The 288,358-nt window shown below is 48.9% G+C and overlaps 1 protein-coding gene and 3 long non-coding RNA genes across 7 annotated transcripts; 1 reads left to right on the forward strand and 3 right to left on the reverse strand.

Annotated features, from left to right (window-relative positions):
- Positions 1–28,668: 28,668 nt before the first annotated feature.
- Positions 28,669–32,907, reverse strand: LOC116435645. Its single transcript, XR_004236806.1, has 2 exons — positions 31,195–32,907; positions 28,669–29,656 (listed from the first exon to the last, which is right to left on the reverse strand). It is a non-coding gene; the product is annotated as an uncharacterized LOC116435645 (long non-coding RNA).
- Positions 32,908–33,118: 211 nt separating this feature from the next.
- On the reverse strand, positions 33,119–233,218 carry LRRTM4 (leucine rich repeat transmembrane neuronal 4). Of its 4 annotated transcripts, none has more exons than XM_032091977.1 (3): positions 232,393–233,213; positions 228,853–230,399; positions 33,119–34,490 (listed from the first exon to the last, which is right to left on the reverse strand). In XM_032091977.1, exons 1-3 carry the CDS (start codon positions 232,394–232,396, stop codon positions 34,269–34,271), a joined length of 1,773 nt encoding a protein of 590 aa, XP_031947868.1. In that variant the 5' UTR covers positions 232,397–233,213; the 3' UTR covers positions 33,119–34,268. The 4 variants fall into 4 exon arrangements, with proteins under 4 accessions (XP_031947868.1, XP_031947871.1, XP_031947869.1 ...); XM_032091980.1 differs by having other exon boundaries at positions 34,430–34,490; positions 228,804–230,399; positions 232,393–233,216; XM_032091978.1 differs by lacking the exon at positions 33,119–34,490 and adding an exon at positions 187,433–187,944 and having other exon boundaries at positions 232,393–233,218.
- LOC116435552 lies at positions 100,785–105,332 on the reverse strand. Its single transcript, XR_004236794.1, has 3 exons — positions 105,032–105,332; positions 104,279–104,539; positions 100,785–101,753 (listed from the first exon to the last, which is right to left on the reverse strand). It is a non-coding gene; the product is annotated as an uncharacterized LOC116435552 (long non-coding RNA).
- Positions 175,543–177,833, forward strand: LOC116435553. The gene is made up of 2 exons (XR_004236795.1): positions 175,543–176,006; positions 177,132–177,833. It is a non-coding gene; the product is annotated as an uncharacterized LOC116435553 (long non-coding RNA).
- Positions 233,219–288,358: the final 55,140 nt, after the last annotated feature.

The following is a 288,358-nucleotide window of genomic DNA, read 5'->3' on the forward strand; positions in this document are numbered from 1 at the left end:
ACACCTCCCACTGTCCCAGGCTGCTCCAGCCTGGCCTTGGGCACTTTCAGGGATCCAGGGGCAGCCACAGCTGCTCTGGGAATTCTGTCCCAGCCCCTCCCCACCCTCCCAGGGAGGAATTCCTTCCCAATATCCCATCCATCCCTGCCCTCCTTCAGCTTAGGGCCCTTGTCCTGCCACTCCATTCCTTGTGGAAGGCTCTCCATCCTCCTCACACTGCAATTCTCAACTTTTCCCACTTCCATTCTTTACGAGGGAATTGAAAAGCTGAGTGGAAATGCAGGAATGAGGAGATGATGCAGGAAGAGGCAGAAGGGTGCCAGGAGCAGCCCATCCTCCACTACCTGGTGCGGGAGCAGTGCTGCCGCTGGTTTCAACAGCAACCTGAAACCTGGAAATTCATTTCCGCAGGAACACTGGGAGGAGGTGACACATAAAAGAGAGTGATGGGTTAACAAAAAGAAATGGCCTGAAATAGCAGAGTTCAGGAAAGCAGATATCTATCGTGTTGTCCACGGTGGCTACATGGGAGTTACTCACTTGAATCAGTGCTCATAGAAATGGAGAAATGGAGACAATTCTGATGATCCCGGTGCTTTCATCTCCCTGCTCACAGGAGATTGGGGACAGAGAGAGCAAGAGAGTGTCCTGATGAAATTCCTTAATTTTTAATGTAAACCTTGTGCAGAAGAGTCACTTGAAACCAGCGTAGCATTTCCATTTCTAATTAGAAGGCATTCAAGTGATGAGGGAAGGAACCATTCCAACCATTCCAAATTTCCAGAACCTGCTTGGCAGCTTCAAAGCCTTTTCCATTGTGTGGTCAACAAGGGCAGCACCGAAGGACAACACAACCAGGAAAACCTAAAAACCACAATTTTGCTGTTTCCTAGAATTCCACAGTGGTTTGGGTTAGAAGGACCTCAAAGCTCATCTCATTCCACTCCATTCCATGGGCAGGGACACTCCCACCTTTCTCCTTGTCCTCCAAGAACGCGGATCCTCTGTTATCATGGATATCATTAAATATAAAAATAAGGAATTTGGTTCAGCAACGACAAGAAACTGATGGATGCACGAGGGAGTGACACCAGGAGCTCTGGATTTTGGGAGATCAGTCTTCCCAAGAATAAATCTCCACCTTAGCTCATGTTTTTCTGAAGTTGGGTGATGGTTGTGCTTATCCTCTGATCCTCCTACCCTGTCAAGGCTGAGGGAGCTCCAGGATGAAGGTTGAGGGAGGAATGTCATTTGGAAATGTTTCTGTCACTGTGCCTCCTCCAAAAAAATATGGGAAAAAAAGACAAATAACAAAAAACCCCAAACCCACACAGCCTCTTCTCCCCCTCCCAACTCACTGGAAGGATATATCAAAAATAGGGTTTGAGGGAAAGTTTTGGAGAATAGGAGCCATCAGTCACCTCCAGTCCCCAAATGGGAACATTTCAGCTCCAAGACACGTCAGCCTCTCACCCAGGCAAAACTAAACTCTGAGTTAACAAACACACTGAGTTTCCTTCAGATAACGTGAAAAGAATCATTACATTATTTCCTTTTCCCCTTCTCCTTGCCTGTAAAACATGGAGCATTATCTAACTGTGGATCTGGCTCAGGCAGAGCAAAATTTCTATTTTTCGCCTATTTTTTTTTCCATTTTTCTCCTATTTTTCACTGAGCATTTCCCTGCCTCTTGCAGCAAAGTGGGAAGGTGGCTGTGCTGGGCCAGGCTGAAGGTCCAGAGACCCCAAGGTCACTCCTCTGTCTGGGTGGATGTTTAGGAAAAATGTGTGGGAAACACAACCAAGGATCTTTTCTTTCCGATTTCCATAGAAACAGCGACGTGTAGCTTTTCCAAGCCCGAAGAACTTACATTATCAGCTGTGTTTATTGTCCCTTGAGGCTGTTCTTTTGGAAGTGCATCTTATTTTCTCTCCGAAATAACTTCAATTTTTGCCCTCTCAAACACCCTGTGGCAACGAGCTCCACCACTGGATAACACAGGGAAAAAAAACCCCAAAAGTTCCTTTTTTTTTTGTTTTTATAACCTGCTGATGAGTTTTAAAGGACCACTGCATGAGGCCCTGCAGATGCTTTTAAGTTTGAAAGAGGAATAAGTGCCAAATCATCATTCCTACCTGTGGGCTGAATTTGAGTCAGTTCAGGCTTAATTTCCATAAAACTGCACCGGTGTCGTTTTCCTTAAGTGCCACTTCCATAAGGAAGAGCTGATAATGGACCAATTTGTGCTGTTGTGTCAATGTAAATCCACAGCAACTCCATCACTTTGTTAAACCATAAATTGAACCAGGCCTTAGTTGGACTAAAAGCAGGATTGTGCAACTCACGGAGCTTTTCCTTCCAAACGCTCTCCATGTTTTCCATACCGTTGTACCAAGAGCCTCTCCTGTTTTATAGCCAGATTATTTATCCACAACTGCACATGATGGATTTCACCGCAGAATTATGGACATCTCTGAAAGTTTACAGCGTAAATGAAATTGGAGCCATAGCCTGAATAAACTGAAAGTTGCCTTTTAAACACCCCCTTCCAGGCAAAACCACCACCAAAGTAGAGGAATTTTAAACCATCTGAACAATGTCACCGTGTTTTTCAGTGCCTTTTACTCTCCTGGCTCCTAACCCTTGGTTTCCTGAAGATACCCAAGGAGAAAAACTCCTTTACATTCCTGTTCCCACTCTTTCAGGTAAAAATTGCAGGAGATTTTGACCAATTTAAATTCCCAGGTGAGATTTTAAGATCGAGATGCTCCCAATGGTCTGTGGTCATTCCTCTGCCATCTCCCAAAGGGAGATATCCACGGTTGGGATAAAGATGAATCTAGAACTGAGACTCCCCACTCCCATAAATCAGGAGATTCCAGGTGTGAATCCGTGCCCTGAGCACCTTAAATCCAGGAGAAATGCAAAGCACCCGTTGGGACCATCAGCCTTACTCATTTCAGAGTTCACGGGGTGTATTTATATCCCAAAGACATCACTGGCGAGGGCTGTTGGCTCTCAGGCTGGAAAAGTCATTTTTGTGGCAATTCTGCCACAAAATACAGCTCCTGTTAACAGAGGTCAGGAGAAGTGCGTTCATAAAATATTCCTTTCTGCTGACACCGTCCTTGGTCAAGTGCTGGGGCTGATCTCAGCGGTCCCTCCAAAGGCCTGTTCCTCCTCGTGTTGTGGCTGGGACATGACAACCTCATAAAAAATTCTAAAGGTCAGGCCTGAGCTTCAAGGAACCCATCAGCAAGAAGCAAAAGCTGAGCTAAATCACAACTGGCTGCACAAACATTAAATATAAAATTAATGCTGAACAGCTGTGTTTCCACAAAGACGAGCCAAGCCAAGGTGACCCATTCCAGGAGATAAACACGCCCCATCTCCCTCCTTCTCTCCCTCATTAAGGCATCACTGTGGCCTCTTTGGGTGCTGTTGCAGTGAACAGTTGGAGGCAGTTCCAAGATAATTAAGCCGTAGATTAACACCACTGTCCTATAACTGACTAATTCTACTTTAATTCACCTTGAGGATACTGCCGATCTTATTTTGGATCTGAAATCCCACCCCGATGAAGCTTTAAGCGACTTCTGCCTTGTGTTAAAGATGATTTGTCCAGGTGTTTCAACAAGTGGCCGCCAATGCCTCAGACCAAACATTCATCCTCTGTGATATCAAAGAGCTTCGAGCTCTCTGTGAACTTTGGATGAAGACAAAAAGAAGTTCTGCAAAGCCACAACAGCCTCCCCAGCCTTTGCTCTGGCACTACCCCGTCCCTATTCATTGGCCCCGAGGGCTCATCCCACCCGTGGTCCATGAGAAGGATCTGCCAGCAGGGTCAGCCTCATTACTACATCCTCCGTGGCATCTCCTGCCCTCCAAGGTCAGGCAGGTTCTCCTTGTTGTGGCTCTCCACAGTTTATTGGGATAAGGCTGAGGAGGAGCACAAAGCCGCACAAAACCTACCCATGGGTGTGTCGTGCACTCGCCTCTGAAGCGGCGACTTCCGAGCTGTGACAACCTCTCAGAACCTTGACTTTCAGGTTGTCTCTGTAGTGGCCTCTTCAAGGCCCCTTTCCAGGCCTTTTCATCCAAGTCAGACAGTCACATCTCCTTGCGTGGGTGGCTTTGAACACTGCTGTAGCGGGAGGAAAGGCTCCGTTCTCCTGGCCCATGGCTCTGTTTCATTTATTGTGCCTGGAACAGCAGCACAGCACCCAGTTTTGTCAGGCAGGTCAGGAGGTTAAGAAAAAGGTCCAAGGAAAAATTTAACCTCCCTGAGATAGAAATTAGTGCTCACAAAGATGTGTGGGGGAAAGAAATATTGGAGGATAAAAGTGGCTACTCGTACGCCAAGGGCTGCAGTGACTTCTTTTAGTATAAGACCCACCGTAACTGACCTAGGACTCCACAGCCTGAAAAAAGGCAAAACTTTACCATATAAATAGTGAGAGTGAGGACTAAAATCAGCACAACCCATAAACATGACCTCCAACAAACTAGAAATAAGTAGATCTTGTGAAGGAATCCAAAGATGCTGGACTGGGATGTAGCAAAAAGCATCCCAATTGCCCACAGTGACTCATCAACTACTTCTGTGGACTTCAATCTAACTGAACATTATCCCCATCTCTAAAACAAACTTATTCCTTCGCCTTCCTGTCCTTATACCTGAAAATGATTCATTTGGGCACCTAAAAGCCACTAAAAGCCAAGTGCAGGACTCGTTTCCCTCAGTCCCTGCTCTCTGCCTGGTGCTTCCTTTCAGGCTCTGCCAGAGCCCGTGGCCTTGTCACTCGGAAAAGGTCAGGCAGGATTTACAGAGCCTGAACACGGCCTCTGAGGCACAGCCTGTCCCAAACCTCTGTGAAGCTCCAGCTGCATTGCAAATGGGCAGCAGTTCTGGAAATCAGGTTGCGGAAGCGTCAAACTTGTAGAGCCTGAGAATTCCGAGCAGGTTGCACGGCGAGAGAGAGGAGCTCTGCTGAAGGGCTCACATATCAGGGTGAATTAATTTCCTCCAGCAAGGCACAGCTTTGCCATGTTGGGACTGGTGTTACTGCCTGGGAACAGTCCCTTCTTTTCAGGGTTCTGGTGAAGGCAAGAGGTCATTTTCCCCTTTTCGTGTGGCAGCAGCTCTGTGGAATGTTAATGCTGGCAGACACTTGATTCCTGGGAACTTCAGTGAGACTCCGCATGAGGAGGATCAAGAGCTGCTGCTCTGGAAGTGACAAGGAGCCCAGGCTGACACACAGGGATTACAACCCCAGGCACTGATTCCTGGCGTGGAAATCTGCTCCTCTCTGCAGCACGACTCTGAGATCAGATGCACGACAGAGATGGGTTGAGCAGTGTGAGATACCAGAACAGGAGAGGAAGAGAGAGGCAAGTGGGGAGATAAAAATTCTGTACCACTGCATAAATACAGATTTCTCCAAAAGATCCCACTTAAAGGCTTCACTTCTGTCTTGGCCAGGGTGAGGCATTTATTTCTCTGCCCATGGTCAGCGATGCTGAAAACGAGGAGGCAGGAGAAGGGTTCATTCATGAACAGGAGTCCCACTCACCCCATCTGCTGCTACCTCTGCTGCCCAGGCTCTGACAGAAGCTCTCTCCACGCTTATCACAGGAGGGGATGAAATCCTGCTCTCTCCCAGCCCTGTCCAAGAGTGAAACCATCTGCAGCAGCAGCAGCCATGGCTTAGGTTTAAATTCCTATGTGCCAAGGGCTCCATTCAAGCGTTGCTGTCTCATCAGCCACGAGCCTGAAGGACCCCAAGGGTTTGGGAAAGGGCAGAAGAGCAGGAGAGGGGATATAACTGTCCTTATTAACAGATCCTTCATTATCTACACCTGGTTCGGTGGACTGAAGCTGCAAGGATTCCAAGAGCAGCAGGCACTGAGGATTAACCTGGTTGCTGATAGGAATCAGCCAGGTGCAACATTTCCAACTGCAGTAGGGCTGTGCCCAACCCCAAAATTGCTGTAAAACACAGGGGAACAACACAAAGGCAGCTGAGGAGGTGATGTGGGGTTGTCAGAATTCAACTTACAGGAGGTCGAAGAGTCACAGAACTCAATTTATTTGTGTCTAACTACGGCCACGGACGTGAGGTTTGCCCATATTTACACAAGAAAATGTTGCACAGGAGAGTTCAAGGCTCAAATAATCAAAAGTGTCTGAATTCCCCTTGGATTTGACAAAACGTGAGTGTTGAATAAACTCAGAGGTGGTTGTGGAAAGTGTTACTCTGCATCTCCAATATTTACCCTGTGCATTTATAAAGTGCAGGTACGTAAAATTCCACTTGGCCAAAGGATCTTTCCTGGAAACTCCAGCATTAAATCAAACTAAACTAAAGGTGGTCCCCGATCTATGAATCCCATGTACTGCACAATGGATAAATCTGAGTTTTGGGGGGATTTTAAAGGCATCTAAAAATTGATGCTGAACTGTGCAGCAATTCCCAAGTGATTTTTTTGAGAGGTTGAGGTTTGGGGCCTTTTTTCAGACACACTTGTAGAAAACTTGTAGATGATGAGAGAAAGTGCTTTGAAAACTCAGATTCTGTTTTCCATAAAGGTCATCCAACCCCTCCCCCTCGTGGTAAAGCTCTTCATGCCCAGGAGGAGAAGAAAGCAAAGTGAATTTGGAGCCTGTGGAGGGGCTGGTGGGTTGGTGAGGCAGGAGTGGGGAATATCTGCAATCCATTGGGCAGCTCCAGGCCACATCCCTGCGCTCCCTTTTCCCATCTCCTGCTCCTCTCTGTCTGCCCAGCATCGGGAGAGAGGCTCCCACTGGGCACCTCCGTCACGCTCACGTCAGTCCTTCCCCCGGCTCAGCTCAAATCCTCAGATCCCCACGGCTCAAGGAGTCTCAAACAGGCCAATTTCAGCATCACAAGCTACACAGAAACCCCCAAAATGTGCAAACATTTGCAGTCTTGCATATTTTTGTCCTCCTTAGCTCTGCATTATCATAAATCAACACTGCAATGGATCCCCGGCCAGGGTAACTGGGACAAATTAATTGCAATGTTTGTTAATTTTACCTGAACTTGCTCAGGAACTTCCAAATTCATTCCAAAGGAATTAAGTTCCAAGGCTGCTATAGCTCTTACCACCTTTAAAGTATAATTTGAAGGAAAAAAAATGAAAATAAAACTACGTCAGCAGCGTCCTGTTGGTCCTGTAATAGTGTGGAAGTGTGGGAAGGCAAAGACCAGAAATGATCTTGTCAGGAGAGGAAAGAATCGCTGGCACCACAAAGAGTCTTTTACTGCTGCGTCAAAACCAACCCCACAGCAGCTCCTGGAGAGTGAGAGACGTGTTCGTCCCCGGAGCTAGCGGGGGTTTTGAGGCTGCTGGGATACGGGGAACGTATTTTCTCTAATCGCTGCTTCCAGGGCTGCGCAAGCACGAGCGGTGCGAGAGCAGATGAAAGCCCAGGTCCGCAGCAGAGCTCAGCAGGGTGGCCCCAAATGCTTCTCACAATGTCGGGCAGGGACAAAACGCAGAGAGCAGGCAACACACGGAGCAATTTGGCAAAACAAACCCTTAGGCCTGGGAGGAGAAGGGGGATTTAAAGCCAAGCTGAGCCCAGTTCAGACCACACAGCCCAGTGACGGCAGCTACTGGAAATACACAGGGAGGAGGAACGAAATTCGTCCGTGGTCTGCATGTCTAAATCCTGTGGGAAAAGTAAGAATAAGTGACCATATGGAAAGTGGAATGCGATCAGCATCTCAGCTCTGCCCGACACAGCTCGAGGCCTCTCCATCGCCATGGACACAGAGAGGACACGCAGCACCAGCGGCGCTCAGGGAACGAGTGCTGCTGGAAAAGGTCACTGCTGAAGTGTGTGTGAGGAACAGGGCGCTTGGCACCAGGATTCCAGCTCTAAACGAAGAAATGGAGCAGAAATTCATTCCCAAATTGAAGACGTTTGCAGGCAGACAGTAACTACAGAGCCTCCAAACACAAAGCTCATCCCAACACGGACCAGGACCCCCCCCCCTTCATATCCAGGAGCAGACACAAGGCCAACAAAAACCAAGCATTGTACCCATTATTTCATTTAATCCCTTGCACACAGGGGCAGCAAAACCACTCAGAATTTGTACAACCCTAAAGGCAGCAGAATCAATCCCTAATTTATTGCAGACACTGACGTCACCCAGCTCACCCCCAAAGAGGATTTGGCTCCCTCAGTTAAATTTAGCTGCTGTTAACAGGCGCCAATTTCCCTGCCTGTGCATTAATAGATTTATTCTTCCTGCTGGCTGCAGAATTCCTGGAGCTGGAGGTGACAGAAGCGAAGCTGCCAACGTGCCCAGGATTGCTGGAGCTGCAGGTGGGACCTCTGAAGAGCAGGATGGGAGTGCCGGATGGAATATTGCCTTCCAGCAGAAATCATGGAAGTTGGAACTAAAACCTGGATCCCAAAGGTTTGAGCGAAGAGGGGAGGAAGCCCTGCACTGCCATCACCACATGGCCACTCCAGCAGAAGATATTTCATGGGATTATGGAATGGGTTGTGTTGGAAAGACCTTAAATCCCACCCAGTGCCACCCCTGCCATGGCAGGGACACCTCCCACTGTCCCAGGCTGCTCCAAGCCCCATCCAACCTGGCCTGGGACACTCTGTCAGTTTGAAGCCGTTCCCCATGTCCTGTCCCTCCGTCCCTTGTAAATCCTCTCTCTCCATCTTCCCTGCAGGTTCCTTCAGGCACTGGAAGGTCACAGCTCGGTCACCCCAACCCTGCAGGCTGAACCATCCCGGCAGAACAAACCAGAAATACTTCCCGATGTTCTAAGTCGGGAGGAATAAAAAGCAGGGAAGGTTCCCAGCTCTCACTGTGCGTTTCTGGGGAGCCAGGGGCCCTGCTTGTTAATTCCACTGGAAAACTGCAATTGGCAGTTAACTGGTGCCATTCCAGAGCTTTCCTGGGGGCTGCCTTTTCCATCAGTGGATTCAGCTGGAGCAAGAGCAGGAAGGAATGAACTCCCTGCACCCATGGGAGAGGATGGAGAGGATGCAGGACCCTTTCCCAAAGTGTCCATTCCACAGGCACCTGTCCCAGGTGTGGCAGCATTCCCACAGGTGAGCTGGAGACAACTGCCCTGGGGTGGGAATGGTGGGAGGCTCTCCTACAGCAAGAGAAGGAGGCTTCCCCTCAATTTTAAATTATTATTTAAAGGATCAGGATGCCTTCTCCACCTTGAAATACTCCGGCAAAATTTCCTTCCAGGCCTTTTGGGTGCAGGAGTTTTGGGGAAAGAAGAGCCAAATGGGGGCTGCTGTCAGTGCTTAAAGTGACGCTGATTGCAATAACTTGATTTTTGGGGGTGAAGAGGTTGGAAGAAACAACAGTAAAATATTTTATTTGGACACGTGCAATTGAGATATCCCAGAGTTTCTCCTTTAAGTTCTTTTTAACTGCATTAGATGAAGTTAAACATGACACAGCTACAGAAATAGGGTTGGCCTCGGCCTTGAAGGCCTTTTCCACCCTAAATGACTCCAAGATTCTGTTTTGAAATGATACATTTCAATTTGAAACATTCGAATCTCTTTATTGTCCTGTAAAAAAGAGCGTTAAAGACATTTAAAAATATCTTTGTGAAAATAAAATCAATTTTTTGAACCAAAGCAGCTGTGGGGGCTGTTCTGAAACTGCTGGAAAACCAAGTGTGTGTTTATCTTTCCCCTCATTCAGTTCTGCTGCTGATTAACATCGCCCTGACTTCAGACCAGGTTTTGGAGCCCAGTTTAATCAGCCTGTGCACAGCCTCTTGCAGAGGTTTTCATCTCCATCGCTTGGGTTACTCAGAGGACTTTCTAATGCTGAATATGTGGAGAAGTAAGTGTTTTAAACCAAAAAATGAGGAAAAAAGCAGAAAAATAAATATTTTTATTGTTTGCTCCCAAAATGTGCTGAGCAAATCTCTGCCACTCCTGAAGAGGTTCAGGACAAGGTGTGGGGAAGCTCCACAGAGAACTGGGCACCAATTCCCAGATTTATGGAATTCTCACCCCAAATGAGCCCTAGAAATGAGATTACTTTCTAAACCTGCCACCTTTCCTTTGAGACTTCCTCTGTAGATCCCAGACAGATTCCCACCTTTCCTCAGAAAACACAAAATGAAGCAGCCAAACATTTAAGTTGCCTTTTTTTCCTTCCCACTATTGAAAGCCAAGTTCAGCTCTGCCGCCTTCTGCACCAGGACCTGTTATCCTGTGGGGAACAAAAAAATCCAACCCCAAATTCCTGTTTGAGCATGGAGATGGATCCCATTTCTCTGGAAAAACCCAAATTCCTCTTGTGAAGGAGAAGCTGTTCAGAGTCTCCGTCTGCTCAGCAGATCCTGGGATCCCACATCCCTGCCCAGCTCCTCGTCCTGCCCGGCCTCCAGCAGCTGCTCCCGCCATCCTCACAGCTGCTGCTGCCTCCCAACGAGATTTGGGGGATCTGAGGGACAATTCCTGTCAGCTGAACCTGCCACGGCAGCTGGGAGCACGCAGGGAGGTGGTAGGGATGGGAATCTGAGAACCAAAGGGAAATAATGGAATCCTGGGATGGTTTGGGTTGGGAGGGACCTTAAATCCCACCCAGTGCCACCCTTGCCATGGGCAGGGACACCTCCCACTGTCCCAGGGGGCTCCAGCCTGGCCTTGGGCACTGCCAGGGATCCAGGGGCAGCCACAGCTGCTCTGGGAATTCCATCCCAGCCCCTCCCCACCCTCCCAGGGAGGAATTCCTTCCCAATATCCCATCCATCCCTGCCCTCTGGCAGGGGATTCCATTCCCTCTGCCCCCTCTCTGAAGTCTCTCTCCTCTCTCCTGTACCTTCAGGTCCTGGAAGGTCACAATCCATCACCCCACATCTCTTTTCCAGGCTGAACATTCCCAGTTCTCCCAGCCTTTCCGTTTGCTCCCAGTTCCACCCTGATTTCAAACACCCAAATCCTGAGCCCCAATCTCAGCCTGACCCAAGGAGAGAAGTCCTTAATTTGAGGCATAATTAAGGATAAACCTCTCTGCTTCTCCTGGCCCCCTGAGCTGGGAGAGCTGAGTCCTTGGGTTTGTCCCTTCCTGGCAGACCCCACAGGGAGGCTCCTCACCTCTTGCGCATTTTGGGTGAACGAAGCAAACCCTCCCCTCCTTTTTTCCTTGCTGTTGCCAGCAAAACTCCCCTATTTTGTTGATTAAAATTCCTCCCCAGGCTCCAGTGTCCCTGGTTCCCACTGCTCCAGCTGGGGATTCCAGCTCTCAGCACATCACCAAACAAAGACTGTCTGATTCCTTAGGGTTTGTCCAAAGCCAATGATCTTTAGGAAAATAAAAGATGTAATTCAGAATGTTATTAGTGCTGATGTGTTTTAGAGCCTCTGGTTTACCAGATCCACCTCTTTTACCTACAAGTTGTAGGTTCCTAAAGCAGAACCTCCACGTTTGGAGTAACCCAAGCTCTGTTAAACCCAGCAAGGAAATCTCCTGGTTTCACTGGCAATTCCTGCTGTGGAAATTGAATTTTTGAATATTTTTGTTGAATAGATTCTGTGAGGAGCTGTTGCAGGGAGGGTTGATCAGCTCATCACTTCCCCTGGTTCCAGCTCTCTGCCTGGTTCCATAAGGCTTCAAAAGGGGTTTTTTCCTGCTTGTTCACTGGTGACTCTTCTGCCCAAAGGCTACAGAGAGCATTTGGAGGAAGACACTGAGCCCAGCGAGAGCTGCTCACTCGAGTGTGGCTCAGAGCCAGGGCCAGGCTGTGCTGCCACAGCCAGGAACCCCCAGAGGGGAACCAGGCCCTGCTCCGGGTGCTGGATGTGGGGCTGAGCACCCTCACCCAGGGAAAGCGTCCCTGCCCGTGGCAGGAGGGGAATGGGATGGGCCTGAAGGTCCTTCCCAACCCAATCCGATCCAACCCAACCCAACCCAACCCAACCCCACCCAACCATTCCAGGTGCTGGATGTGGGGCTGAGCACCCTGATCCAGAGAAAGCGTCCCTGCTCACGGCAGGGGGGGAACGGGATGGGCCTGAAGGTCCCTCCCAACCCAACCCAACCCAACCCAACCCAACCCAACCCAATACATTCCCCAGTTCCCTCCCCGCTCCCCTGCCTTAGCACCAGCCCAGAGCAGCTGAGGACCATTTTTAAACATCCCCAGAGCACCAGTGTCACCCACCAGGAAAGGGTGGCGCAGAAGGTGACAAAGACTCAACAGGCCTCGTTCTGTTTCTTTGGGCTCGCCAAATTGCCAACAAACACCAACAGGCACCAAATCCCTGCCGGCTGTCACTAAAACCCGTTTAAAGCCAATCCATTTAAAGCCAAGTCCCTGCCCTCACCACGTGGCACTGGGTTAATGCTTCAGTTTGGAGAGCTGGGACATCTCCTCTCCTCCTGAATCTGTTCCTGAACCATTTTCCAGCCCGGCATTTTAAAGCAGCCAGCAGCTGAAGGCAGGGTTGGTGCCTGGGGACTGCAGCATCCCCATCCCTGGAAAAGGATGGATGGGGCTCTGAGCAACCTGGTGGGGTTGAAGACGTCCCTGCTCATTGCAACCCAAAACAGTCCATGATTTTATGATCCGCACAATAAACTGGAGCAGGGTCACTCCCTAACACAGCAGAATGTGCCAAAACAAAACCAACAGCAAGATCCTGCGAAAATGAAGCGCCTGACTACTGAAGGGAGCGGAATAATTCACCCAGAAAGGAGCACAGCAGCTCTGATTCCAGCCTAGAACAAATCTTTTCCCTGGGAAGGGAACATCTTCATGGCTGCCTCAACTCATCCCTCGCCTACCTGCAGCGACACCAGGAGCCTTCACATCAGGTGACACTGGGACAGTCACTCATCCTCGGGGAGAGGCTGAAACCCAAACAGAGCTGGCACTGGAGCTGCACGCCCACCTTCCTGGCAGGGAGGGTGTCAGCTCCGCTCCTCGGGGTGCCCAACGCCCTCCCTGTGGGCTGCCTGAGGAAAAATAAATCACATTTCCTGAGGAAATCAGGGTTTGGTGTCTTTGTTTTCATGGCACAATGGAACAGAACGAGGCGTTCTGAAAAGGACGTTAAAAAAAGCAACAACCCAAGGCAGAGGATGGGTCAGAGACGGCACCTGAAGCGATGGAGGAGATTGAAGCTGGAATTCTCTCCCTTCTGGGAGGATGCAAGGAGGCTCAGCTGGATCACTGCTATCCCAAGGGAATGTCCTGCTCCTAAAGCTGCCTGTCCATAAATACACAACAAGCTTAGGATAACTCTGGTCTGTTTGGCACCCAAGGTGAATTTCTGGGATCTGGGAATGGGGCAGGGCAGAACTGGGCACTGGGCTCTTCCCCAGGCCAGGGGAAGGAACACCAACAGCTTCAGCTTTTCACCTCCTGCCTCACACTGCACCTTCTGCCAAGAGCAGTTTCCAAGCCATAAACACTCCACTTCCCTGAAAGCTTTGTTTCTGAGAGACAAACCCTCTGCACCAGCAGGTTTTCCTAAGGAAAACACCTCCCCGGGTCCCCGAGGATGTGCAGCGTGTGCACAGGAGACAGACAAATTCCCTCTCCAAACGCTGGGAAAGACTCAGGGAACAGCTCAAGGCATCCGAGGCGAAACACCTCCAGTTCCCAGCAAATTTATCACAAGTGAGAACACAGCAAAAGCCAAAATTGCTTTGCAAGGTGGCAATTTATAGCCAGGCTGAGGCCTCGGTTCCGTGTCAGTGCCGAGTTTAGCACATTCCCTCTGCCCCAGGCACTCATTCCCCTTCTCCACCTGAGGATTCCTGTCTACCAAGTTCCTCCCACACGGAAAAACAGGCAGGAAAACATCTCTGCTGCAATCTCAGCCCCTCAGCCTGTTGTGTAAGCAGACAGGCCCCAGCTGAAGCACAGACGCTGCTGAGCTCCCTGCAGTCCCAGCGCCTCCATCCCAATTTCCCGGGATATTCCCAGAGCAGCCCCGCGAGGTTGGATCCGCAGGCAAACGCCCACTGCTGCTCGGAGCTGTCCAAGCTGCTCTAATCCGATCAGGCCCACTCTGTGTTTGCCACCAGCTCTGCAAACCCACAGCACCTCCCCCCTGCTCCCACACACATCTGGTCACCAGCACTCCCCTTCCCAAACAAACTCCAGGCAGCAGAGCCAACTTCCCCGGGTTTGGGTTTATTTATTGATTTTCCTGCCATCTCTGCGCTCCAGCTGCCTCATATCCCATAAATCGTGGCCGTTCCACAGCTGGATGTGCCCTGTCAGGGGTAGGAAATGCTCCTGAAGGCTCAGCAGGGCTCAGCCCCTCTGTTTGGCACTGAAGGATTCCCACCCAATGGCAGCTTCAACAAATTCCTATTCCAATGCCAAAGGCAATTCCAGGGTGGGCAGCCCTTACAGGACCCACACACAAAGGAAATCCAAGGAGCTCAGCCCAGCTCTCAGTCCCATAATCCACATCTCTCCTTGGATCAGAGCCTCCCTGGGGATTTATCCCAGTTAGAGCTGGCACTGCAGCAGCTGAAAGGTGCAACAATGCAGCACAAAATGGGAAAAAGCTGGGATGCTTAAAGCCAACAAATCTCGCAGATGGAATTGAGCTGAATTTTAGGGTCCAATGTGGAGTGGGGCCTGTTTGTCCTGGAGGTTTCCCCAGGAAAACCCCACACCAGCACCAGGTAATTCCCTTTCCAAGGGAAAGTTCTCTTTCCAAGGGAAAGATCCCTCTCCAAGGGGAGATGGTCAGTTCTGCTGCTGCCCCAGGTCTGTCCCAGCTGGTCCCACACAATCAGCTCATGGACAACTTTAAATGAAGCTCCTCATCCCCTGATTGGAGCCCACTCCAGAGCAGAGGTGCATCCCATCGGAGCAGGTTGTTTTTGGGGGAATTTACAGGGATTAAACCATCCTGGGGACACCCAGGGCACACTTGGGACAGGCTGAGGTTCTGCAGAAGGAAACAGGCTGGGGAAGAAGCCAGAGTTTTGGGGAACTCCCTGCTCTTCAGCCAGCTGAGGGGGCAGAGCAAAGCTCGAGTTTGTATCAGACTAAAGAGAATCCCCAGCTTTGCAGAAGGAAGCAGGGATTGCTCCCAGAGATTGTGGAAATAAAAATCATTAAAATCCCCATCAGCTTCAGGAAGAGATTTGCTTTTTATACACAAACCTCCATTTATTTATTTTTAATTGAGACAGATGATCCACAGAGCCGGGTCCTTCAGAGCTGCAGCTCTCCCAAGTAAAGGGAAAACCTGGCAGCAGCTGCTTCTCCATCAGGGAATGTGGCAGGACAAGGTCCCTGGAGCTGCAGCCAGGACCCCCCACCTAGCCCAAATATTCCTGGGTGCCCTAAAGCCCCTCCCTGAGGCAGCTCCAATGCCCAGTGCCTTTGGAAGGATCAGGATCAGGAGGGAAACAAATGTTTGGTCCCAACCCCATAAATCCCTCCCCTCCAAGTGACCGAGGAGATCACGTTGGTGTCACAGGAGTGCCAAAGCCTCTCAGTCCTCCAACACAAGGATCAACAGATTCTCAGAAGACAATTTGTGTGGCCACCCACTGCAGGGAGGGGAATGGTATCAGCCTCTATCTCACACGAATGTGCTGGGACTTCTTATCAGCTGCGTTTGTCGGTCTCTGGTTTCTGCAGCGAGTGGTACAAATACTCCAGAAAGTGCTGGATGGATTCCAGCAGACCCCAGCTTCTGTAGGAAACCTCGCCTAAAAATCCCAACAAACCACTTGGTAACAGTTGAGAGGCACTGGAAACCACCGTAAATTCATTTGGAACAAGAGCTACAAGCGCAGAGCTCGCCCTTACAGACAGCGGGCAGGCAAAACCAGGAAAGGACATGGGAAAACTAAATGGATTTTGAGTGATCATAAAATCACTTTATCAAGCCTTAGCCTGTGGGGCTTTAGCTGTTCTCAGGCTGGTCACAGAGCTCTGCTGTGTGGGAGGGGGTGTTTCATTTCACCTGCTTGTTCAGGTGTTTTTAGGCCCTGCTCAACACCAAAGCTCAGACAGATGTGGAGCGCAGCAAACACAGCAATTCCATCCTGCTTAACCAACAAAGCCCCGGAGCTTTCTGGGGGACAATCCTTCCTCTTTCCAGGCACAACATCAAACACCAGCACAGTCACACACATTTTAATCAGTGCCATTTCTGCAGCAAAGCAGCCCTGAGGGATGGGAGGGGATGGAAGGCGCAGTTTGATCCTCACAGAGCACAGCAATTCCTATTTGAAGTTCCTGCCACTCAGTGAGCACCAAGGAACGCTCAGGACAGCAAAAGGAACGAGAAAAGGCCTAGGCCCAGTCTCATCTCTCCTTCTGAGAGCAGCTGGCTGATTTCAGAGTCAAATCTGTATGGTTGTGTCACCAGCATTCCGAAAAAGCCAGGTCTGAAGACCCTGGGTACACAACTGAGCTCTTGAACTTCCCTGCACACCCCAGCAATCCCAAAGCCCTGGAAGTAGGGCAGATGCAACACCACAGGCTGCAGCACAGCAATTCAACCCCAAACACCGGTGGTTTTTCCACCGGAAACAGCCCAGTTCCCCTTTTGGGTGCTGCTCCTGCATTTCTGGGGCTGATCAGGGGTTTTGGGATGTGCAGAAGGGCCTTGTGCCGACCCCACGGATCCCAAGCCTTCGGCCACACCTCCACGAGTTTCCTGCAGCACCTTCCAGCTCTGCAGCGCCCATATTCACACACTTGCAGGTATTTCACACCTCGCAGGCCTCTTGTCACCTCTGCCCCAGCTGGTGCCAGGCTGACAGAGCCCCAGTGCCCCCAGCCTCTCGGAACGTCACCCAGTGGGTTTTGTTTCCTGCGCAGAGCAAAACTCATGACTGTTTTATTTCTTTGTGCTCCCTCTCCGTGCATGGCTCAGGCAGCCCCTTCTCCTTCTGCTTGCCCATCTGGGGGTGGGAGGCAGCACCTCCCTTCCCACAGTGGCAGATGCCTCCTGAATTCCAGGATGGAACCCAGCCCTTCCCAGCGCAGGGGCTGGAGAGCTCTGGAGCCCTGGCTGAGGTTTTGGTGAGACGGCCCCAGGGAGGCTGGGAATGTGAAATTCCAGCTGCTGAGCTCAGCTGGAGTGGGTGCAGCTGTTACTGAGCCATGAGAGGAGCGTTCCCATTGCTGTCTGGGCATCACAGCCACCATTCCTCAGGTTTAATGGAGCTGCTGCCTCGTTTGGGCTCATTAGAAACCCCCACATCGCTTTTCTCACCCTCCTCAGAACTAAAACCTTCCCTAGTTCTAAATTTAAGCCAAGCCTAACGCAACTCACCCAGCGCCAGCATCCTAAGCAGCACAGCAATGACACCGGCGGCTCCAATCGAGCCCCGTGGGGACCATCCCCAGTTTGTTTTCCAGGAATACAACATTCCCAGGCAAATGCTTCCCTCCCTCCCCGGCACTCTTTGTGCTCTCCAGGGCTATGGAAACGCTTCCCTCCGGGGAGCAGGTGCCATATGGGCGTGTAGGCTCAATTAGCACATGCTGACAGATAGCAAGACACTTCAAAAAAGATTAAAAAAAAAAATCCCAAGCCTTGGCAAGCTCGGAAAGTTTCTCTATTGATTATGTCATGTTGCATCTCGTGGTGCCTTAACTTCCGAGGTTTGCTGGGAAAGAAAGGAAAAAAATCAGAGAAGAGAGGGAAAGGAAAAGATGGAGTGGGCTCCTGAAGGAGGCAGAGGGATGGGAGGGAGCAGCAAAGCCGTGGAGGAGCTTCTTGCCAGGTTCCCCTGCCAAGGGTGGGCACAGGCCCTTCCTGGAGCAGACGTTTCATTACTCACACATCTCTGACTGCCCAAACTGATCTTAAAGCACTTTGGCATGTCCCGAGGGTCATCAGGGACGGCTTCCTCCCTGCATCCTTAATGGAACGGCTCTTAACCAAAATTAAACCGGAATGCCTTAATAGCTTCTGAAAATTGACAAATCTGGAAGAGCTGATTTCTTATTCCCCTCCTGCCCATACAATTAGAACAGGAGAAAACAGCGAGGCTTTCTCTCTGAAGTGCTGAGGAATCTTCAAAACTTCTCCAGGAGCCCAAAAAGAGCAGAATCCCCTCCCTGATGAAAGACCTGACCCCAATTTCAGGGACCCCACGGTGGCAAAGCAAACCCAGAAACGGTGGCTGCTTCTCCCAGTTGGAAAATTGGGGTTGGGGTGAGGCAAAGGTTCATCCCCTGCTCTGTCACAGATGGATGAGTCACTAAATTGCTCCCAGCTGGGAAGAGCACTGGGTTGTGTCCCTGATCCCGCAGCCAGGGCCAGCTGGGGCTGGCATGGGACCCCTTCCCTCCTGGAAAACCAACACCTGCCCCTGCAGACACAGCCCTGGCCTTCACAGCACAGAGGGACTGAGAACAGCCCTCCCCAAGCCCGCCTGGGTGGCCTAGAAACCACTTCCGATCCTCACCCTGGACTTTGGGTGCCTGGAGCCCTCAGGGAAAGCTGGAAGGGTTTCTGAGACATGAATTGGGTGCTTTTTTATTGGGATGAAGCACAAGATGCTCTTTTTTCTGGGAGAGTCCCGTGCCCTGCCTCTCAGCCCATGAATTTATGGAATTTGAATTCCAAATTGATGGGGAGGGAAGGCACGAGCTGAGCAGGGAGCAGCTGATGCAGCCAGGCAGGACTGAGCACGGACACTGCAGCAGCTCAGGGCTCTGCATTCCTGACTCATCCAGCAGAAGCAAATGGAGGAAGTCACTGTGAAAACCCAGGAGGAATCAAACGCCACTGCAGTGATCTGACGAGCACAGCTTCCCTCCTCCAGAAACAGCACCCAGCTCCTCTCCGCAGGGTTTTGCCATGGAATCTATTCCTGCTCTGGGGCTGTGAACACCACACGTGGCACCTGCACAGGTGAGAGCTGGAGAGCCACAAAAAGGCTTTTCCCTCCCGCCTCTCTGCCATTAAATGAAAGGATGAAACCCATCCCCTCCACGTAAATACCAAACGTGCCCAGGAAAGGAAACAACAAACCCTGGCTGGCCCATCCCATGCTGAGCCTGCAGGGGCCCGGGGAACCAAATGCCAGAATAAATAAGCACTTGGAGGTGTTAATGGCCTTGTGACAGCAAGGGGGGAATTGGATGTGGGAGAGGCACGTGCGGCCTCGCAAACAGAGCTGCCCCACAGGCAGCGTCACCTGAGCCACCAGCACCTCCCTCTCTGCTCCAAATAAGCGTGGTGTGTTCAATTTATCCTGGATGGCAACGAGCCGAGCAGCTGAGACTCGCAGCGAGGGCACAGCGCACCACAAGGGCTCAGGTCCAGAGGGTGTTGGGCCCTTCCTGATGTCACTTCAGTGCTTAAATACGGAGCTGTGGCTCTGGGGACTTCAAAGCTCCGAGGAGGTTCAGTGTCCCTGCACTAAAGGTGCTGTTAAAACTACAAAGACTCAGCCACTTGCGGCCCAGCACTCAGGGAAATAGCTGGGGACTTGCTGATCAAACAGCAGCAAGCAGAGAGCCCCTGCCCTGCTCCTGAAATCAAGCTGGGAACCTCTCAGCCACCTTTACAGGAATCAGTCTGAGGGAAGGGATTTGAAGATCAAGGAATTGTCTCACATCTGATGGTGGGGACCAGTGAGCTCTTCCAGCTTTGATGGAAGAGCAAAGGGGAGCCATCCTTGGCTGTTTGGGAGGGGCTGTGGAAGGAAATGGATTTCTTAGGTTGGACGAGCACAGGGACACTGCAGAGCACATTTCCAGGTTGTCTCCCAAAACCTGCTGTAAAGCCTGTGGCAAGAACCTCAGCCTGTGCCACATGGGCTGTAAGTGATCTCTGCTGCAGCCCTGCCACTCTCACAAACATTCCTCGTGCCAGAAGTTCTCCCACCCGGTGCTCAGCTCCCTCCCCGCTGCCTCACTCCATTCGTGCCAAGAAACGCACAGAGAAAGGGCTCAGACAGGAGCAGTTGTTTATCCCCGAGCGGTGCCTGAGCCTGGATTCCCTGGCAGCTCCTTCCCCCTGTGGTTTCTGTGCTGCACAGATGTTCCAGGGACGCCTCTTTGCCTCCTCAAGTGCCTCAGCGCACAGCTGGTCCCTGTATGGGCATTGTCCCCCGGCTCTCCTGCTGTCACCGGCACAAGGGGGCTGCTCTCCTCCTCCTCCTCCTCCTCCCTCAAGCCCTCCACCTCCCAGTTGATGCCAAACTCTCAAAATCAAGGTTATTTCCCTCCCTTGCCTTGTCTGTGGGGTTTTTTTTGCCCACGTTTCCCCCACAGATTCCAGAGCCTTCATCCCATTCTTGCTGCTGCGCCAACTCCATCGATTCCACCCGCCCGGAGAGGCTGGGGGAGAAACTTCCAGCAGATTTTGGTGCAATGGCCTGGAGTAAAATTCCATTAGGGCTGAGATCCAGCAGAACACCGGCATTTCCGTTGTTCCCATAAGAAACAGCTGCGGGGAACTTAGCAAGGCACGACAGTGGTGGGTGGTGCCTGCACCGTGCAGTCAGACAGGAGATAATTCACCTCTCCCTGCCAGGCCCGACCAGAATCACTTCAAAAAGTGCTCTCAAACAAGAACCTGTGTTGATGGGATCAATTGTTGCCCTTCCCTGGGAAAATGGTAACTGAGATATAAAGCAAAATTGCTGATTTAAGCAGCTGTGCACAAAGCCTTGTGTTCTGCTGCACCAATGACTCCGGGGTAAACCGAGCTCCTCTGCCGTGTTGGGTTACATTTTAGCCATATCCCCAAAATACCAAATTCCTTCCGTTTGATTACCATTGAAAAGAAATCTGTCAGAGGGGTATTTTCCTGACACGCAGTTCCAGAGCAGTAGATTTTTTAGGGATGTAATTATTCCAGCTCCTCGTCACAGAAGCACAAATCCAACCTGCAGAAATTGTCCTACCACAAGGCCCACGGAACCCAGCTGATGTTAACCATCAGCAGGGCTCCGTTGCCAGCTTTTGCACCTCAACATGGTCATATCAGCTATTCCTTTTTTATATTAAAGCTGGATCTTCGGGAGACAATTCCTTCCCTCGGCAAATCTGGTTAATGGGAACTCCCTGGAATTTTCCAGTCCCACATCCATTATGGATGAGATTATGATCTGCTCAACAACGGGGAAAAAACGAGAGAGACAAAAAGATTTGTTTTGGGAAAGATTTCCTTGCGTTCCCAGGGAAAAACCACACAATATACATGGAAAAATATGCTTGGAATAACACATCAAGTCATCTTCCATGGGATGCCAGAATCTGATTTGGTGTTTTGGAAAGAACTGAATTTTGCAGAACAACACTGAAATACCCCTGGTTTGGGTACCTGTGAGCAGCTCTCCCTCGGAAAATGTAAATTATAGATTTCCCTGCTTTCCCAGCAAGCGAAGTTCTGTAAACCAGGCTTAGCTTCGGCTTTAAATGAATGTTTACATTGATAAGTAAATTGAAAATTACATCTCCTGCATGCATTACCCACGCTAATTCCACAGGCCTGGCTGCAAATATTGACAGAGCTCTAACTCATTCATTAGCCCAGATACTTACAGATCATTTGGATACTCCGAGTTTATGTCAGCTCCATTTTCCATGCTGGGATCAGGCACGAAAGGGCAGCAAAGCACCTGAAACTTCAGCGTTTCTGCTTCCCACTGCCAAGGCAGGAAGGTGGTTGTGGGTGTTCAGGCTGAGGATGGAGATTTAACTAATTCTGGCACCTTATGGAGCTGCTGTTTTCTACCTTCCCCCAAAAGCAGCTGCCCCTTCCCATTCCTGACCTTTTCCCAGTCCATTTGCAGCTGGTTTCACCAACTGGAAGCACAAACAGGGAATGTGGCGCAATGAACTGGGAAGCTGCTGAAGGGAACAGAATGGTTGAGGTTGGAAAAGACCTTGAGGATCATCGAGTCCGACCATGACCCAGCACCACCACGGTCAGGACCAATCTGTGTCCCCAGGTGCCACATCCAGAGGTTTTTTGGACACTTCCAGGGATGAGGACTCCACCACCTGAACAGGCAGGGCTGGGCAGGTTTAGAAACTTGTATTAATCAAACTAATTGCAGAAGGAAGGGATTTAATGCGCCACCAGGAGATGTTGGTGTATTAAGTCCTGGAAGCTGTTACTTTCAGGGATCCCACTGGATCTATTCCCTCCTGGTGCAGGACTGGGATGTCCTTTCTCACACCATGAGCAGTGCTTGGCTTTTTCCACACTGCAAGTATTTCACTGGGAGCTCTCTCCCAGTGCAGCACCAGCAGTGCCACTGCAATCCAGAATTGGATTCCACATAAAATGCCACATAAACCCGGGATATACTGTAATGCTGACTACAGACAGACACTGGGGGTAACCCTTGCTGCTCTATAAACTGGTTTTATTTTAAAAAGTGCATCTATGATCATAAAATCCTATTATATTCCAAGCTGGAAGGGACCCACGAGGATCATCAGTGGGAATTGTTACCGGTGCTCTTAAAACCCCAAAGGTCAGAGGACATTTAATAATGTCTCTGAATAGATTTTTAAATGATACACTCAGTGCTGGCCATTCTTTCTGCTATAATCTCTGGGGTTTTAGGTGTAAAAACACCTAAAACAGGTCATCAGGAAAGGAATCAGTAATTGTAATGTGGAATCAAAAAAGGAAATAATCACCATACCCGCCCCCCCCTCCCCCCCAATCTTCTGAGTTCTCTCATCAAACTGCTGGTGGTTTGAACAAAAATCAGTTGTAATTTGTTTGGGTTTATTTCTCAATCTTTTGGCCACTTTAGGCAGGAATTTTGAGCATCACAACCTTCACAGGACCCCTGGAACCAGCCCTGCCTCCAGCAGGGACAATGTGAGGGAACTGTTGGGATTTTCACATGGACGGGGCAGGACATTCCACTGCCCATCATTTCACTGCCACTTCTCTGAGAAACACGTACAGATCTCTGTAAACTCCCCCTTGAGGGTAAAATAAATGAATTTAGGCTTCCCCAAGAATGTTCAGCAAAAAGTTTACCACAAAGTAAAAGCCAATATTGAAAATCATTTCAAGGAGGGCCCAAACATTTGATGGACACAATAGAAAGAGCCCAGAAAAGAGCTGTCGACATTTCTTTAGGATTCTTTCAGAGCTAAACTTGCAGGAGCCATTGATGTTTGTTTTCTTCACAGGTATAGATATATTATTTAATACAACCCAACAGTTTGTAAACCAACTTTCTTGTGCTTCTGAAATATTGATGGCTTTTAGAAGGTTGGAAACTTGACTGAAAAAACTCAGTTCCACATATGAGGCCTAAAATGCTGCAGCTAAATCTATACCAAAGCACCAAAAACCCCCCAAACAAGCCACATTTTTCTTAACTGCTGCTTTTTATGGCTTTTAAAAGCTGACATTCGTCAAGCTCTCCCTAAAAAAAAAATCCCCCAAAAAGCCAACATGTTTTTTCTTTCCCTTGCTTAAATGGGACTCGTTGTCTTTTCCCAAACTTTCCTTCTTGCTGGTTCAAAAATGTTCACGTTAGGCCTCTTTAATTGAATAACATCACTCCTGCTCTGGCCCAAAAATCAATTACTTCAGAGAACACATGGAGAAAATTTGGTCTAAACAAGTCTGCAATAATCCTGACACGAAGTTATCAGCTTCCACTGTGCCTCAAAAGGCTTTTATAATAATATTTCCATATTTCCACAGGAATAGAGATGCTTTTGCAGGGAAGGAATCCACTGTGCTGTTATTTACACTAAAACAACCACTAATATTCCAATATAAATATTCATAGCTGAGGTTCCAGCCTTCCTTCCTTTCCCTGGGATGGTTACAGAGCTGGGATTCACAGGAGAGGGGGCAAATATTGAGGGGGCCTCGAGCTCTCCTGGGGTCCCCTGTGCCATCAGGGGAGTGTGTGACACCCCAGCCCCCCCCCAAAATTGCTCACGGGACACTGGGGAGCCCCTGAGCAAGGAGCTCAATATAATAAAATATAAATTATTGGAGTTGAAAGCAATCTTCACTCTCTGGTGCTGCAAACCAGCTTTTCTCAAAGGGTTTTCTACAGTTTGAAGGGTGAGACCAGGGCTACACAAATCCCACGCAAAAATTCCCAAGAGTAAACCAGGGTTACAAAAATCCCACCTGAAAATTCCCTCAAACAAACCAGGGCTAAACTAATCCTACCCCAAAACCCCCCAGAACAAAGCAGGGCTAAAAATCTGCCAGAATTCTGTGTGCTGGTCACGCACACGAGAGGGAAAAGCTTCTGATGTTTTCCATGGATGCTCCCCACATAATTTAATTCTGAGGAAGTGAGTGCGGAAGAGGCAGAACTCGGAGGGAAAAGCACTTAAAACTTGATGGATTCAGCCTCTGGAAGAAGAAAAGGGAGGATAACTGGAGTTTATAGCACAAATCCCAGCTGCTTTGGGCCTTTCCAGCCCTCCCAATCCATCAGTGCTGTTACCAGCGAAGCCTTTTCAGCCACTGGCACAGGGCGGGTTTAGGATCCGCCTGATCCCAGCCTCGTTCCCTGTGGAATCCCCACACCTGTGGAACAGCTGCTGGTCTTTGCAGCAGGATTTTCCTCACCTGACAAGTCAAAAAACTGCTGAGAATTCAGCTTTGCGTTCGAACAGCCACACCCTGGGCCTGCTCCTGCCCAGCACGGCCAGCTCTGCCCTGGCTGCTGCCCAAAATCCACTCTGTGCATAAAAATGAGCAGAAGCATCACATAAAAGTGGAGGGTCAGCTTTTAAAACCCACCCTGAAGGGTTCAAAAACAAGCAGAGCTGGCACATCATAACAGGATTTATGGGCAGGGTGAGATTTGTTCGAATGTTGGACTTGGAGGCCTTTTCCAGCCTTAATGATCCAACAATAGGGTTCCTGCTGGGGTGAAAACTCACATCCCTTTTTTAACCTTATCCCAAAATACAACTGGTCTAAAGGCCCTCTGGACCTGATGCCAGTGAGATGCTTTTCCTTTGCTGCCAGCAGCTTTCCTCCCTCAATTTCCACCCTTTATTTCCCACACCACATCTGGCTGCTAAATTCAGACCTGTGCCTGCATTTTCCTGCACTTCTTAAGCTATAAACTGATTTTCTTCCTGATGGGCACAGACAGAAATTCCCTGAACACGGGGCTCGAGGGCTGAGCAGCTCCAACCTTAACGAGGCGTTCACAGCACCAGGTCCTGTGCAGCTCTAACAAGCAGCCCTTTATCATCTCCATCAGTTAATTTAACTCTGAGCCTTCAGATGCTGCAGCACAGACTTGTTTTACTTCATCTACATCTCTATCGACCTGTCTGTCATTTACATTATTTATCAAAGCCTGGCAGAGCGTGCAGAGCTCCACCAAAAACCTGCTGGAACTGCCAGGCCCTGCCCAGACAAGCTGCTCTTCAAAGATACAAGGTTTGACGTGAGAGGAAGGGCAGGTGTGGCACAGAACACCTGCCACAGGTGCTGGACAGGACAAATTCCATGTTTTTCAGTGTAATACATCGATCATGTCAGGGCTGAGGTCAGGGATGCTGAGGAGGAAGGGATGGCTCCCTGCAGTGCTTCCTGAAGCTTTCCCAGCTTTTAAACTCATTTTATTGCCCAAAATACCTGACATTTCCTGGGGGCGCTGCCCAGGGCTCTCATGGAAGGTTTGCTCTGCGTGGTTATTGCAGCAGGAGGCTGAAAAGGCCCAGCAATCACAGCAGCCCCGACGGTGGGGGTTTCGCCGAGGCCTGAGGCTTGTACACAAATCCGACCTGAAAATTCCCACAAACAAAGCAGGGATGCACGATTTCCATCCAGAAACTGCCACAAACAAAGCAGGGCTGCACGAATTCCATTCTGAAATTGCGACAAACAAAGCAGGGTGACACAAATCCCATCCAGAAATTGCCAAAAACAGAACAGGGCGACACAAATCCCATCCAGAAATTGCCACAAACAAAGCAGGGCTGCACGATTTCCATCCAGAAATTGCCACAACAAAGCAGGGTGACACAAATCCCATCCAGAAATTGCCACAAACAAAGCGGGGCGACACGAATCCCATCCAGAAATTGCCACAAACAAAGCAGGGTGACACGAATCCCATCCAGAAATTGCCACAAAGAAAGCAGGGTGACACAAATTCCATCCAGAAATTCCCACAAATAAAGCAGGGTGACACGAATTCCATCCAGAAATTGCCACAAACAAAGCAGGGAGACACGAATCCCTCCCAAAAATTCCCAAGAACAATCCAGGGCTACACAAATCCTGCCTGAAAGTTCCAAAGAGTAAAACTGGGCCACCAAATCCTACCTAGAAATTCCCCATAGTAAAACAAGGCTACACAAATCCTGCCTGGAAATTCCCAAGAATAAACCAGAGCTACACAAATCCCACCCAAATTTTCCCACAAAGAAAGCAGGGCTACACAATTCCCTCCTGAAAATCTCCAAGAGTAAACCAGGGCTACACAAATCCCGCCTGAAAACTCCCACAAACCAAGCAGGGCTACACAAATCTTGCCCAAAAATTTCCAGTAACAAACCAGCGCTACATAAACCCCACAGGAAAATTCCCTGGAGTAAAATGGGACCACCAAACCCTACCTGGAAATTTCTCATAGTAAAACAGGGCTACAAATATCCCACCTGAAAATTCCCAAGAGTAAACCAGGGTTACAAAAATCCTACTTGAAAACTCCCACAAACAAAGCAGGGCTACACAAATCCCACCTGAAAATTCCCAAGAGCAAACCAGGGCTGCAAAAATCCCACCTGAAAGTTCTGACAGACAGTCCAGGGCTACACAAATCCCACCCGAAAATTCCCAAGATTACAACAAGGCGACAGAAATTCCATTTGAAAATTCCCAAGATTAAAGAAGGGCTACCCAAATCCCGCTTGAAAAATTCTCTTAAAGCAAAACACACGGCTACACAAAATTTCCTTTTTCAGAACAGTTTCAGTTTGCTGCAATTGTCAACCTAAAACTTTATTAAATGGGAATAAACCACCAATTCCCTGCCACCAACCCAAAGATCCTGGAGTGAGTGTCCAGGTTTGTAACTTTGTACTCTGGTATCCTCTTCTTGACTGAAGTTGATGGATTTTAATTTATTTATCCAACTTCACCGGGCATTATCACATCTCTGAATGTTTCTATCACCCATCACATAATAGCTAAACCCACTTTAAATAACTTAAATAACTTCTTGCACCTTAAGAAACCTGTATAAAACCAATAAGCAGAGAGGGATGCACACTCTACCCAATTAGTACAAGCTATTTTCATTTCTACAGTTCTAAACCCAGCTCCAGTTAGAACTTTAATGAGTTTAAGCAACAAGAGCCCCACGCTGATCGCTGGACCAGAATGAAATTCAAGCACTACTTCAGAACTAATTTGCACAGAGAAATATAAACCAGGAGGCATTTGCATCTCACCAGGGGCAGTGCCAGTTCTTTAAAGATTAATACCTCCTTATTTTAGCTGATTTTAGAAGGAGAAGGAGGTGACCAGAGCCCCCCCAAGCAGAGCAAGGAGCTTGTGATAAGCTCCTGATGAAGGGATTCAACCACTAAACCAAGCTTAACAAACCTTTTAAGACCCTCACCTGGGTCTTAAAAAGCTGCTGCAAATTTGGGGTGTTTCTTTTCAATCAATGTAAAAACCCTTTGGTGAGGCAACTTTAAACTTTCTTTTAAACATGTTTTAATAATTCAGTGTCTACAGAATGTTTTCTAAGACCTCCAAAGCTCTCCAGAAAGCACAGGATGGGCTTAAACCACTCCCAGCTTTCCAGCAGGCTCAGCACCTCTGTGAGGTGCCCTCTGAGGGTTCACCCTCGGTGTTTCCAGCTCTTCTCGGTCATGGACAGGTTGGAGAGAGCCCAGAGGAGGCCTCAGGGTGCGCAGAGGGATGGAGCAGCTCTGCTGCGAGGAAAGTCTGGGAGAGCTGGGATTGTTCACCTGGAGAGGAGAAGCTTTGGGGTGACCTCACTGTGGCCTTCAAGGACCTGAAGGAGCTGCAAGAAACATGGAGAGGAAATTTCCAAGGGCCTGGAGGGACAGGACACCAGGAATGGCTTCCCACTGCCAGAGGGAAGGGATAGATGGGATACTGGGAAGGAATGAGGGGGATAAGGGTGGGGAGGGGCTGGGATGGAATTCCCAGAGCAGCTGTAGTGATCCCTGGATCCCTGGAAGTGCCCAAGGCCAGGCTGGAGCAGCCTGGGACAGTGGGAGGTGTCCCTGGCCATGGCAGGGTTGGCACTGGGTGGGATTTAAGGTCCTTCCAAGCCAAACCATTCCAGGATTCCATGATTTAGTCTTGCAGGGAGAGCAGAGGGAGGGAACAGCTCATTCCTGGAGACACTCAGGGTTATCCTGCCGATCCCAATCCTGCTCCAAGGGGTCTCCAAGGACGATGCACAAACCAGGGGCAGGTCCAGCTCTGGGCAGAACTGGGACTGTGAACAGCCAGGCCTGGCCCCAGCCTGAGCAGGAATTCCAGCCCCTCAAGCATGGGGCTGGAGAGAAAGTGAACTGTAAATCATTCCCAAGGCACTTGCAGATAAAGCCTAAACTAATTAATATCAGAATTATTGATGCACAGCAAATATTTTGCAACGAATTTATCTGAAACTCTGCCACCACTTCCCATTTTCCAGCATTGATTTATAAATCACTGAACAAACAGTGGCATGTCCAATAAATACTTTATGAATGTTTGCCAGCCATTTATCTTACATAATATGATATAAATACATTGCAAATACCACAATGTTTGAGGAGACTGTTTATAAATTACAACTTGAATATCATCAACAGTTTATGGGAGTGTTGCTCCCTTTGTCCAACAGAGGAGTTTAAAAGGGATTTTCCATCCCAGGCCATTCTATGATTTTATGACATGACTTTTATGATGTATTTCGCTCTAAAGTATTGTGACCACATTCTCTATCCCAGCAGAACACTGACATCACTGTGTTTGCCAACCTGCCCTCTCTTTCAACCCTAAATCTCAGGAGAATTTGGGAGGAAAATGCTTTCTTTTCCCTCCTTCATCAGCCTCTCAAGATGCCCTGGATCCTGCTGTTCCGAGCACACCCTTTTAGCAACGAGAGCCCTCCAGAGCACTGGGGAGCCCGAGGCACTGATTGAAAGTCACGAGCTGCTGGAGTTTGTGCCTTATCAACTTGATTTTCCTTTGCCTTTTTAATACACAAAATATCACTGGGGGGTGGCAGGGGAGGGGGGCAGGCACAGAGCCTGGTTTGACTTTGTCACTGATTTCTGTCTCACTCACACCAAAAGTTGTCACCGAGACCAAGCTTGCAAAGAGCTGGGTTTAAGGTATAGGCTCGGCATTGGAAAGCTCCCACTTACAGCCAGGAAGGAATGGAAGGGTTAAATGCATTCCTGAAGTGTCTCAGTAAAGCAGAGACTCCACAGAAGTGAGGCAGCAGGACCCCCCAAGCTCCTGCAGGACCCCTGCTCCACTCTTTTCCCACAGTTCCATAGGAATGCCACAGGAACGGGATCTGCTCCCCGGCCAGGTGGCAGCTGAGCACCTGCACCTCACCTGGGAGAGAGGCAGTAACTCCTGACTTACTCAAGGCTGCCTTGCAGGTGCTGCTGCTGAGTTTGGAATGACTCTGTTCCTTTCCTGCCCAATTCTGGGTAAATCCTGGAGGAAAAAAAATCCAGAAATTACTAAAAGAAGCGTGGATGGACTTGGCAGTTTAATTGTGCCTGTTTAGAGAACTTGTCTTACCTGTAGTTCAATCCTGCAACTTTGATAAACATTAAATTATATAAAGATATTGCTCAGTTAATTGTTGAAGTCACCTAAATAATTCATGGGATCACAGAACCTTGGAATGTTTTGGGTGGGAAATGGCCTTAAAGCCCACCCAGTGCCACTCCTGCCATGGGCAGGGACACCTCCCACTATCCCAGCTGGCTCCAACCTGGCCTTGGGCACTTCCAGGGATTTCCTTATTGACCCTTCTGAGGTTTTCTGTTTAACCCTCACAGTGTGGGGTCAGGCTGAAATGTTTTTAATCAGAGAATCATGGAATGGTTTGGGTTGGAAGGGACCTGAAAAATCCATTTCCAACCCCTTGCAGGGACACCTGCCCCTATCCCAGGTTGCTCCAAACCCCATCCAACCTGGCCTTGGACACTTCCAGGGATGGGGCAACTTGCAGCTTCTCCCCCAAAAGGGGCTGCTTTATTCTTATTTGCCGCTGGTAATGACACTTTTTAAAATCAAGATACTCAAGTCTCCTCTTCCCAGTGACGAGCAGAGTCTGCGGGGATCAGAACATTTCCTGCCCTTGCCCTGAGGAATGGCTGGTGTGTCCCTGAAATCTGTGTTCCTCCATTTTCTGGGGATCAAGGAAAGATCTTAATTCCTGCCCTCTGACAAGCCCAAACTCCAAGTCAGTCCGAGCCTTCTTTATTGCTCCCACTCTTATGAGGAAGGCATTAATATCAGACAGGTAATTTATTTTTCTTAATTTAAGGCAAGGTTCCAGCTTGATGGACTCACAGCCCCACCAACCCCCCCTTCCATTCTACAGCTTTAAAAGTGACAAGTGACATTTAAAGGAGCCAAAACCACCCCAAAATTAATAACTTTCAATACACACTGCATTAGACCCTTAAATCTTCATGCAGCTTGAAAATATCTATAAAAGCACTAGATTTGCCATGGCCAACGTGCCAAATTCCTTCAGGGACTTTTTCCAGTAGGGAGTCAGGATGAAATGGTGTTTATCAATCTTCGGAACACTTGCAATTCATTACGGAAAAGGGCAGCTTATTCCGAAAGATTTTCAAATCTCACAGCAAAATATTGCCAGCCTTGGAAATAACTCTGAACAGGAGAAGGGCTGCGACAGCCTCTGGGATGCAGATCCCACCCCAGCATTCCCAGGACAGGAGAATTTCAGTGCCCCATGGACAGCTGGAAGATGGTTTTGAGTGAGGGAGAAAAGCAGGAGCCAATTTTCCCGAAAAGTCTTCCAAAAACCTGGTATTTGGTCCCATCGGTTGCTGTTTTCTTGCAGAGCACGGAGCTCACAGCTCAGCAGCTCCTCTGGGGGCTCTGTGACCTCCGTGGTGCCACCAAAGCGAGGCCCCTTCATTAACGCCCCTTTTGCTGTTTGCTGGGAGAGGAATCACTGGGAACAGCATCAAAGTTTAATTTTGGGGTCTTACCTGGAGATCTGGCGAGTTTCTCCATCCTCTCTTGCAGAGCAGCCACTTCCCTCACCAGAGCTGTGTGAAGAGGAATAGAAAGACCTTCCCTAAGGAGAGTTGGGACACGGATTGAAGCTGAAGGTGCAAGAGAATCACATGAATCCAGGAACCGACACTTTAAAAACAAAACAACAAATATAAAACTCATAACAAAAGGCTGGAGGTCAACACATTAATCTTGGCTTCTGGAATAATGAAGAGCAAATTTTATATAAATTTCTTTGGCTTTAATTGCAGGCAGGAGAGTTAAAATTTCAATTTTTGTTAAATCTGGAGCCCCCCATCAGCTTGTAAAGAGCCCTTTTGGTCTGATCACTTGAGCTCGGTCCAATGGCTTCTGCTTTGATCCAGAGCAATCCAGGACACAAATTTTTGGCTCCTCAGGACCTTTAGCACTTGAGGAAGGTTTAACTTCAGCCTTCAACTCATTCTTGGAGCTTTTTCTCCTTAATTTTTAAGGATACAAACAGGAGTTATGGGGTTCTTACCCAAACTGGCATCAGGGTATAAACAGAGGAAACCCGGCAACATTTCAGGCAGAAAACCATGAATTCACCCAGAGACTGAGCCCACAGGAGTTTACTTTGTTCCCACAATTCCCACTAATTGCCAAGAAAATCTGTAATCTAATGTCAGTTCCAAACATCCTCCAAATCGATGCTAAAATTAGGTTATTTTGAAATAAGGACATGAAAAAGGGGGAGTTTGTTTAATTTTCAGGAGTTTTTTCAGGAGCTTTTCCCAGAGCACGAGGGGAAGCTGCATTCAAGACAATTATAAATGGAATTAAAAAATAAACAATATATTCTCCAATATCCACATGCCCAGCAGGTGGGGGGTTAAGGAAAAACACACCAAGACAATGAATATTTCTGGATGACATTTCCTTCCTGGGTCCTGGCAGACACAGAATGATCCTCTTAAAAATTAAACCTGGATTATACAACTGCCAATTAATCATATTAATGATCCTGACAATAAAAATATTTCCATTTTCATCTTTCAGGAGCATGGGAATGCTATTCCCCTTTGGATATTTCTTGGAATGCATCCTCCTGCTGACCTGGAGCTACCAGGAATGGATGGAAGCTCTTCCATTTTCAGCTCCATGGGTCAGTGTTTCAAACTCCATTTGAAGTGTTTGGAGCAGCTTTTTCCCTCCATCCGTGGCACTGCCAAGGCTGGCAGATCTCAGGAGATCTGATCTGCAAACTCCTCACCTGGATTTTCGCTCCATTTGCTCTTTATTTCCCGCCCAACATTTAATTCTAAATGCGTTACCTTCCATGCATCACATTGACTCCGTGTGTCCACACCTCCCTGCGCAGCCCAGCACATCCACCCACATCCTTCCTTGCCTTCCAGGGAAAAATAAATCACTTTTCCAGGTGAGAAACACAGGAGACAATAGAATATTGTATTTATGAGACAGCACTCAGCGCTTGCAGGAACTCATTCATCCTTGTGGCCAAGACTTCTCATAACACACCCAAAGAAATACTTGAAATAATCACCAAATGCATTCTATCCTAAATGTTGTTGATGTGTTATTCCCCCTCCAGATAAAAACTCATCCCTTGTGTTCTGATCTGAGTTGGGTTAGCTCCAGTTCAGGTTTGCAGATGAAAAACCTCTCTTCTGATTAAAAACCCAACTTTTAGTTAAAAAAGAAAGTTGTTTTCCCTCTATTCCCCTCCCCCAGGCCCCAAACCACCTCTTTTTTCAGACAAACCAAATAAATTGAGCTTCTCCAGACTCAGGTTGTTTAAATTCAGAACAATTCCCTGATTTCCTTCCAAGGGGGGAGAAACAGGACCCAGCGTTGTCCCCTCTGTCCACGGAGTCCCCATGTCCCACACCCAGAGAAATCATTCAAACAGTAGCTTGGTTGTGGTGTCCCAACCACAAAATAATATGTTTATTTTTTTTTCCATCACTTTTTTTTTTGTTGTTGTTTGTTGTTGTCATTTTATTGATAAAAACTACACAAAAACTAACTGATCATAATAATTAATTAAAAAAACCAAACCAAAACCAAAACCCAAACCAAAAAACAACGTTACACATTCTGCTGTGTTTTAGAAATTGTGTCAGCCAGTGAGTTGCACTAAATGCTCTTTAAAAGATTTTCCTTCTGATCCGTTTCAAGCGCTTCACTTCCATTTTGGTTCCCAAACGTCCGTGAATTTTGCTTAACAAGCACCACTGGCCTGGAAATCTGAGTCGTGACTCCGTTGCAGTATTTCCCCCTTTTTTTTAGAGCCCGTAAAGGTATTAGAGTGTCAACAATGAAGCACAATGAAGATAAAAAATCAAAAGCCCCCTCCATAGTGTACAGCCTGTGTCTTAAATGTACATGCACCCGAGTTTCTTTGTTTCTGCTGCATCAATTGCCAAGGTCCTTTTGGTTCAACATAAGCTTTAATGCCCATGTCTGAAGGTTGAAATATTAATGCTCGACCACTTGAAAAACAACCAAAAAAAAAAAACCCCAACCCAAAAAACCAATCCCCGAAAGGAAAAAACAAAATATAGAGCTATCTTTTGTTGGTTTAAAAAGAACAAAAATAGTCAACGGATCTTTGTAATAAACACTTAATAAGGGAACATGGCTGACCCTCCCCAGAGCCTCGCCCTCCCCACCCCGTTTATTTTTACCTGTGGTTCTCCTTCCCTGGAACCGTGCAATGTAGAAAAATCAAATATACAAACAAAACTCTTAATCCATCCCTTTATGTAGCTAGAGTGAAATCTATTTGTTGTTGTTGTTGTTGTTGTTCTTTTTAATAAGAACTCGACAATCTCTCTCTTTAATATTTACATTGAGGAATTTGTTTGAAAGTTTAAAGCAAAGAAAATCCTGAAGTTCTCGGCGTGTGTTCCGCACGCCGGCGTTCGCGGTGCGCGGAGGCCGCGACCATCCCCTGCCCTCGGAACGTTTGCCGCTGGAATGGTGGGGTTTTAGCGCCTTGCCTGGTCTCCTCCCAGACGAAAGGTCCCTCCCAGAGCTGTCCCCCGGAGGTGGCTTCGTGTTAGTTGGGTATTCTCTCGATGTAGATGGCGGGGGCGGCGGAGCGTGCGATGGTGGCAATGAAGCTGCGGTCCCGGCCCAGGTCCAGGTTGGAGGTCTCCGCCTGCTCCCGGGACACCGTCTCGTAGCCCTTGTTCACGTGGAGGGGCTTGTGGGCCTGGCAGTAGCCGATCATGGGCTGGTCGTAGCTGTAGTAGGGTAAAGTCTTCATGTGGTGAGGGACCTGCACCAAAAAACGGGACCAAAGAACAGCAACCATCAGCACCGGGCTGAGCCTCGTGTTCGTGCAGCATCACCAGAAATCCCAACGCGGCCTCAACCCCCCGGGATCAGCCCACAGGAGAAACCCCTGAGGGTTCCCAGCTCCCTGCAGCACATTCAGGTCCCTCTGGAGCAGCACTGCCAGGCTGGAAGAGCTGCAGTTGTTCAGCCTGGAGGAGGAAATGCTCCAGGGGGATCTTAGAGCCTCTTCCAGTGCCTCAAGGGGCTGATAAAAAGGAGGGAGAGGGACTCTTTATATGGATGGTGGTTTTACACTGCCAGAGGGCAGGGATGGATGGGATATTGGGAAGGAATTCCTGGCTGAGAGGGTGGGAAGGGACTGGGATAGAATTCCCAGAGCAGCTGTGGCTGCCCCTGGATCCCTGGAAGTGCCCAAGGCCGGGCTGGAGCACCCTGGGATAGAGGGAGGTGTCCCTGCGCATGGCAGGGGTGGAATGGGATGATTTTAAGGTCCCTCCCAACCCAAACCATTCCAGGATTCCGCGGTCTGTGCTATGGGTCCCCACTCCTGGATGGATCTCCTACCTGGCAGTGCTGGAGCCAGAGCAGAGGGAGCTGCTCTGCCTCCCTCCCTCCCTCCCTTTCCCAGTGTGTGGGCAGATGTTCAGACTGCTCCATTCTGGCTCTCTTGGACAACCTGGCTCTGAAGAACAAACCAAGGGGTTTGTAAAGCCAGCAGCTCCCAAAAACTGTCCCCTTTTTCCAGTGCCTGGAGAGGAGCTGAGCATTTCCGGAGTGCCCAGACCAGCCTGGGAATATCAAAGGCAGACCCAGCTGGCAGCGGGGTGGTGCCAGCACAGCTGGAACACGGGTTATTCCTTGGTGCCAGCACAGCTGGAACATCTGTTTATTGCTGCCAGGACAAAGCTGCTCACCCAAGGTCACGATTCCCTGCGTTCTTTATCTTCCAGCCTCCCCAAGATAAACACAATGAAAGCAGCTCCACTGCTGCTCACCAGAGCTGAGCACATCCACACCTCGTACAAATGTATTTCCAAACGCTGCCAGATCCATCCTGAATCCCAGCTCTCCCTTATGTAAATCCTCAGAAACTGCCAGCCCCCCACCTGCTTTTTCCTTTTTTTTTCCTTCCATAAATATTCTACGCTTGCAAATGTTAATCCTACGACTAAATATGATTTATGGCACAACATCAGATACAAATCTTTGCAGATAATTTTATCATCTGCAAGAGATGAGCTGATCAAGTCGAAAGAAATATGCTCTGAGGGAGAAAAACACACACGGCAGGAGAGAGAGAGGCGAGAGTTGATTCTAACGCTGCCAGCAAACCTGAGCTCATTATAGCTGGAGATATCCTACACATAATCCAATCTTGGAACAAATGCCTTTTGATTTTCCAGGCTGAACTTTAAGTGAAGACCACAGAGCTAATTTCTCCCAAATTTTCATTGCCCGGTGCTCTTCATCCCGAAAAAGCATGGAAAAAGCAAAGGCGTTGAGGCTAATTGGGAACTTTTGCAGGGTCAGAGTTCCTCTTGATGTGGATCCCCTGCAGAACGCTGGAGAGATCCCAAAATCCTTCCAAGAGCTGGAATTCAGCTGCGAATATGATTTGACATGCCAGCTGAGCAGCAGGGATGCGGAGGACAAGCTGCTGGGGGGAATTTGGTGGGACAACTGTGCTCACGAGTGGATCCACAAGACCCTGGATGTCCCCTTGGATAGAGCAATATCTGTGCCAGTTCCTGTCAGGCCGGAGTTTGGCCTCAGCTTTAAGGCAGCTCTTTATGATTCCATAAAAGCCAAGGACTGTTTGTGTTGTGCAGAGCTGAGGGATGGAGGTCCTGCCTCGGCAGCAATAACACACAGCCCATTAAGCACCTGAGGCCTGGCTGCGAGCTCCAAACGGAGTCAGAGGGATTGGGATCTCCACAACATCCCTAAAAAGTGATAAACACGGGGTTTGCAGCCCTTTTCCAGTGGCATTATAGAATCTCTCGCTAATTTTCACTTCCAAGGTCTGTGCACATATAAATCACAGCAGTAAGGGTCGCTGGGTGGAGGGAGGGTGGATGTTCTTTATCAGTGTAAAAAATAAAACAGAACAGGTGGATCAGGTGAATTTGCAGCTTAAATAAAATCAGGATGTTGCAGGTTAATCTGTAGAGCTTTTTTGGGATAAGGAGGCCCAGCAAGGGGTTCTCAGGCCTGGCCCTCACGCTGCTCTTCCTCTTCCTCTTTTGGGACCTGGGTTTCACTAAGGGAAATTAAAGAAATAATGGTGTCAAATGACTGTGGGAAGCTCTGTCCTTGGTAAAGACTGAAGGCAGAGATGCCACCAGCCCCTGGCACCCCTGACAGCCCTTAGGATGCCTCTGGAATCAAGAAAACACCACAAGAACGATTCAAACCTTCCTGGTCAAAGGGAGGAGCCCAGGACTGTCCCACAAAGAGCCCTGTCCTTCCCCGGAAGATAACTTTGCGTTTGCAGGAAGACACGAGGGCTCGGTTTTATTTACACCGAGGTGACCACAGGTGACACCTGAGCCCCCAAAGCTTTTCCAGGACACAGCCTTGATGGTGGAAACTGCTGCAAACGTGGGGACAGCTGTACCAGCACTCATCCTGTGAAACGATGGAAAACCCTGATGATGCTGCTCACTCTACACAAAGCTGTTACTATTCTATTTTTACAGATTCAGAGATCAACAAAACATATTCGAAATCATCTAAGCTGCAGAGAATTAATTTTAGAAGTGTTTTTGTTCCAGCTTCTGAGGTAATTTCTTTTTTCTTTCACTCCTGCTATGGAACTAATACCTGAGACACTCAGATGTGACCTTGCACAAGTCATTTTATGAGCTGGAAAATGAGAAGCTTCAGTCCTGCCCCTGCTTGTCCTTGGAGTCTGGAGCTCTTTGAGGTGAGGGCTATTTGTGCAGGGACTAAAACAACCTGGCTGTGGCCTAAGCTGGGCCTTTTCAGCTGCTTTGGGCTCCAAGAGACAAAAAACAAAAAACAACAACCAAACAAAAAACAGCAGAAAAAATTCCAGACAAATAAATACAGCCCTGGGATTGTGTCCTCAAGAACTGGAACAGGCTGGTGGTGGAGTCCCCATCCCTGGAGGGATTTAACATGGAAACCTGGAATGGTTTGGGTGGGAAGGGACCTTAAAGCCCACCCAGTGCCACCCCTGCCATGGGCAGGGACACCTCCCACTGTCCCAGGGTGCTCCAACCTGGCCTTGGGCACTTGCAGGGATCCAGGGGCAGCCACAGCTGCTCTGGGCTGATGTATCTCTTCAGAGCATTTTCTGAAAATTTTGTATTTAGTTTTTCTCTTTCATTCACATTTTAATTTCTCAAACCAGCACTGCCCAATCCTTTCCTGAAGTACTAAAAGTTTTTGTGGCAGGAAAACACAAATCAGCATGAGAATGAGCTCCAAAGTCACCGACACACGATGAACATTTAGGGTTTAGGCCATGTGTGCACCAGGTAGAATTCTCTGCCACACTGTCCGTCCTTCCCTGAGAGGGTGGGGAGGGGCTGGGATGGAATTCCCAGGGCAGCTGTGGCTGCCCCTGGATCCCTGGAAGTGCCCAAGGCCAGGCTGGAGCACCCTGGGACAGTGGGAGGTGTTCCTGCCCATGGCAGGGGGTGGCACTGGGTGGGCTTTGAGGTCCCTTCCCACCCAAACCATTCCATGATGATTTCATTATTCTAGCCAAAGCTGCAAAGAGTTAATTAAGCAAAGCCTGGAGTCATTCTCCTGTGAGAGCTGTGAGTGTTCGGGCGGGTTTGGGCTCTAGGCCTGGATTAGTTTCCCAGTATTGACTTCTCAAGCCCACACCCCACAGATCTCCACTCTAAACATAATAAATGTTGCATCCAAGCAGCCACACACTTCAGCCAGAGCTCCTGTTACGAGCACAATTTACGTAAATCCCCAGCCACGGGAGGAAGACAAAAGATTTAGCGGTGGAAATTTAAGGAATGCAAATCCTCCCTGTCACAGTCCAAGCGACACTGGAGAGGTTCCCAGCTCAGCAGCTTTGCTGGAGCACAAGTGCTCCCCTCAAAACCAACTGGAGTTGCTGGAGCTACCTGACATTGAGGGAGATCCTGGCCTGCATTGGAAAGGTGTCACCCAAAATTCAGAGAGATCCTGGCCTGCATTGGAAAGGTGTCACCCAAAATTCAGGGAGGTTCTGGCCTGCATTGGAAAGGTGTCACCTGAAATTCAGGGAGGTTCTGGCCTGCATTGGAAAGGTGTCACCTGAAATTCAGGGAGATCCTGGCCTGCATTGGAAAGGTGTCACCTGAAATTCAGGGAGGTTCTGGCCTGCATTGGAAAGGTGTTTCCCAACACCCCCTGCCCACTTTTCCTCTGCCAGCCACTACCGATGTTCAGCTCAACCCTCAGGCATCCAAACATCCAAATCCACAGACCCACACTGCAGTTTGGATTCTTTGTCTTTTACATTCCTTTGACACTGCACTGAATTTTACCAGCAGTTTTACTTAGGTTGAAAATACCTGGGAGTTAATTAGCTGTGATCGTCACACAGGAAAGTTCTATTAAAACTAGTCAGAGATTAGAATTTAGCCTGGACTTCTGTTTTTTGTAGGTGCAGCCATCAAACCCTAGATTTTTAGCCAAACATCAATAAAAATCCTTATTCTGGAGCTTGGAAAGCACAGCAGTAGGGACATAACCTCGCCCTATTTCCACTGGAAGCAGGGAGCTGTAAAGGATTTGGGCTGGGGTCTGAGTGAGCACCGAGTGACCTCATTTCCAGAGTGCTTCTCTCTCACCTCTCCTTTGTTAAACATTCTCACCCATTCTTAATTCCTTGCTCTGCCTCCCAACAGGACACCTCAGACAAGCTGGAGTCCAGACCAATGTGATCTCTAGGATGTGGCACCTCCCTATCAAGCAATTCCAGGAGGGAATACTGAGTTCTTGGACCATCTGCAGCTCCTGCTCCAGTATTTCCCTCTGTGCCCACAGCAGCAGCCTCACTGCAGGGAAAACTCCTCGAGGATCAGGCAGAGATGAACTCTGCCTCACCCAGAAGCACTCCAGCCAGACCCAATCACCCATCTCGGGCTGAAACAATTCCCTGGTGTCCGATAAATCAAAATTTGGCTGCCTGGGTTTTGGGAACAGTTCTTTTCCGTGCTGGAAATACGATGAGTTTGTTCTTTATGCTCAGTTTGGAAGAAGGATCCCTCCCCATCCATTGTCCTGCAGAGCAGGAAAGTCTTTGTGGAGACACAGGAATGGCCATGGGTGTCTGTGTGACTCACTGCCAGCATTCCCAGCAGGAGACAGAAGTGTAATCTGTGCAAGGACTGGCAAGCCCAGCAGTCTCTGGGGAGAAGTTTGGATGGAGTGGAGTTTATTTTATCCCTGAAAGGAGATGGTGCAAAGGCTCACGCTGTCACAGGAGCCTAAACCCCGGATCCTGGCAAGGGAAATGATGCATGTTTGAGTCCCAGACTGTCTCAGCTGTGTCAGTCTGGACACCTTGGCTTTATCCAGGCACTGTCTGGACCCTGCAATTCAAACCCTTCCATTCTGGTGCCTCTGTTTTCAAAGAGGAGGAACACCCTGGGTGGAAAACTCAGCACCTGCTCCATCCCCCCTGCTGGGAGCTGCCATGGGACAGCCAGCCCTGCCTCACAGGGGACACATTGCCCTTTTTGAACAATAAAAATGCAGCATGGATATTCTCTGGTAGTTGAACATCGCCTGGTTTCACATTTGCTGGTAATCTCTAATCCAGGTAAGATGATTCCTGTGGAAGTGCTTGCCCAGTTAATAATTACATGAATTAATTACACGCAACTTTAGGAGCTGTCCATATGCAGGGGAAACTCGGAGTTACAAAACGTGGAAGCAATGTTTTCTCATTAGTGCTAATATTTAGTCTCAGAGCACCATGACTTCATTGGTGAATTAGCATCAGAGCTGTTGATAAATCAAATTCAGAGTTCATTTCCAAGCCGATCATAATTTAGAGTAAAAATAAGCAAGATGTTCAGTGGTAGCACGGCGATTAGCGGAGCACGCGGCTTCACCTCAGAGACAGATTGATTGGGCACATTAGGCAGACAGAGCTGGGATAAACAATTCCAGCGCATTTCCCGCCGCTGAAAAATCACAGGCAACAGTCCTGGAACATCCCTTTGGAGTCAGTGCAGAAAAATATCCCTGTTCAGGAAACTGCCTCATCAAACATTCCCATCAAACCCATTCCGAGGGACAAACGCAGGCTCTGAGCTCGGTGCTGAAATATGAGCGGGTCTGTGTGTTCTGCTTCCACTTGGAACAAACACAGAAGTGCCTGGCTGCTTTTTGGAACAGGCCTTTTGTTCTGCAGTCTGTGTTTCCTCAGGTAATGCTCATATTGATAAAAAAAAAATCAAAATCTCATTTATTAAAACGTTTCGGCACTTGGGTGTCGGAGCGCTCGGCTCTGATGAGGGTTTGTGAGCTCTGCTGTCACGGAGCTGTCCCTGGGACATCTGAGCAGCTCAGGAAATCTGCCAGCTGCAGTTTTAGGTGAAAGCCTTCAAGCTCCTTAATTAGCCCAGGTTTTCTGAGAGCTGCAGAGCCCACGGGGAGCTCCACCTGGGGCTGGTGCCTCCGTTAGGCACAAAGGGTGGAGCAGGAGCTCTGGGGAGCTGGAACTGGAGGTACAATTCCCACAATCAACCTCCTGCAATCTCACCTCCAATTTCCTTCCCGCCGCTCAGAATCCGTGGCTGTGCCTCCTCACTCTTCTGTCCTCCCAAATCACATCCCCAGTCTCTGCAGCTGCCCCTGGCACTGAGGGAGGAGGTGGCAGCTTCAGGCTGGAGGGAAGGTCCCTCGTGGCACTGAGCCACTGCCCAAAGTCAGCAGTTCCACAAGGAACACCAACCATCTGCCAGTTTTCTCCAGGAAATCCAGGACAGCCTGCTGAACGTCCACCAAGGGCTGGTGTTCCACGGGGATGGGGCAGTTCCTGGTCAGTTCCTCAGTGATGGGGCCGTTCCTGGTCATTTCTGCAGGAATGGGACAGTTCATGGTCAGCTCTGCAGGAATGGGCAGTTCCTGGTCAGTTCTTTGGGAATGGGGCAGTTCCTGGTCAGTTCTGCAGGAATGGGGCAGTTCCTGATCAGTTCCATGGGGATGGGGCAGTTCCTGGTCAGTTCCATGGGGATGGGGCAGTTCCTGGCCAGTTCTGCAGGGATGGGGCAGTTCCTGGTCAGTTCCTCAGTGATGGGGCCGTTCCTGGTCATTTCTGCAGGGATGGGACAGTTCATGGTCAGCTCTGCAGGAATGGGCAGTTCCTGGTCAGTTCTTTGGGAATGGGGCAGTTCCTGGTCAGTTCTGCAGGAATGGGGCAGTTCCTGATCAGTTCCATAGGGATGGGGCAGTTCCTGATCAGTTCCATGGGGATGGGGCAGTTCCTGGTCAGTTCCACAGGGATGGGGCAGTTCCTGGTCAGTTCCGCAGGGATGGGGCAGTTCCTGGTCAGTTCCATGGGGATGGGGCAGTTCCTGGTTAGTTCCGCAGGGATGGGGCAGTTCCTGGTCAGTTCTTCGAGGATGGGGCAGTTCCTGGTCAGTTCCATGGGGATGGGGCAGTTCCTGGTCAGTTCTGCAGGGATGGGGCAGTTCCTGGTCAGTTCCATGGGGATGGGGCAGTTCCTGGTCAGTTCTGCAGGAATGGGGCAGTTCCTGGTCAGTTCTTTGGGGATGGGGCAGTTCCTGGTCAGTTCCATGGGGATGGGGCAGTTCCTGATCAGTTCCATGGGGATGGGGCAGTTCCTGATCAGTTCTTCGGGGATGGGGCAGTTCCTGGTCAGTTCCATGGGGATGGGGCAGTTCCTGGTCAGTTCTGCAGGAATGGGGCAGTTCCTGGTCAGTTCCATGGGGATGGGGCAGTTCCTGGTCAGTTCCTCGGGGATGGGGCAGTTCCTGGTCAGTTCTTCGGGGATGGGGCAGTTCCTGGTCAGTTCCTCGGGGATGGGGCAGTTCCTGGTCAGTTCTTTGGGGATGGGGCAGTTCCTGGTCAGTTCCTCGGGGATGGGGCAGTTCCTGGCCAGTTCTTTGGGGATGGGGCAGTTCCTGGTCAGTTCTTCGGGGATGGGGCAGTTCCTGGTCAGTTCTTTGGGGATGGGGCAGTTCCTGGTCAGTTCCTTGGGGATGGGGCAGTTCCTGATCTCTTGAGTGCTTGTGCACACACACACAAAGTGGAATGTAAGTCCAAGTGCTTTACAGAGTTAAGCCTGTCTTAAATAAAGCCCAACTTCTCCTTGGCTTCCCTTCTCTGCAGGCTGTTTTCCCTTGCCTTACGCTAATGCCCACCTGTAATAATTCCACAAATTGATCCTATGGGCATCCTGTATCCATTGCCATCCCTGGAGCTGTCCAAGGCCAGGCTGGACTGGGCTTGGAGCAGCCTGAGATAGTGGGAGGTGTCCCTGCCCACGGCAAGGGGTTGGAATGAGATGATTTTAAGGTCCTTCCCACCCAAACCATCCCAGGATTCTGCGATTCCATGTCCCACCCTGAGCTCCACTCACTTGGATCCTGCCAGTCTGAAGATTAAATCACGGTCTTTGGAGCCAAGCCTGGAATATTTTGCAGGGTGATGGGGTTGGGCACAGGCTGGCTTCTTCAATGTATGGAACGGAAACCCGTTCCTTATAAAAATCTAAGCTGGAGGCAAAAGGTTGTTTTGGCAGGTCTCAGACCATGTCCTAGTGAAAAAAGTTGGTGTCAGTGGAAATTTGGAGCCTAAATTCTACAAAAAGATCATGAATCTTATTCAATTCTTGTATTTCTGTGGAAAAGGGATCCCAAAATTGGCATGGACTGACCGAAGAGAGGCCTTGGTACAGAAAATGTAGAGAAACAACAGACAGGAGACACGGGACAAAGATGCTGCAGCCCCCAGTTCCCTCTCCAGGCCCTATTAAAGGTTTATTTGTAGTTCATTAAAAGGCTACTGATAATTAATAGCTACAGGAATGAAACAAACATCATTGTGTTAGATGTGATTAGAGGCAGATTAACCCAAGAAATTGCATATCTTGCTAATAAGCAATTTAGGAATCTATGGGATTATATAATACTTCATAAAATTGGTCAATTTAATACAAACTGAATTAAAATGCAGCTATTAATTTCTAATTTGAGATGAAAATATTCACCAACTTTAAACCATCTAGAGGCCTCACCAAAGAGAGAATTTTATGAGTTATTGGGTCACCCTTGCCGAGTGCATTCCAGGTTTTTAAACCCTGGAACATCACCCTGACAGTTCCACTGACATTGTGAACTGGATTTGAAGCTTTCCTTCCCTTCCCTACAGATAAATTCCTAATCCTTCTCTCCAATCACAAAAACGCCTTTCCCTTTAAAGCAGAACCTCTCCACGGACTCTTTAACTGAGTGTGTTTTTCTAGAGATCAGGAGAAAAATCATCCACACCCCACTGCTCCCTCCATGGGCAGATTTGATCTTTCAATCAGGAAATGAAAAGGTTTCCCTAAAGGAAACTCCCAGAAAGAAGAAAAACCCTTCTAAGCCTTGTTATTGTTCCTCGGGCAAAATATTTCTTTTAAATGGCTTGATCTGTTTTTTATGGCGTGTCTGGCTCCCGACAAAAAGCCGCACTGATGAAAAACTCGGAGTGAGATGCACGGGAACCTTCGATTTTCCGCCGTGGAGGGCCGATCAAATAAACAAACTCTCCAGATATTCTAATTGGAAAGCCATTAATAATTGCTGTGGGTGCATTGGGATCGTTTCCTATGGAAGTCGATAGGGGTGGAAGCCTGGGGGGTCAGCAAAGCTTAGGGACAGCAGTGAGTCCCTCAAACACGGTGCAGCTCCTTGGAGTAATTCCTTGTCCACGTCCAAAAGAATCCCATTGGGAGCCTCTCCATGTCTTTGGGTGCCCAGATGCACAGAGCTCCCAAAATTTAAGCCAACTCAGTTCTTATTTAGACACCTAAAGCTCTGTTTCCCCCAGGAATTTGTGCTCCCCACTCATGGCAGAGCTGGAGTTGGTTTGAGCTCAGCCTCTCAGGCCAAGCCAAAGGTGCCTCCAGCCCAAGGCACCACAAAGAAAGAGCAGAGCAGGTGTCAAGCATCCCATAACAACTCCCCCAGAGCATTCTCCTGACCTTCAACACTCCCAGCTTGCTGAATTCCTGCCATTTCAGCCCCAAAATCCCATGGAGCTGGACCTTCCATGGTATTCCAGAGCCTGGAGCATCCTCACATCCGGGGCCAGAGCATCATGTGGGGAATGGGGCACGTTCTTCAGAAAAAGAATAATGGCAGTAAAGGAAACGGCGCAGTTGCTCTTCCATGCAGTGATCCAAAAGATGGCAACCTGTTACCTCCACTACTCCCAAAAAATAAATCCAGGATTTAATAGGAAGATCTGATAATGTTGCTGCCACGGTGAAAGATGAAGGTGCTGTAGAATGAGTGGAGTAAGTCTCTGTCTCATATTAAAACCCTGCTTTTCATTAGATCTGCCCAGAATTGATGGGCTGCGAAAGAGCTGTCCAGGAACTGATGGCTTCTCCGAAGGTTTTTAAATACTGTTTCAAGTTGTGCATTGATCCTGTGCATCAAGAGAACAAAACTGTGTTTCCTAAGGCAGGGGGAACATGACTCAAACTGCACAATATTTTGTCCTGAAGACATGGGAAGGTAGAAACAAGGCACGTCTTGACTGGTGATTAAAACTGAAACAGTGTGAGAAGAAAGGGATGAAAGAAACGGGAATTTTTCCTTCTCCGGTATCTATTTGTCCCTGACCCAAAAGGTTTTGGCTGTAGTCAGGTGAGTCTCAACCCATTTTGATTAAAAACTGCTTAAAGCCACATTTGTAAATGGCACTAATTCCATTTAATAAGGCAATATTAAAAATACAAATAATATCCAGCCCCAAACTCTAAGAGGACAAAATCCTGCCCTGCCGTGACTTGAAATTCAATGCTCAGTCCTGGCCTAAGCGAGCAGATAATTTGGGGTTTTTCAGTCATCTCAAGGGGTCGTTCTTTACAGAAAATGGGTGTCAAAGGAAGGGATGAGTGGAGGGAAAATGACAGAGACGCTCCTGCTGCTGCTGTTCCACCTGAGCTGGGCTCGGCTGGGCTCAGCAGCCTCTCCACGCCCAGAGCTGCCGAGCAGGAACATCTGAAACTCAGGGAGGAGAGGCAAGCAAAGCATCTCGAGTGTGAACTGAGCACAGTCCAAGGAGTTGGTAATTTCTGCTGAGGAAACAGGGAGAGAAATTCCCTCCAGGGGGAGAGAAGCCAGAAGCCGCCGGCACTCCGGCTGCTCGGACACGGGAGGGAGCTCCTGTTTGTCCCAGAGGTCCCAGCAGGGTTCTATTTCTGGGAAGTTCCAAGGTTTTAATTGCCTCCACTGTCTCCCAGCAGAAGTATTGGTGAGGTGGCAAAAACTTCGTGGCAGGAACATGAATCCAGGAGCAGAATTCCCTCTCCTCCTGGCTGTGTCCCTTCCATCAGCCAGGAGGAAACTGCAGCCCCCTGGTTTTCCAAAGGGTACCGAGGTGTGACTCCTCTGTGGAACTCCCATTGGGGTGAGGATTTGTGTCACCACCACCCAAAGGAAGGAACAATCCCTGCGCCTGGCAGCACCAGGAGCTGAGCTGGGGCAGGGCAGGGCCAGAGGGAAATGACTGTTTCATGTTGAAGGAGGAAAAATAATTGAGGGGATGAAGATTGGCAGGAAGGTGCCTGGTGGGGCTGGCACTGCCAGGGGCCAAGGCTGCAGGCTCTGGGCTCAGGGCTGCCTGAGGGCGATGGGCTGAAGTCAGCAGAGAGCTTGGAGAGGCTGGAGCACATCCTGACCCTGGGAGCAAACCCATTCCCAGCTCTGCCAAACCCAGGGAACACAAACTGTGCAAGGGAATTCCTCACCCACTGAGGGTGATGCTGCTGGCCCAGCACAGGAATTCCTCACCCATTGAGGGCGATGCTGCTCATCCCAGAACAGGAATTCCTCACCCATTGAGGGTGATGCTGCTGGCCCAGCACAGGAATTCCTCACCCACTGAGGGTGATGCTGCTCATCCCAGAACAGGAATTCCTCACCCATTGAGGGTGATGCTGCTGGCCCAGCACAGGAATTCCTCACCCATTGAGGGCGATGCTGCTCATCCCAGAACAGGAATTCCTCACCCATTGAGGGTGATGCTGCTGGCCCAGCACAGGAATTCCCCACCCATTGAGGGCGATGCTGCTCATCCCAGAACAGGAATTCCTCACCCATTGAGGGTGATGCTGCTGGCCCAGCACAGGAATTCCTCACCCATTGAGGGTGATGCTGCTCATCCCAGAACAGGAATTCCTCACCCACTGAGGGTGATGCTGCTCATCCCAGAACAGGAATTCCTCACCCATTAAGGGTGATGCTGCTGGCCCAGCACAGGAATTCCTCACCCATTGAGGGTGATGCTGCTCATCCCAGAACAGGAATTCCTCACCCACTGAGGGTGATGCTGCTCATCCCAGAACAGGAATTCCTCACCCACTGAGGGTGATGCTGCTCATCCCAGCACAGGAATTCCTCACTCACTGAGGGTGATACTGCTCATCCCAGCAGCCCATCTCTCTGCACCTCCGAGGTTCCCTGGGTGCCCGACTACGCAGATACTCCTGGTAGTTACAGCTGCGTGGCTCACCCCACGTCCCTGTGTCAAAACGAGATGCTGCAGAGTCAAACGAGGACTCCAAGCTCCTAAAAATCCCTGAGCTCCTTGGATATGGAATGCTACAACTCCGTGTGTTGCTGAAGCCTCTCTTCATGGTGACAGAGCAAACGTTCTGCCACTGCTCATCTCTGACAGGCGAAGGAGGGAGGTGACAGCAGCATCGTTACCGTGCTCCAAACGCTCCGGAATGGCAAACAGGGAGAGCGGGAGCGGCAGGGCAGGGGCTCAATCACACCCTTAAAAAATTAATCACAAACAGGGCTTCATGCTTCAGTCACGTTCTGCAGAATCTTTGTGTAGCAGAGATCAAGGGAGCAGAAAATGAATGTGAGACTGTCCGGCATTGCAGGCAAGGACATTCCCCAGTGAGAGAATTCTCTTCTAATACTCCACAGAAAACTAATGACTTTTTCATTCCTCTGGGCAAGTGTTGCAGTGTGCAGGGGAATCATCGGTAAAGGCATTTCAGAATCCCTGAGAAAACTGGAACAAAGATGGGGTGGGGAATATCCTGGGCTTAGCAATCTTTGCAATTCATTCAATTGTTACATGAAACAGTGGCAATTATTAGTGAGCAACAGTAGTTTAGGGAGCATTTTGAAGCAGAAGGGAATGTCTGGATGGCACTAAAAAACCCCCAAACCAAACAGAAGCCCCAAATAAACCAACTGGCGAAGCAGGCACTGTATGACAGGAGAGGAGAGAGCACTGAAACACCAGAAACTGAGGTTTAGTGATCAACCCTGAGACAACTCTGCTGCCACAGAAGCTGCGGCTGTCCCTGGATCCCTGGAAGTGCCCAAGGTCGGGTTGGACGGGGCTTGGAGCAACCTGGGATAGTGGAAGGTTGTCCCTGCCATGGCAGGGGTGGCACTGGATGGGATTCAAGGTCCTGTCCAATCCAAACCTGATTCAGTGAAATCTCAGAAAATTTTCGGGACAGAAAATACACGGCCGAGATGGTGAAGATATAATGAAAAAGATGCTCTGAGCTGTGTGTTCATCGTGGAGAGGGAAAGCAGAAAATCTGAGTTTTGCCCCATTTCTAAGTCCCCCCAGAGAGCCGCACCGGACTGGTCCGGGCCGGAACATCCCCGGCACTGCGGCGTCAAGATCCCTCTGGAGCAGCTGGCAGGAGCCAGAGCTGTCCTTGCCACACACGGCCCGGGCTGCGTGAATCCGAGCGGGAGCCTGGGAACAGCTCTGGAAAGCGGAGCTCAGACACATCCAGCCGGGAATGAAGCGCTTTCCCCGCACAGCTGAGCGCTCCTGGATGCAGCCAGGAGAGGGCTGCAGAGCACCTGGACTGCGGAGCCGGCTCGCTGCTCACGCTGGGCGGGCTCCGGGCTTTGGGCAAAGCCAAACAAATCGGTCTCGTTCCTAACCTGGCACAAGGAACATTAACGAGCAAAAGCAGCCGCTGCCCTCTCGGGCCGGCTCCGGGCTGGGGCACAGCCGGAGTGATGCGGGGAAAGGAAAGAAAAAGGTTCAAAAAATCCTTCTGGACAATAAAATCTGCCCTGGGAGCCAGGTTTGGGAATATCTGTCACTGAGAGACAGCTCCTCTGGACAACCTCTCACCCAGCCAGGCACAAACCAAAGGGCTTCCAGCCACTCCGGTGCTTTCTAAGCTGGGTAAGGGAAAGGCGATGCCAGTGTGTCCAAAGGGATCAGCCAACAGGGAATTCCACGTTTTCAGAGCGCAGCACTTCCTGGGTGGAACACGGGGCTGCAGCTGTTCACATGGGATAATCCCAGAATTCCGGAGGGTTTGGGTTGGGAAGGACCTTAAAGCTCATCTCTGACATGGCAGGGACACCTTTCCTAGACCAGGGTGCTCCTCGCCCCATCCAACCTGGCCTTGGGCACTTCCAGAGATCATGGGGCAGCCACAGCTCCTCTGGGAATTCCGTCCCAGCCCCTCCCCACCCTCGTCGGAGGAATTTCTTTCCCTTTCCTGGCTCTACACCCACCACAGGCACCTGGAATAAACACCCAGCGCCTGCTTCACCCGTGAGATCCAGGTGCTATCCCGACCTGCTCCCTGCCTGCACGAGGGTGAAATACTGGGAGAAGAAATCTAAAGATAAATAAACCTCTCATCATCCAAAATCTGCTGTTTGCTGTGCCCAGAGGCCTCGACAAGAGCCGGAGCTGCTCTCGGTACCCGACGCTCGTGCGCTCAGTGAGAGCCCTTGCCCTGCAGAGCTTGTACTCCAGACAGGAGTGACAGATGAAGGGTGGGAGAAGGAAAATAGCAAACAAGAAAAAGATCTCGCACAGATTGAGGGACAGATTTTTCCACAAGCTAAATACATGAATACAGAGCTTTTATCCCCAAATGACTCCCCTCATCATGTGGCCACGGCGGCTCCGTGTGTGTTTGGAAATGGAGACAGCCCAGGAGGAGCTGATCTGCGGAGCACAAGAGCTGGTGGTGAGAACACGGCGTCCACAACATCCACACTGCGAGGACTGACACCAAACGGGCTCCCAGCAATGCCCAGCAGCAGCAGGACAGGCCTTGCTGCTCCGCCAGCACGTGTGAGTGATGTAACAATTGGAATAAATCTTTCCCACCTTTAGTATTTCCTATATTTAGTATTTCCCTATTTCCTATATTGTGTCTTTCCCTAATCCATGAGTTTCCTACTGGATTTTTGGCTGGGGCTGATGCCAATGGAATCCTTGGATACAGGGCTCTGTTGTGTGGGGTGGCCCCAGTGCAGTCACACAAGGACCACACTGCCAGGAGACTGTCTGGGGGTCACCAAAAGGGGCTCTAGAACGCTGAGAATCTCAGATTCTTGCCCCAGGGTTGCAGATCAAGGGCCATCAAATCCTTTAGAGAAACTCCTCCAGTTCAGGAAAGTGAAATCATTAAATTGTTTCTGCAGCCCAACACAGAAAATTTTCTTTTATCTCCATCAAATTGAACTAATTTTATCCTTTATCAAATCAACGGGTCTTCAAGGTGCCCAAGGCCAGGTTGGACGGGGCTTGGAGCACCCTGGGACGGTGGGAGGTGTCCCTGCCATGGCAGGGGTGGCACTGGGTGGGCTCTGAGGTCCCTTCCAGCCCAAACCATTCCATGAGGGTTGTCCCACTCGTATAAACAGAAGCTGGGGAAGGACAATGGAGTGGGGGAAGGGTCTGGAGCCCCAGTAGGGGCTGAGGGAGCTGGGAAAGGGCTCAGCCTGGAGAAAAGCGGGATCAGGGGGGACCTTGTGGCTCTGCACAACTCCCTGACAGGAGGGGGCAGCCGGGGGGGGGTCGGGCTCTGCTGGCAGGGAACAGGGACAGGAGGAGAGGGAACGGCCTCAGGCTGGGCCAGGGGAGGCTCAGGGTGGACAGCAGCAGGAATTTCCCCATGGAAAGGGTTGTAAAGCATTGGAATAGATTGTCCAGGGTGTGGTGGAGTCCCTGTCCCTGGAGGTGTTCAAACAACGTGTGAATGTGGCACCTGGGGCCATGGTGGTGGTGCCATGTTGGCAACTGGATTTGATCTTAACGGCCTTTTCCGACCTTAAAAGCCTTTTCCAACCTTAGCCATCCCATGACTCTATTTAAGTATCCGTTAATTTCCCATAATTATGGGGTTCCCCTCCTGATTCCTCACCCTGCAATAAAACACACGGACGTGCACCAAAACACAAAGGCCACCAGAAGGCCCAGGACCTGCAGGGTCTGTGACCAGCCCGAGGAAGAGGCTCGGAACCCTCCTCTCCGTGTTACAACGATGTCACCGCGGCAGGACGAGGGACAGGGAGGGATGAAAGTGCCGGTGCCTGCTGGACAATGGCTGACACGGTTCCCCTTTCCCTGGTTGTGCTGCACGTCTGGAGTGAGTTCAGCCTCAAACCCTTCTGACAACCCCCACAATGGGATGCAGCCACTCCCACCCCATGGAAAAAGGGAGCGTGCCATGGAGAGCCTCGGCGCCCTCTGAATGCAGAACAAAGCTCCAGCACTCCCTGGCAGCCCTGAGGCACCGGGGGCTCTGTGGGCAGGAAGGAGAACAGTTTTATGGACTTCTAAAGGGGAAAAAAATGATCTGCTGGAAATGAGTCTCTTGCAGAAAGTGCTGGGAATAACGAGCAGCTGCAGCGCTGCCTGTGGAAGGTGAGGCGGAGGAAATGCAGCCTGGATGTGCACGGAAAGCAGGAGCGGGGCAGGCTCCAGGATGTTTATTGGGCATGATGGAAACATTCGGCTGTCAAAGGGAACATTAAAATACAAAAGACAGGCTTAGGTAGGACGCATTATTTAAGCACATATTTATCTACAGGAAAGCAAACAGCTGCAGGTTGGAGGGGAGGGTGATCAACCATGGTGCCAGTGGAGCCTCCACCAGATGGTTTGGGGCTGACAAATGAGGGCAGGAGCTCTGAGGGATGATTTCCCCCCCTTTTGCCTGGGTATCAATACAAAAGGCAGATGATGAAGTACGTGTGTGTGTGTGTGTGTGTGTGTATCCTTCCCGATGTTCTTCCTGAGGGTTCTGCTGTGGCTCCGTGACACAAACGACAGCTGGAATCTGCGTGTGCAGGCTTCTTGTGCTGGGACACTGACCCTCATAAAATCATGGAATAGCCTGAGTGGGGAGAGACCCACAGGGATCATTGATCCAGCTCCTGGCCCTGCACAGACACCCCAAAATCCCACCCTGGGCATCCCTGGCAGCACTGTCCAAACGCTCCTGGAGCTCTGGCAGCCTTGGGGCTGTGCCCATTCCCTGGGGAGCCTGGGCAGTGCCCAGCACCCTCTCGGTGAAAAACCTTTCCCAAAATCCAGCCTGAGCCTGCCCTGGCCCCGCTCCAGCCGTTCTCTGGCTCCTGTCCCTGTCCCAGGGAGCAGAGATCGGAGGTGCCCCTGTTCCAGCAGAACAATCCCAGTGCCCTCAGCTGCTCCTGCACGGCTCCCCCAGACCCTTCCCAGACCTCGTGTCCCTCCCGTGGCTGCTCTCCAGCAGGCAGACTCCCTTCAGTCCTGTTATCCTCCACTCTTCTCGTCCAGGGAGAGATCCCCCCCCCCAGCACTGCCAGGGCCACCTCTGGCCACGTCCCCACGTGCCACATCCCCCGTTCAACCCCCCCGACTCCACCACTTCTGTATTTCGTCCCACTTGACCTCGGGTAATTTATTTCTATTCAAATAAAGGATGGAGCCTCACTGAAGGAAACTGAGGATCACTTCTTGAGGCACCCCCAGCACTTCCCCCGGTAAATTAGAGGTGTTTATTAATTTACACAACGAGCCGTGTGGCACTGAGAGCCTGAGCACATCATCCAGCCAGGGAAGAGCAGGAATTCCTCGGCGTGGGGTAGGGAAGGGCTCTTGCACCTTGCACAGGGAAACAGGAATTTTTACAGGGGCTTTTTGCCCTCTGGGTTGCATTAATAGGAATTCTCCTCACTCCTGTCACAAGAAAACTCTGGCTATTGGTAACTCCCCCTCTCGGAGCTGAAGGAAGAGGCTGAGAGAATTCCCCGTTCCTGAAAACCTCGGTGTCACTTAGTCCCAAACTGCTCGTCGTTTGGTCCCCTTGAGGGAAATCCATTTCCCTAAGCTTGTCCCTAAAAGAAACACTGCTTTCTTTTCTGGTTTATTTTGGGTGAAGGTGAATTTCTTCTTATTTCCCCTGTCCCACTTCCATATTTTCAAATCCTGCAGAAGCCTCGGGAAGCTTAAACCTAATTTTGGAATTATTACCTTTGTTCCTTTAAAAGGCAACTTTTCAGGAAGCTTTTAAGCAGCAATAAACTTCAGGAAGTTTTCTTCTTGGTGAATTATCTGTTACTTTGTTCATTTTTAAACTCCCTTATCAGTATAAAAACTGAGAGTTTTTTATGTTGGTTTCAGGGACATTTGGCTCCCTTGTATAAAATCCTAAAAATTCCGATTTTTTCAAGCTGATTTTTTGGGGATAAAACACCTGGAAAGTGCTTTCCAGGCCTGCTGCTGATGGATGGCATTGGCCAAAACACTGCCTAGAAACAGCTCTGGGGCTGCCTCTATTTCAGGCTCTCTCCAGAGGTTGGGTGTTTTTCCTCTTTCCTCAACTTTTTAAAAGTCACGAGGAAAACGTGGGGAACTGGGATATTCAGCTGGCTAAAGATGGAAACTGAATCATCTGCTGACTTTCAAAACTGTGAAACAGAGGTGAAAATTGGGGAGAATTAAGGGAGTTGGAGCCCAGCCTCCGGGAACACTTCTGTAAATCCCAGAAATCCCTCGTATAATATATGGAAACCACCTGAAAGTTTCTGGAAGTCTGTGGTTAAAGGAGGCTGTTCAGACTGTTTTTTAAACCCCATTAAGGTGAAATGTAGCCCTGCTACTCTCCAGATCTGTGTCCACTGCAGGTGGAGCGGGATCCCTCCAGCATTAACATCTTTAATGATTCCATCCAACCCATGGAAACAGCTCGGAGGGGACTTCGCACCACAAACTCCTGGGTCAGAGCTCCAGAACAAACTTCTCTGGGTTTTTTTAATTCCCACTGAGGTTGTTCTGTTCAGCTTGGATCTCATCAGTGCTGGATTGTGTTAGAACCAGCAACAACTGCCTTAAATCCTTAACTTTTATGGTTAAATCCTTAACTTTCACAATTTATTCAGTTAATTGTGAGACTAGAAACACATAACTGAGCCTGTTTCCATGTAAATATGGAAAATAGATGGATATTATTCTCTAGACACACAAGTAGAAGTGAAGATTTGGGGATTACCCTGCTTTTAGTTCTGTTAATTCCGATGGCAGCAGACTTCCTTCTAGTTTACACAGGAATTCCTCCCTGGGAGGGTGGGGAGGGGCTGGGACGGAATTCCCAGAGCAGCTGTGGCTGCCCCTGGACCCCTGGAAGTGCCCAAGGCCAGGTTGGAGCCACCTGGGACAGTGGGAGGTGTCCCTGGGCATGGCAGGGGTGGAACTGGGTGGGATTTAAGGTCCTTCCAACCCAAACCGTTCTGGGATTCTCTGATTTAATTTTCCCATCCCTCTGTGGGTGCTGCAGGAACAGCCCTGGGCACTGGGAGCTGGCTGGGCAGGAGGGCCTGGAGTGCCAGGACACAGGGAATGGCTTCCCACTGCCAGAGGGCAGGGATGGATGGGATATTGGGAAGGAATTCCTGGCTAGGATGGTGGGGAGGGGCTGGGATGGAATTCCCAGAGCAGCTGTGGCTGCCCCTGAATCCCTGGAAGTGCCCAAGGCCAGGCTGGAGTGCCCTGGCACAGTGGGAGGTGTCCCTGCCCATGGGGATGGAAGTGGATGAGTTTTAAGGTCCTTCCATCCTGAACCATTCCACGATTCCATGATTCTCGGATCATGGTGCGTATTTAGATGCATTAAATCTCCACCCTGCAGTTTGATGCCTCTAAATCCCAGTGCTGGTGATCAGAAATGGTGTGAGCAGTAAAACCAACCCCAGCACCTTCCCTTCTCCTCTCCAACCCCTTTTTCCCAACTCCAGGCAGCCTCGCTGCATTCCTCTGTTCTTTGCCATGGAAACTGATCTTGGCTTCCCAGAGCTGATTTTTAATATTGTTTATTAAATGCCAACCCCCTGGAAAGGCTGTTCATCCCAGCTGCCAGGCCTTTCTGTGGGAATGCCATGGACACATCCCCATAACCCATGTGGTAGAGCAGGAATGAGGGAATCGGTGCATCCTGGCACCATCGGCCCCAAACCCAGGTGGTTGGGAACAGGATGATGCAATTGAGTGCAGAACTGGTAATTTGGTGCCTAAAACTCTTTTAGCTGTGCCGTCCATCCCGGAATCCAGCAGCAGGAGGGTTGGGAGGGGTTTGGAGCACAGCTGCAGGAGCTGAGCTCTTCTCTTCAAAGGCAGATCTGACCCCACTGAGCTCAGCTCATTCCCACCAACTGTTTGCCTCCCACCAGAAGCTGCTTCCCGTTAATTTGTGTTCTTTTGATGTTGCCAGATCCCACGCTGACCCCAAACCTCCCAGCTGTCCCCCAGCTCCTTCACCTGGGCGTCCCTCTGTCCTTCTCAGATCCCCTTCCCACGTCTGGACCCCAGATTAACACTCTTCCATCTTTCATCCCAAAACCATCTTTGACAAATGGATCCAGAACTGGGAATGAAGTTTCTACATTTTTTTCTGAATTCTACCAGCCAGGACTTGATCCAAACTCAAGCATGCAAAAAAATGAGCAAAGAAACTGCAGCCCAAGCCCCCTAAACAAGCCCGGAAAGAGCTTTTGGGTTTGAGACATTAATGGAGGTTGGCAGAGTTTAATGCAAGTGGAACAGAATTCATGTGAAGCCTCTCCAAAGGCTGAGATCCGTGGATACTTTTCCATGTGCCACATCCAGCAACAGCCCCAGCAGAGCACAGGGAGCAGCAAATGTGTGGCTGGCAGTGGCTGGGAATGAGAACAACCTTTTTGAGCAACCCTTTTCCTGCTGACAGCACGGGATGCAGGGATGGATCCATCAACCCTTCTCCCAGGGATGGATCTCAACTCACGGAATCCAAGATTTCACTGAGATTTCTGCTGCCCCTTCTATGTGGCAACAGCTTGAACCACTGCAGGGAAAAGCCAGTCCTCTGCTCCTACCCAGCGACGGGGAGGGGGAAGGAATTGCACAGGTTGGACCTTCCTGCAGCCCACTTGGATGGAGATTTAACCTGGAACCCTGGGTTCCTGAGCCAGGCAAGGAAAGGTCCCTGAGGAAAACTCTGGCGGGAAACTACTCTGTGTCAATGAGGCAAAACACGACTAATTTGGTGCTCCTGAAGTTTTATTGTGCAATTCCAAGGAATTTCTCCTCCTCTGTAGCTAAAGCTGGTGAGTAAACAGTTCCTTATAGCTGCCTTTAGTTCATTTATTGTATAGATGGGAAATGTGTTTTTCAGGAAATAAACTCAAACCAGTCACCTATTTCAACCTATGGAAAAGTTACTGCCACCATTAGGAGCTCACAGGCTCTTACAGGGAAATATGCCCAGGACGGAAAAATGTGCAGTGCAGTTCTGGAATATCAGAATTCTTTTTTCCAGAACTGCCGTGAAATTAAACCGAGCAGGGTGAAATTTTGGGGGGATTACTTGAAAATTCAAGGCTATTTTGAAGCTGTGCTCCAAACCATGAAAGGGTTTAGTGATCCCTGCTTAAGTCTGGAGCTGTCTGGGGGCAGCACAAGGAGCTGTCCTGATATCAGGCACAAGAGGAATGACCAGAACATGTTCCAGATGTCAGGGCCGCATCACACAGCCCAAAACCCAAGATAAGAAGCCACAACATTCTCTTATCAGTGAGAAGTTGTCCCCTAGGGAATATAAACAGAGATGGAGCTCCTGTCTCCAGCTGGGGGTGGTCTCATCCATGGGGTTTCCTACAAACTCAAACCCCTCTAAAAGCCTCTAGATGGGATTTGCTGATTTGTGATTTTATCCCAAAACCAGAGCCATGCGAAGCCTTTCCTTTAACCCTTGCTAGGGAGATTCTGGAGTGGGTAAACAGTTGGATAAAAACAAAAACTCTCTTCAACTGTTCTGTATCTTTGTTTGTTTCAGCAGTTACATCAAAGTCCCGCATCCCTTCCACGGAGTCAGCAGATTTTGGTGCCTGTTTAACAACTGTCAGAGCAGGGAAGCTCCAAAGGCACCAAACACAGAAACTGCTGTTCCTGCCTGGCCCAGCTCCTGAGGGAAGTGCTTCTCCTCGGATTTAGGAGCCAATAACACACTTACATTGTTGAGGTTGTTGTTATCCTAGAAATTATTTAATTTCCCAGTGTACTAAGACTGGTAAAGAACTGTGAGTGTTTTTTGAATCTGTATTTTTGTTTTTCTAAATCTGTGTCTTTGTTTTTTTCAGGAGTTCTGTGTCTTTTTTATTTTCAGCAGTTACATTGCAGTCCTGCATCCCTTCCACAGAGTCACCAGATTTTGGTGCCTGTTTAACAACTGTCGGAGCAGGGATGCTCCAAAGGCACCAAACACAAAAACTGCTGCTCCTGCCTGGATCACATCCCCAGGAAAGTGTTTCCCAGCTCGGCTTTAGGAGCCAATAACACAATTCCAGAGGCAGCAAAGGCAGGAGGAAGGAGAACAAAATCCGAGCACAATTAAGGAAAGCAGCGTGAGCCCCTCGGCGCTGGGGAGCATCACCGAGTGGCACAGCAGCCGCAGGGACATCGTCAAGCTGTCGGCAGCTCATTCCAGCCTATCCCAGTTCATCTCAGCCTATCCCAGCTCATTCCAGCCCATCTCAGCTCATTCCAGCCTGCTCCAGCTCATTCCAGCCTGCTCCAGCTCATCCCAGCCCATCCCAGCTCATTCCAGCCTGTCCCAACTCATTCCAGCCTGTCCCAGCTCGTTCCAGCCTATCCCAACTCATTCCAGCCTGTCCCAGCTCATTTCAGCCTGTCCCAACTCATTCCAGCCTGTCCCAGCTCATTCCAGCCTGTCCCAGCTCGTTCCAGCCTATCCCAACTCATTCCAGCCTGTCCCAGCTCATTTCAGCCTGTCCCAACTCATTCCAGCCTGTCCCAGCTCATTCCAGCCTGTCCCAGCTCGTTCCAGCCTATCCCAACTCATTCCAGCCTGTCCCAGCTCATTTCAGCCTGTCCCAACTCATTCCAGCCTGTCCCAGCTCATTCCAGCCTGTCCCAGCTTGTTCCACCCTGTCCCAGTTCGTTCCACCATGTCCCAGCTCGTTCCAGCCTGTCCCAGCTCATTCCAGCCTGTCCCAAGCAGGGAAGTGACACCGACTGCCTCTGCCCTGCCAGGCAGGAGGCTCCGGGGGGATACAAATCCTTTCCTCTGCCAGGCGCTGCAGGAGATAAGATAAGATAAGGGATGCAAATGGAGATAAGGCTTCTCTGGCTGCCGCTCTCTGCCATCGGCTCCGAGTCTCCTCCAGGTGATGCCGCAGCCTTGGGAGAACCAGGGCTGTTCCCAGCGGATTCGGCTCCGTCCCTGTCCCCCCAGCACCTCCAGCCTCTGACCAAACCAGTCTCAAAAGAACCAAGGCACAGCTCTGGTGTCACTGAAGATCCCCCTGGTGTTCGTCTGCTGCCTGGTTTTTGTCTCTGAGTGCCTCCGCCCGCTTAGGAACAGATACAAAAAATTAAGGACCGGTAAAGACTGGTCCAGAGAAGGGAACGGAGCTGGGAAGGGGCTGGAGAACTCCTGAGGGAGCTGGGAAAGGGGCTCAGCCTGGAGCAAAGGAGGCTCAGGGGGGCCCTTGTGGCTCTGCACAAGTCCCTGACAGGAGGGGGCAGCCGGGGGGGTCGGGCTCTGCTGGCAGGGAACAGGGACAGGAGGAGAGGGAACGGCCTCAGGCTGGGCCAGGGGAGGCTCAGGGTGGATATTGGGGAAATTTCTCCATGGAAAAGGTTGTAAAGCCCTGGAAGAGGCTGCCCCGGCAGTGATGGAGTCCCTGTCCCTGGAAGGGCTCAAAGGCACTCACAGCTCCTCACCAGTCTTTGGACACTGGGAAGGAACATTTCTAGAACAGCAACAACCCAGACAGTTTAAAAATACTCTGATCTTAAAGATTCTTATTTAAAATACACCCTTCCAAACATTTATTCTTCTTACTCCCCTTCCAGTCAGCGGGGTAGGAGAGAGGGGTGGAGAGGGTGCAGTGGGGCAGGTTTGGGGTTTCTCCCCACCATCATTTCAGGTTTTTGCTGCAGCCACTGAAATGAGAAACCTCCCTGAGCTGCAGACTGAGCTGGGCTCGAGCTCAGGTGCTTCCAGCAGGGATAGCCTGGCTGGGGATGTTGTGGTCACTGGAGTCACATCATCAACCATGAGGGCAAAGAACCAGTGACTGCTCGGAACCACAGAATCCCTGAATATTCTGATCCCACAAGGATCATTGATCCAACCCTTGGCCCTGCGCAGACACCCCAAAATCCCACCCTGGGCATCCCTGGCGGCGCTGTCCAAACTCTCCTGGAGCTCTGGCAGCCTCGGGGCCGTGCCCATTCCCTGGGGAGCCTGGGCAGTGCCCGGCACCCTCTGGGGCAGCTCCTGCTTGTAAACCTCTGGAATTTCTGTAATGTGAGCATGGAACAACTTGTCTGCTCCCCACGAGGCCCTGCCAGCAGCAAAGGCTTCCTGGAGTCTGACACTCATTGTGCCGGCACATCCTCCCACCCAACAATGGTTTTCACTGAACAATCTCCCAACAACAACCACTTGGAGTATAATTAAGTAATTAATTATATTTCTAATCTATTAAGCCTTGATTGCTTATCAAAGCATTCAGCTGGATCATTTTCCTCTTGTCATTTCCAATTAATTTTGCCTTTTTTTTTTTTTTTTTTTGGTTAAGCAAAGGAAAAAGTCTCTCAAACTTCCTGGGGAATCCAGAGCTTCACTGGAGCAGAAAGAGGAATTGCTGATTTTTTTTCCCATCTTTGGCTTACTAAGGGAGGATGTAATAAAAATAAAGAATACCAAGACTTTTCCAAACGCCTGAAACTCACAGAGCTCTGTCAAAGTCCCTGGGGTTACCCTGCTTTGGGAGAACTGGGAATGCCATCTGCATTTCGGTCTGGATTGTTAAAAATCACAGAAACCCAGACTGGTTTGGGATGGGAGGGACGCTGAAGATCCCATTCCCACCCCCTGCCCTGGGCCCAGGGACACCTCCCACTGTCCCAGGGTGCTCCAGCCTGGCCTTGGGCACTTCCAGGGATCCAGGGGCAGCCACAGCTGCTCTGAGAATTCCATCCCAGCCCCTCCCCACCCTCCCAGCCAGGAATTCCTTCCTAAATAACAGTGAGTGTGTACTCCACAGTTTCATCACAAAATAACCTTTTTTCCCCCTATTCATTTGTCCTGGGAGTTTAAGCCAGCACAGAGAACAAGTGAATATCCAATAAAGGGGAAGAAAAGCTCGTTGCAGATCCTTATTGCATTCAGGAAGGAATTGTTTGGGAGAAACCCCATCCAAATGTGGGAAATCATTGCTCAACAAACTTTTTTACCCTAGAAGGCACTTAATAAGGTGGAATATTTTTGGTCTAACAACTCAGCCTACTCTGGTATCACAGAGAAAAAAGAAAAATAATCCATGTATGAAACAAAAAGCAGGAAAATGAAGCAGTTTTCCTTCTCCTTTTCCAGCTGGATCAGGAATTTTTGCACATGGAACCCATGGAAGCAGATGAGTGATTACAGAGTTCCTTGTGGGAATCGAATCCAGCTGTGATGGACGGCATGGCCGCGGCTGGAGCGCTCTGGGTGACACCGAGGAGGAAGTGCAGGGTGCCACACATAAACACCCAGTGCAGAGTTATCATCCCAGATAATCCCATGGATAGATAATGCAACAGATAAACACAAGTTTGGGATTACAGGACAAGGAAGTGCAAAATACGCAAAATAAGATGTAAAACATCGTTATGAGAGGGGAATTTGCACCTGATGGAAGAGAATCATCTCAGTTATGTTGGTGTGGAGCCAAAATTTCCCTGCTGGCCGTGTTGGGAGGGCTCAAGGTGTGCTTGGGCTGGTTTTTATTCCCTAATGAGTGAGGACAGGATTGCTGGGAACACAGGAGTGGGGATGGAGCTGTTTGCTTCCAGCCACGGCAGTTCACCTCTCCCTGCCCTGGCAGTGCCCTCCTCTCACGCTGGTTTTGGGATGACACCTTCTCATCTCAGCTCTGGGGTGTTTTTCCTCAGGACACTGCAGTTTTCCTTCTTTTCTGGCAGGGATAAAAGTCCCTGCAAATCCAGCGCGTAGGGTCCGTTCACTGGGCAAGGGGCTAAAGGTGCCCGAAGTTATCTGGGAGAGAAGAGCCCTGGAAAATTCCCCGGCCAGGAGCTGCTCCCTCCCACATAAAGCACAGTCAGACGGAATAAACCAGGCAAAATTAACTGCAGCCACCTCTGAGGATAACGATTGGGAAAGATGCTTCATAAAATCAAATGGAATGCTAATTATGCATTGATGGGCCACGACTGCTGGGTTTTACCGGGAGCAGGGAGTGGACCGGCAGGGCCGAGGCTCACACGCGGGTTGTGCTCACTCAAAGGGGCTGTTCACACCCAGGCTGATGTTCACACCCAGGTCATGCTCACACCCACCCAGGCTGTGCTCACACCCAGGTCATGCTCACACCCACCCAGGCTGTGCTCACACCCAGGCTGTGCTCACACCCAGGCCATTCTCACACCCAGGCTGATGTTCACACCCAGGCCGTGCTCACACCCAGGCTGTGCTCACACCCAGGTTGTGCTCACACCCAGGCTGTGCTCACACCCAGGCTGTGCTCACACCCAGGCTGATGTTCACACCCAGGCTGTGCTCACACCCAGGCCGTGCTCACACTCAGGCCATTCTCACACCCAGGCCGTGCTCACACTCAGGCCGTGCTCACACTCAGGCCATTCTCACACCCAGGCTGATGTTCACACCCAGGCCGTGCTCACACCCAGGCTGTGCTCACACCCAGGCTGTGCTCACACCCAGGCTGATGCTCACACACGCCCAGGCTGTGCTCACACCCAGGCTGTGCTCACACCCAGGCTGATGCTCACACACACCCAGGCTGTGCTCACACCCACCCAGGCTGTGCTCACTCAAAGGGGCTGATGCTCACATCCAGGCCGTGCTCACACCCAGGCTGATGCTCACTCAAAGAGGCTGTGCTCACACCCAGGCCGTGCTCACACCCAGGCTGATGTTCACACCCAGGCCGTGCTCACACGCGGGTTGTGCTCACACCCAGGCTGTGCTCACACCCAGGCTGTGTTCACACCCAGGCCATGCTCACACCCAGGCTGATGTTCACACCCAGGCCATGCTCACACCCAGGCCATGCTCACACCCAGACCATGCTCACACCCAGGCTGATGCTCACACCCAGGCTGATGCTCACACCCAGGCCGTGCTCACACCCAGCCTGTGCTCACACCCAGGTTGTGCTCACACCCAGGCCATGTTCACACCCAGGCCGTGCTCACTCAAAGGGGCTGATGTTCACACCCAGGCTGTGCTCACACCCAGGCCATGCTCACACCCAGGCTGATGTTCACACCCAGGCCGTGGTCACACCCAGGCCGTGCTCACACCCAGGCTGTGCTCACACCCAGGACATTCTCACACCCAGGCCGTGCTCACACCCAGACCATGCTCACACCCAGGCCGTGTTCACACCCAGGCTGATGCTCATACACACCCAGGCTGATGTTCACACCCAGACCATGCTCACACCCAGGCCGTGTTCACACCCAGGCTGATGCTCACACACACCCAGGCTGATGCTCACACCCAGGCCGTCCTCACACCCAGCCTGTGCTCACACCCAGGCCATGCTCACACCCAGGCCAATGCTCACACCCAGGCCGTGCTCACTCAAAGGGGCTGATGTTCACACCCAGGCTGTGCTCACACCCAGGCCATGCTCACACCCAGGCTGATGTTCACACCCAGGCTGTGCTCACACCCAGGCCATGCTCACACCCAGGCTGATGTTCACACCCAGGCCGTGGTCACACCCAGGCTGTGCTCACACCCAGGTCGTGCTCACACCCAGGCCGTGGTGACACCCAGGCTGTGCTCACACCCAGGCCAATGCTCACACCCAGGCTGTGCTCACATCCAGGCCAATGCTCACACCCACCCAGGCTGTGCTCACACCCAGGCTGTGCTCACACCCAGGCTGATGTTCACACCCAGGCCAATGCTCACACCCAGGCTGTGCTCACACCCAGGCCAATGCTCACACCCAGGCTGTGCTCACACCCAGGCTGATGTTCACACCCAGGCCAATGCTCACACCCACCCAGGCCATGCTCACACCCAGGCTGTGCTCACACCCAGGCTGATGTTCACACCCAGGCCAATGCTCACACCCACCCAGGCTGTGCTCACACCCAGGCTATGCTCACACCCAGGCTGTGCTCACACCCAGGCCGTGCTCACACTCAGGCCATGCTCACACCCAGGCTGATGCTCACACCCAGGCTGTGCTCACACCCAGGCCTTTGCAGGCTGATTCCACCCGCCTGCTCCCAGCCCTTCCACACCCCACTGCAACCCGAGCATTCCAGCATTTGGATTCTTTCCCACCTGTGTGATCCCAGGAATTATTTACAAGGATTGCCTTGGTGGCTGTGCGCTTTCTGTTCAGCCTGACCATTTCTTGAGCCCCCAGGAGATCTGGCAATCTAACACCCAGACACAGCTCTCAGTGACACCCATTTTCTGCTCTAAATGGCCCATTACACGTCCTTAATTAACCTATTTATTTTTAAGTTTATGTGTTAAAGTATAATTCTTTTATGTATTCATTAATATATTAATACATAATATATTATAGATATCCTGAAGAGCACTGCAGGATCTGAATCTCTTCAAATAAGACTTAGGTGATATTCAACCTTCACACTTCAAACTGGGCCTGGAATGGGCAGGACAGGGGAAGCTCCTGGATGGACGAATTCCAGGCACGGGTTGTCTCAGGGATAAAACCACCTGACATAAAGGAAAGAAGGGACAGAGCCAGGGATTTCCTCTTTTCACACCTCTCACCAGCCCAACCAATGGAATTCCACACCCTGTGATGGAGTGGGATGGAAGCCAAAATTTTTCCCGATCAGCATGGAAAAACCAGTGCTGTGCTGGGAGACAGCAGGGCCCTTCCCTCCCCTTGCCTGGAGAAAGCAAATATCCAGGTGGGATCAGCTCAATGCCCACCCTCTCCCCCCCTTTCCCCCAAACAGCTTCCCCTCAGCTCTTCCACACAGGAACAACCTTTTCCCTCGAGTGCCTGTTCCATTTTGGCTGTAAATGACCCCAAGATCTGTCTCACACTAAAAAACCAGAATTCTTTTAAATTTTATCTTCCAGGATAACCAGTGGAAATAGCACTCAAGTAGAAAACTTTCTCAAGAAAAATCATCAAATCCATGGGATTCAGCTTGGAGAGGAAATTCATTTCTCTGTCAATACAGCACAAACAGGTTTGCTCATCCTTCTCCCGGGGTATTGAAAGTCACTCATTCCAAAGCAGATCCATGGATGTATTGCCATTCCCAGCTGCTGAAACAACGCTCCAGACAGGCACTAAACTGATTCTGGGCAGTAAATAAATTTCCTGCCTTATTGACTGAGGTGAATACAAAGAGATGAAGCACTAAATCCTGCCCACGGCGTGCCAGCTCTCATCTCAACTTGTCATGCCAGCAAAAATTATATCCTGAGCTCAGGCCGAGCCAGTTCTGCCTCCCAAACATCCCTAATAAACACGTTGGGGAAGATTTGGTTATTTGTTAAATGTGGGCGTGTCGCTGTTGTCTCCAGGGATGGCAACAATCACCACACGGAATTCCAGGAAAATGGGGTTCTTTAATTAATTATCACCTCGTTTATATAACTTGGTTCGCAATAGAGAAATGACATTATTGGCTGCTTGACGCGACACCTCCCAGAGTGATTGGCTGAATGCTACGACGCCTATTTCAAAGGATTTTCTTCAGTGAACCAAAACAAGACCATGCAGGTGCGAGATTGAGAGTCATTTACAGAACCATCTTTCTCTGTTTCTCAGCTAAAGCACGAGAAAGGAAAACTTCACAAAATGCTTCAGCAGCTGGAAAATTCCTCTGCTCCTGCTTTTCAGCATCCACATGGGTGAAGCTACAGCTACCGAGAGGAGGCTGGGGTGACGTGGGGTCAGCCTCAAGTGACAGGGTGAGAGGAAACGGCCTCAAGTTGTGCCAGGGGAGGCTCAGGTTGGATTTTGGAAATGGATTTTCTGCTGGAAGAGGGGTCAGGCCTTGGAATAAGTTGTCCATGGAGGTGGTGGAGTCACCATCTCCGGGAGTGCTCGGGAGGCATCTGGATGTGGCACTTGGGGACAATGTTTAAGGGTGAGGATGGAGCTGCTGGGGTGACTGGAAGGTCTTGAAGGTCTCTTCCAACCTTGATAATTCTATGAAGCCACAGATCTTGAACACAAATCTGTACCCAGAATTTCTGCATCCTGGAGAATCCCATCGTTGTCCTGAGCAGCTCCCGAGGAGCGTTTCAGCCTCAGAGGGAGAACCTGTGCCACTCTCAGTGTCTCACCTGAGTCCCCCCCAGGTCCCTGTGTGGGCAGCGCAGTTTGAAATGTGGTTTGGGGGAGTTAAAACCTGAAATAAATAACAATAATCACTTTCATCCCTGTTGTGTCCCTCTATAATTTCATTCCACTGTCCTTGGAGGGACACCTCCCACTGTCCCAGGGTGCTCCAGCCTGGCCTTGGGCACTTCCAGGGATCCAGAGATCCAGCTCCTCTGGGAATTCCATCTCAGCCCTTCTTACACCCTCACAGCCAGGAATTCCTTCCCAACATCCCTCTCAATCGAAGCAGGAACAGACACAGGTCAGACAGCAGATGGAACAAAAATTTCCCATATTTCCACCCATTTTCAGAGCTTTTTCCAGAAACCAAGGAGTCTTATTTTTCATTTTTGTCCTTTTGCTGCTGTGCTAAAAAGACGGAGAAAAGTTTGGGAATGCAGTCACTTGAGCCATGAAGAATTTGAAGTGTAAGACAATGTTCTTTTTAAGACTGGCCCTGGAGGGTGGTTTGCTCTCAGGCACACGAGACTCACAGCTCGAGCACAAGGCTAAAATAAAAAAATGGCACAAATAAAATAAAAAAGGCACAAATAAACAGAAAAATTTGGATATTTTAGGTCGCTGCAAAATACAACAGCTCCACATCCAAATGCATCCAAATGCTTTTCTCTCCTCCCCGCTTCCCACACTGTTGTTCCAGCATAGCATCAGGAGGTGCAATTTGAGTTTTTTCTTTCCTTTAATTAAAAAGAATTAATTAAAAAAACAAATCAATACATAAAAATATTTTGATATAAAGAGAGAGCATCACTTTAAAGCGACTGGACCTGCTCCTGGCTGGCCTGTGGGGCTTTATTGGGATTTATGTCACGGAATGGAAGAGTTTTTCAATCACATCAGCGAAGAGCTGGAGATAAGATAGAGCCAGAAAAGGAATTACATGGGATATACCCTGTATAATTTGGCTTTATGGCTGGTGAGAAAAAAAATCCGAGGCAGTCACTGAAAGCCTGAGCGATTTTAAGATTTCAGGTTTAAAACAATTTATTTACTGGGGGACAAAATTGGGATAAGGACTCAAAAAGTGTCTCTGTGGCTTCAAAACTTGGATCGGGGTGTCAGACCTGCCTTAAGCTCTCCAAGCTCTGTTTAAATTTTGAGGGCCCACGAGCTTGACAGCAGCTGGGGCTGTTTAGGGGTTTGGAGCTCTTGGGGTTGGTTTTTACAAGGGAGACGACCCCACAGCTGGGAAGGAACATTCAAATTCCTGAACACATGGAAAAGTTAAGACATGACAGAATTTCTAAAAGCTCAGGAGGGTTTTTTTTTGACGAAAGCTCTGATTTTTCTAAAACAGGCAGGAGAACACTCCAGGGAAGGATGGAGGACGCTCAAAGAGCCACTGAAGCTGCACCTCAGGTTCCCTGATGCTCTCCAGGTGGGTCTGTGGTACCCGGCCCAACGAGCCCTTATGTTAATTGGGGTCTCAGGCCTAACGAGGAGGACTGGGCACTCCTCTGACCCCTGCAGACCTGAGCAGAGCCATTCCTCACTCAGTCCTGCTGTCGCCAGGCCCACCCTGTGCCCAGCCGGGTGACAGTCGCCCCTGGCCGGGTGATGTTCTGGGTGTGGGCGGCGCAGAGAAAGCCAACCCCGCACGGAAAGCCCCGAGTACCACACACAGAAACATCCCTTCCCCTCCTCCAGGCTCCAGCGCTTCCAGGACCGGCTGCTTTCCCCCGGGCATCCCTGATCCCGGGATCGCAGCGGATGCAGGGCAGGGAACCTGGAGCAGCCCCTGTGGGAGTTCATTACCCCGCCTCGGCCCCAGGCCTGCTGCTGGTCCTGGGTTTGTGTTTGTTGGGTCCTGGGCTGTTTGTTTGTTTGGTGAGCAGCTGCTGTCACACACAGGCACGGCCAGGTCACCTCTTAACCACGGCCTGGGCTCCGGGAAATGCTCCAGGCAGGAGCAGAGGGAAAGGAAATGGGAAACTCAGGCTGGTTACTATGGAGAGGAAATAATCTGATTTAATAGACACCAACTGTGCCTGCTTTGTTTTGATGTTTCTGAGGTGAAATTCTCCTGCTCTTCAACTCCCACCCAACGTCATCTTCACAAACTCCAATGTATCCACAGATTTAAGGCCCTTATTCCACCTGCAGGAATTCCAGTGGGGAGAGGGGTGACCTTACACCTTGTGTGGATGGGGCACTTGGGGATAGGGTCAGTGCTGGGCAGGGGCTGGGGCTCCCGTCCTGGTTTGACTTGGTGACCTCAGAGACCTTTTCCAACCTTAAAAATTCCATGAATCCATGATTACTTTTTTACCTGGAGCTGTGTTGAGACCTGACAACCAAATGGAAATACTCATGGGATCACAGAATCCTGGAATGGTTTGGGTTGGGAGGGACCTTAAATCCCACCCAGTGCCACCCCTGCCATGGCCAGGGACACCTCCCACTGTCCCAGGCTGCTCCAGCCTGGCCTTGGGCAATTCCAGGGATCCAGGGGCAGCCACAGCTGCTCTGGGAATTCCATCCCAGCCCCTCCCCACCCTCCCAGCCAGGAATTCCTTCCCAATATCCCATCCATCCCTGCCCTCTGGCATTGGGAAGCCGTTCCCTGTGTCCTGTCCCTCCATGCCTTGTCCCCAGTCCCTCTCCAGCTCTCCTGGAGCCCCTTTAGGCCTGGGAAGGGGCTCTGAGCTCTCCCTGAAGCCTTCCCTTCTCCAGGCCGAAAATGAGAACATGAGCATCTACAATTAAAAAAACTCAATTTATAAAAATCCCAACCCAATCAGCTGCTGGCAAACAGCTGGGTACGAGATTCGGAGTCATGTACACACAAAACTTAATTGAAATTAAAGTTATTAAGCACTGCAATAAATTCAGCTTGGGTGGATGAAAGGCAACACCCTTGAGGAAGGAAGGGGGAAAATGGGTTTAAATAATTAAGGATCTATTTATGAATGTTTTCCTGAAGTATTCATGTGAGTCTCTTCACAGGGATAATAAAGGATGAAATAAAGGATAAAGAGATTCCACGTGAACAGCAAAGGTTTTCTCTGAGCTGTAAACCCCTGGAAGGAATATTCGGAGAGGGGACAGCACAGGTGAGAAATTCCAGCTGGGGGTTGGGATGGCAGATTTGTGGGCCTTTGGAAAAGGCTCAGGCAAGCGCTGCTCAACCAGCAAACAGCAGAATCAGGGAACCCCAGAATCCTTGAGTTTGGAGAAGAACTTCAAAGTCCTTGAGTCCAACACAACCCAGCACCACCATGGTCACCACTCAGTCGTGTCCCCAGGGGCCACAGACACGGGGTTTTGAGCACTCCCAGGGAAGGTGACTCCGCCACTTCCATGGGCCGCCTATTCCAGTGCTTTACAACCCTTTCCGTGATTTCTTTCCCTTCTATCCAATCCAAACCTTCCCTGGTGCAACTTGAGGCCGTTTTTCCCAGTCCTGTCACCCCGAATCAAGATCTCTGACCCTCCCCATGCTCCTTTGCTCTGTCAAAGGCCACAGAACACACATTTCTGGCCATCATTGTAATCGCTCTGCAAAGGTTAATTAACAATAACCAGGGAATGATTTCTTGCCTTGTAACAGCTCTCATTTGGGTAATTGAAGCTTTGTTCCACGTTTAATTTCCAAGACTTGCTCCCAGGACCCCAGTGACATTTGGAATGACAAACTGCCCAAGACAGGCTACACAAAGTTGCCCGAACTCCCTCTGATTCCAAAAAAAAAGCTGTTAGATCCTGGATTACAGCGTTCCCAGGGGCTGCCTTGAGGCTCTGGAATACCTGAAAAGCCTCTGGGATTCAGGGAGTCCTCAGCTGCCGGCCCCAGGGGTTGTCCTTGGGACAATCCCAGTGCAATCCCAGTACAGCTGGAGCTGCACTGGTGCCTGGCACTGGGCACCAGGAGCAGGGAAAAGCTCCAAGCCCTGCTGCTCCAATAGATAGATCATCATAGAACAAGGAGACAGAAGGATTTATGGAATGCTTCCCCCACTCTGGGGCAGCAGCATCAACAGCCAGTGTGTTTTGTGGGGACAGGGAGAATGGAGGATTCCTGAGGCACCTGGACACAGCTCCGGTGCAATTCCCTAAATCAGGAAATCACGGCTGAGCAGGGCCTGATTGTCCCGAGGAGCTGTGGCTGCCCCTGGATCCCTGCAAGTGCCCAAGGCCCAGTTGGACAGGGCTGGGAGCAGCCTGGGACAGTGGGAGGTGTCCCTGCCCATGGCAGGGGTGGCACTGGATGGGCTTTAAGGTCCCTTCCCACCCAACCCATTCCGTGAAAATATTCCAGTTAGATAAGGCCCAGTTCCCCATTGTTCTGTTTGAGGTCTGGGGTTGTTCAGCCAGACTTGCTGCTGGAATATCAATATTGATTTCCATTCTCACAACCTCTCCTGCTGCCAAACAATTCCCAGGAGCTGGAATTCCCCAGCACAACCCGGGCTCGGTGCAATGGAGGCAGGCCCATGGTTTTGTAATGGGGTTCAGAATAGCTGGGAGCCAACTTCCATCAGGTGCATTGTAACAGCCAGTAAATATTTAATGAGAATAGGGAGCAATTTGTCTGTTTAATTTAGGGAGGGAATCTCACTACAAAATGAATTCTTATTTTTATGTTTCATTATTCATTAACTCCCTGACAAGAGTTTCCCATGAATATGGAAGTGCCCAAGGCCAGGTTGGATGGGGCTTGGAGCCCCCTGGGACAGTGGGAGGTGCCCCTGCCCATGGCAGGGGTGGCACTGGATGGGCTTTGAGGTCCCTTCCCACCCAACCCATTCCATGATTCCATGGTGGGCTGCAGTGGGGGGAGCTGGTGCTACCAGGACACAACAGAGAGCAAAGATCCACCGTGTTTGGAAGCTCTGCCACTGCCCAGGCGCTGCTCTCTCCCTGTGCTTCACCAGGGAGCTGGGTTTGGTTTGGCAGGGAAGGGGAGAAGGCCCCTCCAAGCATTCCTGTCCCACCTCAAAGCCCTCAGCTCCAAGAAAAATACTCAAACTCTGCCTCCAGCAGTGGAAGGCACACGAAAACATTCCCCTCTCCAGCTGAAACTGCAAAACCAGGAGAGGGAGTTGGGATATTTTCACCTGGACTGAAGTACTCCCCAGAGCAGCTCCCTGCCCCCTCTTTAAAGGAAGGAAAGACACAACAGGTGCTGGTTTGTGAAGGGGATATAACGGAGCAGAGCTGAATTAGAGAAGATTTGAGTGCCACATTCATCTCCTGGATCTGCAGGAGGATCCAGCAGGTCCCCAGCTGCCCCTGGCAGCTCCTTCCCCTGTTGCAGGTGGCTGCTGGTGCTGTCAGAGGGGAGCTGCGTTCCAGCCTGGAGCGGAGATGCTGCCTCACTGCAGCGAACTGACACCAAAAATTCCTCTGTCTGCAAGCACGACTCAGCCTCCAGATAAATAAACCCAAAATCGGGCTGGGGGAAAAAGGGCAAAAAGGGCAAAAGAGCTGCTGTTCGGGAATCTATGGAGCTGCCAAGGGAGATGCTCCAGAGGGGCAGAGAGCCCAGGGAGAGCCCAGCCAGCCCTGGCTCTCAGGATGCACCCCCAGCAGCAGCAGCTGGAATTCGGAGCGGGTTTGGCACCACAGCCCCGTGCCCGGGCTCGGAGGTGCTGCAAACACCATCTGCCCATCCCTGGGCACATCCAGCCCTGCTGCACCTGCCTTTGCTGGCAAGGAGGCTCCCAGATCCCGGGGGAGCAGCCAGGCCTTCCCTGGCTCCCCAGGGGTGACACTGGGCTGGCTTGTCACACACGAAATTTTAGGTTTTAAGCAACTGATGACTTCCAGAATGGAGTGACTTCAGCTGCAGGAGCTCAGGGAGATGAGGTTTATTTGCTCAACCCCAGCACGCTCAGTGTCCCCAGCCTCTGCAGGGAGCGCTGCTCGGGCAGCAGAGCATCACCCCAACCCTTCCCCGTGTGCTTGTGTCACCAAACAAACCCCACGGCCTCCTGGGCAATGCCCCTGCCCCTCACGACCCGGCTTTTCCCCCTCTCAGTGCCTCTAATTAAAAGAATGGCCCAGCTCTGTGCAGGCTGCGGAGCGTGCCTGCCATCCGCAAACCCAATTTCACACAATGACAGCCTAATTAATCTTCTTCTTTTGTTTCCCTGGCATCCGGACTCCGCTCGGCTGTGGAATATGGGGGAATCTTGCTGAGAACACATCTGTCAGGACTGCAGCGTGGAGGAAGGGATCCAGCAGGCTTTGGGGTGATTATATCTGTATTTATAGAGCTCTGCGCCTCTCCGGTGCTCCAGACACACGTAGGATGGGACAATCTATACTGTAATGTCCCGAATTTCCAGAAACACCTGTGATCCCAGACACTGGAGCATCAGAATGCAGCAGGAAGGGCGTCTTTTTTGCCCAGGGAGACATCATTACTCCCACACACAGCTCTCAGGTAGAGAAGGATTATGTGGCTTGGCCAAGGTCACCCAGAGAACGGTGACAGAGCTGGGAACTCAGCCAGCGCCTCACGCCCTCAGCTTAACTCCTACAACACTTGGCTTTCCAAAGTCTGCCTTCCCTCTTCCCCTCCAGGGCTGGCATTGCACAGACTGGCCCTCATTAGCTCTTGGGAACTGGCGTGGGACTGGAAATCCTGATTCTGACCAGCTCCTGCTGGGACCCACCAGCACATGGAGACACCTGGGCACAGCCAAGTTCCGCTCTCCTGAACGGACCCAAACCCAAGCTTTGGTTGGATCTTTACCCACCTTGGGTAAAGATCTTTACCCACCTGTGCCAGCTGTGCCCCCTCTGACTGTATGAAAAGGATGATAAAAACTCCCCAGAGCCATCCGCAGTCCTTCATTCCTGTGGGAAACAACATCCCAACCTGAGCCACTTCCTGGGCTCTCCCAGAGCTGAGCACGGCCGGGGTTTGTCATCTCAGAATACTTGGTTCTGTTCTTAATATTTCAGTTCCTGACACTGTGAAATGGCAAGGCTGCCACAATTTTCACTGAGTTGAAGGTTTCGAGACCTTTCACCTAAGATATGAACATGAAGCAGAGCCTCAAGAGCTCCAAAAGATTCAGGGCTCAGAAAAAATGTGTTCCCCAGTGTTTTGATGGGAGTTGGAGGCTGGGTTTGACCGTCTGGGGTTGTCAGGGCTAAGCTGAAATTACTTCACCACAAAATAATGAAAGGTCACAGGATTTCAATCAAGATCCTGGGCCAGTGTAAATCTTGTCCATGGAAGCTCCTGGTGCTGGGTAGGCTCAGGCCTGCTAAAGTCAGGCTCAATTTATAGCTTCAATATCAATCAATAAAATTTGGTGTCCAGGTTTTAAATGAGAGCTAAACTTGTCTCTGCATCAAGGGAATGCGGCTCCATCAGTGCAGCTTCTACATTTACACCAAGAGAGGCTGAGCTGCACCCGAGAATTTTCCAAAGGCAAAACTCTGTGGTGCTTTTTCCAAATTGGCTCCCTAAATTTCTGGTAATTGCTAAAGAACTTATTTGGCTAATGAGCAGCGATACCAACCACTTCCATCAGGAGCCACAGTGATAATTAGGAAGACAAAAAAAGAGGGAGGGGAGGAGGAAGAACCTCCCAGTTCTTTGGGATAATTATAATTTGTGTCAGGTAAGACAAATATTTCATTTTGGGGCAACAGGTAGGTGAGGAATCAATGTGGGCTGTTCCAGTCACAACATGTCAGGAGAAGTGGTGTGATCCCATTGCTGCAGTCATGCAATTAAAGCTGGCATGTGGTAATTAGGAAGGCAGGTACACTCCACACATCCGCCGGGGCTCCGCGCAAGCGGCTGGCTCCCATCATCCCACCCCGGGTAAGTGATCCTGGAGACAGGAGGGAACTGATATCCCCAGGATGCAAAACAGAGGCTGGGAAAATTTATTTGTGGTGGGCGTGATGGAGAGCAAGGTGAAGGGACTGAGAGGAATTGGGGTTATTGGGAGTCTCTGCCAAGGACTGGGAGGCTGTAACACGCTCCCAGTGAAGAGCAGGATAAAGGGAGTCAACTTCATGGCAGCTCGTGGAGGACCTTTCCAAAAAAAATACGGAATTATCCTATCCAAGGTACCTTCCCAATGCAATTATCAGCCTGAAAGTGGGGAATGATGCACAGAAACTGTGATGACACCAGGAACAGGCTCCCCGGGGATGTTTGGAGTCACCACCCCTGGAAGTGTTAAAAAAGGAGTAGACCAGGCACTTCACAATGTGGGACTTTCCCCTGTGGTGGGATCTGGTCAAAGGTTGGACTTGGTGGTCTTGGAGGCCTTTTCCAGCCCTAATGATTCCCTGACCTTGTGTGCATCCCATCCTAGCACAGCTCCAAAAGGCCATCCTGCCTCAGATGTTGTTTTTGCAGAGACAAAAGTCAAGTTTTTATAAACCCTTCTGCACAGAAAATCCTGAACACCAGGAGCACGTCTCCCACTGCTGAGGTCTCCTGAAATTCTGGTGCCTGAGAATCCTTAAAAACCATCAGTCACTGTTAACAGGAATAAACACCCTGGAGGAAATTCCTGCCCTGTTCCACGAGCTGCCTGGCAGAGCTAATGAGCGCCGTAGTTCACACGGCAGAGCACAGGAAAACAATTAAGAGTTGTTCCCTTCTTCCTAAATACCAATATTGATAAAGCGGTGGAACTTAAACGACTGTGAGACGTTTTTATGGTTCCTGAGAACTTCCTGAGATATATGAAGTGGGCTCAGGAGTTAAAAAGGAGCATAAACTCCCCAGCTCCAGGCCAACAACAAAGTGCTCCGAGGCAGGAAGGAGATGTCACCTCTGGAGCAGCTCAGGAGGTAATTAATTGTCTGGAAGAGCATTTTTTATCATCTCCAACACTAACGAACTCCTCACACAATTCAGCTAATTCCAAACACTCACTTTTATGCCTCCCACTAAAAGAGAAGGTTTTTCAAAACTACCCAGGGGCATTTGGGTGCTAAATTTTCATTAAAATTAATGGGAGCTGAGCCTCCCAATTCCCCCAGCGCCTCTGGGAGGCTCACACCAAACACACACAAGTCCTGCTCACTCTGAAGGCTGCCGGTGCATGGGGAGCGGTCCTGGTTCTACCCAGAGCACATTTCCCTGGCATGGAGCTGCCTTCGTGGCACAGGAGCTCTGCAGCAAAACTGGGAGGCTGGAAGGGACGAGCACCCAGGGGAGCTGGGTGAGACTCAGGGGTCTGGGAGAGCCAGAGCTATGGAGCTCCTGATCCAAGGGGCCCTCCTGGCCTCAGTGCCAGGAACTGGAGCTACAGCACAGCCAAGAGAAGGTTCTGGAAGGCCAGGGAAGGGGGGGCAGGGGCTGGAAGGAGACAGAGAGCTCCAGTTTTTGCAGAAATCCACCTGCACAGGGGAGTTCAGTGCAGCCAAGGAGGGGCAGCTGCCCTCAGCTCCAAATCCAGGTTGGGACTGAGGTGGAATGACCAGAATATCAGGATTAACTCCAGGGGTTCATGGAAGTGTGGGGGTGATGTTCAGGGGCTCCAGAGCATCAGGAGCTTTTCCACTTGGGATGTGACCCTGGACTGGGATCCTCTGGCAGTGCCGCAGGGCTGGGGGGCCTCAGGAATAAATATTGGTGTGGTGTCCACTGAAAGGGCAGCCACAGCATCACCTGGAATTCCTCTCCTGAGGTTCTTCTGGAATAACAGACAGGACAAGGGGGCAGGGCTAGGTGGGATATTGGGATGGAATTTCTCCCTGGGAGAGTGAGGAGGGGCTGGGCTGGAATTCCCAGAGCAGCTGTGGCTGCCCCTGGATCCCTGGAAGTGCCCAAGGCCGGGTTGGACGGGGCGTGGAGCAGCCTGGGACAGTGGGAGGTGTCCCTGCCCATGGCAGGGGGGTTGGAATTACATGAACTTGAAGGTCCCTTCCCATCCAAACCATTCCACGATTCCATGATTCTCCAACTGAAAATCCTGTGCAAAGCCACAACGTGTCCCAAGACAGCAAATGAGGTTTCCTTTGAACAAGAGCAAGAAACAGCCGCCCTCTTTCCCCCGTGTCACCTCCTCTTTCCCCCCGTGTGACCTCCTGGCCTCCTACGAAGATCTCCGTGTCCTCACAAACACAATCCCATTTTTCCTGCTGATACCGATACAAAGCCAAAGGAAATGTTGCGCAGGAAAGACCATGTGCAATTCTGGATGAACACTTGGAGCATCCTGAACAGGATGAGCATTTCATGACACCAAAAATTACAATAATTCCAGCTACAATTGGTTTTACTTGCTTATTTTCAGACTATTATGGGTCCTCTCTGGAGAAGTGGAATTGGTGCTTGCAGCCCTGACAGCAAAGGACAAACTTTGCCTTGGCAGGACATAATGCTTCCCTAAGGATAATTAGATCCAAGCGTGGTGTAAATCCCAGGGGTGCCTCTCCTTTGGTAGTATTTCTATCAAGAATCTTCAAAACCTTAAATCCAATATTTGAAATTTATGGCTTTCCCCCGTGATTTCAAGGTGAGAGGCAGCTGTAGCAATGCCTTGGTGCTCCCGCCTGCCTCACCTTTTGTTTGGGCCAGGAAAGAAAGTAAAGAGAACAAAATGCTGCCGTGCATGCCACGACACTGATAATTTCTGTCTGAACAAACACAGGTAAAGGGTTTCCAATAAAAAGAATCCCCCTAAGCCACATGGGTAAACAGAAATACAGGAGGAACAGAACTGTTGACATTGCAGCCTGAATGTTACAGAAGTGTGGGCCTCAGGCAAGGTCAGGAACAGGGATTAGGAGACATCACCAACAGGTAGAATGAAATTCTCATTATCTTTGCTTAAAAATAGGTACCTGATGCACGAAAGGTTCAGTAAATTGCCCCAAATTATCCAGGTTTCTGCCAGAGAACTGCCAAGTACTGCAACTAAACACTCCCTGCTCAAACTCCAATCAAATATAATTGAGGACAAGAAGAGACACAAGAAAAGAGACAAACTTATTGATCCTCCCAGCTGCATCAACAAGCAAGAAAAGAGCATTCCTACCTCAAAAGAGAAGGAAAGAACATTTCTAGCTCAGCAAAAAGGAGGGAAAAATGGTATTTTCATGGAGAATGTCACAAGGTTCCTTCAATCGTTCTGATTCCCACCCTGGGAATTATTAATGACCTGCAGGGTTGTGGCGTCTCAGTGTTTGATCTGGGTCAGTCCAGTGTCCACCACAAAGATCCCAATGTTTTGGGCCAGTCCAGTGTCCACCACAAAGATCCCGATGTTTTGAACAACCCAAATTCAAATTTTAATGTTTGTTCCGACATCAAACATCTGCACCCTCTGGTGAATCCTGAACCTCTCTGGGTTCAGCTGTTGACAGCTCTGAGAAGAAATCTTGTCCCAGGAGCTTTGGGATAAGCTCTGGATCCAAGGAACACGAAGGATTGTTTCCCTGCTCTCTTGCTAACAAAGGCATTGCTCCATTAACCTCTCCCACCTGGAATTCCCTCCATCAATTCACGCAACTAAAAACCCTTCAAAACATTTCCTCTACCCCTCCTGTGGTTTAAACCTCGAGCTGTGCCCTAATCTTGGCTTAGGGGAGTTACTGAGGCCATGGACTTGAAATGTTCAACCCAACTGGTCATGGCTGGGTAAAAACCGCATTTATTGAGCCGTGCTCCCACCTTGTTGTATTAATTCCTGAAACCATCACTGCCTGATGGGCTGAGCAGTGGAACTGCAGCTCCATCGGCTTGGAAGAGAAGGAACACCAGGACATCAGTTTTTCCTGGTTTTAATCAAATACCCACAGCCAGCTCCTCGTGGGCTGGCCAGGTCACACCCTGCCCTTGGGCCTGCAAAGATCCAGTGCTGTGCCAGGGCAGGAGCTGCTCTCAGCCCTGTCCGTGCTGGGGTTTTGTCTCCCAAAGGATGGCCAGCTCCCAGAACAAAGCCCCAGGGTTTGGCTGGCACAGATGAGCTTCTCCCACCCCAGGGCAGCGATGGCAGCGCCCATCTCCTGAGCCTTCGGCCCTGTGTGGACAGGGAAGCAGCGACAGGTGACAACTTCCCTGGGAACCGGGCACAGCCCAGGCTTGCAGGGTCCAAATCCTTCCTGTTTGTGCCTGAACACTGCCCACTGCAGTCCCTTTCCACGCTGGAACAGTCCAGAGAGAGTGGGGAGCTTAATTCCTTGGTGAGATGGTTCCAGTAACACTGACTGGCAAATCAATGCATCAAAACCCCAAAAAAGGGCCTGAACTAAAGCTGTGATTTATTATCTCTGTTAGCCAGTGTACAAAGGGAAGGTTTGATTGGAAAGGTGGGATAACATCGTGATTGAACCCATCCTGACACACGACACAAGCCCTCTGCCATTCCCCACACACCCTGGGACTGCAGCCGAGCTCAGACTCCTGCTTTAAACCTCACCAGAGCCGAGGGAGGAAAGGCAGGAGCAGAAATACAGCGAATATCATAGTGGGGGAACAAAATTTGAGTCTTCTCCATGAAAGCTTTCAGGCCAGCTTTGCTGGGCTCCGCCCTTCCAGCCCTGGCAGGGAGTTTTCAGTCACTCACACCTGGAAGTTTTGGATGGGGCTTGGAGCATCCTGGTCCAGTGGAAGGTGTCCCTGCCCATGGAACTGGATGAGTTTTAAGGCCCTTCCCAACCAACTCATTGCAAGGTTTATGATTTTCCAAGCGCAGAGCGGAGCACAGGAGGCCCTGCAGCCAGAGCAGGCACCTCAGCTGGAATAGCCAGGGAAAGATCCTGCGGCAGCAGCTCAATTAAATTAAATCCGAGTGCACTCAGTGCCCCAGAATGCTGAACGAGCTGGGAGTAATGAACGAGAGATCAGATTTGCAGATCCTTAGCAGACACACCAAGACAATTACAGCGCTGAGAGCTACCCAGGCAGGCCTGTACATCAGCCTGCCTCTGCTCGAGTCCATAAATAGGTAATTTGACTCGGGAAAGCACTCTGGGATGGCTTGGGGTTGGAAAGCGATACTGGCAAAGGAATCTCTGTGTCCATGGGCTTATTCTGCTGCAGCTCGAGTGATTTGATCCCTTCCTCAGTGGATTTGCAGTGCGGTGCAATGAGGAGGAGGCTGTAAATGAGAGGTTGATGACTCCTTGCACTGATTTCTTGACTAGAGAATGCTGTTGGTGTCTAAGCAAATGGTTCTGGGAGCTGCAGCCATGGCCCCAGATATTCTGAGGGCCGGAGCCTCAGCTCTGAAATCATCTCGAAAGGTCGCATGGAGGGAGAGACAACCTGCTAGACAATGTAGTAAATAATATTTGGAATGTCAAGCCTAAAGTAAACTGCCACCAGACTTTTCGTGAGGGGATGCTGAACAAGGAAGATGAAAGGATGAGCTGACATGGAATGGAACAGCAAGTTGTGTGCCAGTGGTGGGGAAAGGATCTGCTTAAAGGATTTCTAAAATGCATCAAAATAGTCATCACAAGAAGGAATCCATAAAAAATCTAAACATCCTTGGAAGGCGCTTATCAAAACCTCAGGGATATGTAGTGCAAGTGTGTTAAAGAGGGATCTTTACTATGAATTGATTCCATGGCTGGATGAACAGATAAAACATTAACCCAGAATGACACCCACCTCAAACAAATGCCTTGTAATTTATTCAAAGCACCTAATGATCACCAGCTCAGCTTTCAAAACCTATTAATAGCTGACCTCTCAGAGCATGTGATTCCAAAACCCAGATAAGGAATTCCTCGGGGTCTCTGATGCAACTCTGGCTCAGAGTTGTCTGTTAATATTCAGCTCATTTTCCCTTCCTCACATTGAAAATTTAAAAAGCAGAGGCTCTGTCCAGAGCTCACCAAGGAAATCAAGGGGCACTTTTTTATTCTCTGTAGTACCGAGAGGGTTGGAGCGAGGACTCATGGAAACATTATCATGCTCAGAGATGAGAAAGGCATTGCATGCTCAGATGTCTCTTTTCAAAGAGAGGCAGAACCCTGTGATGGGGAACTTCTCGTGGGCTCGACTGCTGCAGCACTGGAGCAGAGTCAGGAGGCCAGGGCAGGAGGAGGGGATGTCTCAAGGGAGGCTGTCCCTGGTGGCCTCATCAAGAGAAGCACCACAGCCCCACTGGAGGGTTCTGACTGCACAAAACCGCAGGGTGACTCTCCCTCTCTGTGCCAGACCTGCGTGAGAAGGTCTGAAGGACCACGAGGTTATTTCCTCACAGCCCCTCAGGGTCTGAGCCCCAGCCCCTGCTTAACTCCAGCACTGATTTCTCCCAGCTCATTTTCTCTCTCTGGCCTTGCTGCCGCCCCTGGGAGAGGAGCTGCGGGGAGGAAGCAGAACAGAGCTGTCACCGCTGCCCCCTCTGACATGACACCACTGCCCTCCTGTCCCTGTGGACACCCGAACGTGGTCACCCTGTCACAGCAGCAGCTCTGACAGCAAAACCTCTGCAACGCCCAGCAGGGCCCAGGGGAGGCTTTAACCCCTCTTGTTGTGATGTTTCACAGCCTCCTGAGCTCTGCTGGAGCAGAAGACCCAGAGCTCCCTTCCAAGGCTCCAAACAAGGTCCCCAACAGCTCTGTCCTGTCACCAGCAGTGTCCCACCATCCCTTTCCCAGTCCTCATCCCGCCTTCTTTCATAATTAGGGTTTCCCTTCCAGTGTTAGCCGCTGGAGCTAATTTGTTGTACATCATTAATCTCCCCTGTAAACTTTTTCAACACCTCCCTTCCCTGGATGTTTGAAAGTCCAGCAATTAACTCCTCTCATCTCCCTTCTCCTGCTGCCACCTCTTCGTGCTCCCAGTTTTGTTATTTCGCTTTTTTAACTGGCATTTGTTAGCTCCTGACAGCCCGTGGCATCGGGTGAGTGATTGTCTCTCATTAATTAATAGTTTTACATTAGGAAAAAAAGAGAGGATGAGCATCTGGAGAGAAAAGCAGAGTACAAGAACTAAAAATACAGCTTTGACTGTCTCCCTGTCAATGGATGGGGTGATGAAATATTGCTTGTAGTCGACAGCTAATTAAAAATGTGAGTTTGGAATGAAATAAATTATCGGCTGCTCTTATTTCCATAGAGATCAAACCCAAGCTGTGCTCGGAGCTCCATAAGGTCACGGGGGATGTATTTCATGGCAGGAGGAAAGGAAGGAATCACGGAATATCCTGAACTGGAAAGGATCCACAAGGATTATCCAAGTCCAACTTCTGTCCCTGCACAGGACATCCCAAGAATCCCACCAGGAGCCTTTGGAGAGAAAGCTGGGGGAAGGAAAGTGATAAAAACCTCCAGTTGCTAAAAAAATCCTGGAATGGTTTGGGTTGGAGGGATGTTAAATCCCAGCCAGTGCCACCCCTGCCGTGGGCAGGGACACCTCCCACTGTCCCAGGGTGCTCCAACCTGGCCTTGGGCACTGCCAGGGATCCAGGGGCAGCCACAGCTGCTCTGGGAATTCCATCCCAGCCCCTCCCCGCCCTCCCAGGGAGGAATTCCTTCCCAATATCCCACCCAACCCACTCCCTGGGCTGACACAGACAGCTGTGCCCTGCAGGTGACGCTCAGGGAACACCAGGTGTTCCCTCTGGCCTTCCACATCCCCGTGACAGCAGGACAGAGCCCTTGTCCTGGAAATCTGCCAGAGGAAAACCATGAGCAAATCCCACCTTTGTCACTTCAGCTTCCTTTCACATCAGCCATTCTCGCAGGGAACAGTGAGCATGGAAGAGTGATCCAAACTCTTACCAGGTCCCATTTTGTGTGTTAGAGGCTGAGCAAAACTGGGAAATCGCGAGATTAGGGAAATGGATGAATCCATGTGCACACAGGGACGTGCTCTGACTTCATGGATACTCCCAGTTCCACCAGATGAACCATTTGGACAGCCAGGAATCCATGGATTGAGTCCCTCGTATCCCATTTTGGTACCACAGACTATGCCTGAGTGCCTGGCTGTCCATGGCAGGTAGAAAACAAGCCCGGAGTTATGTTAGAGAAGAATTAATTAACATGAAGATAAAAATGAGCTGCTGGATTCAACCATAGTTTACAAGGACATAAAATGATAAATTAACCGAGTTTGAAACGGAAATTGCACATGGTAATTACATGATTTATATTACACAAATAATGAATTAATATTAATTAATTCCAGAGATCTGGGTTCTGTTCTCCTGGCAGCACAGTTCCTGTGCCAAAAAGACCTTCATCATTCCATCTTGGTTTGTTCAAACAACTTTCCTTTAATCCTCTTCTTATCGGGACCATTCAGATTCGCAAACTCTTCAGGAGAATTCCATTTTTCTTGTATCCTAATTCCAAATATTTAGAAAGCACCTTGAGACAATTGCAGCAGAACAGACGCTTTGAATTCAGAACCTGGGAGGGTTTGAGATGGTTCTGCTTCATTATTTCTTCATAGAAAAAGGCACTAAAGAGGGAAACACGACTCCCAAATCCACCAGTTCGGTGCGTCCCAATGGATTTCACTGGCTCTGTTTTCCCATGGATTGATCCCTGCATGGGTGATTCACTTAAGAGTTGGACCCACAGGTCCCTTCCAGCTCGGGATATTCTGTGATCCCACGATCCTTGTCAATGGAGTGCCAGTTGGATCACTGGGAGAATGGATGTGCCACCTCCCCCGATAGCAAATCCAGATTCCTACAGTGCCCGACATTCCCTTGGGATTCTGGTGGCTCCTAATTGTGGATACAAATATTGCTGTTAGCAAGAATTTTTCTTGCTTCTTTCCAGTCCCATGGGATCCTTTTCTCTCTCACGGAAGACATTAGCAGAGTTCTATAAACTGTGAACACCTGTGACCTTGCAGAGCTTTGTTTATGGTACAGTAGGAAAATATTTTGACAATGGATGTTTTAGGATTTTAGCCAATCACCCCAAGGGGTGGCTGATCCTGGTCCAACTAGACTATGAAGAAAAAAGTCTATAAAAGAGTTTGTAAAATAATTAAATAAATCAATCTTGCTGCACAATTCCTGCTTGTTGGATCTCTCCTCTCCTCCCTACCGCTGCGGGATATCGTAATACCCAACTACAGAATAATCACAGAATAACGAGGTTGGAAGAAACCTCCAAGATCTTCGAGTCCAACCCATGTCCTAACACCTCAGCCAGACTATGGCACCAAGCACTTTTTTTAAACACATCCAGAGATGGTGACTCTACCACCTGATGCCATGGAGCAGCTCACCCAGCCAGGCAGAGCTAAAGCAGCCTGAGCAGCGGCATGACAGGAGGAAAAAGGAAATGCTTCCTGTTTCCAGAAGAAGAGGAACTTCTCCTCAACAGGGATATTTTGCTGCCAGTCAGGGCCCCTGAAAGATCCAGGCCCTGTAAAATCCCCATCCCTTGAGGTGCCCAAGGAACAACTGGACGTGGCACTCAGTGCTCGGAGTTGACAAGGTGGGGAGGGGTCACAGGTTGGACTCGATGATCTGGGAGGGCTTTCCCAACCTCAGGGATTCGGTGATCACGAGGAAAGTGTGAAAGCCCTGACATTTTCCAAATTCCTGCTCTTCCTTCGCTCAGAAATGAATTATTGGGGGCCAAACCCTGCTTGGAGCATCAGGGAAGCACCACATCCTGAGCTGGGTGGGTATAACCCTGAACGAGGAGGGCAGTGCCACGCAGGAAAGGAGAGAGAGCAGGACAGCAGAGAAATCTGTTCCCTGCACTGCACAGTGCCCTGGGAGCGGGTGGCAGTGATTTATCAGGCGCTATTAACGTGTCACCATGCACCTGCCACTGCCGCGGCTCCCAGCGCCCCCAGCACAGAACGCTCTGCTGGGGGAGTGCAGTGGGATCTGACACTCTTCGTTCCTCTTGGAATTAGCACAAGTCAGGAATGAAACTTTCTGTGATGCCGCTGCTGTAATTTGGGGAGGCAATTTTGTCGGGAGTGTGTTTGGAGCAGGGTTTCTGTAAGGAGTGGGCAGGGAGGGGAGGGAGGGATGAGGTGCAGGGAGCTGTTTGCAGTTCTGGCAGGAAAGAACCAAACAGCCCAGTGTGTTCTGATAGTCAGAGAGGCAATAACCAAATTACAGAGCTTCCCAGTGGCTTCTTCCCAGAAAAACCCAAATCCTGCCCTAATCCTGGCACCTACATGCCCCTGAATGTGGAAAGGGCAGTGACCAGGCTCTGCCGAAGCACCAGGACAGAGGGAGTAGAAAAGGGAACACTTGGATTGCTTCTCTCAAAATCACTGTGCAAGAACTGGACTTTTAAAGTCCAGTCTTAAAAGGAATAGTGGGAAAACTCAGCATGGAATTTCAGTGTGGAATCAGAGCCTCGATCCCATCTCATTGCATCACTTCCCATGCCATGCCATGCCATGCCATGCCATGCCATGCCATGCCATGCCATGCCATGCCATGCCATCCCTCCTCACCCCTCCCCATGTGGCACACCTACACCGTCATTCCAAGGCCAGGTTGGATGGGGCTTGGAGAGCCCCCTGGGACAGTGGGAGGTGTCCCTGCCCATGACAGGGGTGGCACTAGATGATCTGGAATGTCCCTCCCAAGTCAAACCATTCCGGGATTCTAATTCTCTAAAAGAACCATTCCAAACAGACCATCCATGACCTCCGTACGTCGGTTTTCCAAGGGAGCACACGAGTCCCTCACCTGAGGTCAGGCATCCCCTCACAGCAGATTCCTTACCACGTCTGGGAGTCCTGATGCCAATCCCCAGTTTTTGAGGAGTTCACAGGAAGAGTTTTGTTATAAACCACAGAATTCCAGAATGGTTTGGATTGGAAGAGATCTTAAATCCCACCCAGTGCCACCCCTGCCATGGGCAGGGACACCTCCTGCTGTCCCAGGGTGCTCCAGCCTGGCCTTGGGCACTTCCAGGGATGGGGCAGCCACAGCTGCTCTGGGCATCCTAAACTACGGCAGAATCTCCTTATTACAAGCCTAATTCCCCCTTTTTCTGAGGATTACAGTATTTTAGTAAGACTACAAAAGAATATTTGCATGTACTCCACTCCTCAAATTTGTGGAACTTTAATCTGGGAAGATTAGGCCTGTTCCACTTCGGATGCTTAATAAAACAGATGGGGAAAAAAAAATAAAGCCTTAAGTAACCAGTGTAGAGTTAATTTTCTCATTAAAAAGCTCTAATTTCCACTGCTTTTTCCCCCTTTTTGTAGGATTTACAGCGATACAGCCATGCACTCATGTATATCCAAGGGATAGCTTTGGAGATAAAAAAAAATCCTGTAACCCGTGGGAGATTTATTTTGCTAAGGAAGAATGTAAATTTGGCAGAGAAAAGCAGAATCAGGAGGATGTTGACAGCTGTCTGAAAAGAATTATTGGAGGAAATCTAATTTTACCACTGGAAACAGATCCCAGCAATGAGATGAATAACTGGGAAAACAGTTTCCCATTAAAAACACTTCCATGGGGTAGTTTTCAGGCAGCTGAAGGATGGCTCCATACATGTGTGGATAAATTCATAAATCAAGGACCTGCAGACAAATAACAAGGAGGAAATTCAACCCAACCCTGTATTATGTCCACATCAGCACTTATTGATAAATAGACACCAGTTCTGGAAATATTTTGCTTCTGGTGAGGACTTTTGAGGGAAATATGTTCTGCTTGCATCTAAATTAGGATTGATGTGCATTTTATGAAGAAAAATGCTATTTTCTAGTGAATACTTGGCTTTTAAAGAGTTGTTTGTCCTCAAAAAGCAAACACAGGTTGACTTTTCAGATGTTCAAATGTGGACCTAAGAGTGGTGGTGTTGGGCCCTTTCAACTTTGATTTCTGCAGTCACGAACGTACATCTGGTAATTTCTTACTGTTTAAACTAATTAAGGTGCCATGTAAAGTCTGTGTAACGAGAAATGCTATCAGCTGAAACTTTGCAAAAGAGAAACTCCATGGATTTACAGGGCAGGTTCCAGCCCTGAGCAGCAGGAAAGTCCAGGCCCTTTAGCCAAAGGAGTTTTTGTCAATGGCACCATTTCCCTAAAATTCATCTTCTTGACCTCACTGCATTCATGAGGTTTTGGGACTAAATGACAGAAGGGGATAACTAAAAAAGGAGGAAAGAATTTATATTTTCAGAGTTCTTCATTAACATGTTAATTTTCTTCATTAACACTTCAGCTGTGTTTCCTACTCCTTACAGGAAGCCCCTTTGGATAAGGGCCTGGAGGAGAGGGAATGGCTTCCCACTGCCAGAGGGCAAGGATGGATGGGATATTGGGAAGGAATTCCTGGCCAGGAGGGTGGGGAGGGGCTGGGATGGAATTCCCAGAGAAGCCCCTGGACCCCTGGAAGTGCCCAAGGCCAAGCTGGAGCACCCTGGGACAGTGGGAGGTGTCCCTGCCCATGGCAGGGGTGGAATTTCGTGACGTTTTATTTCCTTTCCAACCCAAGCCATTCCATGATTATATTTAATCCTCTTCTGAGCTTAAACCCCCTGTAACCAACTCCCACAAACAGCACCTTTCTCCTCCCCTGGCCTTACCACTCCTCTGGGAATGGGAAATACAAAGATGTCAGTATTCAGTGTCATGATGTGATTGAACAGATCTGTTTCAGGTCTTGCTATTCCACCTTCCTGAGTAAAGAGACAAGACCTAGATTTCCATTTCTTTTTCCTCCCTTGCTTCCCAGTCTGAATGCCTTTGTCTGATAGAAACGAGAAGGAAGCCGGGGAAGTAAATCCATCACGGAGAAGAATAGCGAGAAGTAAGTTCTAATACAGGTGTCATACATGATTTAGGGCGTTCTGGCCCCAGAACTAAATAGCAAAGCTCCTCATGCAGATTCATCGATAACGCCCTAATTTATGTGACAACATTTAAGGGGCAAAAAAAAAATTACAAAGGAGGAATACACAAAAATAAATTTCCTTCAACACAGCCTAAATTTAATAAAGCAATCTAGCAACTGCCAGCGAGCACCGCAACTCCAGAGTGATTAAATAAGGAGGAGCATAAATTATGCAACGCAGTTAATCAACGGGGAGCTGCTCTGCACAGCAGCGCAGGGCTTGCCCAGGAGAGCACCCCCTGCACCCCTTCCATCCCCAGAGCCCACATTCCCTTGGCTCAGCATTCCTAGTCCACAAGGGTTTTCCCGCTGTTCATTCGTGGGATGGGGTTTTGGGGTCGTGCTGGAGGTCAGGCTGTCTCTGCTGTTTATTTGAACACACAAAAAGGATTTCCTTCCCCACCTCCTGCTCATTTGGGAGGATTAGGGCTAATCTGAACAGTGTCCCAGCGGAAATCAGGGATTTATTTTCCATACTGGCTCCTTCCACTTAAAAGCAGTAGCTTAAATTCACATTTATCCCTCTGTTTAGCATCACTGGCTGGATCTATTAATAGCTTTCTTTCCCAGTTCCTAATGTTAACAGAAGTTTCTCCTCATCCACACTCGCACAGTTTTCCTTTGCCATTTCCAAGGCATGAATTTATGCTGGCAAATCCCAATGCATTTAAAGGGTGTTAAAATGGCATTTCCATGAGAGAAGCAGCTCAGTCTCTCCATCACCCACCTGAGCTGAGGGACCAAAGTTGGTTTTTTGTGCCCAAAGCTTTGATTTGGATGCCTCACCCAGGTCCTTATGTTCACAGGTATTCCCTCGGGAAGTGTTGGGATTTATGGAACTTCAACCCTCCAAAAACCTGGAAGCTCGGAAGTTTCTCTCCCTCTGCGCCTCACTTTCGTCATCTTTAAAACTCCTGTAAGTGAGCCCTCAACTCATCGAGATAATGAGGGATGTGCAGGGTGGAAATCATGAGGTGTCAGGATAATTTTAATTTAGCTGAGACTGACAACTGTCAGGCTCCTTTGAAAGTCGGAGTTTAAAAATAAACTCTGTATTATGAACAATTCCGGATGGGAAGAAACCAGAGCATTATAAACAAAGGCCTTATGTTCTATTAATTGATCCTGTGCCGCTGCCATCAACAGACAGGATGGAAATATCTTTGATTCAACGCAGTATCAGTTTTTAAGCCCTTTATTCATGGATTCTGTGTTTTTATTTTTTTTCCCTTTCTTCAGCGCCATCCTAAAAATCTCAGCTGAATTGAGGAATTAATCTCCAAAGCAGAGCAGGAATTCAGCCCCGTGAACCACTCAGCTCTGGGTTCTGGTTCAAGAAATGCCCCCACTCCACAACAGTGCCAAGACCTTCCACCTGAACAGGCAAAACCCCTTTCCTTGTTTCAGCAGGACCAGAGAAAGGATTTCCTTTAGTGGCCATTATCAAACACGATATATTTGAGTCATGAAGAACAGGTCCAGGTTTCCCTGTATGAGAGAAGAGTCCCTGAAGTGACAACTAGCAGTGAATCCATCCACAAGCCAGGAGCAGCCCAGGGAACCACAGCACAGCTGAGGTGCACATCCAGGTGGACCAAAACCTTCAAAAAACCCACGAGAAAAAAATGCCCATTTAATCTATGAACCATTGCAGCCCAGGGAGCAGATTTTGGAAGTTTTTTTCACATTTAAGGCCAAGGATGTGACAGAACCCAGGGAAATATCCCACAGCTCCTGACACCACAGGTCTTTATTCCAAGCAGAGGGTCATGCCAGACAAAAATTCTACAAAACATCCTGTAAAATTGCCCTTCCTGAGTTCCTGGTGGGAATTCACCTTCCCTTTGTTCTGCCCCACCCAATTATGCCTCAAATAAAGACACTTTGCCAGCCTCAACACTTCCCACTCAGGTCCCCACAATTTCCTCCCCTTTTCCTTATTGATGAAGATGGAAAGGAAAAGCCACGTGTTGATTTCCTTGCAGTTTCACCCAATTTATTGCCACCAAATTCCCAGTTTGAGACATCTGGGGCTGCTGGAATGAAGAGCCAGGCAATACCCATCACTTCCACAAAGTTTAACCAAAAGGATGTGGAAAATAATAAGAAAACAGAATATAATCCCTGTTCCTCTGAGGGGGGATCTGGATACCCAACACAGAGAACTGTGCAGTGGATTTTTACCTTCTCTCTGGTTTGACATACTGAGAAACGAGTCAAGGCTTTCCTAACTTCAAGGTGACTTTGGAGATATCACTTTGAAGTTTCCCATGTATTTTGCTTTTTGAAGTTAATTGAATTCACTCCAATACCACACAGACTGGAATGAGACCCTTGCAGCCTTCTAGCAAGGTAGGAACCTCTGAACAGCACCTAAAATGCATTTTTTGCCCATTTTCCTTGTTTCTCAGGCCCAAATTCTCCACAGTGACCCCCATGGAATGTCATTGCTCAGGATGCCTGCAGGCAGTGCAGGCCTCAGGTTTGCCCTGGCCACCTAAAACCTCCCCCATTATTCTCACCAATATGTATTAGATATATATGTGTATGTATAATACATATCTCGCTGAAATAATATTTTGCCCATCCCAATCCTCGTGTTCTGTCTAAGAGCAACTGTCAGAGCAGTTCATTCTTTAACTCTGCTGTGTAATTAAAGCACTGAACCTACATCAGCCTCGGGATGGGCTTGAGGAAGTCAACAAGCCTGAAGCAAACAACAAATCTGGTCCATAATGAAATTTCTCTGCATTTCTGCTGCAGAAATAACTGCAACATGTGAGGGTTCTGTTGGCCAAAATTTAGAGAATGTGCCTTAAATGTAGCCCGAGACTTCTGGGATAAAGCTTTCAGCTCAATCCATTCAAATGGCTCAGTTTAACACCTTATTTAAGAAGCTTTTGAAGGGACAAACAGAAATGAGGCAGCTTAAAGACCATAAATGTTTTAGGGCAAAAAAAATCCTGGGCTTTGTCCCTCCTGCCTCATTCTGCACCAGGAATTCAGGGATGAAACCTTTTCCTTACTCCCAGCCAGGTGTTTTCAGTGTGGACCAGAGACTCTTTAAATCACGGATTGTTTACAAACGGGCCCCGGCAGCCCCTCAGCTCAACCCCCACACCCTGCTGTGCTCCTCTAATTAAATTGATTACTAATTTATCTTGAATTAAAACTCAATCAGCAACGACCGAACAGCACCACCATTAGCTCAGTAAGGCTGTATTTTCAACAGCTTTACTCCAGGTTTAATTCTGTTGATCTTTCCCTCTCCCAACAGAGGAGAAATGAGAGTGTGTAAAACCAGGACTGCTCTGGACTCGGGGTAATTAAAGCCACGCTAAAGAGCTGTGAAAAATAAACTTGTTCTACCACTGGGATATAAGAAATGATCTCACCTTGCTCCAGGTTTTGGGAAGAAGTCCCCTGCAGGTCTGGCTAAGCCTGGAGTTTAAGAATCTCCAGCCTTCCTGTTGTGGTTTATTAATTATTCAAGATGCACAAACAAACAAAAACCAGTTTATGCACGGGGTGGCTTTTAAACATTCCCAAATTCCTTCGAACCCCATCAGGCCCAGGCTGGGACTTATCTGAGTGACCTTGAGTCGTAACTCCTCAGCTCTGCTCTGCGCCAGGACTGATTTACTCCGGGTGACCTTCCAGGATGTGCTGTCTGGGAAGTTTTATGGGGACGTGATTAATGACGAACCCAAAGTGTGAGGGATCCAATGTGTCCCTCCCGGTGCTGAGTGACCCTCTGGCTCTGCCCCAGCTCCTCCTCGAGCCAGGGACACAAGGCATGAGCTGAAACAGGGAACATTGCACTGAACACCACGAAAAGCTCTTTCCAGTGAGGGTGCTCAAGCACTGGGGCTGCCCAGAGAGGCTGCTGAGTCTCTGTCCTTGAAAATACTCAACCCCAACCTCAGGTGACCCTGCCCGGAGCTGGGGAGCTGGAGCAGAACATCTCCAGAGGTCCCTCCCAGCCTCAGCAGGGCTGGTTTTGCAGGGCGCTTCAAAGACAAGCCCACTAGAGAGGGAGTCTCCAGGAAGAGGCTGGTACTGCTCCCACATATCCCCTTATGGAATGTAAAGGAATGTCACAGTCTCCTGAAACTGGGTTTTAATGGATCAGAGAACCAGGACAGGATCCCGGAACAGTTTGGGTTGGGAGGGACCTTAAATCCCACCCAGTGCCACCCCTGCCATGGGCAGGGACACCTCCCACTGTCCCAGGGTGCTCCAGCCCAGCCTTGGACACTTCCAGGGATGGGGCAGCCACAAATTCTTTAGGCAATGAGAGAAAATAATGAAAATTATTCCATGTTTGCCCCTTTTCCCCAGAAAATCCCGCTGTTCTGTGCAAAATGGCAACTCCAGAGCCCATCCTTGGGCATAATTTGCTGCTTCCATAGATTCCTTCCTGGAAGGCCTCGAGGTGTTTGTGCTTGAACTTGGGAAGAGCTGAAGTCGCGCCTTTGCCTTTCCCCTTCACCACTCAAATTCAGATCCATCGGATGATCCCAGCTGTGTTTTGTTCTCTTTCTTGCTCAGTGCCACAGAATTTCGTGCAGCTCTCACAGGCAGCTCCTGAACGCTTGGCAAACAATTTTTCCGATCACGATCCACAGCAAAATCCCATTCCAGGCCCACTCTCCCGTCCATCAGATTACCATTAGCAAAGGGAAAAGCTTTTGCTTGAAGCACTGCCCTCCCTCTCTGCCATCCCTAAACCTCCCACTCAGCTCTGGAAATAACAGCTCACATTGCTCTGGAAGCATCATCAGCAGGAAGATTTTCCTTTCTAATGAAGGGATCAGGGGTTTCTGGAACCAGGGCTGTGCATCAATCAAGCTCATTAAACCCCAGATTTGGCTCCTCTCCCCATCACTGCCTCCTTTAGGCACCTCAGGCGCAGCAGTTTTTCCAACTGCTCCGAACTCCGCAGCTCCCACAGAAATTTTTGGGGTTTGGTGCTTGGTGCTTAAAACCAACCTGTCCACAGCCACAGCTGTGGGGAACTCTGGTCCAGCGTTAAATTAGATCCAGGAACTCTCCTTTTCGTGCATCCTGCTGCCCTTGGCTGCTGGGAGAAGGGCTGCCATGGATCCACTGGGCAAAGGCCACAGGGACTGTCTCAAGAGAATCATGGAATCATGGAATTTGGGCTGGAAGGGACCTTGAAACCACCCAGTTCCACCCCCTGCCATGGGCAGGGGCACCTTCCACTGGAATAACCCAGGTCTGCAGAGGTGCTGGACAGGGAGACAAGTGACAGCAGAGGGAAGATCCATTCACAAAATCCCAGAATCTGTGAGGCTGGAAAAGCCCTTCCAGACCATCGAGTCCGACCTGTGACCGATCCCTGCCTTGTCACCCAGTCCAGAGCACCGGGTGCCATGTCCAGGCCTTCCTTGGACACCTCCAGGGATGGGGACAGGAGTCGATGGACACAAACAGGTCCCTGGTGGGGAGGGAGCACCTTTACGTGAGGTGTCCTGAGGTCAGGCCTCTCCTCTCCCTGGGATGACCAGGAGCTCACTCTGCTCCTGCCAGCCCAGTCCAGCACCCAGGGACAGGACACAGAGACAGGCTCCAGGACACACGGACAGGACAAAGGGACAGGCACCAGAATAGAGGGACAGGCTCCAGGACACAGGAAAAGGCTCCGGGACACAGGGACAAGACACAGGACACAGGGACAGACTCCAGGACCAAGGGACAGACTCTAGGACTCAGGGACAGGACACAGGAACAGGCTCCAGGACACAGGGACAGGACAAAGGGACAGGCTCCAGAATAGAGGGACAGGCTCCAGAACACAGGAAAAGGCTCCAGGACACAGGGGCAGACTCCAGTTTGCTGAAGCCATGCCCACATGGAATTAAAATGCTAGACCAGGCTTTATCAACTTGTTTCTTGCAGGATCCATCACTTCCCTGGCTGATACCACTCCTTATCTCTAGTCTGCTCAGAGCAGGGCCTGTTCATTGCTCCACACAGCAGGGCCCCAGTCCCAGGACACCTCAGCATTCCTCCCATATAAATAATAATTTGTGAGTGCAAAGATTAGATAAACACCTTTCTCATAACCCTGGCAGTGCATCTGCTGCTCTGAGAGAGCTGAGATTCCTGGGAGCTGCTCCAGAGGTGAATTTGATCCTTTGTACAGATTCCCTTTGGAGTCTCCTGATCCTTTCCCGTTGACTCATGTTCCTAGCACTTGTTTCTGAATTATATCCCAGCACAAGTTGGCTCAGGTAATTTTCCTCCTATTTAATTGTAATTTTCCCCTCAGATACATCCACAGGAAACCTTTTGTTTCACTGAGGGCTTTTTCATTTTTCGCCCTTGTAAATAAAGATAACATCCATCACATCCAAGGTGAGCAAGAGATCCAAGCTCCTGAGACCTCAACACACTCGTTGAGATGATCCTGGGTTAAGGATCTGAGCTAATTTTCCTTGAAAAAAGTGTCTGGAGTGGTGTTTATCCTCAACAGACTTGTAAGAAGTCCACAGAGAGGTCTGAGGGGGTGAAGGAGCCCTTTGCATTCCTTATGATCATCCCCAGGTCACATTCCCTGTGCAAATGAGTTTCCCGCTGAAGTGAAGAGAGAAATGAAAGAAAAGGCGAGTGGGAAAATAAAAAGGATTCACAAGGAAAGCCAGAGGCTCAATTTAACAGCAGCTTTCATGAGCTTAATCAAGCTTTAGGTTTTTGTGTTTATCTTTGATGTTTCTCCAGCAGCTTCAAACCGCCAGAGGTGCGAGTGCACAGCAAATCCCGAGCAGTGCCTGGGTTTGGGAGCTCTCACGGATATTCCAAGTGAGAACAGGCTCCTCTCCTGTTGGGCTGGATCTTCACCGCCTTCAGCGCAGGGAGAGGTGAGCTGGTTCCCACTGCCAGCTCACAGGGAATGGGGATTGGGTCCTTGGATTGTTGGAATCCCCGTGGTGTCTGCAGAGTTGTACGGAATTGTCCTTGGTTAGGAATGCCTGGCTGGCTTCCACAGGATCCCAGGATGGTTGGGGTTGGAAGGGATTGTAGAGACCCTGGGCGCCCCTGGCAGCGCTGTCCAAGTGCTCCTGGAACTCTGGCAGCCTCGGGGCTGTGCCCATTCCATGGGGAGCCTGGGCAGTGCCCGGCACCCTCTGGGGGAAGAACCTTTCCTGATCTCCACCCTCAATCCTCCTGGCACAGCTCCAGGCCACAGAGGAACTGCAGAGATGTTGGGACCCCTGCATGGTCAGAAAGTTTTCTGCTGGACTTGTGACACCGTTAAACCCCTGACAAGGTGGTGATGGATCAAAGGCTGGACTTGATGGTCTTGGAGGTCTTTTCCAACCTTAACTTTGTGATTCTGAACACCCTGAGGAAGATTCTCTCACCTTTGTATGACGTGGAACTCCGAATTCCCATCCTGGAGCAGCTCTGCCAGGCAGGTCCTTCAGTGAGGGATTTGTTACCGAGGTGGGACACGACCCATGGAGAGCAGAGAGGAATTAAAACCCATCCAAGGCTTCCAGCCTTGGCCCAGGGATCCATCAGGCAGAGCTGGACCTCCCTCCCCGCTGGATATGGAATTAGGGAATCATTCATGTTGGAAAAGACCTCCAAGATCACCAAGTCCAACCCTTGACCGAACCCCACCCTGCCCACAAAAGCTAAAAGTGCCCTTTCTGCTCCTGTTTGGAACATCTCCAGTGGCTCCGCGACTTCCTTGGAGATCCTGTCCCAATGTTTAACCACTCTTCAGTGAAGAAATTGTTCCTAACATCCAACGTACAGCTGGGAAAAGGCTGAGGAAAGGGAAAACGCTCTCAGGTTTGTTTAGGGTGAAGAGGAGGAAGTTACAGGAGCCCAACCTTTTTGTATTCCCTGCAAAAATCTGGGAATGTGGAGCTGGACTCACCCCAGGAGCACACAATAGGACACAGAAGCAACAGGTGAGGAGAGAAATTCTGGTTGAGCTTATTTTCAAAATAGATAAAAATGAACCAAAGGAGTTGTTAAAGACCAAACCATGGCCCAGAAAGTCTGGGGAACCTTCATCATTCAGACTCGGACTGGACAAGGCCCTGTGGAACCCTGAGCTCTGAAATTACCTCCAGAGGTTGCTTCCAAAAGAAATCTCTCTTCAGTTCTGTGACTTGGAGGCCTTTCATCCTGTTAAATCCTAATGTTGCCATGAAAAAATGCCCAGCAAATGTTTTGTCCTGTGGCAACACAAACGGGTTAACAGGGCACCCAGCGAAAATGAGCAGGATTTTAGACAATGGGTGCCTGCAGCCTGTGAGGGCCCTGGGAAAAACAAGCTCAGTCCAGGCCAGGAACATCCCCGCAGCCTGCAGGAATCCAGGGCCTTCGAGCCAGCCCCATCCAAGGGGAAATCTCTTTATTTGCTGCGGATTCACGTGTGATTTTTATAATTCCCTGATATTACACCCAGCTAATGATAATCCTTCATGCTCTTCTTCCATCAAAATATTTCAGGGATTGTTTACAGACAGAGAGAGCTCTGCTTTGGCTGCTGCCTGCTTGAACCGTTGGGTGAGCAGGAAAAACCAAACACAAATTATTTCCATTTCTGTGCAGCTTCCCTTGGAAAAGCTGAAGGAGTGAAAGGAATAAACTGCATGGAATTCACGCTTTACTTTGGTTTTTTTGAACAATTGCTCAGCTCCTTAAAGAGAAATGCCAGGAACTATAATTTGGAGTCCTGCCTTGCTTGCTATGGATCATCTCCACCCCAAAATGTGTCAATTGGCACTGTGCTCCCAATTCCCTCGGGAGAGCAGGAATAATCTGACTTTTAATAGGAATTTGGACCCAGCAAAGGAGATTTGGGATCTGATTTTACCTCAGGGGTTTAGGCACAGTGTGGGGAGCACAGAACTAAAGCAGTCAGATCTGAGGGAGAAATAGCAGGAATCTAACAGGGGTGGGATTGGGATTTGTTCCTTCTGATCCCCCCATTCCTAATTCAGGACCTTAATTTCCTAAGGCACCCCCAGAAAGCAAATCTGATCCTTTCACTGATAAATTCCCAGGATTAAATTGAAAATATTCCTAATTTTAAGCCTTTCATTAAATAAGAGTCCAGAGTTTGATTAAACATGTAAAATTCCGCTCATCCTGGCATTAAAAACAATTTAAAAAGCAAATAAATACACAGAACATTGGGATTTTTTCCTTTTAATTCTCCCTTTTTCAGTCAGTCCAATAATAGCTGGTAATTCTGACAAGTTTGGGATTGGCACTGCTGGGAGAGGATGTTTTTCTGTGCTCTCCAAAATCCTTCAGCAGCAATTGTGAGTTAACCCAGGGACTCCTCCAGCACCAGGCTGCTGCCAACCAGCTGATTCCCAGGCAGCTGCCTGATCTCCCTCAAAATTACTCACAGCTTGGGGATGGAAAGGATAATAAACATATGGAATAAGATGGTGAGAGGCTGGAGAAGAGAGGGGATAAATAAAGGTTCAAAATCTGCCAGCTGGGGAGATATGAGCCAGTAGGTGCAAAGTGGGAGAAAAAGAAAGTCTTGTCAAAGAGACAAGAGCAACTTGGTCAATTTTGGGAATGGAAATCCCTCTGTAATGAAGAAAATGAATGGAACAGCCACCAAACCCAGGCAGCAGTGACATTTTCAAGGAATACTCATTTAAGCAGAGAGCTGAAAATTTCATTTTTAGGCACCTGCCAGCTGCCAATCCAAAAGACAAATCTCAATAAAAGAATGTGTCGTGTGCCAGGGTTCCTTTTGAAAATCAGTTTTCACAGAATCGTGGAGTGGTTTGGGCTGGAAGGGACCTTAAATCCCACCCAGTGCCACCCCTGTCCCACACCTCCCACTGTCCCAGGGTGCTCCAAGCCCCATCCAACCTGGCCTTGAATGCTTCCAGGGGAGACCTGGGGACAGCCACAGCTCCTCTGCTGTTTTGTTCTGGAAAATCCCATCTGGAAGCTGAGCTGGGTTAAAAACTAACGAAGATCCTCTCCAGGATAACATATCCCAGTGCAGGAGTAGGAATCAGAACCATGGAATGATCTGGGGTGGAAATGACCTTAAAGCTCCTCCAGCTCCAGCCCCTGCCATGGCAGGGGTGCCCCTCACCACATCAGCCCCGTTTCCCTCTCCTCAGCCACGTGCACAATTCTTTCAGTGCCTTTAACAGCCGCAGTTTCCAGGAAAAAGATCAAAGCCCAGGCAGCGAGAGGGTTCTGTGGCCTGGTCATTAAAATCATCATCTTCTCACACGGATTTTTGGTTCTCATTCCCCACCAAGCCCTGCCTGAGCTTCCAAGTGCTGGGAGCCAACACAGAGGACAATACTGTAGGGATGGACAAAGGATCAGGAAAATGGGTAATGGAGGGAATTCCCAAAGCAGCCCAACCCCGTGCTCCTCCAGCTCCCCAGTCTCCTGCAGATGTGCAGTTTGGGCTGCACCATTTAGAGCAAAGTCGGGCTGGAAAAGAATTCCCTCCCAACAGCATTCCCAAACTTTTGGCTCAGGGAAAAGAGCTGACAATTACCCTGCTGGATTTTTTGCTGTTGAATGCAGGATGGAGTAAGCAGAACGCTGGATCTTCCCTGACAGCCTGGGAGATCTCCAGCTCCATCCCAGCCTCTCCAGCTGGGCTGCTGCCTCTGCTCCATCCCCTCCCTGGCTGAACACAGCTCCCAGAAATCCCAGTGCAAGCCCTTGGCACGAGGAGGCACCAGTGTAAAGGATGAATGGACACAGTTTCATTCCGGTGCATTGCTGGGGTGGGGAGCACAGTTTGCATTCCACGAGGATTCAGTGCATCCCTGCCCAGGCCAGAGAGGGAAAGAGGAACTGCCCTGGTTTCCTTTGGCATCAGAACGACGCCGCTTGAGAGAAACAACAGAAACCCCCAGGGCCCAGCTCTGTGCACCAGATTCCACCTGAAAAACTGCAGGATAAAAAGTTCCAATGAAATCACTGCTACTACAGCCCTTGAAATACTTGTTAAAGTTTGACTTTAATGCTAAAAATTCCAGTTCTAGGGAGCTTCAGCTGTCCCAAACTGACCAGGGCAGTGCAGAAATTCAGGAGGTTTTCCCTGTGCCCTGCAGCACATCCTTGGGACAGCTGCTCATCCCAGAATTCCGTTTAAAACACGGGATTTTCACCTGTTCCTCTCCAACCACAGCGCTTCCCACCTCTCCTGAGCACAGTGACTGGGCTCAGCTCAGCAGGGAGCTGTGGCTAAAGTGGGATTTTTAGGGATAAATTCCCGGTAATACTGCAGAACCTCTCTGGAATTCCTGCTGACTGAATCCAGGCTCTGTGCACCATGTCTGCTCCCCAAATATTCCTCAATCCTGGTTTAAACCAACCCAATGAGAGCTCACAGTGAGTGTGGGATTGAGCATGGCATTCCCATCCTCCCCAGGCAGCAGAGAGCCAGAGAAAAATCAAATATCACTCTCCAAATATCTCAGAGCAAATCTTACAGACATGAGGATTTAAGTCGTTCAGAAAAAAAAATCAAAGGAAGTTAATGGTTAATGTCTTGTAAAACATCATTTCTTGCCTCTGTGCTGTCAGGAAAAGCTCAGAGAAGAGGTGGTTTGGGGAAAAAGGATGAAAATCTTGCAGACATGGAATAAAACAAATAGTGGGAATCTGCCAGTTTAATTCCAGAGGTTTTCCTGCTTGGTTAACATTCCAAACCCAGGACTCCGCATTCCTGCCCACCCTGGGCAAGAATAATTCCAGTGCCTTTACAGAAAGGAGTGGAATTCTGGTTGGTCAGAAATCCTGCAGCAGGAACTCCTGTAGAGGATGGTTTTTACTCCGATTATCTCAATATTTAGGAGCAGCTCTCCAAAACACACAGATTTGGGAAAACAGCCATGCAATTTTTTGCTCTGCCACAAACAAATCCTGTGAATTGCTGTCCCCTGGGGTGGCATCAGCTGTGTTTGGGCACTTAGGGCCCAGGGACTCATAAATGATCTTTAAGGAATGAGGAATCATCCAAATGCTCATGAGAAACATTCCCTGAGGTCACCTTGCAGCCTCTGCAGGACACGGGGCATCCCCCAGGGGAAAGAATTCCTTGAGGCTGAGGAAATCACCTTTCCCTGCCTCTCCCATTCCTCCTGACTGGCAGAGCAAGGCCCCAGAGTGACATTCCAATTACCAGGGAGCTGGAATTTTTGGAGTGACACCAAAGGAGACCAGCAAAAGGCTGGGATTGAAGTGCTCCTTGCTCAGTTGTTGCTTATTTTAAAGCACAGAATGCCAAAAGCAGTTTACAAACTGCAGCTGTGTCACCACTGTCGGTGTTGAGCTCCAGATGAGCAAATCGGTTCCACATTCCCAGTTCTGGCAGCAGCCACATCCACAGAAGGAGCAGGGAACCACAGGAACTCAAACCCAGCTCACCCTGGTCTGACCCTGGGGCTCTGCAGCTCCCTTCTTGCCCCAGCAGCTGCCGGAAGAAAACCCTCCCAGTTTCAACTGGAAATGAGAAGGAATTCTGGGGATGGAAGATCCCTTTCCATCACTGTGTTTTCTGATGGGTCTGAAGGTTGTGCCCTCTGCTCAACAGACTAAACCAAAGCACCACAAGTGCCCAGAGAAGTTGTGGATTCCCCATCCCTGGAAGTGTCCAAGGCCAGGCTGGAGCAACCTGGGATAGTGGGAGGTGTCCCCTGACATGAGGTGGGGCTGGATGATCCTTAAGGTCCCTTCCAACACAAGCCATTCCAAGATTTAATTATATTTTACACTATCATTTTCTTCATTCTGTCCGATAACTCTATTTGTCCTCCCTTTTCCTAATTCATTAAACCATGGAGCAAACAGAGAATTTCCTCATCAATTTCAGAGGGCTTAGGAAGATCCTCAGTGAGGCCAGACAGACCCTAATTCCTGTGGTAAATTCCACTACTGATTTCCCAGGCATGAATGTTCCCTTCACCTGTTCACTCCAGCTGGACCAGGTCAGATCTGATTATTCAGGGAGGTAAAGTGGGAGTGTCACTGGACAGCAGGGAGAGACAAAGAATTCACTGAACACTTGGGCTGGGAAAGGGCTCCGATTTTAGCTTCTTTTAGTTTAAATATCTGACAATTCTTACAGACACCCCGAGTTTTACCCTGTTTTTCCTTAACTCGAACTGAACCAGGTGGAGGAAAATGTGTTTGAGAATCTTCTCACCGAGAGGCCAGCACTGAGGAACAGAGGATCCCTGCAAGATTCCCAGGTGTGGAGGCTTCAGGAATGTTTCGTTAACCAAATTACCCTCTCCCAGCTCACTGCCTGGGCCTTTCCTACGTGGTCAGTGCGGGCAGAGGAGGTTTGGCACCACTTCTTGAGCCTCTCAGCTGTGACCCCAGCTCCATGTGCCTGCCTGGAGCTTCTCCCCTCATTGCAGAACTCTCAGGCTGCTGTTTATTTCTGACCTCCAGAACCGGCCCAAAAGCCCACAATTAAATCCAGTAAATTCATCACTGCCCTGGGCCAGCCAGCGCTGCAACGACCCATCCATTAGCAACCCCAAACTTGAGTAAAGTGAGAGCACAGAAGTTCCAGCACCGGCTCCGAAGCTTCTTTAAAACACAAATTTAGGGTGGCTGGGGCCGTTCTGAGCAGGAGCTCTGAAAGCACTTTTAAAATGGGGATTTGGCCACGTCATGCAGAGGTTTCAGAGGGGGCTGCAGAGAGCTGAGCACGAAACACGTTGGAAAGGCTCTGGGGCAGGACTGGGGCACAGGAACGCAGCAAACGCGTCTCTGCTTGCGTAAGTCAAGTGGAACAGGCAGGGCTCAGGGTGATTTTCCTTAATTTTATAAGGAAAGTGGGGTTGGAGAGCCAGGCTCTGGTTTGCAAAAGGATTTGGGGCCAAATGAGGATATTTCCCCTTAAAAGGAAGGTAAAGGAACAGAATGCACCAGTGCAGAGATCCAGCACAGGCAGCACTGTTAGCCCTTCGTGCTTTGGCTGCGATAGCAGTCAGGAATCAGCTCCTGGAAGGATTTGGGCCTCTGTCCCTGCACATTCCCGTTCCCTGCCATCAGTGGGCCGGCACATTCCCATTTTCCCCTCAGTGACAGCGACAGTGACACTCCATCCCTCCATGTCCATTGGCGCGACCAATCCTCATGACTGATGTGCCCATCCTCACTCTCCAGGCCTCCCCTCCCAGCTCCCATCCACGGCCAACCACTCGCTGTGAGCCAGCAAAGCCACAGGATCCTTCTCCAGCAGCTCTGGCTCATTGCTGCTCCCAAAATGAGGGATTTTCTCTTGTCCCCAGTGCTCTGAATGCAAGGCCTGTATGCAAACAGGCCCAGCCCTTCCTTCCTGGAGAGAAATATGGACAACTCCAGTTATTAATCCCCCATTGTTGTTCTGACTTTAAACTGCTCTTTAAAGCCACTGTGATCTCTTTCAAGCAGTGGAGGAAAAGAACACTTTAATCACTAAAAGTGCATTAAAAATTCAGCACTCGAACCCTGCCTAATAGATTGATATTTCCCATGAGCTGGCAGGGGAAGATTAGCTATTAAAAATTCCCTTGTCCACAGGCATGTTAAATCCACCTGCAATTGGGCCCTGCTTGTTTGCTTGTTTGTTTTTCTGGTTAAAGAGACACTTAAATTCCGACCTCTTCACACTTTAAATAAATCAGGGAAATTTATTGCTGTGTTTTTACAGGGTTTTAAGGCCAGCTTCAATTCCAAGAGCTGCAGACACTGGATCCTGCTTTTCCTTCCCAAATTGCCAAGGCTGCCTTGATGTTTGCAGGACACTCTGGATGAGGTGCAGTTCAATCCGGGTGTCTTAAACTCCCCAAGTTCTGCCTTGTCACCCCAAACTTCTCTGTTAGCTGGGATGAGGATTAAGTTAAAGAAGACACAAACATTGCAGAGAATCAGGAAATCCAGTGAAAGCTTAAATCAGCCTCTGGAAGTGCAAATTCCTCCCCACTGATGGATTTAGGGTACGTAGGGAGGAGTTTAATCACAGTCTAAAACCCGGAAAAATCATCAGTTCCTTCCTCAATTCTTCATTCCTCCCATCCACCCCTTCAGGGAGCTGCAAGAATCAAGGCTCTGGTGTTAAAATCGTTATCGAGAGTTGGATCTGGGTGATCTTGGAGCTCTTTTCCAACCTTAATCATGGAATCATGGAATGGTTTGGGTTGGAAGGGCCTCAAAGCCCATCCAGTGCCACCCCTGCCATGGGCAGGGGCACCTCCCACTGCCCCAGGCTGCTCCAAGCCCCATCCAGCCTGGCCAAACCCTTCCAAATCCCCCAAAACCAGGCTGTAAACTGCAAGAACTTGGGGTTTGAAGCTTCCTCAGGAGACAACACCCACAAAATCCAAGTCTTCCCTGCCTTTTGTGGCTTTAAAAACAATGGAGCTGGAAGTGCCCTGCATGTAGGGGCAGAGGGGTGAAGAAAAGAGGGATGGGTGGGTCTGACAAGCAGATAATTACAGGAAGACATTGCCTGCTTCCTCTCATAGTCCCTACGATGGTTTTTTTGCAATTTTTTGCAATTTTTTGCCATTTTCAGGGGTTTGCTGCCAAACCCAATGACCTTCACGTGTCTGGAGTGTCCTTAAGGCCGACCTAAAGAACAGAAAGGAGGAAATAAATTGTCTGGATGCTGCTAAAACCCATGCAGTTGGCTCTGCCCACCCTCCACAGCCCTGCCTGGAGCCAAGGAGCTGCAGAGCCTTTGCTGCCCACAGAGCATTGATCCAAAAATCTCTGGTGGTCACAGGAGAGCCCCAGGATCGGGCTCAGGGATGGACACGGTGTTTGAACAACAAACCCAAGCCCCCCAAAAAAACCCCCACAGTCCTCCCACCGCCCCAAGCCTGGCTGCTGGTGGCAAATGAGAAAATACCGTTTGCACAACCCATGGGTTACTTTTTCTGGGATGTTTTCCCCCAGCTGAAGGAACTCAGGGCTCTCCTGTGGACACTGCAGTAAAGGAGCCTCCTCCTTGTTCAGCTCATGTGCAACAACCAGACACCTCACAAAGGGCATAAAAAGGACTGAAATAATCCCAATCAGCATGGAAAGCACTCAGAATTTCATCTCAGTCCTCTGATTGAGGTCGAGATTTTTATTTTTTTGCCTTTTTTCTCATAAAAAGAACCCAAATGCCTGAATTCGACCAGTGCTGCACATGTCAGAGCTTTATGGTCCCAAAAAGTAAGAAAGAAAATGTAATTTAGAGGCAAATCCACGCTGGCCATGCCAGCTGAGTGAATTCTGCTCTGACAAGATTCCACGGATAAATTTCTGTTTCATTTCATGGTATTTCTTCCACCGTGATGTTCCAACCAGAAACCACACTGGGAACAATTTGGGGTGGAATAGAAAATGATAATGTCTAGACAGCAACGCTGCCTGAAGTATTTTCAGGGAATATAAAAAACAAGCATTAGCAGCAGCTCTAATAGCTACAAGTTAATAATGACAATGTTAATTTTAATTTTAATGATTCGAGGTGGGCACTTAAAAAAACCCAACAACAACCCCACCACAGAACAAAATCAATGAGCTGGAATAGGAATTCTAATGTGGAGAGCTGGACAATTATTAATCATTTGTATTATTCAATTAATAGTGACTTTTCTAATAAATAGGATGCTTTATGTCCCCATCTGGTATTCGAAGATATCATTCATTTTTATTCTTGGGAAATAAACAGCTGCAAAGGGGTTGATGCACTAATAGGAGAGGGAAATTAAGCATTGGATTTGCTTTTCCATTTTAGACCCAATAATTCCCCTGGAAAAGAATATTTCGTAATGCTCCAATGATTTAATGTTCTCTATCCCCATCTACACACCCCCCCTTTTTTTTTTTTTTTTTTTTTTTGGAGCCTGCCAAAATTTTTCTTCCCAGAACATCTTCCCTGGATTTCTGTGCAGATGGAAGCTGGAACCCCTTAAAACTGGGAGGTTGCAGATACTCGGAAAGTGTTTCCATGCAAATATTTACACAGGGCGTGACCCAGACTGGGACTCAGCACTTCAAATAATCAAAAATATTCCTCCTAAACTTCTTTTGTGTCTCCAAAAAGGCAGCTGGGACTGAGGAGGAGCCTCGCAGGGACTTGTCACATCCAAATACTTGCAGGGGAACTTTAAATTTTGGTTCTGCCGAGGTCAAATTACGTCAAACGGGGGATATTTAGTCATTACCTCTGTTTTGTGATAAAAATAATTACATGTTTTGGGGTTTTTATAAAGATATATGGATTAGGAGTATAAGAATGGCATTAAAAACATGATAATCAGGTCCTGTCAGAACAAAAACAACGGCTTGGGGGACCTGGATCCTGTGGGGTTGGGAATAATCAGAATCTGTTCCTTGCTGTCCAAAAAAAGGACACATTTTTAGGAGCTCAGCTGAGTTTTGCAGCCCAGCTCCCCCAGCCAAAGCTGCCACTTGGCTTTTCTAAGGGTCAGCAGGAAAAAGGGGGGGAAAAGCACCAAAAACTCCACACCATGGAGGAGGAAAAACCTGACAGAGCAGCTTCCAGCCCCTTCCTGGGGAATCAAGCACTGCCCTTTCCCTAAAAATGCCGGTTTTCCCTCTGGAGGAGTCCCTGCTCTGCCAGTGGATCCAGGAGGGATTCAGGCTCCTTCCCTGGAGCCCGGAGCCAGCGCTGCTGGCAGGGAAGGGAATCAGCGGCTCCAAAACAAACAGCCCAGGCCCACGCTGGAGCTGTGAATTCTCCTCCCAGCCACAGCAGCTGCTCCAGGTGCTCCAGGGAAAAAAAAAACAGGGAAAGGAAACAGGGAAAGGGAGAAGAAGGAGGGGGGGGAAGGGAGGGAAGGAGAGAAAGGGGGAAGAGTGAAGAAGAAGAGGGAAAAGAGAAGAAGAAAAGGGGGGAAGGAAGGAGGAAGAAGAAGGGGGAAAGACAGAAGGGGGAAAAGGAAAAGAAAGGGGAGGAAATAAGAAGGGAGAAAAAAGGAAGCAGAAGGGGGGAAAAGGAAAGAAGAAGAAGAAGGGGGGAGGAAAAAGAAAACACCCTAACATTAAAAATTGGAAATAAAAGCCCCAACCAGAGATAAAAGTCCACCGTCCATCCATCATCTGCTCACACCATCATCCATCAGGCTGGAAATGCTTACAAGGAGGGAAGTCACGTTCCCAGCCAGCTGAAGGTCCCGATTCCCTGGATAAGGTCTCAGGTAAGATTCTCTCCCCAGTACAATTTCTGGTTCTTCACCTGCCAGCCCGGGGAATGGGCTCAGCTTTATCCCGCTGCTGGAGGGAGCTGGGCGAGCTCTCCAGGTGTGCAAGGTTCTCCCACCAGGTCAGTGCCTGGCCCACTGTCTGTCCATGAAACAGATTCCATTTACCACTGGCAAAATGAGTCATCTCCTCACAGCCTGAATTTCCCATTAAAATAAAGAATTAAAAAAAAAAAAATGAAACCCTAATTACTTCTGTGAGCAGGAAATGAGACAGGAGAAAACTGCAACCTGAGCTTCAGCTCCCTGCATTTGCTGTTTGTGCCTCTCTCTGCACTGGGTTGGGCTTTAGCACCAATCCAGACCCTGCCCTGGTTCAAACATTCCCTGGAATGGTGGGGCTGGGTCAGATTTTTGCTGTTTTCTCCTGGGCTCTGTCACATCCTGGCTGTTCATCTCCAGAGAGAGACACAGATCGAGACTGGGCCTGAATGAATTGATTATTTTAAGTATTTTCAGTATTAACTCAGGACCGCAGTTTTCAGCCCAGGCGTGGTTTAGAGGCTGAGGATGTTCGTTAATGTGTTTGCCTTCATAAAAATGGCCATAAAACTGCATCCAATTAAAGCACTGAGAGAAATGGGGCAATAAACACAACTCATCCCCTACAACCTCCCAGACAGAACCTACCTGGCTTCTCTAAAGTTGCTCTGAGAAGCAATTTTCAGGGCAGCAAATGGAACTCAGGAATCCTGGCCACAAATGTTAAGTTTAAACTGCTTTTTCATTGAGGGGCGAGCAGCCAGGTGCGTGCATTTATCCTCTGGGCACTGAGCCCTCCATGGCATCTCCCCTGGGCAGGAAAGTCCCAAAGGGCTTGGGACAGGACAGGACAGGTGACCCCCACACCTCCAGACAATCAAGGAATGGTTTGGCCTGGAAAACACCTTAAATATGATCCCATCCCACCCCTGCCGGGGGCGGGGACACCTCCCACCACCCCTGGGTGCTTCAAACCCTGTCCAGCCTGGCCTTGGACACTCCCAGGGATCCAGGGGCAGCCACAGCTGTTCAGGACGGCCTGTCCACCCTGGGTCCATGACTCCCTGTCCTGGCAAATCCCCGGAATCAACACTCCCAGAGCTTTTGTATTGAATTTGTTTTGGATTTGTTGGGTTGTAAGTTAATGAACGCCTCAGTGGCACCGGCTGGATAATGAGAACAATCACGTGGGATCTCCTGGATGTGACGCAGGGTAAAGGAGCAGATATTTCCTATTTAACCATTCCAAGGGTCAGCTCTGTGCACAGGCACCACAGAAAGGGAGGAAGGAAAAGATAAGGAACTCCTGAACAGATTTATTCCAAACAAACAGAGCGCTTGGCATTCACACAGGCAGCTCCAGCTTAATGAAATATTAAATTTAAAGCTTGGGCTGCTACACGAGCACTCCTGGAGTTATTTTATCCCACACAATCTGACTGCTATTTGAATTCCCTCCCATTAATGCTCCGGGTCAGTTCTGAACAGGCCAAGTGGAAACTGGAACACAAACACCACGACAGCCCATGGAAATTCACCTTCTTTACCTCCTGTCCCCTTTCCAGGACTCCTACTGAACAAAATTTGGCATTTTCACCTGCACCCAGGTAAAGATTTCCATGGGCTTGTCCCTCCCAAGCCCCTTTCCCTGACGGCTGCCTGTTGGAATTTTCCTGCAGCCAATGGAGTTAAAGGATTCTTCCACCACGAGCTTTGACTTTCAAATGGAAGCCTCGGGATCAAGACAAATCCATCATTCTAACGGCCAGGACGGAGCTGCTGGAGCCAAAGGAAATGAATCCGTGCCGTGGATCATTAGCCATGTGTGGAGTGCTGCTCCAGAATTAATGGATGCTGTGTCGTGCCCTGGGACTGCTGCAGCCCATTCCCATCAGCTGGAAAAGGACAGAGGGAAAATTCTGTTCTATTTTTTTTCCCTTTCTCTCTCTCTTTTCTTCCTTCCAGCCTCCAGAAAACTCACACTGCTGGGAGCTGCTGCACAGAGTAATTCTCGATGTGAGTAATTCATGCCCTGGCTCTGGGTAAGGGCTGCTGCTGAGCATTAACCCAAAGGTGAATCAGCAAACAGAACAGCACTAATGAGGAACTCCAACACCTTCCCAGGCACGGGACACTCCTGGCAGGAATGTCTGCCTTGGAATCAGGGCTTGGGCACCTGCACAGGAAAACAACAAAAAAAGCCTGATTTTACTGCTCAAATGTCAAACTTTGGTGCTTCTGGTTTGAGACTGGCCATGAAAACCAGGAATGCTGCTGCCTCTGGATCCTGCAGCAACCATAAAATCCTGGAATGGTTTGGGTTGGTTAAATCCCATCCAGTGCCACCCCTGCCATGGGCAGGGACACCTCCCACTGTCCCAACCTGGCCTCGGACACTTCCAGGGATCCAGGGGCAGCCACAGCTGCTCTGGGAATTCCATCCCAGCCCCTCCCCACCCTCCCAGCCAGGAATTCCTTCCCAGATAATAAACCCTGTGGGGAACTCGACATCCCCTAATTAACACTTGCCAGACATCCCCTAATTAACAATTACCAGACATCCCCTAATTAACAATTGTCACGTGCTGCCTTTTCTCTGAAGGTTTCCAAGTACTTTCTAAACCTTGGGATGCATCCCAGGGACTCAGTGAACGAACAGCTCCTTCAGGATTGTGAGCACTGCCAGAACCCGGAGAAAGGAGAAATCCAACCACGAAGCCTCCACTGGTGCAAAGCAACAACGACCCAGCACTAATTCCCAGCTCCAGCACCATGGGAGGGACCCCATGAAGCTGCAGCTGCTCAAAGACAGGCTCTATCCCACCTTTAAGGCTGGAAAATACAAATATAGGTAATATTCCAAGGAATCAGTAGGATTCCTCACTTATTAAGCCGTTTCCCAATTCTCTTACAGAATCCCTTCCCCGCACAGACATTCCAGGCGCTCCCTGGTAACTCCAGCAGTTTTGCAGGCCAGGAGATTTCCTGTCCCAGCTCATCCCATCCCACTTGTTTCTCCAGAAACCCCAGAAAATATCACAAGGACAGCTGTCTATTTTAAGGAAATCACTCCTGGCACATAAAAATATTGATCGGCCAAGAGATTTTCCCTTTCAACCAAAGCCTTTCCTGGCCGGGCACTGAGGTGGAGCAAGGCCCTGATTTCCTCCAGTCTGAAATGAAGGGAAGAGCTCGAGGAACAGCAAGTCTTGGATCCCCTCTGGTGACTGAGGCAGACTCATCTCCCAAAAGCTGCAAATATTCACGCCCAGCTGCACTTTTGTGCTTTATCTCAGGTGCTGCAGCGTCAGTGCCACCAAGCCCCAAAGGAACCGATTTTTACAGCTACTCGGAAGACCCCCTTAAAAAGAAAGAAATAAATAACCAGAAGGAGCTGCTGGAAGGGCAACGGATGCAAATTCAACATCTCCTGATTTTATTCCAAGCTTTTGCCAGTGACTTAATGAACAATCACAGACAAGCCACTTCACGTTGTTTCTCAATACATTAATTAGGAACAGCGACACTCATCTCCCAGGCAGCTCCCCGGCTGAAGGTGCTGTGTGGCAAAGATTTCCTTTTTATTGTGCTTAAAAATCCCACCCCCACTTGGGGATGCAAACAATTTGCCAGAATTTTCCACATCAAAACAAACAGCAACTCCCCCGGAGCAAGAACAACAAAGCTTTGTGCTCACCCAGGGGCACTGCTGAGGATCCAAATTCATTTGCCATGAAAAACGACAGATTTAGGGTCATGCTCCACTAAATAAAGGGAAAAAGGCTCAGGGAATTTCGTAGCAGGTTTGTTTTGTTTTTTTTTTCCCCATGCCTAACTATCCCATTTGGAAGAATTTATCATATATATTTATAAAAATAGACTTTCGAGTTGTCAACACTCCCAGTTCCTGCTGAATTTGCTTTCCAGGCCTTCTGGAGATGCCAAAGGAAGGGGAGGAGAAGCTGAGCCACCACCAGGACGTTCCCGTGTCCACTCCTCTGCAGTGGGGAACACAGCAGCGGATCCTCTCACACAGCTGGGGTTCACCACTCACCAGTGCATTGACACAAATGATTTCATTAATTTAATTAATTCAATATCCCAGCCAGAAGCTGGGGGAAGGAGAGGTTCTGCTGTGGTTCCCTGCAACAGATGGGAGGCATGGAAAAATGGCTTCACTTTCCACACTGAACACACAACATCCGGGAGTTGCTTTGGAATTAAAATCCAGAATGGTTTGGGTTGGAAAGGACCTTAAAGCTCATCTGGATCCAACCCCTGCCATGGGCAGGGAATCATTTTGCATCTGGTTTCATGTTTTATAGACAAAGTAAAGATGACTTCATCGTTGTCACATTGTTTTGGGTTCTGAGCTCTTGAATTCTGGATCTGTTGGAAATTCAGGAACAGAACAGCTATGGCTGAATTGGCTGAGCCAATTGGCTCTGCAGCGTGGTGACAGCTGCAGAGTCTGCATTGAAAATCCCATTTTTCATTGAATTTTTAGGAATCCAAACTTTCATGGACTTGCACTGGGTCACAGCCGTGTTCTGAGAGCTCCAGCTTGGCTCCAGCCAAGGACCACACCAATATTGCATCAGCTCCCAAAGAACCAGGCGGCACGGTGCCACGTTTCTGCTAAAGAAGGACAATTTGGGTGACTGAGTAAGGAAAATTTCAGTAGTATGGGTAACTGTGAGTAATTTGAGTAACTCTGGGGAGTTTGAGTAACTCTGAGTAACTCTCCCCACCTGTAGGAGCCACCAGGTCACAGCTGCCTCGAGCACCAGGAGGGTTTGGCCACCCCCAGGTCACACCTCGACTGCAGGGGTGTAAAACCAGACAGAAAGATAAAGATTATGTCCTTAAAACGTCTCACAGAAATGATGGAAAGAGCCAGAGTTTAATCTTAAAAGTCATCATTGATCATTTTAAGAACTCTTTGACGTCCCTCTCCTGAAACAATATCATTCTCTGTAATTATCCCTGCAATCTGGAGCTTTGGCACAGCGCGCTGGGAACCTCTGGAATCACGGCTGCAGTGAATTCCATGTGCTTTGCAGGCTTTCGAATAAATACAGGGGAGTGACCAGGCAGGAAGGAAATAAAGTGATCTGCCTGGCAAGGACTGCATGGCTGAGGTGATGTGGGGTGTGCAGAACGCAGTGGGTGTTTCCTTGCAGGAATTATCCCTGCACTGACACCGACAGCTCGGCCGGTGCCATCCAGCTGTGCCCTCCAAGCCCATCTGTTGTGGCAAAAGGGCTGTCAGAGCTCTCGTTTGTTAGTCCCAGCCTGATGTGTGCAGCCTTCCACGCCACAGCCTCTTGCAGGTGTTTGGGCTTTACAATCCTGCAGAAATTACCTTATTCCATGCGAATCCATCAAATTCAGCCAGTCCCAGCCACCCCCAGTGTCTGGTGCACAAACTGCCACTAAACTGCTAAATAAACAGTGCCAAAGAGGTAAAAGTGCCCAGTGAAGGAACTTTTTCACTGCTTATTATAATTGGATCTGGAAAAAGGATCAAACAGGATCGTTCTAGGACATGGAAAACATGAAACTGATAAAAAATCAGCCCGAATATCCTCTCCTCTGACCCCGGAGTTCATTTAACAGGTGTAAGGATGGAACAGAGACAAAAATAATTGAAGGAAGTATTTGTAAGATGCACAGAGCCAGGCAATGGCTGTGTAGTGGTTTGACATCCCCAGGCTGGGGTCTGGGTGGCAGCAGGATGCTGGTTAATCATGGAATCCCAAAATCCCTCAAAGCCCATCCAGTGCCACCCCTGCCATGGGCAGGGACACCTCCCCCTGTCCCAGGGTGCTCCAAGACCCGTCCGGCCTGGCCTGGGACATTTCCAGGGATGGGGCAGCCACAGCTGCTCTGGAAAACTCAAATAATACCTCAATAAACACCTCAATAAACACTTCAATAAACACCTCAATAAACACCTCAATAAGCACCCAATTCCCGCTGTCCTGACTCCCCAGGGACAGATTCTTTCAGGATGCAGAGCCCACAGCTCTCCCTGGAATTTGGCTCTTTGCTGTTCTCGTTGAGTGAGAGAAAGTGGAAATCTCTCCCCAGGCACATTTCGTGTCCCTAAATCTCACAGAAGTGGGAATGAGCTCCTCTCCTGACTAACCCCAGGGCTCTCCCTCACTCCCTCATTCCCAGGATTGTCACCACGAGGAAGCTCATCAGCATCTCGCTGTAAGTGAGCAAAGTTCACCAAGTCCAACGAGCTCAATTCCCGCTGCAGTCCGGCCTAACAAAGCTCTCCCTGACACCAGCAGCCAGAGCTGGGCTCAGTTCTGTGGGTCAGGCTCCTGCCTCCTTGGGGAGCACCCAAGGCACACAAACAGGAATGATACCATGGACAGGACGTGACTCAGCCCTAACTCAGCGCTGGTTTTGCTGAGCCCCCCCCAACTTGTTTACATGAGGAGAGCAGGACTAAAAGAAGGCACAGAGAGGCTGAAATGCAGAGGGGGAAGTGACAAAAGGCCGAGGAAATCATGGAACTGTGTAGGCAGGGGAAGATCGTTGAGTCCAACCATTCCCCAGCACTGCCAAGGCCACCCACGTCCCCAAGTGCCACATCCACTGTGACACCCCCCAGGGACAGGCACTCACCCCTGCCCCGGGCAGCTGTGCCAGGGCTGGACAGCCCCTTTTGGGAAGGACTTTCCCCAGTATCCACTCTGAGCCTCCCCTGGCCCAGCCTGAGGCCGTTCCCTCTCCTCCTGTCCCTGTTCCCTGCGAGCAGAGCCCGACCCCCCCGGCTGCCCCCTCCTGTCAGGGACTTGTGCAGAGTCACAAGGTCCCCCCGGAGCCTCCTTTGCTCCAGGCTGAGCCCCTTTCCCAGCTCCCTCAGGAGTTCTCCACTCCTGGACACTCTCCAACCCCATAACCCACCCCTGGACACTCTCCAACCCCATAACCCACCCCTGGACGCTCTCCAACCCCATAACCCATCCCTCAGCCTCCTTTTCTCCAGGCTGAGCCCCTTTCCCAGCTCCCTCAGCTGCTCCTGGTGCCCCAAACCCTTCCCCAGCTCCTTTCTCTGCCCTGCTCCAGCCCCTCCATGTTTTGGGGTGAGTGGCCCAAAACTGATCCCTGGTCCTGTGGCCACACTGGGGTGACACAACGCAGGTGCCCTTTGGCTCGTTGCCCATCTGGGCACACTCCAGGAGAATGATGGAAATCATTCCTTTCCTAAAGTCCAGGCAGACACCTCCACAGCCTTTCCCTCACTCACTCAATTACCTGGCTGAGATAATTATTCCTCTCTTTCAGGTCATTCAGAGCAGGTTTATTAATCGTACAGGAAAAAAAGGTGCCCACAATGTCTTCCATATTTCCTTTATTAATTTTTAATTATTTTCTCTTAATTATTAGGGCCCACTTTGCAGTGTCCTGGGTGAACGCTCATAATTAAAGTTCAAGTATTTGCTCTAAATTAAATCTGATCTCAGCTCTTGGGCAGAGGGAGGTGTGTGGGTTTTTTGGTTTTTTTTTCCTTTTGAACAGGGAATATTGAGGAAACACATTTGTTTCTGCCATCCACGGACGAGCTGCTTCTTTACAAGCCAAATATTCCCCCGAGTTAATGTGGAGGTGGTTACATAACTCAGATTATCAATTTGGGGTGGCATATGGGCAGAATAACAGCTCCAGCCCAGCTCTGGCATGCCAGTGACCATCACTGCTCTGTAAAGCACCTTGCTGGGGCCACACCATCATTTCATCCCTTGTAGAAAGAAGAAGACCTTCAATAGACCAAAAAAACTCAAGAAAAAACCCTTCAAAATGAGAAATGCATCACATTTTCCCACATAAATATTCCCTCAAGGCCACAAACCCCTGCCATGACAGAAGCACCTCCTGGCATGGCTGCAGTTTATTAATCCAGCCCCACTGCAAGGGAAAAAAATTCCATTGGGGGCACCACAAAGCCCCTTCTCCTCTGCCCCTCACCAGCAGGGAAAGCATCCAGCAGCTTCCTGTTAAAATTGGGATGAACACTATGAAATACCACCCTGAAAGCTCTTCACTCCCGTTTTTCTACAGCCCAGAAGCTGCCTGCAAACAACCCCAGAAAATTCCCAATCCAAGGCAAACAAGTCCTGAAATTTCCCAATCCAAGGTGATTTTTTGTGCTCTTGTTGGATCCCTTTTGGTTGGACGGATTTGTGCTTTAATCTCACCTGACTCTGCGTCAGTTCTCCCAGGGATGTTGATGGAATAGCAGAGAATTCCATTGGTTTTAGTGAGGCTGAAACCTGTCCTGGAGAATGGATATATAAAAATAAAAATAAAAATAAAAATAAAAATAAAAATAAATATAAATAAACCTGTACCTATGGACCTGTCATGCTGCTCACTCCTCCGGGTTTGACCCTGCAGGACAGCCCCGCCTTTCCATGGTTTGAAAAGCACCGAGAACTTCCCTGATACCGTGAATTCCAGGGCTGCACTTGTCCAGAACTCAAACCTAGCACTTTCCTCCCCTCATTCCATCTAATCCTCATGGTCTGTACAGTCCTTGCTGGTTGCGCTTTTCAAGACTGAGCACACAATTTACATGTCTGGGCTAAGCAGTGGAACTCTGAGCTTCAGGAAGGCAAGAAACCACCCAAATTCATCTTTTTATTTAACAATTCTATTCTTCAAGCATAATTCCTTGTTCCTTACACTGGTGTGTCACACCATTTCTCAAATATTCTGTGAAGACCTTTTGCAGTGTGAGGGCCCCACAGCATTTGAAAACAAGGGGAAATCTGGAGAAACAATCCCAGATCACAAAGTCTTAAAGCAGAACTGCTCTGGAGGAGATTATCCAGAGTTCTGATCAGTTGGAAATGCAGAAGAACGTTCTCCATGCTCCCTGCAAGATCATTCCCGACATTTCTGGGAACTATTTTCAGGCATTTGATCTGTGCTGGCGTCAGTTGTTGCTACCCGGAGTAATCTCCTTTCACAGGAAAATGAAAAGGCTCCGTGAGATTATGTAAAGTCAGCCAGGAATAGCAGTGAGCCTAAATACCCGGATGGATGGACAGGAAGCAGCCAGGCAAGGAGGAATCCTTGGGAAGCACCAACGTTCGGTGCCTCCAGCAGGAGTTCACCCACTTGGGCTGGATCTGCAACATCTTGAACTGATCCTTTAGGCAGGCTTGGGGCGGGGATTTTGGGAGGCTGGAGCAGCTCTGGAAGGGCTGCAGGATCAGCCAGGACTGAGCTGAACCACGAAGACTGAAATTTCTCATTTTTGGCACTGGAGCAAAGCTGGGCCCTGTCTAAAGCTGAGTCAGGTCTAAAGCTGAGACCTCTCTAAAGCTGAGTCAGGTCTAAAGCTGAGACCTCTCTAAAGCTGAGTCAGGTCTTAAGCTGGGCCCTGTCTAAAGCAGAGACCTCTCTAAAGCTGACTCAGGTCTTCCTGTGTGTTTCTTACGGGAGGAACATTTTGTTCCTCAGGGGAGGGAAAGTGAAGTGATTCAAGCACATTTCAGCTTTACCAGTTCTTACGCTTTTTAAGCAGCATTTTCTCTTTAGTTTCTGGTTGGTTTTTCTTTCTGTGTGCACTTTTTAATTCCTTTCCCTCCATCCCTGTGATTCCTCTGCTCCATGGAATGAAGAGCCTGAAGCAGAACCCAGCTCTAATCCTGACCGCGATCACGCAGCCCCTGATTGCCGGGAAAAGCTTGGCAGGAGCGAGCTGGAGCTCCCATTTCTTCTGAACCAGGTTAGGGTGAGGGTGTTCCCAGGCAGGAGACCCAAATTCCCGCTGCTGGCTCCGTGTGAGGTGCCTGGGGCCCTCAATTCCCTCTGGGCTGCAATTCCCAGATGTTTGATTCCCATCTTTGGGCTGCCGGTGCTGCTGGACGTGATCAGCAGCTTGCAGAGAAAATCGAGGGGGAAGCAGTCAGGAATTTTGGGTGGTTTTTTTGGAGCTCTTGGATTTCATCTCAGCATTTTGGGACTTCTGGAAGACTAAAAAGGTAAATTTTCACATTCCTCTGATATTTCTGCTCATCTACTGCAGTGTTCTGCTGCTTATCTGGAGCAGAAGCTCACAGAAAAGGGATGGCAGAGCTCACACACTCTCCCACCACCCTCAGAAACCCCAAACCCCAGGAGTGAGGAAGTTACAACTGGTTTGCTCCAAGGGAGAGGAATGATCAGCACTTCCCCCAGACCCGTGAGCTGGGCACGTGAACGCCTCCCCAGCACACTGCGATGAAACCTGCAGGGAAATTGCTCACAGGGCCGTTTTCCCCTCTCAGTCCCGTGTGCAGAGCCCGGGAGCTCCTCTGAGGCCCACGATAATCATATTTCTGGGCAGGCAGAGGTCACAGCGCTGCTCTCCAGGCGCTGATTTTTGCCTGGGAAAAAACATCCCCTGGATGGAGCAGGGAATAAAGCAGAGCAGGGAGAGCACTGCAGCAGAGAAAGGAAAATCCAGGGTAGTGCTCCTCTGAGCAGAACATGCAGGAGAACTGCCCTGGGTGGTGGCTCAGGGTCTCCCGACATCGGGTGGAGCTGCTGGAAGAACTCTCCTAGCTGTAGCTCCTGCCAGTGGCTGGGATCAACTTTTTAGGCACTCCCCGGCTCATTTCCTGTCAGTTTATGGCTCCTGGCACCCCAAATCCCCCGAGCCTTGGTCCCACTGTCCTGCCCTCAGCTGAAAGCTCCCTGCCCGTGCTGTGAGGCCGCCAGGGCCCAGGAACTCCTGGGGACAAGGTGGTGATTCCATCGTTCGCATGGAGCTTCCCCTGGAGCTCCCAGTGCCGGCCCCACTCCAGGTCCCTTTCCCTGGCCCTGCATCCCAGCTGCCAAATGCCCTGGCACCTCCAGGCTGCATTTCTGAGCAGCTCTGGTCTCTATGCAGTGGCTCTGCACTGGAAATCAATTTTATACCCATCTTGTTCAGCACAAGATCCTTCAGTGTTTACAAATTTGGCCGCAAGTCACAACTAGAAATATTATCTTTTATCCTCCCCCCACCTCCAATCCCTGCCTGTCCATTAGATCACAGCAGAAATTCAGGATAATAAATATAAAAACTGTCAATGCCACGCCAGTACCTAAACCCTGTAGTTTCCTCCTGAAACTAACACGGAGGAGAATAAAGTTTAAAACAGATTTCAAGTCACCATAATTAGGAAATCTGTGACAGTGTGAACATGAAAAGCCAAAGGCACACTCTGCTTTTAATTCATTCCACTCCTTACAAACAATACAGATGCTCCAGAGGCAGGAATTGCGTTCTCTCCCTGCAAGCACGGCGAGAGGCAGGAACAATGGGATGTGACGGTGATGGAATGCCAGCCTTTACGGCTGATTCCAGCCCGCTGTACCACTGCAAACTCAAGGACTGCACTGCTCCCTGTAAAGCAATTAATCTTCCTCCTCCCAGCCTCTCATCTCCCAAGTGAGCGTGAAAGTCCCTGTGCCTCCCGTGGCTGGAGTGAGAAACTCCGGAGCTGTCTGCACGCGGAGCATTGGTGATGAGGTGCTCGTGCCTCTGGGGGATGAAATGCCTCCAGATTTAAGGTTTCTGAAGATTTCCTTTGTGTGGCTGCTCCAAGAGTCCTCCAGGCCTGACAAGGCTGTGGCATCAGGAGCAGTGCAGGTGACAGAGCTGTGCCCAGGGAAAAGTGGGGTTATACCCCCTTTGTAAACGTGTTTTGTCACGTTAAAGCGTTAAAAGCTGCCAAGGGCAGCAAAGTTTCCCCAGGCCAGGCTGGACGGGGCTTGGAGCCACCTGGGACAGTGGGAGGTGTCCCTGCCCATGGCAGGGGTGGCACTGGATGGGCTTTAAGGTCCTTCCCACCCAAATCCTTCGGGGATTCGAAATAAATAAACAAACAATCTCAGGATAAATGCTGTAACTATAAATGCTGTAACTATATCAAAGGTGCTGCCATTTTCCTGCTGCCAAAAACCTCAGGACTCCAGGAGGCAGCCCATACCGGGAATGAACATCCATTGCTCATCTCACCCACGGCCAGAGGCAGCTGGATCCTCGGGAATCCCTGTTCACCCCAGGGAGCAGCAAAGCTTTTTGGCTGACCTGGTCCCTCCTCTTCCCTCTCTCTGGGTTCTGATCCCCAGCCAGGGCTCAAACCTTGCAGAATTGAAACTCGGCTCCTACAGCTTCCAACTGCTCTCCCTTTTCTGTCCCTGATCATCCTGACTGATTGCTGTGGATGGACACAAACAGGGAGCGTTTGCCAGGCAAGCAACGAGGGGATCACAGCTGTGCCAGGGAGAGAGATCTCAGTTTCAACCCAAACAAAGCCCCAAACGAGCCAAACCCCGGCAGCACGGAGATAGGGATCTGTTCTGCACGTCTGGAGCTGATTCACGGTGCTTTGGTGATGTTATCAGGGAACTGAAATAAATATGTCTGAAATTTGCATGTGTCTACTTTATCCATTTATATCAGCAGGGCTTCCAAGTCTTTTATCAAGAGAGCACAGCTAATGACAGAAGGGAAATGCTAATTCTGTTTGGTGGCTCTTCCTCCATTCAAGTTCTCTGATCAGGCAGACAAATTAAGAAAGATTGTGAGCTTCTCCAGGAGCCATTTGTTCGACATCTCCCCAGACCAACGCCTGACACACGGAGCATTCTGTGCAATAGGATTTTATTTGTCATGTTGGGCCAGAAGCAGCAGTTAATAATTCACTGCACAGCTCCGCGAGGCTCCCTTGCTCTCTTTCACACAACCTTGCAGTTTCACAGGCTCGTGCTAGGAGCAGCTTAAAATAGTCTGTTATCAGTGCTGCCGTCGCTGTCGGAGCCCCGGCAGAGGCACTCGCTGTGATCGTTCTGACAAGGGAACAAAATAAACAACCAGGAACTTCGGGAAGGACATGGACACGTGGAATTCATCCCCACGGGATGGCGACTCTGGAGCTCAGACCCAGAGAGATGGAAAAGAAGGGCAAATCACCAACACTCAACTGCTCTCCCAACCTTGTCCCTGGAATCATGGAATGCTTTGGGTTGGAAGGGACCTTAAATCTCACCCAATCCCACCCCTGACACGGGCAGGGACACTTTGCACCAGACCAGGTTGCTCCAAGCCCCGTCCAGCTTGGCCTTGGAGTCATCTCTGGTTCAGATTTGGATTTTCTGCTTCCCCAAGTCCTCGCTGCTGGCACATCATCACCTGCTTGGGGTGCCTGAGGTCAGAACAGTCAGGCTCAGGTCAAGGTGCCTGGAAATAATAGGATTGGAGAACACAGGCAAATATTCCAAGGAGCCAGGCTTGGTGCTCTCTGATCACCACAGAAACTGCAAAAGCCCTGAATAAAACTCTCAAGTAAGAAAAGGAGTTCAGAAATGGCACCTCCTCGGAGTCCAGCACACTGCGCTTAATCCTGCAGGGTCAGGACACTTCCCGTCCTCAATCTCAAATCTGCCATTTCTGATTTAGCTCAGCTCCCTGATTTCCAGGCTCGTGGACGAGGTGTCAGCTCCGAGTGTCACCCCGGACTTCACTGCACACAAAGGCAGCAATTCACACATCCCCGAGTCTTCAGGGCAAGAAATAATATTGTTCTCTGTGCTAACAGAGAGAGAGCTGCTCCTGTCAGCCGTGAGCTGCCCACCCCAACCCCCCCCACAGCTCAGTCCAGGGCTCTCTCCCGCTGGGAGCAATCCCATGGGAGTGCAGGTGAACACCTCACCCGAGCATCCCAGAAATGCTCTGACTCCCCAGGGGGCAGCTTTAGGGTTTGATCCAATAAAACCCTGGCAGAGGAGCCATTCCCAGTGCTGCCTTAAGTGCTGGCAAGGTCATCCTGAGGGTCAGCAGAACCCAAAAAGAGAGGGGTCACTGCTCAGTCCAGAGGTGAAGGAAACTCCAGGCACAGGGAAACTTGTGGCTGAGGGAGTTGGGATTGTCCAGCCTGGAGAAGGGAAGGCTCCAGGGACACCTCAGAGCCCCTTCCCAGGCCTAAAGAGGCTCCAGGAGAGCTGGAGAGGAACTGGGGACAAGGGATGGAGGGACAGGACACAGGGAACGGCTTCCCAGTGCCAGAGGGCAGAGATGGATGGGATATTGGGAAGGAATTCCTGGCTGTGAGGGTGGGGAGGGGCTGGGATGGAATTCCCAGAGCAGCTGTGGCTGCCCCTGGATCCCTGGCAGTGCCCAAGGCCAGGTTGGAGCCCCCTGGGACAGTGGGAGGTGTCCCTGCCCATGGCAGGGGTGGCACTGGGTGGGATTTAAGTTCTTTTCCAACCCAACATTCCATGATTCTGTGACATTTCCCTTCTCCCAGCCTGCTGTCCGTGTCCAGCTCAGTTTGTTCCCACAGGAGGGACAGCCCCTGCTCCTGGCCCTGCACTGCAAACCCTCCCGGGGCTCCCAGCACCTCCCGACCCCTTCCCACTCCTCATAACGGGACGCTGCTCCACAGGCTCAGGGGGGAGAAACTGCAGGAGAATCCCAACGCCCGTTTCCTCCAGGAAATGGGGAATTGGTGGTACAGAACATCAGGGCTGTGGGGCAGAGCAGCGGGAAAAGGGCAGAGCAGGATGCTGCCAGTGCCACTGGACTTCGAACACTACAGGAATTCCCAAAAAACTGGACTTTGATGGATTCTGTACAAGCATGTGGACACAGCTGTGGGATTGGGTGGGACACAGCTGTGGGATTGGGTGGGACACAGCTGTGGGATTGGGTGGGTCACAGCTGTGGGTTTTTGGGTCACACCTGTGGGATTGGGTGGGCACAGCTGTGGGTGTTTGGGTCACACCTGTGGGTTTGTGGGTCACAGCTGTGGGATTGGGTGGGCACACCTGTGGAATTGTGTGGGTCACACCTGTGGGTTCTGGGGTCACACCTGTGGGTGTTTGGGTCACACCTGTGGGATTGTGTGGGTCACACCTGTGGGTTCTGGGGTCACACCTGTGGGTGTTTGGGTCACACCTGTGGGATTGTGTGGGTCACACCTGTGGGTTCTGGGGTCACAGCTGTGGGTGTTTGGGTCACAGCTGTGGGATTGGGTGGGTCACACCAGTGGGATTGTGTGGGTCACAGCTGTGGGATTGGGTGGGTCACACCTGTGGGATTGGGTGGGTCACAGCTGTGGGATTGGGTGGGTCACAGCTGTGGGTTTGTGGGTCACACCTGTGGGACTGGGTGGGTCACACCTGTGGGATTGGGTGGGTCACACCTGTGGGTGTTTGGGTCACACCTGTGGGTGTTTGGGTCACACCTGTGGGTTCTTGGGTCACACCTGTGGGATTGCGGGTCACACCTGTGGGATTGTGGGTCACACCTGTGGGTTCTGGGGTCACACCTGTGGGATTGCGGGTCACACCTGTGGGATTGTGGGTCACACCTGTGGGTTCTGGGGTCACACCTGTAGGTTCTTGGGTCACATCTGTGGGTTCTTGGGTCACACCTGTGGGTTCTTGGGTCACACGTGTGGGTTTGTCTGCACGAGGCCAGCCAGGAGGGGAGTTTGGTTGCAGCCTAAGGACACAAACCCTGCAGAAGAGGAAACTCAGAGCAAACAGCCAGGGGAATCCAAATTCCTTCTCTCACCATTGCACTGTGCTTTATCTCCGGGATATGCAGCCAGATGGGAGTTAGGAGTAAAATCCATATGTTTTCCTAAAAAAAAAGCCCACAGAAACCTCTCAGAGTGTGTTTGTGGAATTAATCAGCTGAGGGGCAAACATCACACATTTGTCATGTGTGTGAGCAGTGTTGGTATCACCAGCACTGAGTTTTTCCATTACCAACTCTGATGTTTGGAATTTAATATTCCCAACTGTGGAAAAAACCCCAAAACTTTGGACTGAATTCACTGGGAATCAACTGGAACCTTTGTGGCACTAAGAAGGATTATACTTATTACTGAGCTAAAAAATCTGTAAGGCAAAAAAATGGGAAAAAGCCATTCCTGATGGATGCAAAAATCAACATAAACACTCTTTCATACCTATTCTTTTATAGGAATATCAGTTAAATTCCAAACACTGGGAACAATTTGCAGGCAGCACAAACAAGCCTGGCTAGAGGATTAATTATAATGGCCAGGAACACTTCAAAGGAAGATGTTTCTCTGCTTTCAAAGCTTTGCCAATAAACGTGTAAATAACCCGAGTCCCAAAGAAGGAGGTGCTAAGATCATAATTCTGAGAATTTCTGGCTAAAAGGTGTTTTTATGATTAGGACAGAAATTAAAAAAGAAGAGGCTGGGAACTTCTATCCCCGTTGTAATTGAGATATTGTTCCTCAAAGGGATTTATGAATATTTCCCGGTTCGGTGCAAGCCCTCAGGGATGGGTTAAAGCGGGTGCCTGGTCCCACATTTTCACTACAAACACTGCAGTTCCATATTATTTAGCCCCAGGACAGGGGTGACTCCCTGGTTTTGCTTTTAGAGGTGAAGGAAGCAGCTCCAGTGGTTGTTTCCACAAATAACCTGCTTAAAGGATCTCCCTGGGTGTGGAGGAGCAGCGCCCCAGCAGCTGCTGCTTCCTCCTGCCTCCTTTTCCTGCCCTTTGCCTGCAGCCAGAGGTGTTCCTGCAGTGGGAATAACACCTGATTTCAGGGATTTGGGAATGATCAGAAAATTAGCCCCGGAAAAGGCAAATGCTGCCAATTTGTTGATTCAATTTCTCTAATTATTAGAATAAAATCTTTATTACAGTAAACACCTTTTATCGTAACCAGCAACAGTTCCATACAGTCTGACCCACAGACGAGCTCCATCCCAGGAGAACAGCTGGGATTTCACAGAACCACAGAACAAACCGGGTTGGAAAACACCTTTGAGATCACCAAGTCCAACCTATGACCCAAAACCCATCTTCAACCCAACCACGGCACCGAGTGCCACATCCAGGCTTTGTTAAACCCCTCCAGGGACGATGACTCCAGATTCCAGTGCCCAACCACTCTTCCAGAGAAGAATTTTCTCCTGATGTCCGACCTAAACCTCCCCTGGTGCAGCTCAAGGCTGTGTCCTCTCCTCCTGTTGCTGTCGCCTGGGAGCAGAGCCCGACCCTCCCCTGGCTGCCGCCTCCTGTCAGGGACTTGTAGAGAGTGAAGAGGTCTCCCCTGAGCCTCCTTTTCTCCAGGCTGAACAGCCCCAGCTCCCTCAGCCATGCCTCACAGGGCTTGTGCTCCAGGCCCCTCACCAGCCCTGTTGCCCTCCTCTGGACATGTCCAAGCATCTCCACGACCTTCCTGAACTGAGGGCCCAGAACTGGACACAGCACTCGAGGTGCGGCCTCACCAGTGCCGAGCACAGGGGAAGAATGACCTCCCTGGCCCTGCTGGCCACTCCATTCCTGATCCAGGCCAGCATTCCTGATGCCATTGGCCCTCTTGGCCACCTGGGCACACTGCTGGCTCATGTCCAGCCTGCTGTTGACCAGCACCCCCAGGCCGTTTCTGCCTGGCTGCTGGCCAGCCACTCTGTCCCCAGCCTGTGGCGCTGCAGGGGTTGTTGTGGCCAAAATGCAGGACCTGGATGTCTTGTTGAACCTCACATGGTTGGATCGGGCCCCTGGATCCAGCCTGTCCTGGTCCCTGTGCAGAACCCTCCTACCCTCCAGCAGATCCACACTCGCACCCAGCTCGGCGTCATCGGCAGATCTGCCGGTGGTGGACGCAATCCCCTCGCCCAGACCATCAGTGAAGGCATTAAACAGGACTGGGCCCAGCTCTGATCCCTGGGGGCACCACCGGTGCCACCCACCACCAGCTGGGTGCAGCACCATCCCCACCGCTCTGGGCCCGGCCTCCAGCCAGTTCTTAACCCAGCGAAGGCTGAGCCTGCCCAAGCCGTGGGCTGCGGCTTTTCCAGGGAATGCTGTGGGAGACGGTGTCAAAGGCTCTGCTGAAGCCCAATAGACACATCCAGAGCCCTTCCTGCATCCACCAGGTGGCCACCTGGTCATTAAAGGAGATCATTTTATGGAGGAAAACTTGGATTTTCCCCTGCAAACATAGCTCTGGTGACAGAACTTGTGTGACAAATCAGAACTTGGTAGAGGATGCCCAGAGCAGCTTTGTGCAACCCCCTGCTCTTTATGTCAAAGCTTTTAATGCATCACCGGCTTTTCGGGAGTCTGCGAGGGGATGTTGTGTCTGCAGGGGAATGGATTTGGATGTGCCAGCAGAGGAATCTCTGGGTGTGTGGTGGAGCACGGGTTTGATGCTGGAAAACGGCACTGGCCTCAGTGGTTTGGGAGGTTTGGGCAGAATTAAGCATCCTCCCACTTCCTGGGAAACTCATGACTTGAAATGCACATAATGCACTCTGCAATACTTGTTTTTTATATGTATAGAAAGAGATATAATTCTATAAAATCTATGTAGTTATATAAAATCTATATAATTATATAAAAATAGGTATAGATATACATGTTCATACATATATGAACATGAACATGAACATGAACATGAACACGAACATAAACATAAACATAAACATAAATATAAATACAAATATAAATATATATAAATCGTGTGTCTCTTTGCAATCCTATAAATCTGAACAGAAAATACAGCAAGTGTGGGGCTGCCCACATCCCACATTTGGATACAAGAGAATTCTCCATTTCCTAGTTCTTAACTCCTGCTAATCTCAGAATTGAATTATTCTTACAGGGTGTCCCCAGGACCTGCCGAGCTGAGGAGATTCCCTGTGGGATGGGATGGGATGTGTGGCTATGGAAAAGCATTTGAAAGGTTCCTGAAGAGCCTGAGCTGATCCAGCAGCGTAATCAGGGAGGACAAATAAAGTTCAAATCTAAAACCCCCCAGTTTTTCCCCTCGTTCAAGCACAGCTCGAGCCCTCTCTGCCTGGGGCTGTGTGGGCAAAAGTCTGAGGGTATCCCAGCAAATGAGGGATTTGGGAAAACAAGGGAAAACCCAGACATTTGGCTGTGCAGCATCCAGTGAGATGGATGGTGAACGACAGGTGTGGAATTCTCATTAAATCCCTGTGTTGGTGAAGTTTAATTAAAGTCATTGTTACACATCAGATCTGTAATTAGGCAAATGCTGTGCCCTGACTAAAAACCAACGTGATTGTAACTAAAGGCTGGAAACAAAGAGAACTGGAGCTGACAGCAACGTGCACAGGCAGTTCTGAGCCTGTGCTTCAGCTCTGGGTGGATTTATCCCTCAGACCCAGCCTGGAGCTGGGCCACGCTTCCCCCAGGCAGAATCACAGAGTCCTGCAATGGTTCAGCTGGAAGGGACCTTAAACCCCATCCCAACCCATCCCATCCCACCCCGGCCATGGGCAGGGATGCCTTCCCCTATCCCTGGGTGCTGCAAGCCCTTCCAGCACTTCTAGGGATGGGGCATTAAACAAGGAATCTAAACTGGGTAAGTGTTGCAGTTCAAATTCCTGGTTTAAATCTGGATGCCTTACAAAAGTTAAAATTTACCTCCCTTTTCCATGGGAAGGGTCTGTGTCCATCTTTTCCTTTGAGCACCATCAGATTCAGCCTGAAAGCTCGAGTTTAGCAGCTTTTGCTGCAGCACAAATATATCTATTTATATATTATAATATTTTCAGTAGCAGCAGGGTCAAAAGGAGCAGAAACCATTTTAATGCTCCTCCCGTTCCTGCTGGAGCCATTGGATCTCCTTAAGGGGATTCCAGCCCAGGGTCTGGAAGCCATATGAGACCACCCACTCTAATCCCGTTTGCTTTCCCCTCCCTCCCCTCTCCCTCCCTGCTCTCCCCTCTGGATGCTCTGGGTCTGTCACGTTCCAGGGGGACTCAGAGCCGAGGTCAGAGTGATTCCCTCTCTGAACATTCCTGGGGATTACCCAGAACGGGGGATTAGAGCAGTGCAGGCAGCTGGAAACCTCATCCCCCCTCCTGCCTCCCCCTGCTCCCCTGCCCGGGGTGGGAGGGGGAAGATACCCACAGAGATGGACACGTGGAAGGTTACAGTTTTGGCACTCCACCAAAAACAACATGGACACGTTGTTTTTGGTGGAGTGCCCCCAAGTTAACCTTCAGCCTGTGTTTTATCTCCTTTCTGGAAAAACAAGGAATAACTGGTTGGATCGTGGGGTGTGAGAAGTCAGAACCGGCTTGGGAAAAAGCTCAGGGCTGCAGCCAGGGATAACACTGAAAGATTTCAGGGAGAGAGGAGCCCAGACTGGGTGATCTGGAGGTTCCTTCTGGCTTCTAGAACACATGGGAAGGAATCTGCGAGCCAGCTGATTGTCCCGGTGTTCTCAGCCTCAGCTCGGGGCCGCTGAAGGAACAGCCCCACACCACCGGCTCAGGCAAGGGGAAGTGGAAGCACAACGAGGGGCAAAAGGTTTCTAAGGATTTATTTTGGCCCCTGCTAGACAAATTCTGTCCTTAGGGAAAGCTGCACATTCCTGCTTGTTCTCTGTCCCATGGCTGGCAGCAAAAAGAAGTCCCACGGGTTTAGAGCAGGAATCACTGATCAGATTCTGATCAGATCCCACTGAATTTTAGGCAATTTATCATTAAGAAAGAGCCCAAACCTCACTAACCCTCCATGCACAACCACCTGGTGTTTGGTTTTTAGGGAGCTGGAGGTTTGTTATTGCTCTCTGTTGTTTCTGAGGTCAAACTGCTAGCAAAGGAGCACGGATTTCACATCCCTGTAGCACCAAAGTACCCCCAAATCCCAGGAAAGCAGCCAGGAAAAGCCGACCCAGCGCCCAGGTCCCGTGGAGAGCAGGGGGCAGCGCACAGTGTCGCCCGTCTGGTGACACAAACCACCGTGGCAACACCTCCCTGGCACTGATGCAAACAGTACAACAAGAATTCCAGTGCTGAAAGAGGAGGGAAAGGGAGAATAATTCCACCAGACACAGACACAGCTGTGCTTAAATTAAAATATAAAGCCCAAGCAGGCTTAGAGAATGTCCTGATTAGCCTTGAAAAACTGCTGTGCATTAAAGAGACCCCAGAATATATTTCATTTTTTTCAGTCCAGCAGAGGAACCCACTGATGCTCTGCCATTTGTTCATTTACAGCAAATATTAACATGAGGCCCAATTTTCTGCCTGGCAAAATCATTTTAATTTTTACCAAGACGAATGTTTGGAAGGGTGAGGAATAATTAAATCATTTTCTACTCCAAAAGAAGCCTCACGGTCTCGTCGTGGGGTTCCAGTGTTTTGTAAATCATCTAATGATTTTCTGCTCGTTTAAATATTGCCTCCCCATCCCAAACTGATTAGCCAAGGGAAAATGTACAGGGTGGAGGCACCAAGTTCCTAAATCATCCCGAGATTTCCTACTCCTGGGAATGTCCCTCGGCCTGGGAAACTGGAATAATCAGCAGGGCCGAATTCCTGTCTGGGAAGTTCCTCCTTCACTTCAAAATGCTGCAAAAAGACAAAGAAATTGCAACTTAAATTGCGAAATTTGAAATGAGCTCTTCAGCCACTGTAAGGGAAAACTCCCTCAATTTGCTCAAGGGCCTGCACTGGTAGGAACGGGGGCACAGGTGTGGACAAAGGCGGATCCTGGCCCTGCAGAACTCCCTGGAAGCTGCTCTAGAGCGGGGATGAATGTGCCCCTGCTGGGATCACAAGGAGCCCGCAGAGCCCCCAGGTCTGCCCCACACACCCGGAGCTCAGAGCTGGAGCACCCAAACCCCGGCCAGGACACACAAACCAACCCTGTCAGAGCGGGGCGAGAAAGGAGATTCACATTCTGAACTCGAAAATCAACTGGTTCCTGTCAGAAACTAAAGAGTGGGACCAGAGATTCCTTCAGTATCAATTCAAAGATTTCTTTTCTTGCCATAGTGAATCTGGAATTCGCCTCTGCTCAATGACAGAAAACCAAGTTTTAAAAGCACGAGGCTCATATGCAGGCACTGAATTTTTAAAGGACTGGGGGTTTTTTTAGGGGGGAAGGAAGAATATGACAAGTTAACAATGGTTGCAAATTATATTAAAATCTTATTGAAAAGCAAGGAGGGCTTGCTTGCTCTCACAGGCAGCAAAACTGTAACCTTCCAAAAGCATCATTATTCTGCTGCTAAAATGACAAAAAAATAACCCTCTGCCCCCAGAGATAATGCAATTTATTAGTATTTCAGTGCTGAATGCACTTGTCAAATATTTAATCATCCGATTCTTTACATTGAAAACTCTGCAGAGGGAATCTGCCACTGGGGAATAGTAACAATCCACAGAAGTGGGAATATTTTGGAGGATTTACGGAGAAGAACCGGAGGTATCAGTAGGGAAGATGGTTCTGCTGCTATTGTGCGCTGGGGAAAAGCTCAGGAGTGGCTGGCAACGGGGAATGTGGGAACAGCAGGGCTCGTCCAGGCCTTCATTTGCTCGATGCACACTGGAGAGAAGATTCGCACGCCGGGGTTTTGGGCTGTCCTGGCACACAGGGAGCGGAGATTCCTGGTAAAGGGGTGCGGGAGCAGCAGACCTGGGGAATGTGCCCCTGGAAGGCTGCGGGGTGTGGAGATTCTGTGATCTGTGATCCCTGCGAATGAGGGGAGCACAGCCGGAAGCTCCTGAGGCTGGGGGAGCCCCAGAGGCTGGTGGAGCTCCAGAGGGTGGTGGAGCTCCAGAGGCTGGGGGAGCTCCAGAGGCTGGGGGAGCTCCAGAGGGTGGTGGAGATCCAGAGGGTGGTGGAGATCCAGAGGGTGGTGGAGCCCCAAAGGATGGTGGAGCTCCAGAGGCTGATGGAACCCCAAAGGATGATGGAGCTCCAGACACTGGTGGAGCCCCAGAGGGTGGTGGAGCCCCAGAGGGTCGTGGAGCTCCAGAGGGTCGTGGAGCTCCAGAGGGTCATGGAGCTCCAGAGCTGGCCCTGACAGACAGCGTGAGATGCTGGAGGCTGGGGACAGGACAGGACAGGACAGGACAGAATCTCAGTCTCACTCCTGGACTTCCCTCTGGCTCCCTGAGCACCAAGGCCTGAGCTGACAGAGGGAACAGAATTGAGTTTAACTCAGAATTGAACAGAGCTGACACAGCTTCCTTAACTCTGCACCATCCTCTGGCTCTTTCCTGCCCAGTTCCTTCAACACTTTGCTTTTCTTCTCCTCCCCAGCTGCCTCCTCCCTCCCAGCCCACCCATTCCCACTTTCCCTCTCGATGTAAATCAGGAGTGCACAGAAAATCTCCCTGATAAAACACCTGCCCACTTTAGAGCAATCCCCAGTGCTGACAAGTGACCTTCCATCAAACTCCATCCACGGGTGCCAGGAAGAATTTCAAACCTGTCCTGTTTGAGGAACCTGGGTGCTTTAACCTGCAGAGATTTATGGCTCCAGAGAATATTTAACTCATGAATGAGCTGATTGTTGTTGGCCTCACTTTGTAACAGAGCACTTTGAGTCAGCAGCGTGGTGGACTGAAGCCTTCCTGCAGTGAAATGTGTTTCCATCTGTCATTTCCCAGGAATCCAGCTCAGCACTTCCAGCAAAACCCCTGCCCTGCTCCTTTAGCTCCATTTCTCACCCTCCATTTGCCATCTGTGGATGTGACAGGGACAAAGCAGAGAGCTCATTCCTCGACCCAGAGCAGCAACATTCCAGACACAAATGGGAGTCAGGAGGCAAAACCAGACCCGGGAATGTATGGAAGCACATCCCAGCCATGGAAGCGCATCCCATGGAAGCACAACCCGGCCATGGAAGTGCATCCCATGGAAGTGCATCCCAGCCATGGAAGTGCATCCCAGCCATAGAAGCACATCCCATGGAAGTGCATCCCAGCCGTGGAAGCACATCCCATGGAAGCACATCCCAGCCATGGAAGCGCATCCCATGGAAGCACAACCTGGCCATGGAAGTGCATCCCATGGAAGTGCATCCCAGCCACAAAAGCGCATCCCGGCCATGGAAGCGCATCCCGGCCATGGAAGCGCATCCCATGGAAGCGCATCCCAGCCATGGAAGCGCATCCCATGGAAGCACATCCCAGCCATGGAAGCGCATCCCGGCCATGGAAGCACATCCCGGCCATGGAAGTGCATCCCATGGAAGTGCATCCCGGCCATGGAAGCACATCCCGGCCATGGAAGTGCATCCCATGGAAGTGCATCCCAGCCATGGAAGCACAACCCAGCCATGGAAGCACATCCCATGGAAGCACATCCCAGCCATGGAAGTGCATCCTATGGAAGCGCATCCCAGCCACGGAAGCACAACCCAGCCATGGAAGCGCATCCCAGCCATGGAAGCACATCCCAGCCATGGAAGCGCATCCCAGCCAGTGGGAGAGCTGCCCCCAGAAAACGGAATTTCTCTCCCAGGGAAATTCTGGCATTCCAAATTTAATCTGCCTCTAACAGGAGACCAAGACAACACCTGCTACTTTCAGCAAACGAGCTCTGGACTCGTTTCAGCCCTTGTAGACAAAAGATTTTTTGTGTTTCCAGGAGCACAGAGCACAGAAACTGAGAACACCAGCACAGATTCCAATTTCTTGTACGCAACACCCTGATATCCACAAATCCCATGCAAATTTCAGCAATTTATACTCATTTATCTGCAGCCTGAACAACAGTAAACGACAGACAGAACTTTTCTCCTAAGGGATGTGGAATTCCAGCAGGTGTCCACACTGCTTGGTTAATTATAAATTGTGTTCATATATTAATTATAATTATAAATTATTATCCCTGAAAAGTGGTGAAATGTCCCTGTGACACGGGCAGGGATCTGGAGTTCGTCTAAAGATCTATTCACCATTTGCTTCACGAGAAAATCCCACTCTCCACCTCATCTCATGCACTGCTATTCCAGGGATCATCCTGGATGACCTGAGAGAGGCACCACGACAGGATCTGACTGAAACTGAACCTCCAGCCAGTGGTGTGAGGTTGTACCCTGTGCTCCAAGGCCTCACTGAGAGGGAAAAGTTATCAATTAATATCACTGGGACTTAATTCTCTTCGACTAAATCAGCTTTTGTTGGAATTGCAACAGCCCCTCAATGCACAGGACTGTGGTGTTTGTCCAGAGCAGCTGAGGCTGCCCCACCCCTGGAAGTGTCCAAGGCCAGCCTGGAGCACCCTGGGACAGTGGGAGGTGTCCCTGCCCATGGCAGGGGTGGCACTGGGTGGGCTTTGGGGTCGCTCCAACCCAAACCACTCCAGGATTCCATGATCCCTGGTATCACCACCATTCACAGCAGCAACAGCAGTGGAATTCCAAGAGCAGGGAGCTCAACACCCCCAGAGCTCCCAACTCTCCACCCAGCAGCTCCTGGCAGTCCCGTGGTGCGAAATTCCCTGGAATCAGCTCCGTGTGATCACAGCAGCTCGGCTGGGACCACTCACGCATTACTGAAGGCACATGAGCCCCCAGATCCCCTTCCTTGGAGCACAGGGCCTGACTCACCCTGCCCATCCCCAAAGCTCAGCTCCACTTTCCAAATCATCAGATTTTATCTTTTAGTTTAACTTTAAACTTACCAGCTGGGCCTCGGGGGGAAGGTGCCCCTGCCCATGGCATGGGGTGCAATGAGATGGGTTTGAAGGTTTCCCCCAACCCAAATTATTCTGGGATTCAGGGATTATAAATTCTTGACTCCCTCACTGAAAATGGAGCTCCTTCCTTCCCAATTCAGCACACATGGATTGTCACATGCAATTTATTTCCTTAAAAATCAAAGATTAAAGAGCCACAAGTGTAGAATAAAAAGGGACAGACGAGGAATAAGAAAAAGCAAGGATTGCTGTCAACATATGGAAAGTGTGCCAGGCAGTAAAATGGTGATTTTAATATTAAAATTAATATTAAGTGAACCTGAGTCACTTTGCTCTGCTGAGTGCAGAGCTCCTGAGCAGAGCGTGGGGGAGGCAGCAGAGGAAATGGAAAGTGACAAAAAGGCACCGATAAATCCGAGCTGTCAGAGGGTGGCACTGGAGGGGAGGAGCCACACGTTTCTTGTCCATATTTTCTTCACCACAATCACGGTTTGGTCTCTGTCACTGACATTTGCTGCGCCAAACGCCGTTAAAACTCACCTGGCAAATCCCAAAAGCCATTCCCAGCCCGATCCTCGCGTGCCCTGTGTGCCGGGGGCACAGGTCTGCGATACAGAACAGCACACGGGGTTAATTAACTCCAGCCTCGTTTGCCTCACCCCACACATCCCAGCCTTGCTCAGAACAGAACTTCATTCAAAGAGTTCTGAAGAAAATGCTCCTGATCAAATCCGTGGCTCCGGCGTCAGGTTCCTTCAGCTGCGCTTGGAATCACGGATCCCTGGAATGGTTTGGGTTGGAGGGACCTTAAATCCCACCCAGTGCCACCCCTGCCGTGGGCAGGGACACCTCCCACTGTCCCAGGGGGCTCCAGCCTGGCCTTGGGCACTTCCAGGGATCCAGGGGCAGCCACAGCTGCTCTGGGAGTTCCATCCCAGCCCCTCCCCACCCTCACAGCCAGGAATTCCTTCCCAATATCCCATCCATCCCTGCCCTCCTTCATCTCAAAGCCATTCCTCCTTGTCCTGTCACCCCAGTCCCTCTCCAGCTCTCCTGGAGCCCCTTTAGGCCCTGCAAGGGGCTCTGAGCTCTCCCTGGAGCCTTCCCTTCTCAAGGTGAGCACCCCCAGCTCTCCAGCCCGGCCCCACTGGGCACACAGAATGTATGGAATTCCCTAGAAGTTAAAACAGAACTAGAAACAAAACTTTCCCATTTCTCCGTCTCAATTTTCACAAAATTTATTCATCAGTGAACTAATTTGGCTTATGGGGAACTATACATAAAAAATCGGAAAAATCAGAAATATTCAGCCCAAAAAAACCCTTGGACACACCTGAGGACTGTAGGCCTGTAGGGCAGATGGTTTCCCAAAGGACCCACCAGCTAAGCTGTGGTTTAGGATTTATTGCAGGAAAAAGGAAAACCTGAAATTCCAAAGGCATCCAGGGAGCAGAGGGGGAGCAAAGGCCCAACGCTGCCGCTCCTGCCCAGGGCTTCCCTCTCTCCCACTGCTTCCAGCTGCAAACTTTGCCACATCCAAACCATCCTGCAATTTCCTTGGCTCCGGAGCTTAATGACAGGTTTTGGAATAAATGACCTTTTCCAATAAGATCTGGGAACTTTATGCATAAAGTGGATATTTATAGATGCGTTTCCAACCTCTGGAAGCATTTGAAGGAGTCGTTTCCAAAGTTTTTATTACACATTAAAGCCCAATCTCATTCCGGGGTGTTCCGGGGATTTGTTCAGCCCGACTCAGCAAGTCCTGGGTTTGCAGGGGGAGGTGGGAGAAGGCAAATGCAAACTGTCAAATCCCATCCACGGAAGGGCTAAAATCTCAATCGAGCACTCAGAGAGCTTGTCAGGAAAATTAATTACCCTCTTGAGTTAAGGAGTTCATTCCTGTCCCCATGGACAAAGGCAGCGTTTAACTGTTAAAATCCTGCACTGGCCAACAAGCGACAGCAACTCCGAACACAGCCAGAGGTGAAATAGAGCAGATTTAAAATAGACATCCCCAGTGCTTCACCCCTTCTGTGATTTAATTTGGGTTTTACCCAAATTTCTCTCACCCCAAACCCTTCAAAGATTTGCCCAGAACTCCTTTGAGTCATTGTTTTATTGCCTCAGAGCGGTGATTTGCAACCTGAGTTTTCTGTGACATCAGGATGCTTCGAAAGTTAATAAAAATATCCAGGTTATGTGGAAAATGCTTAATTGGCCCCAGAATGCACCCACTCCATGCCTGGCTCAGAGGGATGCTGTCAGCCCTGGCAGCTAAATGCTAAAAAAGAGGAAGATCAGGGTTTGCTGCCTTCCATGCTATTCCCTGTGTACAGAAAATTCCCCAGGGAAAGCCCAGTGAGGAGAAGGTTTAAAGCCAGACACTGAGCAGGCTGAAGCAGAGTGTGCAAAGAGGAGATGAAGCAGAGTTTCTGAAATTAAACAGGTTTTCGTTGAGAAAAATGGGTCCAAATGGGTCCAAAATGTTGGATTTATTTTGGAATGGAGTATTTTTTACCCCCCCCCTCCAGAAGGGAGAGTCAGCCTAAACAAACTGGAGCCACGTGCTCTGGGAGAGAGAAAATAAACACAAAGCACACAAAAACTCGCACAAAATCTCCAAGGATGTGCGAGGGAGAATAAAAAGAATTATTCAACCATCAGCCCCCACACTGAGATGTGACAGCAACTGGAAAAACTGGGGAGCGCACAGAGGAGCAGCTGTAAAAAGCAGGATTTGGCAAACACGGATCAGAAGCACACAGCAAGCACAGAAACTGTCCAAGCCCTTGCCCATTTGAGATCAGAAATGATGGAAAACTCACAAGAACATCTTTTTTTCCTACCTTCTTGTCCGTATAAATGCAGCAGTGCTGTCCAGCCATGGTGGGATTAAGCCTCAGGATCCCTTTATGGAGTAGGGAAGAGTTCTCAGCGCTGCTCAGAGTGCCCAGGAGGATTTCTCAATGTCAGCAGATGAGTCAGTAGTAAAGCGAGGCCATCACCCCGCTGCCTGTATCCCATAAATCACTCCAGGAGCAATAAATCCTCCGGCTTTATGCCCCTCCAGGTAAAGGGTGAGCTGCCAACACCATCAGGGAAAAGGAGCCCCGGTAATGCTCTTGTTCTTTGCAGATCTTTTAAACAACCAATAAAACAGGCAAAAATCACCTTTTCTTCCCCGTCTGCACCAGCCTGACTCCACGGACAGGGCATTCTTATCCAACGCCACATTCCCTGCTGCCACTGCACTCTTGGGATCACTGAATGGTTTGGGATGGAAAAGACCTTAAAGGTGATCCAGTGCCACCCCTGCCATGGGCAGGGACAGCTTCCACTGTCCCAGGCTGCTCCAAGCCCCATCCAGCTCGGCCTTGGACACTACCAGGGATCCAGGGGCAGCCACAGCTGCTCTGGGAATTCCATCCCAACCCTTCCCCACCCTCACAGCCAGGAATTCCTTCCCAAAATCCCATCTCACCCTGCCCTCCTTCAGCTGAAGGCCATTCCCTGTGTCCTGTCACTTCATTCCCTCCAAGCCCAGCCTGGCCTTGGGCACTTCCAGGGATGGGGCAGCCACAGCTCCTCTGCCAACCTCTGCAACCTTTGAAGCCTCTCAAACCCTTAACTCTGAGAATATCATGACGAGATGACTTTATTTGGATATTCAAGCCAGGCACAGAGCATTAAGAAAGAACCCAAATCCCCTAGCACAGCCTCACAGGAGGCATAATTAACACAAGTGCCCCAGAATGTCACAGGATCATCCAGGTTGGAATGACACCGTGAACATTGAGCGCAGTCACAGCAACGCTGCTGAGGCAGCAGAGTTTCAGACATGGAACTCGGCTCCTCCAGGATATTTTTACTGCCTACACCAATTGCTCTTTGAGCTGACTGACAAGTGCAGGACAGAATCCCTTTTCACTTCCCTAATCTCCGTGGGGTTGATGCGCAGGGCCCCGGCGGAGGTTTAGGGGATTTATGCTCCCAATCTCTGCCCCTCCTCACACGATTAATGCTGGTTTACACTCCATTAAAAAATGAGGCCATAAAACTGCCTTCATGGGGATGAGTCGGTCTCCAGTTGTGTGAAAGAGTAAGCGAGACTCAGCTAATTTTATTAGCAGGATTGATTTCTTGTCACAGTGTTCACGTTGCTCCTGCAAACTGCTGCAGAGCTGGGCTTATCCTGCCAGCCCAGCAGAAGCAACAGTGGGAATATCTGGAGTCAGTCTCCTAAGAAAGGGGAGAAAAATAAACCAAAAGGGAAGCTTGGGCTGGAGAGGGGAGGGGCAGAGGAAGGGAGGCAGAAAAGGGGGGAGTGACATTTGTGGGTCACCAAACGTGGCCTGAAGAACCACCAAAAAGTCCCACAACGTACACACAGAGTAAAAACACAAGAAACCTGCAAATATTATAATTAAGCCATAAAATCATGGAATCGGTTGGATTGGAAGAGACCTTGAAGCCCATTCATTCCCACCCCCTGCCATGGGCAGGGACACCTTCCACTATCCCAGGCTGCTCCAACCTGGCCTTGGACACTTCCAGGGATGGGGCAAAACCCCTCCAGGGAAGCACTGGAAGCTGATTTTAAAGAATCCAGTGCCCAGCCCTGGCCATGGTGGGTGGTGGAGCTTCCTTTGTGCCCTCACCAAAGCTGTGAATTACACTGAACTCTGGCTCTATTTCATTCTTGTACCACATTTTCATTTCCTGATTTCCTCCCCTACCTCCCCTCTCACCCCAAACTTCCCTGGACCATCAGCACAGCAAGGGCAGGCAATTCCCAGGTTGCCAGAATGAAACTCTGGGATCCCTCGGACGCTGCAGGGGCTCTGCGGCAGAGCCCGGGATGAATCATGGGTGTGCACGGAAATTAAACCAAATCCAATCCAGCCTAAGTAGCGCCATCCATCACTCCCAGGGCCAAGGGGGCTGCCAGAGCGCACAGCAACACTGCCTGCATCCTGAGGAGCAGCATTTCTCTCTGGGAATTTTCTCTTGGGATGGGCAGGGACACTGGAATGTGCAGTCATTGCTGCCTTGACAGGCACAGGCTGATCAGACAGATATTGGGGGTTATTTACAAATAAACAGATCAATATAAACAAATGAGCATTTTTGCATTATTTAGCAAATGACCACCCTATGAAATGATCAAGGCACCTTTTGGTTGCACACCAACACAAATGAATGCTCGGATAAAGAGATTTTTCCAAGCTAATGATCTGACTGCAGAGAACAGGAACCACACGGATGTGGGAGAGCAGCACCATGAACTGTCAGCTCCAAATGCCATTTTGGAGTTGGTTTTTATTGTTTTTCTTTGCAGACAGAATGTTGAAAAGCGGCTTGAAAGAGCTATCAGGGTTATTTTGCAAATTGCCCTGGAAAATCGGCGAGCACATGGGGAGAAGGCATAAAAGAGCCTGTAAATTTAACGGGGAGAAACAAACACAATTATCCAAGGCAGAGCAATTCCAGTTGCTCCAACACTTGCTCAATACAGAACGGGATCTTAATCACTTCAAGGCCAGAGCAGGTGGGTGATGAACAGTCCCTGTGAGCGCTGAGCACCCTCAGCACTCCCAGCCGCAGGAATTGCTCCTTCAGCTGCCAATTTAGAACTTCGGGAGCAGGGAAGGATTTCCCGTCTCTGTGACCGTATCACTGATTTATTCTTTGCTTCACCTGTCCGCAGCCAGGCTCTGGTTGTCCCCTGCCCTGTCCCGTGATGGGCATCTAAAAAACACCAGAAGAAGGGTCCTCTTCCCGTGTTCCCTGGGCTTTCTCACCTGGAGGGCTGAAGTACAGCAGGGTTCCCAGCAAGGGCTGCTGCTCTGCCCAGTGCAGGGGTTTGGACACAAACTGGGGAGCAGAGCCTGTCAGGAGGGAGTGGTTTGGCCCTCATCAATATTGAACCCAAATATCAGCATCAGCTGATGGAATGCTGGTTAAATTAACTCAATTAACACCTTTACAACAGGAAATTATCACTATTATTATTATTGTTTATTATTATATTATTATTACTAACAGTTTACAAGGAGGGGATAAAATCATTTGATCAAGGAAATCCAAGCTGGGAATTTGAGTGGTGGCTGCTGTGTCCCTGTGTCTTGGGGTGACTTTATGATGTGGATCCCCTATCGCCGCTCTATGTCCAGACGTGATTCCTGTGCCTTTCTGTGTCTTTAAAACTGGGTGAGAGAGAAAGAAAAAAGCCAGACAAACTTCTCAAAGCAGTTTTCAAAGGTCACTCTGCTCCTCTGTGCGCTTCTGCGGCGGCGAGAGCGGAGGAAGGACCCTTTGCTGCTTTCCTGCCCTCTTTCAGCTCTGTTTGCTCCAGAGAGAGACAAAGAGTTCAACTTTTTTCCCCTGGGACTTCTGCTTCTTCTTCTTCTCTCCTGGAACTGTTCAGAACTTTCCACTGAGGCCCGGAGGGGGCCCAGGCCTACCCAACTCCAAAGAGGAGAGAGAGAAACCACACCCAAAGAAAGGACTCTGAGAATTTACCAGGTTCTCTCCACAGTGAGAGGTTTTATTGTCCAACATTATTCTTTTCCCATTGTGCACTGTGTCTGTTAAATAAATAGGTTTTTTCCTTTTCACTTTCCTCTGAGGTAAATTTATTTTTTCCCAAAGCTAGAGGGGGACGGGTGGCTGTAACCTGCCTTCCATCAGAGGATGCTCATTTCGGATGTTCCTCCGAATTTTTCTCAAACTGGGACACCCCGTTTTGTGCTCTGCCCACTGGGTCAGACACCAGGAATACTCCGATTATCCAAATCCTGTGGGTTTTGGTGCTCTTCCAGCTTTGTCTGATTGTTTGACTCACCCTGTTATTGACACCTCTAAAGGGGTTGGAAAACACACAGAGCAAACCCAAACAGCTCAGACGCACAGAACAATCCCAAAGAGCTGAACTCCAACCTCAGCTCAGGAAAATGTTCTACTCCTCTTAAATCTCTTTTCAATTTCTCTTAAAAGAGAGAAAGCCACATAATGTCTCTGACTTTAAAATCTGCATAAATAACCTGAATAATTGATGAGTTTTGCACTTTATAACCATTCTGCACTGAATATGAATTATTCTTTAAAAAACCAGAATAAAGTTGAGAAAAGGAATGGATACATTAAGAACATTCTTTGAGGATGAGAAACAGAATTGGCATAGAAATGTAGAATGGTTTGGGTCGAAAAGACCTCAAAGCCCACCCAGTGCCACCCAGGGACACCTCCCACTGTCCCAGGCTGCTCCAGCCCGGCCTTGGGCACTTCCAGGGATCCAGGGGCAGCCACAGCTGCTCTGGGAATTCCATCCCAGCCCCTCCCCACCCTCCCAGGGAACAATTCCTTCCCAAGATCCCATCCAGCCCTGCCCTCTGGCAGTGGGAAGCCATTCCCTGTGTCCTGTCCCTCCATCCCTGTGTCCCCAGTCCCTCTCCAGCTCTCCTGGAGCCCCTTTAGGCCCTGGGAAGGGGCTCTGAGGTGTCCCTGGATCTTTCCCTTCTCCAGGTGAACACCCCCAGCTCTCCCAGCCTGGCTCAGCCACAATCAGCTGCTCCCACCAGGTTGGTACTGGTTCTAACTGGTCTAAAATAAATACCCAGACTGGTTCAGTTGCACTAATTCCTATTTTAGAAGGATCCCAGATTTTCACTGCTGCCCAGGAGGAGTGAGACACACATCTTGACTCTGCTTTTCCTGTCTGTACAAGCCTTTAATTCCCTGTTTTTTCTGTATCCAGCACAGCCCAGACTGCCCCAAAATCCCCACCTGCATCCCCAAAACTGTGAACAAGCAGCCCAGGAGCTGGAATTCCCTGCAGGCTGTGGGTGTGGGTTGCAAGGACAGGCTGGAATGAGGTGCTTCATCATCCCTTTCAACCCATCACAAACCGAATCTGTTTTATGGGGTAAACTTTCAAAAATAAACCCTCACCTAATCAGAGAGATGTTTTCATTTCATATAAACACTGAATGAATTCACTGTAAATGGTGAAACAAAATGATTCCATCTCAACACCACCAAATATCAGGATATTCTCAGAATGAAGTGGAAACCCTTGAACAAGATGTCTTGAGTTATGAAGTTGCTCTGCCAGCAAAGAAATGTTTTCAGGAAATGCTTGAAGTTTTAATGAAATTGCACATTGTGACAGAAAACTGCTCCCCAGAACACTTGTGCTCATTCCCACTCCACACTGACGGCTCTGAGGAGCCGGGATTGGGATATTTTTAATATTTTTATTTCATGTGTGCGGTGTAAAACACAACCTGCCTCCTTCAGTTCAGCAGTTCCAGATAAAAGCAAGGTCTTCTCACTAATTAAGGGAAGGGAAAACGTTCCTGGAGCTGCCTGGGGTCTGTGAGCTCTGGATCAGGCACTGATGGAACCAGTTCTGCTGGTGGTTTTCCATCATCACCTCTATCCCAGGAGACAGAGGGGTCATGGCTGGGCTGCATCCCGGATCCATCAGCCTTCATCCCGCGGGGGCAAGGGGAAAGGAAAGGCTGGAGCAAGTCCAGGGGAGGCCACAGAGATGCTCCAAGGGCTGGAGCCCCTCTGCCGTGGACTGGAAGTGCCCAAGGCCAGGCTGGAAAGGGCTTGGAGCAGCCCAGGACAGTGGGAGGTGTCCCTGCCCGTGGCAGGGGTGGCACTGGATGGGCTTTAACCCCTTCCCACCCAACCCATTCCGTGATTCCATGAGTTGCAAGAGCATTTCAGGATTTCAGGAGCAGCACATCCTGTTCCCTGTTGGCTGCTGGATCTCAAATCCCAACAAAAGGATTTTAAATGTGGTGCCTTTTCCTGTGCAACATTTGGGGATCTCAAATCGAGCTCTGGAGCCCACAGGACACTGACTGCACACTCTGGACTTACACAGCTTGGAACCTTTACGATCTGTTTTTTCCTAGAAGCTCTGAAATAACAAAACCAGAATCCGAGATGCAGCACCCTCAATTTTCACATCCCTTAATGGTTTCTTGCCTCACTGTTGCCTTTGAGGAGGATGATCCTGGGCATGGCAGCAGAACAAGGAGAGGGAGTTCTGCCTTTGTTGGAAAGGGAATTGCTACACTCTGGACAAGGCACATATCCCTGCTGTGTTCCCAAAGGGTTCTTCATTCCCCAGCAGGAACACAGTCAGGAAAAATGGGATTTGATCCCCAGGGTGCTCTTAAAGGGTAAACAGTGAGAAAAGCCAGCTCTGGAAGGGAAGCAGGGCTAAAGATGGGCTGAAAGACACCCAGTGCCACAGGAAAGGATAAACTTTAAATACTGACAAGGACATTAAAGCCCTTTGTGCCTCTTGCTTTCACTGGATTCAGGCCGTGTTTGCCCCTTGGGCTGGGAAAGTCGAGATTAGGGAGAGCAGAAATCTGTGGGGTTTGGTCCTTCTCGCTCCCCCTCCTGCCAGACATAAACCAACTCCCTAATTGTCAGCACACCCAATTAATAACCCCGGGAAGAAAAGAGCCTTTTGGCATCCACCTCCGCCAAGGGGGCAAAACCCTGAGCACAAGCCCAGCCCTGCAGTCACACACACCCTGCCAGGGGAGAGGCTTCCCTTCCCGAGGGATGGTCACAGTCCCAGGCAATCCCAGGATGCCAGAGAATTCCAGAATGCCCGGCAGTTCCAGGATAATGCCACAATTCCTACTGCTGCCATCATTGATCCCTAATGTCCAAACACCGCCCGCCGATGGGCACGAAAGGACCCAGCCCCAGCTCCAAGGAGCCTTCAGACCGGAGGCACACCCGCAGGAAAGAGCTGTAAATCCCTGGATCATTAACAACTGTGAATATTTAACCCACGGAAGAGGAAGGAATTCCAAACAAAGAGCCGCAAACGCTGAGGATCCTTCAATTTAAGTGCTCACCCGTTTTTTTTAACCACAATTTTTTCATTAGACCATTTCCCCCTCTCCCCCCAGCCCCTGGCAGAGATTTTATTGTTGGAGGATGTCATCGGGGCTGTTTCAGATCTGTCAGAAATAATCTTCTCATCTGCCAACTGCTCTCGGGGAGGAGATGAGCTCGCGTTCCGACTGACAAGACGTGCTGAAGAGCCTGGGCTTTCTCGGAGCCTGTGAGAAGCTGAAGTTCCCCCATTGTGTGAATCCTGTCAAAGTTGGCCCTGCAATTTTCCTAATGACAGCTGCTGTCAGCTGAGGAGGGGAAATTATTCTGTTCAGCTGGGAATGCTGACAGGAACTGCAGAGAGGGCCTGAGCACTGGAGGAGAGAAAAAGGGGCCAGGTATCTGAGGGAAGGTGTGGCAAATTCACCCAGGCACCCTGGAAAGACTCAACTCGAGGTATTTTCAGTCTCCTTCCAAAATCCTGGGGAGTTGTTTACTCTGGCAAGAAAAGAATGACACAAAGTTAAATAAACCACCTCAGGAATAATGTTTGAGAGACCCAGCCAAGTTCACAGAGCTGTTTTGGTGTCTGTAATTGCACATTTTGACACCATTTCCAAGGGCACGATGCAACTGGGATTGCCTGGCTCCCTTGTCCTTTCAGTGGGAGATCTGAAATTATCTGAGATGTTTTTTGAAGTCATTAAAAAGCTTCATTAGGTGCCTGTGTGCATTTTTTAGAACCTGTTCCCACTCTTTCCCATTATAAAGGGGCCTCACCATTTGAATTTTGCAATTCCTTCTTTGCCCCAGAGCAGAGCCAGAGATGCACCTTTGCAAACACATTTTTGTGGAGATCCATCCGGTTTAGAGATGGACAGAGGGAAAGAAATGGCAATTCCACCCTTCAATTTGAATGAAAATGAGGAGAACAAACAGAACACCAGGAGTTCTTAGGGCTCCAACCGAGTCCTTCCTGCTCTGCCAGCGCCTGCAATTCCCATTCAGGATCTTCCATCTGCTCTTCCAACAAGCTGTGCAGGTACTAAGGGTGGGAAGCAGGAGCAGAAAGGGGAGAACTTCCACCATCTACAGCTGTATTTCCAGTTTCCTCCTGGAACTGGTGGAGCAGGTGTCAACAACCACCCTGTGGAGTTTGCCACATGTTGTTAAAATATTACAAAAAATACACAGATAAATTATCCGGGGGGACATGGCTCTTTGGAAATGGGTTTATTTCAACTGAAATGCACTAAGTCAGCCTGGAATGAGATAAAATGTTATCATTACTCTACAGCAGCCTGAATAAAGCACTATTTAAATCCATTCCAAACTGCACCATCTATTGCTGATGCCAGCAGGCACTGGGACACTTGCACAGGAGCCACCAGAAACACGAACTCCCAACGGCTGAGTATTTCCCTAAGTGTCATCTCTGCATTGCATGGTCGTTCTGCCCACCCGTGCTCCTGCTAATCCCATGCTCCCCTGTCCACGTCTCAGCAGACTCATTTGCTCACTCGGAAATAGGATTTCAGCCTCTCCAGGAGCAGAAATGCCACGCTGAGGGCAGTCAGTGCCTCAGTTCTTGGGGCTGAGAGGGGCTGAGCAGCCACAGATTTGATGTGGGTCCGTGTTCACCTGTCCCTCACTGCCAGATTTTAAAACTTTAACTGTAGACTCAGAGTGATGCAGATTCAACTCTGGAGGAAATGTTTTATCCAGACTGTGAAAGAAAAGATGCTTAATGAGTCCCCCAACGTTGTCTGCAGCATTTTTCAGCTGCCCAGGTCAAAGGAGCCCTCCCTGTGCAGGGAGAATTGTTCCAAGCTCTTGGCCATTCCCTAAGGAAATCTGCAGCACGTTCTCCTCCTGACACCAGGGCTCTCATAAATCTCCCCAAAATTACTCCAAGCCGAGGAAACTTTCAGAGCAGGCCTGAGATTCAGTTTTGTTTCTCCCTGTAGTTTGTACGGAGCAGAACCATCATTTCCTGGGAATATCAGACAGCCCCAGCTCAGTTTGCTCCCAGTGCTTCCTCCAATCCCTACAAACGCTGAGCTGTTCCTTCAGCACCTGAACATCAAACAGATGATGATGGTGGGGATTTTTGACCTGGCTCCCAGAGTCACTTTAGGACTGATGTTTACAAAGCTGTGCTTAATCTGCAACTTAGTTTTCAGCAAGTGACTCGTGTCCCCTCTTTATCCCATGACATCTCTTGTATTTTAAATGTAACCATCTTTTTAAGGGTTGTATTTCAACTTACCACAAATCTGTGTGTACAGAAATGCCTTTGCTACGTGGTGCCAACCAAATTATCCCCAAAACCCAAGCAGAAAAGAAACCTTCTCCCATTCTCCAGCTGTTTTAATGACCCTCCAAAGCTGCATCCCTGCAAGCAGAGCTGTGCTCAGAACACCTGAAGTGTGGGGAGGAAACAAATGGGACAGTCTGCACAGATTCCTGGGATCCAGGAGCATTTCAGAGACTTTCCCAAGGATGGGATCAGTGACACCAAGCCCTCACTGGGTGAGGATCTCAGGCAGGTCCAGCTGTGTGCACCACGTGGAGCTCCAGCAGGTTTTCCACCGAGAGAGCCCAGGTGAAACACAGCTCTGCTGCCGAGAAGAGGGAAAAAAACAAACCCAGAAAAAAGAAGATAATGACAGTTCAAAATTCATCATCTCCTAAGGAACAGATTAAATGTGTTACAAGCAGGAAACTCTTCTCCCAAATGTGGAAGGAGACTCAAGTGCGGTAGCCTGAGGTTCCAGACTCGTATTTGTTATGCAAAACTGCCCTAAAAACAGACCTCAAAGAGCCACAGGATCCCAAAGCTGGAGTGGTTTTTATCTCCTAAACAGTTTTCCAGCTGTTGCACTTGTAATTAACACCAGAACAGCTTTTTGCCTTTCTCATTTCTACTTCCAGGGGAAGAAATGATGAATCAAGAAACGGGGAAAAGGAAGCTTTGCTGGACAATCAGGAACAGCCAAACCAAACAAAACCCCTGCAAATTATTCCCAGCTTAAAGCCTTGTCAGTGTCTCAGTGGCTTTAAATCCTATTCAGGTGATTAGCCAGTTCCACTGTCAGAAAGATTAAGAGACTGATCTTTGAGGAGGATTAGAATAAGATTTTCAGTAATTTTTCTAAGCACGGTGCACGCTTTTAGTGGGAAGTTTCTCCTCCTGGACCCGGCTGTTGTATCAGCAGGAACAATTCCGCTCCTTTTCTCCTTTCACAGCCTCCTCACGTGGTTGTGGAGGATCAGATGACGGAGCTACACGCAGAGCACTTAGAAACCTCTGAGATAAACACAGCGCCGGGATGTGGTGGTGGTGGGGAAAATAAGGAGGAGGAGCTGATCTTTTGGGAACAGCCAGTCCTCCACGAGCCACCCGTGACCTACAGGTACCAATTTAGGGAGCTCTGTGTTGTGAAGAGGACAAAAAAAGGGTGATGTTTGTGTTTGGTCCATGAAGATCCTGATAACGTGGGGCTGCTGCACAGCAGATTGTCCTGGGAGTGCTCCCACCAGCAGGGTGGAGGCATCCTAAATAAAGCCAGGCTTCCAGGAGCTGCAAGAAAGCGTCAGTCCTGCTAATTATTTTGCATTCCTACTAATTATTTTACATCATTTTCCCCAGAGGAGCTGTGGATTCCCCATCCCTGGAAGTGTCCAAAGCCGGGTTGGATGGAGCTTGAAGCACCCTGGGATAGTGAAAGGTGTCCCTGCCCATGGCAGGGGTGGAATTAGGTGACCTTTAAGGTCCTTCCAACCCAAACCATTCAGGATTCTGTGATTATACCTCAGAAAAAGCAATTTAGGCTGGGGAAAACCCAGTGAAAGCCCTGTGTACCTGTCAGGACTCCAGTGAAACTGCTGGGAGCTGAAAAGGTTTTCCCAGGAGGAAACCTGGAGGAGGTACCAGAGGTGCCAGTTTGGCAAAGGCCTCCCTGCTCTCCACAGCCCCAGGGCCAGCTGTGATTTACAGAAGGTTTCAAGAGGTCACTGCCCCCAGCTCTCCTCTCCTGCCCTGCTCCTCTCCTGTTTCCTGGTGCTGCAGTGAAGGAGCACCGAGCAGGACAGAGATGAACATCACACCCTTCATTCCCAAGGGCTGCTTTCAATTCCCCCAGACACAGCTTTGGCTCCTGCACTGCATCCCTGTGGATTTATAACTTCCTAAGGAAGCTCAGCCTGCCCCCAGTCCTGGTTTTGTTGTGTTTTGCAGCGTTTCTGTACAGGGGTCATGGAGAACATTCCCTTCTGAGCAGCCTCTCCTGGAGCAGCCCCACCTCCCAGTCCCACATTATCTGGTGCCTCATCTCTTGATTTTAATTCCTCACCCCATTTCCTTTATGGCTTTTAAACACCATAACAAAACGTTTAGGGTTTCATTCTCCATAATTTCAGTATTTCATAGCAAATAACTTCATTCTAATGCAATTTGAAGTGTTCTCAGCACATTATTTATATTTCCACCCAATCAGAAGTACAAAACAAACAGCTTTATTCTCCTGTGACACCCACTGCCTGCTACAGGGAAACTCCAAGCACTGAAAGCTGCAAATGGATGAAACACCACTTTCTTAAGCACCTACTGTGATTAAAAATTCTGGTTAGGCCAAAAATCTCTTTTATTTCCCACCTAGGGACCTTTAGAGAGAGACAGGAAAGGCCATGGCCTGGAGAGAACCCTCTTGCCACCCTCGCAGGTGAACAGAAACATCACAAAGGAATTGTTCCATTTGATTCCTATAAAAGATCCTTTAACTTTGTTGTAGCATCTGCATGAAGCCTTTGACTTCCGGCTCAGAATTTCCCAGCTCTGCATTTTGTATTTTTCTTAATTCTGCACTTTCAGAACTGAGAGGAATTCCCTGTTTGTTCTCCAGGAGTCTGTGTTTTCTTTTCTTCCAATTCACTGAACAATGGTTGTATAAAGAGAAAAAAAAGTGGGCGAGAAGGATCAGAATTGGGATTTTTGAGATCCCTCCCTGCCCATTGCCTGAGCATCACATGAGGCAACAATTTAATTTAGAGCAAGACTGACAAACAACATTCAGACCACTGAGAATTGTCAACTCCAGGCAGAGGAGATCAACCAGGTGGGATTTTGGAAATCCCATATTCAATATCTGCGCCAGGATGCCTTGGCAGCTTCTGGAGGTGTGGAGAACATTTAATTAAAGCTGATTCAGCTCGGCGGTCCCAGATGTGGAAGGCAGTAGATCGGGGCAAAAGTTGTTAATTAAAGGCCCCCTGTCCAGACAGTTTTCAACAACCTGCCCTCAGACGAGGAAAACAAACAAGTTGCAAGAAGGCATTTTAGTAATGAATTTCCTGGGCATCCCATGGGAGCAGCAGGTTCCGGGGTTCCGTGCAGCTTTGGTCCCACTGGATCTAAACCTGGAGCTAAACCTGGATCCAAACCCTCCACACTTTTGGAGACTTTAGAGAGGAACAAACCCTGCTCTGGAGAGGCAGCACCCATGCAAAGTCAATTCTGGCCCTCCTGGGGGCTGGAAATTCCTAACAGGAATTTTTCCACTCCTCCCCTTTTAATACATAGAGAAACCAGAGCCTGATGTACTAAAGGGCAATCCAAGGTTGTGAGGTTTTCATGGGGCTTTTTTGTGTGTGGTTTTTGGTTTTGTTTTTAATTTTGTTTGGTTTTGTAAAGTTTTTGGTTTCTTTGGGGTTTTTCTTTGGGTTTGTTAATTTGTTTTGGTTTTATTTTTTTAAGCACAATGTTCCCCCCAAGAGTTTCTGCATCTCCTTCAGACAGCTTAAAAGCACATCTCCAAAATGCATTTAGGATATGTCTGCACCCTGGAAAGCCTTGTTAGCATCCTCCTTTATTTGGGGAGAACAAAGCCAGTATGATTTAAGCAGCAACTTCAATAAAGAGAGAAAAATAAATGTTATTACAGTTAGTGGGATAAAACCCTCTGCAAGGGCTTGACAGCTGAGAGGAAGAATGCAGCCTCAGAGAAATGGAAATAATTAAAGGGGGGAGCATCAGGAGGCAAAACTACTGTGAGTAAACAGAGTGGATGCCTCAGTCTGGGTCAAAAACTCATCCAGGCCGGGCTCAGGGCTCGGGGAGGGGGATGGAATGAGCAAAGAGAAATAAATTCCAAGTATTCTAAACTCATTAGCACAGTGCAAAGCTCTGCACTGCATTAAACATCATTCCAAGGCCTGAGGGGGCAGAGCCGTGGCCCGTGTGGGATTGATGGTGAAGGAAAGGTGATCCACATCCCTGAGGGCATGGGGAGGGATGGGAAAATGATCCACATCCGTGAGGGCAGGGGGAGGGATGGGGAAGCTGTAGTGCCAGCTTGTCCTGTGTGAAGAGAGGCTGAGAGACACCCTCAGTGGCTCTGGAAGAGCAGCACAGGGATCAGGAACCCTGAAATACCAGGGAAAAGCTAAACCCCAAACTCTCCTCTCCTCCTCCCCCCTCTGCTGCCTCCAAGATCACCAAGACACCACAGACAGAGACCCTTCCCAAGGACAGGCTGGAAACCTGTGTAGGAAGGAGGTGTGGAATCCCAGCCTGCTTTTCCTGCAGCCAGGGAACAGCTGAATTCCCTTCTCCTGTGCACAGAGTCGGGGGAAGGAGCCCCTGGCCAGTCCAGGGCGAGTCTGCTGCTGGTCCCACCCGCCTCCAGAGGAGCCCTCCTGGAACTGGAGGTGCCTGAGGCCAGGAAGAGCAGAAACACCACCCGGACAACAACTTCTCCCTTGCTGTGAGGGAGCCATGGGTGAGGTACCTGATTTCCAACCCTTCGTCTCTGGATCTCCTCCCAGCCAGCCCAAAGGCTCCAGAGGGTGTCTGGAATAAGCACACCTGGTGTGGGGAGGGGACGAGGCTGTGCTGCCTCCCGTCTCCCCCCACATTCCCTCGCACCCTCCGGCTGTTCCCAGCTGGAATCAGGTGAGGGAAGCACACACCAGGTGCCCAGCACTGAAGGATGGCCCATCCTGGCTCTTGTTTCTCAGCCCAGCTGGAACAGCTCCGCTCCAGGGAGCAAACCTGAGTGAAAACCTGCACCCCAAAATGAAGCCAGCTCCTCAACCATTCCCAACCCCAAAGCAGCAGCACATCCATGGGTCAGACACCACCGGGTCTCTCCTGGACAGTGACACCTCCTCCAGACCAGTTCCTTGTTTAAAATCTTCACGCTTGCAAAGCACAGAGCACTTGGGACATCACCAGAGCCACAGAAGTAATTAAAACTCAGGAAAGAAGAAGGAAAAATGACGAAGCTTAAAGTTCCCAACAGCTGCTGAACGTCAACAGAAGTTTCTGCCCACCAAACCAATATGAGGTGATTTTTAATGGACAGGTTGGAGCAAGTTCAAGTGACAGGAGTGGGAATGAACGGTTGCTCAATGGGAAGTGACAGTGAGAACACCCAAGGGTTGCTGCTTTACTCACTTACTGTGATTAACGATGTTGTCCACAAAGATTGAAACTTAATTAACGTTTTTAAATTGTGCTTTGACATTTTTAGCTCTTCCTATAAAACACTTGCGCAGCTGTGCGGGTACACCGGAGCTTTAACTGTTTGAAACACTCACCCACTGGAGGCTGATTGTGTTTGACTCCTGACAACAAAAGCACCAAAATCCAGATTTAGCCGGCATTTAAAGACTGCTCCAAGCTCCTGGGGTGATTCAGCGCCTGAGATCAGAGCCCCCTTCTCCAACAGGATTAAATCCCTCACAAAATGTTCCATTAACTTTGGTAAAAGAGTTTTGCTCAAATGGGATCTTGGAGCAGAGGATTACAGTAAGCTTGACCCTGGTGAGTTGATAAAACACCTATCTTTGGGTGAAAAAAATGAGAAATTCAAGCTTCTGCAAGAACTTTTTGTTCACTGCTCCCACTGGATTTCCAAAGTCAGCTTCCCGATTAAAGCAGGAGCAGCAAAGCAGATGGAATGGGACAGAATTATTTACTTCTCCTGTGAAAGGGCAGGGCATGCAGGAGGAAACTCAGAATTATATTTGACTTTGGGGTGCTGAAGTCAGAGTTCCTCGAACATTCCCAGTCTCCCAAGAGTTTACCCTCTTTTCCAGGTCACTCCTTGGCAGTTTCACAGGTTTGATCCAAGGACAATCAGTATTTCTCTTTGAGTATTAAAAAATAGGACAGAAGGACTCTGGAAAAGAAGGAAATACAATTTTCTGAAGACAGTATTATGACTCAGTTAACTCAGTAAAGGAAAAGATACAACTCCTATGTAAAATACATGGAAAAGTAGGGAAAGAAGGAAATTTTTTTCTGAGTTCTGGTAGGAAATCCACAGTCCCTTGAAGTCTCTGACACACACCAGAGAACAGGTCTCATCTTTTGAGTGGGAACACAATGGATTTAATAAAATTCACGCTACTGGCAAAGGAATGTAAATATCTGGAGTGACGTAAACACTGCAGCAGGGCAGAGTGGCCATGCCCAGCCAAGCTGGGCTACAGTAAACAACTCTCCCTTGCTCCTCTGAATATTTAACAGCTGTGTTTAGAGAGCAGAGCTGTTCCACCTTTTCTGTGTGCACCAGGTGTCAAGACACAATCACATATCAATCCATTCAAATCAACCCTAAACCAGAGCCTCTTATAGAAAAACACAATGCAATTAGCAGGAAATGGTCAGCTCAATATTGGCCCGCTAATGAGAACTGCCTCGATGAAATGACTATATTCATTTAATTAAAAAGCCCATTATGGACCCCATTCAAAGTGCTGTTCACTGAACTCTTTCATATCAATCTCATTTGTGTTTGCAGCATGTTTGGGGCATTATGTTGATTTGCACAAGCAGGTTCTGGAGAACAAAGTCTTGGGGAAAAAACACTTGGCCCCTCATGAAAGCGTTTTACGAGAGATAAATGTGTATATAGATGAAAATGAGCTCTAATGGTTATTTTCTACAATACCTGCAGCTCAGGTTCAGGAGTAGGAGGGATGGAGTAATTTCCAACCCAGAGTACAGCTCAACTTCACGTGCAGCAGTTGCTGAATCACCACAAATTTCACTCAGGTGGTTTTGGAAGCATCAATGCCACCCTGGAGGAAGGAGAAACCTGGAGGGGGGAGCTGCAAACGGCTCCAGCAGCCCTGACTGTCAGTAAATGCAGAGGAAAACTGCATTTCTCCCACTCCCACACACAGACACCATGGAAAATGCAGCAGGGCAGAATTAAGGAGGGATACAACAGGAAATGACATTTTCCAGCAGTTGCATGCACAGATTTTGGCCTTTGCTGAACAAATAGGAGTTGAAGCTGAAAGATGCTGAAGAATATCAACCACTGCTGTGTGAAAACTTGAGGGAAAGCACTGCAGCTTTTTAGAGCAAGTTAAAAAGCTTGTAATCAGCCAGATGCACAACTCCTGCTTTGACAAGGCACTGCAGGGATAAGCAGTTGGATTTTTATCCCCTTTACCTCGGAGGCTTAAATACCGTGGAGCAAAAGCACCTTCAATATGCAGAATCACTGTTTGGACAGACAAATTCCAAAAGGTAACCCCAGCACAGGGAGAGCTGCAAAATATTTGCATTTTCAGCTCAACCTCATCCCTGAGCTGACCCAGCTGTGAGAAATTCCCTGCATCCTGGGAAATTATTTGGAATCTTAAAGATTATAACATAAATCTTTGCTTATCACAGGCACAGCCCTGAGTATTGAGTAATAAATACCCAATATCCGTCCCCCACCAGGCCCTGGTACCACCAGTTGAGCAGGAGTGGCAAAGCAGGAAGAAATTCTGATTTGCACATCTGATTTTTCAGCATTTCAGGGCTTTGAGGGCAAATATGGCCTGTGCAGTTTGTGTCTAAATCTGCCAGGAATCTGCATTTGGATAATACCTCAATAGAACACAGAGCTGGGATGGCCTAAAGGTCAAAGAGGGGCTCAGTCCCAGGGCTGAGGGGCTCAATGCTAGAGTTGAAATATTCAGTTCTAGGGCTGAGGGATTCAATTCCAGGCCTGAGGCTCTTCATTCCAGGGCTGAAATACTCAGTTCCAGGGCTGAGGGGCTCAGTTCAAGGCTTAGGGGTTCAATTCCAGACCTGAGGGGTTCAATTCCAGGCTGAAATACTCAGTTCCAGGGGCTAAAATATTCAATTCCAAGGCTAAAACACTAAATTACAGGCTAAGGGGCTTAATTTCAAAGCTGAGGGGCTCATTCCAGGCCTGAGAGTCTCAATTCCAGGCTGAGGGAGCTCAGTTCCAGGGCTGAAATCCTCAATTCCAGGGCTGAAATCCTCAGTTCCAGGCTGAGGGGCTCAGTTCCAGGGCTGAAATCCTCAGTTCCAGAGCTGAAATCCTCAATTCCAGAGCTGAGGGGCTCAGTTCCAGAGCTGAAATTCTCAATTCCAGAGCTGAAATCCTCAATTCCAGAGCTGAGGGAGCTCAATTCCAGAGCTGAAATCCTCAATTCCTGCTGAGGGGCTCAGTTCCAGGGCTGAAATCCTCAATTCCAGGGCTGAAATCCTCAATTCCAGGCTGAGGGGCTCAGTTCCAGAGCTGAAATCCTCAATTCCAGGGCTGAAATCCTCAATTCCAGAGCTGAAATCCTCGATTCCAGGGCTGAAATCCTCAATTCCAGAGCTGAGGGAGCTCAGTTCCCGAGCTGAAATCCTCAATTCCAGAGCTGAGGGGCTCCGTTCCAGGGCTGAGCTGTGCTGTTAACATTTAGCTGAGGTCCGGCCATGCCAACACTTGAATTATTTATGTGATTGCCAATGTTAAATCCCAGCATTTCCAGCTGAGTCCTCGTGCCCCGGCCTTTGGCACCGGCAGCTCCTGCTGATGAGGGCGCGCGGTGCCGGTGACCTCCGTCCACATTCCAGCTGCACATGGGCGCTCTGGGGACTGGAAATCATGGGCTGCTCTTTCCACCCTCCTGGAGCTGACAGAGCTCTGTGGAGCACACAGAGAGGGCCATTTGGAGCACAAGGCCCTCTCAGCTTTCAGTGCCGATTCTGGCCTGTTTTGCAGAGCTGTCGGATCTCTGCTAAAAGCAGCCTAAAACTCAGTGGCAAGCCAGCAGTGCTGCCCTTGTTTGTTTTCACAGCCCCTCAGAAAGCAGGGCTTTTGGAGAGGCTCGTTAGTCATAATGTCTAATTCTCGTCAATGCAATTGTGTCCCAGCAGATGTTGCTGAGTGCTCTGGACACTCCTCTCCAACCTCCAGGGCTGTGTTGGCCACCAGCAGCCCAGCCCAGGACCTGCCTGGGGGTCACAGGGGTGGCACAGTGGTTAATTTGGGTTCTCCTGGACCTTTGGTCATTGCTCCTGAACATATCTGAAGGTAAAGTTACCTTCTGGAAGTAAAAGAAGACACAAAAAATACAAAATAATGATATAAAGGGTCATTTGTATCATGGTAAATGCCAGAGAGAGAAGTGTTTACCAGCCTTAGAAATGCTGCCAGAGTCCAGACAGGCGCAGTTTCTTCTGGAAGCTCATTTTCTGAACCCTTGGATAAGAATATTTTGTTCTCTTCCACATGTTAAAAATGAAAACCTAGCAACAAAAATGCAATTGTTTTCTTAAAGAGAGCACGAGCTTCATTGAATCTCTCACATCTTTCACCTTACCAACATCCTACACTGAATATCTCTGCTCCACGTCCCTGGCACTGATGGAATCTGGACCAGCACGACTGGGAAAATCTCACACTTCAATTCACTGAGCAGCACCAGGTCTTAGTTTTCCTCCAGTGACCAGCACACAAACAATCAAAAGATGCAAATCATCCCCTCACTTGTGCAAAAACATGATGGAAGAGGGGAATATTTTCTGTTAGACCCACCTGAACATCACTGCTCTGTCAGGAAGGGACTGAAGAGTCATCAAAGCGTCTTTCTGAGATAACAGAATAGGCAGAGGGGAGGAAAAAGGACCTATTTTTAAGCCACTGTTTAAAGATTTTGTTCTTATCCACAGCAAGGCCTAACAGGGAGGTCCCATCGGGCCTCCTCCTGTTCACCCCGGTGTCTGGGAGACGGGGAGAAAGTTAAATGTTGTTAAAAGGCACCAAGCAACATGAAAAGACTTTTGTTTTTGCACTCCAGGTTATCCTTAAAGCTGCACAATCCTTGTAGCCCCAGTTTAGGCAGCCTCTACTCCATATTCTGTAGTGACTACTTAGGAAAGGCCAAGCATTAAGCATCCCCCCCTCTAATGACTTCTGGAGGAGCTTGGCCTCCTCTCTTCGTGGGCCTGTTTGCACCAGGAAAACAATCCAAGGAATTTAAAATTGCATCAAGCATTTTAAGGGGGCTGTTCAGAGGCAAAGAGCTGCTTAACTCCAAGCTGCACTTTTGAGGGATCATAATTTGACTCCAAAATCAGCCTTTGCTCGAGCAGTTGTCGGGATCAGCACGAAGCCTCTCATTGCCCTCACTGCAGCCTGGACTTCAAAGGTTTCTGACAGCAGCGAACACTGAGAATTATTTAACAAAGAGGGATGGCAGACAGCTCTGCACAGCCCTGTTTGCCCAGAAACTGCAATCCCTCTGCACACAGGATGCAAAAACAAACAGAAAAGACAACACTGACCATGGAGATCTGCTTTGCGCTGCTCCAACACCAGGCAATGCTCAACCATGAGCAGCACACACCCAAATTTTGTGTGTCTGCACACCAAAAACACACTGATGATGGCAGGCAAACGCTGCCAAATGAGCCCAAAATCTCAGGTTTGGTGCTGAGTGACTTGGTTCTGACTTGTTGTTTTCATAGAGGTTCAAAGCCTGGGATTTGAAAACCCCATCAGGAATTTTGACATGATGCTTATCAGTCAAAATGAATGTGTGTCAATAGGTTTTGACAGAAAAGTGATTATCTATGTTATATAAACCATGGAATTTCATATTCAGCATATTATTAAAATACATTGACATTTCGATTTAAGTCATCTGGATATTGCTGTGACTCTCCACTGCTACTCATCCTAAAACGGGGTGTAGAGCAAGGGAAGAGCTGCTGGAGAGCTGGGTTCAATTCACAGGCAACTCCTTCCATCCACAGCTCCCAGAAAATTCAGGGAAAAATCCACTTCTGTAATAATGGAATGTACTCGTTTCCCTCTGGAGAGAGGAGGTGGCAGGAGAGAAGTGTGGGGGAACAGGGGACAAGAAACAGGAGCCCTCTGGGTGTGGGGTGGCTGCAGAGCCACTCTCAAATCACAGAATCCTGGAATGGTTTGGCTGGGAAGGGACCTTAAACCCATCCAGTGCCACCCCCTGCCATGGGCAGGGACACCTCCCACTGTCCCAGGCTGCTCCAAAGGGGCAGAACTGGCTGGTCTCAAAGGTCCCTTCCCAGCCAAACCATTCCCTGAATTTCTGATTCCCAAACTTCCCTCCTGCCGCTGGGAAATGTTGGTTGTTCCTGCTGGGAACAGCTCCACAGCAGTGGCATTATCCTGCAGGATCTGTCACCTTAATCAACCCCAGAACAGACAATTTATTCTCAATGCAACATTAATTTCAGACAGGCAAGAGTGAAACCTTTTAGTGACTTAATGCAAAAAGGGGGGAGCAAATGCAGATATACCACTAAACACCAGTAGTTAAGGATAAAAGGGAAAGTAACAGCTATCATGGGATGGAATTCATCCCACCTGTAGGAGAGGAATTACCGACAGAATTCACAGTCAGGAAAATGAAAAAAAAAACCAACAAGGCTTGTCTTATCCATGGAATTAAATCCAGATCCTATGGAGAACAACATGGACCCCTGGGGGGTCAGTTCTGGGTATGTAAACACATTCAATAACTGGGGCAGGTGGATTTTAAAGCCCTGAGGCTCCTCTGAAGCCATGTGGAACTCAAATAAAGGTTTCAGCCCCAAGACTGGACGCGACTGGGTTTTTTTAAAGATAATCCCATTCTATTTGACACTTTCAACAGGACATGTTTTCAGCTCAGGGATATCAGAATGGGTCTTTGGGGATGGAGTGTTTTGGTTTTGCTTTTTGGGTTTCTTTGGAGGCTGAGCTGTCAAAAGTTAAAAACAAGTGATGCCTTAAGAGGCCTCCTAGAAACAGAGCCTGGACAGGAATAAGGGAATAAAGGGAGGTATTTATTCAAAGGGCCTTCAAAGGTACCCCTGGGAGCCAGAGGCCACTGCCCAGATGGACCCCAAGGTGGACGTCAGGTCACGAGTTCTTCACGCTTTTATAGGTTTGGTTCATTTGCATATCTGGGTTAATTCTCCAATTAAAGCTTCAGTTAATGATGTAATTTCCCCAAGCTCACCCCCCTTCAGAGGCTTTTGATTTATACTTTTTGGGCCTAGGATGGTCTGAGCATCCTTGGAGAGCAGGCCCAGAGAGGCTTTGTTGTGTCTGCCTGGCACGAGAGAGCAGAAGTGAACAGGCTCCAGGAAACTCCAGAGTTACACAGCAGGCAGTGCAGGGCCTGAAAAATGTGAAAGTTCAAACCTAAGGCATCTCAAGTGCTGTGCAAACAATCATAAAATCCATGGAGTAGGGCATTAGAAACTTGGATTTATTCACTTCCAGGCTCATAAAGCACTTTCTCTTATTTCACCCATGGATCAAACAATGGCCATTTTGTTACTTTATTTCTAACTATTCCTTCAACTATTCCTTGGGCTCCCAGGTAGCTTTTCATGCAATTCGAGAAGTCTGCACCATTTGGGGTTTCATTCCACGAGCTCTTCTCTAACTTGAGGTTTGTACTTCCTAAAAGACACCTGGTTCTTGTCATGTACGAAGAGACTCGGCGAGATTTTCCTCCCTCACTGAGCTCTGCTGGCAAACTCCTCCCTGCTGCTCCATCAGAGATCTTGGCTTCCCTTTCAAAATCCGAGTGCATGCATTTAGTAAAAGCCATAACGGGAATTTATTTGCACTCCAAACCATCTGACCACTGGTTGTCACCAGAACGCAAATACCAGATGGAAAACACTCCGTCACTTCCCAGAGATCCCGCTTATTTAATGTTTTCTTCCAGAATGCTTCCACGGTGACTTAAATACATTGCAACCATTTCTAGTTAGCAAGAGGCCTGGCTGTGGCTCTCACCTGTGTCACTGCACACCCAGAAATCCAAGGATTTCAGTGGGATTGGATGTGAGTTGTGGAGGAGGAGGAGGTGACGCAGCCAGGGCCACGCTGCAGTGACAGGTGGCAAAGCCAGGAGTTGCTGCTCGGCCACCAGGCACCACTGTCACACACACAGGGGATGGCTTTGAGCTGCCAGAGGGCAGGGATGGATGGGATTTTGGGGAAAGATTCCTCCCTGGGAGGCTGGGGAGGGGCTGGGATGGAATTCCCAGAGCAGCTGGGGCTGCCCCTGGATCCCTGGCAGTGCCCAAGGCCAAATTGGAGCAGCCTGGGACAGTGGGAGGTGTCCCTGCCCATGGCAGGGGTGGCACTGGATGGGCTTTGACGTCCCTTCCAAGCCAAACAATTCCATGATTCTGTGATTCCATGATCACCTGGAACTACCAGTGGTGTCCCAGTTGTTGGGGGAGCCAAGCACATGGCATTTATCCCTTCTTTGAACAGCTCTTATCTCCAGAGGAGCCCACAGCAGATCCAGCTGCAGGTGCTGTTTCAGACCGATCCAGCATCCATTCCACATGGAATCTGCAGAAGAAAAGCTGCTCATTCCGAGGTAAATATGGAAAGCTCTGTATCAGAGTGTGGCCTTGGCATGCCCTCCATCACATAAGTCCTTTAAAAAATACACATTTTTTCTTTACTCTTTATCTCTTTTCTACTTCTGCCTCCAGCAGCTCCCATGGATGCTCTGCACCCCCTTTGCTGGGACATCCACAGAGGAGAGCAAACAACTGCCAGAATTCATTCTGATCAGTTGTCCCTGAGTCACCTCCCTCCACTCTCTGTTACGGCTGGGATGTGAATCCAGCTGGAGGTAACTCGCAGACTTTAAACAGGCAGAATTTAAACAAATGCAAGACTTGCACTTGTTGGCCCCTGGATCTGCTGGTGCTGAGTGACCTTGTCTGCTCCGGCTTGGAAAAGGCACCAGCCTGCTCCCAGCATGGACCAGCCCATGCTCCGCTCCCTCTGCAATAAGAGAACTGAGACTGGTGCTGCAGGGAAGGAGTTTTTATCTGGGGGTGAGATGGGATCAGCCAGCACGTGCTGTGCTCTGTCAGGTGCCACTTTGTCCCCGGGCACAGGCAGAGGAATTCAGAGCAGCCCCTGGAGCACCAAGCCAGCAGGGAGGTTATTCCAGGCGTTTCCAGGAGCAGCTCTGCTCTCTGTTCTCTCCCTGCCACACAAAAGACAAAAAGAACAATGTAATTATGCTCGTGAATCAGCAGCACTTCGTTATGAAAATATGAGAGACTAATGAAAGCGGCCCCTTTCTGTGTCACTGCAGCAGTTCCAGCAGGTTTGGAGTTTGGAGCTGAGAGATATTAAAGATTCTGCTCTCCCTTCCTCTGGAGCCAGGCGAGGAGCCAGCAGACAGCACAAACAGCTTCCACTCGCAGCAGAAATGACAAGGCTGGCGTTACATTAACACATTGCAAGGCACACTATTATTTTGTTCAAATACACTTCTGAAAAATCCTCCTGAACTCCGAGGACGGCCTGGACAAAATGAAGAGCTGCCCCAAAGCCTCCCATGGGCATCTGTCACCGAGTGTCCCAGTCTGAAATGCTCCATCCTTTAAACCTTGCAATATTTTGCCCTTATGGAAGAAAATTTCTCCGTTCTGTAACTTTCCTGGATTTTGCCAGTTGCTCGTTCTGCCAGCGGAGGGCTGCCAGGCAGCAGTGGCATCAGTCTCATGTCAGGGTGTGACATGTGAGCCAAGAGCTGACTCGAGTGGTGCCTCTGCAAACGGTGACATCAAAGCGAGCTGGGCACAGAGAAATTCAGAAACAATTGAGGAAAACAATTCCACCCCTCCTGTGCAGATGAAAGCGAGCTCTGTTTCTTTACATAAATAACATTCTGCTGGATTCTAGCATCAGATTTGCATCAGAATTTAAATTAGAGCTGCCACGCAGATATTAAGAGTTCTCTTTGCTAATACTGGTTCTTAATTTGTCATTTCTGAGCTCGATTGAGGTTATTCTCCCCTCGCCCCCGATTCCTGGAGCTTAATGCCAGCAGTAACTGTTTCACCCACTTAAGTAATGACGTGTTTATTAAAAACAGAAATCAATCCCTAACAAATAAAATCAGAAGCCAGTGAAGAGTTAAACCAAAAATCCCCAGCTCCTGGGAACAACACACACTTTTTTTCTTAGCTTCCCCAAAAATAAAGCACAAGGCAGGACTGAAACTGAACCAAGCCTAAACCTAAATAAATCAACCTGTTGTTAAGAAGATTCGGACAAGGTCCAGGAGCGCAGCCTGTTCATAAATCCATCCCTGACCACACAAAAGGTGGTGTTGAAACCCAACGTTTTATGATGCTCCAGAATAGAAATGTTTTTCTCTAACAACACCAACAGATTACACCCTCAACCCATGATCCTGCCAATAAACAGCTCATTATCAGCCTTGTCCTTATGGCTCATTAATTTTTTTAAAAGTGGGAGGGAAGAAATGGAGAAAACAAGAGGGATCAGTGGGGTCTGACGAGGATTAAAGGCAATGATGGTTCCTTCTGTCTTTGCCTCCTGCTTGTCCTTCCTGCTCCAACCTTGGGAGGTTTGTCAGGTCTGCAGGTGTGGAAAAGGTGAGGTTAGAACCCAAAGCTGGGCCTGTGTGCTGCTGAGAGCTGGAGTTTGGGATTAATGTTGTTTAGGTTCCCTAAAATCCAGTCCTTGTGCTGGCTGCTGCTGGGAATGCATTCCGGGATTGGGGCAGGTTTAAAGCCATTATCACTCGGGCAGAAAATCCTGGCCTGGGGAAGGGCAAAACACCGGGAATAAACTGATCCTGTGGCTAAACTGAATTCCTTTGGAAAAGGAACTTCTCTGGGAGTTCTGTGCTAAAGCAAAGGATGAAGGCCGTAAAAAACGGGGTGTGAGGAAGGGAATTTGTGTTGGAATTAGTGAGAAAATTGTACCCCCAATTTGTAAACACCTGTACCTTTAAAATCCCTGTCTCAGTTCTCCTGAGACAAGTCCTGAGCAAAAACACTTTAGAAAGATTTTCAAAGATTTCAACATTTAATCCCCTTCCATCAACTAAATGTTACCATTAAGGGTTTTTCTGCCATTTACCCATTTGCTTCCATAGGAACAAAACTGCTGGAACAGAAAGGATTTCTGGAGATTTCAGCCTGAATATCCAGAATTCCCAAAGCTTTTGGCATGAGTGGGTGCCCTGGAGCTGCTCTGCACTCCTGGCAGATCCAGTTATCCAGGATTCATCCTCCTGGGAGAACATGGAGCTGATCCCAATGAGTTATTGCTGCTTTTTGTGTTACTGTCCAACCCAAACTTTTATTCCCGGGGAAGGGAAGAGCTCTAGTTATACAAAAATTTGATATAATGCACCTAAAACTGCATCACCCTCAGCCTCAGAGCCCAGCAGTGGCATTGCTGATCCAAGTCTGCCCATCCATGACCTCCTCCAGTGTTTCTGCGATGACTAAAACTGAGACCGGCACAAGAAGTGAGAAGAAAAAAATTAAAAACCACCTTAAACCACCAAAAAAACTGCACCAGAAATACAGCTTTGCATGTGCTGGCTGCTCCTCCAGCAGAATAATGGCGTTCCTGGGGTTTCAAAGGACGGAACAGCTTCCTTTGTCCCCTGGGGACAGGAGCTGGTGAGAGGCCAGCCCAAGGTGCGCCAAGGGACAAGCAGAGCGGCGCCGTCCCTGTGCCAGGGCTCCAAGGGGCCCGGAATGGCTCCCCAGGGCTGGGGTTTGTCTCCAGCTGGGGTCACTGGATGTTGTGTGGTGCTCCCCAGAGCTCGCCCATTGCAATCTCTGTTTATGAATCTGGGAGAAAAGCGCGTTTTCCTGAGCTGCAGCTATGGCAACGAGCGGCTCGATATTGAGCGGGGTTGCAGGGGGTGATAACCAAAGGATTTGGGGTTTTTTGTTAACTTGTGAAATAATTTATTGGGAAATCTGGGACAATTAGAACTGCTGGCCACGTATTTGCTCGGTATGGAGGGGTTTCATAGTCAGCAATGTTGTCTGGTAAAAACTCGATATTTTTTTTTTGCTTTGTTTCTCAGAGCTGATTTTTATTGAGAAAGAAAAAAGGAAAATAAAACCCCCAACTGACTCACTTCAAATTCTGAACTTTGGTTCAGCAAGATTTCTGAAAATCCGTGATTTCACAGTTAGCCCTAAAGTTTCCAGTTCTTCCAGAAATGAGACACCTGATCCCATGACATTCTGAATTTGGGGATATCTACCACTGTCTGTTCTTTTAGCTTCCTTTTTGACACCATTGTGGGTCAGCTGCTCCTGAATTACAGCAAAGAATGGGATCAAGATTTAGGCCTTCAACCTGTGCCTTTAATAAATACAGCTCTGAAAATGGCTATTTTGGGGGTAAGTATGAAATATCCAACTGCTGGCACCAATGCTTCAATTAACCACGGCCTTGGTACCACCTGCTCATGTATTCTTAGGGTGTTGTCATCTGAATTTATCACTTTATGGGGAAACCAGTCATTTTTGTCCTACTTTAAGAGGCAAATTAAAGCAACTCCACAAATCATGAGTAGGTGTTATTTGGCCAAGGAATGGCACTTGATGTTCACGGCTAAAATCAGTCCATGAATCAATAAATGCCTCGATTTCCCCTTTTTTAAAACACAGAAAACAGCACGGCTTTTGTTGTGAAATACTTTGAGATGCATCAGGAAAAGGTGGATATTACTGGCAATATCCAGCTGGATCCTGAATCCCTGCGTGTGTCTCCTGCAGGTCCAGGAAGCCATAAAATAATTGAGGAACCATCTGCATCCAAATGACCAAACAATGGGCTCCAAATCCTTGGATTTCCTTTGATTTACTCCCAGCACTCCTGCAGAAAGCGCAGCCTTTCCCCTCGTGGTGCCAAGCACTCGCCTCTCCCTCACCCTGTGTTCGCCCAGAGCTGTTGCCACAGCTGCTGGGAACGGTGTTATCAAAGGAGCAGCTTGTCTAAATTATTAAGAAAACGGCACAATTGATGTTTCTATAATTCACAGAATTCCCCATCCGAGCCTTGAAATCAATTATGGAAAACATCAGGCTCCTCTGTCTGCCTTTGGAGAAATTTCAAGATGCACTATTTTATCCTCATTTGTTCCAACGCTCTAATTGGTCGTTGACTTTGATGAAGCTCTTGAGCATGAAGGCTCCGTCCTTGCCCTGCTTCTCTTTGCAGGGGATTCCACCCCGTCCCTCACTCTTTTGCATTTTGTTGCAGCTGAGTTGGTTATTTCCAAAGTATCTTCTGTCATTTCCCTCCCATAACTCCCTTTTCCCCTTTTACTCTCGGATTTGGGGGCTATTCTTCCCTGGGTTTCTTTTCCTGGTTACAAAGTCCTCACTCCATGTTGGAAGCACGACAAAACAAGGAGATGCTCAATGCTCAACTGCCGGGCACCAGGTTGTTGAATTCTGGGCAAGATTCCTCATTCCTTTCATCAAATTGCCACAATCATTGAAATTCTCTGCAAAACGATTACTTCTCCGAAATCAGGAGGTGCCTGAAATCAATTCAGTGTCTTAAATGCAAAGCAGCTCAAGTGCCAGCTCATCCCTGAGAGCTCCAAGCCCTCACTGCACCTGGATGTGAGGACAAAAGGAGGCTGAGCTGAAAACCAGGCTCCAAAACTCTAGGATCACCTGTGAAGGTTTTGGTCTCTCCTGGTTTCTGCCCAGTGCTGGACAAAAATGACATTTTTATGCTATCGGGAGGATGTGTTTTAAAAGCATCCCCCTTACAAAGGTAAAAATGCTGTGGCATTGCTGAATGTTGCTGAGTGTCTCTAGTTCCACTGTTTCCCTGGCAAGATGAAGGGAGGAGAATCCAGCAGGGATCAGGCAGGAACAGGTCCTGTGTTTCACCGTTAGCAGCTCCTAGAGAAGATTGGTAAACACTCAACTCTGACAACACCAAGCGGGGCCCTTCCCCACGTTTCCCTTTGATCCCTGGCTCTAACGACAGCAGATCACCTCTGTCCTCTCTCCTGACTCCATCCAGCCTCGAGTTCCATTCCTCTGGCTGCAAAACTGTGGATGAGGGCAATGACAGGTAAAAGCAATGCCCTTTTTAACAGAGAAAACAACACAGATGAACCTCCTGAACCCTGACAAGACCCTCGGCGTTTCACCACTTGCCCTGCAAAATGTTTCCTTTCGCCTGGATGAGCACCAGGAGTCCCAAAAGGTGCCTGATTCCAGCATCTGCTTGACCTGGCTGCCTCACTCTGCCAGGTGTTCAAGCATAAACTCTGAACTAAACCCTGGGGGACATTTGTGCATGGTAAGGAGCTCACTCAGTGACCAACACTCTTCCCACACCGGAATTCTCCGTTCCAAACAAATTAAATCTACCAAACTTCAGCGGGGCAGCTGAATTTCACTGAGGAGCAGAAGAGAGACGGGAGGGGCAGGTTTGGAGGGTTTGTCAGGTCTGCAGGTGTGGAAAAGGTGAGGTTAGAGCCCAAAGCTGGGCCTGTGTGCTGCTGAGAGCTGCAGTTTGGGATTAATATTGCTTAGGTTCCCTAAAATCCAGTCCTTGTGCTGGCTGCTGCTGGGAATGCATTCAGGCCACTGGGATCAGGGCAGGTTTAAAGCCATTATCACTCAGGCAGAAAGTCCATTATCCATTCAGCCATTTGGGCCTACTCTTTTTTTTTCCCTTTCTTTTCCCCTTCCCTGTACATCAGCTGACAGTATTGACTCATCCTCCTGCAAAAATAAACATTCTTGGATGTTGAAAGAATATTTGAAATCAATTCTTGACTCACAGCAGATACCCAGGTCCTTGGGCTCGTTTGGCTCCTTCCTGAACTGGAAGGCAGAACTCTCGTTAGAGACAAATTGCTCCCATAAATAAAACAAATCCCTGAGACCCTGCAAGGTCCTGCAGAGGGATTTTCCTTTGGAATGGTCAAAGCACTGGACAAGAAAAGCCAATATTGGGTTATTTTGTCAGGATTTCACACAGCAGCTTCCTGAAAAAGCAGGGAGAAATTGAAGCGGCACCGGCAGAGGCAGGGAATGGATTTATCTGAGTAGAAAGAGGTGTGCGAAATATAAATCCTGAGTTCCTCCTCAACCCTTGCCCCTGTTTGGAGACCCAGAATTACATGGCTGAGATGTCCAGTTTTGTGCTGCAGTCTACAGAGAGGTTTGGAAAATTGGGATGAATACAGCAAGATGGCCAAAAATGAGTGGTAGGCTGGAGAAAACCTCCTCCAGCACGAGATTTTAAATCGTCAGTCTATTTATGCCATCGCAAAAGAGTGAGCAGCTTATCCTGAGTACAGAACTCCTGAGGAAGCAAATAGCACCAAGGAGAGTTTTAAAATCCAAATTTAAAAGATTTTAAAATATCCAAAGGAGCAGTAGCCAGGCATGAATCCCCAGAGCAGCACGAAGGCAGAGTCAGCAGTAATTCAGAGAAGGATTTCTGTGCTGGCCACCAGGGAAAGTGCTGAGGGGAGGGGAGGCACCTTTGTTTTCTGGGTGCCCCAGTCAAGCCTGAACGGCTTAATTATTAAATTAATTAATTGGACACAAGTGAGGGAAAGCTGACACCCCCTCCAAGAAGGTTTCTCTAACCCAGCAGGTGTTTTAAAACTTTTAATGGATCTCTGTCCACTGCAGCCTGGTGGAGTGAGCACCGCAGTCACCCCAGGGCAATGGGAACCTATTTCATATCTCATTAGCAGGAATGAACAGCCAGGAGGTGCTTTCTTCTGCCAGAACCCATCAGCCCCACCTGAACACGCAGCGTTTGCTTTCTGCCTGCTCCAGACAGCACATGAGGATGTGTTTTAGTCTGGCCTGGCCTCATTAACTGCCGGGCACTGGGGGGAAGAGCAAACCCAAGAGAAATTGGTGTGTTCTGTGTACAGAACACGTGGGCTGGGCAGGGGGATGCACGAGCAGATAACAGCAAACAATAACCTGGGTTCAGGGGAAGGAGAAAAGCAGGAGAGTTAAAAATAAGTTTACCTGGAATTGCATTGGGAATGGGGAAAAGTGTAGTCTGCCTTAGAAATGACAGCACAGAACTCCTGTTTGGTCCCACTCCCGGAAGGGTTAACGTGTGTTTGTGACAGAGGGTGTGGGGCTTGTAGGTAAATCACCTGAGAGGACAGAGCTTATTTTATATTTTATTTTAATTTTTAAAATTTTATTCATTATTTCCCTCGCTGGCTGGAGGGTGGCCCTTCCTTAGCTCAAGTGCCAGGTGCTGCCCACAACATTCCAGCTGCAGCCAGACCCTCCTGAAGGAATAAAACACCCAGGATTCCCCAGGAGAGGAGCTGGAGAGGCCACGCATGGGGCTGAGCAGAGCCGGGCTCCCACTCATCCATCCCACTGGACACAGCCGGAACATTCCTGTTCCCTGTTCTCAGCTCAGACTCACAGCAGGTTCTGATTTCTTTGGGACTCTTGTGGCTCTCCAGGAGTGACACGCGACCACCCTCTGAGGAAGGAGCGGCCCAGGTGCCTCAGTCAGTCCCTGTGATGCTGGAGCTCCCCAAATCCATGTTGTGGCTCCGGCACATCCCAAATACGGACCCTGCCCAGGGCACAGGGATGGAGTCTGACAGGGCTCAGGCTGATCTTCACTTCAGTGCCCACAAACCATTCAGGCCTTGGCCCTGAGCTGAGTTCTGCTCCTCACCCAGCTCTGCTGGGGCCGCTCCCTGATCCCATGTTCCCTCATCCACCGGGAGCACGCGGCTCCTCCAGGGCAGCGGTTTGTGCGTGGTGCTGGGGCAGTGCCAGGCATGGGGAGCCCAGAGCCTCGACTGGGGCTGTCACGGACATTTTATCTTTGAATCAACCCAAATGACCCCACCTTGCGTCGCTAACGAGCTGCTCCGAGCGATCCCAGGGATTTCCTAACAATGTGTTCCCACAGGGAAGGATCCCTCGCTGTGCAGTGTCTGCAGGGCTCGGCACATCAATGTTTCAGCAAACAAGATTAACATTCCACAGTGCACTTCCCCAGCCCAAAATCTGCACCTGAATAACAAAAAAATTATAAAAACATCCCCACCTGTGAAAATTTCATTCGTTTTCAAAGCGAGCATTGAGTCCCAATTATCCCAAGCAAAGAGGAATGCTGCAAAAATTATCAGAGCTTTGCCCTCCTTGTCATTACCATTCCTTGATAAACTGTGAGCAGGATCATGTTAAAACTATTACATTAATATTCCTCAGAGACTTGGGCTATAATTTTAGCTTCTCTTTCTCACTCTCCCTCGTTTTGCCCTGTGAGTCAACATCGGAGGATGGCTGGCAATCAGCTCCTGCAATTATCCTTCTCCCTGGATTGGAATTGTTAACTGTGCCTTCCACTAATAGAACTGCAAATGAAAGGGATCCTTTTCACTGGTATTTACTGGCTGAACGTTCTGCTCGATGGCTCTGGAGCTCTGGGCACGACGCTGAACAGAGGGCAAAGAGGACGAGTTTGATTTGCACTCGCTGCTCCGAGGGCTGCAGTGGGAACAGAGACGGGAGCAGAGAGCAAAGGGCGGCACAGGCCCAGCTCAGGGAGATCTCAGTGGGACACAGGGGTTTCCAGGCTGGGGAATTCTCGGAATCACGGAATGGTTTGGGTTGGAAGGGATGGTAAAAATCAGTCAGTGCCACCCCTGCCATGGGCAGGGACACCTCCCACTGTGCCAGGGGGCTCCAACCCAGCCTTGGACACTTCCAGGGATCCAGGGGCAGCCACAGCTGCTCTGGGAATTCCATCCCAGCCCCTCCCCACCCTCACAGCCAGGAATTCCTTCCCAATATCCCATCCATCCCTGCCCTCTGGCACTGGGAAGCCATTCTCTGTGTCCTGTCCCTCCACTCCTTGTCCCCAGTCCCTCTCCCTGGATCTGTGAATTGTGCAGCCCACGGCAGTTCTGTCCCACAGCCCTGAGCTGCCCTTTCCTTGCCATTGGCCACTGGCTGGAGGCGCCACAGAAACTCAAGATGCTAAAATTTGACACAATCGAAGTTTTAAGGCCTGGCTCTCACTTTATTTATCCTGACTCTGAAGAAAAAGCAAACTACGGATATCCCACGATTTATGAAACTTGATCCCAGACCTAGAAATTCCAGGTGGGACCTGTTCCAGGGCTTTCCTAATGGAAGAGCCCTGTTTGAAAATGTCCTTGTGCTCCAGAGCCAAACAAGTGTGTCCCGGTGGTACCTGAGCTCCCGGGGGGAAGTTTTCTCCTGGATCTGATCGACTTTGTCTGCTCTTCCAACCCTTTTTATACAGAATTATTCCTCTTCCCAGAAACCCCTGCTCCTTCCTGTGTTCCCCTAAATTCAAGCAAATCGGGATCTGGACATAAAATGCTTTTCATTCTCAGCAAAACTTCCAGGAGAGGAAAAATAATTTCCTTTTTCTCCCACCTCCTTTCCTTTTTGCTGGGTTCTCATCAGCATTCCACATGCTAAACTCCTTTGAAAATCCAGGGTGGAATTATAAGATTTAAAATACGCAAGTCCCCTTTGCTTTCAGGGGTTGTTATCCAGGAGATACTTTTCTCTTTGGAAAATCCGGTGCATAATGACTCAAAATTATCTTCCCTGGCTGCTGTTTGGCTCTTTAATGCTCAGGTCTTTCAATCCTTCTGCATGCTCCCTGAAAAATTCCATCTCTTTTGGATTATCCTCCCCTGAATCTTTCAGTTCCTACACCAGCACATACATGGAATTTTGTGTCCATAAAAAGGAGCGAAATTTCCCAGATTTTCTAATTTTTCCTGAAAGGAGCAACTTATTCTTTTATCCCTTGGATGAATCTCCACAGCCCAGATCCAGCCACAGGAGATGAGCACAAACCTGCTGAATTGGGGCCAAAAGAAACAGAAACAAGACAAATTCCCATTGGGAATTTCTGCCATGGCTTGAGCTGGAAAATTTGGATTGCAGCCTGAAAATAGTGTAAAATCCAGAGGTGCCTCATTAACGTCCACTTGTAATGAATCAGTCAATGAACCCCCTTGGAAGGGACACCCGGGAAAGGGGCGGGATCCTTCACAGCGGCCACAGGGGTCAAATCCCGTCCCAGAAAACTCACGGAGGGAATTTAATCCGGAAAATTACACTGGATCACACAATTCCTCTTTACAAAGCATTAAAACCAGCAGAATTCACCGGGCACTCAACCAAAAAGTGATTAAATAAGGAGAGAAATGGGGCAGCATCTTCATGGCTCCCAGAGGATGGGGGATGGATCAAAGCACGGGAAAAGGAGGGAAGGCTTTGGGTTTTGGGTCGTGGAGCTTAGAGCTGCTTTGGTTTGGTTTTAAGCAGAAAGTCTGCAGGATCCACAGCTCTCACCCCTGCCCAGAAAATACCTGGATCTGTTGGATTTAGGCTGGAGAAAATATTAAATGGAATTAAGGAACAAAGAAAAGAGAATCTGCATAATCATAAAAGTCTTTCCCCGGGAGTGGAATTTCCTCCAGGAGAAGGTGAAGGGCAATCACAGGAATGTCAGGAAGCAACACTGTGAGTCCTAAAATCATAAAATCAAAGCAAAGCAGAGCACTGCTCACTGCTGGAAATGCTGGACAGGAGATGCTGCTCTGGAGCTGGAATGCTGAGATGATCCAAGCTTCCAGGCCACGTCTTTGTCTAAAATTGTATTTCTTCTATGGAAACAACGGCTTGGGTTTGCCAGCCGGATGATGTCAGCAAAAGGATTCTGATGAGGAATTTAACTTGGTGTCAACTTCCCTCTGATCTGCTGCTTGGCATTAAAGACTTCAAAATCCAAAATTACAGGCCCATTCTACAGGCAGTGAGTTCCTGTTCCCATGTCTGAGTCCCAGTGGTTGCTGCTTCCATAATTCCAATCGCTCATTTCCAAGGCAAATTTTCCAAAGCGCCTCTGAGAATGCTTCCTGCAAATCCGTTAAAATCTGTCTGAGCAGCCCCTGGCAGCGCCCAGCAATCCCCATTCCTGCCTGCATTTCCTGCCTCGAAACGAGCGCTGAAGATGGGAATATTCCCACTGCACATCCGCATGGAATTCCTGAGCTGCTTCCCAGAAAGAGAAGAAGTCAGTTAAACAAATAAAGGTGCTGCTCAGGCAAATAATCTCCTCTTCATTTATTATAACATTATTATAATAAATATAACTAACGATATTTATAGTTCTTATCCTTTTCTCTACTTGAACTGTGCTTCAGGAAGTCTGAGTTGAGGAGCCCCTCCCAGCTCTGCTATTCCAAGCTCCACCTGCTGGCTTTCCCTCGGTGCCAGCTCAGACGGAGCCACGGCGGCTCAGGAATGAAGTCTCGACCTGCTTTAATTCTTCTTCCCTCACTCCGCATTTCCTCAGAGCGTCCCCAGGCTCCTGCGGGATTCTCCCAGCAGCAAAACCGTGTGGATGGAGTTTGTAAATCCTCAAGGGAAAGCTTGAGTGAGCTGGAAATTTCCTATTTCCTATTTTTTCCTATTTCCCCCCTATTTCCCATTTTTTTCCCATGCCTTCTGACAAAAGGAGGAATTTCGGAAGAGAAAGGAAATCGGAAGGAAATTTTAAAAAAGGAATTGTAAAGGCTCAGGTGAAGCTCAGAGCTGGTTCTCTGCCAGGTTCCAGACCTGCCCACCCTCATTCCAAACTCCCTCCAAGGGCTCTCCACTGCCAGTGCCCCTGGAATGTTTCACTGGTTCCACATCCCAAACCAACCTCCCACCTCAATTTCAAATAATTCAGAATTTTGCAGCAAACCACTCAAATTCCGTGTTGGATCCTTTGTTTTTCCCTGCTCAGGTTTTCCATAATCTCTCCATCATGGGAATTATTGGCTTCCTTTCCATATTTTCCATCTATTCCTGAGACACTCGGTTCCTGTGCACTGAAGCCTTCCTGGGATGAGGATCAGGAGGAAAAAGGGACATGTGGCAACAGCTCCGGGAGGGAAAGTGTTTTGTGCGAGGGGAGACCACTTAAAGACAGGATTTTTCCCTGAAATAATGAAATTTATTAAATTACTGCCACTCAGAACAACCTCTCTGAGAACTAAAACCACATTTTAAGTCCCTATTTTAGACTTTGCTCAAAATATTTGGGTTTTGACAGTGACTTTGTGGGGATTTGGGATAAAAATTGGAATATTCTGTGGACTCAGAGTTGTAGAAGATTCTCAAGACTCCTGAAATCCATACATTTCTCATTATTCCCACACTTTCAAAGCCCTGGATCATTTTCCTGCTTCCCACTGAGTTTCACGAGGCTGCCAGAGATCCCCAAAAGGATCCACACTGTGAAAACTTCCACGGAAAAATCAGCAAAGGAATCTGATCCCCAGAGTTAATGAGGCATTTTGGAAATGCATTTTTAAGGAATAATCAATAAAGCCTGGCATTATCCATTGGAATGTTGGGAAATTCAGGCTGTGCACACAACTGAGGATGCGTCAGTGCACAAATAAAGCAGAGATCCCCATTTGTTGTTCCTGTAATCCAGGGAGGAAAAGGAAAATTCATTGAAACAAGCTGCAGAAAATGTAATTTCCGTGTATTATTTAATTATAAATAACACTGATATCTAAAGAGCAAAAGCTCGTGGATCATGAGAACATCTTTCATAAAGGAGATTTTTTTTCCAGAGAATTTTAATCTATAAAGAATCAGAGGAAGCGTTTGAGAGGGGCTTTTTGGGGCTCACATGAGAGATCAGCAGAGCTGGGGGGAAAATCCCACTTCTCTCCTGTCATCCATTAGAATTCCTTCATACTCTGAATTCATCTTCATTTTAACCCCTGAAAAAATACAGGTCCTGTTTTTCCAGCATAAACCACACCAAAATCCGCGTTGGATCTCTGGGTGTCCCTGCCATGCGAACGACAAACGCAAGCAGATGAAACCCGAATTTTGGGAGGCTGTGCCCACACCTGCCCAGCCTTCGCTGTGAGCGGGATGGGAAAACGGGCAGGAGCCAAAGCGGGGCTCAGGGCTCGGGAGAAGCCAAGTCCGACGGGGCGGAGCGAGGCTGGAATCCCGCTGGAGCTGTTCCCGTGCCCAGCTGGGCCGGGGGAGGCTCTGCCGAGGCTGGGCCGATGTCAGCGGCCGGGGAGGGGCGGCCGCTCCTCGGAGCTGCTGATGACGGAAGAGGCCGCAGCGCTGAGCCCGGCGGGGCTGCCCTGGAGCGGGCTGAGCGGCACAGCTGGAATGGGGATGAGAGGCACAGCTGGACTGGGGCTGAGCGGCACAGCTGGAGTGGGGATGAGAGGCACAGCTGGATTGGGGATGAGAGGCACAGCTGGACTGGGGCTGAGCGGCACAGCTGGAATGGGGATGAGAGGCACAGCTGGACTGGGGCTGAGCGGCACAGCTGGAATGGGGATGAGAGGCACAGCTGGACTGGGGCTGAGCGGCACAGCTGGAGTGGGGATGAGAGGCACAGCTGGACTGGGGCTGAGCGGCACAGCTGGACTGGGGATGAGAGGCACAGCTGGATTGGGGATGCGAGGCACAGCTGGACTGGGGCTGAGCGGCACAGCTGGAGTGGGGATGAGAGGCACAGCTGGATTGGGGATGCGAGGCACAGCTGGAATGGGGATGAGAGGCACAGCTGGACTGGGGCTGAGCGGCACAGCTGGACTGGGGATGAGAGGCACAGCTGGACTGGGGCTGAGCGGCACAGCTGCAGTGGGGATGAGAGGCACAGCTGGATTGGGGATGCGAGGCACAGCTGGACTGGGGCTGAGCGGCACAGCTGGAGTGGGGATGAGAGGCACAGCTGGATTGGGGCTGAGCGGCACAGCTGGAATGGGGATGAGAGGCACAGCTGGATTGGGGATGCGAGGCACAGCTGGACTGGGGATGAGCGGCACAGCTGGAATGGGGATGAGAGGCACAGCTGGATTGGGGATGCGAGGCACAGCTGGACTGGGGCTGAGCGGCACAGCTGGACTGGGGATGCGAGGCACAGCTGGACTGGGGATGAGCGGGCACAGCTGGATTGGGGCTGAGCGGGCACAGCTGGACTGGGGCTGAGAGGCACAGCTGGATTGGGGCTGAGAGGCACAGCTGGATTGGGGATGGCACGGCACAGCTGGATTGGGGCTGAGCTGGCACATCAGGATTCGGGGCTGACTTGGCACATCTGGATTCAAGAATGACACGGCACATCTGGCTCAGGGCAGACCTGGCACCTGTGGCCTTAGGGCGGATATAACACATCTGGCTCAGGGATGACGCAGAAGCACATCTGGCTCCAGTGACGCCCCAGGTCCCTTTGCTCTCTCCTGGCCCCGAAGCCCGAACGGAGCCGATTTCCCAGCGCAGCTGCAGCGCCACGACCCCAACCCGCTCTGTCAGCGTTTATGTGCAGCCCCGATGGCCGCGCTCTGCAACCCATGGACCAAACACGCAAAGAGGAAAATGTGGAATGTTTAAAACTTAAAGAGTCTCTGATGGGACGTTTCAGAAACGGATTCTCAGGACATGCAGGAGGGTAAAATCCTCCCAAACTCTTTTCCAGTTCATGGCAGGAGCTATGGGTCTGCGTGGCTGCAAAGGGTCAAACCACCCACGTCAGAGAAAGAGGGGAAGCAAAGCAAAGAAAAAGAAAATCTGCCTGCCCCCAGAAGCAGCCGGTGATCCAGAGCTTCCCGGGAGCGCTCTGGGCCAGCATTCCATGGGAAGTCCTCCCTCTCCAGCATAACGAACACATCGAACCCCCAGAGACAGGGAAGAAATGTTCCCTTTTCTATGTCACAACTCATTCTTCTCATTTGTATTCATCTTGCTCTTTCAGGAAGGAGAGGCAAACCCTTCAGGCCTGGGGATATTTACAGCAGGAATTTTGTTGGAGTTGGAACTTTAACATCTTTCAGTGCAGGTTTTCAGGGAGAAGGGATGGGCAGTGACCTGTGGCTCTGGAAATAAACAGAAATCATGGCAATTTTACACTCCAGATGCCACAGAAGGAACTCAGGGGCTGTAGCACCACTTCTGAACGGGAAAATGGGAATCGCAATGAGCTGAGCAGCACTGATGGGCTGGAGACAGAACTGAGTTTTCCAAGGCTGAGTTTTCCAATTCCTGCTCCAGTCAGACACAGCCTCCGAGCAAGTCGAGTTACCTTCCCTGGAAAATGGGTTGTTATTTTTCCATCATCTCCCAGGTGCTCAAACTCTCTGGTGTTTGGTGTCATGGGGATATTTGCATTCCATCCCAATCCCATCTAGCTGCGATTTCCCCCAGTCCCTCACCTGTGCAGAGACAGGATCTGTCTCCCATGGAAACATCACTCAGGAGGTCATGGAAACGAATTCCCAGACTCCCTGGGCTCCCGTAATTCCAGGCAGGAGCAAAAAAGGAGCTGCCTGAGGATATGAAAGTCCTACAAATGCAAAAACCTCCCTCCTTTCCATCACCTCAAGGACACCTCCTCTGTCCCAGGTCTGTGACAGGATCACAGGGAGGCCTCAGGAAATTGGGGTTTTCTGTCGTGGTTTGTGCTGCAAAAGCCCTAAAACTGCCTTGACTTCACTAAGGCCCTGTTAAAGGACTGCTTGTTTATTCTCCTCACCATTCTCACTCAAGACACAGCTCCCCAAATTCATTTGGTCATTTTCCTTCATTTTGCTTCACTTTGCTCCCCAAATTCCTATCTTTAGTATGAAATCAGTATTCATTATAATCAACTATTAGTCTGAAATGAATATTTTTACTATTTTTATGAATGTTGTTTTTGTATTTTCTCTGTATTTCGGTCAGGGCAACTCTTCCCTCTCTGCAGTTACACCCAAATCCTGACCAAATCTTGACTTTCCTGCCCAGATTTTCCCCGCTGGTCCATCCTGAAGCCTCCTATGCCGTGTAGCTGCTCTGTCCCAGGATGCAGCCCCCTTCCAGGAGGATGGAAGCCTCTCTGAATTCCCAGCGTGACCCAGGGGTGCTGTGCCTCCTCTCCAGGCAGACACAGGCGCACATTCCCTCAGTCGGTGGATCTGGAACATCCATTTCCCCCCATTTCTCGGGATAACCACCCAGAACAGGATTCCCTGTTTCATTCCCATGAAAATCCCATCACAGCTCACTCAGTTTCATCACCCCAAACCCGCTGGGCTTGCTCAGGACCTCAGAACCGCCCTAAAATTTAACACAACCCTAAATCCTGCCTTGAAGAGGAACAACTTCCCTCAGCTGCTACCTAAAACCTCAGGATTCCCCTAAGAAATCTTCACATTTCAAACGACTTCCCAAAACTTCTCTGTGTGAAAAGCACTTTGAACTCCCAGCTGGAAGGTCCTGGGAGGATTTGTGCGATCCTGTCTCCTTGGAGAAGCTGATTAGGTGACATTAATACCTCGCAAAGAATCTTCCCCCAAAGCTCCTCTCGCTGTGCTGCCAGAAAGTGCCAACGTCAAGCATTTCATTTTCCCACTAATAACATTTCCCTATTATGGCTTCAAAAAAGAAATCCCAATCTGTTTAGCACTTGCTGCATTTCAGGCCTCCCATCACTCCTCTGCTTCTCATTTGAGAAGAGGGAAAGGAAAAAAAAATTCCATGGAGTCACCTTGAGAACGTGTTTGAAATTTGGGAGAGTGCAAATTAAAGCGAGGGATGGGAGGGGCTGTGAAGGTGCCACATTTTTGGGGGTCCATCCAATCAATCAGCAATCAAGGGAGATTAAAATATTGCTGGGGAAATGGCTTTGTTCTGTTTGTCTTCCCAAAGATCCCATACTCAACCTTCCCCGGAGGGCTGTACCTGCCTGGAGCTGTTTGCTGAGTCTCATCAGGGAGGGCTGAGTAGTAATCAAAATTTCCTGATGGAGAATTGTGCTGTTGGGAGATCCACAGCAGCCCAGGTGTGCCACAAAGATTCCAGTGTTTGACAGCACTGCAGAGTACAGCTGAGCTTTGCCCCACTGACCTGGCACAGAGGAGAGGGATTATCGAGACAATTACAGGGACCTTGGGCACGTTTCGCAAACCCCCGCGAAAGCCATCGGTGCTCGGAGCCACCTCAGTGACGGGGCTGCTCTTGCGGTGAATTGTTTGGCAAAGAGGGCGGAATTCCCAAGGAATGTTTGTTTTTAAGGCACAGGTCAGAACTCAGGGCCCGTGGAGGTGGCTGGGATGGAGAGGTCACAACAAATCCCATTTTCCTCGAGCACAGTCCAGCTTTTGCCTGGAGCTGCTGCTCCTCCCAAGGCTGAGCTGCAGCCTGAGCTCACAGCCCTGTGCCATTCCCTGGAATTATCGAGGTCTGTGCCGTTATTAAACTCCTGATTGTATTAAAGCAATAACCTCTTTAATGAGAGCTGTTCTGGGGTTTGGACTCCCAGGGAGGGAGCAGATGTGGATCCTGTGGATCCTCCTGCTGGAAGTTCATTCCTGACTGGCAGGGACAGGGCTTGGAGCTCCCACTGCTCCTCTCAGCCCACGTCCCACCACCCAGCTCCTGCTAGCCCAGAGTTTTTGGGAAGCTGCTGTCTGACTCCATCCTGACTGCAGGAATGTTGGGAAGAGAAAGGAAAGCAGTTTAAGGCCACTGTGCATGGAATGATGGAATGGATGGGTGGGAAGGGACCTTAAAACCCACCCAGTGCCACCCCTGCCATGGGCAGGGACACCTCCCACTGTCCCAGGTGGCTCCAACCTGGCCTTGGGCATTTCCAGGGATCCAGGGGCAGCCACAGCTGCTCTGGGAATTCCATCCCAGCCTCAGTCCAATGGCTGTGTCAGGATTCTCACCCCAGTTTGCTTTATCCAACTGGTTCAAACACAAAACCTCAACAAACAACGCAAAATATGAATTGTGTCCCCTCATTTGTCAGGAAAACAGACTTCTGGTGATATTCCATCTCCTCTGCTCTGAGGTGATGACTCAGTGGTTTCCAGCTGGAATTGTCCATGTCCTCCTACAACGGAAAATACTCTCAACTCTGAATTGGTGCCATTTTTCTGTTCCAGGACAGTTTTCACTTCCACGAGACACAGAGAAAGGAAATCCAGAGGGACCTGGGCTCCACAGAAGCCCCTTTGCCCTGGGGGTGCTCCCTGTCCCTTCCCTGTGCCTGGAGCCGGCACAGCCCCATCCCCTCCCTCAGAGTGACACAATCAGAACCCGGGAGCCAGAAACGGCTCCTCACGGTCCCTCCCAAGCCAGCCCTTTTCTGGAGGAGCTTTCCCGTCCTCCCTCTCCATCCAAGGCAGACAACTCAATCAAATCCCATTTCCTGGCTGTGGAGGTCCCACTGCCAGCAAACCCAGCACCAAGTCACAGCTTCTCTCATTAAGACCCTTCCAGGATGAAAAAGCATTTTCATTATGAGGTATCGAGGTGTTTCTCAACAGGAACAGCCAACTTGGAATCTGCACTTTTAAAGGAGCAGATTAACAAAAGGCTGCAAAAATGGTGAAGTTGTTCTGCAGGATGTGCAGAAAATGCTCAGCTTGGAAAATATTCCGTGGTTTTTCCCCGTATTGTGCCAACAGGCAAAGATCTAGAGGGTGCTGGGGTTGTTTTAAATAAAATTCAGCGAGGGAAAGGGCACTTTTTTCTGGGATGCCTCTCCTGCCCTGACAGCTCCCAACGCAAATGAACGGAGACGGGATTGGCAAAACCTGGGAATTCCCAGTGCAGTTACAGGGCATTCCCACCATCAGCTCTGTGTGTGGGAAACACCAGCCCAGAGCAGTTTCTGTCCTTTGCTGGGGATGCTGGTGAGGTTTGCTGCACCTGCCCCACCAGAGCCTTGGCTCGTTACTCAGTGGGGCACCTTTAATTGTCCCAGCCCTGTGTTAATGAACCTCAGCAGAGGATTTGAATGCTCCTCCTCTTTCCAAGTCTCTCATTCTCTGCTTGGGTAAAACTCTGCCTGTTCCTCACCTTCTGCACGCCCTTTCTATCCTCAGTTCGCTCCTCTGTCCGTGTTTGTTCTTGTGTTGGATGGGCTCAGGAGCCAGATGGAGTAATTTGAGCAGAGTATTTGTGCAGAGAGACACAAATACGTCCATTTTGGGGTTTTTTGGGCCAGGGCCACCTCTTTGATCTCTGTTTCTACAGCTTCTACCACCGTAGGCTCATGATTTGGTGCCTCCTTTGAGTGTCACCATAATAATGATAATAATAAAGGAAAACGCACTGGTGCTTTTCCAAACCCACCTGGAGCTGCTGTGCAAACCCAGGGTTTTCCACCACAGCAGCCCAATTCTTCCATGTTTGCTGTCTCCAATGGACCCTCCCCATGCAGCCTCCATTTCCATGGTAACTGAATTCATCTCATCTGCACTGCTCCCGACACAGCTGCAGACCACGGAAGCACAAGGATCCCGGGGGGGATGCTCAGGTTGCTGCTTTGCACCCCGAATCCGGCACCTGAGATTCCCTGCTCTTGCCCTCCATGTTAACTGGATTTAAACCAGTGCCTACGTGGCTCCTTCCAAGGGATTTTTCCCCACTTTGAAGTCGGTGATTGGGGTAAATACCCCAAAATTCGCCAGTCTGCCCTGAAGGGCAGCACAGGGGACTCCTCTGTCCCAGCTGCAGCCCTGGGGGAAGGTGCTGCCCCTCTGGCTCCCTGCATTCCTCCCCCAGATCGATTCCTGGGCACAAATACTCCCAGCAATGTGGAATTAATTCCCATTTTCCCCTCCCAGCCCTCAGCCCGCCCTGCCCCGTGCCAGGGAGAATCCCGAGATGTCCTGAAGAGAGGCACAGGAGCTTTTGTGCCCCGCCAGCCCTTCCAGCTCCCCGAGCTGCGACAGGAGTAGGGAACGCCGAATGAACCCTTCTCCCAAACGCCGCCTCATTAGGAGCGTGTCCTCATTAGAAGGGACAAATCTCCCACAAACAATCGCAGCCCTCCCGCACGGCCCTCGGCAGCGGCTGAGCAGAACTCGCAGCGTTCACGCCGCGCTTCCCGAAAGCTCGGGAACGCTGAGCGAACCACGGGGCAGCTGTGCCAGCACCGCCGGGGCTCCGAGCAGAGCTCCCGGGCCCCGGTGCGAGCCGAGAGGAGCGGCCCGAGCCTCCGCTCCGGCCAGCGGGAGCTCCGCGTGGGACCCTCAGGGGCTCCGGGCATCCCCTGCGCCCGGAGCGGCTCAGCACGGGCGGAGGGAACGAGAGAGATTTGTCTTTGCAGACAAACGGCGGGGCTGCGAGGTAAGAGCAGGTGCTGAGAGGTGAAAGGAGCAATGGGAGGAGCCGTAAATTCCATGGGAATGCCGCTGATTGACACAAGGAGAAGAAAAGGGGGGCACCCGTTAGAAGGGGTCTGTATTAGGGGATTCAGGGAGTCTGCGCCTCTCGAGTTCCTCAGCCAGTGGGGAAAGAGAGAGGGAAATGCAGCCGGGAAATTGGGATAAAAAGGAGGCTGCGTCCTCCAGCAGTTTGAGAGATCCCAGGGGAATGTCCATGGCCTCTTCCTTTATTCGAATAAAGCAACAGGGCTCCTCTGTCTGCTCTTTGGACATAAACCCCTGGTATTGGTGGATTAATTTTCCTGGCATGGGCCACACCATGGAGCAGTCAGGCTGCCGAGCTGTCCCCGCAGCACCAGCAATTCCCTTTCTCCTCTCAGGAGCTCTGAGCTCCACAAGATCCCTTGGGTTGGCGGTCAGGGCACTGGCACCGAGGCGAGGTGCTCGGAGCTGCGGCACCACCTGCGGGGGCAGCTGCCCTTTGGGATTCACGGATTTATTGCAGGGCTATCACCAGGCTTGCCATTGTAGTCAATCTTTCCTGAAAAATCAGACCTTAGAGTCAAGCTCACCCCAACCCTTCCAAGGACATAACCTAATTCCAACCCCTCTTAATTAGAGACTCTCTCAGATTAACACCGTCCCCACCTGATGGCTTTTCCAAACCACAGGGGCAGGACAGGATTTCCCATTTTCTATTTTTCCCACCCCAGCCATATTTGTGAAGAACTCCTTCTCATAAAATGGGAACATCCCAAAGCAGATGCTTGGAGGGACCCTGGATCTGCTGGAAAGCCGTGGCAGTTCCAAAGGCCGGTCTGCAGCAGAAGCTCTGTAAATCGGCCTAAACCCACTCAGCTCTGCAGAGACGGTGTGCACAGGAGATAATCTGACAGCCATCACTTCGTGCCGGTTCAGGAGCCACCCCCTCACTATTTTTAATTTGTTTGTTTGTCTTTTTGAGGTTTTATCTCCCCAGATTAAAAAAAAATAGTCACATAATATAAAAATTTAAAGTTTTTAAGTAAAAATCCTAAACCTATTTCCCTGTCACTGCCTCAAAAGGCATCTCCCTCTCTCCATACAGGTTTTTCTTGCACTTCTGAGCTGGAAGACACAGAAGATGCTCCAGGAAAGCATGCCAGGATTTGGTTGTTTTGGAGGTTTTTTCTTCACTTTAAAATCCTTTTTTTTTGAGGATTAGGAATGTCAATGCAGGGTGGGGGAAAGGGGTAAATCTATGAAAAATCTCCCCTGCTTTTCTCATTATTTGAGTTTCCTGACTGGCTGCAATTCCAAATCCTCCCAAACAGGGACTCTCCAGTTGTGTACAGGATATAATTCCGGAGTTCTGGTTCTCTGGAGGCTTTAATTGTCCAACAGATAACAACAAAAGGAGATGAGTGAGGAAATTTAACCCTCAAAGCAGCCTGAAATAATAAAGCAGCTGCTGAGGTCCATTAGCACCATCCAAACAGCTGCCAACAGGAACATGCCACACCAAGAGAGGCACCCAGGATAATCCCAGTTTCCTTGGAAAAAAACATGCAGAGATGAAAAAAATACTGTAAGGGAAAAAAATTAACATGAGAAAAGGCTACAGGACTGAACTGTGCCACTTGATCCCACGTTAATTAGGGGACCCTTGGACAAGTTCTGTGGTCCTTTGATTTGTTCTCAGATGCATCAGGACACAAAAAGAACCCCACTTATTCCTTTTCTTCCTGATTTTTACTTTAAATGTTCATTTTCAGATGCTCCAGCTTCAAGCTGGTTCATTTCCAGCTTCCCCTCTCTGGGCATTATCTGCTTTCTTTTTTCTGCAGTTGCCATAAAAAATATGTGAGTCAGAAAAAATAAAAATGGCTATATTTTATATCAGCCTCCAGTACAAAATAATTATAGCATCCCCTGCTGAGTGATGGGCTCACACAAAAGCCTGGAGCCTAATCCCATCCATTTCCAGGAGCTCCCAACAACAGGTGCTGCCGTGTCCACCTCCCGCATCCCGTGGCTCCAGCACTGCCCGGCTTCCCATGGCCTGGGAGGGTTGGTGGTGCCAGGGAGGGGTGAAAGCATCAAAATTTTAATGGTGCAGCTCATTTAACTCCAGGAGTCCGTGAGGAAAAGCAGGGAAAGCTGCTGCCCAGCACCAGGAAAACCTCTGGAATTTGGTCCCTAATAATGATTGCTTTTGTTTCTCACATGAACCCAGAAAGACAGAGATGCAGGTTGATAATTTATGGAATTATGGGATCCTGGAATGGTTTGGGTTGGGAGGGACCTTAAATCCCACCCAGTGCCACCCCTGCCATGGGCAGGGACACCTCCCACTGTCCAACCGGGCCTTGGGCACTTCCAGGGATCCAGGGGCAGCCACAGCTGCTCTGGGAATTCCATCCCAGCCCCTCCCCACCCCCACAGGGAGGAATTCCTTCCATAAAAAAGGGACCCTTCCCTTGCAGAAGGAGCTCTGCAGCTCCCAGTGTCTCCTTCCGAACCAGGACACGCTGCCAGCCGGGATGCAGAAGTCAGGAGCATCCCAAATTCCAGCAGGAGCTGCGGACCTGCAGCAGGTCCTGAAACCACAGCAATCCCGCATTTCCCTTTTCCTGAGTCCCGCTGGAGATGCCGGATGAAATGAGCCCCACTGCCCAGGCCAGGCTCTCTCCAGCCCCATTTATCCTTGCACAGCATCTTTTAGGATGGGGAGAGATCCCAAACCTTCCCTCTCTTCTTGCTCCCTCCTTTCACTCTCTCTCCCTTGACATCCCAGCCTCGTGTTCCAGCAGGAGCACGAACATCCCTGGGAGCTTCCCAGGTGAGACACATCCACCACGAGCTCCTGCAGAGCCTCTGGCTCCAGCTCCAGTTTCCTTTTAGGGCTGAAAAGAGGATTGCTGGAACTTTAACCTCCCTAAAGCAACCCAGCTTTTCTGGACCCTTTCCCACTTGTCAGCATCACATTCATCCTGCACATTCCCTGTCTGAGCCGGGAATTTTCAGCAAGACGAATAAACCAGGTTTTTGTGCAAGTTTCATGCATATCTGAATTTTCTCCCCCACCCCGAAAAGCCTTCATTCTTCTCCTGAAAGCTCTGCCAAACTTAGGTGCTATTTCTGGTGAGCAATTAGCAAAAGAATCAGTCCCAAAAATACTGCGGTTACCAGGCAGCAGGCCTTGGGAAAGGGGAAAAAAGCAAGGGAAAAAAAAGGGAAAATGGAACACATGCTGGAGCCCATGGCATCTGATATTCCTTGGGAGCATGAGCAGGGTTTCACATCCCAGGCTGGGCTTTAATTGGAGAATCCTCTTTAATTGGGGGCTCTTTGCCCTCTGCACCACGATCCCATCTCGTCGTGTCCCCGGAGCTGTCCTGTTCCCGATCCCTGGCACATCCAAGCCCTGCACCTGCCAGCAGCTGCGACACGGGCAGCTGAAATGTGTCTCCCGCTAAAGTTCAGCTGCCTGTCTGTGCCTGGCCCGATGAGAGGGGTGGGAATTCTGTGCCGGCTCCGAGGCAAGGACAGCCCGTCACTGTCACAGTCTGCAGCACTTCACGGCCAAATCAGCATCGTTATCCGCACTCTACAAGCGGGGAGGATCTCTGAAGGAATATAATCACCCACTCGAGCTCAGGGGATCAGACACCCCGGACCCCTGAATTCCATCACCCCTGCATCCCCAGGAGGAGCGGAGGCACATGGAACGCTCTGCTGGCTGCACCCAGCCCTGATTCCAGGGAGCGCTGTCAGAGCTGACCATAAACCTGTCCCGGCTTCCTTGGGGAACCAGGAGCCCCTGGGAGCTGGAGTGGGCAGAGGGAAGGAGGGGAAATGTGCAGAGTGCACCAGGGCAGGAGCACCGGAGCAGCCCAGCAGCGCTCCCTGGGCCTGCCGGCTCGGTGTTGGTGCCGGTGTCGGTGTCACTGCTCTGCCTGGGATCACACCGGGGTAAATTCCTCTCCAGTAGTGTTCTGGCAATCCAGGATGGGAGAGGAGCCCAGGAGTGCTGGCTCCTGCCTCAGTTGTGCCAGAGAGGAGCACAGATGGCTGGTTCCACCTCCCTCACTTTACATCCTTTCAACACCCAAAAAACTTCCCAAATTCTCTTTGCCTTCTCTGACAGTGACCTACTTAATTATTGCAAACTGGGCCCCGAGTCTGGCACAGCCTCCCACGTTCACACCCAGTCCCATAGCACCCAGACACCTCAGGAAGGAATTAAAGCAACCCCCAGCCCCTCCAGAGCATCTCCTGTGTTCAGAGGTGTTTGACTGCACTCACAGTGCCTTGGTAAATGATGACGGAGCTGCAAAGGGAGGAGAAATTGATAAATGAAGGACATAAATCAACTTCTTTCGAATAAACTCATACAGTGACACCACATAATACCAGAGTAATTCCATAGGAAAACCTAAAAACATCCTGATGAAGAGAGAATTCACTGGAGCTGTATCAGACATGGAGATAATACAGAGACAATTCCTGTAGGATCCACTCTTAGATCCATAATGGGAAAAATTAAAGTGAGGGACGTGAATTCTGCCTCACCCCTTGGTCTCAGCAGTAAACCAGGCTGGGAAAGGGAAGGGGTTAACTCTGGGAATTTTTAGGGATTTTTTTTAGGGGATTAATTCCTCAAGAGTGGGTTCACAGAAAGCCATCAGTGCTGGATTTAAATCAAGGGGATGGAACTTCCGACAGGGAGCAGGGAATGGCAGAGGGAAATTCATCAGAATTGTCACCTGGCCACTGAAGCCAAGGGAAACAGGCCAGGTGCAGGAGGTGCTGGCTTTCCAAAGGTGGCAGCTGCAGGTGCTGGTTCCTTCCTGAAATGAAAATCAGGAGGTGACTTCTTCCTGGCCTGAGGGCCTGATCAGATCTGTCCACAGGATCAGAGCTCGGAATGCCCCAGGGATCTCATGCCAACACCCCCACACAGCTCTGAGTGCCCACCAAACCTGGCAGTGCAGGGCCTCTTCCTGTCACCTGCCTTGGCACTGTCACCTGCCTTAAATGCTCCTCAGGGTCAATCGGGTGAAGGATGGAAAACCAGGATAATGCCAGTTTGCCAAGCAAGATATTAAATCATCAATGATTAATTGATATGAAATCATCAATCATTAAAGCTGAGACAAGGAATGATGGAGAGTGGGAGCTACAGAACCTGCTAGGGGGAGAGCTGATGTGGGATGAAGGGATATGATCCAGGATAAATAATCCTGCATGGAGGAGAGAGGAAGGTGCACATGAGGAGGGAACAAAGAATTTCCTTGGATGAGGCCGTAACTTTCCTTGGACAATGTCTGGAAGTGAGCAGGACACTGGTTTTACTGCATCCGAACAGAGACTGCAGGAATTGTGGTGATATCCCAGGGGATGGATAACCAATGACCCCTTTGGTGACTCTCTGGGTGCTTTTCCACACCCCAAATCCTGCTCTTCTACCCTGGGTGCCCCTGGCTCTCTCCCAGGGCAGGTTTGTGTTGCAGCCACAGCCTGAAAAACAATTTTGCAGTTTTATATTGAAGTGCAGAGTGAGCTGACACAGAGAAATATCCCAGGACAAACAGAGTCTCTTCTAAACAGATCCTTGCAGAAAAGTTTGGGGCCAAACCCTTGGGTTTGCTGTCTGGTTGGGAGCATGAAGGGTTTCCAGCACACAAATTCAGGAAAAACAGGATTGTGCCTCCATATCTGCCCAGAGCTCGAGAGACTGGATCACCTGCTGGACACTGAGTGTGCTGTGCTCGGAATTAGTGCTGGGGGGGAGATCAGTGCACAACAACAGTGCGCTGCTGATCCTGTCCTGGTGCCTGTCCTGGAGTCTCCCAGGTTAGAATTTATCCATAATTGGCGTGATTGGCAGCTGATTAACAGCACTTTTAATCACAGATTTCAACTGCCAGGAACTCAGAAGAGTTTCCAAAGAACTGCACCAGCAAAGAACACTCTGAGATCTCCCAAACCCTGTGGATATTGGAAAAGATGCCCAGAATTCCCTGTTGGGGCCACCAGAAGGGGTCCTAGCCAGCCTTAAACTCCAGGACCAAGCCCCTTCAGATCCTCATAATGTTTCCAGCTGCTCATCCAGAGGAATTATTCCCAAAGTTGGGAGCTCGGTAGAAATGAGAGCCACAAAGTTTCCAACACCGTTAGGTGGAACTGGCTCAGCCGAGCCACAGCACGTGGACTGCAGAGACTCATCCTCCATGAGAAGCAGAGGGTGGGGAGGGGCAGAGCCTGGGCTCTGCCAGGCACTGTAATTTTAGTTGTTTTGCTGGGGGGGGGGGATAAAATTGATTTAAAGGTTGATATTTTAGGCTGCATTGCTGCGCATGAATCCGAGTGCAGCGAGTTCCTCTAAAAATAAGCCTGTGCAGAAGAAATGAAAAGAACAAAAAGCGAGGTTGGAGGTGTGCTGGAGTGACTAATGCTCTATAATAAGTGAGCAGTTCAGTGCTTGCCCTCAGAGTACGTTGGGATGTTATTTTTGTGAGCCCAAACCCAGTTATTCCTTTGGGGCTCAAAACTTGGCTTTGCTTTAGGTGTTTCACTTTATTTTTGTTACCAGCATCATGGCGAGTACAAATTCTTGTTGTATTATCCCATGTCCATCAAAGAGTCTTGACCCAGAGCCCTGCCAGCATTTATTTAATGAATAAAATCAGCAGCCTGGATCTGGGTGCACTGGGAGCATCTCCAGTGGGAGGTGTCCCTGCCCATAGCAGGGGTGGCACTGGGTGACCTTCAAGGTCCCTCCCACCCAACCCACTCTGGAATTCCGTGATTCCATTCTCCATCCCAGGCATCCCAGCTGTAGATTGTGACGAACTCCAGGCTTTTATCCCCAGCTGAGTGATTGATAAAAATCTGTATTTCCGAGGGATGTGTGGGTTCCTCTTCTGGCAGTGACACTGAGTGTGGCATAAACTGCCTGGCATTTCTTGGAGTGAACTCTTGCCCAAAAAAATCCAAGAGAGGATTGGCTTTGAGCTCTTGGATCATGGCTTCAAGGTCTGGGATCAGAGCTGAGAAAATGAGCTCTGAATGCCAGAGAGGAGCACAGAAAACGGGAACAGTGCAGGTGGAAATCCCAAAGGTATCATTAATAAGGGAGGTAACTCCGACCCTGCTCAGCATTTCCAGCCAGTGTTGGACCACCTGCATCTCCTCCCTGACTTTCCAAGAACTCCACAATAAAGTTTCCACTACGGTTTCAAAACACAGCAATTTTCCCCAGTTCTTTGGGATGAAGTTGGCAATTCTCCTCCTCCCTCCGCACCAGGCCCGTGGCTGCTGATGCTCCTGAAGAATTTGTGATGCTACAGATGTACAAAGGTGCAATGGGACAAACCCAGCCGTGGTATAAACACAGCAAATCCAGATTCCTGGTGGTGGTGGTGGTATCATTATTATAATTATTATAATTATTATCATCATTATCATCATTATCATCATTATCATCATTATCATCATTATTATTATATTATCATAATAATAATTAATATGTCATATTCAATAATAATCAATAATAATCAACATAATAATCCATAATAATCAATAATAATCAATACAATAATAATTGTTGTTTTCATGCTTTCTCTTCACACCTTACCCCAAGGGCAGAATTGGCCTGAACAGCCAAACCCCACAACCTAAAAGGAATCTCTTTGCTGGATAATGAATCGGCCATTCTGGAGCTGGTCAGGGTTTGTCCCAGACAGACCCAGTCATTTCCCTAAGTGCAAGGAGCTCAAGCCAACTCTTTAAAATTCGGGGGCTGTTTCTGGTTGTAAGTGGGCCGCAATCGAGTTTGGGCCATTTCCTGTCTGTGTCTTGGACTCTTCTCACAAGGAAAGAAAATTATCAAACCCTTCCCTTCAAAGTGCTCCGGGCCTCACCACCAGTCCCAATCATTTCCATCAGTACTTGGGATGTGCAGACAGGGCAGTTGTGAGCTGCGTGGCACAGCTTTGGCAGCCTGAGGAGCTGGCAGCTGCAGTGCCAGGGGTTTCACAGGTTCACAGCAGAACTGGGAACCAAATCATCAAAAATTCAGGTGCCAGGTTGGGATGCGATGGAATCCCAGCTCCAGCTGCCCCAGGGCCCACTGAGGAGCAGCAATCCCAGCGCACAACCATGGAATTGAGGTTGGAAAATCCCTCTAAGATCATCCCATCCAGCCAACCCAGCACCACCACGGCCACCACTGAACCCCATCCCAGGTGCCACATCCACACGGTTTTTGAACAATTCCAGGGATGGCGACTCCACCGTTTCCCTGGGCTGCCCCTTCCAATGCTTTACAACCCTTTCAGTGACAAAATATTCCCTAAAATCTGGTCTAAGCCTCCCCTGGCATAACTTGAGGGTGTTTCCTCTCATGCTGTCACTTGTCCAAGTGGGATGCAGGCAGTTCTGCGGGCATGAGGGAGGGGAACACAGACCAGAAGGAGCCACATTCCCAGCTGGACACTTCTAATCCAAAGCTGCGTTACTGCTCATTCTCGTTCTGCAACCCAGAGCGAAAACAACGCGCTCACTTCTCCCACTTTGTGTCTGGGACCCAAATTAAGCCTTTTCTTTACCCCAGCATTGTAATAAACAACTAAAACCACAAAACTGCGCTCATTTTATTGCACAATGCTGCACAATTATTGTCAAAAGCTCTTTGATTTACTGGCAGAGAAGAGGAAGATTGTGCCCAGTCCCAGCCAAATGCAGTTTTTCCCCAGTCTCTGGCTTGCCCACCAACCCTTTGGCACGGTTTGTTCTAGAAAGTTCCATGCTGCTGAGGGAGAAGGATTTCAGGCCTTTCTCCTCCAGGAACAAAGTCAGCACCATGCAAAACCTGGTCCAATTTGGCTGGGAGTCACCAGATCATGAGAAAGCAGCAAAAAAATTGTTGTGGGACGAGGAGAAGTGAGCAGAACCTGTGTCCTGGTAAAGGTGATTTTTGGAAGGGCTCGTGGTGACTGCCTGCATTTCCAGGAGCCTCCTACTGCACTTCTGCCTTCACCTGGGAGCAGTTTAAAATTCTGTTTACAGTCACTGCCCCTCAGAGTCTGTCCTTCTGTTCATGCCTGAAAAACCCCTCCTTTCCCAGCTCTCAGAGCACTGAGGAGTTCATCAAGCTCAGCAATTCCTCCTTCCTCCAGAGAAACTCTGCTCTGGGGGGGCTGCACAAGGGCAGGGAGGGCAAGGCAAGCTCAGAATCAAAAAGAATGACAAAAGCTGCATTTTGGGACACCAGATTTTGGGAGTTCCCCAATCTGTCCTTGGTCACTTATTTAATTCCCTCATTGTAGTTGTTGACTATTAGTATTAGTGTTAGCAGTAGTATTTTCAAATCCTTGGGTTAAAGGCATCAAAGCGGTGTTAAAATATTTCCGAAGAGGCAGTGGATGGGAGGGATCATTGTTATTATTTCTGTAGGTCCTGGCTGCGCCAAACCTGCCAGGTGAGCCTGATCCAGTGAGGAATTTGGCACCAGGGCTGGTGGAACTTCATTAACTCTCCAGTAACTCCCTTTGAACTCAGTTGTTCAGTGTGGTGTTGATCTGAAACACTTTGTGCCAGCCCCTTTCCCCTCCACGTTGCCAACGGGGAAGGCAAAAGGAGTGCAGGGAAGGGAGCAGGAAAGAGAGCAGGGAGAAAATGGAACTGAAACTTAACCCGGGGTTGTGCTTCTCCAAACCACAGCTGAGAAACCATGCCCAGCACAAAACACACCTCAAACAGGTTAGAAACTGGTTTGGGTTAAAATTTACTGGTTGTTATTCTTTTTTGAGACATCCTGACCTCCCAGACCTCTGCCTTGGTCACTCAGTTTATGTCCTTGAACTTACATTTTGCATCCCCACCAAAAACCCAGCATAACAACCTTTGAGAATCCCTTTCTCTTTGAATAACCCTGAATATCCTCATAAATCACACACCTGTCCTTTGAAAATATGTTATTTTTACCCCTTGTTGCTCTGGATCTTGAAGCCATCTCAGAGTCATGAGCTCCAAAGAATGACTTTATGTTACATAAGCTGGAAAAAAATCCACTGAAACGCTTTTGTTTTAAATGTTTCCTGTCAGCTCCTCGAAAGGTTCCATTATTCTTTGGGCTTTGAAGTGAATTTCAGGTTCTGTGGGATGCTTTTCCTGCCCTCCTTGACGAGCAGGGAGCTGTCCTTAATCCAGAGCATCCCAAGTTTCCTGTCAGCCCAGGAGCTGACGCTCAGTTCGTGTAAGCCCTGACATGTTCTCATTTTTAAAGCAAATTAGAGCATGCAAAGCCTTTATGGAGCTGTCTGGACTTTACACCCCCTCTGTGTTGTTGTATAAATGATTTAACGTAATTACCATATGGAATTTGTTAAATATTCCGCAGGCCAGGAGCGGGAGCCGTTCCCGTGCGCCGAGCCTCGGTGACGGACGAAGGTGCAGCAAAGGCTCATATTTAATTTATTGCTGACGAGGAAAGGCTTTGTGTGCTGGACTGGAAACGGCAAATTCCAGTCCATGCCTGAGCTCCAGTCACACAGAACAGCTCCTGGGTTTTAATTTTTTTTTTGGGAAGCCACAGCTGCTTTTACCCACAGACATTCCCCCTCCTGCTGGTCCTGTGTCCAGGTTCCAGGGCATGGAAAGGGATCGTTCCCAGCCCTCCCCAAAGTGACAAGTGGCTTCAGCACTGGTAGAACCAGGAATGAACCGGGGAGTGGAAAGAATTAAGTTCAGTAATCAGATTATTTCCCCCCAGGCACTGCCTCTGTCTGAAGCCAGACACAACTTTGGGCCCTGCCTAAAAAGCTCCAGGTAATTTATTTCAATAACGAGGGAAAGAAAAAAAAAATCCTCTTTGATGAAGGGTTCTGAAGAAGTCGAAAAGATTCCTGCAATCCCATTCCCTGATCATTCACAGGGAATTATCTCCTCAGCTCCTTTCAGTGCCTCTGAGGAATCAGCAGCAGCTCCCGGTCAGCTCAGGCTGTGCCTGTGCCGCACCACGAGTGGCACCAAGTCCCGTGGGACTGGGAGTCCCTGTCTCACTCAGCTCCCTCAGGCACCTGGGGAATGCCAGGAAAGCCGTCCTGGAGGGAATTTCCAGTTCAACAGCTTCCATTTCTCCATGGAGGGAATGGTCCATCCATAACCTGCCTCCCTGTGGACTTTAAAAAGCTCCCACAGCAATGCCGCCACTGCGATTTTGCACATTAAACATAGAATATGCACTGTAATAGATAGCTCTATTGCAGTATAGGGAATTTATACTCTAATATATATCATTTCGTACCTACATGATATAGATATCATTTCATATATATAATATATTTTTTTCTGTATTTTATATATAAATATATAGGCTAAATGCAAATATTTACTCCACTGCATCCTGTCCTAAAAATGCAACCAGCCTGGGAACCTCCCTGGGCATTTTCCCTCTGGATACCCCTGTAAGTGAATTCCAGGACATGGCTCCTTGTGAAACCTCAATCCCCTTCCATTTCCAGAGGCAAATTTAAAATGCACTTGGTTTTGCTTCCATCTGCATCCCTTCAAACTCTGGAATGCTTATATGGGATTTCCTTCAAATTGTTGCTTTGCCACGGGCTACGTCAGTCCAGCTGGAATTTTGAAGCTAAAAAAAGATTAAAATATCAAATGGAGGGCTCTGTGGATATTTGTGTGCGGGGTCGAGAGCAGGTGAGGGCAGTAGCCCCACAAGGAAACTTCCTCGGAGCTGTTCCAGTTCCAAACTTCCGAGCTTCCCTCTCGGCGCTGGGATGAACCTGCTGTGAGTGTTGGGTGTCCTCGGAGCCAGACCTCCTGCAGCTGGAGCCTGCTCCTGCAGAGTCCGCCGGCACCGAGGGCGTGCAGGAAAACTACGGCAAAAGGGAAACCTGGGGGGAAAGTAAGGGAAATCCGGGGTTATGCGGTGCTGGGCTATGAACTGCAGGGAGTTTTCAGCAGCCACGTGTGAGGTGATGCCACAGCAAAGCTGCACAAGCTGCTCCTCCTCCCTGAGCTCCTGGACCCTCTTGCCATCTCCCTGTGCTCTTATCCTGGTGTGGCACTGGAGTTTGGGATCAGGGAGCTGCTCCCACGCCGTGATTCTCTCTTTACTTTTCAGAAATTCACTGCAATCAAATGGGAGGTCAGGGGCTCACCAGGAGCATCTGAGAAGGGATAAAAACTAAAGCTCTGAAAGCATATTCTCTTTTCAAATATAACTTATTCACCCTCAAAAAAACTCTGACATTGGAAAACCCTAACCCAGACACTGCCTTGGGAACAGCCTTTTTCCCCGGATCATTCTGTACCCAGCACTCGGATCATGCCAGACTCAAACAAGCAGCAAACAGCAAACTGCCAATTTGGACAAAAGAATTCCTTGCTGTAGTTCCATAAACACAAATCAGACAACATCTGCCTCAGAGCATTTTGAAGTGAGTGTCTCTATAAATTGCATTTTCATACCTCCATTCCATTACATCCCTAATAGGAAGGAAACACGAGATTTTTTTCTTATTTTCCTCTGCAGTTGAGCCAGAGGTGACTTTATTGCAGATAAATCTGCACAGTTGGGCCACAGCTGGGCTTTTTTGGGGCTTCCTGCCTTTTTTCCAGAGCAGCTCCATGTTCACCACCACCAACTTCTGGCTGTGTCTTGGAATTTATTCATCTGATCCAATTCACCAGTGAATAGAAATCCCAATAAAAATGATCCATTTGATTCCTGAAGTCAGCAGATGGAATCCCCACGTGGGATCCCCGACCCTTCTGCAACTGATCCTGTCGCACTGACTTCAACCCCACCTTTTATTTCAGTTTGCTTTGCTATTCCTGTACAAAACCCAAATTGTATTAATTGGGTTGTAATTAGCTGGAGCTTGGTAAGTCCAGGCTTTTGGATGTAACACCTGCAGAAGCAGAGTGTTCATAGAGGGCTTTTAAAATCATTGTGGGAATAGCAGAAATCCGCTTTTCACCTGCTCTGGGTTGGAACTCACCTCATTTCTGCTTCACCAATTTAATTCAAAAATCAGGGTGGCGATGTCGCTGTCAGAGGAAATTGCAGCCTGGGTGGGTTTTTGCTCAGATGGCGAAGAATCTGTGCTCGTATTTCAGCTGCTTTGCACAGGTGGGAAGGATGAAAAAGGTTAATGCTGCTCCAAACCTCACCAAACCCTGGTTCCATCTCATCAGCTGCTCCAGGTCTGTTACTGGTACAGAGAAAATCCTGAGAATGTGGAGGGAGAGTCCTCAAATGCTCAAAACATGAAACCAAACGGTGGCAACTTCACATTTGGGAGTTCTGTTGTTTAAATGGCTTTGGGGATTTTATGGACTGTATTTAAACACATAAACTCTGAATTTTGGGATTACTCACCATTGTATTCAGTCTCTTCCAGACAGCTGGCACAGGGTGCCCAGAGCAGCTGTGGCTGCCCCTGGATCCCTGGCAGTGCCCAAGGCCAGACTGGGTGGGGTTTGGAGAGACCTGGGACAGTGGGAGGTGTCCCTGCCCACGGCAGTGGGTGGAATGGGATGGGCTTTAAGGTCCCATCCCACCCAAATCATCCTGGAATTCCAAGATTTTCCATGCACTGTCCATCCCATACTCCCACCTGCAGCTCAGCCTGGCTGTGTTTCCCCATTCCACATCCCAAATCTCCAGATCAGAGAGGATTTCAGGGCCCCTCTGCTCTTCCCATCCCTTCCCTGGGCTGTGCTCTTTGTAACTTAAAACATTCATTGGGAACACGATGTTCTTCGGGGGTTACAGCAGAGTCTGTAAAGGATGCAAGCCCACATCCTCCCTGTAGGAAATTAATGGAGAACTTGTGTAAGATTAAGCACCGGGCTTTTATTAAAGAGCATCTCCAGCCTGGAAGGGAAGTGCTGACTCCAACACTTGTTGCCAGCATGCAGTGAAGTGCATGAAGCTCCCTAAAATGTGGTTTTCTTGTCAGATCCAAGGGTTCTTCCTGGTGAAATGGTCATTAATGTCTAGATTTGCACAGTGAATAAACCCCATGGAAAAGGAATGTGACACAGACAAGTTAGTTTTAGATTTTTAAAAGAAAAGTCAAATATTTGTGTGGGTTCAGAGTAACTTCCACTGACTGTCAGAGGCACTTAGGAAGCAACTGGGCTTTTTCCAAGTGTAACCCATGGCAGGACAAGGGGGAATGGCTTTACAGCGAAGCAGGGCAGGGATAGATGGAATATTGGGGAGGAATTCCTCCCTGGGAGGGTGGGGAGAGGCTGGGAGGGAATTCCAAGGGGAGCTGTGGCTGTGCCTGGATCCCTGGGAGTGTCCAAGGCCAGGCTGGACGGGGCTTGGAGCAGCCTGGGACAGTGGAAGGTGCCCATGGCAGGGGTGGCACTGGGTGGGCTTTAAGATCCCTTCACACCCCAGGCATTCCAGCATTCCCTGACTCCCTGATCCCATGCCATGGCCCTGGAGGGAGCTGTGCAGCCCCTGAGATTCCCGGAACTGAAATCGCTGCTGTCACCCACTGCCTCCATCACAGGCTCTGTTCAGCTGTGATTAATCTGAAACCAGCGGTGCTCTGCCTGGGCCTTGTGCCCGACCTAATCACAGCCACGTGCTGGGCATGGATGGCATCCCTGTCTGCCATGGAATGAGCTGGAATGAGCCACTGGGGCAGGAATGAAACACCAGGGCTCTGGCCACACAGGGAGCTTTAATCGAAACATCTGGAACCACCTCAGATCCCTTCAAAACCTTCAGAGTTGGTTTAATGCTTTCTTTTGTTCAAATAAGGAGCAGGAGCCGAGAAGAGAATGAAAAAGAACTGAGTTTGCTCAGCCCTGTTGCCCTCACAACCCTGGGAAGGGCAAAATTCACCTGTTAATTCCGAGTCAATTGATGCCATCATTCCCTGAGGGACGTTCTGAGGGATTGGAATGGTTTAGAAGAATTGGGATGTTCCGATAATCTGGGAAGTTCAGAGGATTTGGGAAGTTCAGAGGATTTGGGATGTTTTTCCCCTCAGCACCTTTAGAATCAGTCATTAGAAAGTACCAAGATAATGCCCAGATTTTTAAATGTTGTCTTTAATAGTCCCAAACACTATAACCAGGGAACCAATCCAACCCCTCATCCCACACAGGGAGTATTCCAAGGAACATGTGGATACCAGAAAGAAACCAGGCTGGATACAAAACTGAGCCTAAATTATTGATTCTGAGTCGAATTCTCTGCAGCATTTTTGTTTTTTCTTCATGGGATTTTATTTTTCATAATTATTCTCTGTTCCAATATTGGAAATATTCAAAATTTCATGAGGTGTAAGCTCTTTAGGCTGCAAATGCTCAGCTCATTTTTTTTTAACAAATAAACATCCTTTCAAGTGAAAAAATATTGTATTATTAAATGCAAATTAAAAATGGGATTTTTTGGTCCTTTGTTTTGATTTCTGGGTGAGCAAGGCTTGCTAAAAATGCAGCTCAGTGGGGGTTTGCTTTTTCCCTAAGAATCAGCATCACAGAGATGCACGAACAACCCGTGTGCCATCCAGTTCCTCTTCCACCTCAAATTCCTGAGCTTTCCAGCCCCCGATTCTGCTTCTGGAGCCCGTTTGGTGTGCGAGGAGCTGTACCTGGGCCACCTCCAGCAATGGGACCTGTCCTGAGCCACGGCTGGGTGTGCACAAGTGTTACCCAGCAATGATCCGGCGGCAAAAACGCCTCTTTCCTTAAAAAACGCAGCTATGGGAGCCTCTCCCGCATTTCTGCTCAGTGACAAGGCTGCTCCCCAAGAGATGCCAAAATACTTTTATTATTTGAGAGTTCCTCTCCCTCAGAGCTGCTCTTCCTCGCCTCCTCAGGTGGGCACTCCGATGGTAAAGCCAAACCCATCTTTGGGACACTTCACTTCCAGCGTCACCTCCTGGCTGATGATTCCTGCTGGGAACAGGACCCCAACAGGTTTTGGGGCAGTGGGAACCCCCAGCTCGGGGTTCCTCCCCGTCCCTCCCCAGTGCCTCCTCCCTGGGCTGGCATTATACAAACGAGCTGTCGCTGTAAAGCGTTTCATTCTGCTTTGCTTGATTATGCAAATTCCAGCTCCATGGAGCCACTCTGCTTCCTCTCCTCCTCCCTCCTCCCTCTGCTCGGCTCTGCTGGCAGAGGGGTTTCACTGGAACCACGAGCAGTTATGAAATAGAACAAATTAAACACAACAGTTGGGATCGCTTTTCCTTCACAAGACATCGCATATGTCGCACTCAAAGGGCTACAGGAAATAGCAGCTTTGCCTTCTGCACTCCCTGTCCTGATTTCCCAGCCCCAAACAGGACTGCAGAGGAATCCTGGGATGTGTTCAGGGGCCAGTTTTTCCACAGCTCCAAAAGCCCAGGGCTGTGTGCCCTGTGCCCATCCCCGGGGCTTCCAAAGGTTGGGTGGTGCAGCCTGGAGAAGAGAAGGATCCAGGGAGAGCTGGAGCCTAAAGGGGCTCCAGGAGAGCTGGAGAGGGACTGGGGACAAGGGCTGGAGGGACAGGACACAGGGAATGGCTTCAAAGTTACGGAGAGTAGGATTTGATGGGATTTTGAGAAGGAATTCCTCTCTGTGAGGGTGGGGAGGGGCTGGGATGGAATTCCCAGAGCAGCTGTGGCTGCCCCTGGATCCCTGGAAGTGCCCAAGGCCAGGCTGGAGCCCCCTGGGACAGTGGGAGGTGTCCCTGTCCATGGCAGGGGTGGCACTGGGTGGGATTTAAGGTCCTTCCAACCCAAACCATCCCAGGATTTGATGATGATTCCATGACCTGTGGTGTTGACCTGACTCCAGAAACGTGGACAGGACCATAACTGGAATTAGGGGCTCTTATTCCAAAGGCACAGAATCCATGTCTGTGCCCAGGAATATCATGGAATTATGGGTTGGAAGGGACCTTAGAAACCCTCTCGTTCCACCCCCTGCCATGGGACGCCTTCCTGGGCAGGGGAAGGTTTCCAGCTCCAGAAGCCCCGTGATGTACGAGCCCTGGGGCACTCAGGGGTTTATTTCATTCACTGTAAGTGATAAACCTGACTTTAGTAAATCCTGAATCCCAATCCTTGGCAGTGGGGACGCTCCCACCAGCAGTGTGAGACCAGAGGTGACAAAGGCTTGTCCCTTGTACCCTGGGGCCAAGAACCCAATAAGAGAAATCTGTGTCAGACAAAACCCCACAACTTTTCTAGGGAACACACTCCCGGAGCAAACCCAAGTTCTGACGCACAAGAGAAAAATTTTAGAAGGGTCAGGAGATATCCAAGATCCTCGGGAGAGCAGGAGAGTTTTGAAGAGCAAGGAAACCCCCCAGCCTTGCCCCAACTGCAAAGGAGGGTGGAATATCCCTGGCACTTGATCCACAAGGAAATATTCCTCCTCAACTCTAAATCCAGCAACTGGCTCCACCCTGAGCCCAGGCACAACCTGGGAATTCTCCTCCTAAATTCCATCGTGGCCCTGCTGGCTGGAAATACTGAGGAGGAGAGGGGTAAAGCTCCCTGCAGGAGCTGGGAAGGGAAGGGGAAGGGGAAGGGAAGGGGAAGGGGAAGGGAAGGGGAAGGGGAAGGGGAAGTGTTTTCCTCCTGGTCTCTGCAGTCATCCAGCAAAAGCCCTGGAGGATGGGATTAGTGCCACACAAACATGGGCAAAAAACCACAAACTTGGATCCTGGTGAAGGATTTTGTAATTCCAGTGCAACAGGTGGCTGAGGGCTTTTATCAGAAATTAATGACTCCTCTCCAGGAATTCTGCTGCTCTGGAAAACCACACTCCAGCAGTTCTGAAGCTGTAATTTATCCCTTCCTTTGAAAAGGCCCTATTGTTTAATGCATGTCTAAAAATCATAAATACTGTACCTTTTACCTAAACAAACAAGGCTTAGCGCTGAAAGCAGTGACAGGGAAAGATGGATGAGGGGAAAATGCTTCCCTTTGGGAATGGTGGGGAATCCATTGTTCAGCACAGCCGTTCTCGTGTGTGCACTGCAGCAGCCTGACTGCTTCATACCTCAGACATTGGCTCTCGGGATTTGTGCTGAAGAGATCCTTAACAGCTCAGAGGAGGTGACACGGAGACGATGGGAGCTCCTGAGACAGCGCAGATGTGGTCAGGGATAAGAATCAGTATCTGCGGAAGTCAAGGGTGCATTCCTCCCTGGGGACTGAGCATCAGGAGGAGTCTGCAGACTCCAGGACACGTCTCCTCTGCAGGGTGGGAAGTCAAACCAAGCCCTGGCACTGAGCAGAAAAGGGCTGATGTCAGCCCTTGGTGCTCCAGAGACTGGGATTGTTTCACACTCCCTCCCTGCAACCCCCAAATTCTCTGTGCGAGAGGTTTGTGGCTGACAGTGACACCTCAGCCCTCCTTTTGTCCCCTGCCCAATCCCTCGAGTCAGCCTGGAAATGGGAACTTGCAGAGCTGGGGATGGGCTCAGAATTCCCCGCAGCTGCTTCCCAACACCCTGGGGAGAACATCAGCAGTGCAAGCTGCCAGCGTGGGGAGCTCAGCAAGTGTTTCAACAAATTTAAATACTATCAGGGCTTTTGAAGAAGGTCAGACACCCACAGGCCATTATCAGTCCCAAAATACACACACTTTACCTCTCCCACTGGATATTTCCAAGTGCTGTCCCAGAGCTGGAAGACATTCCCCAAATCACCACATTTCGTTCTGAATGTCATCAGAATTCCACATTTCCCTAACTTCTTTTTCAACTGCTTTAGAAAGAGAAGGATCCTCCCTGAAGCAGAATTCCAGCTGCAGCAACACCGTTTTGTCGGTGCCTTTGGTTTAACTGGAGCCAGGATTTGGCCTTGATGATCCCTGTGGGTCCCTTCCCACTCAGGACACTCCACCATTTTCTGACTAATTACCTCCTCTTGCTTAACCGGATCTCCCATCCCACGTTTTAACTCCATCATTAATTAAGGAGGGCTGAAAACCGAAATCTGCACCGTGCGGTCAAGACTTCCCCGTGCTTTGATCCATGTGGAAAATTCCTTTGATCCTGCAGCACACTGGCACCACGGGACACCCGTTTGCCAGATCTGTCCAGGGAACACGGCTGAACATCAGATCTTTTTCTTCTTGGGAGGCAGAAGCCGGAATAGAAACCGGCTCTGCTGCTGCTGGGATGGGTTTTCTGGGGTGAAGAGGGAAAGGTATTTCTGAGAGCTGATTTAATTCACTTCAGGTTTCAGAGACCTCAAGACCCCATGGAAAAAAAAATAATTCCTTTGCAATCCATTAAACGGCATTAAACAAATCACTTTAAGGACAGCGATGCCTCCTCCTGAACACTCAGTGACACAAAAGGGGCAGTTTGGTGTAAAAACCCAAATTGTATTGGACCTAAAGAGGATGCAGGAGCAAACCCCAAAATTTCCAATGTTTTGCGACGCTGGATATTCCCAATTAACTGTGATAAATCCTCTCTAACAGCCTCTTCCCATTTCCAGAGCCTGCCTGAGTCAGAACATATGGAAAACTCAGCCCATGGAGCTGGAGGATGGTACCAAACAGATTTCTCCCAAACCCATCTGAGGGTTTCTTTTTCCCCATCGCCCCTGGAACAGAACAGTGAGTGGGGAAAGCTCTCGCAGGAGTGATGGTGATGGAGTTCCCAGTGCGGTCCCCAGGCTGGAACTGCACATCTGCAGCGCCTCAAACGCAGCTGCCCCATTAGCTCAGATTTACAGGGGGTCCTTCCTGGGTTTTTCCTGCTCCTGTTTCTTAAAGAGAAAAGGAATTCTCGGCAGGAATTTACAATTCATGTTTTTTTAACAGCTCTCCTCCCCCAGGCTGGGAGAAGGAACTAAATCCAGAGCCTGCGCTGGCACAAAGCGATCTTCCCAACACCTCCTGCCTCTTCCCTCACGGAATTCCACTCCACCTTCCTGCTTGCAAAGACCCTGGACTTCTGTGGTCTCACCCACCGAGAGTCCTGCAATACTGATAAACTATAACACAAAATAATAAATATATAAATCATATCTATCATAAAGGATGCATTTATAATACATTGTATTGGGGGGGCATTATCACATTATGGGGTGATTTGTCTGGTTTAGACCCAGAGCTCTGAGGGATGAGGTGCCTGTGCAGGCTCTTGGGGTCACTAAGGACTGGGGGAGTTGAAGGAAAGTTGGCCGCAAGTGGCTCTGTTTCTGTCTCTGGGGCATCTCTGAATTCTCTGCTGGGTTTGGGGTGCTTTGCGGTCCTTTTTTCCCTTGGCTTGTTTGCTTTTTAAAGGTGGCCAATGTACTTAATATAAGATAAATTGGTTCAAGCTTAGAACCAAACTGTTGTCAAAAACCAGCACATGCAGAACCCCGAGATGGAAAAGAAATGGGGCACAAAGGCCATGAAGGGATTTAATCCCTCACAGCCGCCCACCCCCACCAAATCTGCGCTCCAGAGTTCTGTTTAATTAGCTACTGAAAGAATTAAAATATCTGAGGCCTAAATCCTGCAGCCTCCCTCCCCAAATCCTCGAGGATTTTGGCCTCTGCACTCAACTGAGGTGAAGCTTTGGCTGCAGTCCCTGCTGCCACAGAGGAGCTGCAGCTCAGATGATATCTTATTTATTTATTTATTTTATTCATGTTATTCATTGCCCTCAGCCTTGGAGCTCTGGTTCAGAGCAGGGAAAACAGGATGTTCATCATTATCTTCCTGACAGAACACAAATTTCATGCCTCTTTTTGTCCGGTAGAAAGGGCTGCACACAGAGCCAAGGAAAACAAGGAATGTGTCCTCTGCCACATGAGTTTGAGTGGCTTTAAGGTGGCCTTTAGGGACAGAGCCTTGAACCCCAGAGCTGTGGGAGGGACCACAAATCCCGGTCAAGGAGCAGCAAGAAAAGACGGGAGAAGGGAAAAGCATGAAGTTACTGCCCAAAAATTGTTGTTGTGCAGCTCCATATTCGTTTTAAGTCTAAATGAATCACCTCAGAGCAGGTTTTGAACTTGGGTTTTTGATATGGATTAAAGAGAAACCCGAGTCAAGAGCGGGTGTTAATGACAATTAAAGTGCATTGGAATATAAAGAATTAATGACTGTGCAGGGGGAACGCCTCATCTCCCTCCTGCTCCCCATCTTTGAGTTCCCCCAATTCCCACTCAAATAACTTCCAAAATCTGAGAATCATGGAATCATGGAAAGGACCTTAAAGTTCATCCAGTTCCAACCCCCAGACACCTTCCACTATCCCAGGTGGCTCCAAGCCCCATCCAGCCTGGCCTTGGACACTGCCAGGGATGGGGCAGCCACAGCTTCCCTGGGATCTGGGATTCCATCCCAGCCCCTCCCAGGGGACAATTCCTTCCCAATATCCCATCTACTCCGTCTCAGGTTGAAGCCATTCCCCCTGTCCTGCTCTGTGTGCTCAGGTCCCCTGAGTTTTGCTGTTGGCAACAGCTCCAGGGTTATTCCTGTGTTCTGTGATTCGATCTGAGGCAGAGCCCTGCAATGTTAATACAATATCTGCCATCATTTCCCACACAGCAAATGAGAGTCAGCCCAGCTCTCGGCAAGACAAATCTCTTTTGTTGTTGTCATGCACATTATTCGACTCTCTCCCACTTAAGACAGATGCTTTTGTGCTGGTGTGTGCTCTGAGTTTGTAAATGTTCATCTTTTTAGTGATGTTTGCCTGATAACAGAACGATGGAATAAAACAGAATCTGCGGTGAAATCAATGGAATGGGAGCTCCAACAGGCATGGGAACGTGCAGAAACGATGCTCTGGCCAATAGCTCCAGTCAGCAATGAGGAATTGTATCCAGGACACGTTTGGGGAGGTAAACACGTTGACTTGCTCCTTCAGCTCCCCAAATGTACCTCGTTTGTCATCGGAGCCGCTCCAGAGCTTTGGCGTTGGCACTCCGGGACTCTCCATGCCAATGATGATTTCTATCCCCAGCCATGGGCTGCTCCAGTGCCACTTTCAGAGCAGGTTTTAGGGAAATGAAAGAAACTTTTGTGTCTCTTCATCTAAAAGAGGTAAATACAGCTGAACTCATCCCACAGGTATTGGCTGCTGCTTCAAAAGCAGCAAGAATTCTCCCTGAGTTGGGGACAGGCAGGAAATCGATTCCCTTCCACATAAATCCCCTTCACGGAATTCCCTGCTGGACTATCACTGTTCCTCTGCTCACTTCAAATGGAATCCTGGTTCCCTTCAAACCAACAGCAAAACTTCTTGGGTGCCTGATTTCGATTCATGCCTGGCTCCTCCATGCCCAGGGAACACACCCAGGTAAAGCTTTCAAAGGGGAAGGAGCTTCTGATGGAATCCTGGAATGAAAGGAGGTGGGAAGGATGTGAGGGAGGTAAACAACCTTCCCCAGGAGCAACAGGAGCACTGAAAAGTGAAATCTGAGCTGCAGCCTGAGGAGAGACAGCAGCGGAAAGCAGGGATCCAGGGATCCAGGTACAGCCTCAGTGCCAGCTTAGCCTGTTCCTGATGTTGGGATTATTGGAGACATCAATCCATGGAAATCTCTGCCGCAAACATGCAGGCAAAACTACCCATAAAGTCACTAATGTTGGAAAAGACCTCCCAGATCACCAGATCCAGGGATGAATCAGCCGAACACAAATGCAGGTGTGACCCACAGCCCCCAAAGTGCTGAGGAAACACAGAAAGCAGCTTTTATGTCACCAGGATCCCAAAATAAGGGAGCAGCCAGGGCACAGGGGACACCACCACTCACAAACCTTTGGGCTGGAAGGGTCACCTCAGGGTCACCGACAGGATCCGTGAGGGAACATCTGTCCCATCACAGCCAGGAAATCATTATCCAGAATTAACCATCACACCTGCTTGGAGCAAAGGTGCATCCAGCCTTTTTCCTGCCCCCCTTCTCCCCAAGTGAAATAAATCCATGCTGCAGCGCACTGCGATTCCCAATAGCTCTGCCTGCCTCGGAAGGAACACAGAGGATTCCGACAGTAACCGTGTCCCTGGGAAAACATGTCCTGCCAGCACCTCCCTCCTCGGTACAGCCAGGAGGGTCCAGGCTCGAGTTCCTCTCGATTCCTGCTCTGGGAATCTCACAGGCAAATTTCAAAGCATTAGCATTCAAAGGATTTTAGAGGTCAAACTCTTGAATTTAATTGGAAATTGGGAATTAGACAACCAGCCCAGAGAGCTGAGTGCCACGTGCAGGTGTTCCTTGGACACGTCCAGGAATGGGGACTCCAAACCTCCCTGGACAGCCCCTTCCTACCCCTGCCATGAAGAAATTCCTCCTGATGGCCAACCTGATCCCTTAAATCTAATTGGGAATAAGGAAATGATCATTCCTGATGGAATATCGATGCAGTGTGACACCATCCTGAGGTGACATGTGCCAGGCAGGAAGAGCCATCACCTTTGTGAGGTGAAATACTTGGGAATAAGCCAAAGGAAAAGGACAGAGTGGACACAGGGATGAGCCAGGGACAGCCAGAACCTCAGGAAACTTCCAGGCTCAGCCCACAGGTACTGGGAAGAGCCACAGCTCTATTAAGGTGTATCCAGCTCCAGGATATTCTCCTATCCATGTAAATATTTGTGTGTTTTGATAAAGAAAATGCTTATTTTAAACTTATCTCAGTGTTCTTTAACAATATTTACAGAAGGGAAGGATTTAAATAAATAAACACATTAAAAATTTGAATAAATGCAGTTTCAGGTCCCTGAAATTCAAGCAGGATCTCTCTCCCTAGATGTAACAATGTTCATCCTCCTCAGTTTCGAACAGAATGAAACTCCTGCTTTGCTTTCTGTCTGTCCCCACCGCAAATTCCATTATTCCACTAAAACCCCAAGCTCCATCCCCTGAAGCACTGGATAAAATTAAAATCTATTGTTATTATGGCTGATTGAAAAATAGAACTTTGGCTGTGCAGAGAATTTGGATTTGTTTTTGCATTTACCATTGTTTGCCATAGATCCAAACCAAAGGAAGCAAATACTCGATGGAACAAGACGTTCAGCACAAATCCATTGAGAATTCCAGAAGGATTTCAGTTCCCATGAGCCTCTCAAGCTGCAGGTCAGGAAACCCTGGGCCTCCACTTCTTCCAGTGATGTCCCACCACCTCCTGGGACTTGCTTTTCCTTCCCTATTGTCACCGTATGTTTTTATGTGCTTATTTCATTCTCCAACCATCTTTGGGAAGGGGAGGGATCAAAACCACTTTAAAAATGCTGGTTTAGGGAAAAGGAGGTTGTAGTAAGGTGGGGGTCGGGCTCTGCTCCCGAACAGGGAACAGGGACAGGAGGAGAGGGAACGGCCTCAGGCTGGGCCAGGGGAGGCTCAGGGTGGACAGCAGCGGGAATTTCCTCATGGAAAGGGTGGCCAGGCCTTGGCAGGAGCTGCCCAGGGAGGTTTGGAGTGCCCATCCCTGGAGGTGTCCCAGGAACTCCTGGAGGTGGCACTCAGGGCTCTGGGCTGGGGACAGGGCGGGCATCGGGCACAGCTGGGACTCGGTGACCTTGGAGGGCTTTTCCAACCTAAATCATTCAGTGATTCTGGGATTCTACAGGAGGAGTATCGGCAGGAATTGACTCAGCCCCAGGGCAGCCGGGCTGATGAGTGACAGGTAATGAGTACATGAGGCTTCTGCTTAATTATTAACCCTTGATTGCCTGACCTGCCAGATAAACAAAGTTCAAAAGTGCTAAAACTCCTGATGATTGTAAGACAATTGTAATCAAAGGACTCGCACTCCAAAGTCCCAGAAACTCTTCTGAAGATGCTGCCATGACACCCTGAACACGTCAGCCCCCTCCAATTAAGACATCCTTACAAACACTTCTTAAGCCCAAAGGTGTCAGCTCATTTGCATATTTATGAGCCTAATGAGGGAATGGAGCAGACAGACGGATGCTGGTGTTTGTCTGTTCATGGGGAAGGGCAGCAGCTTTCCCTGAGCTCACAGCCTGGGGAGTTTTGGTTGTCCCAGAATGAGGCCACTCAGGCCAGCGCTGTCCTGGCCACCCTTGGAGCTCTCGGGCCAGCTCCCAAATTCCAACATCCCCTCCGAGCATCCTGGTGATGACAAAGCTGCTCTACAAGCAAATTCCAGGGAAGTGAAGCATCCCGCTCGCTAATTTTCCACCAAATCCACGGCGTAAGAGACCCCGAGACGGGCAAAAACCCACAAGACAATTTAGGGGCAGGAAGTTTCAGACTAATTGGAAGAAGTGAGACATGGGCCAGTCTGGTTTTCTCCCCAGCCAGATTTACTTTTCAACATAAAAATAAAATATTAAATTAAAACAGTGTTGATTTGAAACTATTGGAAAACAAGGCTGGGAAAGCCAGTAAAATGTGCAGCCTCCAAGCCTCCGTTCCAGGTGCTTGGCACCTCTCCGACAGACCTCAGGACTCTTTGTTTTTCCACGTGCTCAGCACAAAATTTGCAAAGCTGTCCTTAAGAAAGGAACCTGGGATAAAATAGCAAAGCAAGCATAGGAATCCTAACACCAAACCTTTCACAAATGATTGCAAAGCCCTGAATTTGGGATGACAATGAGTCCGTGAGCTTGGATCATTCCAGGACTCCTTGCTGAGCTCCCTCTGTTAATTAAAGACCTTCAGAGCTGCGTTTGCAGCCGGCCAGCACAGACAGCTCTGATGAACTTTCCATCCTCTGAGGTCTTTAGGGCAGGAAAAGAAAGCAACACATTTGCAATGAAAGTTTAAACACCCACAGGAGGGAGATTAAACGTGTCCTTCCGAGCACGCTGAGGCTGTGTCATCCTTTTCCAGGTGCAGAGGGAATTCCTGGACATCAGGTGAGGCTGTTCTCTCACCTCTGCTGGCTTTAAAGCCAGGAATAAAAGCTGGGCCCAAACCTGGGAATGCCAGGATAACCTCACCAGGGGAAGGGCTTCCACCTTTGCTGGTGTCTGTTGGAATAAACAATGTACCTGTTCAGAGGAGCATAAAATCACAGCTCTTCCTGCTGCCCATTCCTTCCCCTTCTGTGTCAAGTGCTTGGAGATTCTTTCTTTCCCTGACAAAAAGTCCCACTTGTTTGGGAACAAGCCCTGACCTCAATTCCATGCTCTATCCCAAAACTGCTGCAACTTTGGGCCAACAAATCTCATTTTTCTGGCTCTCATCCCATCAAAAGCAACCAGGACTTGGATCCTGAGCCACCATTCTGATTCATCCCTTGTTTTTCCTGAACTTCAGTTCATCAGAGCCTCACAGACAAACCAACAAATAAAAAAAACCCCCACAAAAAAGCACAAAATAGGTGAAGATAACTGCAAAACCAGTTTGTCTAAGCAGACGTGAACCACTGAGCAAGATCATCCCCTTTGTGCCGCTCCCACAGTGAGAACTCCTCTGTTCCCAAGTAATTTGTAAACCAGGCAGGGGAAGGAAATAAGGAGAGAAAAATGAGTTTTGTTACTCCCACTTTTGTTTTTAATATAAGGGTTAAACAATTCAAAGAGAACCAGACTCAAATGAATCCCCAAACCCAGGAATTGCAGACATCCCAAATTTCAGCTGTTTAGAGACATTAACTTAATATTTCAGTAAGACAGGATAGGAAAAATAAGCCTGGATATGATGTTCTCCTTTTTCCCACATAATTCAGGGCGCTGCCATGAATTTTCTTCAAAAGCCCAACTTTTTTGGGAGCTCTCCTTAGCGCCCACGCCAGGTGTGTACCGTGGGGAATTTCTGTATCTGCAGAGAGGAACGAGCACTGTGGAAACCAACAGCTGGTCAGAAGCTTCACCGACATCGATTTGGGCGCAATTGCTCTTTGCCCTTGAGAATTCAGCTTGCACCCGTGAGAACTTCAACATCAACAGAAGCAAGAAACCAAAACAAGAGGAGAGAACACGCAGCTGGCCAAGGGATGTTGGTTTTAGCTTCGATTTGTTTCCTTGTGGGTGGTGGTTGCAACCTACCAGTAAGTGTTAAGACGTGTTAATGTAGAAGCCTATGAGGACACAGCACCATATAAACAGAGACTTTGTCGAATAAAATGTCTTTTCTGTCCTTTTGCCTTCTGACGGAGTTGGCGTGCGTTATTCCTGAGTGTCGCACCCGCCTCAGCTGTGACACCTCCCATCTCCCTGCCAGGGAAATGAAGCAGCATCCATTTCTTTAATTTAGCTTTGTCAGGAGCAGCCCTTTGTGATATCCCTGGGATCATCTGGCGACTGCTCCTGGGAGGAAGGAGCCTGTGCATCCCTGGGTACGTGAGAATTCGGGGTGGTTTTCATTTGTCAGTAATTAGCAGGCACTTGGATTCGATGGCCGCAAGGAGCACAAAACCACCACAGAGCAAACTGAGGTTTAGACAGGCCTGGAGAGTCTGTGCCAAAGCTGGGGCTCAGATCTCCAATATCCCATTCCCTGGGAAATCTGGCAGCAGGTTATAAACTGTGCTCAATCCTAAAAATATTTATCAATTGACCAATCATTTGTTAGGCTTTGGTTGTCAGGGAAACAGACATTTAGGGACATCATCTTCAGGGACACGGAGCCAGAGCAGCTGGGATTGGGATGTAGGAGAGCAGCAGCCCCAGCCCCAGGGCAGCACCACCCTGGCCCACCCGGAGTCTCCAGGGAATCTCCCCCACACCAGGACCCTCCATTCCCAGCCACAGCTCCCATAACAACCCCTTGTGTCCCCAGAGGCCTGTGGGCTGATTTCTCTGTCTCACTGCTTGGTTTTTGTCATCAAATCTCACTCTTTGGGCCGCTAAACAGCAAATCTTCCACCCCCAACCCCCAGAGAAATTGGCCAAAAGACGCCCTGGCTCTGAATTACGGGATTAGAATCAAAGAATCATAAAAATCACAGAATGGTTTGGGTTGGAAGGGACCTTAAAACTCATCCAGTTCCAGCCCCTTGCCACAGGCAGGGGGATTCCAGGCATCATTCCTTGGGCTTGGGAGAGGAAACTGCCCAGGAACAGGACTTCTGCCCCAGCATCACTTACCAGACCCTTCGTGCACAAAAGCCACCTTGAGGATTGATTAATGCCTTTTTGCTTGGGAATTCTTTGAAGATCAGCCAGCCAAGCACACCTAGATGGGCTGAACATGGATCCTGCAGTCAGAGCTGACAAATTCTTATCCGAGACATGAGTGCTCCTCCTTTATTTCCTCAGTAAAACCTTTTAACAGTTCTTTTTTCATGGAACACCACTAAAACCGCTACAGGGACCAATTCTGGAAGCACATTCCAGGCAGGTATTTATAAATTCCCCGCTTTTGACAAAAAGTGGCATTTTCTGGATCCTCCCTGCACCGCACACAACCCCCCCGGTTGCTGTGGTTCCCTGCAGGATGCTGTGCCCACCGCAGTGACCCCGGAGCTTTCCCAGACTAACAGACTGCATTTAGCCCCTATTTGTGTTTCCACCTCCTCTTCCCTAAAAGAGAGGAGCAAAAATGCCAGGGGAGGGAATGAGAGACTCCCTTGCAGCTCTTCCCCTCAGCCTTCTGCTCCATCTGCGGCTGCCCCAGGAGATGACTGGGGGAATTTTTAGAGTGTGGCTTTGAGCAGCAGACCAAAATCCGAGCAACTGTTAACAAAAAGTGTGAATATGGCAGACAGGAGAGGAGTTCCATAAGGAATGTTCTTCTAGGGGTGTTTTCTGTCAAGGGAGAGCCTTGTTTCACCCAAGGGAATGTTTCAGATCCGGAGACTTCTGGCTCCCTCAGAGCAGTGTGGACAGAGCAGCCACGAGAGACAGCAAGAGGAGTGAAAATAATTTACCAAGTGAGAAACTCATCTTTTCCCTCATGAACCGAGGCTGGCTTAAACTCAAAGAATGAAATTTTATATCATAAATCATCGTATCATGGAGTGGTTTGGGTTGGAAGGGACCTCAGAGCTCATCCAGTTCCAACCATGGGCATCCAGTTCCCTGCCATGGGCTGGGAAGTGTCCACTTCAACCTGGAAATCGTTTCCAAAATATCAACAGACATTCCGTAAAATGCCTGCACATATTCCGTAAAATGCCTGCACATATTCCATAAAACACCTGCACATATTCCATAGAACACCTGCACATATTCCATAAAATATCTGCACATATTCCATAGAACACCTGCACATATTCCATAGAACACCTGCACATATTCCATAGAACACCTGCACATATTCCGTAGAACACCTGCACATATTCCATAGAACACCTGCACATATTCCGTAGAACGCCTGCACATATTCCATAGAACACCTGCACATATTCCGTAGAACACCTGCACATATTCCATAGAACACCTGCACATATTCCGTAGAACACCTGTACATATTCCATAGAACACCTGCACATATTCCGTAGAACACCTGCACATATTCCATAGAACACCTGCATATATTCCATAGAACGCCTGCACATATTCCATAAAATACCTGCACATATTCCATAGAACACCTGCACATATTCCATAGAACACCTGCATATATTCCATAGAACGCCTGCACATATTCCATAAAATACCTGCACATATTCCATAGAACACCTGCACATATTCCATAGAACGCCTGCACATATTCCATAAAATACCTGCACATATTCCATAGAACACCTGCACATATTCCATAGAACGCCTGCACATATTCCGTAGAATACCTGCACATATTTTCCAAAATATCTTTACATAGCTTGAAAGCTTCACCCAATCCATTTTCCACTGTTCCTGCCCAGCTCTCTTTAAAGCCAGGAAATCTCAGCCCGTGGACATCTCGTGACAATGACTCCCCCAGATTTATTTCTCCCAATGAAGAAAAGTATTTTTGCCTGATTTTTTTGCTTCCCATCTTTCAGTTTCACTATCTCCTAATTTCTGAGCAGACAGAGGAGAAGCTCCAAATAACTCTGCTTGAAATCAGCCATTATTGAGAATTCTTTAATCACGCCTCATCTCAGTCATCTCTTTTCCAAGATTAAACACTTCCAACCTCCCTCATGCTCCCGAAAATGCTGGGAAAGCAGCAACAATTAAGCAGCAAATCTGAATACAGAGACATTTGCAGAAGAAGCGGTGACAGAGTGCACTTCCCTCCTGGTACAAATTCATCTGTGGATAGATGTCTCTACATATAGATGGAGAGACATCTGTGTAATACAGAGACACATACACAGGTTTTCACGAAATTAAATTCCAATATAACCTCCCGGAATGGATTTACTTGTCATGGGGTTTGGGTTTTTATTCCTTCCCCCTGCATCCATTTCTCTCCCCACCACTTTGCTCCTTCTCTTGGTAACAATTTTATAGAGTTATTAAGGTTGGAAAAGCCTCCAAGGCATCCAACCATTAACTCACGCTCAGGGCAGCGAGGGGAGGCAAAGCCCCTGTGCTTCGGGGCCTGACTCACCTGAGCCGGGAGGTAAATGGAGACAAGAGAAGTCCCAAAATAAAGAACAGTTCCAAGATAAAGAACAGCCCCAAACCAGCACTGGGGCTTGGAACTGGGTGGTCTCTAAGGTCCCTCCCAACCCATTCAGGGATTCTGGGATCAAACAACTGCAGGAATTGATGGCTCAGAATCCCAAGGACACCTTTTACTCCCACTGTGGCTGAGGTGGGATCAGCTACAGCCACACCTGGGAATATTTTGCAAACAGATTCACGACAGGAAAGGGGTGGGGAGAAAGCAAAATATGTCGGATAAATTCTTCTCAATGAATAATTCCTCCAGCTCTGACAGCAATGCATAATTGCAGCCCGTGATTATGTGTTAGTTGTGGATACTAATTAGTTAATGTTTGTACAGCTCCTGGAAGATGTAATGTGCTCAAGCATTATCATTAACTAAGCGGAGCGTTGGGGTTTAAATTCTTGTTACCATAACTCAGAGCAGGATCACCCACACCCTCTCAGATCAGTTGAACATGGTATCTACTGATCTCTTGTCAGGGAGGAAAATTCACAAATTAGGGCCTGCGAGGACACACCGTGAGCTCCTTGCTGCTGAGCAGATTAAAAGGAGAGGATTTATTGCCAGTTTAGAAGATCCTGCTTTGAAACCGAGGCAGGACTGACACACTCAGGTGGCAGCAGCTGAAGTTTACCAGGTAAGATCAGTCAGGTTCTTGATTTGATGGAAAATCAGAAGCCTCTCTGGGCTTCAGAGGGTTGCTCAGCACCTCTGAACACCAGGATAACACAGTCCCGAAGCCGTGGAGGCGCCTTATATCAATGTTAATTAGATCAGAACAGTCAAAAGCCACTGGGTACATCTGTACTTGCCCAAACCTGATCAACTTAGTGCTTCACTACTGCAGAAAGGAAGAAAAAAATACCCCAAACTCAAAAATCCTTTGATACTCAAAGCTTCAGTATGTGCCTCTGAGGCTCAGAAAGCAAGCATTCTGAGAACCGGTAAGAAGGGCTTTTAATTGAATCCCATCTCCACTCTGCACAGACAAATGTGACTTGGCCACGAACAGCAGAGGTTAACGAGCTCCGAAGCCTCACTGCTGTTTTTCCCTCAGCTGGGAAGGCAGCAGGGGATGCTGGTGGAAATTCTCCCTGTCAGAGCAGCTCACTCTCGTTTGGAGGGCGGTGTTGGGACTTGGAGCTGTCAGACAGCCCAAAGGACATTAATGCCCCCAAACCCATCTGCACTGCTCTGCTAAAAGAAAGGAGGATTATTTTTCATGAGGAGATTCATCAAAACCTGTCTGGGTTGCTTTTAAGACTTTCAACATTTGCATTTTTTAATAGTTCTGGGCTGCAGGTAAATGATCCATGAAAGAGGATGTCGAGCACGTCCTTTTTCTTTGCCACAGAAAATCCTTGTGAGACTCCTCTGCAAAGGGCAAACCTGGGGGCTGCTGCCTCTGGAACCTCTCCAGGAGCATCCAGGGGTCTGCACCTCACAGGAGCCTTTGCCACACGCGAGGAACTCTCTGTGCACCAGGGAAATGTCTATGAAAGGTACATTACATATATTTCACACTAAATGGTTTGTTAAAACCTCCCAGAGTGGTTTCTTGCAGGGTTCTGGGCTGTGTTTCTGAAGTCAGAAGCAGATTCACCCCACAGCTGCAATCACACAGTCCCTGACAGTTTATTTGTGTCCATCACTGCTCCTGGCAGGTGCTGGAATGAACATCCCTGATCCAGTGCAGTGTGGAAATGAAAACCGAGTATTTTGTGCTGCGTTGAGGCATTGCTGTAAATCTCCTGTACCGGGAGTCTGCTGGGACTCCACGGACTTCTCCCAGGGTGAGTTTTTAAGTGTGTGTGAAAGGGAGAGAAGGGAGGGGCAGGTCGTGCTCTCTACCTTCCCTGTCCCAGCCCCGTCCCATCCCTGTCCCATCTCTGTCCCATCCCTGTCCCATCTCTGTCCCATCTCTGTCCCAGCCCTGTCCCAGCCCTGTCCCATCCCTGTCCCATCCCTGTCCCATCTCTGTCCCATCCCTGTCCCATCCCTGTCCCATCTCTGTCCCAGCCCTGTCCCATCCCTGTCCCATCCCTGTCCCAGCCCTGTCCCAGCCCCGTCCCATCCCTGTCCCATCTCTGTCCCATCTCTGTCCCAGCCCTGTCCCATCCCTGTCCCAGCCCTGTCCCATCCCTGTCCCAGCCCTGTCCCAGCCCTGTCCCATCCCTGTCCCATCCCTGTCCCATCTCTGTCCCAGCCCTGTCCCAGCCCTGTCCCATCCCTGTCCCATCCCTGTCCCAGCCCTGTCCCAGCCCTGTCCCATCTCTGTCCCAGCCCTGTCCCAGCCCTGTCCCATCTCTGTCCCAGCCCTTTCCCATGAGGGAACAGCTGCAAACCCCCAGAGTGGGTTTGGGTTGGAGTTTTGAGCTCCCTCCTGGCCTGCTGGCAGCTGTCCCTGCCCGTGCCTGGGTCGGAGCTGGATGGTCTCTGAAGTCCTTTGCAACCCCGGCTGTTCCGTGCAGGAATTTAGAAGTTAATTGCTGTTCTGTTCATTTAAAGCAGCAGGGCACAGTCGCCAGGATGAACTTCAGAGTCCAAACGACTCCTTCACCTCGGCCAATTCCTCTGTGTTACTCCGGTCCATTTGTGAGCAGATCCCAGCTGTAAAAATCAGGGATCTGGAGAGCACGACCCAGAAATTCATTTACAAACCCATTCATTCCTGTGATCCCTCTCATCGAGGTGCCTCATTTGAGGGGGCAGCACCAGCCTTGCACTCCCTGTTATCCCTCAAAAAAGGCCCGAATTTGGAGGAAAAACCAGAGCTGCCACCCCAGCTGGGAATGGGGATGGTGAGGGCAGGGATTGCACAGAGAGAGCAGAGACCTGAACCCAGCACACCCCAAAAATCCTAAATTATTTCACTAGAAACTCGCTTCCCTCCTTCTCCACACACATCCAGCAAGGCTCAGTAATCCCTAGCAGAGACTATAACACAAAATTAATTAGCTGTTTAATTAGTTATCATTTTAGGAGCGAAATCCCTGCACAGTCGCACACAAACACACGGATTTCACTGTGCCAGAGCCAGCTCAGCCCACAGCCCCGAGCCACAGCTGCTTCCAGAGTTAAACAGGACTAGCCCAGAGTGCCTCCAAGGGGGTTTCTCCCATTGGAACTTCACCCTGGACCACCCATCCCACAATTCAGTCAGGGAAACGCCCCCCAGGCAGTGACAGTGACAAGGAAATTCTGTGGGAAAAAGGGAATAATGCAAAATAAGCTCATAAATGAGGAACAAAAAGATTGAGAAGAGGTGGGAGAATCTCTGCTCTTCCAGAAATGCTGATGGGAAATGCAGGAGGACACTTGGACAATCAATCTCTCCTTGCTGCAGCGAGTCCGTACCTCAGCCAAACAAATGATGCTCTGATCGTTATTTGGCATTTTTGTATTTGCAGACTTGGTTAAAATGTAGAATATATTGATATATGAGCAATTCCAGCAGCCATGATTCACAGCTTTTGAAATCCAGGACAAAATTCCATCGCTGTGTGGAAGGGAGAACTCCTTCCTTTTGCCTTCCAGGGAGAGGCAGGATTGTGACATGGAGAGGAGGGGGTTTCTAAACTAACAAATACTGGAGAATGCAGCACAAATGTCTGTGAGAGCAGCTCAGTCATGGCCTAAATGCGGAACCAGCTCCAACTGCACAGCCCGAAGAAAAGATTCCCTCAGGAAGTGCCAGTCCCAGCTGGGAATTCCTCAGGAATTCCACACAGCAATCCACAGGTTCTCTGCTACTTCTGACTTTTACAACTCTCCACCTTTTTTTTTATTACCTGCTTGAAATGCTCTCTCAACACATCAGCCTTCTCCAATCCACTCCATGCTCCAATTTTCCTCCCCAGAAGTCCAGGAATTCCCCAACTTTCGCTCCCACAGGAGCAGTTCATTTCCAGACTGAGACCTTTGAATCCCTGCCGGAAAACATCAATTTTCAGGCTGCCCTGGAGCCCTTTCTTGCAGCGGTTTCAGGCGTCAAACTGGTTAAAAAAAACCATGCAGGGTGTGCAAAGGACTGGTTAAATGAATGTGTGGAGCACAGGACACCGAGGCTCTCAGGCTGATTCGGCTGATGGAGATAACTTCCAGTCTCTGCAGGAGCCACCACATAAAGCACAGAAAGCCACTAAAATGCCCACATTCCTGTCTTTGAGCACATGGCCTGTCTTTCTCCAAGAATTTTTCATTAAAGCTATATATTTCCTATAGAACAAACTGCTTTTTTTTTTTAAACTGATTTTTTTAGAAACAGATTTTTTTAGAAACAGATTTTTTTTTCCTAGAAGTTGACGCCCTCCAGGCAGGACTCGAGTGCAGCCTGTCAGCCCTGAGAGTGTCCATCGGACACACAAATATTTCCATGGCTGCCTTGCTTGTGCACACTTGGCTGGGTCAATAAGCAATTTCCCCACGTGTGGGATATCCAGGAGCTGTGACAGGCAGCAGATGGTTTATTCCAGCTGCAATCCGCTTCAGCGCCTTACAACACAAGTAACAACAGGAGGAATAAACAGAAGGAATTTTCTGTCTTGACCAAAAAATGCTCTTTGCTTAATTCTTCTTGTGCACCAAGACAGCCACCAGTAACACCAGTCAGGGGCAGGGAGAGTTTAGAGACGAGGGCAGCCAGAATTCCATGCAGGGAATTCCATGCTCGTGTTCCCCTTGCATGAGATGTGCCTCATTCCGGCTCAGCCCTCTGCCAGCTGACCCAGCCAGAGGAAAGATGTGTTTATTTATGTGTTCAAAGTGAAATAAACCCCACAGGGAACCCAAAGTACAAGTGCCACCCTGAGTTTTTGCTGGTTTTCCTTAATTTTTCTCCTTAATTTTTCTCCTTAATTTTCCTTGGAACAGCCCCTTATTCAAGAGCTTCTTAGCGGGGTTTCTCTGGTGCCTTTTCCTTGCCCTGCTGAGGGAGTCCTGGCTAAAGAATTCCCATTCCTCACCTCTGGAAGCCAGGGAGCATCCCAGGCTCCCAGGCCGAGGGGCAGGACAGCCCCATCCCAAAGTACTGGGCTGTCCAAAGGGACCACAGGAAAAGGGGAAAGGGGAAGGGGGAAAGGGGAAAGGGGAGGAAGGAAGGAAGGAAGGAAGGAAGGAAGGAAGGAAGGAAGGAAGGAAGGAAGGAAGGAAGGAAGGAAGGAAGGAAGGAAGGAAGGAAGGAAGGAAGGAAGGAAGGAAGGAAGGAAGGAAGGAAGGAAGGAAGGAAGGAAGGAAGGAAGGAAGGAAGGAAGGAAGGAAGGAAGGAAGGAAGCAAGCCTTGGCTGAAGGAACTCTCAAAGGAACAATGCTGCTTCCCAATTTTATGCTTTTCCTCTTTAAGTACAAGCAGAAAAGCTCACAATTCTTGCTGGAAATGATCAAAACCCCTCAAGTTTTCTCTTAGGTTTGAAAGCAGAGGTGAGGCCTCAGCTGGAAGTGCAGACAGAGCTGGGAAGGGAATTCCCTCTCCATTTCTGGATGACACGAGGAGTTTTTAAGAAAAGCCAGGAGCAGCTGCTTGCACACGTTGGAATAAAGTCCAAGAGCTTGGGACAAGCATTCCATGGTTGATTCCTTTGCCTGTCACCGAGGACGGACTCAGATAAACTGCACCCAGGGCTGGGATGTGCCTGGATGCAGCACACAGGTTCTTTGTGAGGGGAATGGAGTGTTCCAGACAGACCTCCCCTCTCTGCTGCCACCAGACAGGTACAGCAGCTGTGCCACCCCTCCACCCAGCATTCCAAACCCCAGCTGCAGGGAATAATTGAGTTTTTAATTCCTGGGATGGCTGTCAGAGCTGCCCAAGCGCTGCTTCTACAGTGGGTTAATCCTGCAGGGATTATTCCTTTTGTTGTGATCCCAGTGCTCTGGGTGCAACACAAACAGGGAAAACCATCCACCCTTTCCCATCCTTTTCCATCCTTTCCATCCATCCTTTAAGAAATTACCTGAGTATTTTAAAGTGTTTTCCATGTAGGCTGGGACACCACAGAGCACGGACCCTTCCCAGCTTTGTGCAGCTGGGTTTAAACTGACACTGGAGGTAAGATCTGGGCTCCAGAGGCAGAGGCTCCTGGCTCTCAGATGTTCCCCAGGCCCAGTGTCCTGGGCTGTCCAGGGCTTTGTGGGGCTGGGGATGCTTCAGGTGGGCTCCCCAGCCCCACTGATGAAAGGTTTTAGCACCCACCCCACAACCTGGGCATTCGCATGTTCAGTGGGGAGGGGATGGCCCTGACAGGCTCTGGGAGAGGGGACGAGACTTTTCCACTGGGGAAACACTCACAGAACCATGGAATACCCTGAGCCACAAAGGACCCAGTAGGATCTTCAAGTCCAAGTCCTGACCCCCTGCAGGAGCTCGACAACAACCAGACCAGTACCATTCCCTGCCTGATTCCCTGTGACTGCTCCGTGAGTGGACCACACAGAGCTCAGCACCACAGGCCTGGTGAAATGGGTCACACCCTCCCTGCCAGCATCACAAAGAGCTTTTCAAGGTCTTCCTGCAGGTTGGAATGGAGGATGGCCCACCCCAGTTTTCATTTCTAGGCTTCATTTCCATAAATATTCCCTGTGTCCCATTTCTGCCCTTGCACATGTACAAAAATCTAGAATTTTGTGGTGAGCCTGCTCTAAAGCAGCTCCAGTGAAGGGCAAGAGTGTGTCCCTCCTGAATTCCTCATACCCAGATGTCCTGGATGAGATTCTATTCCAGAGGACAAAATTTTCTGGTAAATTTGGTACAAAGTGAGTTCTAAAATGGGAATCAGACTGGAGGTCCTGGTTATCTGCTTGGCTTAAGGAAAAACAGTTTAAACTGGGTAAGTCCTGGTTCTGCTGTGTGATTGAGGGTGTTACAGAGTTTATTGGCTCCAATGGGATTCACTACATGAGAAAGAAGATTATAAAACTCAAATTTATAGGCCAAAGGTCGTCTGGTTTTTGGCACAAGTGGAAGAAGTTGTGGAAAAAACACAGAAATCTTCCAGCCTGGGGACTTTGAAAGGAAAGGAAGGATTCTGCAGATGGGAGACCTGAGAGCCCCTTGCAGGGGCTAAAGGGGCTCCAGGAGAGCTGGAGAGGGACTGGGGACAAGGCACGGAGGGACAGGACACAGGGAATGGCTTCCCACTGCCAGAGGGCAGGGATGGATGGGATTTTGGGAAGGAATTCCTCCCTGGGAGGGTGGGGAGGGGCTGGGCTGGAATTCCCAGAGGAGCTGTGGCTGCCCCTGGATCCCTGGAAGTGCCCAAGGCCAGGCTGGAGCAGCCTGGGACAGTGGCAGGGGTGGCACTGGGTGGGGCTTTAAGGATCTTCCAACCCAAACCATCCCAGGCCAGAGGACGGCTCCTGAGCCCAGGACACGGTGACACAAAGCCAGGCTCTGCTGATGCCCAGCTCACTGGAGCAGGGACATTCCCAAGTGTGACACAGCCTCTGGAACAGGCACTCAGACTCAGCAGAGCCTCTCTGCTCCACCCTCCAATAAATACAAATGATTGTTATGGAAAGCAAAAATAGGAGGAAAACGATGATCAGACCTTTTATGAATAAAGCGATTTTTTGCTAGAAAATTTAAGATTGCCTCGTAAAACACGAGGAGGGAAATATCACTTCAAAGTGCCTTTGGAAAAGATAAAATGGACAGAGCAGCAGCCTCTGTAAGGATCCTTCCTGTAAAGAAACCTGGCAAGTTCAAGGACCTTCCCTGAAGAAATCAGCTGAGGCTCAGAGGTGGGGAAAAAACACCTGCCAATGAAACAGGGGGAGGGAGGATAGAAAAGCTTCAGATAAAGCATCAAATGGATGAAGGGATGGAAATAAATGAAATAAAAAGATGAGAATTGCCTCTTGGCAGGGAGACAGGTGGCACGGAGAGCTCTGTTTGATATTCCTGCTGCCGTCTGATTCCAAGCTGAGGATGAAACAGTCCCAAGCAAAGGCTTTCCAGAGGAAACAAAGCAATCCTTACATCCACATAATCAGCAGTCAGCACAGGGAGAGGGGAGAGAGAAAATGCCCACCTGAAAGAAGGGAAATACTGCAGAGCTCTGAAACAAAGGCAGAGCTGATGCCCAGGGACACCTCGCCATGAGCAGGGCTCCCCGTGGGACCCCAGTGTATCAACAGCGATTCAGGGAAGGAAAACAGAGAGGAAACAGGATTTTTTTTTTGCTACTCCTCTTTTTGGAAGGTTTGAAAAGCCTCTGGAATTCACAGGACAAGGGGCGCGTTATCTGGGAGCAGCACATCCTTCCTGACGCAGCCCCTGGATCTCCTCTGGAACTTGGCCGCTCACAGCTGGGGAATTTTGGAATAACTCCTCCACCTGCATCGTTTCTGCCACTGAAGGAAACACCAGAGGTTTTGTTCCATCTGGACAGGAGGGACGGGTTTGCAGTGGCTCCAGGTTCTACCATTCCCCGTGGAGATCCAGCCTCCCCCACTTGCCTCCCCCACGCCGATTTATGACCTCTGCCACGGTTTTGTGCAGAGAACAATGAGATATCCACAGATTTCAGAGTGGTTTGCACAGTGTGAGGCTCCAACAGCCCAAGCTGCCACTCCCACCTCTCTTCTCCAGGATAAATAAAATCTCCTTGGTTTGAAGGTGCTCCAAAGAGTAACTTTACAACTCATAGTAAGGCAAGTTTGTTAATGTACAGGGATCCCCTTGTGACTGTTCTGACTCCAAGGTAACTCAAACCACACCACTCCTGTGTTTAAAAAGTCTGGAATAACATAAAACATCCTAACTGAGACCTCTGCACCAGAGCTGCCTTTTCAAACACCAGCCCCGGGCTGGGACTGGCCCAGAGGTCCCACATCCCCCACTTTCCATCTCAGCACCCAAAAGGAACGACTCCAGCCCACGTTTTGTTCCCTGAATGGCTCATCCTGATGCCCCTGAAGGAGGGAAGTGTTTCTGTTGAGTTCTCTCTCCTTTTCTGAGGGCTTTATTTGCTTTCTGACTGCAGCTGGTGCCAGGCAGCTTGTAAACAGCTCTCCAGAATTAATAAAAAATAATACATGCCGTGAGAAATGATCAGCAATCACATGTGACCTCTTATTTATGTGCTTATCCTGCTTTAAAATTCATCAGTGTTTAACCAGTACTTCTTAAACCACTTACAAAATGTGCACACAGCCACTAATTAATTGCTGCTTTAGGTTTCAGTCGAGGCCAGCCCCTACCTTGTCTTACCTGGCCACCAGGTCAAGATGAAAAATAACACCCAGAAGGGGATTGTGAAAACTATAAAATTTTAAAAAAGGGGTATGGGGAAGGTTATGGGGTTTGTATGGGGGTTTTATTATTTGTTTTATTTCCTTTGACCTGAATTCAGCTGAATGCTGCTGGTTTGGGTTAATACCTGATAATTACTTAAAACAGTGAACATGGAATAGTTAAATTGCTCAAAGGCTTTGCCTTTTTTTGAATATTAAAGATTGAACCTGTCCTGGCACCCCCCCAGTGAAGGAGGGATTTAACACTCCCTGGAAATGAAGAGAAATCAGTTCCATTTTTTCACCTGACACTTTTTCAAAGGGAATAATAATTTTTTCCCTTTTTGGATCTTGGTTTTTCTCCTTAGTGGTGATTTAACCTGCTGTTCTAGCTCAAGCTAAGAGATAGACTTCAGGTGAGGATTTAGTTTATAGTAATGTTCTGTCTCTGAAGGATCCATCCTCAGGTGGGACCAGGAAAAGGAATTTTATCCGCTGCTGGGAGGAAGGATGCAGAGAGAACTCAGCATATTCAGCTCCTTCTTCAGCAGCCCTGGCCAAAACTGTTACGGATTTGTTTAAAGTGGAAAAAAGCATTTCCTAGTCAGGAATCATCCACAGTGAACGTCCAGCCCTGGGAACACTGCAGGGATGTGGCTGGGTGGGTTTTCCTGGGAACAAGCACCTTCAGTTTGCAGCTTTGAGTTTTAATGAGGGTGTCAAGAACGCAGGATGTTTCTGGAAAAAGAGATGTTCTCAAAACAAGATGTTCACAAAACCTGTCTTTTCGTTGGCCTGCAGTGACTTCATAAATCCCCTCACTCTTCTGACGTCAGCTTCACCTTCAGCAGCTTCTCGTCCCAAATTAACAGGAGAAATAATTGCAGGACTCCTCGAGGGCTTTAACGAACTCCCTGTAAGCAGGAATTTGTTCATTCTGCAGGATAGGACAGGCCTGGAGGCTTTGACAAACACCTTCCCTTTTTCCTCACTCAACTGCCCAAATCCTGAATTTACAGAAGCTCTTGAATTGACTTATTCCAGAATAATCCTGACCCTTCCAGAGCCTGTTTTTTAGTGGATACGGAGTTAAATATTCATCATTACATCCCCACTGGAGCAGGAGACTAAAAGTAAGACTACAAAATTCCATGTGGGTGAGGCCAAAACCCTCCCATGTCTGGCGCCTGGGTGGTGAAAAAAATCTTTTCTTCAGGCTGTTTTTGGACAGTTGATATTTAATAATCTGTTAAATTGCTCTGAATGAGAAAGGAAACAACTTCCAGAATTCCCACCAATCTGAGAATGTAATAACATGATATCGAGCTTGGTTCACAGTGATTTGTGCATGAATGAGGTTTTTGGTGACTTCCAGCTTCACGGGACCATGGATTGCACCACTTTAAAGGGTATTTAAAGGGTACTTGGCCTTAAATGGTATTTCATAGCATGAAAAACATCCATATTTTTAATGCTATTCCCTCCAGATTGTGGTCAGTGTTCCATGGAGAGAAATGTGGGGATGTCACAGACTCACAAAGGGTGTCTGGTTCCTTCTTTTGGACTAAGACAGCTGGAACAGCAAGTCCATGAAGGGAAAACCTGGGAATAACTCCCATGTGGAGCAAGGCAGGACCACAAGTCACAGATGGAGCCAAAACAGATTGAAAGGAGCAGGAGAAGTAGAGCCAAGGTGGGAATTTCTTAGCAGCACCTGGGATAAATGTCTGCTTTCCTGGAACGGTTCTGTTCAATGCAATTCCATTGAGGGGCAGGGGTGGGGCCGTTTCCATGTGCAAATCTCCACATGGGTCCCTGCGGGTTTGTGGCCACGGAGTGGGGAACACACGCAGCTCTCCTGAGCCACAAATTAAACCCCAGATTTGTCCTCCTCCCAGATGAGGTTAATGCCACGCTGGAGAAAGAAATGATTTTAACAGCTGGACGAGTTATTTCGTGCTGTGGAGGTTATTAACCTTTGGAACAAATTATCAGGGAAGTGGAGTTTGCTCTGTGCGTCCTCAAGTGACTCTCTGGAGGCACCGTTTAGTGCGAAGAAATTATTGGCGGTGGGAACGGCGTAATTTGTCAGGTTGGGTGGCCCTCGAAAGACAAGGAGGTAAAGCAGGGGGGGAAGTGCCTCTGCCCCACCTCAATTTTTTATACAGAATCAGGGAATCCTGGAATGGTTTGGGTTGGGAAGGACTGTAAAGCCCATCCAGTTCCATTGCCCTGCGATGGGCAGGGACACCTTCATTACACCGATACGTTCATGAGACTCAGGGCAAAATACCAGGGAAATATGAAATTTTCCCCTACTCTTTCCTCATCACCTCCATGGAAAACTCACTGAGGCAACATTAATTCCAGTCCGTCACCTTTTACAGCAAAGCAGCGGCATCTAGACCTCGGTCTCAAAAATTAATAGAATAAATTTGGGAGCTAATCATAAAAAGAGGGAGGTTAATCAATTCCTCAGATTGTTGAGGCTTTATACACACTGGGACTCTTAATATATTCAACAAAGCAATAGCACCAAAGGAAATACCCATAGATTTTGTTTTCAAATAAAAATTTCTCATAATTCAAAATCGCCAGTGGGCTCCTTCCTTCCCTGATTTGTACAATTTGTGTTCCCTCTGCAGAGAAACCACGCTCTGCCTTCATCTCCCTTCACAAGTGACATTGATGTGGCTTTTAAAGCCAGCAGCCCAATGTGTGATTTAGAGGCTCTGAGAAAGAAAATTATAATTCTGGGGGAAGAAATGGCTGCGAAATTTCCATTGGAGTCGTGCGGTTTCACTCCGGGACGAGGCAGCACCTGAGTGGCTGTAAGTCAGTCTCTGCTGCATCTGAATATAGGATAGACTTTTAAAAGCACTAAACAGCCTTGTGCTAATGCCTCCCCAAGACAAAGCAGAGCTCTTCAGGCTGGCTTTTATGAGATGAACAAAACAGGCGCGGCTGGGGGCCCTGGAGGCTCCAGACAATACCTTTCCCTTTCATGCTGCAGTAGCAGCCAAACTCCAACCCTGTTCCAGAGCCCCCACAGAGGCAGCGGTGAAAGGCAGGGCACCCCAGTAAGTGGAGGGGAGGGCAGGGACAACGAGACAGGAGGGATTTCAAAGCTTCGAGGGCCGGTTGCAGCGCTCAGGTTCTAATGAAAGTCAACGTGACCTTGCTTTGCTTTCTTCTTGTGAAGCGCAACAGGTGGTGATGAAGAGATCTTTGCCTGCTCTCAATAAATTACAGCACAGTTTACAACAGTTCCCAAATCCTGTGGCCGCATCCTGGATCCTCCTGCCTTCCGAATTCACAAGGAGGAGGGACACCCTCCAGTCTAGGAAAGAAGGGTTGGGTTTCCTGGGTAGAAACTTTCTCCAACACGAGGAAACAGCCTCAGGTTGCACCAAGGGAGGGTGAGGTTGGATATCGGAGGAAATTTCTTCCCCAAAAGGGTTTTCAGGCATTGAACACGGGCAGTGGTGGAGTCTGCATCCCCAGTGGGATTTAAAATCTGTGTGGATGTGGGACTTGGGGATGTGATCAGTGGTGGCCTTGGCAGTGGACTTGATGATTTTAGAGAGTTTTTCCAACCTAAACAATTCCATTTTAATTTCCAACCTTTTTGATTCCAAAATTCTGTACATCCTTGAATCTTGCAGAACCCTGGATTGTGCCAATCAGCAGGACACATCCCAGCACTCCAGAGCTCAAGGAGCTGGTGTGGTTTCCTTGGATAATTGGAAGAGGAAGGAGGATCCAGAGCAGCAGCCCAAGCTCTAGCCTGAGGCTCTTCTGCAAATTAGAGCTGTAAACAGCTGCAGACCCACATTAAAGGGGAGCAGAGCCTAAGAGCCCAGCGGGACCGTGCACAATGCCAGCCTGAGGGTGCTCCCATTCCTGTCCTTCTTGCCTCTTCCCACACGCTCAGGACAGAGCTGCTCAGAAGCTGGGAAAGATCTAAAGTGAAGCAGAGATGAGTACAAAGTTTTGTTCGCCTTCAGTGTTTGTAGCATTTTCTTTTCCATCCTCTGAACTGTAACGGGAATTTGTTTCCAGACCAGGTGCGATCCCACCGGGTTGTTCTGCCTTCTGCCAGTGGCTGCACAGCAAAGCTGGACCTGCCCAGGTGACTGAAACTGCCTTTAATGGCTTTGAACTGAAGGGTTGGATGGGATATTAGAAAGGAATTCTTCCCTGGGAGGGTGGGGAGAGGCTGGGATGGAATTCCCAGAGGAGCTGTGGCTGCCCCTGGATCCCTGGGAATGTCCAAGGCCAGGCTGGAGCCCCCTGGGACAGCGGGAGGTGTCCCTGCCATGGCAGGGATGGCACTGGGTGGGCTCTAAGGTCCCTTCCAACCCAAACCATTCCAGGATTCCATGGTAGCAACAGAGGAAAACGACTTTCAGAACACCAAGGCTTCTATTTCCGCAAAATCTTGGACGAGACAGGATAGATGGAGGTAAAACGATGACTCGAATATGTCAGTATTTATTCAGAGCATCCTGTCATGAGTGTGTACACGGAACCTCTGCCCTGACCTCTGGAGCTCCTGACCTCCCATCCCAATAAATTAGAGGGATTATGATGAAAACCACTTCCATTCTTGTCCCTTAATGTGAGAAGTGCCTGGCAATTAAGCAGCCTTTGAGGATGACACCGCTGATTATTTCAGGACGATCAAGTCACAGCAGAGAAATGGGGTTGGAATGGCAAGAGCAGTGTCAGAGGCACAGTTAAACAATGGCTGCTTTGCCTGTCATTCCCCCCAGTTACTGCAGGAGGGGGAGAAGGAAAACTATTTATAACCTGTCAGTCTCCAGAAACCACAATTATGATGATTTAATTAACACATGGAGAGGCTTTGGGCAATCACATCGTTCTAAATTTAAGAAGCAGCACGTTTCAGGCCCAAGATGATTTAGAACATTAACAAATGCTGGTTGAACCAGGGCAGGAATTTGATGGCCTTGTTGGTTCCTTCTAAAGCATCCATCATGGCCCAAAGATACTCCAAATGGATGTGGTGGTGAAGGATGAGAGCAGTGAGGAATCAGTGGGGCTCTCAGAGGCCATCATACAGAGGGAGGAGCTGATTTTTAACCAGGACTGACTGAAAATGAGCAAAACCACACAGTTCAAGTCTCTTCAGCAAAGACACCCTTGGTGCGTTGGAAAAGTCTGGAAAAACGGGGTTGGGATGGATGAGAGTGTAAGACACGGAGAATGAGCCTGACCTTCCCATGGACGCCTTGGAGCTTGCACTCAGTGCCACACAGGTCCTTCCTCAGCCTGATGCCCTGGAGCGAGGTCTAACATGAGGCCTAACCTTGGGATGAACTCTTCCATCCCTGGGCTGAGAGCTGGAGCATCCAAAACCAGGATTTGCCAAAGGATCCTGGGCTGACCCACTCCCTGGCCCACTCCTCCAAGGAAATCACACTTCAGGTCTCATTTCCTCTTTCTGGCTCAGATTATTTGCTGTGTCCTCTTCTCCCAGGCACAAAAATGATTCCTTCGGTGTTTCCACACAGTGATTAAACCTGGGAGTTGTCAGCTGCTACCCAAACACAAATAATTCTTACCTTTTTCACCATCTGTTGTTTTTAAACTGGGTTAACACCCAAGTAACATAAAGGAAAATCCCACTTCTTCCACACAAGAAGGAAAATCTTGACCAGAGTTTACATGCGGGAAAAAAGTTGACAAAGAACCTGCTGCTCTATAAGTGGTTCTTTCATTCACTGCCTATCGAAACTGGAGATGGGGATTGCTTTTCCCATCCAGGAGAAGCTGGAAGCACTGGATCCAAAGCTTTGTACACCATGCAATTCCTGAGCTCTGCCCGTTGCCACGAAGGACGTGCCACATCCCCTCCACATTTCACACCGAGTGACTTCACAGCCAGCTCATTTCTTTCCTGATGCAACCCTTCTGCAGCTGAAATGCTCAGGCAGAAAATATTCACTGGTTTTATTTGACTAAAGGACTCACAAAACTCAGGATAAAATCAAGGATAAGGTCAGTCTTCCCCATGAACAAAATACACACCTGTACAAGGACATGGCATCAAAGGCTCCCTCGGATCATGGACAAACTGACCATGTTGGTTTCCCCACAGCCTAAACCCACAAATATTATTTTTCTTTTTGTTATTGTGCATTTCAGAGGAAACAATAAAATTGAGATGGTGAAAGAACAGGAGAAAAAGGAACCTCCAGAGCAAAGAGATATTGCCTAAGATCACCAAGTTTGTGATGTAGGGACTAAAACTTAAGAGAATGTTCCTCATCTCATGAACTTGGAGAACTTAAGGTACAAATGGAAAGAAAGTCCCAGGAAGGACAGAAAACAAAGCAGAGAATCTCCAGCATCCTCACAAAGCCTTTTAGTAGGAAGTTGCCCAGAGATGGAGACACAGCCCTGGACCACAGAACTTTTAGGAGACTCTGCCTTGCCAGCACCCATGAACTGCTCCTGTTCCAGCCAATTTTATTCAAATGTATCGAAAGAACCCCAAAATAAATCTGTATTGGAGCTAAGAAACAATGGGGGGGGGTGGGGGTGTTGCTGTAGCTGGACGTGCACAGAAGGTGAGAAATCAGAGATCATCAGCATTTTCTGGCCTTCCCTTCCTTCTCCTTCTTGGAGTTCCCAATCCATTGCCCATGACAACACCATGACTGATCCATCTGCCAGGAAGAGATTCCTATTTCCCTGTAAATTAAAAAGGCAAAGGCAAAACAAATCCTCCAGGCCAAGAAGCCAGCGTTCCCAAGAGCCGCTCATGTCATCCCTTCCCGGTGTACTCCAGCTTCAACGAAGTGGAATTTGCAGTTTGGGACAGCGCTGACAACTGCCTGGTAACCCCTCAGGATCGATCCACTCATCTTTCTGTGGAGGTGGGAAGATCCAGAGGCAATCTGAGCTTGTTTGGCTGCACAAGAGGCCGAGGTGATAAAAGCTGAGCAGTGTCAGGACCGTTTCCGGCCGCAGCCCGTCCGTGTTCGGGGCTGGAATACCTGGCTGGGAACGACCAAACCCGGGGGTTGGGCGCGCTGCAAACACAGATCACACGGAGATTCTCATGTCACGGTGTTCGCACCATGGATAACAGCAGGGAGGGATGCCACACTTCCAGTGCTGGCAGCTCCGGCTGGGTGAGACTGAGAATTCCAGCGGTAACGGGAGCATCTCCAGGGAAGGCTGAGACCCGAACTGCAATCCAAGGGATTTGAAACCTGTGGGTGTCTCCTACCAGGGGCAGACGGTCCAAAGGAACGTCCAGGAGCAGAGCAAACCATGAACACAGCCCTGGTTATTCCCAGTCCACTTCGTGCTGCTGCAGCCACTGGATTTCAGGGAAAATTCCCAACATCCAGGCTCAGGTCAGCTCTGCTATCCAGGAGGAGAGTCTCAGGAACATTTCCATCAGCAGGACATTTCCTAATAAAATTGTTTGCCTCCCACAGTGTTTGTTTTGTGTTTTGTGTGTGTTTAAAATTAAAACCCACAAATGAACAGGTTCCTTCCCCAATTCCATGAGCGTTCTCCCTCCCGAGCTACACAATGAACTAAAATCGATTCTTTTCTCCTCCTTAAAATACTGGCAGCACATCACAGAGCATAAGCAAAGGCAGGGGAAGGGTGGAGAGCACAGAAAAGGGAGATGGAGAGGAAAAAGGGCATCTGTCACAATTCCAGGAGTGCAGGAATCCCTCACAAGAAATACAATGGGAATAACAAGGGTCCTCCTCTCGTACAAAGCTCTTCGGAGCAGCAGCCTCTCCGTTTGAGCACCCTCACTGGGCATAACTGAAACCACGAGGTTTCTGGAAAGTGGCAACATTTGGGGAAATAGGAAAAAAGGTGAAGAGGAAGCAGAGGGAGGATGATCCCAGCTGGACATTGTGCCTGAGGCTGGGAACCCACAGTGCAATTACAGAGCTCTGTTAATGAGCTGCCAGCCTCAGGACGGGACCCAGTGGAGCAAACGCAATGCCTGGGATCTGCTCAGGGAAGTTCCCGAGCTCAGGAGAGTTTGGGAGATGTGGGTTCAGTGCCTTCGTTTGCCTCTGAGCTCTGCATTATCCCAGAGCAATCCACTTCCAAGGCCTCAGCAGCACCTGTATCCCAAGCCCAAATTCCTGATGAGCTCCTCTCTCAGCCAGGCACCAGAGGAAGCACCGAGTAAGAGTTTCAGAAGTGTTCCACATCCTCCTGCATTTCCTTTCCAAATTTACAGCCCTCAATTGCTGCAGGAGGCACAGCTGGCTCAGCTCCGCCGGAAACATGGCCAGTCAATTTTGGGAACATCTTTGGGAAATCTCACACTTTACAAGTGCTGAGCCCAGGGAAAATTTACCCCTGTGCATTTCTTGCTGCATCACTGGTGCTTCTCCAGCACAGCTCCCCTTAGGCTGTGGTTGTATTTGCAATGCCAAGGGCAAATAAAGGCTCTGAGTGGTAAAAACTGCCCCTGGATCCATGGAATGTCCAAGGCCAGGTTGGATGGGGCTTGGAGCTACCTGGGACTGAGGAAGGTGTCCCTGCCCATGGCAGGGGTGGCACTCGGTGATCTTAAAGGTTCTTTCCACCCAAAGCATTTTATGATCCAATGATTTCCAAAATGTGCCTTCTCTGAGCCCCTTCTGAGCTGTTCCTCCCATGGGCACAGCTCTGAGGAGCAGCACTGTCACCTTCCCCTTTCCGCACTCTCCACATCCAAACCCAGAGCTTGGGACACTCTCCTCGGGCTGATTCACCCTCAGTTTACAGCCCAACATGAATTTAAGTCCCACAGTTACAGAGGGGTGGAAGAAGAGAGGAGAGGAGGAGCCACAGCACAGAAGGAAGCAGGAAAGTTCAATTAACAGTGCTCATCCTCCTGTGTTGCAGAACAGTCACTGGAAAGAAACCCATGCTGCTTCAGCCCTGCACTGAGCACAGAGGGTCGATGAAGAGTTTCTGCTCCCCATTCTCCCCACTCCTCACCTCCCGTGTCCTTCTCTTTGCAGTATCCCACCTGTGGGATCACTTCCTTCCCATTCCCCCAAGCTCTGATGAACTCACACCTCAGCCATGAGGTCCTCGCTCGGCATCGCTCACGAACCCCTCAGGCTGCTGACCAAAGGAACTGCAACCACTGCTCTCAAAAGAATGAAAAAAATGGAAACTTCAGGCAGTCCTTGAGTGATTTTTCCCATGAGGTCACAACACTCCCTGAGCTCAGGCTGAGCCCCCAGGGCACCCCTTCGAATGCAGAGTTACAGAACTGGAACCTTGCCCTAAGCCCTCTCTGGAGATGGAAACTTCTGGTTTATTCTCTTTGCTTCTTGATGCACCATAGTGTTTAATAAATAAATAATAAAACCAGCATGTCAACATTTCCCTTTAAATTAGGCTCAGAAGAAGGTCGGCAGCAGCCCACCAAGCCCGCATGTGTGTAACTCCTTTATCAACGTGTTGCTTCCAAGAGGGGAAGGAGCAGAATTCCAGTGGAAGGTGACTCTGTGTGGCTGATTTAAAACGTGTGAACACAAGTGACAAGCAGCCCTGTTTTCACTCCGGTGGAAAACACAGCAGAGCTGTCCCTGTGTGTGAGCAGGTGGCTGTTTATCCACGGGGTATGGCCAGACATGGAGAAGGAGAGGTGTAAAAAGCGACCTCACAGCGCTCAGTTCACACAAAAAAGCTGTTCACCTGTCTGGCCGTTGTTTGTTTTGTCCCTGCCAGCCTGGGAAAGGGGACAGCAATGACCTTCCAGGAGATAAAAACATTTTCCTTCTCCCCACAACACCTTCCCAGAGAGCCATTCCCAGATATTCTGTGAGTGTGATATGCATGAAATACAGAATATCATAGCTGGCTTTATGAAATCCCTTTTTACAGCTTCCAGATCTCCAGCAAATGTACAAATAAATGGGAAAGTGAGAGGGAGGGAGAAGCACAAAGCAAATCCCAGGCTGAGGGAGCGGCACTCTGCTAACTGGATGGCCAGAGCCAAAATCAGGAGCATCCAGTTATTTTAGCAAGCCTTGCCAAGAGACTAAATAGAATAGCACAGGCCAGGTGTCAGTGATTATAATCCCACTGCTGCCAAAGTCGCTCCCATTTACAGCCAGCCTGCCTTTGGCTCTCTCTCCCCAGCAAAGGAATAATTCCTGAAGCCCCACAAAGCACGGCTGCACCTGCCCTACTCCAGGGCAGCTCTCACCTGTGGGCCTCTGCTGAATGCTCAAAACCTTCTGAAATTTAAAACCAACACCAGCCCTGGAGCTGCTGTGGAGAAAAGAACCGGTGGAAATACCTCAGCACATTATTCCAAGGCCAGTTCTGCTGTGGAAAATGAGTGGTTTATGGATGAGATGATCTGGAATGCTCCCACACCCAAAATGGTCCCTGTGAAGGTACCAGCTCTGCTCACTTGACCTCAAAAACCACCCCACCATCAGCAGCAGCGTCTGATCAGGCATCTCTGCCCTTTCCCAGTCCAGATGGAGCTGATCCATCCCCCCTTTCCCAAAACCACTCCATTTCTGGGCCCTCAGCTGCCCCCAGGGGGTGGGGGGTGAACACGTGAAAGCAGACAATGCTCTGGAAAATACTGCTAAAAGAAGTGAAATCAGTCAACTGCTGAGCAATGAGTCCTGGAGCCTGCCTGCCCTCACTCAGGTGTTCAGGCACTCCTCTCCCCTCTGAGGGCTTCTTTATTTGGGAGAAACCTCAGGCTGCACACAGGGAATGAGCCAGGCAGCCTGGGGGGAGGATGGGCCTGCGCTGCATCACACCTGCACAAAATAATAGTTTTCCACAAGTATGGGTAAATGAGGAAATAAAGAGAGGTTCCATTTCCTTTTTTTTTTCACTAAACACAAACCCTTTCCACTGCTGAAGACTCTACAAGGGGTTTTATTACCATTTTTAAGTGCTGTACAGTGAGTATCTCTCCTTTTACAAGTGGAACCTTGTAGCTATGGAGACGCAGAATGTCAAATCCAAGCTGAAGACAGGATTTCAGTGGGGGCTTTGCGTTGCTACATGTGCCTTCAATGATCTGCTTTCCATCTCCTGAGGTCTTTATTATTCTTCATTATTTATTAGTCTCTAACGGTGTGCAAGGAGCCACTGGATGTTCAACAATCACACGAACACAGAGTGACCCATCAGACACAGCGCTGGGGTGTCTTGCACAGTCTGATTTACACCCAGGGACACCACAAACCCCACCCCCGAGTCCTGCAAAGTTGTCATTAGTTTAATTTAACCGAAATAAAGCTGCTCTGGTGCTGGCACAGCATCTGGAGGCCGGGTGAGCTGGAGTCCCCTGGTGTTTAATGCTGTGTGTAACAACCACAGCCACCTGGGGGAATTACACCACACCGGCCTCGCGTTACTACACCTGGGAGGACTCTTCAACCTTGTAATTACCTGCTGTAATCCAAATTATCCAAATTCCAGTCTCCCAAACATCATCCCTGTCTTCTGTGATCCAAACTGCATTAGGGATGATGGTGTCATGACCTGGATGCTCAGTTACCACGTGCACATTCATCTGTCTGTTTTACCACCATGGAGTAAATTCAACATTTTACTCAAGCTAGTGAAACTTCAGTGCTGTTAAACCTGAGCGTGAAGGGGACAGAGCCTTCCAGGCCAGAATAATGCTCCTTGTGACAGCCAGGGGAAATTCAAGATAACCTGAATGTCACACATTTTCTACTTGTGCTGGTAACAGCGAATAACCGAACCCCACACCTTCCTCCTGCGCTTTCCTGGAGCAATGACAGGGTCATGGCAGGTGGGTTTCTGTTCTGAAGGCACCACTGCTCCAGAGAAAGCAACCCCAAACCATTGCATTTTCCTTCCTTCCCCTTAACTCCACGGTCCAAAACCAGCTGGGGATTTCAGGTGCCAAATATGAAACCTCTCAAAGGTGCCCCATTGTCAGAGAGTGAAAGCACTGGGTTTTGAACAATCCAGATCCCAGAACTGCACATCCCACTCTGCTCGTTGTCACCACACCTCCCACAGCACCTGGCTGCCACAGCCAGGGCTCAGAATTCCCACAGCCAATCCCAGCCTGCACAAAGGGGTGGGAATAAACTCCAACAGGCACGTGAAACACTCCCAGGTAGAACATCCACAACCAAGGAAGCAAAATCCACCACGGTCCCCTGATGCCACATCACGAGCAGGGTTAAGTAACCAGGACTGCAACGGAATTGTGCAAATCCTCCTTTGCCAGCTCTAAATAAGCAGCAGCATTCCAAGCAAACCCATCCCCTGCATCCACAGCAGTGGAGTCATTGGCAGGAGAGCAACAAAACAATTTGGAATTTCCTTGCAAAGCTGGACAGCAGAAGAGACGCGCTGAGAGCTTTTCCTGATTGTGCTTCCCGTGTTGCTGAGTCAAACCCCGACATGGCCTGAAGATTGTGAAAATCAACTCCAGGAGGGCTGTCTAAGCCTCCACTGATCACTAAAATGAAATTAAACCCTCCAAGAATCCCCTTCTCCCAACCCAGATATTTGCAATTGTGCTGTTTGACCAAGGCTCACGTTCAGAGAAACCCCTGTGTTCCCGTTGCTCCAGGAAAACAACTCCAAGATTGTGCTGCAGTCCTGTTGTCCCCTGGTTTGCTCCTGAGCCGGACCAAAAATGCAGGAAATCTTTGGCATTATCATTAAATAGGCCATAAACCCCTCAAGATTTCATGTGGGGTCTGGAGAAAAGAGGTTTCCATATTTAGTTTTAAACCAGAAAAGGCTCTTAAGCTCCTCTGTATCTACCAATCCATTAAAAATAGGATTCTCTTGTAGCCACAGCTCATCAAATGGGTGCAAACAGGAGGAGAACAACACTCCAGATGCCTTTATCACAGTTGTTGGCTCCAACTTAATCGCTTTTTTAATAAGTCTTAATTATTCAAAATAATCACCATCCCTTCCCTGCCTGTTGTCATTTAACATGAGAGAGCCTTCTATAGACAAAGCCCAAAGCAGGAAAAAAATAAAAGAACAAAATCTCATTAATCTTTCTAATATTTAGAGATACCTCAAGAGCTTCGAACATTTACCTCTCCTTCCCAGCAGCTGAAATGGTTTTAGGAGGATCATGGTTCATACCTCGCATTCCCTGGAGCCAGAGATGGTGTAGGTGCAGGGCCCAGATCCGTTAACGGATACATCCATGGTCTCAGAGTTTGTTGGCTTGTAGTCCACGTAATACTCCTGCAAAGGGGAGTTCATTTGCCTCTCCGACTCCCGGGCCTTTTTCCTGCGCCTCTTCATGAGCGTGTGCTGCTGGAGCTGCTTCATGCTGGCGGGATAACGCTTCCAGGACACGTAGATGACCAGCAGGATCATGGCCACGGAGAGGAACAGGGCCACGCTCCCCGCGATGATCTTGTGGAAGGACACGTGCTCGTATTCCGGCTCCACTGCGGGCGTTGGGATGTCTGCGGAAGGACTCGGCATTGCGGATGTCGGCTGGTGGCTTTCCAGTTTGGAAACGGTAGGTTTGGGGATGAACACGGGTCTCTGGGGCGTTTTGGGAGCCTGGTAGGACCTTTCAGTGGCCACCACCTGGATTTCGGCACAGATATTATAGGTCTCCACAGCGTCGCTCACCTTCTCGCCCTGGATGTGTTTGGGGCCTGCACAGATCATGGTGCTCTCCTTATTTCCCTTGAAATTCTTAAGCCAATTAAACAGAGGGCAAATGCTTCGAGTACATTCCCACATATTCCCAGACAGAGTGATGGAGATGAGCGAGATCCACGTGTTGATGGTCTCCTGGGAGATGTTGGTGAGTTTGTTGGAATCCAGGTTCAGCTTTTGCAGGTTAGGCAGGCACTGGAAGGTGCCGGGCTCTACCCCTGCGATGTCATTGCCTGATAAATCCAAGTTGTGCAAGGAACTCCAGGTCCACGTCAACCCCTGGCTGATGGAGCGGATCCTATTCCACTGCAAGTAAATGGAGCGGAGGTTGAAGAGCCGTGGGAAGTGGGCAAAATTGATCTTAGAAAACTGGTTGTGCTCCAAGTGGAGCTCTGTCAACTTCAAAAGGCCGGCGAAAGCGTTGCGGGACAAGCTCCGCAGGCGGTTGTAGCCCAAATCCAGGAAGTCGAGGTTGCGGCAGTCCTGGAAAACGCGGATGGGCACCGTTTTCAGCGAGTTGGACCTCAGGTGCAGGATCAGGAGCTTACGGAGGCCCTTGAACTGCCCCGCCTGCAGCACCTGCAGCTTGTTGTAGGACAGGTCCAGGTTGCGGAGGTTGGGCACGGGGTGGAAGGTCTTGTTGTGCAGGTGGGTGATTTTGTTGGAGCTCAGGATCAACTCCTTCAGCCGGCGGATTCCCTGGAAGGCGTCCTCATCCACGGAGCTGATGTAATTATGGTCGAGGTAAAGCCATATGAGCTGATTGAGGCCCGCGAACTGGTGGGATTTCAGCTTCTGGATGCTGTTGTAGCGCAGGGACAAGCCCTGGGAGCCGCCGGAGATGTTGTGGGGGATGTCTCGGAAGGCGTGCGACTCGCAGTACACGATCTTGCCATCGCAGCGGCAGTTCTTGGGGCAGGCTCGCTGAGCCCCCGCCAGCCCCGCCAGCAGCGCCAGGGGAAGCAGCCCCAGCAGCACCCTGGAGCCTCCCCGCTGCTTGATCACATGGAAACCTGCAACGTCCGAAAGGAAAAAGGGGCATTGGAAAGCCTTGCAGATAAACTACCAGATTATCGCTCACTGGGGGCTCGGGGTAAGCCTGAGCGGAGCGGGGGATTTGGGAGACAACCTGTTCGCCTCCCGCCTCGGCTCTTTGTGGTGCAAATCGCCGTCCTTTGAGTGCCTGCCTGGCCATCTCTCCTGCCCCCACCGCCTCCAGACTCCCTGTGTGGGGCTTACGGTCCCTCGGGAGCACCAGGAGCCTGATCCCTCCTGGCTGTGCTCCTGTCCCCCGGCTCTCCGAGGAGCTGGGATGTCCTTATCGCTCCGTGCCGAGGTTTGAACAATAAACATATTTGTCAAGTCACTGTGCTGGATGCTCCACAGTGCTGGAGAGGAAATGAGCCAGAGCTTCTGCTCGTGCGTGCTGCTCAACGTGTTCCTCAAGGAAAGCAACTGCAAGTCCAATCCCCCCCCCTCCCCCCAAATTACCCCAGAAAGGGTGAAATCTACTTCTCCTGAAGTTTGATCCATCTTTGGAACGTGTATTCATTGCAAAATGAGGCACTAAGTAAAGGTTTGAGTTTTGGCACTGAGTGGTTCGGGTTTAGGAGTAGGTTTAAGTAAAACTCATGCGGTTTATGTACCTAAAATACAGAAATAGATGCAGAGAAACAAAGTTCATCCATAGTGTACCAGGAAAGCTGGCATGGGACCCCAATGCCAGGTAAAGGTAGGAGACATATTCCTTTGAAATGAACCACTGCCTTAACCCATGTTCGTCTAAACTTATCCATAGGTGGCTGTGAATATCTAAACATTTATTAATTTGAATTAATCCAGTAGATGATGAAAATACCCACCCCAACACTTCCAGATAGCAGCAAAGCCCAGAAAGTTTAAAGGGGGATATTTCTCTTTCAATTCCCCTCTCCTGATTGATTTTAAGGGTTTGCCTTTGAGATGTCAGATTTGTCACACAGCAGCAGTGCTGGATGTGAGGACATATGTAATAATTGAATATATAGAATCCTGAATAATTATGAGAGGGCGTGGAGGGGGTGTCAGAACCCCCAACACCCATCTGCACGCCTGGAATAATTTTAGGGCTGCTGCCTCTGTCCAGAGTTGCAGCCTTGCTAAGAATGAAAATGCATTCTTCCAACAGGAAATATTTCAAGGGCTGGTATCTCCTTGATAAATAATCACTTTATTATTTGTCACACACACAGCAGACAGTGCTGCAGCTCTTTAATCCAATTTTAAACCAAGGGGCAACCTGCAAAAATAATTCCTGGTCTCGAATGCCCCTGCCTTCCACTTTAATGGGTAGATTTGTAATTTAAATCCTCATTTTTTTGCTCCGTTCTCTTTGCCAGCAGCAGCCAGCTAGAAATATGTTCTGGCTGTTACAGACTCGGGGGCTGGGGAGGGGGAAGGAAGGAGGGGAATAAACCTGTCACACTCGGAAAAAAACCCGACTGGCAAATGACTGCTGGAAATGTAGCAGAGGTACCAGGGGCATCTTTTCAGCCTCTTCAAAACCACCTATGCAAGAAATAACTCCCCCCTCCCTCCCCTTTGCTTCCCACATCCTGCGAAGTGTTAACGCCAGTCCTTCCTGACAGCCCGAATGGTGCCGGGGGATCGGGAGGAGAAGCCGGCAGGATTTGGGGTGTCAGGCACACACGCAGCTCCCGGTGCGAGTGCAGGTGCGGGGGTGGGCGGCACAGGGGGTTTGCTCCTGCACAGCCCCTCACGCGCGGCAGGAATTCACCGGTGGCTTCCATGGGAAGCCACTGCGGGAGGAAAGGTGTGCGTGTGCCTGGAGGGGGGGGACATGGGCTAAAAATACAATGGCAAGTACAGTGAGTCACCTGGCAGAGAGAGGAACGCGCTGCCGCCGCTGCCTCCCTGAGGCCCCCCTCCGCCGGCGAATAATCCAGCTGCAAAACCCACCCCACAGCTGCAGCCGTGCCAGCAAACAAACCACAAAAGTTCACTCACCCATCCTTTTGTCATCAATAACGTCCTCTTTCGCCTTCCTCCAGCTGTTTTCTCCTCTGTCTTCCCTTTTTTTGCTTTCCCTTCGCCTCTGTCTCTTTTTAAAACTGGTTCCTCTGCTTTAAACCATCAGCATCTTCATGTCACAGCCCGGCTGCCACTCGCCCCGCCGCCATCCAGCGTGCCTGCCAGGAACCCCACAAAGTTCCCCGGAGAGGACCAGCGAGAATTTTGGGGATGAGGAAGGGAAAGGATAGGGAAGGGGTTGGGGGTGGGGAAGACAGGACGAAGGATGGGGGGGAGTGTGGGGGGGGGTAGGGAGGGACTCTAAGCTCTGAGAGCCATTGTGGAAGTCATCAGAGAACCGGCGGCGTTAAGTGGCAATCGGCGAGAAAAGCCGGAGCAGGCGATGGAGGCGAACCAACTTCTCTGGGAGGAAGGACCAAACCTGTGCCGGCGCCTCGCATCCCTCATTCTGCTGCCTTTTGCCATTGCCAGGCAGAGAGATCCATCCTCCGCCGGCTCCCGGAGCAGGCAGGGCCTCCCGTGCTGTGCCAGAGCCCGGTTTAGCAGCTCCGCAGGCTCGGTTTATCCATTTAGCTGGTCGGGTTTAAAGTGTTTTGTAGCTGTGCCGAGAGGCAGCTCTCGTCTAATTCCGAGGCTTTCCAGAGAGCGATGATGCTCCGGAGCTCGTTGGTGCTGAGGCTGGAGTTTGTGGAACACGGAGTGCCCTCCACTGGAGAAAACCCAGCGCACATTAAAGGCTGAACAAGTGAGGCTGTCATGGCTCTGCAGACTTCGCTTCCCTCGGAAAAGAAAATTAAAGACACAGCATTGCCTTGCCCACCGTCCTCCCTTCCCAGACCCCTCCACCTGCCCTGGATTATGGAATGTTTACGGTGTGGGGCTTTCTGGCAGAAACGCCAAACAAAACACCCGCTCCCCGAGGGAGCTGCCAACCTGAGCTTGCTCTAATGCACCTGACCGGGGTATTTGGCTTGGGCAAATTCTAAACTGTTCTTCTTTTTCTCCTGCATTCCCGGGGGAGGGGGGGGGGGGGGCAGGAAGAAGAATGTTTGCAGGTTAAAAGTGAGAGTCTTGGTACAGGGTCGAGGGGCAGGGGCTGTGATCAAACCGATCATCCTCACAAAAGGCATTTGTTTGACTGCAGGCAGCAACTCCAAATGTAAACACTCCGTGTCCTGCTGTGGCTGGGACAGGGTTAATTCCCTGCTTCGTAGCCTGTAATTTTTTTCTTTTTAAATCTAAGAGCCTTTTAGTCAGAAAAATACTGACTTTGATAAACAAGGCAGAAGTGAAGCTGCAGAATCAGTGACACCTTTTTTCCTCCTGAACTCCCCTCCCGTGGCTCTCCCAGTGCCGGAGTTGAGATCCTGCAGAGTCCAGCCCCGGATCCAGGGTGGGATCCAGGCTGCGGCACCTCCGCAGGGTCTCACCTCCTGCTGTGTCCGGCCAGGTCGCCAGGGCTGGGTTAATTCCCGGTTCAGCAGGGCTGCATTAATTCCCAGTTCTGCAGGAAGGTGTCAGAGGGATGTGGAACAAGGGCAGGGGCAGCAGGAGCTCCCTGAGCTGGTTCTGGGAGCCTCTTTATCCAGGAGCTGCAGGGAATTGAATCCTTGGGGCAGCTCCAGGATCCCACAGGGACCATTTCTGGCTCAGGCACACTCGGGTTGCTCAGAGGGCAGCACTGGACTGCTCTGAACAGCTTTAACAATTCCTAAAATTTGGGTATTTGTGCCATTTCCATCCCTCCCTGTGCTGAACACCCCCATCAGTTATTTGGGAAGCAACTCCCTGCCCAAATCCCACTTCAGTTGCCAAAATGGTGGCAGTGCTTTATAAAGTCACTCATGAGCCATCCACTGTGTGTTATTTAATTTCTAAATATTCCAAATATTTCCCACTGTGGCCCAGCAAGTCCCCACTCAGCATTGCACCCCCGGATCTCTGGGGGTGTCTGTGTGCCACTGATGGCCCCACTCTGTACCAAAAATGAAAATTGCACAAATCTCAAGGTCCGATCCCAGCTCTTCCCTCCTAATTCCTTATTCCTGGCTCACTGCTTGCTCCTGCAGCCCATCCCAGATGGAGTCACCCCTGGCCAGCCCCAGGATCCAGCCCTCTGAAGGAGCAGGAAAAAGATTGGGACACAGGATGGGCCAAGAGTTCAACTCCATTCTGAAAAATAAATAATAACCCACAAAACAATCCACAGAAACCAACTTGTCCTCCCCTATATCTGCATCCAGACTGCATCTGCACCCACAGTGCATAAATATTCACTTCTGAATAAAACCCTTGCTTGGTTTGTTCTGTTATGACAATTTGTCGCTACCTATAGATCAGATATTCATTTGCATATGAAAAATATCATCATTAATCACTATTTTTATTCTGGGTTGGACAGCAGCACACACAACTCCCTCAAACAAGATTCAGAACTTAATTATCATAAGTGATGTTGAAAATACCTTTCCCATATCTCAGTTAACCCCATCTGCATCACAGCCAGGAACACTGGTGCAGGAATTCATATTTATTATTCCCAATAAATGTAAAAGCTGAAGTGTGCAGTTATTTATTCCACCTTGTGTTGATAATTCTCCAGGATGGGTTCATTTGAAACTCTGCCAGATCTGGGAGTGAGCAGAGCAATGTCCACAGGAACTGCACCATTTCCAGGGATGCCTTTTCCCAGATCCTTGGATCCTAGGAGAGCTGAAGCAGCACTGCCATGAGCTCTCCTTCTGCCATGGACTGAGCCTCAAAGTCCCCACATTCCTACCAAAAGGTGGGCATGATTTTTCTTCTTTAAAAATCCTGTGATGCTCTAATGGAAAATCTCACAAATTGCAAGGCAGAAAACCTGAGGAGCTGAGCTGAACCAAGGGACCTTTCACTCAGCAGCACTAATGCCACCCGCTCCTTTCTTAATTTCTATTTTACATTTTCTGATGAAATAGAAAACAAACCCACTTGACCATTTGCCAAAGGAGAAGTGGGGAAGTTTTAATCAGCCTAAACAAGCGACTCTCTGAGCTAAAAACCACACGGAGAGGAGGAGGTTGCAAAGGCCTTTTTGTGGTTTGGTTCCACTTCCTTGGAGCAGGGAGAGAGGTGAAGATCCCTGCCCAGAGGAACTGAGAATGTTGTGAGTGCGCAGCTGATGCTGGGCCAGCTGGCAGAGCTCCCTCCCACCTGAGCAAGGGTTACCCGCAGAAATTATCCACCCTGGGAAGGGTGTGGGCCATGGGATCTGGGGGTTCTTTTCTGGAAAAATGGGTCTGGACAGGGCTTAGTGTTTGATTTTGAATTGTGATTATTTTATATATGAATATAAGTTTGTGTGTGTGTGTATTTATTTATTTATTTAGATATGTGCTTTATTTATTTATGTATTTATTTATATGTATTTCCACAAATAATACATATATGCACAAATGCTGTATGTATTGTATGTATGATTATACATTATATGTTATACTATATATTTATATATTACATCTTTATAAATTTACCTGGTTATATATTTATACATTTATTATATATAGATTTAAATATTTATTTATATATTATAAATATATATTTTTTATTTATAATACTTCACATGTGCGTGGATGTATGTGTACACACAAACACACAGACACAGATGTACACATAGTGTAAAATATGCTTGGAATTTTCATCGTACCCACTTTTTTCCATGCAGAAATAGTTTAAAATGAACAATAACTGATATTTCCATGCTTCACCAACTTTGCCACAGCTACCAGCACCAGCAGCCCTCCCAAGCTGCCTGCAAGGGAGAGAAGAACACGTTTGTATTTCCTGTGGTCCCAGCTGGGGATTTCCAACCCTGAGTAACTGCTCCTCGTAGGACCAGTGGAGGAGCAGCTGCTGGAAGCTCCTGAGCTGCTGCTCTTTGGCCAAATTCTTCTTTCTGCCCCATCTCGGGTCACTCCTCTCCTGCCCAGTCTGTTCCAGACGCTCCTTAGGGAGAAGGACATCGCTGGACGGGGCTTGGGGCACCCTGGGACAGTGGGAGGTGTCCATGCCCATGGCAGGGGTGGCACTGGGTGGGTTTGTCTTGGGCTGATTTTATGGCAATGCTGCATTCCCCCATCGCCTGCACACACATTTAACTTCTCCAAAGTGGTCAACTCTTTCATCCTTAAGTGACAGCAAAAGCCAAATCCATCCAGAATCCCACTGGACGGTTAGTGACCCCCCAAAATGTCCCAAGTTTCTGTGTTTTTCTGCTCTGAAGGGCTGTGACACCCTGTGAAGGTGACACTGGCCTCTCTGGTGACAGGGCCACCCTCGTGAGAGCTGAACTGATGGAAACCATCGTGGGTTTCACCCACATTTCCTCACTAGTGGGACTACTCAGGAATGCACTGAAAGTCCCCAGGAAGTGTCCCTGTCTTGCTTCCCTGCTCACACAGCAGCCAGTATGGTCAGGGCAGCCTTTTGGAGTATCTGTACCTCATCAATGCTTTTTAACCCGTAAAAAGAACTTTTTTATAGGGATAAAACAGCCTTTGGTATGAGACACGTGAACCAGGCACTGGTAACACCCCAAATCCAGGAATAAACACCACGAACTTGGGGTAGGTTTTAGGGAAATGAGAACGTGTTCCTCCCTGTCCTCCTGACCACAGGAGTGCCTCGCTCTGTTAGCATTCAGCTGCAGGGAATGATTTGGTGATAAGGCCTGCTTGGAGTCAATTTATCTGGGCTGTGTTCACTTGCTCCCATTTAATTTGGTCTCATTCTCCAAGGATGAAACAGATCCACAGCTCAGGAATTGGCTGCTGCCAGTGCAGCCCCTGTGCAGCTTTGTTTCAAGGGCTGCAGAACTCAGACCTTGGGTTTTCCTTTCCCCCCTCTCCCCACCGCTGGTAAATGATGAATAAATTAGCAATTGGCGTGTAATGGCTGGAGCAGCTTCATTAATACCCTGTCAGGGCGGGCTTGGTACAACTTCTGACATTGAGGCTCTAATGTCCTGTGAATTATTGATGGCATCGCTCATATCCAGGTTCTTATCTCCAGCTCTTCACGTGCTAAGTGTTTAATTGTCAACAGCTCATGACCACTGCCTTGGGCTGGTGCATTAAAACCCGAGTGCAGCAAACCCCTCTGGATTCCTGGGTGTGTTTGTGCTCTGTCAGTGGTTTGTTCTGGATGCAGGACGTGCCTGCAGCAGGGCTGCTCCTCTGCCTGTCAGAGACACAGAGAGTTTGGGAGCTACAGGGATGCAGAGGCAACAGGAGTGTCCCGTTTGACAGATGAGGAACCAAAACTTCAAGGGATTGATGTGCCCCAAGTGTCACAACAAATGTGCTGAGCTGAGCCGGTGCCTTTTCCTGTTCCACCCAGGGCTCACCTCTCTTGTAGTCCAGCTGCTGGAAACGAGACAACTTCTAAAAGTTTTTACAACCTTCAGTCAGGGGTTTTGTTCATCTTTGCCCAGGGGGAAGGGAAAGGAAATTTCTTTTCAGGAGACTTTGTTCCCTGGGCAAGGCCTGATGAGCTTCACACCTCAGTGGACCACTGAGAGCTGCCAGAGGATGCACAAGAGAGAAGCGACCATTCATGAGCATCAACAAACATCAATGCCCAAACATCTCCCTGGTGGGTCAGAGACACCTGGTCTGGGAAAAGATCGGTAAGAGAACAAAGAATGAGGGCCTGATTCCCATCGAAGGTGAAGGGATCAATAACCAACAGGAAACTGAATACTAGGAGTTGTGTAACTTGGGACTCATGAACACCAGAGCAATGAATTTCTCTGGGTTTCGATTGTGAAGTCTGTGAAGAATCGAGTGAAGGACCATGTGTGATGGAACAATTTTCTCTGCACAACCTGGAATACCATACACATGAATCTTTGCTGTGGTTTCCATTTGTTCAGGAACGCAGAAAGGCTTCCTTGAATTTCCCCCTGGTCACCCTACCCCTTATGCTGCTGCTCACAGGAATCTTCCAATTTCCCTCAGTTCAGGACCCAGATGGCCAAGAGGGCAGAGACCTCCTGTAAGTCCCTGGACTGACCATCAACCCCACATGAAAAGAAGCCAAGGAGGAGACCTGACATGTGAAGGAAACACCGAGAGCACCACCAGGAAATCCTGCCCTGCCACTTCTCATTATCCCAGCTCCTCCCAGCCAGGTTAAAGCCTTGTCCAGAGCTCCCTTTCCAGAGGCTGAGCATCCTTCGCACCCATCGACATCAAGGGCACTCAGCACCTCGCCACGTCAGGCTTTACTTCCTCGCAGTTGCCCAAGGAGCCTCTTGTAGGAGAAGGATTGCACTTGAAAATAACAACTGAATGTGTGTTGGATGGGGGAGACGCTCAGAGCAGCTCCTTTTCACCTCAGGACCCGGGTAAAACACCCTAGGGTTGAGATTTTCACTCCAGATCCTATTCCTGATCCCTCTCCATGACAGGTGGGGGTGTGTCCCCCTTTCAGGAATGAGCCTCTTGTGTCTGGCAGGATAAATAGATTGGACAATGGGGTTCCAGGCCGTTATATTTCATACGGCTCTTTTAGGATTAAATAAAGGGTCTGCAGAGAGAGACATTGTAGGACAGAAGAGTAAAGAAAGGGAAATGACCCAAGGTAGCTGTTAAATCACTAAAAAAGGAAATCCAAGCCATATAAAAATATAAGAGAACAGGAAAATGGGGATAAAGCCATTTAAAAAATAAACCACCTTAGCCAGAAAAGGGAGTCCCAGTGGTGCCCATCCCTGTCCTCCCCATGGAGGAAATCCCTGTTATCCCAAATTGGATAATTGGCTGAATAATTCCATCTCCAGGACTCAGCCCGCACTCAGCCACTGAGCCTGGCTCATAAAGAAATGGATTGGAGCTGAAAATTCCTGTCCCCTTCAGGATTCTGCTGCGTGCGCCCATTTTGGATAAAATCAAACAATGCCACAGTCTGAGGGCCTGGCACTGCTGACCCCTGAAGCAGCCATTTAGCAGAAACCACAAGCAAAAGCAAAAATAAAGGTAATTTATTTAATTTTGAGCTTGCAGGGTGCTAAACGAGCTCTAACGGCAACAATTAATTGAAGTGGCTGCACATCCTGCCAAGCAGGGAGAACCCCACCTTTCCTTCCCCTTCAACTTCTCTTATCTGCATGCCAGTGTCAGCGTTCTCCCACTTGAAAACCCAAGGCAGGGAGTGCAGGCTGGGCTGGGAGCTGGGATGATTACGGGATAATTCGTGTTTGCAGGAGCAGACAAAATCAATTGCAATTGTTTAGGTACTGGGTGCATTTAATGGGGGTGAAAAGGTATTTGCTGGACTTCTCCAACAGAGTTTTTTAATCCCGGTGATGGTACAGGATGCAGTGACAAATCCCCTAGGAATTGTACATCTCTCCTCTCGCAGGGGGAATGCAGGGAGCTGCTGGATCCGCTGCAGGTGAAGCCAAACTGGGACTGGACAACGCTGGAAAACCACCAGCAAAGACCCAAAACAATCAGAGAGAGAGAAAAATCGATTGGTTCAGGAAGTCAATCGAATTCTCTGTTACAACAGATTAAATACAGAATTACTCAATTAACTACAGATTAATTATGCCTTTCAGGTAAACACGGTGATCATCATCTTTGCTAACAGGAGGCACTGACTCCTGAGGGGTCACACAACAACTTCATCCCCTTTTCCATACATCCCAAACCTCCACCATTGCTGGGATACACAATTCCCAATTCCTGTCCTGTGCTGAGGGTTTCACGGATTTTTTTCCCAAGAGCTCCACATTCCCAGGGAGGGGTGGGGAGGGAAAAACGAGTCCATCCCTGTTCAAGTTTTAGCTACAGACCAGGTTAATTTTAATTTTTCCTCTCTGCTTGAAACTAGAAATGTGAATAGAAAAGGAGATCAAATCAGGAGCACATCAGGCAAGGAGAGGTGGGATGCCTTAGCCTCAGGAAGAGAAGGATCAGGGGAATTTCATCCAAGCAACTGCTGGGAAGGGGCAGAGATGCCCAAGCCAGACTGCCCGAGCTGCCCAGAGCCAGGGCAGGAGGTGATGGGCACACACTGAAACCTGGAAATGGATTTTAAATGGAATAAAAGCTTTTTACTGTGAGGGAGCTCAACCAAAGAGGCTGTGGAGGCTTCGTTTTTGGCAATATTCGTGAGTCAGGAGGACACAGCCCTGGGCTCCTGCCCCTGCCTGGATTGAGCACTGGATGCTCCAACCCCAAACATTCCCATGGAGGGTTAAGTGCAGAGTGTTGGGAATCAGCCCCAAATGTTCCCATGGAGGGTTCAAGTGCAGCTCTGCCGTGTGGGATCAGCCCCAAACATTCCCATGGAGGGTTAAGTGCAAAGTGTTGGGAATCAGCCCCAAACATTCCCATGGAGGGTTCAAGTGCAGCTCTGCCATGTGGGATCAGCCCCAAACATTCCCATGGAGGGTTCAAGTGCAGAGTGTTGGGAATCAGCCCCAAACATTCCCATGGAGGGTTAAGTGCAGAGCGTTGGGAATCAGCCCCAAACATTCCCATGGAGGGTTCAAGTGCAGCTCTGCCATGTGGGATCAGCCCCAAATGTTCCCATGGAGGGTTCAAGTGCAGAGTGTTGGGAATCAGCCCCAAACATTCCCATGGAGGGTTAAGTGCAAAGTGTTGGGAATCAGCCCCAAACATTCCCATGGAGGGTTCAAGTGCAGAGTGTTGGGAATCAGCCCCAAACATTCCCATGGAGGGTTCAAGTGCAGCTCTGCCGTGTGGGATCAGCCCCAAACATTCCCATGGAGGGTTAAGTGCAAAGTGTTGGGAATCAGCCCCAAACATTCCCATGGAGGGTTCAAGTGCAGAGTGTTGGGAATCAGCCCCAAACATTCCCATGGAGGGTTCAAGTGCAGCTCTGCCATGTGAGATCAGCCCCAAACATTCCCATGGAGGGTTCAAGTGCAGAGTGTTGGGAATCAGCCCCAAACATTCCCATGGAGGGTTCAAGTGCAGCTCTGCCATGTGGGATCAGCCCCAAATGTTCCCATGGAGGGTTCAAGTGCAGCTCTGCCGTGTGGGATCAGCCCCAAATGTTCCCATGGAGGGTTCAAACGCAGCTCTGCCATGTGGGATCAGCCCCAAACATTCCCATGGAGGGTTAAGTGCAGCTCTGCCATGTGGGATCAGCCCCAAACATTCCCACGAGGTGCAGCTCTGCCCTTGGGGATCAGCCATCACACAAACGTGCAGATAATGAAGGACCTGGAGATGCCCGAGGAAGGGGAGCAGATAAAAGTTCCCCAGTAATGTGTCTTGGGTTAATTATGGATGGGGATGCTTGATGGTCTCATTACCAGGTCAGCCATGACCTCTGGGCAGTGTCTTCATCTTTCCAGATTAATAAATTACTGTGACACAAACAACTCTGGCAATTACCTTTTAGTGCCACAAAAATATCTATTTTTTAGCTGAGGAGAAAGGTTGATTTTAACACAAGCAAATGTCCTTTAGAAACAGACTGTATTTATACTCAAGAGGCCAATTACTCATTTTTTAGTCATTTTTTAAAATCCTGCTTTCTGCTTTACAAGACCTGGGCAAGTTGTGAGGGGTTATCTTGACTGAGGCCCTTTCGATGGTGTGCATAAAATGTGTAAAGGGAATTTTAACATGTAAAAAACTTCTCCAACTGTTGGAAAATATATCAGGCAGCACCTATTTTTAATTCTAACTCGATAAATGAAAATATTTTCTTATTTATCTGCAGAACTCCTCCATTCTATACAAGTACAGGCTCTCCAAGGACAGGTAGGTTACAGGACATCCCAGCCTTGCAGGTTTTTGTCCAGCTCATCATTTGGGATTAAATTCTCCCATAGAATAAGAATGACCCAAGATTACTCTTAGCAACAAAGGCCTTGAGGGGAAAAAAAAGCAAGGATCCACTATAAGAAGTTACCCATAAATATTGGATATTGATATTGCTATTGATATTCAATTGTGATTATGAATGCCCTAAAGATGCTGACCTGCACTAATGTGGAAAAAAAAAAATCCGGAAATAATGGATGGAAAAACACACAGTAAAAAATAAAATCCCTCAGCAGACAGCGTGGGATGAACTTCGAAATTTGGGTTCTATTTCTGGCTGCGTTCTGACAATCCCCTCCCCTGCCTGTTCTCACCTTGCTCCTCCTGGGACCAGGATTTTCCCTTGTCACTGGCTGGGTTTGGGTTCTCGTAGGGTGGGAACCACGACTGTGCAGGGAAGGAGCCTTGGGAGATGTTCCCCGGCAGGAGGAAGTGCCACCAGACCCCAGTGACCTTCCTGGCCCCTAGAAATGCTGATTTATCAGTGAACCCCTTGAATTTAAGCAAAGCAAACACAGACTCACGGTGAGAAATGTTTAACCTGGGCCTTCCCCACATGTGGAACAAAATCCAGCACCACTGCAGAGAAAATCCAGGGAAAAGCTCTTCAAGAGTGAACAAAACCCAGTAAGTAATGATTTCTCACATTTATAAAAATTTCTATTTATTCTGTTGAAAAGGCTGCTTTAGTCTATTATTTAAATGTAATTACAGGTGCTCCAGAGCCTGTAATAAGGAAATATTTCCTGTTACCACATTTATTTACAGGAGAGGTTGGATGTGCCCGTCCAACTGCAATGTGTTTGATGGGCTTTTAACAAAATCAAATTTAGAACCTCGCTTCATCTTCATCATCTCGGCACACACGGAAACAGCTCCTCAGGATCTGCTTTGGTCTCTCCCATACAGATTTTTCCAGGCACTCACTTTTACCTCTGTGTTACCTCCAAATTGTCCCACAACTCTTTGGCAAAATTGCCTTCAGCTCTTTTCTTTTCTAACAATAATGATGAAGAATCTCTTTTGAGCTTTTCAATTCAGTCCCAAATCAATTCCCCAGAACTCTGAGGCGATTCCTTGCATCCCTCCACACAACTCTTCCAGTAAAGGCACCACTTTCTAAAGCCTTCATGAGTTCATTGAACAGCTCCATCATCCTAACACCTAAATAAGAGAGAGCTGAAGAAAATGGGCACCTGGATTCCAGTTTCATCAAAGATTCAGACAAATCACAGAATCCTGGAATGGCTTGTGTGGGAAGGGACCCCAAAGCCCATCCAGTGCTGCCCCTGCCACGGGCAGGGACACCTTCCACCATCCCAGGCTGCTCCAAGCCCCGTCCAACCTGGCCTTGGACACTTCCAGGGATGCAGGGGCAGCCACAGCTTCTCTGGATTCCCTGCTTATTTCTGCCTTAACTCTGTGGAACAGGGATTTATGGATTTCAAACCTGCTTTTATTTGAGAAGATCCTGATAAACACCTGCCAGTGTTCAGCTCCTTGGGGCTGCACCAACACAACACTTGATTTCGGTGCTATCCTGCACCTCTGAGCCCTTCAGAGAGACAAACAAGCAGCTCAGGCTCTGTTTCCTGCCCAGCTGCCTCCCTGGAGGTCCCAAACATGTAATGAGGGACCCTTTGAGCTCACAGAAATCAGGTGTTTGTCAACGGGTTCTGCACATTGCTTTCCTTTGGGCCCCCCTCTCAGCAAATTAAACTCTGCTTTCCTTCACCCTCTGGTTAAACTGGAGCCATTCCAAGCCCATTCCCACACGGTGCTGCACCCAGGAGGGTGGCACTGGGTGTTGGAGCAGTGGGAATGGCAGGGATGTAGGGAATGGGGCTTGCTTCCAACACCAACGCAGAGCTCTCCGTTCTCCCGCTGCTGTAACCACTGACAATTCCTTATTGCACCATTACACAGACAAAACCTGATTTAAAAACCAATTATTTCCTTTCTGGGGCTCTGTGAAGCTTCTGTGTGTTGCTAAGGCAGAAATGGATTACAAGAGGCCATACACAGAGTCAATGTTTCCCTCCCATCCCACACAACTCCGACAGCACGAGATTTCGTGGGGCATGGCTGCAAAAGCACCAGCAAGAGACACTGGGGTCACATCAGCCACGAACTAATTCCGGCCAGGACTCACAGGTCACACCAGCTCAGGAGTGGGTCTGGATTAATTACGTTTGCTGAGAGGCAGAACTAATTAGCCCATGCATGGTGTGGACACAGCTTCAGGAGACTGAAGCCAGCATGGTCAAAAATTTGGGAAAGGCTTCATGTGTCTGTCTTGGTGCTAAAAGGCCAGCGATGGCCAATCCCGGTAGGTGGGGAAAGAGGAAAAGGGGCCCCACAATAATTAATCCTGCTGAGAACAGCGGCATTGATTCGGGTAGGAAACCTTCATTCCGGACATGGGAATTCCAGCCTGGCCTCTCCTTTCCCCCTCATCTCCCTGCCTGCTCCTGCTGCTCGGGTGAGGCTCAGGCTGCTTGGCTGGACACGGGAAAGGTTCATTTACATGCCTGCAGCAGCTGGAGTGGAATTAATATTGGGCTCATTATCTCCGCTTAGGATGGAGAAGCCCCCGGGTTTGCAGCGCATACTGATGCAAGAAAGAGACAAGGAAAAGGCAAAAAACCCTGCTGATTGCACATGGCAAGGAGTTGAGGAAATTCCAGACAGGAGAGAGTTAATCTGGAGTAATCCCCTGGAAGTTAATGGCACCTAATGCCATTTATTAAAGGAAGGTGTTGGAGCACGCAGCCCACGCCACAGTGCTTTTAATTAAAAGGTGGAAGAGAAGCGAAATCATTTATCCAAATCACCCTGCTTAAAGTTAGGGCCCAGTTTAGAAATACCTATTTCCATACGTCCCCAGCCTGGGCATTAGCAAGTCCAAGATTTAAAAATTCAAGAGACTATTATAAAAAGGATTTATTGGCTGCTGCTGTTTAATGAGGCGGCAGGATTCACCCAGGTCAGCTGTGACAAACCTTTGTCCTGCAGCCACACGGAACCAAATCACTGTCCTGGGGCAGGGCTGTTAATGACAGCAGGGAGATTGGACTTCCAGAAAGTGATGGAATGTCAGGAAACTTCTCCACAAAGTCAGGGAGGGGATTATGCCCCTGTGCCCAGCTCAGGTGAGGCCCCACCTGCAGAGCTGCCCCAGCCCTGGGGTCCCAGCACAGGAAAGGCCTGGAGCTGCTGCAGAGAGCCCAGAGGAGGCTCCAGGATGATCAGAGGGATGGAGCAGCTCTGCTGGGAGGAAAGGCTGGGATTATTCACCTGGAGAGAAGAAGCTTCCATGTGACCTCATTGTGGCCTTCCAAGGAGAAAGGAAAGATGGAGAAAGAATTTGGACAAGGAATGGAGTGACAGGACAAGGGGGAATGGCTTCAGACTACAAGAGGGCAGGGTTAGATGGGATATTGGGGAGGAATGAGGGTGGGGAGGGGCTGGCATGGAATTCCCAGAGCAGCTGTGGCCGCCCCTGGATCGCTGGCAGTGCCCAAGGCCGGGTTGGGACTATCTGGGACAGTGGAAGGTGTCCCTGCCCAGGGCAGGATGGGCTTTAAGGTCCCTTCCAACCCAATGCAATCTGGAATTCTGTGACAGACAGGAGTGAGTGCTTTGTTCACAGATCCCCCAAGTCAGTCCCCTCCCTGATTCCGATGGACCCAGCCCAATCCCATCATGCTGTGAAACACGGAACAAAACAGGATTTAAAGCTGCCTCCACAATGAAGAACTGGACCAATTGTTTAATGATTGATGAGGGAAATGCCAGATGAATTATTTGCCAAATGATACTGGTCCATCTGTTGCAGAATTTTGCATGTAATGACAGAAAGAAATTAATTATGTCTCATTCAGAGATAGAAACATTCCAAATTGTGAATCTCAGCTCTCTTCATAAACAAGTCCAGCAGCATTATCTCCACTATCCAAGTACAAAAATGGGAGCATCAGTGGAAGGGAAGCCTGAACTTTAGGGAGACGAGGAGCCCAAATCCCCAGCAAGTGCTCCAGGGGTGATCCAAAACACACTCCTTTCTCAGAGGCTGGGAATCACAGAGGGACCTTCCCATCTCCAGGTGATTGCCCCTGAAATTCAGTGATGGGAGTGCCCCCAAAGCTACCTGGACACCAGGAAGAACCAGCCAAATCCAGGTCTGGGAGCCCCCACGCTCCCTCCCTCCCTCCCCAGCTCTGCCTTGGCCACTGATTCTTCATGCAACCCCAGTGGCCTCAATTCCCAATTCCACTGGTGTGGTACATCAAAGGCAGTTGGATTTAATGCCATTCAGATTCAGTAACATTGGAACTGCAGCATTTAATACTTTTTTGCCTCAAAGTTAACTCTTCGCTCCCCCCATCTGCTTTGAGAGAATACCAAGCACAAAAACTTCTCCACTACATTTCACACCACGTTCCCCAAACATATGGATCTTCCAATCCCTTAATCTATTGGGATTTCTCAAACTAAGAATGTTTTGACATTAGGAAAAAAAAAATCTGGCAACAGGAGGAGCATCCCTGTGGCACAGTGTCAATGTACATATTGAGAGTAACTGAGGAGTGCCAAGAGGTAAAATATAAACATTTAACCTCTTTTTGGTTTAGTTTGGGAATTAAAATTTCATCCTGAGCCACATTCTGCCCTGATTTTCAGTTAAAACCACATTTTACTCCAGACATTTCACACAGGGAGGGATCTCCTCAGCTCTGTGCAGCGCTTGGGTTTAGAGATCTTTACATTCAGGTTCCTCCGGGCTGTCTCAGCCAAATTTCGTTGCTGTATTTCACATTCCTACACAAATAAAACCCCAAAGCAGCAACTTGACCTATTATAACCCAACTCCACTCACCCTTCATTTTTAATTCATCTTTCTCCTTTGACTCCAGAAGACAATCCTTCTTTACAGGCCATGAAAAATTCAGGAGATGGAGAAAGGGGAGATCGAAAGCAGCCCAGTAAAGAACGATTTGGCAAAGCCAGGGTTTAGCCCAGGATTGAGGATGTCACCGGGCAGGTCTGCAAATGCTAAGTCAGACGAGTACAAATCACTCTAGAGAGACAATTCCAGATAACAGATTTGCAGCTCCTGGGAGGGGGCTGGGGCAGCTCGAGCTCCAGATGCAGGGAAAATCTGGGAATTGCTGAGGTGGATGCACTGAAGAGAACAAATCAACCTGATCATCTCAGTCTCTTTCAGCCCTTCCGTGGATGCTCTCCCGAGGAGGAGAAGTGCTCCACATTAGCTGCAAGCTGGACACTCTAAGCCTGCTCAGAAGCTTAAGGCTAAGAATGCTTTGGGTTTTGGTTAAGCCAGTCCCAAAAACCTTTTCAAAAAATGACAGAACTAATGAATATTAAAAAAAAAGGAAGTTTGTTTCCAATTGTGCAGGCATGGCCAGAAGGCTCTGGGTTTGTTCTCAACCAGACAAAAGATACCAGATGAATTAATGTGACAATTAATATCAGATTAAATAAATCTCATGCACTGAAGATGAACTGTGTCAGAAAAAGGGTGATTCAAGAATTTTCAGATTTGATCACGTGGTCTAGAAAGATTTCATCTTTACCAGGAGTAAAGATGAACTCTTGAACCCTCAGACTAAACATCAGAGTTTGTCCTGCTGCTGATGCTGAGGCAGTGCCTTATCAGCACATCTCTACAACGCCCAAACGAACACCTCAAAGCCTTCTCAGCACTGCTAAAAGGGGAAAGCCACAGCCACTGAGGCCGAGGCCACGTCGGGAGCTGTCTGCAGGCACCATCTGCCACCCAGCTCCTGCCACAAATCCATCTGCTCCTGATCTCCCCTTCCCCAGGCTAGCTGGCCAGGTCGGACACACCAAAAAGGTCAAGTGGCATCATTTGCTCTCCCTGGGTGAGGTGAGTCTGTCCTGGAGTGCGAAGATCCCGAGGTGGGAAACCCCTGTAACAGGCGTGGGTCAGGCAAGCTGCATAAAATGATAAAATATTTCTGTGCTGTTACAATTAAGGATCTCTAGTGATTGGGGTGATGCTGCCAGCCGTGGCACATGGAGGGGGTTTGGGTTTGTTTCTTCTGTTGAGTGGAGAACGAGGAAAGACACGAGGGAAAGAGAGCAAGAGCAGCAAGGAAGGAGGTGAGGGAGGGAAGAACGGCACTGTCAGGAAGAACGGTCCTGAAATACTGAATCCAGGAGATGTAGCAGCACTGACAAAATCCTGCTTTTGTCAACTTAGCTCACATCATCTGAGCAACTCGGGGAGCGGTGCCAGCACGGAAAGTTTTGCTGGCATATGCTGCGGTTCTACAGGGAGGAGCTGCCAGCACGGCTTTGCAGAAGTAATTATAAAAGCAAAGACGGGTCTCTGCTACCCTTCAGTCCTGCCAGGAGAGCTCACATATGTTCTCCCTGCTCCTTTCCCTGCTACGTCCGAGCACAGTCCTGGAGCCAGGAAGAGGGAAGAGGGAAGAGGGCGAGGAAAAACTGAAGGAAGTTTGGTGTTTCCATCCGATTACTGGGTGCAAATGGGATTTAGCAGCAGTGCCCAGGGATTACAGAGCAGAGAGAGAATCTCAGGCACCTCCCAGCCTCCAGCAATAACTGAGCAGCACTAAAACCATTTCCAGGTGAGGAACTTGATGAGGAAATCCAGTTCCTTCCAACAGCCTTGTGCTCAGAGCAAGGCAGGGGCACACAGGACAGTCCCCTCATTAATAACATCCCAAGTTATTGCCTCTTCCCATCCCCCAAGTCTCAAAACCAAGATAGGATGATTGCTACATTCTTATCTATTTTGTTTTCCCAGAAATCACACAAATCTCTGTATCAGTTCAGGGAATTCCAGCAGCTGGAAGAGCTGGATGTGGTGCTGAGTGCAAGAGGTGCTGCACGTAAAACAAACCCCGCTCGATTTTCAGAGCAGGGAGCAGACGAGGAGAGCTCTTTGTTTATGAACTAATCCTGTTGCTGGTAACAGGATTAGCAGCAAGAACAGATGCAAAGCAATTCTTGGTCCTTTCTCCAGCCACGGACAGTGCAGAGCTGCTCCGGGGCAGTGGCCCAGCAGGTAAATGATGTCTGCAGTTACCTGCAGCACAAAGGAACTCTCGTTTTGCTCGTGCCCAGCCTCCTCTCAGCACATTTCCAGCAGACAGGACAGGTGGGACAAAGCAGCTGCAGTCATTGTCACACGACAATGGCAAAAGCAAAAGACTGAAGTGTTCCATAAGAAATGCTGCTGGTTTTGAGAAAGGAAGCACTTTGGTAAGGTATTTTTGGCTGTCGTGCTGGAGATAATGACAGCTTCGCTGGTGACTGTCTGCAGGCTGCTTAAAGCTGCAGACAGACCCATTTCCATGAGGGCAGGTTTAACTACACCACCTTGGGCACTCTGGGCTGCAGTCTGCTCCCTAAAACCCACCTGCTTCGGGAGGATGCGTCCACCAGCGGATTTCCCTAATGCATTTCCAGGGAACTACAGTCACAAAGGACAGAAATCACAAGTTTCAGAGATCTGTTTTTGCCTCCTACACAGCCACACGAGTGGAGACCTGCCCAGCTCTCCCCCTAAAAAACCCCACTTCTCTGCTATTGATTTAATCACATTTAATTATTTGACACCCAGCCTGTGCTGCCTGACTGCACAGGGCTCACTCGGGAGTTTAATCAGGAGGTGTGGCAGGACCAAAGCAGGAACTGACTCCAGACCAGCTGCGGGGGCACTGAGAGCTTTGCAGCAAATTTTGTGGCATCAGCAATCCTGGCGCTGCTGGTACTGGCACAGGAGGGTGTCCCTGAGCCCAGGCAGCACCACTGAGCCCCTCAAGTGTCCCACCGCAAAGGTCAGGCTCCACCTCTCCTCTTCCACAGCAGAACAAGACCCCATGGGCCAAATTCCCTGTTTGAGGAGTTTGGAATGGCTTCAGGCCCTACACCAGCTTTACACTGTCATTATCAAAGCCAATCTACCACTCAAATACATTCCCAAGTGTCCAGGTGACGCTGGAATTGCCTGCACATGGAGGAAACAAGGAAGCAAAGCCCAGCAGTGCCAGGCTGGTGTTGCTGCAGCAGTGTCCTGGCTGCTTTAGATCCTGGAGTTCCAGCTGGAAAACTCCAGTTAGAAACTCAGGAGAAATAAAAGTTGAACTTCATGTGCCACTAAAACCACTAAAAGGAAGGGGCATAGAGCTGGAAGAGGAATTTCCTTCGGATAATCCACATTCTGAGAAAAAATATCCTTCCAGTTTTGCCATCAGCCAGGCAGAGAATGAATGAAGCATTAATTTTGGTTCTTTCTTTAATTGAATCTCCCATTAACACCACCGTGCCTGAGGAGGGTGAGGCAGCCAGACACGCCGTCAATAAGTGGAAATTGAGGTCAAGTTATCTTGCAGGGAAGTTGAGTTTTCATAGACAAATCCTGCAAATTGGAATCACAAACTCAAGTTATTATCCCCTTTTTCGCTACAGAAGTAATAAACAATATTTGGTGTTTCCAGCACGCTCCTCAGTGAGCAAGCTCTGTGATACATTCAATGAATTTTAATTAATTAAGCCTTCCATGGGCAGAGCATTACACACATTTTGTAACTTAAATCAGATTGACCATTGCTAATTACATTTAACAACCTCCTAGAGAACCTCTCTGAAATCCAAGGCCAGGGTGCTCAGGACTGTGCACAGACCTTGAAGAACCTGGAATTAGATGCAAATAAAGAGAAGAAAAGAGAAAAAAAAACCCAATATTGCCCTTTTCCAGAGATGGAGAACTGATATTATAAAATCATGGAATCGATAAGGTTGGAAAAGACCTCCAAGAACATCAAGTCAACCTTTGACCAGATCCCACCTAAACCAAACCATCATCACCAACTGCCACATCCACTCATTTTTGAGCATCTCCAGGATCTGGGACTCTGCCCTGGGAAGCCCCTTCCAATATTTACCCACCCTTCCAGTGAAGGAATTTTCCCTAAAATTCAGCCTGAACTTGCCTTGGTACAATTTGAGGCCATTTCCCCTTGTCCTAGAGGGGAAAAGATGCCAAGATTCTGGGAGAAAACCCATAAATTTTGATGCAAAGAGTAGAAATGTGAGTTTGTAAATCAGCATTTAGAATTGTAACAACTCAGAATTCCAAACGTGCTGAGCAAACCCCAAATTCCATCAACACCAAGGGCTTGTCAGTCCTGGAAAACGAGGCCACGTATTCCAGGCTTCCTGTGGAAGCTCCTGTTTTTCCATTTTCCCCACGCAAATGCCAGCTCAGAATCCAGGCACTGCCTGTGGGGAAGGATTGGAGGGACAGCACTGACTCCCCACCTCTCCTGCCTCAGACTCAGCCTCCAGAGATGGATTTAATGCCTCTTATTTCAGATTTTCCAACACTCTGGAGCTGTTCAGAGGGAGCCAGCAAGGGCTGACCCACCTCAAACTCACCCCCAACCAAAATGAGGAACACACAGCGGAGAAGTTTCATTTCTAAACCATGGGCACAGCCTGGTCACTCCCCTCCTGCGGAGCCTCTTCAAAATTCCAATCATTTTGTTTAAAAGCACGAGCTTTGTGGGGAGTTGGCTTCTTCTGCATTGGGATTCTTTGATTCAGAGCTGTGTTTTATTCTCTGGAGGGATGCCACACGTGTTCATTTTTCAGTCATTAATTTCTGCTAACAGTTCAATGTCTGCAAGATCAAAGGTAGTTTTGCTATTTAGGTCAGCCATATTTTTCCCCAAATGAACCAAAGGAAAGTTTATGCACAGCGCTATTTAAAAATAATAATTAAAAAAATATATAAATTAAGTATTTCAGGATGCTTGCATGCTCTGTAAAGAAAAAATGAGTAAAAATATCATTTATTATAAAACTTGTTGGAGTAAGAAAAATTCCAAGAAGGCATAACCCAAAAGCAGAGGGGGAATGGCTTCCCACTGCCAGAGGGCAGGGTTAGATGGGACACTGGGGAGGAATGAGGGTGGGGAGGGGCTGGGCTGGAATTCCCAGAGCAGCTGTGGCTGCCCCTGGATCCCTGGAAGTGCCCAAGGCGGGGTTGGACGAGGTTTGGAGCAGCCTGGAACAGTGGGAGGTGTCCCTGTCCATGGCAGGGGTGGCACTGGATGGGCTTTGGAGTCCCTTCCCACCCAACCCATTCCAGGATTCCATGAAATCCATGGATATTTTTCTACTTCCCTTCTGCCCAGCCAGAGCACCCCTTCAGCTCCCTCTTTTTGCCTACAGAGTCCCCAAACCCAGGTTCCACCAGACTCATTTTCTGTGTTTTCCCATTTTAAGGCCATTCCTTGTCAATATGCAGCAAATTCGACTTTTAACCACAGCTTTTCTTTAATATTTTACAAGCAGCAGATTTACAAATCATTCCCATAAAAGTTCTGCTGGATGGGCTTTCTGATGTTGTAATGTTGTCAATTTAATATCTTGTAAAATTAATTAAAGGGAGCTCAGTGCTATGGACTTCTTAAGGAAAAAAACCCAAACCAGGCTTGCGTTTTCCCAGGGATTTTACATTCAGTGTATACATCTCCCCAAAAGAGTGGGAATATGGGGGATGGAAATGGATGGGGGATTGAACTGGGGGATCTTTAGGGTCCCTTCCAAGCCAAACTATTCTGTGATTTTCTGGGAAGGGAAGGGAAGGGAAGGGAAGGGAAGGGAAGGGAAGGGAAGGGAAGGGAAGGGAAGGGAAGGGAAGGGAAGGAAAGGAAAGGAAAGGAAAGGAAAGGAAAGGAAAGGAAAGGAAAGGAAAGGAAAGGAAAGGAAAGGAAAGGAAAGGAAAGGTGCTGTCAGCAGGCCTGGTTCCAAATATTTCATTACAGCTCATGCAAAAAAATCAGTTTCATCCTCTACCATTTCTCCTCCCCCACCATCTATTCTGAATATTTTTTTCCCAAGAATTCTCACGGCTTTGCATTATTTTAATTAAAGGCAATTCTCCCGTTGTCATCGCAGGAGGAAAATGGCAATGAGAGTTCACAGTATTAGAAAAGGGAGATCTTTTCTTTGTTTTTATGTAAACATCAACAGCCAAATGATTGTGCTTAGTAAACAGTGCTACAGAAATGCTTTTAGGAGTAGAAAAGATTCCGGATTTAATGAAAATATTCAATCTCCAATCCCAGGTGATAACACCAAAGTCACTGCTTCCACTGAGCTAAAGACAAGGCGAAGTGCTGTAAATGCATTGGGAGGGTGGGGAGGGGCTGGGATGGAATTCCCAGAGCAGCTGTGGCTGCCCCTGGATCCCTGGCAGTGTCCAAGGCCAGGTTGGACGGGGCTTGGAGCAGCCTGGGACAGTGGGAGGTGTCCCTGCCCATGGCAGGGGTGGCACTGGGTGGGCTTTGGGGTCCCTTCCAAGCCAAACCATTCCAGCATTCCGTGAAATATCCCAGGTTTGGGTTCCAACACAGAGTTCACAAGTTTTTTCCTCTTCCTTCTGCCAAGTTCTGCTTCATTTGCTGGGTGAGGAGGGCTCCAGGAAACCTGTGCTCCGGAAAGGCAGAGCCAGGAGCAGCACTGGGAAGGCCGGTGGTGTTTATGTATTAAACACACACACTGCAAAGGCACAAGCACCAAATGAGTGGCCCAAGGCTCCAAATGCTGTAGGAAAGCCAGGACGTGCTGCCAGCCCTCCTGCAGCTCTTCCCATTGCCACAAGGCCCCTCTCCTTGCAAAGCCAAATCAAGGAAACAGAGGGACAAGAGTCTTCCTTTCAGGAGAACTGCAGCACGGGTTTCAAAGCTGTTGTGCAGGAAGAACTTTCCATGGGTGCTGGCAGTCAGTGTGGTGTCCTATAAAGAGAAAAGAGCTTATTTTGGCATCCTGAAAAATGTTAGGATGAGTTTATTTACCTTTGGGAAGAGCAAAGGGGAATTCCTTCCAGCAGGACATGCTGACAGGGATTTAGGTGCTCCTTGGAGTGACAGGAGCCACCAGGCAGGACCTAACCCTGTGCTGGGTGAGGCCTCCACTGACATCCACAAGGGAAAGGAAAGGGAGCAGTGGTACAACGGGAATTGTTGTAATAACCCCACAGAATCATAAAATCATGGAATATCCTGAGCGGCAAGGGCCCACAGAGATCAGAGCCCAACCCCTGGCCCTGCACAGACACCCCAAAATCCCACCCTGGGCATCCCTGGCAGCGCTGTCCAAATGCTGCTGGAGCTCTGGCAGCCTCAGGGCCGTGCCCACTCCCTGGGGAGCCTGGGCAGTGCCCAGCACCCTCTGGGGGACCCGACTGACTGGGAAGCTGGAATCTCAGGAGATTCTGGGGTGAGTTTCAGTTAAATTTAGGCCCTGAACCCCAGCATAGATAATTTTTGAGCAGCTGTTATTATCATGCCCCAACAAGGCACTTGAGCCAAGCAAAGCAAAACCTCCCTGTCGTGGATGTTTCCAGTGTCTGTGTGGAAGAGCCACAGGGACAGGGATTGGTACAAAGTGCAAGCACAGAAAAAATCCCCCCAGGTAGGTTTCATCAGCCCAGAGTTTGCTTTTCATGGAATCACAGAATCATGGAATGGTTTGGGTTGGGAGGGACCTCAAAGCCCACCCAGTGCCACCCCTGCCATGGGCAGGGACACCTCCCACTGTCCCAGGGGGCTCCAACCTGGCCTTGGGCACTGCCAGGGATCCAGGGGCAGCCACAGCTGCTCTGGGAATTCCATCCCAGCCCCTCCCCACCCTCCCAGCCAGGAATCCCTTCCCAATATCCCATCTAAACTTCCCCTCTTTCCTCTTCACTCTGAGAAATTCCACCACCCTCTTCCCTGACTGCTCATGGCACTGCCCATTTTACCCAGCGCCAGTCCATTACTGGGAGCACTGGGTGACTCTGCCTGGAGCCTCCTCATTTCCTTCCCTGCCAGAGGATCTGGAACAGTTAAAAGAGAAGAAGAAAAGCCCTGACAAGCCCGGGCTGTTGCAGCTCTCAGCTCAGCCGGGCCTGCTGCAGCTTTAAGGGGCTTGGCACAGGGGCAGCGCTGAGGCTGCTGAGCCAAATCTCACACAAGCTCCTTTTATTCCGTGTGCTGCTCGCTGAGGGGGGAAGGAGAGCAACTGTGGCAGAAACAACGTGTGACATGAACACAAAACAAATGCCTGAATTTCAACTAAATTCCCCAAATTCACGGAACTTCAGTGCAGAATGTAGAGAGAGGGGAGAGCGAGGGACAAGAAGGGTCTGTGTGCCCTGCGGGCAGAAGAAAGGAGCTGATAGAGCAGCTCCAGTGTTTGCAGCAGGAATTTTGGTGGGGAATGCAGTCCAGAGTTCACTTCCATGGATGTGTATCCAGAGTAAATCCATTGCCAGGGGAATTGAGAGTGTCCAACCAGCAGCAGACCCAAAGGAACAAACGGGCCAGTCTGCGTCAGTGAGATCGGAACAAATCATGCAAATCCCTGTTTTAACCCCAAAAAAGGACTAAAGGTTATCTAATTCTGCGAGTGTTACCAGCATTTTCGTGCTTGATCTGTTTAAAAGTTCCACCTGGGTTACTTCAGATCCCTCTGGCATGTGCTGGGGTGTAAAACACCACTTACAGATAATCATTGCTAAAAACCTTATCAATAATTGATGGAATCAAAGGAATATAAAGCATTCCATGGCCCCACTGCCTTTCCTCGGCCTGTTTTACCCACATGGGATTGATTTGGCTGTGACCAGGTCACATCAGCCTCACCATGGATTTGCTTAGGCTGGAAAAGATCTTTAAAACCAGCGAATTTTTTCACAAACATGGTAAAAATTCGGGCAAGGTACAATATGAGAAAAACTCATCTCACAGCCCAAAACCTCCTGAATGTTGTGTTCTGAAAATCACCCGAATGCAGGGCTTAGGTCAACCTGAAGTGGAGCAAAAGACGCTTCTCTGACTTTGGACTCTACAGCACTTTATGAAATATATTTTATCAGACACAAAAGGATGCAGAAGTAGAAGTGACACTGTTTCAATGGCAGATCAGCCTTTTCTCTTGCTTATCTTTCTCAAACCCAGATTTTAAGATAAAACCTCTCAGGGTGTTCAGAACAGCTGGAAAAGGTATTGACATCATGTCAGAGAAATGAAAAGTACATTTCTGTAATCTCTGAAGCTGCTGATCATTACAGACTTGTCATCTTATTACAAACCCAAATCAATGCTGGGGGGGTTTTGCTTTTACAGCACAATCTGTGCTGAAGAAGAATTTCACTGATTGCTTTGTCAATGCCTGGAAATCCTGATATGGAACCAGACAGGGATTTTCATGGGAATCGACTCCCCCTTTCCCCTCCAAAACCTGTCAGACCCCCAGATCTGATATTAAATGCTTTGACACCAGACTCCCTGGCTGGCAAAGATGAGCTCAAACAGCAACTCAGGAATAGAAGCAACTTTTGGATTTGATATAAAACAAGCAGGAATCTTTCTATGGATTTCTTTCTATGGATTTCCATGACAATCTGTATTTTCAGCTTTGAGAAATTAGCTCCATCACGCTCTATGAGTTCTATGAGCTACACGCGCAGAAAAATGTTTCAAGTGCTAAGTATAAAGAATTCTTTTGCCACTGCAGAAGTATCCTTCAGTCCAAATCTGGTTCAGACCTTAAACTTGAGGCCTCTGGAATAGATCCCCAAAGTGCAGCGCTGTTGGTAAAAACCAATGAAACACAGCAAACCCCTCAAAATTCACAGCCACAACCACAGCTCTGACACCAAGGCTTCCAGAAATACCTGTGTAAACACACCTAACCTGTGTGAAAAGGGAGAGGAGCGTCAGGAATTCTCAGGGATGTCACTTGTTAAAAAAATGTGGAGAATAGACACAGGAGATACCCAGGGGGCAAAAATTAGAGAATAAATAGCACAGTGTCATTGTGGGGGTGCACTGGTTTAGAAGATTAGCTCTTCCTCAGGTAGATACTCCAGCCCATCATCTCCCTTTAATCCTGTGCAGATCCATGGGCTGTCTCGCATGGCAAAGGATCAGGAACTGCTCGGTTTGGAATACAAGCTGATTTAATTTTCAATTCCTAACTGATAAAGGAAAAGAAGATATTTAGCAAAAATCACCTGTTTGTGTTCTACAGGTCAGATCCTGCACTTAGAAAGGACAGCAAAGAGGAAAAACCTGCATTCCCCATCCTGATGCTGGGAAGGAGCACCAGTGACCTTCTGCAATAATTCCCATCCGAGCAGAATCCTTCTGCAGGCACGAGATCCCCGGGCTTGACATAAATACAGCAGTCAGAAAGGATCATAATTATTGCTGGCTTTTAATGATTTTAATAAGCTGGGACAATGAAAGGCAGGTTAACGACTCATCTGTACCTGACAGATTTCATCAGAAGCTCGGAGCCTCTCCGCGCTGAAAGGTCTCGTTTGACACATTTTGTCTGCAGGTCAGAACGCCGCCCTTCGATCTTTTCCAGCTGCAGTCACGTTGCATTTCCAGGATCACTGCTCTCCGTAACAAAGGAAGGTTTTAAGAGGCAAACACTGCCTGACAAATGAGCTTTCAAGCAGGCATTATCCCTGCAGCAGCACTGAGTTTTTGTTTCTCTCACTTTGGCATCAATTGCTTGCGCTGCACTGCCGGGGATGGGGAGGGTCCACAGTGAGGGAAAATAAATCCGTAAATAAAAATAATCATCTTTCCACAGTGAAGCCTTGCCCTCTTTGATGTATTGATAATGCAGGGCAATATAGAGTGATGCAACAAATAACTTTTATTACCAAAAAAACCCCAAGGTGAACCACACCCAAAACCCCAAACCAACCCCTCCCTCCCCAAAACCTCAACTCCCTGCTCATTTCTAACACTATCATAGAAATCAGATATCATGGAATGGTTTGGGTGGGAAGGGACCCTAAAGTTCACGTAATTCCACCCCTGCCATGGCAGGGACACCTCCCACTGTCCCAGGGTGCTCCAAGCCCCGTCCAGCCTGGCCTTGGGCACTGCCAGGGGTCCAGGGACAGCCACGGCTGCTCTGGGCAGCTGAAAAATGGGCCCATCAGAGGCCCGTCCATGAGGAATTCTGGCCAGAGACCAGAGCAGCAGGTTCTGAAGGGCGTGTTCACAACTTGAAAGGGTGGAAGTGACACAAGGGCTGACCCCACATGCTCCCAAGATGGGAATTGCAATTGAGGGCCCAGGAAAGCATTCCAGGACTTTGGTAAATCACTGCCCTTCTCTATTCCATGATCTCCTCTTCTCCTTCAGTCATGCCAAGTGCAGGAAGTTTGCTGGCAGAGCTGTTTGTTAATATTGACTGAGGCAAAATGCTCCAGCATTAGCAGGAAAGAACAGGATGAACTCCAGGAATGGGAACACGGATACTCCAAGGAGATGCCACCACCAGCAGAAGGTTTTATTGGAGACACTCAGACCTACCAGCAGCTCCTTTTCCTTCCAGGAACGCTGCCACAGTCCAGGAAGGATTTTTGCCTTTCTCAATTCCTACTCACTAAACATTGGAATGGCAGAAGAATTCCATGAGGGAAATCAGCAGCCAAATAAAGATAATGGCAGGGAACGAGCACCACGAAAGGGGATTAGCAGTGCTGAGTTAATAGGATCACTCATCACCTCCGCCAGGGAAAGTGGGCAAACCCCCTTCCCTTCCTCCCCTCCCAAGGCAGCTCCATCCAGCCGTACCCTTGGCATCTCCTCAGAATAAATGTGCCCATTTGAGGCTTCTAGGAAATAATGACTTGCACTAATTACTCTAATGAGGATTCTACTTTGACTTCCCTCTTGCTGGATCTCTTTTCTCTTCCACATAAAGCCACGCTGTTGGAAGAGCTGAGTTTAATGAGTTTCATGGTGTCAGTCCAGTTTCTCTTGGAGCAACCTCCATAACCACCAACCCAATCACACTAATTAGGCCCCTTGTTGCCACTGTCTGCAGTAAAGCCAAGGACAGGAGGGATATTAACCCACCTCCTTTATTAGAGCAATCTCAGAGCAATCCCCACAGATTTAAACAGAATTACACTTGCAGAGGGCCGGGGAGAAAAAAATACCCTGAGAGTCCTCACCTCAGGTTGAGGACAAATCAAATATTCTGAGGTTTGATGCATCCCTGCCCAATGCAATTACAGCTCTGGTGAAGGTCGTTATATTGATCTGAGGCAGGGGAGAACAAGGGAAGATGTTCCTGCTCAGACAAAACTTTGAAGGAAAATCTCCAAAGCAATGTGGGAGGGAGCCTGAGCAGTCTCCAGAAAGGATTTTTTAGTTTTTTAAATCAGAGAAGAGAAAGTTTCTGCTGTCTCCAAGTGTGAATTTTCAGCAGAGGGATGGGGCAGGAGAGGGATAAATCAGCTTGGCAGAATGGGACTCTGGGGCTGTTGAAGACATTCCTGCTTGTCCTTACTTGCTTCCTCACACTGGTCCCAGGTCAGGAATGCTCGGGAAGGGGAGAGCACAGAGCTTGATTAATGTCTAAATTATCTACAGGGATCTTGGGGGGACATCAAGATTTGACCTTACCTGGTTTCAGCCACCCACAAATAAACACCATGGACAGAAAAGTGAGGACAGCTCCAAGTTCAAACATCACTCCTGTAAATTATTCCAGGCTGGGCTGCCAAACCCAAAATAAAGCCCTGAGATCAGCAGCCCCTTCTGGAAGTGTCAGCCCCAACTCCTCAGCTGCACTGAGCATGGCAGGGAACCTGAAATCAATAGGACAATGACAGAGGGTCTTTGCACACACCGTGACATCCCCTCTGAGCGCTCCGAAAGAAATCCTGGGAGGTGCCGAACAGCGCTGTAATTGTTGCCATGGCTTTTTTGCAATAATATTTAGGAAAATGAAACATAAGGGTAATATTGTGATTTAAAACCTGTTTTAAAGAACACTGGCTCTCAGGAGGTGATAAAATTTGGAAAACATACAAGAGGAGAACTACACAAGGAACTGGAGGGATCTTGGAGGATGAACTGATGGCAGACACGTGCATTTGCATTAATTAATGGTCAGCTGGTGATTGTCTTGTGTCTGTTTTTTAAACACCTCAGAAACGGCCAGCAAACAGAGGGACATGACAGACCTGAGCAGCACCACAGCCACGTTCTGCCCTTGTTCTTCACGTTCTCCTCAAGTCCACAAAAGCACTGAACAAAGAGCACATCCCTGCTGCAAACATCCAACATCCACAGGGAGATCCTGGAGCTTCTTTACTCCTGGAATACAGAGCGGGTGTGAACTGAAGTGCTGCAGAACTCAGGCCAAGGGGTGGAAAATCTCAGTTGATGTTGCTCTGATACAAATCCTCCTGAAGTCAAAAAGGATTTTGCAACAAGAAAAGGAAGGCAAAGCAGGGAATGCCAGGAAGAGCAGGGAGCAGTGATCCAACAGCAGAGCTTGGTCAGGGTTTGAATCAACAAGAAAACACCCTCTCGAGGGTATTTGCATTTATGATCAGATGCATTTTGAATCTTCCTTTGAAGAAGCAGATTAAGCTCAGGACGTCTCTGTCTATCAAGGAACTGTGGGAAAAAAACCCTTGGAATGGGAACATCCACCTTGTTTTATGCTGTTTAAAATCTACCAGCTCTTAATCTCCTTTCAGAAGATTTAGCTGGATTTAGATGGCAGAAGGGAGAAAAGGGTGCACTGGGCACGGGAGGAGTGGAGAGAAAGGGAAATCTTTAAATTGCCATCGATGATCAGAGGAGGGACAGCAAAGGCTGCTGCCCCCGGGGCAGGATTTGTTACAAATCCGTGTTGGGAGCAACTGCATCCTCTGGGGCTTGTCAGGGAGAGACGGAGCTTTTCACCCTTTGGGGCACCAGTTCAAATCCAGGGCGGGGGTGGCTTTGAGAGATCACAGGGACAGGCTGCAAACAGATTTTCCCTCCTAATCTCAAAGCACCGAGGGATCTGCTCCTCGCTGCACGGGGAGCTCCCCCTCCTGTCCTGCTGCTGGCCACATTCCTTGGATATTTGCAGGATATTCCCTCTGCTCCCTAAGAAAGACCCTGGGATCTCTGCCCTTGTACTGAACCACTGTTTAATAATTTTTGTGGTATTTCCATCGGCAAGGAAAAATCTAATTACTCTGGAATCTGCCATACAACGCCAAAGCAAGAACAAAACACAACCTGCCCGCTCCAATGGATGGATTTTTCCATCAGTTCCATGAATGGCTGTGAAACTTTTTAATGTGAAACTGGCTCAGTTCTGCTCCTTTCCCCCCCTCATGCTACATTTTAGGAAATTTTGATTTTTCACTATCATTCGGGACAGGAACTGTTTCAAAACACCCGTTTCCAATGGAACAGATCTCGATTCAGTGGGGAGACAGAGGTAAATTAAGGACTGAGTTCACAGAGGAAGAAAGAAAGAAGAAAAATCTTAGGGACTTTTATCCTACCCACATTCCAATGCAAGTATTTGCCGCCACACTGAGATCCTTAAAAGGCTCCTCTCACTCGCAGAGAGCCCAAAACCCCTCCCAGTCCCCAGGCAGCGGGGGCTCCTTCCTTCTTTAGCAGGAACTTTTCCTCTGTTTTCATCCTTCAGGTTAAGAAAGGTTTCCCTAAACCCTTGGAGCTGAACTGTCCTTCGGTTGCCCTGAGGGAAACAGACCTAAAAACACAAACCTGCAGCAGCCAAAAATCATGTACAAGAAATTGCATGGGGCTCTTCTTAATGAGGGACACGAATTCCCAGCTCTGGCTGAGTTCCAGGAGCGAGGCTGTGGGATCTCCACACTTCTAATCAGGAGCACATCCCGTTCCTGGAGAAATCCAACCCCTCTGACTGGCAGCTGCAGGTGAATGTCCTCATCCCTCTTTTTTAGGCATTTCTAGGATGGAAAAATTCCTTGCAGGAATGCAATTATTCAGCAAAACAAGTTTTCCCTGGTTTTCTTTACGCCCCTTCCCTGCTCTCCTTTGCTCCTGCGTGTTCTGTCGGCAGCAGAAGCGTTTCCAACACCATTTTTCCTGCTTATGTTACAGTTTATAAAAGGAGGAATTACCAAACATCCTCAAGAACAGCCCCCAGGGAATGTTCTCTGCATGCTCTCATTAGAGCTCCAAGTTGCATTTTCATTTTGGTTGGAAGTATTTTTTCAGTTAAAAAACCACCTGTCCAATGGATCAAACAGGGCCTGGAAACATCCAGAGCTTCCCATTTTTTCAGGGACAGAAAGAGAAAGATAAAGGAGAGAAGGGAGATGGGACAAAGAAAGGAGAAAACACACAGAGAAACCAAGATTAACAAATTTAATCGAGTCAAGGGCCCAGAAGAAGCCAGAAGATCAGATTTATTCACACAAAGCCAGGATTTTCATCCCTCCAGCCACAGATCAGGGCCACAGGTGGGACCCGAATGACAGTGGCACAATAAAGAGCATTTCGTTGCTGTGTATTTTTAAGACACGCCACCTGCATGGCTGAAATTTCCAAGTAGGAACTTTATTGAGTGCAGGTATTTCCCTGGCAGCTCTGGCAGATAACAAGCACTTTTATCCTGTTTTCAGGCACTGAGCTCCTGTGGGGAACAACATGAGGAGCTTCAGGGGATTTAGGCTGGCCCACGGCAGGGCAGACACGTGGGAAATTCACATCCAGATTTTTTCATAAGCATAAAAATGGAGCAGTTGCAGCCTGGGACTGTGCTCTGATCACCGGGATCTCCATTATCTGAGGGTTCTTATCTCAGTTGTCCCGGTGCTGTTTTTCATGGGGACAGCGACGCTCTGAGAATTCATGAAACGTATTTTGAGCACAGGCACTTGTTTGCTTCCCGCAGGGCAGATCAGGGAGGTTCTATCTCCAAAAACCCTGAACTGGAACATGCCCTGACCCTGCAATATCAGTGCGGTGCAGGATGAACCTGCCCAAGCACAAGGGACTGCAGAGAGGCACAGGGACATTCCTGACCACGAGAGAACATAAAGAAATCAATGTAAATCCTGCATAATGGCACAATTTCACATGGACAGATCTGAGGACTGAATTCCTGGACACCCAAAATTCTCAGCCTGAGATCGCACAGGAAGACTGCAGGGTTCCTGTGGGACAATCCACACCTCACACCTGCTCCCTCCCCATCGAACTATTTTCTACTGCAAGAACACCTAGCGGCTTCTGAAACCCCAGCTACCCAGATTCTGCTCCTTCATTGGAGGCCCTGCATTAATTCCCGTGCTGTTTGCACTATTTCCTAGGACAGAGAGAATTCCTAATGATAGGCAAGGCTTGTTGAAGGCAGCAGCTCGTTTAGGCCTGGCTCCCCTTAACAAACCAAGGCTCTTCATCTGTCCTTTTAAGTTATCCTCAAAAGGCTTTATTTCAACAGTGCAGATGAAGACGGAGGCTTTTTAAGTAACTGCTTTATCCTCTTTGGGAGGCAATTAAAGAGTGCAAGAAATTACCACCTTCTGTTCCTATTCTTGTCAGGCCTGGATAATTGGTCTGTTTTAAGGGAGGGAAAACCAGTCAGACATTGCCAACTCCAACATTTCGAGCTGCTTGGAGATGAGCGGCTCTGCCAAAGCAAAGGGCATTTGGGAGAGGTGCCCTGAACTTCCCTGCAGGCAGGTGAACTCTGTCAGCTCGGGGATCATCTGGATCTTCAGGAGAGCACGGAATTCCATCATCCATGTCCTGCCATCCTCTCCCCATCCCTCCTCTGTTGGGACATGCACAAAGTTTAGAGTACACTCAGGTAAATTTTTGCACGACCAGGCCCCAGGTGAGCTCTGCCTGCCCTGCTGTGCTGCTTTCCCTGCCTCCCCTCAGGGCTGGGCAACGCAAAATAAAGCCCTGCAGATCCCTCTGGATCCCAAATCCCAAACTGACTGATTTTCGTGTTTCAAATTTAGCCCTGCTGGCTGAAGTTTGCTGAGTTTCAGTGAACACACACAGATTAATGCACACATATTACAAGGGAAATGGTGCATTACAAATTCCAGGACCCCCCTGTTTCCCTGCATTGCCCATCCCAGGAGCAGGGAATGACTTCCCTGTGTCCCAGGCAGCTCTGCAGGCTCTGGCAGCAGTAATTAGAAGCCTGACCCACGTTAGCTGTTTGCCAATAACGCAACTCCTTTAGCTGCTGCTCCTTAACTACAGGCTGGGAATCAACTTCTGGAAAGACAAATCCATACAATCACTAAAATTGATCAAGGGTGGATGAGGGAATGACAGAAAGTTTCTGGGCTGGATGTATCCACAGTGCACACGCCTCAACTTGAAAGGTTTGAAATTCAATTACAGAAACTAAAATAAATGACCATAATGTTTTCTATTATCAGATACATACAAATCATCTTCCCTTCCTTCCCCTGCCCCAATAAAACAAATTTCAATTACTTTTTCATAATCAACAAGCTTGACCTTCTATCAAAGTCCTTTGGCAGTGCAGAACTTTGGAAGTTAAATCATAGATCAGAGCTAGGGCACCACAGCAGAAGATCTGCAGCTTCCAAGTGCAGCATCTTGGTTTAGAAAACAAGGATCAAGTGCTTAAAATGCAGCTGGAGCAACCAGAGGAAAAACTGAGCATGGCACGTGCGATGGAACACCAAAATCCTGGAAAGTTGATGGGTATATACAGAATTCCTCGTGTTTATTCAGTCTTTGTGTGAGACTGCAAAACCGTGGGGTGTGCAGAAGAAATCCCCATCTTTGCCAGTCAGCTAAAAATTTGTGGATGTGATTCCCCCTGGAACCTGCAACTCTCAAAAAGGAAAAATATTTATCGGGTGGCTGAAGCCAAGGTTGAAACATTACCTTAAAGGAGTTAACTGCCCTTGGTACAAGTGCCTGGTGCAGAAATTTGAGCTGACTTTCGGGCTGGTATTGAGCTGGTCCTACAAACCTCCTCAGACTCAAATCAGAGAGCTGCATTTACACTTCTCAATAATCTGCAGCCAGAAATAGCAGAGCTAAAAATAAGGTTTTTCCTCTGCCATTCATCCCAACCCCTCTGAAATCAGTTGGTTGCTGTGTCTGAACCTGACGAGGGTGATTTTCTGAGGGCTCTGCAAGTTTACAGCACATTCCTCTCACCTTGGAGTAGCTAAGGAGTGAGTAAGGGCTGTGATGTGCAGCCAGCACGGTGCTGCTACTCCAGATCCTCAGGATATGTGTGGATAAAGCAGGAAAAGCTCTTTCTGACAGAAACTGCCCAGAACTCATTTCTGAGGCATTCTCAGCAAACTTTCCATTTCTGAGGCAGCTTCTGAGATCTGGAGCCGTTTGCTGTTTTTTGAAGAACAAAGCTGACCCCTGAACTGTTCTCAGGAGGGGTCACTTGGGAAGGCTTTGTAGCCCAGGTGTGAGAGAAGTGGCCTTAGCTTAGGAACCCCCACATTAAAGGCCTCAACTTCACCTCCTTCACTGGCCACTTCTCCTCCAGAACGGCTTTTGATGGCAGGAACCCTCTGATAGCCCAGACCAGTGTCTTTTTTCTTTTATTTCAGTAGCATTTGAGATGGAATTAAATATCCCCACACAGCAAGATCTATTGACAAAATAAACCTGTTGAAAACATTACAATCACATCTTGGCTGTCTCAGCTACCCCTAACCTTACAGATATATAACATTTGCATTAAAAAAGCATCCTGAGCCTTTTCCTCCCTCTGCTGCCTTTATCATGATGTGATTTGGGCTCTGGTTTTACATCACCACAAAATACAATACTAAAAAAGGGGAATTTTAGTTGTCACAGGAGCAGAGAAGAAAACAAAAAACAAACACGGGGTTGCCAAGGTTACTGACACTCCTGGCTGAGGAGATGAATGGAATTGGTGGGGAGGAGACACTCAACTCCATTTTTACAATCCTCCTATCTCAGATGGGACCAGCCCTTACAATTTTATATTTTTTTCCTTTCTCCTGGGGAATTTAAATCAACTTGTGTTCAGCAGAATTCTTCATGTGCTGCCTTGAAACTGTGAGGCTCCAACAACCCAGGTAGAATTGCCCCAGCCTTGAAGTGTCGATCTGCTAAAGCTCCCATAAACCTCCTCAGACTCAAATCAGAGAGCTGCATTTACACTTCTCAATAATCTGCAGCCAGAAATAGCAGAGCTAAAAATAAGGTTTTTCCTCTGCCATTCATCCCAATCCCTCTGAAATCAGTTGGTTGCTGTGTCTGAACCTTACGAGGTGATTTTCTTAACTGTGTCTCTACTGCAAACAAGTTGTTCCTCGTGTCCCAGACACAGAGCAGCTGTTTCAGAACAGGAAGGTGAAAGTTTCCCTATCATGGTTTTGATCTAAACCTGTCATGGAAGATCCAAACTGGAGTCAGCTTTCTGATCCACTGGTAAATTTAATGAAATTTCCCATATAACAAGTGGTGAAATTCCTGGGGGGTTTCCAGCTGCTTCCTGGTACAGCAGATCAGCAGGAGAGGGATCAGAACAGGGACTACAACAGCACCCAGAGGTGAAGGAGCTCAGCTGGGTTTGCTGCATCGTCTCTGCCTGCATATCCTCACAGGGTCACAGCTCTGCTGAGTCAGTGTTTTTGGTATTGCTGGTGGATTGGAGAACCATGGAATCATTTGGGTTGGAAGGAACCTTAAACCCCATCCAGCTCCACCCCTGCCATGGGCAGGGACACCTTCCACTGCCCCAGGTTGCTCCAACCTGGCCTTGGACACTTCCAGAGATGGAGCAGCCCCAGCAGATGATGCAGAAGGTGATGGACAGAGGGAATGGAGACAGCCCTGGACATGTGGGTGAGCCCTGACCTCAGCCAGAGAAGGCTCTCCAAGCTGGACAGGGAATTCTGGGCCACCTTTCCTATTCAAGGACTCTTTCATTGCCCATATCCTCAATTCAGTGGCCCCTGCAGGGACAGGAAGCTGTAACAGAATGAAGAGCACGTACCTCAATCCATCATCAATCCCAGGAACAGTTTAAGTCACCTCTCAAAAGAATAAAGATTTTAGGATCACTGAGCTGGGTTTTTCAGGCTGTTCTCTCCAGACTCTCCTTCGTTACCAAAGGATCATTATTCTCAGAACCAAACTCCAAGTGCTTCCTATGGAGAGCTTTAGATCCAGAGATCTAAAACTTTAGACTAAAACTGGGCTCGGAGTTGCCTGCGCTCCGTGCAAGGCTTGTGCATTGGAACAGGCTGTAAGGCAGATCCCAGCACTGTGGGGAACTGGGAATTTTTGCCCATTAATCCCATCCACGTCCCCAGTGCTGGGCATTTCACTGGCACAGGCTGAGCCCTGAGCAGAGGTGGCTGGAGAAGGAAGGAGTCAGCTCTGAAAAGAGCCAAATGCAACGTGACAAACACATCCACCAGTTTCAGACCCTGTCACAATCCCAAAGCTCCCCAAGCTCAAATGCCACAGATCCTTTCGTGGTGTAGCAGATTTCATGAGATGGGGCTGAGGTGGTGAGTTATGAACAGCAAATACCAACTCGTGCTTGACTTTCCTCCATCACACTCCTAAGAAGTCACTTCTTACTTCAAATTTGTTTTTTCAAAGCAAAATTCCCATTAAAAACCTGCAGCCTGCCTGGCAGAGATCCTTGAAGCCGATTTTATTGTAAGCTGCTCCCAAAGTGAAGACAAATCACCCATGGCTCTGGAGTCTCGCTTCTAAATATAAAAGGAGCCTCTCTGGAAAGGAGCACACCTTGGGAGTAGGAAAATAAAGCATTTTTGAGAACTTCAGGCTTTAATTATTAACCTCATAAATCATGACCTCTGGAAATTAATTAAATTTTACAGCAGCAGGAAGTTCATTTGAGGCAATAATCTAACAAACTACGGTGTCTTGAGCACTGCAGCTCCTCAGGGTTTTGAGGGAAGAAGGGCTGATTCATGGAGGAAAAGGTAGAACTGTCCTTTGGAAAAGCTTCTTGGGGGGCAGGAATGAGATAAGCCCCTGCTAAAGGCTTGGCTCCAGATATCAGCACTTTCACAAAAGTAGATTTCCTATAAAATTATAAAAGCACACGGCCCTGTAAATAACGTTTATCATCACAGGCTTCTCAGTCTGCACAAGGGGATTGAGAGGCACAGACTTCCAGGCTTGGATTGCTCTGATCTCTCCCAGTGGAGGTGCCAGACCTTGGTGTCCTTAACCAAGAGGTCCCCAGATGCCTTTCCAGCATTTTACTGGACACAGACCACGAGGTGCCATCTCCCAGAGGGGAACAAAATGAATTTATCACCTGATTTCAGTAAATGTTGTTCTTAACTGAGCCTTTCCCACCCCTAGCACTCAATGAAGTCTTTTCCAGCCTGGCTTTCCTTGGCAGCACCCACATTTAACCAGGAGATTTTCTGCTCTGCGCTGCCTGTGCTTGCTTTCCTTGCTGACACCCGCAGCAGCGCAAGCAGCCGGTAGCTCACAGCGTCAGCTTCTCAAGACCTGGACAGGAAAGGTCCTGCTTCGCTGGGCAAAGCTCTCCATCCACCAGACGGTCTGCGCGCAAAGGCAGAGGCAAGAAGGAAGAGGAGGCTCCGGTACAGAGACAACTCACCACCCTCAGGGGAATCAGGGACTGAAAGGCCCACACCACGGAGTTACAGGGGACTTTAAAGGGAGGTGGGGCAAGGGGCAGGAACAACTTCAGGGCCAATAGAAGAAGGGGAGGGGCCACAGGCGGGGCTTTACAGAGCTGCCCAACGAGAGCGAGCTTGGGGAGGGGAGAAATTCAAAGGGACCAATGGGACATGGAGGGAGAAGAGCTTTCCAGAACAGGGGAGGGGAAAGGGGTGGTACACACGGAGGATTGACGAATGGAGCAGGGCATATGCAATGCTAAAAGGGGAGGGGAAACAACAAACTGATTGACAACATTTTAATTTGGGACAAACCATGTACGGGAAAAAGGGGACACCACAACATCGACCTAACTCCACGTGGTTTTTGTGAGCAAGAGAAAGATTCCTCCGTCAGACCCTTCTCTTTCTGATTTGGGTGGACATAAGCATCACCACCAAAACAGCAAAACTACAAAAACTACAGATTTGTCCAATTTAAATAATTTTAAAAAACATAAACTGGGATCAAAGTCAGCATCCTAAATGGTATTTTATAAGTCAAACTGGTCAAGAATTGGTTTTACTTAATTAGAGGGAGGATATATTTCAAGTGATTCTTTTAGGGGGGTTTGAGCAGCTTGGATACCAGTGTCTGTTTCCAGTCAAGTTGGTAGACAGGAGAAATCCGATTTTCCTAAAATTCTGGAACATAACCCAGCAAAAGGAGTTATAAACAGGTTTTACACGGGAGAAGAAAAGCTGGAATGACAAGTTAGAGCTCAGCAGCTTTGCTTAGCCCTGCAGCCAGTGAGGACAATGATCCTTGAACTCACCCAGGGACAAAAGAAGGCAGCAGTGGTTTCACCAGGAATTCGGTTACAACAGAACCTCTCTGACCCTGAGACACAGATGATTGAACAAACATCACCGCAGGATCTGTGTTTGTCCCTTGGGTGCCTGACTCACCTCATATTCTCCAGTTTGAGCAAATCTCCATGTGGTAAAGTTTGAATTTATTATTTATTTAATTAATTTTAAACAGAGATATATACCAAAACTGGGGAAAAAAGTGATTTTTAGAGGAAAAAATTCCATTCTAGAGCTGCAGAAAATTCTTTCTTTTCTCAGCTGGCAGCAGAACCAGGATTTGTGGGATGTTACCGACACGCTGCGGGTCGCACCCTGACACCTCCATGTGCGCCGCTGGATCCCCAGCAGAGCCATCCCATTGTAATGAATGAATTGGTTTCAGGGTGTTGGTTATTACTGTTTAAATGAGATATAAAAGAGGGGAGTTGAGGGTGGAATAGATGGACATGTTAATTGAAGGGAAGTTGCGAGATTGTACGGGTGTAATGCTGGAATGTAACCCTGGATGGGGATATAACAAGGACCCAGTGGGTTTAACAGAAGGAACTTTCTAGTCCATTGCTTCGCAGGGTACCAGGGATGAAGACGATGCCCTAGACTGGGGTTGGAGAACGAGCCAACCAATGAAGTGGACTTGTTTGGAAATGATTGGTGAGGAATGCACGGAGGTACAGACCGACCAGCGAACAGGAAAGGGACCAATCAGCACGAGGATTAAGAAATGCACCAGTCTGGTGGCACCAAAGACTTTAAAAGACACCAGGTGCTCTGTACCGTGTCCTCCTGCGGAACTTGGGCTCCAAGGGAGCGCCCAGTGGGTCTCACTGTCTTGTTGGTGGATTGTTTTGTTCTGGCTTGTCGCGTGGAGCCTGGGCTTATCCTGGGCTCCCGCTCTCAGCAGTTAATAAATAAACGAGTTGACTTTTCCTTTCAAAAGTCTCAGCCTCGTTTACAACACCATCCCTGCCCCAGCCCCAAGAACAAGTCCAGCTTGTGTCTGTCCAGGGAAGTGCCCTTGGCTGCAGCCAAGGGACGGCGTTCCCTGTCCACGTGTGCCAAGGGATGAACGGGGGGTGCCAGCTTTGGGCTGAGCCCTCCCCAAACCTCTGCTCAACAAGCAAGGCCCCGTCACACAGTGAGAGCGCTCTCGGGAGCAAACCTTGGAATCTGGGCCCTTCTGGGGCTGTCTGGAGGATGTCTCCCACAAAACCTTCCAAGAAATAGGAATTCGTTCGTCCCATATCCAGTGCTTGACCTATTTCTCTACTTTTGAGGAATTTTTGCTTTTCCAGGGTCACGCCAATGTCATTTCCATTTCTGAGGTGGAACTGTTAAGAGAATCATACCTTTGGCTCATGCCATCCAAGCTCATGTTCCATGTGACCTTTCCCATCTTTCCTGCTGGATTTATTTTAGGACACTTTCAGGCCTTTCTGCTGGCGTCAGAGTGTGAAGGAGCAGCATAAATGCTGATTACAGAAGTGTTGCAAAAGAGAAAAAAATCACAATTTCCTCACAGAATTGAGGAATCTGAAGCAGCCACAGCAAACCTGGGCACCTCCTCCCCACTCCGTGATTTTCCTTTGGTCACCACTGTCTCTTCTCAAGGCTTTTGGCTGTTCATTTTCTCCATTTTTTCTGTTTTAAAAGTCCTTTTGGTGCCTTTGATGCTAAAAAAGATAACAAATCCAAGGATCTCCTGGGTGATACCAGTATTTGCCCTCAGAGGTTAAGGAACAGTGGGGACTGATAGAGACCAAGCTCTGGAACAAAGGGAATGGGGGAAATTTGGTGTCTGGTGGAGGGAAAAGCTTTGCCTTGTGACTCCCTCTGATCTGAAATTCCCCATCTCCAAACCATGATTCAGCATCCAGCTCTCGGATTCCTCTGACTCAGCTGCCTGGGAGCGGGAACACTTGAAATTTGATGCCTTCTTTATGCCAAGTGTCTCTGGAGGAGAGCACTGTCCAACAGCAAGATGAAGCACCACCGTTGTTTTCCCCATTTCCAGCAGCCTCTCCCAGTGCCGTTCCTGCAATTCCTCTCCCAGAGAGGTGCTGAATGGCACAGCACATGAGGATCTTGAGCTTTAGGCACCTCTTTTCATTCCTCTCTCCTAATGTGTGCTCATTTCTGGAAAAACTCATTTTTTTGCCTGTTTAACTTGGGTATTAATCTCCATTGAACTCTCCAAAAATGAATTTCAATCTTCAGATTAAAAAAAAAAAAAAAAAAAGAGAATCATTTTTGATTCACACCCTCCTTGATTTTCATCAATCAACCTTTGCTGCTCAAGTACTGTTTAATCAAAAAAAGAAAAGAAATCCCAGATGGCTCCTAAGAATTATCATTGGAATGGAAAATGCTGCAGCTCAGCTCCCACATAGAGTTGCTCCTGAGAGCAACTTAACTAATCAAAAATATAGAAAAAGAAATAAAACCCCCATCAAAACAGGAAAAACCCCAGCCCTGCCTCCTACACTGTGTGTAACAGACTGTGGAATATTCTGTTCAGCTGGATGGGTTTTACAGGGACATCAGCGTGTCCAGCACCATCAAATGCTGCTCCCAGTTAAACCTGGGCTCACGCATTGCTGTAAAAATTTCAGGAACTGCACATTCAAGGCCTTTCCCAAAGCTCAGTGGAGTCCTGGAGCACATCCTTTCTCCAGGTCCATGGGGTTGAGTCATTACAAATTATTAGAAATCCAAACTGGCAGCTTTAATGGTGCCCAGGGGATCTGGGCACTCAGCTGCCATTACATCTCAATTTAACTCGGTTATCTGAGATCTTGCTGAAAATTGTGGCATAAACAAGGCTCAGGGTGAGTTAAAGCACAACAGGAAACCCAAAGAGAGAATAAATTAATGCCCAGATACGTAATTTATATGGCAGATAGTGCCAGAACAAGGGGAAATGGCTTCCCAGTGCCAGAGGGCAGGGATGGATGGGATATTGGGAAGGAATTCCTGGCTGGGAGGGTGGGGAGGAGCTGGGATGGAATTCTCAGAGCAGCTGTGGCTGCCCCTGGATCCCTGGAAGTGCCCAAGGCCAGGCTGGAGCCCCCTGGGACAGTGGGAGGTGTCCCTGCCCATGGCAGGGGTGCAATGAAATGGTCTTTAATGTCCCTTCTGACCAAACCATTCCGTGATTCCATGATTCTATTCCTGATATCGGAACAACTGGGATCAATTTCATCCCCTCATCTCCTGCAGAACGCGGTGGTGAGACGGCAGAACCTGTCTAGTCAGAGATGGGTTTTTGAAAAGTCTCTTTGCTCATATTTTCCTTGAAGTTTACCACTGAGAATTTCAATTTAAAAATGAAAACCATGTTAAATTGACAGAAAATGCAGCACGGAGAGAATTAGAATGAAAAAAACCAATAATCCTGCAGCTCCAAATGCTGCATAATAAATAAATGGTGTCCATGTGCCACAGGATTATGCCCAGGTCAGGATATTTTCTGCAGGGGTTACAGGTGCTAAAGACAAACAGCCTTTGGGAGCCCCTGAATTTCATCCCAGGACTGCCTGAAGATTCCAAAGGCCCATCCAAGCACTCACAGATGGACACACACACAAATGCTCCTCCTGGGGGCAACTCTGGTGGCCAAAAAGCATAATACAGAAGCAGAATTTTTGCCTCTCTGAGTTAAAAACAGAGAAAAAGAGCCAGCAAGAGCCCTTAAATCCATCCTGGAAGTAAGAATTCGTGGAACACGGTGTCTCCACACTTTAAAATAAATGCAAATTAATGTTAACATTCAATACCTGCCATTAAATCACAACCAAATCATTTTCCTACCTGCATTTATTTATCATTTTCTACACCTCATCTGCAAACCCCCTTCCAGTGGGAGATCTGTCCCCTGATCGTGTCCCTGGTGAAATCCTGTGCCCACCTGTCCTTACAGCAACGTCAAAATGTTGGGAATGTCCATGTTCCTTAACCCCCAATGAAATAAAGGTGGAATTTGAAATAAAGTAAATTTTTACTCCAATTCCTGGACCCTGAATGAGGGAATTTAAGCCAAAAATCCAGTTTAGGGAGGGGAACAGGGCACCAAGTGCTCTGCCTGATGTTCCTCTGCTTCCCAAAAGCTCCTTTTTCCCCCCAAAGCTGCAAATGTTTTTTTATTGCTGGACTTTCCATGGAAACATTATAATATCCATGGGAAGCAATATCTGACTCAGCAATCTGAATCCATTTTATTCAGTTAATCTGAATAAAATATCACAGGTTCGGGTGTAGAAAGGTAATAATTCACCAAGTTTTATGCATTCCTTACTAAGCTCTAAAGCTGCTCTTTTTTTAATAAATAACAATTCCCAAGGACTGACCTCTCAGTCATTTTTTGCCCAGCTAACTCTGAAATAACTTTCTGACATCTCCTGAAAATGAGAATTATTAAGGCTGGTAAGAGAAGAGCTCACTGCAGCTCGCAGCTTCCCCAGCCTGCCTCTAACCGCACGGAAAACCCCACTAATTAGGAGAAAATCAGGACAGGGCATGGAGAAAATGGACCTTTCCTGCTCCAGCTGAGTGACCCCAGCTAATTGCTGTGCCAGGGACCTCCTGAGCCACCGGTGGCCACTCAGCTGTGCCCAGAGTAGCCAGGGCCAGTCCCTGCCCCTCTGGGCTGTTTGGTGCTGCTGACCCAGCTCAGGACTAAGCAGCCCCCAGGTCTGGGCACCTCAGAGCCACAGGGATGGGAACCCCCCCCCCACTCCAGTGTTCCTCGCTGATCTCAGCCCTGACCCTTGGGCTGGGGTATTTCTGGTTTGGCCCAGCTCACCCTGAACCCAGGACCTGCACAGCCGCAGGGTTTGAGTATTTCGGAGCCACGGGGATGGAAAACACCCCAAACCCCAGGGCTCCTCAGTGATCCAAATCCCGACCCTCCGACTGTAATGTTTCCATCAGAGTCCGTGAGTTTTGCCTCCAGAATTTAGGATCTCTTTGCCATTAGTGCCACATGTTCCTTACACAAGGGAAGACAATCTCCCATCCATTTCAATACTATAAAACATCTTTCATCTTTGAGTTTTGTGACTTTTTCCCCCTTCTACACCATTTCCTATCATGATTCCTTCCATATACAGAAATCAATCTACCTTAAACTACACAGCATTGCCCAAAAAGAGAAATTTTGCTTCCCACTTTATTGTTAAAGAGCTTCTTGTTTCTCAGGTTTATTTATGGTATTAAACCCCTCTTTGTTTTCATTAGCACTAATTAAATAATTTATGGCATTCCATGACAATAAGAGCTGTTCTGGATTTTTTTTTTCTTCTGTTTAACAGTTCTTTAAATAACTTTTATCAGCCCTACACTGCTTTTAAAGACCTGTATCAATGGAAAGCATCAACCTCCAAGGAAATCTCCCTTCCTTTCCCAAGCTGTTTGCTTGCAGTGATGAAGTCAAGTTGACCATTCCTCACAGCTCTGAATCCGAGCTCAGCTCACGCCTCTCAAAGCCCTGCCCTGCCCTGGGGAGGTTTCTTTGCGTGGGTATCACTCAGATAATCCCACAGCTGATGCATTACAGGATTCCAAACCAGGGGATCAAAATGATCCCTCCTGATGGAAGATGGGAATGCACAGAACCACAGAACCAAAGATGTTCGTAAAATGAGTCGATGGGCACAGGACAGAGCCATGAGACAGAGCCACAAATGCCATTTCGTGGCACAAAGTGTATTTTGTGCTTTAATCTTGGGGGTCGGAAGTCCTCAAGTCATCTGCCACAGTAGGGAATAAACTTAGGATGAAACTTTACCTGAGTTTGCCTTGATGGGGACAAGTTTTTCCAGGGAGAAGACACACGAGGTCCTGGTGGCTGAGGGACACGCACAAATCCCAGGATTGAGACTCAGTCTCCTTCTCCCTGAGCCCCAGGTGTGATCACTACTTCAGTCCTCGCCAGTAACTCCAGATCAGACATTTTCCCAGAGATTTAGCTCCTATTGTCCCAGGGGTTTATCAGGGACAGGTTTGTGTCGCTCACTCCATTGATGTGCAAATCACTGAAGGCATCCCCAGGTCAGCCTGGGAAATCAGCCCCTGCATTGCCAATATTTCATCTAATTCCTGCCACGTCTTCCCACTTGGAGAGGGGTGGCCAGGTTAATTGTCACCAGCAGGTCACCGCTGGTGCTTGAGGCGGAAGAAAAAGAAGCAGCACTTCTGTAACTCCCAGGTGATTCACAGCCTGCTTTCCCATGGACAATCCTAAGGAAATCACTCCCCGAAACAATCATTCACTGCTGACAATCACTGAGCTTCAAGGTAACATTCCTCATTCAGAACCAAACACGGGGCAGCTGCAACTCGATAAAGGGTCGGGGCAGCCTTAAAAAAATCCGGGATGAAATCCATGATCAAAACAAGAGAAGGATCTTTTTAGCTTTGCACAAACCTGGGATATGGAGTAAATGCAGTGAAATTCTCTTTCCTCTCCCCAGCGAGGCACCCCAGTGGCAGCAGCCACTTCAGATGTTTTCCAAAAAAAAGTAAAATCAGCTGTTTTGTCTCCTTCCTTGTGTGCTGAGCCTGGTGTGTCCCAGAAAATCCTCACAGATCTGCATGTGCCCGGATCAGAGCTCTAAAAGCCCATCTCATTAAGCAATGTGAAATAAAGGATTCCATTATCAGCACCACGTTCCAGCAGGAGAAGGGAATGCAGAGGAGAGCCCTGAGCCCTGACCACGAGGAAGTGTTGAGATTATTGGTGGTGATTAATTTAGAGGGAAAATGACTGCAGCAAGACATGATAATCACCTTTAAATATGAAAAAGATTTCTGCAAGGAGAAAGAGAACTTATTCTCTAGCACAAGTTTATATTGAATTAATGGAGATGTAAATGAGGCACTGGGAAAAATCTTTTAATTGCTCTGACACTGGCACTGGATGAAATGCTGGGAAGACACAAATCCATGAGAAATGCCAGGAATAGCACACGGATAGCCCTGGTCTCCGGACCAGGGGGTGGCTGAGTGACTTCCCACATCCCAGCACTTCTGTTCTCCATGGTTTGGAACAAGATCTGCACAATTTCCCTCCAGAGGAACTCCAGGGGTTGCTCTCCACAGGAAGTTCCCTTTGGGGTGAGGAAGGTGGATGTCCAGGACGAGCAGGGAAGGGAGCAGCTCAAAGAAGGATTTTGTGGAGAGAAGGTTTGGGTTCCTGCCGCCCTTGGAGCCTTTCCCAAGCTCCATTAATAACCTGAGCTATGGTTATGGTAATCCTGAATTTCCCCCCACAAGCCCCGTGCCCATGGAATGATGCTGCTGAGCAGCCAGGCCTGTGATGTGCTGAGACAAGGATGACCCAGTGGCGTTAGGGGAAAATTTGGGATGCCTGTGCTCTTCGTTCCCTCAGCGTTGCGCCGCCACAGGTCACTGCATGCTGACACTTCCACTTGCTCTGGGAAGGGCTGAACACCTGCCCGTAGTATGGATACAGCTGATTGTAAATAGTCAAACCTACAGATAATCCAGGATTTATTCCAGTTATCTGAGCACAATATTTCACCTATTTTCATGTGACTGTGAGGAACTTCCCACTGCCAAAACACAGCCAGAAACTTGAGGGAATTCCCCAAAATAAATTCTTAACATGGCAGTGTGATCAATTGATCAATTGGGGATTCTCTTTTATAGCAGAACACACCTGCCCATCACACACTCAATAAATGTGCACCAGGAAGCACAACAAGAGGCAAGAGCCTTTCTGAGCTTCTGCAGGGGGGTTTATGCACAAGAAAATCCAGTGGCTTCCTTCAGTGTCCAGGGTTTGCAAAGCAAAGCTGGAAAACCACAATTTTTATTGCTTGGAATCTTCCCCCAGACCAGGCAGATGAAACCCCAGCAGTGCCTGAAGTTTGTAACCCAGCTGGCTGAGCCCAGGGCTAGAAAAAGCAGAGGGTTTGATGCCCCTAGAGAGGAACGTGGTGTTCCCCCAGGATCCATCCTCCCTGCTCCAACCAGGAATTCTCCGGGAATGCCACCTGCAGTTCCACCTCCACACACACACACATTCCCTGGAAGCAGAGGAAGATCAGAGGAACTCAACAGTTCTTGCATTATTTCATGGGTGGTGTGGCCAGAATCCACAGGAGCAGCAACCAGCGCAGGGTAACTCACCCTGGAATGCTCCTCCCCCAGCCCAGCTCTCCCCTGGCACCAGGAAACCCGGCCCAGGAGCATTCCCTGGCATTATCAAATAAACCCTGGGGGAGGGCTGGATGTGCCAGGATGCAGAAGCCTGGAAAATCCACGGCTCTCCTGAGACAGCATCCGGAGCTGAGCCTCCCAATCTATTTAGGACTTTCTTTTGAACTTCGGTGAGTTTTTAAGCCTTATCTAATGAGCATAATGATATTAAAGTGTTTTTCATTACCCATAAAAAATGAACAAAAAGGATCAAGCTGCTCCAGACTGAGGCTGTCTGAAAGGAATCAATAGTCTGAGTCCCTCAGCAGATCCTGCTCGGAAAAAAAAGCATTTGCTTGAAACTAAAAGGAATTATTTGGACGTGAGGAGTGAGCTTCACCAAAAGTACCTTTGGGAAAAATAAAAATCCTAGGAAGATTTAAGAAACAAATGGAAAAAATACTCAGACAAATAGTCAGTTTTAGGTATATTCATGGATATTCACGTTTATATGCGTGCAACAAAAATCTCTGCATTGAGAGGCATAAAACCCCCAAATTCACCAACCTGGAGGAGGTTTGGAGTCAAACAGGTTTTAGGTGGAACTCATGGAAATCTGGTGGAGTTAAAACAGGGTAGAAAACAATACACCAAGCCTGAGGCACAAGGCAAACCAAAGAACTGCTCTGTATCTGAAAAAGGCAAAAAAAAAAGGAGAAAATCCTTAACATTTTGAAGCTCTCTGTTCATTTTGCTGCCAGGCAAACCCATGATCCTACGGGGGAATATCTCAGTCAGGAACAAGACCCGGGAGCAGAACTAACTGTGAATTTTCCAGTCTTTTTTTTGTTGTTGTTCAAAATATATTGATTTGTTGGAGCTGCATCTTTTCACAGGAATGTCTCCACTTCAAGGAACACTTGTCATGAAAATTTGTTCGCACCTGACAAATTCTGGGCACTATGTGAGAGGGAATGTTTGTAACAACAACTCCTTGTTTACAGAGTTGTGGATTCCACATCCCTGGCAGTGTGCAAGGCCAGGTTGGATGGGGTTTGACAGACCTGGGACCGTGGGAGGTGTCACCGGGTGGTGTTTAAGGTCCCTTCCAACCCAAACCATCCTGGAATTCTGTGATACTTCTCAGACCATTTCCTCCATAAAGAAATCAGGCTCTAAACTCTGCTCGTGACTACTTTTTCACATTATTTGCCCAGCTTTGGGCTTCAAGAATGGGTTGGGAATCCTGGGAACCTTCTGGTCTCAGCTTTCCTGAAATAAATGTTTCTCTTTGCTTACTGCAGGACTGGAGTGAATTAATTTAATTTTGATTCAGCGTGGGGAAGAAACGTTCTTCCTGAAGAAAACAAGCAATTGTTTCTTGTCATAATCAGAGGTGGCACCTTCGGTGAGACAGGGCCACGCTCAGTATCCATCGGGGTGTGGAAATAGGGACAGGCCAAGAGGCAATCAGGGAAAAAATTAAACCATGGCAAACCTGTGTGACTTGTAAAGGGTCTGTGCTGCTCCAGCTCCCACTTTAAACTATTGAGCATCTCCTCTTTGAAACACACCCTGTAACCCACTGAATAATTCATATCCCTCCTTTAATAAAGAATTTGTCCATTTTAATTGACGATATCCGGATCTGAACACAGAGGGGATTAATCCTCCCGTGGGGTAAATAAAGCTGAGCCATGCAAGCCAACCGAGCCAATTTACTGCAGCTCAGCATCAATCCTGGCAGCCCCCAAGGTTTCATTAACTGCAGGTCCCTTGGCTATCAGGGAATGCTCCCCCAGGGATCCGTCTTGGAGCTGTTATCACCTGTGGGATGTGGTGCTTGTGCTGCTCAGAGCTGCAGGAACAGGATTTTATTCTATTTAGATCCCTGGCATGGCCTCCCAGACATAGGATGAACTTTCCTTGGGAGGAGCAGTGAGAATTATTGTATTTATGTGTTCAGTTTAATAAATAAGCACAGAAAATTAAATAAAAATCACTGAGGAGCCAGCCCGACCATGGGTAGCCCTCCCAACTGAAGCCCTTCTGGGGAAAATAATTCCAGCCTCAAGTTTGCAAGCCCAGCTCAAAAACAGAAACAAAAAAAGAGTCTTCACTTTCACACTACTGGAAACATCCAAAATGAGTAACTTCGCAGCTGGAGGGTGGGGGAAAAAAGCAACAGTAAATGCAATTATGGCACATTTTTTGTCCAGGGTTAGGGGAGAAAAATATTAATTTTTAGTTACCAATACAATTAATTGAGAAGTTCATCAAGGCCTTTATTCAGACCCAGTGTCACAGTCAGCTTACAGCTCTGGAAGGAGCTCTGGAACATCCGTCCTGTTTTGAAAGGGTTTTAATCTTTACTTCTCCCAGCTCTGGTTTATTCTGGAATGTTGTCTCCCAGCAGAGGGAAAAGCACCCTGTCCTTGCCAGGCTGGCGTTTTTTTATGTTATAAACGTTCGTCCCCAGCTATTGGAGACAGATTTATAAACTGATTAAGTACCACAAGCTCCGAAGCGCTGCTTGTGTCTGAAGAGTCTCGGATCAAGCAGCTGAGTAACTCCTGTGGATAAAACCCCAAACTTATTCCATGGGAACACTCCAGAACCAGCCCCAAGTTATTTTCTGATTGATGTAAACCAACCCACGTGCAAACATCTTCCCAAGTGATTAAATTACTTGATTTGGGAGCAAAACCCCTTGGAAATGTTCTTTCCCCTCCCCTATTCCTGTCAGCTCTTGGTTTTTCTAATTGAGCCACAATTAAGTTGCTCCAGACAGCAAGCAGTGGCACTTTCCCCCTCCCAGAGCTGGGATATTTTGCTAGGCTGGGGATGGGTTTGGTACAAAGAGCAGCTCAAACTATTTTTATTCCTGTCTCTGTTATTTTTTTCCCCGTGCAGGAACGCACCAGCCTCTGTTGTCTGTTTGCTCCAGTGTCTCACACGTATTTTCTGCCTCCTTAGTCACTTCAATTTGCTTGTTCCTCACACAAAAATTCCATAGCAACCTGTACTTCAGGAACTGTTTCTCCTCCTGCGGTTTTCGTGTAAACAGGCATTAAAACAAAAGTTGAAAATTACAATTAGCTGATGAGCAAACAGCTCAAAACCTAAGAAAGTTCATTTTTTCCAGTTGTTTTTCCAGCATTAAAACAGTCTTTTATGATTCCCTGTTACAGACTTTGATTGTTTATAAGCAATTTTCCCAGGGGAAAAGTTGTTTTCTCCAGAGAATTTAACTCTGAATATTATTGCTGTGGGTGCCTGGGAAAATCTGGAGATTTCTGAACTCCCACGTTGAAAATGGGCTCAATTCTGCCCAAAGCTGCCCTGACAGCCCTCCCCCGGCCCTTGGGGTGTGCAAAAATCCTTGGATTTTTAGTGATTTGATCAAAACGTCTCTTCCTGCAGGCAACGCCAGTGGGAATACAGGGATGTAAACGTGCAGGAGTGCAAGGAGTTATAAATCCAGGCTGTCCTGGCAATTCCTCGGGAACTGGGGCAGCTGAAGAGGTTTCTCCCGTATAAAAGTCATTTAAACTCAAGCTGGGCTGTCCCACCCCACTCAAGGGCTGGCTGGGGGAGTTTCTCTGTTAATAAAATTGAAGTTATAACCACAGGCTGCACCTGTGTGTAACAGGCACCAGAGCACACATCTGGCCCTTTGATATGCATGACTCAGTCAAATATTGATAAGCGTGACTCAGTAAATATTGATAAGCACAGGCACACTGGAATAAATCCATCCCTGCCCTGCTCTTTCTGACAAAGGGAAGGCTGAGCTGCCTGGGAGCTGCTTTGCAGGGCTGGCACACGTCAAAACCCCAAGCAAAACCCGAGATTGATGGGTTTCCATTGCTGCTGCAGACCCAGCCATACAGAACCCATTGTTTGGGCAATAACTCCAATGTTTGCTTCCTTCCCACGACTGCTCCGGGTGCAGTTTGATGTATGAAGGGTTTAATGCACATCTACATCAAATACAAGGCATTCATTTTCATTAGGGGGAGATGGATGTAAATCATTCCAGAACTGATTCTGACGTCTTTAGTCTTTTAAATAAATATCTGACTCCGGGGATATAAAGAAATAACTCCAGAAATATAAACAAATGTGTAACTCCAGATATGTAAACAAATATCCAACTCCAGAGATATAAATACATATCTGACTCCAGAAATAGAAATAAATATCTGACTCCAGAAATAGAAATAAATACCTGACTCTAGGACTCCTCCCACTGTCATGAGCTTCATGTGAAAGAATTTCCTTTTCTTTTTCCCTTCTCTTTCTCTTTTCCTCTCTCTCTTTCCCCCCCTTTTTCTTTTCCATGTGCAGTTTGAGGTCCCTTGAGGGGCTCTACTGCACAGCCCCATCCAGCCCTGTTGCAGGTGAATGCCAATCACTTCAGGGCTCTCCCTTGGGTGGCTTTCCCCAGTGTCACGATCCGCTAATGCAAGCGGGGGTCGTGATGGTTCGTTTATCGATCTCAGAGTGTAAAAGGACACAAGAGATTTAGGTTTTAATCAAAACAGTGCACCTTTATTAAGTGCCCACAACACAGTAATGCAATAGAAGAGAGAAAGAGAGAGAGAGAGAGAGAAAAACAAAGTAGAGAGGGGGAAAAAGAGGGGGGCAGTGGCTACCAATGGATGAAACGAAGTCCTCGTGGTCTTCCGCCAATAGATTCGTCTTCTTTCTGTGGGGAGATCTCAGGCTCAGTTATTTCAGAAAGTCCCTTTATAGTCCTTTTCAGAAGCGAGGGGCAGCTGGCCAAGAGGTTGGGAAATCTGCAGCCATTGTTATGGGGCCCGTTGCTTTGGGAAAACAGGTACGGGATAGGCGTGCAGGACAGGTCATTCCTTTCTGCTTCAGCGCAGTCCCTCCCGCCTGGGCAGCGAGAACGGCGCAGTCCATTGGGACCTGCACTAATTTTCCTCAGGAATGCGTACCAGTTCCCAGTGGGCACACCTGCAGGCAGCACTTGGCAGACACCCCACCTCAGCCAGGCCAGGACTGCTGTGTTTAGCCTCTGTCCTCGGCGATGATCGTGAGGCAGATGAGGGATCTTCGGACCGTCTCTTACACCCACCCAGGACAGTGACAATGAGGGAGGGTCCATGGGCGGCACAGAAGCCTCAGCCGTGTCCCCCTGGGCAGGCCTCGGCTCCAAACCACCTCCCCCCAGAGGGAGTTCTCTGTTACCCTGCTGTTCATGGGCTCCCTGTTTTATCTCCCAGTTCCCCCGTTGGTTCTTGTTGAATTGCATCCTCCCCTGGCTCGTAACTCATTGGTTGCCTTCCCTTTCCCCACCAGGTTCAAACCCCTATAAAACTGAGGGCGAAGGCTCTCAGTGCCTTTTTCTGGTGGTTGGAACCCAGAGCAGAGGCCCCTCTCTTTTCCTTTGCCTCTGGACTAATGGGAGCCCAGACCATGGGCCCTGAGGTGGCTCCTCCATGGCGGGACCAGTACCCGCGCCCAGCCAGCGCCTTTGTGCTGCCGAGGCCGGTCCCGAAGGACATCGCAGCAGTAACGCCGCGTCCCCTCTGACCGGGGGCACCCCAGAGCCCGTGGAGCAAGCCACGGACAGCGTTACAGCCCTTGATATTTATTTACATTTGGTTTTATTTATTTATGAAACTCCCTTGAAATTGGGTGAACTTCAGGAATTTCTGAGCCACTTCCATGAGCATTTTAGGGTTTCTCAGGTGTTTTACACTTCCCACCCAATTTAGATCCCTGAGCTGGCCCCTGAACCCCTCAGGTGACACATTCTCCTGCCTGTAGCATGGACTAGGGAAGGGAGATACTGAGAATTCCACAGGAAAAGCCTTTCTCAACACACATTATTTTTTATATATTTGGGCTGGAGAGCATCTGATGGATTTTTCTTCCAAAAAAAATCCTTCCCTTCCCTTTAATTTGGCCTCGTGGCAGTGCTGCTTGTTTGGAACCACTCCCTCAGAGGTTCCTCTGGACAAATCTGTAGGACAAGAACTATTGGGAAGAGCCTTTCCCTGTCAGGATTCCCCACACACCTCCCAGGTGTCCTCTCAAAATACTCCCTTTGTCCCATTTATTCCCAGAGCTTTGGCAAATCAGGACAAGAACAGACCCTCACTTATAAATCTGACTCATTCAATTGAAATTAGATTTAAGACTGGCTTAAGATCCAAATGAAGCCTCTGGAAAGCTGAAATTTGTGTCAATATTGGGCCAGCAGAGAGAACAAACCCTATTTCTGTGATCATCGGTCCCTGCTCGGTAGATGCTCAAGGATGATGGAGTTATTTCAGTTTATTCCTGTTTATTTCAGTTTATTTATTGCAGTTTATTTCAGTGCAGGGGAGCAGCTGACACTAAACCCAGGCATTTTAGGGTAATGAGTGTGGGCACAAGGCCTTCTTTGTGGAGCTGCATCAGCAGAGGGATAATTGAAAGACAGAATCCTTTTCTCCAAGGAAATGCCCTCCCAGGTAAACCATTCAGCACAGGGACAGGACAAGGCCAGGAGTGGTTCAAATTCCCCAGACTGATTGGATCTGCTCTATTCAGAGAGCTTTTCTGGATTTATATCGGTAGAAGAGAACAGAATTTGTCCCAGAGTGTCTCAGATAGAAATAATTAGATGATGATCTAACATCTGTCCTCTTCCCCAAAACCCTCACCTGGTTATTTAAAGCCAATAAATGGAATAATGCACAACCATAATATTTAATTGCTGGGCACTTGTTTATTGTAAATCTGCTTGGGTAATAATTTCCTATCCCTCCAGGTGACACATTCAGTGGAGTTTCCAGGTTCAAATTCTTAGGGCAGAGAGTTCTGCATCCTGCCCTCCCTCAAGGTCATCTTTCACTCCTGAAATGGGGCCACAAATCAGACATTTTGCAAAAAAACTTTCTAATTTTGAAGAGAAGGTTGGCTCTAAGCAGGTATTTGGATTTCCTGCTCTCAGCACTCTTGGGAAACCTGGGGATTGGGAAGCAGATGGGCAACCAAATTCATTCTGAACCTCCAAAACCCATTTTGGGCAAGGCTGAAGTGTTTAAAGCAAAGTAATTTATCATCAGTTCATCTCACCCATTGCTGAAATGAGTTTTAAATAATCTTATTAAGAAAGGGTCTTAAAAGCATTTGGGTTTGGGGGTTTTCATTTTATTTTTTATTCTTTGGGGGGACATGGGGAGGAATTTTAATTTTTCTCTTCCACCTTCTTTTTCCCTCTAATTATCATAAAAAATTTATTATATTAGAAGAGATGGGGAATTGCTCACAGAGCACTCACTTCTTCCAGCAGCGAAAACCTCTTTTTTTTCCTCCCTGCTAATCCTCAGTTAAAAAAAAGTCTTTGAATATTTCTATTTTTTTCAAGAGCAGACGGAATCCATTAACAAAGAGTGAGAGCAGAGCTGCAAACCCCTGAATTTGCTCATCTGGGCACTTTCCCTCCTGTTTCCCACTGTCCGTTTCCAGAACTAATTTAATCAACTTCCCCCACATCTGCAGTATTTATCATAAGCTCTCCTACTTTAAGCTAAAGACTCTAAAAAAGACATAAAATCATGGCATTACATTAATCAGAAATAAAGCTTATTTAAGCCCAAATACTTCTGATTTAAATCCTAATGAGGCCGACAGCTCCAGAGTGGCAGAATGGGAGCAGGAGCACCCCGGTGGCCTCGCTGCACTGGGAGCCTGAAATTAGCTCTTAAAAAGGATCTTTGCTGTTGTTTAACCACCAATATCCCTCAGAAATGGACTCAAATCAAATCCTAAACTCAAGTATTACTCTACAGATTTATGTTATAAGTTTATCTTATTTTTAAGCACTTATTGAGCTTTATTTCATTTTGGCCGGATGAGATTTGATGGTCCGTAAAAGAATTCTAAACACGGAATGTTGTGGATATTTTAAGACTGTGACACCAACACCAAAACTTCCAAAGGTTTTTCCTGACTCTATAATTGATTTTTGATACGCTTGGGCTCGTTACTTGAATAATTTGTTTTAAATGTTGCTTTTGAGGAGATCTGAAGTGTTTGGTGAGGGACTGGAAGCCAAACTGCAGCAGGCACTGGATGCACCACAAGATCAGATCACCCCAAAGGGCTTCCAGTGCCGGTGAGGAGCACACACAACAAAAAGAGAACTATTAATGAATGGCCAAATTCTGAAAAATAGGGAAATTTTAAAAATGTTCTAAAAAATTTTCTCTGCAAACCAAATCTCTTGTTTGAAAAAAAAATATCCGGATGGGAACTCTGAGGGGAAAGTAATACTGGTTTTCCTGTTTTATCATGGTTTTACCAGTATTTCTTCTGGAAATTCCTGGGCTCCCTTTCCATTTATTCCCCATTTTTATAAATATATATTCCAAGCACCGAAAGCCAGTGCACAGAATTCTGGAATCACTGAGGCTGAAAAGGATATCCAAGGTCACCAAGTGCAACCCTGACTGGACAGTGCCATTCATTTTGGTTTGAGACCCTTTAGTGAACATTCCTGCAGGGGATGAACATTTTCCTGCCCCTAAAACTGTGTTTTGGGAATAATTTACTGAAGAGAAAAATTAACTCCAGGTACCGCTGAACAAAAAGACAGTGAAGGCACAGGTGGAAATATTCAGAGGCTTGAAAAGACAAAGCTCTCCAGATTCCAGCTCTTTTTCCAGCAGTGAGTTATTCCTGGTGTATGGACATTTGATTCCTGAAAAGCATCTCCAGGTCCCAGTGATCCCCTCCGGTTTTCATCAGATCTGTAAACCAGCAGGGCAGCAGCTGCACCTGGTGCTGCCTTCAAAGGGAAAAATGTCTCCTCTTGCCACTGGAAACATAAAAAGAGATGGAGACACAAACAGAGACTCAGCTCCAGCAAATCACACTGGGGCAATGTTGTGTACAATGCTGGAAAAGGGAAAAATTGAGTTTCGGGTCCGTCCGAACCTGAGCTGCCCTGCACAGTTTGGTGTTTAATTAGTAACAAACACCCTTCGGTGGCCCTGGCAGGCAGCATCACCTCCGTCAGGCTTTGAAAGTCTGAAAGGGTATTTTAAACTGAGAGCTCCAACCTTCTGATCTTCTCCCTGACCTCCTACTCCAATTTTTCCAAAGCATCTCCCCTCTTGCTCACCTTTGCACTGTCCTTTTACCACTGCTGTTAAATGTTTGTGTCACCCGCAGCCTGGGGCTTAAATCAGAGCAAAGCTCTGCAGTGGGAAGTGCTGGGAACTCCCATAAAAACCCAGAATAGCCTTTAATTGGCCAGGTAATGATCATGTTGTAATGTAGTCAGACAAAAAGTGCTGCTGGAATAAGGCAAAGCTCTTTAACCCAGCACTAATTATGACAAAGCTCCGGGGAGGTCCCAGACCTGCAGGTCCACACAGGGGATCAAAAGCCATGGGGCACCTCCCTGCTCACCCTGGGAGCTGCACCAGTCCAAAATACACAGCCAGGAAGACGATTGTGCAGCTTAACTGGCAATCCAGCAAATCTGCGTCTCCCAGTAATCCCTTCAGGCTGTCAGAGCCTGGACTGATGGAATGGCACATACGGCAGTTGGCATCGCCACCTCGGAGGGAAGCAGGCAGCTCGGGGCGGGTGGTGCCCGTGGCTGTGGGTGAGGGAGCACGCTGGTGTCAGCAAAAGGGGCAATCTTACCTGCAAAAACACAGCCTCAGCCAGGAAATGGGGGAGCATCGGGAAAATATCGGAATAGTCAGCAAAATACATCCGGGGACAGCTCCTACAATTCCTGCATCCAGGGAAGTGTTCATTCCAATGTTTCCTGTGTCCTGCAGTCAGGAACTTGTGCAGTTCATCCCCCAGGCCAGAACAGAAAAATCACTGCCTTGAAAGTCGCAAACTTATTTCATTTAATCTTCCTTGCTCCTTATTTTATTTAACCTAAGTTCCTCGCTGTCCTGAGGAATTCCTCATCTTCCTCCTCAGCGCTGGCAAAGCTGGACAGGAGCCGAAATGGGTTCCAAGGATTTGAATTTCAGTAGGAGTTGCTCTTAGGTGAGGCACAAACTCAGCTCTCAAACAAAAAGCAATGCCAGATATTAAGATTCAATTGCTCCTTAAGATGTTCTTGCTCTGCATTTAAATATTCTCATCCTCTGCATCCCTTTTTCCCGTCCTTCCCTTTCACATCATCTATCCCATTACAGAGATGAAATTCAAATGATCCTAAAATCAATACAGGGAGTTCTCTGCTGCTTTCCAGCTATTTTCAGTCGCACTGCCCCAGTCCAACTCTTCCTAACTTGTCTTTCCCAGGTAATTCCCCTATCTCAGATTCAGCTGAATAACAAAATAAATCAGCCCACCTAAATGTATTTATGCTCTAATAATACTTGAAAATAAAACTCAGTCACTCTCTGCTTTAATCCTCATCCTTCCCTTGGTGTTAATTTCCCATATTTGGGGGAAAAAAGTGAAAAAACCCCAACTTTGAGCAGCCTGAGGGGAGGAAAAATTTCTGTTTCATGCTTTATTAATATATTTCAAATTCATGGGAATGACACTGCTCAGGGTGGATGAGTACGGTGTG

The sequence above is a fragment of the Corvus moneduloides genome, chromosome 27, assembly GCF_009650955.1.
Source record: "Corvus moneduloides isolate bCorMon1 chromosome 27, bCorMon1.pri, whole genome shotgun sequence".
Taxonomy (NCBI): Eukaryota; Metazoa; Chordata; class Aves; order Passeriformes; family Corvidae; genus Corvus; species Corvus moneduloides.

Coding starts and splice junctions, on each gene's coding strand:
- LRRTM4 (XM_032091977.1), bottom strand. Junction 34,491..228,852: donor CTGGCTCCAGGGAATGCGAG/GTATGAACCATG, acceptor TTTTTGGTGCAG/GTCCCTCACCACATGAAGAC.